General features: G+C 45.4%; 9 protein-coding genes across 14 annotated transcripts in view; 4 read left to right on the top strand and 5 right to left on the bottom strand.

Moving 5' to 3' along the window:
- Positions 1-49,356: 49,356 nt before the first annotated feature.
- Positions 49,357-64,722, top strand: LDLR (low density lipoprotein receptor). Its single transcript, XM_075272584.1, has 18 exons — positions 49,357-49,590; positions 55,793-55,915; positions 56,004-56,126; positions 56,215-56,592; positions 56,873-56,995; positions 57,110-57,232; positions 57,316-57,435; positions 57,524-57,649; positions 57,899-58,070; positions 58,179-58,406; positions 58,604-58,722; positions 58,829-58,968; positions 59,186-59,327; positions 59,979-60,128; positions 60,322-60,573; positions 60,695-60,775; positions 60,997-61,157; positions 61,691-64,722. The coding sequence occupies exons 1-18, from the start codon at positions 49,521-49,523 to the stop codon at positions 61,724-61,726; spliced, it is 2,667 nt and encodes an 888-aa protein (XP_075128685.1). The 5' UTR covers positions 49,357-49,520; the 3' UTR covers positions 61,727-64,722.
- Positions 64,723-75,971: 11,249 nt separating this feature from the next.
- Positions 75,972-118,593, bottom strand: KANK2 (KN motif and ankyrin repeat domains 2). 3 transcript variants are annotated; one of them, XM_075272582.1, is made up of 15 exons: positions 112,352-112,565; positions 110,152-110,226; positions 103,645-103,707; positions 87,394-87,487; positions 85,619-85,868; positions 84,347-85,536; positions 84,126-84,239; positions 83,147-83,216; positions 81,638-81,850; positions 81,339-81,426; positions 80,329-80,548; positions 79,431-79,573; positions 78,636-78,836; positions 78,060-78,152; positions 75,972-77,436 (listed from the first exon to the last, which is right to left on the bottom strand). In XM_075272582.1, the coding sequence occupies exons 4-15, from the start codon at positions 87,431-87,433 to the stop codon at positions 77,380-77,382; spliced, it is 2,679 nt and encodes an 892-aa protein (XP_075128683.1). In that variant the 5' UTR covers positions 87,434-87,487; positions 103,645-103,707; positions 110,152-110,226; positions 112,352-112,565; the 3' UTR covers positions 75,972-77,379. The 3 variants fall into 3 exon arrangements, with proteins under 3 accessions (XP_075128683.1, XP_075128682.1, XP_075128684.1); XM_075272581.1 differs by lacking the exons at positions 110,152-110,226; positions 112,352-112,565 and adding an exon at positions 118,522-118,593; XM_075272583.1 differs by lacking the exon at positions 112,352-112,565 and having other exon boundaries at positions 110,152-110,237.
- Positions 118,594-122,075: 3,482 nt separating this feature from the next.
- On the bottom strand, positions 122,076-179,538 carry DOCK6 (dedicator of cytokinesis 6). 4 transcript variants are annotated; one of them, XM_075272575.1, is made up of 50 exons: positions 179,422-179,538; positions 164,968-165,058; positions 164,702-164,877; positions 164,157-164,225; positions 163,875-164,004; positions 163,534-163,746; positions 162,260-162,345; positions 162,110-162,176; positions 161,709-161,858; positions 161,401-161,481; positions 159,357-159,510; positions 158,293-158,417; positions 157,917-158,010; positions 157,182-157,344; positions 151,034-151,151; positions 150,849-150,919; positions 150,560-150,698; positions 149,275-149,376; positions 149,100-149,186; positions 148,171-148,402; positions 147,818-147,982; positions 146,837-147,015; positions 143,347-143,451; positions 142,743-142,826; positions 141,018-141,113; positions 140,791-140,931; positions 137,923-138,036; positions 137,549-137,719; positions 137,284-137,423; positions 136,282-136,451; positions 135,815-135,969; positions 135,517-135,699; positions 134,687-134,813; positions 134,293-134,377; positions 134,122-134,218; positions 133,808-133,942; positions 133,546-133,698; positions 133,006-133,164; positions 132,588-132,688; positions 131,223-131,415; positions 130,990-131,133; positions 130,164-130,295; positions 129,122-129,136; positions 126,418-126,543; positions 126,190-126,279; positions 125,563-125,799; positions 124,107-124,250; positions 123,891-123,997; positions 123,438-123,605; positions 122,076-123,355 (listed from the first exon to the last, which is right to left on the bottom strand). In XM_075272575.1, the coding sequence occupies exons 1-50, from the start codon at positions 179,466-179,468 to the stop codon at positions 123,313-123,315; spliced, it is 6,354 nt and encodes a 2,117-aa protein (XP_075128676.1). In that variant the 5' UTR covers positions 179,469-179,538; the 3' UTR covers positions 122,076-123,312. The 4 variants fall into 4 exon arrangements, with proteins under 4 accessions (XP_075128676.1, XP_075128677.1, XP_075128678.1 ...); XM_075272576.1 differs by lacking the exon at positions 142,743-142,826; XM_075272577.1 differs by lacking the exon at positions 142,743-142,826 and having other exon boundaries at positions 135,815-135,966.
- Positions 146,850-155,225, top strand: ANGPTL8 (angiopoietin like 8). The gene is made up of 5 exons (XM_075272579.1): positions 146,850-146,983; positions 152,696-153,099; positions 153,584-153,733; positions 154,317-154,427; positions 154,682-155,225. The coding sequence occupies exons 2-5, from the start codon at positions 152,779-152,781 to the stop codon at positions 154,703-154,705; spliced, it is 606 nt and encodes a 201-aa protein (XP_075128680.1). The 5' UTR covers positions 146,850-146,983; positions 152,696-152,778; the 3' UTR covers positions 154,706-155,225.
- Positions 179,539-186,202: 6,664 nt separating the features above from the next.
- On the top strand, positions 186,203-206,478 carry TSPAN16 (tetraspanin 16). The gene is made up of 8 exons (XM_075276066.1): positions 186,203-186,280; positions 192,024-192,088; positions 193,108-193,314; positions 194,654-194,728; positions 200,459-200,566; positions 203,464-203,598; positions 205,510-205,593; positions 206,163-206,478. The coding sequence occupies exons 2-8, from the start codon at positions 192,032-192,034 to the stop codon at positions 206,214-206,216; spliced, it is 720 nt and encodes a 239-aa protein (XP_075132167.1). The 5' UTR covers positions 186,203-186,280; positions 192,024-192,031; the 3' UTR covers positions 206,217-206,478.
- A 3,125-nt stretch (positions 206,479-209,603) lies between these two features.
- Positions 209,604-215,963, bottom strand: KLF1 (KLF transcription factor 1). Its single transcript, XM_075276065.1, has 3 exons — positions 215,797-215,963; positions 213,878-214,625; positions 209,604-210,265 (listed from the first exon to the last, which is right to left on the bottom strand). Exons 1-3 carry the CDS (start codon positions 215,851-215,853, stop codon positions 210,075-210,077), a joined length of 996 nt encoding a protein of 331 aa, XP_075132166.1. The 5' UTR covers positions 215,854-215,963; the 3' UTR covers positions 209,604-210,074.
- An 11,133-nt stretch (positions 215,964-227,096) lies between these two features.
- GCDH (glutaryl-CoA dehydrogenase) lies at positions 227,097-233,436 on the top strand. The gene is made up of 12 exons (XM_075272580.1): positions 227,097-227,149; positions 227,956-228,065; positions 228,481-228,516; positions 228,620-228,763; positions 228,844-228,906; positions 228,987-229,157; positions 230,489-230,618; positions 230,796-231,012; positions 231,096-231,199; positions 231,286-231,411; positions 232,083-232,243; positions 232,363-233,436. The coding sequence occupies exons 2-12, from the start codon at positions 227,966-227,968 to the stop codon at positions 232,434-232,436; spliced, it is 1,326 nt and encodes a 441-aa protein (XP_075128681.1). The 5' UTR covers positions 227,097-227,149; positions 227,956-227,965; the 3' UTR covers positions 232,437-233,436.
- Positions 233,437-235,503: 2,067 nt separating this feature from the next.
- Positions 235,504-241,622, bottom strand: SYCE2 (synaptonemal complex central element protein 2). Its single transcript, XM_075275753.1, has 3 exons — positions 241,519-241,622; positions 237,760-237,967; positions 235,504-235,698 (listed from the first exon to the last, which is right to left on the bottom strand). Exons 1-3 carry the CDS (start codon positions 241,620-241,622, stop codon positions 235,504-235,506), a joined length of 507 nt encoding a protein of 168 aa, XP_075131854.1.
- A 15,627-nt stretch (positions 241,623-257,249) lies between these two features.
- Positions 257,250-270,165, bottom strand: part of FARSA (phenylalanyl-tRNA synthetase subunit alpha) — a 19,610-nt gene continuing 6,694 nt past the window's right edge. The window contains exons 9-13 of the mRNA XM_075272574.1: positions 269,545-269,644; positions 269,276-269,444; positions 267,554-267,631; positions 258,233-258,347; positions 257,250-257,843 (exon numbers count right to left, since the gene is read on the bottom strand). Coding sequence (XP_075128675.1) covers positions 257,738-257,843; positions 258,233-258,347; positions 267,554-267,631; positions 269,276-269,444; positions 269,545-269,644 — 568 coding nt within the window. The 3' untranslated portion in view covers positions 257,250-257,737. The remainder of the gene's footprint in view (positions 257,844-258,232; positions 258,348-267,553; positions 267,632-269,275; positions 269,445-269,544; positions 269,645-270,165) is intronic.

The raw sequence follows: 270,165 nt of genomic DNA, 5'->3' as shown, positions 1-270,165 counted from the left end.
ATACCTTTTATAGGGGATGCTCAGCCCCTAAATTTTGGACCAAACGTTTATAATGGAATAAACACCAATGCATAGGGCTCCCTTTTACCAATCTGCTATTGTCTAGCCATCATAGATCTTGTGGGCACAGCTGGGACCAGTGCCCATCTGGTGACCACTCATATGTTTGCAGCGTGATTATGGGTTCCATGTCCTATGTGATACTTTTTTGGACGAGGACTATGACAGATGACAGCCATGTTACTTCCATGTGGTGTGCTCTTACGACTTGTCAGACAGGACTGGATATGTGTGAGGGGCGGGGGGAGCAGCTGCAGTAGTTTATATACTGTACAGATATTCTGTATCTTGTATCCTCCAGCTATTGTCCACATGCCATAAATCTTTGAGTGACGCACGTCTTCTATAAACCGATACTGAAGGAGTGTAGCACAGGTGGCTGAGACTCGCTGAGGATGGTTTACCCCGCCATGTGATCTTTATCTGCTTTTCATTGATATTTTCTCAAGCATGTATGCAAATAAGATTGTCGCTGGAGGAGGAAAAAATTCCATAAATGAATAGTGCAGATGAATATAAAAAATCTCTTTCCTTCTCCTCTTCCTCCTCACTTCTTTATATAGAGTCAGTCTCCATAGACTTCTCTATGAGGATAAGACTGTCGTATGACTTATTGCCTGATTCTGTTATCCTGAACATAAAGTAGTGTCAAAAGAGCTCTCTCTGTTACAGTGTAGCAGATGCAGCCGCTTCCTCCTCCTCCCCTCTCCATAGACTTCACTGTAAAAAGTAGCTCAACCTAATAAGTGGAGAAGGAAACAGATATAAATAACATATATTGCAAACTTTCCCCCTACGCCCAACAGCAGCACAACTGGGGTATTCCTGCCCCTATAAGCTGTTAGGACAGGTGGAATTTTTAATTACCTAACAGCTTTTGACCTCTATAAGAGGCCGGAAGACCTGCTCCTCCCTTGTGTTTTTTTCTGTCCTGTGGGACAGGACAGGTGGTCAGGGGGGGAGCAGATGTTCTGACCTCCTATAGGGGTCCACTACTCTCCCCCACCGGTACCTGACAGCAGAAGATCTTTTTCTGGACATCCTCTTTTTTCAGCAGAGGTCCCCTTCTCCCGGCGGGGACCCTGCCGGCTCGTGCACGCTCCTGTCCGGCTGGCACGCTGGGTCGGGGCTTCCCCTAGGAACGCTAGACCTAGGAACCTTTCTCAGGTTCCTCCGGTCCGCCGTCTAACAGGGTCCGCCGCACAGGCGCAGTGCGCGGGTCTCGTGGCGGACAGGAAGAGAACAACCCCTAGACACGAGCATTGCACGGTAGTTCGGGAGGGGGGTCCCCCGGTCCTGGGGACCATAACTGGGTCAGATCCCCCTCCCCCTGTCTTCTCCCCTCCCCTTTTTTTCATGAGATTCTGGCTCCGTTTTAGCCCCTGCCCCTTGGGCGGGGCTCCGGGCAAACCCCCGCCCCCTGGCCTATTTAAGTCCCCTTAGAGCTTCAGTTAGTGCTTGTCGCTCCGGTTGCAAGCACATCAGTTGGTGAAGCTCCCTGGTCAATTTCTGTGCTGGAGAACTGTCTTCATTGACTAAGAATGTCTTCTTCTTCCTCCACTGTTCCGCCTAGAAGGAAGGCTACTTCCAAAAGGAAGCATCTGGCGTGCGCTTCTTGTAGAGTGCCGCTGCCTGATGACTCCCAATATCGCTTCTGTCAGGGGTGCAGGGCCCCCTCTGTTGAAACAACTCCCATGCGAGAGATGGTGTCCTGGGTGAAGGGGTACGTCCAGGACTCCATGAAAAGAATGGAAGCCGTCTCCCTGGCCAAGAGGCCACGGCTGGATTGCGAATTGTCCCTACCGCCTCTGGAAAAGCTGCGCCTCAGGGATGTGGAGTCGTCTTCTAGTACGGAGGAGGAGAAGGAGATTTTTCCCCTGGACAAAATGTCCAGAGTATTCAAGACCCTAAGAATCAGAGACCGGGAAGGCGGGGAAGGCTCTAGCCGTAGGTCTCGTACCTTCAGGCCCTCTTCGGAGATGCTCCGCCTGATGGAGGGCGAATGGAGGCACCCGGAGAGATCCTTTGCGCCATCCACACGCTTCAAGGCACTTTTTCCCGTCTCTGAGAGTCAACTAAAGGCGTGGGGTCCCCCGCCAAAGGTGGACGTCGCCGTGACCAAGTTATCAAGGCGCTCCATCCTTCCATCAGAGGACGGCTCGGGCCTCAGGGACCCCATGGATCGCCGAGTCGAAGGATCTTTGAGGCGTGTATATTCGTCCGCCTCTGCCCAGGCCTCTTTGGGCATGGTCGCGAATGAGGTAGCAACTGGCTTACGCGCAGAACTGTCATCCCTGGCCAAGGACATCGATTCCAGCGTGGATCGTGATGATCTCCTTGCGGCAGTGTCCGACATCACGCTGTTGGTGGATCACCTGACAGAGGCTACCCATTTTCAGACCCGTCTGGCGGCTAGATCCATGGCACTGGCTACTGTGGCTCGCCGACCCCTATGGCTGAAGCCCTGGAAGGCTGACCTTACTTCCAAAAATAGCCTCTGTGGTCTCCCCTTTGAGCCCGGACGGCTGTTCGGAAGGGAGCTCGACCACATCATGGAAGGCTGGGCCGACTCCAAGGGCAAGAACCTGCCACAGCCCCTTGAAGGTCGGAGTACCTCCTTTCGAGGAAGAGGCACTCGAAGAGGCACCAGAGGCCAGCGGCGATCTGGGAAAGGAAGAGGTCGGGGCTCATCTCGTGGCCGTAAGAATGCCCCCTTCTAATTCCCTCTCAGTACACCCCCCCCTTCCTACTCCCCCCCCTCCCCTGGGGTGGGCGGTCGTCTTTCCCACTATGTGGAGGCCTGGCGGCAGAATATTCGGGACCCCTGGGTCATCCAGATGATCCAGGAAGGTTATAAAATTAATTTTGTTTCCCAGCCGCCAGAGAAGATGGTAAGAACCCGCCCTCTTCAGGGCCCCAAACAACTTCATCTGGAGAAATTGATTCAGGAGTACGTGGACAAGGCCGCGCTAGAGATGGTTCCTCGCGCAGAACAAGGCACAGGTGTCTACTCTCCAGTCTTCTTGGTCCCCAAGCCATCAGGCGAGTGGCGTATGATCATCGATCTCAGGTATCTGAATCACTTCATCCGCAGGCTGCGGTTTCGCATGGAAACCATGAGGTCAGTACTACCTTTCATGCACCCTGGAGATCACTTCGTCACTCTGGACCTGAAGGACGCCTACCTCCACGTACCCATCTTTCTGGCACACCGAAAGTTCCTAAGGATTGCCGTAGACATACAGGGGAAAGAGGCGCACTTCCAGTTCGCAGCCCTCCCGTTCGGCATATCCTCCGCCCCCCACACCTTCACAAAGGTCATAGCTCCGGTCGCTGCCGCCCTGCGCCTTCAAGGCATATTCATAGTCCCGTACCTGGACGACTGGCTTCTGAAGGCTCATTCAAAGGAGGTTCTTACCACGCAGGTGCAGACCGTCGTAGCTCTACTAGACAAGCTGGGGTGGCTGGTAAACTGGCAGAAGTCAGTGATGGTGCCATCAACACGAGTTCAGTTCCTGGGACTTATTCTAGACTCTCTCAACATGACGGTCTCTCTTACCCTCTCCTCGCAAAAGGAAAATTGCTCGGGCGGCACATCATTTGTCTTCCACACGGAAGGTCACCATCAGGACGGCGATGAAGGTCCTCGGATTGATGTCTGCTGCCCTAGATGCAGTTCCTTGGGCCCTATGGCATATGCGCCCTCTACAGAACGAGATCTTGAGAGTCTGGAATCACAGTCCTTCAGGTTTACAGAAGCCAATCCAGTTAACCATCAGCACCCGGCAAACCTTGCCCTGGTGGACCCATCTGCGAGATGGGAAGTCCTCGGTCCAGCCCGCCTGGACCCTGTTGACTACAGATGCCTCCCTCACAGGCTGGGGAGCTCATCTGGGGGAGACCCCGGTTCAAGGTACATGGAATCAGCGGGAGAGGACGCACTCATCCAACTGGCGTGAGCTTACCGCAGTTCATCGAGCCCTTCTGTCATTTGCACCACTTCTACGAGGGAAAGCGGTCAAAGTAAGATCAGACAATCTGACGACAGTCCACTATATCAACAAGCAGGGAGGAACCAGGTCCCCCTCGCTCATGCAAGTCACCAACCTGATCTTCTCCTGGGCAGAACGAAACCTCTCCCAGCTGGCCGCGGTACATATCCAGGGCCGCCTGAACATCCTAGCGGACCAACTCAGCAGAGGCCGGCCGACCGCAGGCGAATGGTCCTTGAACCAGGACATCTTCCACTACCTGACCAGGAGGTGGGATCTCCCCGAGGTGGATCTGATGGCCACCCAACACAATGCCAAAGTAGAAAGGTTTTGCTCCCTGTACCGGGAAGACAACCCTTTGGCTGTGGATGCCCTGTCAATACCATGGAGGTTCGAACTGGCATACGTGTTCCCTCCCATCCCGATGATACCGAAGGTATTGGCGAAACTCAGGCAGGACCAGACTTCGGCAATAGTGATCATGCCGTTCTGGCCAAAAAGGTCATGGTTCACCGACCTTATCCTTATGAGTCGGGGGAACTACTGGAGGCTTCCACCAGTCAGGAACCTGGTGTCACTGAACAGTCGGCCGTGCCTGGGCCTAGACAAATTCAACCTCACTGCCTGGAGGCTAACCGCGCCATACGCGCAGACAGAGGATTGTCCCAGGGAGTGCTAAGTACCTTAGCCCATTCAAGAGCAGAGGCAACCAATCAGAGCTACCAAAGGATCGCCCGGATATTCCGAGATTGGTGTACAGGCAGCCACCGCGATCCAGACAGAGATGCAGTCCTAGAGTTCTTATAGAACGGCTTGGAGAGAGGACTAGCACCTGCCACCCTCAAGGTTCAAGTGTCAGCTCTATCTGCTCTCCTGGAGACACGGTTATCACAAGATCCTCTTGTCAAACAGTTCCTTAGGGGGGCTGCCAGGCTCCGCCCCCAGGTACGGCCCCCTGTCCCCAGGTGGGACCTGGCCGCGGTTCTACAAGGGCTATGTGCGCCCCCCTTCGAACCATTATCTGAAGTGGACTGGAAGTACCTGTCATTTAAAGTGACCTTTCTGTTGGCAATAACCTCCGCCAAGAGGGTTGGCGAATTGCAGGCTCTAGCAGCCTCCGAACCTTTCATAACTTTCTTTCCTGACAGAGTACAGCTAAGGTTCGTCCCAGGATTCTTGCCGAAGGTACCCACACTTCAGAACACCAATCAAGTGATCACCCTACCGGGGTTCTTTCCCTCCCCTGCCACTGAGCAGGAGGAGAAGCTACACACACTGGATCTGGTAAGAGCACTACGTATCTACCTGGATCGTACAGCACCGTTCCGAAGATCAGAGAATCTTCTGGTTAATGTGTTTGGCCACAATAGAGGCGCTAAAGCATCAAAGGTAACCCTGTCGAGATGGATCAGAGAAGCTATCAGCTGTTCCCTACGGGCTCAGAATCTTCCTGTTCCAGATTTCCTACGAGCCCATGCCACCCGATCAGTGGCGACATCATGGGCAGAGACACGGTTCCTCTCTCTGGAGCAGATATGTGCTGCAGCCTCATGGAGCTCACAGCTGACTTTTGCCAAACACTACAGATTGGACTGGCGTACGGCCGATGCTACAGCATTTGGGCACTCCGTCTTGGCATCAGCCTGCCAGGAGGTCCCGCCCTAGGGGAGATAATACTTGCTAAATCCCCAGTTGTGCTGCTGTTGGGCGTAGGGGGAAAGAAAGATTATGAATGATAATCTGTTTTCCCTTAGCCCAAACAGCAGCACAAGGCTCCCTCCCTAAGAGGTGCTATTGTACAGATTTTGTGTATGTGTGTGTAGCTCTTGGCATAGATTGCTCTGTATATCATACTTGTTACTAACACAAGGGAGGAGCAGGTCTTCCGGCCTCTTATAGAGGTCAAAAGCTGTTAGGTAATTAAAAATTCCACCTGTCCTAACAGCTCATAGGGGCAGGAATACCCCAGTTGTGCTGCTGTTTGGGCTAAGGGAAAACAGATTATCATTCATAATCTTTCTTTCTTCTATTCAGCTTTAGTATTCATTTATGAGAAGTTGTTTTATAATAGGAGGTACAGTATAAGAAAAGTTATATACGCACATACCTATACACTGAAGAACTGCGCAGGGGCTGGGGGAACTGGGGATGAGTTATGTAAGACTTATCGGACTCATCTCTAGGTAAGTATAGAAGTTTGTTTTATTAAATACGGGCACAGATGGCTTTTACAGGGCAGTTTGGGACATTAAACCCCTGGTCTGTAAGGATCGATGGGTTGTTTAGTGTCCCAAATCTCCCTTTTTTTTTCTCTCTATTGTGTCGCGGGGTGTTTGGTGACCATTTTTGTAATATACTTTCTTATCCTATCTAACTTCCTTTTTATTATAAAACAGGCTGTAATATTCTCCTTGGCAACCCTCTAACTGAGCTGTTACTAGGGAAAGTCTGTACATAATTATATTGTACATATGCAGAGCTAAAGCGTTTACTAAAGGAGGAATGGTCACTTCAAATGGCTGTATCTCTGGTTGTATACCACCTAGAAAAATAAACTCTATGTACTGTATTGAGTACATGTGTACTGACAGTCTCTGTCATTGCTTATGGGAACTTTACTGCCTGTTTTCTATTAAAACAAAGTTACATAGGTTAATAAAGTATATTACAAAAATATTCACCACATTAAGACTGGCATAGGAAATGCTATATGCCTATGCTTGCCCCATCTGTCAGATACTGTATCTGTATACAGACCGGCATAAACAGGGCATTGTGGGTAAATACAGGATACACTATGGAGGAATGTGTATAACATCACGGTGTACAGTAACACAATGACACAGCTTTATGGCAGCCGCTGCAGGACTGATTTGGCAACAGGCCCACATCCTGCCAGCGATATAAGGTTTCCGCCGTATTCTATGATCTAGGTTTAACCTCTAAATAAAGAGGGATTGCACATCCGCACGAGAACATCGACTCACTTACTGTACATGGGAAGGACACAGTCCCTAATATCTGCTGCCGCATTTACAAGGTGCATTGCCAAATCTGTCCCTACATGATGCAGAAAAGCAAGACGGTCAGTGGTGTCATGTGTGCGTGTTTTATGTAATCGCTCGGTATCTACGGTATGTTCACATAAGATACCAGCATAACAAGGGCTGCTTTGGGGCCCCTGAAGTTGAGGGTCTCACTCATGTACAAAAAAAAAGTTGTAGTTCTGTCCCATTAAAAGGAATAGAGCTGAGCTGCAATACCAGACATAGCCTATGAACAAGAGTGGCGCTGTTTCTAGACTAAAGCAGCCATGTTTTTATAATCTCAACTGTTTTAATTATATTAAAAGAGTTTAGGGGGGATCTTGTCTAGTTGTCATATACCCTATTAGTAATTGAGGGAGGGTCTTCTGTTCAGGAACCTCATGTCTTGGCTACAATGAAGAGCTTACAAAGAGTGTCTCTAGCTCTGGAGGACCCGCCGTGTCCTGAATTACATAGACAGCCCATTCATTTAAATGGACTGTGTAATGCTCAGTTCCGCCTGAGGTGGCAGTGTAGGGAAACTAAACACTTGTTTTCCGAAGTTGATCTCTAAGTTGGGATTGACCAAAGAGGAGCACCCCTTTAAGTCTGTTTAAAGGGTCAGTAAATTGCTGTCGAGATGGGAATAACTGTGTCTTACTCTGACCCATTAGGGCAGGACTTATGGGAAGAGCCAAGTACAGCTGTTTCCGTAGTTCGCAGTCTCCTCTATGGGAACAACATGGAGGATCACCTTTCGGTTGTTCCCGTAAGTCTTGACCTAGGGGTCAGGGCATGGGAGCGGCTATTCCCATCTCGGCAGCAACTGTGAAGATGGGGATGCCTCTTTATCCTGACATAGTCTTAACTTCACCTCCTCAGGAGTGGGAGATGGGTGTCCTGCCTGCCCAGTATATGAGCTCAGGGATTTGCTTTCCATATACAGAGATTTCCAAGATTCTTCTCATTCTGTAAATATTTCCTTCCTATCTCTTGCAGATACAGGAAAGGGGCTGAGCCGCCGAGTGGTGTGATCCTTCATCAGACGTGTTTCCTCTCACCTCCTGGTAACCGCCCGCGCTGACGTTTGTTTAAGGGAAATACACCACATAGGGAACAAAGGACAAAGCAAACTCTAAGGAAACCCGGCTTGTAAACAGATAGAATAGCAATATAATAACTAAGGAGTGATCCATTCTATAAGGCGATTACTGTATATGTACTTCATAGACAACTGGACAACATACACTCAGGGGGTTCCCTACCTACACAAGGTCCTGCTTAGTAGGTGTGATGATAAGTGATAGGATATAGCCCAGGTTATTATATACTTGTCAACTTGTAAGAAAAGTCTGCAGGCTGAATACAAACACTAAGGCCATTATATCACTATGCTGACAGACACAGTGCCCCATCATAACCATTAGCGGTGCCCTCATTACAGACACAGTGCCCCATCACAACCATTACCGGTCCCCTCATTACAGACACAATGCCCCATCACAACCATTACCGCTGCCCTCATTACAGCCACAGTGCCCCATCATAGCCATTACCGGTGCCCTCATTACAGCCACAGTGCCCCATCATAGCCATTACCGATGCCCTCATTACAGCCACAGTGCCCCATCATAGCCATTACCGATGCCCTCATTACAGCCACAGTGCCCCATCATAGCCATTACCGGTGCCCTCATTACAGCCACAGTGCCCCATCACCACCATTACCGGTGCCCTCATTACAACCATAGTGCCCCATCATAGCCATTACCGGTGCCCTCATTACAGCCACAGTGCCCCATCACCACCATTACCGGTGCCCTCATTACAACCATAGTGCCCCATCATAGCCATTACCGGTGCCCTCATTACAGCCACAGTGCCCCATCATAACCATTACCACTGCCCTCATTACAGCCACAGTGCCCCATCACCACCATTACCACTGCCCTCATTACAGCCACTGCGCCCCATCACAACCATTAACAGTGCCCTCATTACAGCCACAGTGCCCCATCATAGCCATTACCGGTGCCCTCATTACAGCCACAGTGCCCCATCACCACCATTACCGGTGCCCTCATTACAACCATAGTGCCCCATCATAACCATTACCACTGCCCTCATTACAGCCACTGCGCCCCATCACAACCATTAACAGTGCCCTCATTACAGCCACAGTGCCCCATCATAGCCATTACCGGTGCCCTCATTACAGCCATAGTGCCCCATCACAACATTATCGGTGCCCTCATTACAGCCACAGTGCCCCATCATAACCATTACCGGTGCCCTCATTACAACCATAGTTCCCCATCACCACCATTACCGGTGCCCTCATTACAGCCACAGTGCCGCATCATAACCATTACCGGTGCCCTCATTACAGCCACTGCACCCCATCACCACCATTACCGCTGCCCTCATTACAGCCACTGGGCCTAATGACAGTCAATGAGCATGAATAACAGTCACATAGTACCCAATAACAACCATAAACAGTGCAGGCAGTATATCAGTTGTGTCTCCATTACAGGCATGGAGCTCACATAACAGCCACAATGCCACTATAATACCCAGTATATCAGTGACAGATCACCTATTACAGCCACAATTCCTTCCATGACAGACACACTGCCCAATATCAACCTTGTATGGCATAGTCAGTACAGTCATTGTACCCCTAACAATGGCTGTATGCCCTGGGATCCTGGCACATGTTCCTGAGCATGTCACCTTGGTTCCCCACGTGGTCTCCACCTGGCAGGCACTCCGCCATGATTCATTATAAAGGAATTCTGTCATTACTTTTTACCCTTCCATCCTGCACTCGTACAATGAATGCTATCTGTAGTCAGAGGCGGCACATGGCTGACAGTATACAGTGTGAGAGGAGAAGGGACGCCCTTAGCAAACATATAGGGAGCAGCCGTAGATAATTCTTCATTCATACAGGAACATTCTTTATATACACGTTGTACAATGGAGATTCAGAGAGTTTCTAGGAAATGTCACATGAGAAAGACAGAAAGAGGACTCAAGTTACGGCTCTACTATCTTGGGTGGATGTATGTACACAGTGATTGTACCAGCAGAATAGTGAGCGCAGCTCTGGAGTATAATACAGAATAAGTAATGCAATGTACCCTGTTTCCCCGAAAATAAGTCATCCCCCAAAAGTAAGACATAGCAGAGGTTTTGTTGAATTGCCTAATATAAGGCACCCCCTGAAAGTAAGACATACCCCAATAATAATAATATTTGTGCACAAAGATACGTCGTATCCACTGTTCCTGCTGCTGTAGGATGAGCTGGGAGATGCCCGCTATGCATACACTAAGCATCGTATGCGGCAGCGAATCCACGCTCACAGCTCATCCCACAGAAGCAGGAACACTGGATACAACATACGGTATCACAGCAGCGGCAGCAGCCGGCTTTCCTGTGCACACAGAGCACCACACACAGCGTTCAGCCGGCTGCAATGTTTTTCTTCATACAGTCTTTGCGCACATAGCCATGTAGCACAGTGGTGGCAGCAGCACACAAAAATAAAATAAGACATCCCCTGAAAATAAGACATAGCATATCTTTAGGACCAAAATTTAATATAAGACACTGTCTTATTTTCAGGGAAACACGGTATGTACACAGTAACTGCACCAGCAGAAAAGTGAGCGCTGCTCTGGAGTATAATACAGGATGTACCGTATTTTTCAGACTATAAGACGCACTTTTTTTCCCCAAAATTTGGGGGGAAAAGAAGGGTGCGTCTTATAGTCTGAATGTGGCGCCTGGCACCCGCCGTAATAGAGAGGCGGATGTCGGCAAGGGATAGACGCCGGGGCCTGAGACATCGCTGCACTCCTCTGCCCTGCATGAAGCCAGCAGCGGCGATGCTATTCTGCTCCTCCGTCCCCCCGCCGCTGGCTTCATGCAGGGCAGAGGAGCGCAGCGATGTCTCAGGCCCCGGCACCTGTGCTGGCGTCTATCCCTCACCGGCATCCGCCTCTCTAGTACAGCGGATGCCGGGTCAGTATCAGCGGTCCCTTCTCCCCCGGGGCCGGTCCCCACCGGCCCAGTACCTGTGAAGTTGCAGGCCGGCTCCTGCGCGGCGATATCGCAGGAGCCGACCTGTTCGGGTGACAGCCGGGAGCCTAATGAGGCTCCCAGGCCTGTCACTGCTATATATTAGTATTGCGGCTGGGTCTATGACCAGCCGTAATACTAATAGACAGAATGTCCCATAGACGGCAATACAGTTGTATTGCCGTCTATGGGACTTGCAATCAAGTGACCGCAGGTTCAAGCCCCCGGGGGGAATAAAATAGTAAAAAAAAAAAAAAAAGCTTTAAAAATATATAATAAAAATATTAAATAAATAAAAGTTCTAAATCACCTCCTGTCCCTAGAATATATATATATATATAAAAGTAGAAAAGCATATGTCATAAACCACCGTTTTTTTTTTTCAATACAAGGTGATCTAAGCAATATATAGTCCCCAAAATGGTATAACTAAAAAGTACTTCTGGCCCCGCAAAAAAAAAAAAACACTCTATGCGTCCCCGTACAGCTGCAGGGTCATATTTTACCATTTTTTGCTTCCAAATTTTTTTCCCCTATTTTCCTCCTCTAAAACCTAGGTGCGTCTTATAGTCCGAAAAATAGGGTAACTCAGGATCAGCACAATATAAGTAATGTAATGTATGTACATAGTGACTGCTCCAGCAGAATAGTGAGTGCAGCTCTGGAGTATAATACAGGATGTAACTCAGGATCAGTATAGGATAAGTAATGTAATGTATGTAAACAGTGACTGCACCAGCAGAATAGTGAGTGCAGCTCTGGAGTATAATACAGGATAAGTAATGTAATGTATGTACACAGTGACTGCACCAGCAGAATAGTGAGCGCAGCTCTGGAGTATAATACAGGATGTAACATGGGATCAGTACAGGATAAGTAATGTAATGTATGTAGACAGTGACTGTACCAGCAGATTAGTGAGTGCAGCTCTGGAGTATAATACAGGATAAGTAATGTAATGTATGTACACAGTGACTGCACCAGCAGAATAGTGAGCGCAGCTCTGGAGTATAATACAGGATGTAACATGGGATCAGTACAGGATAAGTAATGTAATGTATGTACACAGTGACTGCACCAGCAGAATAGTGAGTGCAGCTCTGGAGTATAATACAGGATGTAACTCAGGATCAGTACAGGATAAGTAATGTAATGTATGTACACAGTGACTGCACCAGCAGAATAGTGAGTGCAGCTCTGGAGTATAATACAGGATAAGTAATGTAATGTATGTACACAGTGACTGCACCAGCAGAATAGTGAGTGCAGCTCTGGAGTATAATACAGGATGTAACTCAGGATCAGTACAGGATAAGTAATGTAATGTATGTAGACAGTGACTGTACCAGCAGATTAGTGAGTGCAGCTCTGGAGTATAATACAGGATGTAACTCAGGATCAGTACAGGATAAGTAATGTAATATATATATACACAGTGACTGCACCAGCAGAATAGTGAGCGCAGCTCTGGAGTATAATACAGGATGTAACTCAGGATCAGTACAGGATAAGTAATGTAATGTATGTACACAGTGACTGTACCAGCAGAATAGTGAGTGCAGCTCTGGAGTATAATATAGGATGTAACTCAGGATCAGTACAGGATAAGTAATGTAATGTATGTACACAGTGACTGCACCAGCAGAATAGTGAGTGCAGCTCTGGAGTATAATACAGGATAAGTAATGTAATGTATGTACACAGTGACTGCACCAGCAGAATAGTGAGCGCTGCTCTGGAGTATAATGCAGGATGTAACATGGGATCAGTACAGGATAAGTAATGTAATGTATGTACAGTGACTGCACCAGCAGAATAGTGAATGCAGCTCTGGAGTATAATACAGGATAAGTAATGTAATGTATGTACACAGTGACTGTACCAGCAGAATAGTGAGTGCTGCTCTGGAGTATAATGCAGGATGTAACATGGGATCAGTACAGGATAAGTAATGTAATGTATGTACACAGTGACTGTACCAGCAGAATAGTGAGCGCTGCTCTGGAGTATAATACAGGATGTAACTCAGGATCAGTACAGGATAAGTAATGTAATGTATGTACACAGTGACTGTACCAGCAGAATAGTGAGCGCTGCTCTGGAGTATAATACAGGATGTAACTCAGGATCAGTACAGGATAAGTAATGTAATGTATGTACACAGTGACTGTACCAGCAGAATAGTGAGTGCAGCTCTGGAGTATAATATAGGATGTAACTCAGGATCAGTACAGGATAAGTAATGTAATGTATGTACACAGTGACTGCACCAGCAGAATAGTGAGTGCAGCTCTGGAGTATAATACAGGATAAGTAATGTAATGTATGTACACAGTGACTGCACCAGCAGAATAGTGAGCGCTGCTCTGGAGTATAATGCAGGATGTAACATGGGATCAGTACAGGATAAGTAATGTAATGTATGTACAGTGACTGCACCAGCAGAATAGTGAATGCAGCTCTGGAGTATAATACAGGATAAGTAATGTAATGTATGTACACAGTGACTGTACCAGCAGAATAGTGAGTGCTGCTCTGGAGTATAATGCAGGATGTAACATGGGATCAGTACAGGATAAGTAATGTAATGTATGTACACAGTGACTGTACCAGCAGAATAGTGAGCGCTGCTCTGGAGTATAATACAGGATGTAACTCAGGATCAGTACAGGATAAGTAATGTAATGTATGTACACAGTGACTGTACCAGCAGAATAGTGAGCGCTGCTCTGGAGTATAATGCAGGATGTAACATGGGATCAGTACAGGATAAGTAATGTAATGTATGTACACAGTGACTGTACCAGCAGAATAGTGAGCACAGCTCTGGAGTATAATACAGGATGTAACTCAGGATCAGTACAGGATAAGTAATGTAATGTATGTACACAGTGACTGTACCAGCAGAATAGTGAGCGCTGCTCTGGAGTATAATGCAGGATGTAACATGGGATCAGTACAGGATAAGTAATGTAATGTATGTACACAGTGACTGTACCAGCAGAATAGTGAGCGCTGCTCTGGAGTATAATACAGGATGTAACTCAGGATCATATATGTTATAGAGGTTGTTAGATGTTAGAGAGGTAAATATTTTTTTCCTACATTATGCTGGGGAGGGTGAAAAAAAAAAAAAAACCGAAAAAAAACAAACAAACCCATACTCACCTGTCCCCGATGCTCTGGTGTCTTCCACCACAGTCCTGCTGTTTTCTTGTCGTGGAAGTCCCTGCTGCACGTGCTGCAAGTAAAGGATGCTCATAGTTAGTGATGTCTCGTGTTCTTTGTGGAGGCCGCCACGGTCACGTCTGGCGGGGACTTCCACCAGAAGAAAACACAGTAGCAGTTGGAGTGATTATGTTTTAGTTTTTTTTTTTTGCACCTTTCCCAGCCTAATATAAAAAAAAAAAAAAAATCCTGGACAATCCCTTTATACATTGACATATATTGCATTGTAGCAGAGGAGCTTTAAGTTACTGTTCTGCTTACAAATTACTAGTTCTTATACATTCCTTGAGCCACTTCTGTCAGTACAGCCTGAGGTAAATTTCTTGATGTCTCTCAGAAGTTTTTTTCTTCCTCCTGAGCTTTAGCTGTTGCTTGTAAAGACTTATATAAACAGTTCAATATCTGAATATATCCGAAAGAGACCGACCGGGTGGTTCACCTTTGGCTATGTTGGCAGAAACAGCTGAAAGTGAACATCCCCTTTAAATAATAAATGACTACAAGAGCATGATTTAATAGCCTCCGCAGAAGCAGGCAGTAATCCGGACCCCTGAGGATACTGAACAGCCCATTAGCTCCCCACCAAAGTTACAAAATGGTTCTGCATGTTCATTGTGTATATTGGAATTGTATTCTACAACTGCATGTGGTTACCCAGTAGTGTTACAGTGTAATTTACAGAAACCCTATAATACATGCACTACTGTCACTGCCAAATATGGCGTCTCCTTACACAGGTATGTGACCTTCTAAGATGACAGAACTGGGAGTAGGTGTAAGGTGTCACATATGGAGGTGTAAACAGCGCACTCCTGAGCCAACAATGTACAATACAATCTCACACACAACACGGGATTAAGGATTTGATCATCAGGAGATGCTCAGAGTTTCAGTGATGTCACAGTACAGGGATAATACACATAGTGATGTCACAGTACAGAGATAATACACACAGTGATGTCACAGTACAGGGATAATACACACAGTGATGTCACAGTACAGAGATAATACACACAGTGATGTCACAGTACAGGGATAATACACACAGTGATGTCACAGTACAGGATAATACACACAGTGATGTCACAGTACAGGCATAATACACACAGTGATGTCACAGTACAGAGATAATACACACAGTGATGTCACAGTACAGAGATAATACACACAGTGATGTCACAGTACAGGGATAATACACACAGTGATGTCACAGTACAGGGATAATACACACAGTGATGTCACAGTACAGGTATAATACACACAGTGATGTCACAGTACAGGAATAATACACACAGTGATGTCACAGTACAGGGATAATACACACAGTGATGTCACAGTACAGGATAATATACACAGTGATGTCACAGTACAGAGATAATACACACAGTGATGTCACAGTACAGAGATAATACACACAGTGATGTCACAGTACTGAGATAATACACACAGTGATGTCACAGTACTGAGATAATACACACAGTGATGTCACAGTACAGGATAATACACACAGTGATGTCACCGTAGAGAGATAATACACACAGTGATGTCACAGTACAGAGATAATACACACAGTGATGTCACAGTACAGAGATAATACACACAGTGATGTCACAGTACAGAGATAATACACAGTGATGTCACAGTACAGGGATAATACACACAGTGATGTCACATTAGGAATTTTTACTATACCAAACACTGGAGTTGGTTGTGAAGACATCTGTGACATCGTACAGTCATTGGTCTGGAGCATTGCATGTATATATGACACGGTTATTACAACCTGTGACGTCATGCTATACCTTACCAGGAAGTCGGTTATTGGGTGGCACTGGCACTGTTATTGATCTTGGTACAAAGATGATATTGTCACATGCTGAACCTATAATCATCCTTTATTGCTGTTTCTAATAGCCGCATCCGTTCCCAAAGCCCAAAAAAACAGGAAGTTGTGGCGCTATCAGGCAGGTTGTAAATACAGGATATCTTATCAATGTTTCTGATAAAACTCCCAACAAACAACATGACATTATTACCGTGTACCATTCACTTCCATGATCCTTTGGCACCACCACTTGTAACATCCGTATTAATAACATGTACTTACAGAAGACCTTTCGCCTCCTCCACCAACTAAAACTCTTCCGATCCTTCAATAGGTGTCACTCCACTGAGCCCAGGACACTTGGAATTTTTCCTATAACCCCACCAGCAAAATTGGGTGCTGAAACTAAGAGCTCAGGTTACTCAGGAACGATGGGGACTAGAGAAAAAATTCCCAACTGCATCAGAATCAATGACGTGCCGACTATTAAAGGACGCAAAGAACTGAAGTCGGTGGATATGAAGAAAGGTCCTCTTTAAAGGGTTAATCCAAGACCAAAAATGAATGACCGATTCGCCATTTTGAGCATAGAGTTTGGAGCTGGAAGCAGATGGTTCTCTACACTATGTAGCGGACAGGGTACTCTAGTTTGGCCACTGCGTGGTATATGAAGGCACCTGTTTCCAGCCTCTGGTGAGGGAGGGTTGGACCCCCATAATTTTTTTTTTTTTTTTTTGCAAAATATAACTAATTTTGGTGGAACTGGGAGTTGAGACCTCTTCATACATAGCAGGCACCGGCTATATAATACAGCTGGCACCGTCCACTGATGGTGCCTGCACCGATTGTGGCTGTTAACCCTTTAGAAGTGTATTGCTACCAATAACCACCTTGAGCATCATCAGGGGGTAGTAAGTGGTTTCCATGAAAGTCAAGAGCCTATTGAAGACTCCCCGTCCTATCATTACTGAACCGCTAAAAGTGAAGGAACTTTACAATATACTGCTATACAGTATTGCAGTATATTGTATGGGACATCAGACCCCTCGGGTTTAAGTCCCCAAGAGGGGCTAAAAATAAAAGTTGAAAAAAAATAAAAGTGGTTGTCCAGGATAAGCCGTTTTAGCAAGGAGGTCAGGGAAGGTGATAATAAACACCACGCATACTCACCTGCCCCCAATGCTTTGTTGTCTCCCACCACAGCCTGGTCCTGTTGCTCCAGTGTCTTGTTTTGGCACATCATGACTGATTGGCCTCAGTGGTCATGAGCGGACAAAACAAGACACCGGAGAAACCGGACCGTGGTGGGAGACAACAGGGCATTGGGGAGAGGTGAGTATGGGTGGTGTTTATCATCACCTTCCCCGGCCTCCTTAACCAATTTCAGCCTTCATCTCACTCGTGAATGGGGATGAAAAGACTTCTTTGAAGGGTTTATCCAACACTGCGGAAAGACGCCAGCGCGGAGTACTAGGCCCCGTTCCCATGGAGTAACGCGCCGCTCATTCTGGCACATAAACACGTGTCAGAGTGAGGCGCTTCAAAACAGATCCCATTGACTTCAATGGGTGCCAGCTTACGCGCGCTAACCATTGAACTCAATGGGAGGCTTTTTGACCTATTGTTTTCATTGAGTTCAATGGGTAACGCGCGTAAGCCGGCACCCATTGAAGTCAATGGGATCTGTTTTGAAGCACCTCGCTCTGACACGTGCTTACGTGTCAGAATGAGCGGCACGTTACTCCGTGTGAACGCAGCCTTACATCTCATGGACCTTCTCTGATAGAGGTCAGGCGATTGTAACCCTCAGAGCGCAGGTTTTGGGCAGGTTGTGCAGAACAAAAATGTATGTAAGGAGGAAACGCGTGACATCCCAGTCGCTTTTAGTCAACCAGAAGAATCACGGTGTTATCATGGAAATAGTAAATGTATGGGTGAAACATGTGAGGCGTTGTGTGATCACGTGTACAGGCTCAGTCCGTATCATTACTCGTCTATATATATCTGCATTTTCTGGTCTATTCATAGAGGACGACTTAGGAGGGCATAGACCAATCCCTACAACTGCAGAATTTATATGGACAACGTGTATTGGGACACGTACACATGACATCGCATTCTGAATCCATAGATATTAATATGGGGTTGTTCTTCCTTTGTAGTTGGAACAGCTTCACATCTTCTGGGAAGGCTTTGTACAAGATTTCGGAGCTTGTTGGTGGGAATTTTTGCTCCTTGGTGAGGTCAGACATTGATGTTGGATGGGGTTGAACGGGGTTGAGGTCAGTCAAGTCTAACACATCAATCCCTCTCGCCCAATTCTTTATGGACCCTTCTTTAGGCACTGGGACAGAAAAGGGATTAAGGGACCTAGGTGGACCTCTGAGAACCATCTGCTCCTCAGCACTCGGTGGCGCCCCCACTCTATAACTTTACATGGTCTTCCTGCAATTTGCAGTTGCCATTGCTTCCACTTTTCTATACCACCAGAAATTTCAGGTGGTGACTTGTCGTAATGGAGACTCCTATTACAAGACCACGCTGAGATTTGGTGACCCCCGAAAAACCGACCATATTATACACTGGGGGGCAAAGGACTGCATTCAGTTATTAGGAGCTAGCAGCCTATACATCTCTCCATATATTGAACTTTCCTCAGCAGTTTTTCCCAAAATTTTGATTTAGTTTGAATAGGACATTGTCATAAATCTCTGTTGTATTACAATTTCCCCCAATAGGACAATATTTTTGGATCTCTCTATGTATTTAGCTGAGCTGAGGACAGTCAGGATGAGTGGGGCATATACTGACCGTGTGACGGGTCTACTAATACAGTTGGGCAAAAAAGTATTTAGTCAGTCACCAATAGTGCAAATTCCACCACTTAAAAAGATGAGAGGCGTCTGTAATTTACATCATAGGTAGACCTCAACTATGAGAGACAAAATGAGAAAACAAATCCAGAAAATCACATTGCCTGATTTTGTAAGAATTTATTTGCAATTTATGGTGGAAAATAAGTATTTGGTCAGTAACAAAATTTCATCTCAATACTTTGTTATATATCCTTTGTTGGCAATGACAGAGGTCAAACGTTTTCTGTAAGTCTTCACAAGGTTGGCACACACTGTTGTTGGTATGTTGGCCCATTCCTCCATGCAGATCTCCTCTACAGCAGTGATGTTTTGGGGCTGTCGCTTGGCAAGACGGACTTTCAACTCCTTCCAAAGGTTTTCTATAGGGTTGAGATCTGGAGACTGGCTAGGCCACTCCAGGACCTTGAAATGCTTCTTACAAAGCCACTCCTTCATTGCCCTGGCGGTGTGCTTTGGATCATTGTCATGTTGAAAGACCCAGCCACGTTTCATCTTCAATGCCCTTGCTGATGGAAGGAGGTTTGCACTCAAAATCTCACGATACATGGCCCCATTCATTCTTTCATGTACCCGGATCAGTTGTCCTGGCCCCTTTGCAGAGAAACAGCCCCAAAGCATGATGTTTCCACCCCCATGCTTTACAGTAGGTATGGTGTTTGATGGATGCAACTCAGTATTCTTTTTCCTCCAAACACGAAAAGTTGTGTTTCTACCAAACAGTTCCAGTTTGGTTTCATCAGACCATAGGACATTCTCCCAATACTCTTCTGGATCATCCAAATGCTCTCTAGCAAACTTCAGACGGGCCCGGACATGTACTGGCTTAAGCAGTGGGACACGTCTGGCACTGCAGGATCTGAGTCCCTGGCGGCGTAGTGTGTTACTGATGGTAGGCTTTGTAACATTGGTCCCAGCTCTCTGCAGGTCATTCACTAGGTCCCCCCGCGTGGTTCTGGGATTTTTGCTCACCGTTCTTGTGATCATTTTGACCCCACGGGGTGAGATTTTGCGTGGAGCCCCAGATCGAGGGAGATTATCAGTGGTCTTGTATGTCTTCCATTTTCTAATTATTGCTTCCACAGTTGATTTCTTCAATCCAAGCTGGTTGCCTATTGCAGATTCAGTCTTCCCAGCCTGGTGCAGGGCTACAATTTTGTTTCTGGTGTCCTTTGACAGCTCTTTGGTCTTCACCATAGTGGAGTTTGGAGTCTGACTGTTTGAGGGTGTGTACAGGTGTTTTTTTATACTGATAACAAGTTTAAACAGGTGCCATTACTACAGGTAATGAGTGGAGGAAAGAGGAGACTCTTAAAGAAGAAGTTACAGGTCTGTGAGAGCCAGAAATCTTGATTGTTTGTAGGTGACCAAATACTTATTTTCCACCATAATTTGCAAATAAATTCTTACAAAATCAGACAATGTGATTTTCTGGATATGTTTTTTCATTTTGTCTCTCATAGTTGAGGTCTACCTATGATGTAAATTACAGACGCCTCTCATCTTTTTAAGTGGTGGAACTTGCACTATTGGTGACTGACTAAATACTTTTTTGCCCCACTGTACGTGTCAGTCTATATTTACATTGTATATGGTTTGTGTTTCCACTGCTCAGGGCTGGATTGTCGCTTTACCTGCTTTTGTTGTTACTCCATTGTCATGAAGTACCGGGAAGTACCAGGTACATATTTTAGTTCCTACTTTAGACTAGCAAGCCAAAGTGAGACTACAAGGTCACTGCAATGGAAAACCAACTACTTATAACATTATACTGCGTGGGGACACTATGGGACATTATACTGCGTGGACAGTGGCGTAACTACCGCCATAGCAGCAGAGGCAGCTACCAGAGGGCCCGGGACATTAGGGGCCCGGTGACAGCCACTACCGCTGCTATCATTATACTCGGGGGTCTTTTCGGACACCCGAGTATAATGATCGGCGGCCCGGGAGAGGTAAGAAACATAAAAAACACTGTTACTTACCTCTCCACGATCAGTGCAGACTTCGGCCTAATCGTCTGATGTCTCATGACCCCGGCATGCGTCCCGGGTCATATGACACTGACGTCATTGAAGATCAACTACTTCAGAGGCCGACAGCGTAGGAGCCGGGAGATAGGTAAGTAATAGAGGGGTTTTTTTAAAGTTTTTCTTCCCCTGGGTCTCCGATTATTATACTCTGGGGTCTGAAAAGACCCCAGAGTATAATAATTGTTTATGGGTGTCCACAGTGGGACATAATACTGTGTGCAGGGGACACTATGGGACATAATACTGTGTGCAGGAACCACTATGGGGGATAATACTGTGTGCAGGGGCCACTATGGGGCATAATACTGTGTGCAGGGGCCACTATGGGGGATAATACTGTGTGCAGGGGTCACTATGGGACATAATACTGTGTGCAGGGGCCACTATGGGGCATAATACTGTGTGCAGGGGCCACTATGGGGGATAATACTGTGTGCAGGGGTCACTATGGGGGATAATACTGTGTGCAGGGGCCACTATGGGAGATAATACTGTGTGCAGGGGCCACTATGGGGCATAATACTGTGTGCAGGGGCCACTATGGAGCATAATACTGTGTGCAGGGGTCACTATGGGACATAATACTGTGTGCAGGGGCCACTATGGGGCATAATACTGTGTGCAGGGGCCACTATGGGGGATAATACTGTGTGCAGGGGTCACTATGGGGGATAATACTGTGTGCAGGGGCCACTATGGGAGATAATACTGTGTGCAGGGGCCACTATCGGGCATAATACTGTGTGCAGGGGCCACTATGGGGGATAATACTGTGTGCAGGGGTCACTATGGGGGATAATACTGTGTGCAGGGGCCACTATGGGAGATAATACTGTGTGCAGGGGCCACTATCGGGCATAATACTGTGTGCAGGGGCCACTATGGGGGATAATACTGTGTGCAGGGGTCACTATGGGGGATAATACTGTGTGCAGGGGCCACTATGGGGCATAATACTGTGTGCAGGGGCCACTATGGGGGATAATATTGTGTGCAGGGGCCACTATGGGGCATAATACTGTGTGCACGGGCCACTATGGGGGATAATACTGTGTGCAAGGGCCACTATGGGGGATAATACTGTGTGCAGGGGCCACTATGGGGGATAATACTGTGTGCAGGGGCCACTATGGGGCATAATACTGTGTGCAGGGGCTACTATGGGGGATAATACTGTGTGCAGGGGCCACTATGGGGCATAATACTGTGTGCAGGGGCCACTATGGGGGACAATACTGTGTGCAGGGGCCACTATGGGGGATAATACTGTGTGCAGGGGCCACTATGGGGGATAATACTGTGTGCAAGGGCCACTATGGGGGATAATACTGTGTGCAGGGGCCACTATGGGGGATAATACTGTGTGCAAGGGCCACTATGGGGGATAATACTGTGTGCAAGGGCCACTATGGGGGATAATACTGTGTGCAGGGGCCACTATGGGGCATAATACTGTGTGCAGGGGCCACTATGGGGGATAATACTGTGTGCAGGGGCCACTATGGGGGATAATACTGTGTGCAGGGGCCACTATGGGGGATAATACTGTGTGCAGGGGCCACTATGGGGGATAATACTGTGTGCAGGGGCTACTATGGGGGATAATACTGTGTGCAGGGGCCACTATGGGGCATAATACTGTGTGCAGGGGCCACTATGGGGGACAATACTGTGTGCAGGGGCCACTATGGGGGATAATACTGTGTGCAGGGGCCACTATGGAGGATAATACTGTGTGCAAGGGCCACTATGGGGGATAATACTGTGTGCAGGGGCCACTATGGGGGATAATACTGTGTGCAGGGGCCACTATGGGGCATAATACTGTGTGCAGGGGCTACTATGGGGGATAATACTGTGTGCAGGGGCCACTATGGGGCATAATACTGTGTGCAGGGGCCACTATGGGGGACAATACTGTGTGCAGGGGCCACTATGGGGGATAATACTGTGTGCAGGGGCCACTATGGGGGATAATACTGTGTGCAAGGGCCACTATGGGGGATAATACTGTGTGCAGGGGCCACTATGGGGGATAATACTGTGTGCAAGGGCCACTATGGGGGATAATACTGTGTGCAGGGGCCACTATGGGGCATAATACTGTGTGCAGGGGCCACTATGGGGGATAATACTGTGTGCAGGGGCCACTATGGGGGATAATACTGTGTGCAGGGGCCACTATGGGGCATAATACTGTGTGCAGGGGCTACTATGGGGGATAATACTGTGTGCAGGGGCCACTATGGGGCATAATACTGTGTGCAGGGGCCACTATGGGGGACAATACTGTGTGCAGGGGCCACTATGGGGGATAATACTGTGTGCAGGGGCCACTATGGGGGATAATACTGTGTGCAAGGGCCACTATGGGGGATAATACTGTGTGCAGGGGCCACTATGGGGGATAATACTGTGTGCAAGGGCCACTATGGGGGATAATACTGTGTGCAAGGGCCACTATGGGGGATAATACTGTGTGCAGGGGCCACTATGGGGCATAATACTGTGTGCAGGGGCCACTATGGGGGATAATACTGTGTGCAGGGGCCACTATGGGGGATAATACTGTGTGCAGGGGCCACTATGGGGGATAATACTGTGTGCAGGGGCTACTATGGGGGATAATACTGTGTGCAGGGGCCACTATGGGGCATAATACTGTGTGCAGGGGCCACTATGGGGGACAATACTGTGTGCAGGGGCCACTATGGGGGATAATACTGTGTGCAGGGGCCACTATGGAGGATAATACTGTGTGCAAGGGCCACTATGGGGGATAATACTGTGTGCAGGGGCCACTATGGGGGATAATACTGTGTGCAGGGGCCACTATGGGGGATAATACTGTGTGCAGGGGCCACTATGGGGGATAATACTGTGTGCAAGGGCCACTATGGGGGATAATACTGTGTGCAGGGGCCACTATGGGGGATAATACTGTGTGCAGGGGCCACTATGGGGGATAATACTGTGTGCAGGGGCCACTATGGGGGATAATACTGTGTGCAGGGGCCACTATGGGGGATAATACTGTGTGCAGGGGCCACTATGGGGGATAATACTGTGTGCAAGGGCCACTATGGGGGATAATACTGTGTGCAGGGGCCACTATGAGGCATTATACTGTGTGCAGGGGCCACTATGGGGGATAATACTGTGTGCAGGGGCCACTATGGGGGATAATACTGTGTGCAGGGGCCACTATGGGGGATAATACTGTGTGCAGGGGCCACTATGGGGGATAATACTGTGTGCAGGGGCCACTATGGGACATAATACTGTGTGCAGGGGCCACTATGGGACATAATACTGTGTGCAGGGGCCACTATGGGGGATAATACTGTGTGCAGGGGCCACTATGGGGGATAATACTGTGTGCAGAGGCCACTATGGGACATAATATTGTGTGCAGGGGCCACTATGAGGCATAATACTGTGTGCAGGGGCCACTATGGGGCATAATACTGTGTGCAGGGGCCACTATGGGGGATAATACTGTGTGCAGGGGCCACTATGGGGGGATAATACTGTGTGCAGGGGCCACTATGGGGCATAATACTGTGTGCAGGGGCTACTATGGGGGATAATACTGTGTGCAGGGGCCACTATGGGGCATAATACTGTGTGCAGGGGCCACTATGGGGGACAATACTGTGTGCAGGGGCCACTATGGGGGATAATACTGTGTGCAGGGGCCACTATGGGGCATAATACTGTGTGCAAGGGCCACTATGGGGGATAATACTGTGTGCAGGGGCCACTATGGGGGATAATACTGTGTGCAAGGGCCACTATGGGGGATAATACTGTGTGCAAGGGCCACTATGGGGGATAATACTGTGTGCAGGGGCCACTATGGGGCATAATACTGTGTGCAGGGGCCACTATGGGGGATAATACTGTGTGCAGGGGCCACTATGGGGGATAATACTGTGTGCAGGGGCCACTATGGGGGATAATACTGTGTGCAGGGGCTACTATGGGGGATAATACTGTGTGCAGGGGCCACTATGGGGCATAATACTGTGTGCAGGGGCCACTATGGGGGACAATACTGTGTGCAGGGGCCACTATGGGGGACAATACTGTGTGCAGGGGCCACTATGGAGGATAATACTGTGTGCAAGGGCCACTATGGGGGATAATACTGTGTTCAGGGGCCACTATGGGGGATAATACTGTGTGCAGGGGCCACTATGGGGGATAATACTGTGTGCAGGGGCCACTATGGGGGATAATACTGTGTGCAGGGGCCACTATGGGGGATAATACTGTGTGCAGGGGCCACTATGGGGGATAATACTGTGTGCAGGGGCCACTATGGGGGATAATACTGTGTGCAGGGGCCACTATGGGGGATAATACTGTGTGCAGGGGCCACTATGGGGGATAATACTGTGTGCAAGGGCCACTATGGGGGATAATACTGTGTGCAGGGGCCACTATGAGGCATTATACTGTGTGCAGGGGCCACTATGGGGGATAATACTGTGTGCAGGGGCCACTATGGGGGATAATACTGTGTGCAGGGGCCACTATGGGGGATAATACTGTGTGCAGGGGCCACTATGGGGGATAATACTGTGTGCAGGGGCCACTATGGGACATAATACTGTGTGCAGGGGCCACTATGGGACATAATACTGTGTGCAGGGGCCACTATGGGGGATAATACTGTGTGCAGGGGCCACTATGGGGGATAATACTGTGTGCAGAGGCCACTATGGGACATAATATTGTGTGCAGGGGCCACTATGAGGCATAATACTGTGTGCAGGGGCCACTATGGGGCATAATACTGTGTGCAGGGGCCACTATGGGGTATAATAGAGTGCGCAGGAATGCGTAGGAGGGGGTTGGTCAAGGTCTTCGGGGGTTGGTGTCGGTCGGGGGGGCCCATGTCAAAAGTTCACCACGGGGCCCCGTCATTCCTAGTTACGCCACTGTGTGTGGAGGATTAATAGGGGACAGTATTCTGTAATAGGAATCTTTGGTGTGAAGGGTAGGGGCCGAGTTTTCTGAAGAGCTTGAAGCCCATGGTACCCATAATCCTCCCCTGGTTGGGAGGCGTGCTTACGTGTTATAAAATGGTGCTTTATAGTATGTAAACTAATATACACCAATTCTATATCACCAATTCTGGAGTATATGGTATGTTATAATGTTGTCGGTGTTTGTCATGCTGGCTTGGCACCAAGCTACCGGTATGCATACCTCATGTACATAAAGCAGAAGCCCTAGTCATTGCCTCCTTAAATGGTCTGTGGGTACTGGGACCCCACACAATGTTCAGAGCTACGATCCTAATGGACTGGGGGCAGACGGTTACATGTGTGTCTGGGGGCAGGGGGTTTTGGGCTTCACCTTGGGGACTGCCCACTCTCATAAAGGGAATTAACGAAACCTACAACATTTTTAGGTCACCCATGTCTTTCTGTCCCAATCTGGGTAATCCTCTGAAATAATATATAGGTATCGTATACACGTCTGATATATAAATATATATCTTCACAAGGGTGAAACGTGAACGGTAAGCTGTTGATATTACTGATGATGTGACCAGTGTCCTTGCCGCTGTGTCCTGACGTCAGAGAGGTCACTAAGCCAAGGTCTGGGCTGTCTGATCTTTCTCTACAGAAATGTTTTCACGCAATTCACTCAGCAAATATAGAGTCCATGATGTGTTTAGGATTGTAAGTGACTTTTATGGGCATATACAGTATATGTATTGTATGTATAGTGTATGTATAGTATATGTATGTCATATACAATGTGTGTATAATATGTATAGTGTATGTATGACATATGCAGTGTATGTATAGTATATGTATGAATATACAATGTGTGTATAATATGTATAGTATATGTATGACATATACAATGTGTGTATAATATGTACAGTATAGTATATGTATAACATATACAGTGTAAGTATAGTGTATGTATGACATATACAGTGTATGTATATTATGTATAGTATAGGTATGACCTATACAGTGTATGTATAGTATATGTATGACATACTGTATATAGTGTATGTATTGTGTATGTATGACATATATAGTGTATGTATATTATGTATAGTATAGGTATGACATATACAGTGTATGTATAGTGTATGTATGACATATACAGTGTATGTATAGTGTATGTATGACATATACAGTGTATGTATAGACTTGCTGCCCCTCCCTCTATGGATCTGGTAAAATGCAAGTTCCATTCTATAATGGTAAAGCAATGTATCATCATTTTTACTGTCAGATATACAGACCATCTCGTGTGTATGTATTTATACCCCAAAGGCAAATGCCAGCAGTGTTGGACTGAGGTTCCTTGGGCCCACTGAATAAAATAATTCTGGGGGCCCACCCTACAACATCCCCCAGGAAAGAGACCATAGTGTTGTGGATAAAATAGTACCCTTCAAAATGTGGTTGTCCTCTGCTGGACCATTACTGTGTTAGAGCCTGAGCCCACTGGAGGATCCTCTCATAGTCTGATGGACCCGTCTGACACTGAATGTCGGGAACAAGAAGGGTCGGGCATTTGGATTTCAACACGTCCAATCCTTTTGTTCACAAAGGAAGATACGATTTATTGAACCTATCACAGAAGAAATGGCCACTACAATAAAAGCTATGTTTTAGCAGCCATGTTTTCTGTGATTGGACCCTCCATGCTACACCGCCATCAGCTGATAAGCCAAAACTCCACCCCATGTCTGACTACAAGTCTGCATGGCTACTAGGTGTCCTGCTGCTCAGCCACAGTGAAGAGGAATGGAAGGAGTGTAAAGCTGAGCACACGCAGAGAAAGGAAAGTAAAGCAAACTAGGGGAATCCCTCAAGGAGAAGGAAGTGCTAGAGTACATGAGTGACATGGACATGCAGAAATCTTGTGGTTTTCACGTGAATCACCCACAATAGTCTGACTCTTCCTGTTTTGTAGAGATCACTTCTCAGCAGTCATCTTGAGCTCTTTATCATGGCGAGCAAGGCAAGTGTCTACCCCAGCTTACTCTTTCTTCCAGCCTGGTCTAACTCTGTAGACTTGTATCGCAAGGCAAGATTAAACTCAATGGGGCAACAAAGTTTTTTAAATATTTGATGGGGCTAAAAGTACAGGACGCTGTAGCTCCCCACTAGATGGGTAGAGGTAAAGAGCCAAGGCAAAACTGCGACAAGTCAAACTTTTTATGTTAGGTTCACACTAGCATTCGTCTTTCCATCGTTCGGGTCCACACTGGGACCTGAGAGACCAAGAGCTTATCTAGTAAAAAAAAAGCGGTCACCCAGGTTTTATACTGAAACCAGCGGAGAGAATATCCTCCGAGCAGGACTTTTCTGTCGGTCGAATTTAGACAGAATCTGCAGCGGAGTCTCCTAAGGACATCCATCGGGCACCCAATGGACCTCATTATCGTCAGTGGGGTCCCTTGGGCTCCATTTGTGTCTGCTATTTTTGCAGTCCGTTTTTGCGCAGATGTGAACCTAGCCAAATATCCTGCAAGGCTGAATTAGAGAAGAAGTCAAGTTTCCTCATTTTATGGGAATAAATTCCTTCTCACTCCCAATAGACCAAACAAGATTAAAGGTAAAATTTCCCTTTAACACTTACAGTATAAGGCTCCCTTTATTTATTGAGGAAAATAACCAGCGTTCCAAAGTTCTTGTCGTTGCTACGTCATAGACGCAGCTAGTTACATAAGTTCTCGGTAGAGCGGGGTCTGTGTGTCCTTCGGTTCTCCTCAGGGCCTCTAGTGATTAAGTAACAGAAAAGTCAAGGATTAATTCGATGCAGTTTATGATACGTAACGGTGGAACCAGAGAAGTGACCAGATGTAGCTGACTACAAGGAGAAATGAGCGCAGAACTTCTCCAAGTCACGGTACAGGTGTAGCATCTTCCATGGTCAAATGTGACATACACCTCCACATCATCCAGATTTATCCATATTCCTAGATTTTCCAAATTCTGGTAAAATTGCTGGTCAATCCGATTTAATATATTTTCCTATACTGCTCCAAGAGCGTCCACCAGGCTACACCCTTCATAGAAATGTGGACACGGACAATCAGAAACCCACAAGAGGTATAAGAAAACACGATTCATCAGACAAGGCCTACTTCTTCCATTGTTCTCTGGCACAGTTCTCAAGCCAATTGCGGGAGCTTTCACTGGTTGACCAAGGTCCTCATGGGCACTAGGTCTTGGTGTATGTTCTGACTCCTTTCTATCATAGCCAGCAGGAATTTTACAACCATTTGTAGCTCTAGGATTGGACCAGATGGGTTAGTCTTCATTCTCGACATGTATTACGGTGCCTTGGACATCAATGACCTGTCACCACTTCACCAATGGTTCTTCCTTGGACCACTTTTGGTAGGTACTAACCAGTACCTGCTGGGAAACGCACAAGAATTTATTCAAGTCGTCACTATGTGATCTGTTGGGGTCTGACAGTGAATCTTGGACCCAAACCAACCAAAACCAATCCTGAGAGATTCGCCCATCTCTACCTGGGAGGGGAGGGGTTGTGACACTAAGAAGAAGGTACCATGTTGATTTTGGAGATCCTATTATCTGACCGAGCCCATACTCACGTCTATATGCAAAATGTACAATATTCATTTGCTGTGTAAAGGTCACACAGGACTGGGATATCACCCCAGAGCTGTCAGACACAGACAGTAGATGTGGATTGGCACAGTCTGTTATACAAAGCAATATCATGTGTTGCAATGAAGCTTGGGATAGAAAGCCAGGTCAGTGATGTCTAGCCTCATGCACGCATACAGGCAAACAGGGACATAACTTAAAGTTCATAGGCTCTGATACAAAAGCTGAGATTGGGCTCCCCTACACAACATCTCATAACTTGCAGCCATGCCCTATCTGTATATTTTTGAAGAATTTACATTTCCCTTTTCTTCTCTATCTGCACACAGACCATGATGAAGATATAATAATCATTCCCCCTTTTGTGCCATAGAATCCCTCCTTCACTATAAGCTGCTGACTAGATGAGGTCAATTTCTCCTTTCTGACAGAGGAAGGCTGTGTATCATAAATCTTCTCACTTCATCTCACCAGAGGTCAGGGGTCATACATTTACCACCCATAGACTGTTACCCATTAAATGAAATCAGAAAGGAGATTTAAGAATTTGAGAGTGTCCTGTGTGACCCCTGGCTTCTGGGCCAGTCACAGCGACTGCTTTGCACAGTAACAGGTCACTTTCTATGTGTATCCCGACCTACCCATAAAATTGCCCTTGTGAACTGGTTGGGTTCCCAATACTGGTCTCTAATTTTGGGACTGCCTTTAGCTACATATGACTGTACAGAAGAATGAGGAGATAACATGCTCCTTATCGTTGGACCTCAGTTTGTATGCAGAGCTTGTAAGACTATGGACTGCTCAAGTATCCTTTATATTTACCTGTTCTTTTAAATGGACTGCAACATTATTGAGGGACTACTGTGACGTGAATTGGTTTTATCTTCTATATGCACTCATTATTATGACTACCACAGTAGCCACCATATGCAACACGGACACCAGCTAGATGGGCTGGAAGGTTGTCTCAGGCACATAGAGGCAGGCTGTCTACAGTGCATCCAATATTTGCTGGAGGGTGCATGGGGGAGCTGACACGACGATTGACATGGTTCTTTATATGCTCTTGGGCTTTGGGGAAATACTTGGAAGTCTTGGTCATTTTCTTCCAACCACTGTTGGACATTTGTAGATGACACGTTGCATTGTCTAGCTGGAAGATGCCATCTGTCCCAGGGAAGAAAAACAACAAGTATGTGTGTATGTGATCTGCAAGGATGGATTTATACCCAAATTGGTTCAGATTGCCTTGTACATGGATGAGCGGGCCCAGAGAAAGCCATGAAAAAAAAAAAACTCCGGACCATAACCCTGCCACCACTAGCTTGTGTTCTTCCGGCAATGCTTGCATGGTGTTTATTGTCTGATGTTTCTCATCTGACACCCCAACATCCATCCATTCCATGGAGCAAATAATGGGGACTGATTGGAGAAGACAATCCTTAACCGTTCTTCGGTGGTCAACTTCCAGTATGGCCTATATTAGTATAGATGCAGTGACATTTCAGAGCCCCATATACATATGGATTGGCTGGACTGTTGTTTTAGACTGTAGCATCGTGGTCAACTTTTGTGCACCTTCATAGCCGATGTTCATCTCTCACACCAATGGCATGTGGTACTCTGCAGTTTTCACATTGGTTACTCCCAATGGTGCCACAATATACTTTCATCACAGCAAAGAGTGATGGGTATTCAGACCACCTATTGCACACTTTATATACACTACTTCCGTTGTGGGCTACGTGCTGCGAACATTAAAAGTAGGAGATGGTCGTCATAATGTGACTTGACTGTGTCTTTGCTGCATTATGCTGTCCAGAACAGGAAGTATTATTTTGCAGGTTGACTAGATGACCAGTCGCAGGAACGATGTGACTAGACAAGGAATGAGAGTCTTTGAGTGATAGTAATGGAGGAGAGGCTAGGCCCAGAGAAAGCCTAATGTTAGCTGGAGGATGGAACGTAGTAGAGGCGATGTCAAGTGGGAACAGAGAAGAGCCCATTTAAGGAGAAGGTTTGGCATCGACTGGGAGAATTCTAACCGCACGAGGAGCTGAACCTGAGTGCTGTGGGTTCGTTCAAGAGATAGTCTCGGATCTGGCTGTCAAAGGAACAAGCCTGTGCTTCTGTGTGGAGGCCGGGGGGACTGGAAGCTCCAGAGCTAGTGACCAGAACTTGGCAGTCGTGATATAAGCTTGTGAGGAGTTAAAAGAGTCATCTGCCAAGGCAAATATCTCTAGGCAGGGAGTAATAAAACAGTTTCACCAGGTGAGGCCTAGAATATGTGTCATGGGGTGGATAGTGAGCTGACAAAGTGATCATCAGTGATCTGTGGGAGGACAATGGGGGTGTTGGGTCTGCTAGTGTTTCATGTGGGCAGCCACTCACTTCCCTACTCCACAACGCTCCATACACTTCGAGTCCGTTGATGAGAATAACGCATTATACAATGATGTCATTGTCCTTCATATACACAGTCCAGTCATATTAATGTGACCACCACCTACTTTTGACATCAATGTTCAATAATCAATCACAGGAGGCATGTGTCATTGTGGAAGGCACGATGGATCAACACAAGTATGCATCTATTCTTGCAGACCATGTTCACCCCTACATGCGAATTGTTTTTCCTCAGGATGATGGCATCTACCAGCAGGACAATGCGATGTGTCATAAAGCTCGCAGTGTATGTGCGTGGTTCAAGGAGCACCAGGATGAGTTTACCGCACTCCCTTGGCCAGAAAATTCCTCGGACTGGAACCCAATCGAGAATCTGTAGGACCACCTCGATCGGGTTGTTCGCGCCATGGATGCTCAACCGCGTAACCTAGCACAGCTGGCCGTGGCACTGGAGTCGGCATGGCTCAACATCCCAGTGACTATCATCACAACATCCCCTCTCTTCCTGCACGTCTCGCAGCGGTCCGCTCTGCCAAAGGTTATTATTCTAGATTTTGAAAGGTGGTCACATTAATGTAACTGGACTGTGTATATTCAATACAATGTTGCCTGAACCGTGATGTGTGACATTTTCTCCTTTACATATTATTTCTTTACTTTTGGTCTGTAAATGGTATTTTAGTGATTTATTTTTATGACTTTGCTCTTTCATTCTCAACCTGTGGTTGCGAACTGGACTCTTAAAATCCCAGTCCGCTGCCAGGGTATCGCATAGTAATATATATTACAGTGTTAAGCCCAGATTCTCGAGCTTAGAGAACACACCAGAGGATTACGGATAATTACAAAACTGAGCCGAGTGCTTGGCTGCCATCCACAGTACAGCGGCCTCTAAATAACAGAGTAAGTATCATGTGTGTATGTGCGCCTAGCACCACCGAGTATCCAAAATAACACAACATCAGAGGAGACCTAGTCTCATGAACCTAAAATCACAGGGGACATCGCTACTTAAACATAAAAGTAAACCACTGGAATCCCACAAGCATTACAGCGCTGTATACAGGGAGCCCACAGTGCTAGCAATAGACCACCAAGGCTTAATAAACACCGTCTATGATGGGTTCTGCAACCTGTGGATCTCCAGCTGCACGGACATTACTAACCTCAGCAAGTGCATGCTGGGACTACAAAAACAGCCCTGACCTGGGTAAGAAATATAGAGACAGATATTTTGTTTAAATGCTCATCTCGTCGATAATAATAATAATAAATTTTATTTATATAGCGCCAACATATTCCGCAGCGCTGTACAATTTGTAGGGTTCAAATCCAGACAGAAAGATACATTACAAAGAAAGTCATTTCACACAATGGGACTGAGGGCCCTGCTCGCAAGAGCTTACAATCTATGAGGTAGAGGGGGTGACACGAGAGGTAGCAGGGGCGGTATTGCTTATGCAGAGGTCAGACACTTTTGTAATAGAGGTGACTGTCATTGCATAAACATAAGACTTTATGAGCAATTGACAGTCGTGTCCTGTAACATGTGGATGGAGCTTGGACAGATAAAGTTATCCTTAGATGACATCATATCATGTGGGGAAGTGTGGGAGCGGAGACAGAGGAGGGTTAAGGGTTTATGTTAGACATTGTGATAGGCCTGTCTGAAAAGATGTGTCTTTAGTTTGCGTTTGAAACTGTAGAAATTGGGAGTTAATCTGATTGTCCGGGGTAGAGCATTCCAGAGAAGTGGTGCAGCTCGGGAGAAGTCTTGTATACGAGCGTGGGAGGTTCTGATAATAGAGGATGTAAGTGTTAGGTCATTGAGTGAGCGGAGAACACGGGTTGGGCGGTAGACAGAGATGAGGGAGGAAATGTAGGGAGGTGCGGCATTATGGAGAGCCTTGTGGATGAGAGTGATAACATTATATTGTATTCTATAATGAATAGGCAGCCAATGTAGTGACTGGCATAGACCGGAGGCATCTCTGTAGCGTCTAGCCTGATAGATGAGCCTGGCCGCTGCATTCAGAATAGATTGTGGGGAGAGTTTAGTGAGGGGAAGACCGATTAGTAAGGAGTTACAGTAGTTAAGGCGAGAATGAATCAGAGAGATGATAAGTGTCTTTAGTGTATCTCTGGTAAGGAAAGGGTGTATTCTGGAGATGTTTTTGAGGTGGAGGTGACATGAACGTGCGAGTGATTCATCTGAGCTGGGACTAATGATACCAGTGATATCATTATTTCTGGCCTGGTTCCGACCATGGATCATGTGACAGAACCAGCCCCTGACCCTCATATCACTCTGCCTCTTCTCTCATGTTCACAGAGTCTACCTTGTTATGTGTGTACAGTTCCTATGCAGAATGATGCATCGTCATGGTAACAGACAACAAACAAACTTTGTGTAGTCTGATCCTGCAGTTATACTTGTATTTATCCTCTCTTTCTTGCTAGCCTATTGAATATATATAGGGGAAAGACGGGAAAACAGATGGGTTTGATGTCTGTTACCGTGGGAGCCGCATGGGAGCTGTAGAAACAAAACAATATCACATGGATGAATCTTGGATTCTGGGCTGGTTTCAACCACAGGTCACTGGTTCGGAACCAGCACCTGGACCCCACCTCCTCCTCTTCCGTGGTGAATGCTAGTTACCACTGCAAGGGCAGCTGCCTAAATACATCATTATAATAGTAAAACCAGTCCCCATAAGACAGGATCTGCAAACATGGGAGAAGAAGAAGGAGATGGGGTGACTCAGGAGTCAGGTGCCAGATCACATGACCAAGAGCCAGAATAAACCCAGAAACCAGTGGATTGTCCACAATAGAACCATGGAAGTAAGTAGTGGCACTCTCCTTGGACAACCCCTTTAATAAAGATCTGCTAGAAAGTGGCTTCATTTGAGACACAGTGGAGCATTGGCTGTTAAGGTGGAAATTTCCGCATAGGACTGCTCCATGACATAGCTAAATCCTGGCCGTGATTAGTTAACTGTATCAGTTTATACCTAATATTGGCCCCATCAGTCCGTCCAGTCAATGACCGTCAGTGCAAGAGCGGAGCATCATTACAAAGGTTGATTCACGTGTGAATTGTGCCCACGTCCTTGGTGGCAGACTCTGGACACAGGAGATCGATTGTTCTAGATACCAAAAAAGAGACAAACAAAAATATTCAGAGAGTGACATATATTTAGACTTTGTTATATGTACAGTATTTCAAGAAAATTCATTTAGCAGAGGTTGACATAAATCTTTCCCATTCACTATAGCAAAAAGAGAGATCTAATGGTGCCAAGTATATTAACCCCTAAATGTCCCCTAAAAAATGTGCTGGGGCGATAACAAATACATTCTGCTTTGTACACAAAGAGGTGTTACAGTGTGCGCTCTAAGACATCTATGGGACGCCTGGAGCGGGGAGAGTCACTTTAGGTTGGCACCAACCCTCTGCCATATCTGACTAATTACCACAGTAGAGATGAGCGAGTACTATTCGAAACGGCCGTTTCGAATAGCACGCACCCATAGGAATGAATGGAAGCGGCCGGCATGCAGACTTTGCCGGCGGCCGGCTTCTTAATATCCTGCGTGCCGGCTGCATCCATTCATTCCTATGGGTGCGTGCCATTTCTATGTTTCGGTACGAATCCAGGGATACCAAATTTATATAGTTTTATTTACATTTTAACTCAACAAAATTACAAAATTTTTCAAGAAATTTTTTTTTTCTAAGTCTTCATAGTCTGACATCTGTAACTTTTTTATATTTCCGTATGCAGGGATGCATAGGGTGTCTTTTTTGTTTTTGTGGGACCAGCTGTACTTTTCAGTTCTACCATTTTGGGGAATGTCTTTTGCTTTGATCGCTTTTTGTTTCAATTTTTATCAGAGGCGAAAAAATGATGGTTTGGCACTTAATTTTTTGCCCACTACGGAGTTCGCTGTATGGAAAAAATTATTTTTAGAGATTTGTAGAGCCAGCGTTTTCAGATACAGGGCTATCTAATGTGTAGGTGTTTCACAGTTTTTAAGTACCTTTATATGTGTTCTAGGGAAAGGCGGGTGATTTTAACTTTTAATTTTGTTTAAATTTTATACTTTATTTATTAGACCCCCAAAGGGGTCTTGAACCCCAAGAGGTCTGATAACTAATGCAATACATTATGCCCCTATTAAGCAAGGTAGTCAGTGACGTAACTAAGAATGGCGGGGCCCCATGGTGAACTTTTGACATGGCCCCCCCCCTCCTGACTGACACCAGCTACCTTGACTGACCAACCCCCCCTCCCACATTCCTGCGCGCTCTATTATGCCCCATAGTGGCCCCTGCACACAGTATTATCCCCCATAGTGGCCCCTGCACACAGTATTATGTCCCATAGTGGCCCCTGCACAAAGTATTGTCCCATAGTGGCCCCTGCACACAGTATTATGTCCCATAGTGGCCCCTGCACACAGTATTATGCCCCATAGTGGCCCCTGCACACAGTATTATCCCCCATAGTGGCCCCTGCACACAGTATTATGTCCCATAGTGGCCCCTGCACACAGTATTATGTCCCATAGTGGCGCCTGCACACAGTATTATCCCCCATAGTGGCCCCTGCACACAGTATTATGTCCCATAGTGGCCCCTGCACAAAGTATTATGTCCCATAGTGGCCCCTGCACACAGTATTATACCCCATAGTGGCCCCTGCACATACTATTATGCCCCATAATGAACAGCCATGAACAATTATACTTGGGGGTCTTTTCAGACCCCAGAGTATAATAATTGGAGACCGAGAAGGATACAAACATAAAAAACACTGTCCTTACCTATCCCCGTCTCCGCTGCAGTCCTCGGTGGTGTCGGCCATCTTGAATGACATCAGGACGTCACATGACCCAGGACGCAGGTCCTGGTCAAGTGACGTCAGGGACGTCACACAACTAGGCCTGATGCCTGTATGGAGCGCGGAGAGGTAAGTAACAGTGTTTTTTATGTTCCCTTAACTTTCCTGGGCCTCCGATCATTATACTCGGGGTCTGAAAAGACCCCTGAGTATAATAATAGTGTTTGTGGGGCCCGTGGTGTTACTTACTGATCCCGACCCCTGCCAGGATCGGTAAGTAAATAGGGAACGTTACGGTCTATTAAGAAAAAAAAAAAAACGCAGCAGTAGCGGCTGTCGCCGGGCCCCTGATGTCCCGGGCCCTGTGGCAGCCGCTACCCCTGATACCCCAGTAGTTACGCCACTGAAGGTAGTATACAGTGGACTGCCATTCGGGTCTTTAGTAGTGCCGTCACAGTGTATTATTAACCCTTAAAGACCTTATAGATGGTTTTCAAAACATTTTCTTGAGCTCTAGTACGATAGCACAAGATTATATATACATTAGGATGGAAACATTCCTAAGGATCCATACATATATACAGTCCTATGAAAAAGTTTGGGCACCCCTATTAATCTTAATCATTTTTAGTTCTAAATATTTTGGTGTTTGCAACAGCCATTTCAGTTTGATATATCTAATAACTGATGGACACAGTAATATTTCAGGATTGAAATGAGGTTTATTGTACTAACAGAAAATGCGCAATATGCATTAAACCAAAATTTGACCGGTGCAAAAATATGGGCACCTCAACAGAAAAGTGACATTAATATTTAGTACATCCTCCTTTTGCAAAGATAACAGCCTCTAGTCGCTTCCTGTAGCTTTTAATCAGTTCCTGGATCCTGGATAAAGGGATTTTGGACCATTTCTTTCTACAAAACAATTCAAGTTCAGTTAAGTTTGATGGTCGCCGAACATGGACAGCCCGCTCTCAAATGATCTGAAAACAAAGATTGTTCAACATAGTTGTTCAGGGGAAGGATACAAAACGTTGTCTCAGAGATTTAACCTGTCAGTTTCCACTGTGAGGAACATAGTAAGGAAATGGAAGACCACAGGGACAGTTCTTGTTAAGCCCAGAAGTGGCAGGCCAAGAAAAATATCAGAAAGGCAGAGAAGAAGAATGGTGAGAACAGTCAAGGACAATCCACAGACCACCTCCAAAGAGCTGCAGCATCATCTTGCTGCAGATGGTGTCACTGTGCATCGGTCAACTATACAGCGCACTTTGCACAAATAGAAGCTGTATGGGAGAGTGATGAGAAAGAAGCCGTTTCTGCACGTACGCCACAAATAGAGTTGCCTGAGGTATGAAAAAGCACATTTGGACAAGGCAGCTTCATTTTGGAAACAAAAATTGAGTTGTTTGGTTATAAAAAAAAGGCGTTATGCATGGCGTCCAAAAAGAAACAGCATTCCAAGAAAAACACATGCTACCCACTGTAAAATTTGGTGGAGGTTCCATCATGCTTTGGGGCTGTGTGGCCAATGCCGGCATCGGGAATCTTGTTAAAGTTGAGGGTCGCATGGATTCCACTCAGTATCAGCAGATTCTTGAGAATAATGTTCAAGAATCAGTGACGAAGTTGAAGTTACGCCGGGGATGGATATTTCAGCAAGACAATGATCCAAAACACCGCTCCAAATCCTCAGGCATTCATGCAGAGGAACAATTACAATGTTCTGGAATGGCCATCCCAGTCCCCAGACCTGAATATCATTGAACATCTGTGGGATGATTTGAAGCGGGCTGTCCATGCTCGGCGACCATCTAACTTAACTGAACTTGAATTGTTTGTCCAAAATACCTTTATCCAGGATCCAGGAACTGATTAAAAGCTACAGGAAGCGACTAGAGGCTGTTATCTTTGCAAAAGGAGGATCTACTAAATATTAATGTCACTCTTCTGTTGAGGTGCCCATACTTTTGCACCGGTCAAATTTTGGTTTAATGCATATTGCACATTTTCTGTTAGTACAATAAACCTCATTTCAATCCTGAAATATTACTGTGTCCATCAGTTATTAGATATATCAAACTGAAATGGCTGTTGCAAATACCAAAATATTTAGAACTAAAAATGATTAAGATTAATAGGGGTGCCCAAACTTTTTCATAGGACTGTATATGATTTGTTTCTCAGTGGATTATAAATTTGAGGCCTGAGAAAGATAATGTTAGGAATGTAGGGAGACAGTGAATGAGGCAGGACATTGCGAGTATGATGAACTTGGCTGCACATTTCACATATTTTCCTAGAAAACGCATGGGATGATATAAGTGGAAGCCCAGTGCTTGTCACTGTTTTGCACATTGTAGGGGGCTGCACGGCTATCTTGGCCCGGAGATGAAATTCCTGAAAGCACACTCCTTCCTTTGTATTCTCCAATGTGAAGGAGTGTAGAGAATGTGCTGCCATCGGCCAGTAAGTCGTGAAAACATGACCCCGCTATTTGTTTTGTTACTCTGTCCTTACTGTAACGCACCTACACCCGGACCACCGATGTAAACATCAGCCACAGGACACGCCTGTATTCTTTGTATTGTTCTTCTTTTGGACTATTGTTATAGGATTTTGTTACAAAGACTTTTTATTACTATCCAAATGACTTTGCCAGCTCATGAATTGGTACAAGAGGTTGTCCCCATTTGCCTTGGAGTCAGCAAGGCCTAATGCACACGACCGAGTGACCAGGCTGATGCTCCGAAGAGGCGCCAATGATCCGTCCTGTTCCGGTGAACATAGAGCATATCCTATCCTATATGGAATTGATTGGAAGCCCCCATAGATGTGAATGAATAACGGAATGCATCCTGCTGAAAATTCGGCCCTACAATGGACAGAACACTTGGTCATGTGCTTATGGCCTAAGCCAAACCACTGACACCTATATATTCCCACTACCTGACCAATCTTAAATGAGGCAAAAAATTTTTCATTGCCATTGATAGATGTTCTCACTTCCTTTTGAGTAAAAGTGGGAAATAACTAATTTGTCCTAAAAGAAAACCCCACAACAATCTGCAGTTAGTTGCGATCTTGTATCCAGCCCTGGTGTTGTATCTAGGCCCCGGGCGCTGGTTCTACCCATATTACTGAATAAGCAATATATTAGCAAACACTAATGGGGAAAAGTCCATATAAGAAGCTCCGGATCACAATGTGCCAGGAGACAGCGGCATCATCTGACATTTTCACCTTTCACCTTGCACCGATTAAAATAGCTACATGGACAGGAGAGCGGCCAAAGCTATCAAAGAAATCAGGTGAAATTGGGACTAGTCTACATACTCGGGTGGAGGGAGAACAAAATGGAGAAGACTAGGAAGAGTAGGCAAAGTCTGGAGGACTCAAGCAAATGTTGGACCAAATCTGAAACTTTGGCTCTACAGACTTTCATCTTGTGCATATCTTGTTTCTAACCCCAGTCCAGAAGGAGATAATGCAGGAATATTTTAGCTGCCTATTTCCTCTGCAATACCAGGATCTCGAATGAGATTTAGACCACCACAGCATCTGGTTCAGTAGAACCATAGGTGGCGCTGCCGTTGCTGTTTTTTGAGGGATCCCTGAGCTATATAGACACCCATACATGTACACGGAGCCCTTTTGTACCTTCATAGGCCTCCCAATTCCTCAGTTTTACACCTCAGTCATACAACTAGGAGAGGTGATACCTGCCAAGAAGCCCAGGCAGGGCCCTCACTGATCACATACCGATCAGCACTCGCACTAAGAGGACAGTAAACTATGAGTGGGAACAAGATTAGGGGCCCCTCCGATATAACTGAACTTGGGGATCCTAAAATTCCAAATCTGTCCCTGCATACAGGAGTTTTCTTCTGAAAATGTTACATACTAAATCTCATGCCATAATACAAAAGTATTCTACAGCAGGGAAAATACATAGTACAACACCATGAAGAGGCACAACGGGCCTAACTACAAGGGATCATCTGCAATCTCCACCACAACCTTTCCTTAACACACGTTTTACAGATTTGGCTTGAAAAATCTGTGCTATTTGTTCAACCAATTTAAGTCATTGACGGATGATCACTCAACATATATTGAGAACATGAATTAATTTTTATAATATAGAGAAATATGCATAAACTTGGTTATACGTGCAACTATATACTACTAGTGTGTGCCGTGACATTGCCTTATATATAGAGAGTAGGAGAACCCTACTACTTTGAGCACCACAAAAGTTTATAAAGAGTGTGCGCTACCACTGTTCCTCTATTATCCATGTACTGTGACATTATGGTGTACATTTGGCAGTCCCTGGTGGTACGTGCTGTTACTGAGAACCACTGGTCTATATTACATGCAGCACTGCATTCAGGTCCCCTCTGCTCAGGATGGATGCCTACACATGGCCACACTCACCACACTTCTCATGCACGGCCATACTCACCACACTACCCACACATAGCCATCACTTACCATAGGCCTGGAGCAGAGTGGTGAGTACTGAATACAACTCACCACACACTCCCTGGATGTCAGTAACTGCAATGAGCACTTTTATCAGTACTGATAGCTCTCATTGCACTTCAAAAGTAAAGGTTGTGCCTGTGGCCATGCACAGGCGTCTTTCCTGGGCAGAAGGCGTCCTACATGCAGTGCAACATGTAATAAGACATCTCTGGGTGCAGGAGCACTGTGGTGGCCATTATGTCACATGTGGGGGCCATTATGTTTCACATGTGGGTACAGTGGGGGCCATTATGTTACATGTGGACGCATTGTTGGAAATATTAAGATAAGATAATCCTTTAATAGTCCCACAGTGGGGAAATTTCAGTATGTTACAGCAGCATAGTAATACAGGTACAGGATAATACACAGTAATATATTACAGACGGAGACACACATATGCTGAGAAGAGAAGATATACTAGGAGTCCATAGCAGCTAAGGAACAGAAGAAGAAAGAAGGAAGACTTCATAGTCATAATCATTAGTTCTCTGTGCGGAGTGATCTTCACTTGGTCTGATGTAGATTATACAGCCTGGTCGCGGTTGGGGAAGGACTTACAATAGCGCTCCTTCTCACACTTGGGGTGAAGCAGACGGTCGCTTACAGTGCTGCCAAGTGCCATCAAGGTCTCATACATGGGGTGGGATTTATTTTCCCGCATAGAGGTCACCATGGACAGTGTCCTTCTGTCACCCACCACCTGTACTGGGTCCAGGGGGCTCCCCAGGACAGAGCTGGCACTTCTGATCAGCCTGCCAAGTCTATTTCTGCCCATGGTTGATATACTGCTCCCCCAGCAGGCCACACCAAAGAAGATGGCTGAAGCAACCACAGAGTTGAAAAAAACCCCTAAGAAGTGTCCCCTGGACTCCGAAGGCCCTCATCCTCCTGAGCAGGTAGAGCCTGCTGTGACCCTTTCTGTGCAGCGCCTCCAGGTGATCATCCCAGTCTAGTTTATTATTGAGGAGCACACCCAGGTACATATAGGTCCTGACTATCTCAGCGCATGTTCCTTGGATCTACACCGGGGTCGGAGCACTTCTCCATTTACTAAAGTCCACCACCATCTCCTTGGTATTCCCAGCATTAATCCTGAGGTGGTTCTGCTGGCACCATTCAACAAAGTCCCGGTTTAAGTCTCTGTATTCCCTATCGTTACCATCAGTGATAAGGCCGACTATAGCAGAGATCGGAGGACTTCTGTAAGTAACAGCTGGATGAGTTGTGCCTAAAGTCAGCAGTGTACAGTGTGAAGAGAAATGGGGCAAGAACTGTACCTTGTGGTGCCCCCGTACTATAGATCACAGTGTCAGTCACACAGTCCTGGGCTCTCACATACTGAGGGCGGTTTGTCAGGTAGTTTAGGATCCAGTAGGACAGGTGATGGTCCACTCCACCAAGGTTCAGCTTCTCCCTCAGTAGCCCTGGCTGAATGGTGTTGAACGCACTGGAGAAATCAAAGAACATTATTCTCACAGTGTTTCTGGGTTTCTCCAGGTGACTGAGAGATCTGTAAAGAAGGTGGATGATGGTTTATAAGTCATTTGTAAAAGATCGCTACTTTGGGGGTACTCAGTTGGGACTTTTTCTCACTAGGGGGTACCCCGCTTCAAAAAGTTAAGAAACACTGAGAGTAAAGAGTCCGATCATTATCACTCCGGCTTCCTTTTGTGGTCACTTGCTGTTCCTGGTAATCACATGGTGCGGTCTGCTCTACATATTATACAGATTTCAGGTTCCTTCTGACAAGTTTGGTTATGTTCTGCTTTACTGATCATATACAACCCGTGCAGGCCCCGTGATGATTACTAACAATGGGCCGCCACATGGATTTCTCTGTGATATAGGTCTTGATGCCAAAGTCCTGCTCTATGTTTGCAAACAGTACATTGAAGATAACGGTGATCAGATATAAATATATACACATTCTAAAGTTCATGGACCCCGCCATTGCTTGTATTCGCCTCTTGTTTTGAAGTGAGTTTCCAAAACAGTTACAGGTGATAATGTTTAATCTGTCATACGTTTATGAGCTACTGTCCTCCATTATCTGATTAGGCCCTACAGATTAGAATGTCACAGTTACAGTATAGACTGACACACAGGCGGTGCAATATGAGAGAGGTAGTAGGTGCTAAATACTAGAGAGGCCAGGGCAGATTTATTGTTGTGGTTACGACTTGCCACTGGTGTAAAAGGTGTCAAAGCGTGCACATTTTAGTTACAGATACAATTTTTCTGTCTTGTTCGATAAGTGGGTGTGACTCTATCAAAGGGGGTGTGGCTTAAACATAACAAAAATGTTTCAAATTGGGCCAATGTTCTAGGGTAAAAATTCTAGTCCACGTAAGCAACTAAAAAGTAGTATAAATTAGACTAGGAAATTTAGGCCTCATGACCGAGTGTGCAGGCCAAGGGAGGGTCTGAATTTTTTAGAGTGTCACATGGGTTCCTACCATTCCCACATTGATTTCAATAGAGAGTTCTGATCGGATAGGACCTACTCTACCATTATTGGATCGTAGCCGAGCATTGGAAACCCCTTGTATTAGAGATGAGCGAGTAGTATTCAATTGAATATCTCGCTGCCATAGGAATGCGTGTAAGCGGCCGAACACCAAGGAATTAAGTGCTGTGAATATTTGATGCGTTTAACCCCTTGGGGTTTGGCCGCTTACACGCATTTCTATGGGAGCGAGGTATTCGATCGAATACTACTCGCTCATCTCTACCTTGAATGTCATACTCACAAGTGCAAGAGACCTTACTAATAATGTGGCCGAGTGTTCAGGCCGATCGGGGTCCGATTTTTTTAACGGAACTGTCTTGGATGATATTGAGTGTCACTGTTTTAACCCTTCTTATACTATCTTTTACTATATTTGGCAAATCTTATATTTATAGCCATGTTTCAAATCTATTCTATTTATACACGTTCCATTATATTTACATAGATTATTCTAATTTTACTACATATAAGCATGTATACCGTGCTGATATGTCATATACCGTTATTACAGATAATATCTATACACGATTCTATTATTTTCCAGTAATATATTCCATCACATAATCTATGCAGAGCCTGGAACAGGTTGCATAACCTACTTTATAGTAATTGAAATTGGATCGTAGAGATTCCAGGGCGAGCTGCAGGTCACTATTACGGTTATATAAGCTGTTTATGTAGCTACACCTGTTGTTCCATTTTATCTCACCCAATGAACCCAAGTATTGTATAATCTCCTCGTATTGTTTATATGCATAATGAAGATGCAATATGCAATATTCATGACCATAGGGGACAATATTAAGGTAGTTATAGTCTTTGGCATGGGGGGGGGCAACAACTTAGGAGTTTAACTCTTGTCAAGGTATAGTTTCTCAAGCTAAATAAGCACAAAAAGACAAGTATTTGGAAACATACCCAGGACATGTGAAAGGGGGCGACACTGAGCGGAGAATATGAAATCAGCATTCAAGCCTGAAAAACATAAGAAATGGAAGTAAAATACATCTGCTAATAATCTCTAACATTTGGGTATGTCTTCTGGGCGTTTTTAATTATGGCAATTGACAAGCAAATGCTGAACCCTCCATTTTTTGTATAGAGACCAATGACTTTCCCATAAAAAAAAATGTTGGCTACTCTATTAGACCCTTGAAGGTCTCTCCAAATCAACTACTTTCTATCCTCTCTTCTGAACACCTCAATATACAATACTAAGGGAACAGGCAGAAATTTTAGTCAGAAGGGCGCACGACAGATGGAGTTCAGTCATATATGGTAGGCAGGTAGTGGTCAGAGCAGATAACTGGCATTATGACATGAACTGGAAGTCAAATTGTTATACTCTGAGGCCTCCTTGATGGACCAGGCACTCTCTCTGGGTCCTCTTCCAGCTTCCATGGTGATGCCATGTGCCCTGGGGTCACTGCTGAGGCCTGTGATTGGGCCTCAGTGGTCACAAGGGACATGCTGAGGCTCATAAGGTCAATGAGCCCCATGCAGTCCTGTAATTGGGCCACAGCAGTGATGTCATGCAGGAGGCCGGAAGAGGCCAAAAGAGTATAACTTTCTTATTTTTTTTACACCTCACCTGGGCCTCCACCTATTATACAGACCCCAGAGTATGATTTCACTTCTGGTTTGACCCAAACAAGTTTGGAATGACTTTTGTGAACCCAAAATGATCCAAACAACTCATCAGAGGTAAGCCCATCTCTAGTCAAAACCAAACTTGGCCAAAGCCAAAATAATAGATGCAACAAACACTTTAGCACAGTACAGTAATCGACTTTTTCCTCAGACCCAGAAAATGGTGATAGGGCACCTGAGAGACCTCTATTGACTGGACATTTGTTGGAGTATAAGTGCATTGATATGTGCCGGCCTTTTAAGTGGCCAAGTGTTGGCATGTGACATCTCTGTGAAGGAACACCGAGGGGTGGGAGAAGGAACTAGATGACCATGGTCCTTACTTTACAAAATAAGCCCATGAGGTTCCCCAATATATTGGCAATGTGGAGTGAACCTTGCTCCACATTTTCTGGGACTTCCCTTACCTACTGAGATTTTTTGGAGGATGTCCTCTACTTTCTACAAGTCCTTCCACATACAAGTTCGCAAACCTCCAGCCATGTTTCTCCTGCAAGTCTTTGACCATTTCTCCCCTTGAAGATACATCAAAATCAGTAACATCTTCTGAATTCTGCAAGGTCCTGTACTCTTGCCCAATGTAATTCTACCTCTCCCACTAACCCGCTTGGGTTCATAAGGTTCAGGAGAAGCTTATCACTTATCACTTTTTTTTTTTTCTTTTCCTTTATTGCTCTTTTCCTATACACAGGCACAGAGTATATACGGTAAGTAAAACTTCCGGTAATTCTTGTACCTACTCTGAATATACCACTGACGTGATCACGCTAAAAGCTACTCTATTCTTACTCTACCTCTTTCCTTTGCGCAGGAACATAAAATTTTCTTGTCTTTCATTAATTCTGACGTAAAAAGAATATTGAGATACTGTATTTAGACCACTGGGTAAGAGACTGTCCAATATGGCAGATCTAGTGTGGTGTTCCTTGTATGCAGTGCATAGTCGTTCGTAGTCGTGCATACAGTCGTTCAAGGTAGAAAACGCGCAGAACTGGCCATAGTCACGGGCAGTTGGAGGGAACAAAGGCTAGCCTGTTTGGTCCAGTCTCACAGAAGAGTTTTCGAAGCAGAAGTTGCTGTTTCTGGTTATGAAGGTATAAGATCACACTGTTACAGGCATGTGAGCACCAGAGCTGGAAACTGGAGCATGGGCTGATGAATCATGTTTTCTTTTGCATCATGTGGATGGGCAGCTGTCTATGACTTGCCTACCTGAAGAAGAGATGGCCCTAGGATGTACTATGGGAAGAAATCTAGCTACGGTAGTTGTGGCACTGGCAATATTCTGCTGAGAAACCTTGGTTCCTGAAATTTATGTGAATGGTCCTTTGCCATGTACCAAGTACCTAAACAGACCCAGTACACCCCTTTGTGGTAACAATCTTTTCTAATAGCACTGTCCTCTTTTTGCAATATTGCAAAATCTATTCAGAAATGGTCTTAGGAACATTACGAAGAATTTAACGCGTTAGCCTCCAAATTCTCCAGATCTCAACCTGATCAAGCATCTGCTGGATGTGTTACAAAAATAAGTCGTATCCATAAAGGCCACACCTCACAAATTACAGGACTTAAAAGATCTGCTGCTAACGTCTTGGTGCCAGAAACCACAGGACACCTTCTGAGGTCTTGTCTCAACAGGTCAAGGCTGTTTTGGCAGCAAAAGGAAAACCTACATAATATTAGGTTTTTATGTGTTTTGCACCTCTCCCACGTACAGTGACTGCACACGTGTGCCCACTTCTCGGCTAAGGGATGCCCCAGAAAATACCCTTAAGAACCCAGTCTTATGTTGAGGCACAAAATATGCTCCAAATCCCTCTGAAATCAATGCTATGCTGCATAAAAATGCTTCCAAAAACACGCTTAAAAATGGAGCTGCTGGGGGGGACGCCTCAACTTGACAGGTGTCACGCTAGTTTTCCAGTGTGAATCATAATAGAAATCTATGGGTGTTCCTAACTGGTGTAGATTTCCATTCTGGCGCTGTGACGTCCGACTGATTTATAAGGAGCCGCTTAATAAATCTTTCCTTCCCTTCGCCAATCGGGCCCTTTATAAAGACTGGCATATAATAACCCACTCTTAATAAATCTGCCCCTTTATATACACCAAAACCCTCTTACACTCCTATATATCTGCAAGAATAATGAAGTTTATAAACTGCACCGTTTTTCTGATGAAAAGTTGATCATATCTCATGACCTTTTTATATCTCTGTGTGGTATCCCACTAAAAAGCCACAATACTGAACCTGTGATAAACGTTCAATTCACACGGATACTTTTCTGCATGAACACATGCAGATTTGGACAACGTAAAACTGAAAAGGCGATGTTGGATGTGAATTTTCAGCTGAGAATTTTCCACTGATATCAATGGAAGAGCCAACATAATTGTATCTGTATTAAAGATCTGAGAAACCAATCCAATATGGATCTGTACTAGGAATTGTTCAGATCTACAGTGAGTATGAAAGCCTCCGCCACAGATCCCCTCAGCGTGTCTGACAATAAAATGACAGAAACCTGCCAGATCCCATTATAGGCAAAGGGGTCCAATAAATGCTGTTGGTGGCCATCGCGTGACGGATCCGGAACTGTTGTTATTCTTGTTCTGCTCCTATAATGGAGCAGAAGATCAGGCTAAGGGTGCGTTCACATGTGTGTCATGTAATCCATTCTTCTCGACTGTCGTAGGAACAGAAGAACGGATTAAAAAAATAAAGGCGGGTCTGTCTAATGACAGGTAATAAGGGCTCGTGAGGGACATCATTGATTATAATGGGGTTCATCCTGTATAAGTTTTTTTGTCCGTGGCATTGCCAAAAAAGTTGGACTTTTCATCTGTGTCTGACGGACTCCGACGCATATGCGAGCATAGCCTCTGTGGTCAGAACATGTAGCACTCCGATCCTGGGTTTGAGTCTGACCAAGAACATTTGAAAGGAGTTTGTTCTCCACGTATTTGCGTAAGTTTCTTTCAGGTTCTCCGGTTTCTTCCCACACTCCAAAGACATACCGATAGGGAATTTAGACTGAGAGTCCTTCTTGGGACAGTAAGCGATGACAATATTTGTAAAGTGCTGCAGAACACGTTGCCCCTATACAAGACAAAACTGAAAAGCTCAGCTCCATATTTGCAGAAAAGAGGATGTTATTGTGGAATGTGTATGAAAGTATAAAACAAATCCAACATGGACAAATGTGTGCGTTGCGGAAAAGCGCACGCAACTGACTACAGACAGAAACGGTTCTGTTATTTTCTAGATACAAATTGAATGTTTTTTCACATGTTGTGTGAACTAGTTCTTATAATAACCACCGTGATTGTTTTACAGATTCACAAACCAAGCACATAAGGGCACGGTCAGATCATAGCCACATGCATTATTTGGGTTCCTTACGATAAGTTCAATGTGTGTGAAGGCATTCGAGGTATGCAAAGTGGGAGTGCCCGGGGTACCTATAGGAAATGAGTCAGCCCCTCGGGGTGTGCCAGGGCCAGGCATAGGGAAGCGCTTGTCTATGTCACATCATGTGTTGTAAACCCCGCCTCGTTGGGAAGTACTAGCCATCTTTTAAACATCACACCACTCTTAGTCCCTGCCCACTACTAGTAGCAAAAGGAAAAAAAAAAAGCAAATTAATTGAAATTCACCCAGGGTTGTCCTGGCCAGTTTGCAATTTGCACCAGAGGTGTGTGCATCCCCCTGGTCCTGGGCATAAGGAAGGGGAGTCCTGGGCTCGGCATTATACATATATATACCAGGGAGCACCTTCTAGATTCACAGGATCATATCTGCAAAATTTATCAATTATGGGACCGGCTAGGATCTCGGAGATCTGTTTGATGCTGCTGTTATTACATCTGACATCTGCGTTCACAGGTAAGTGCAACACATTGAACATATATATATATATATATATATATATATATATCCATTTTGCTATATACTTGTCTGTATGGGAGGCTCGTACAGTGCTGCAGAATAGCTTGGTGCTATATACGGTATAATATATATATATACTGTATATCCATCTTGGTATATACTTGTCTCTATAGGAGTCCTATGGCTTGTACAGCGCTGCAGAATATGTTGTTGCTATATATGTGTGTGTGTGTATATATATATATATATATGTATATATATATACTGTATATCCATCACATGTCTGTATAGGAGCCCTATGGCTCGTACAACACTGCAGAATATGTTGGTTCTATATATACTGTATATCCATCTTTATATATACATGTCTGTATAGGAGCCCTATGGCTTGTACAGCGCTGCAGAATATGTGTATATATATATATATATATATATATATATATATATATATACTGTATATCCATCTTGGTATATACATGTCTGTATAGGAGTCCTATGGCTCGTACAGTGCTGCAGAATATGTTGGTGGTATATATATATATATACACTGTATATCCATCTTGATATATACATGTCTGTATAGGAGTCCTATGGCTCGTACAGCGCTGTAGAATATGTTGGTGCTATATAAATGAGAATGTATTGGTAATATATATTACGTAGACGCTTCTTACGTATTCGCGTTTCCTCAGATTTTGTAGGATTTCGCCAGCAGGTGCATTCTCTGTCTGATGTATATTATTCTGGTGGAACTACAAGTCTCAGCAGGCCATGCTGTCTTCCTTAGCTATAAGATAAGCTATTTTTTCCCTCAGGTGTTGTGATAGGAGTCTTGTCAGCCATTACTGGGGGTATCCGGAGGGGGGGGGGGACATCTTTACCTCAGATAACCGCTGTATGATAATAAGGTGGGGTGGGTGGGGGTATCTGAGGTAAAGGTTACCTATGGCAAAGCAATAACAAACACTGCTACGGCTATAGGTGTAATCACCTGTCTATACTATCGCTGGCTATCACATTATCGCGATATATTTAGAAGGTGACTGGTACTCGGCAGCGCTGACATTTACAACCGGCATTTTTCCCTTCACACACGCACTGAGGGACGATCCTTTTCTAGCCACGCCCACGGGATGAATGGGCCGCCGCTCTTCCGTCATCTGATTGGGCAACGTGAAATCTGCCGATTGCGAGCCCCCGCCCTCGGAGCCAATAGGAAAACAAGAGGGCGGGGCTAGATGGGCGGTTAACGCTAGAGTCATCTCCTTCTAGGAAGGTTTTTCCCGCCCATTTCATGTGAGGGGAGGATGAGTGCGTCACTGGTCTTCCCTTAGATGTGTGTGGGGCTGAGGCCCAGGGTGTGGTGGCCCCGGCTCAATGCTTTACGATAAGGGCTGTTACGCACGTCCATTGCTTCACAAAGTCATGGCCCCTGAGCTATGGTTATGTGTTTTATATATGTAGATAGAGTGCCATACAGGTGCTGAGGTAAATGTTGGAAGACATGAGGTAAACATGAAGCCTCCACCTTCCTGTACCCTGAGAAAAGTTTTAAACTTCACTTTGGGATACTATCCCTTAAGGATCTGTTGACATTTGCTTCCGTCGACAAAAAATCGTGAACGCACAGCTTTTATGGCCATTGTTCTGATCCGCCAATGCTAGTGTATACCTAGCATAAGGCAAGTGCAACATGGCGACACATCACGTGACCAAAGACCACATTGTGGCGCAAATGGTGAACAGGGTCACGTTGCGACTCAATTTACCGCGACATGCAGGTTGCAAGAACCCATCAGGTGTGGATCGTGAGCAACCGTTGGGCCATGAGATTGTCACATTTATTAGGTAATGCTATAATGAGGGTTTGGGCGCTTATGTTGCCAATGATAGGCCTCGAATATCCGTAGTTTTAGACCCCATGATAATCGCTAACGACCATCTAATTCGGTTCAATTGTTACCTTTACTAAAGCGTTTGTTACTGGCTTAAGGAAGCGAGGGCAACCCGGCGCAGTTTTGCATCGCACAAACCTGAAAATGGGACAGATTTGAGGATCAATGTACATATCGCATTCATATGGATGTAAATATGTAAACAATCTTCAAACTACCCCCCCCACACACACACACACACACACCTTGGGGCATCATGGCGCAATTTTTTGCGTTTCGCGCAATTTTTGCGTCATGTGGTCCCGCATATGGGATAGATTTGAGGAAGAAGTCGATATGATTGAGTATTGAGGTTATTACACGGAGAAGGAACAGTGTACATATCATGTCCTACTTTGGCGCAGCATGGTGCAATTTTGAGATGGGTGCTTGTGTATTTTTTTACGCTTAATAAATAATTTGCACGGTGCCTGTGATTTTATCACCATTTTTGTGTCACCCCCTAACCTGAATATGATATAGATCTGAGGAGAAAGTCAATGCGATTAATATATTATAACATGGAGACTTCCATAGGGGTAATTTTTTCGTATTGTGTCCATATGGACATAAATAAACATTAGAATGACCCCTAGGATCCAAATTACGACCATTGTAGAATGTCACTTCTTCACCCAAGGTCCACTATTTTAGTCATTTTTCGTACAAACTCTAGACGCCGTTCGCATAGCGCAAGTTTGCACCAGGTCTACTAGTTGTTTACAGCCATCTCATGGGAAATTTAACTACATGACTCGTACGGTTTTCATCACTTATAGGGTAGTGATAAATGAAAGACCGAATTCTAAAAAATTTCCCCATGACTCAATATGAGGTTTCCAGATATTAGTACAAAAATAAGATCAAGTTGGAAGATAATCTTCATAAATATGGTCCGCTTAGCAGTCCCAGTACTTTATACTGACTTCTGTCTCTTTCGTCGGTGATGAGATATTTACTAATATAAGAGGGCACCCCATCTCAATATGGTCTCTAAGTGGACAGCCCCTTTAAATCCAGTATCGACTAGTAGTGTATTTCCTTCTGCATTGATCCCTTATAGTAACCAACTGAGATTCTTCAGTTCTTCTTTAATATCAGTCTTCTCCTAGCAGTCCACGTTGCAGCAGCTTTCTCTATGCCATGCTGTCAACACTAACGTCTCGAGGAGCCACACCCTGTAGCGCTGAAGCTTCTGTTACAGACTCTGACCGAGCCTGTAACTTATCTATGTCTCGCATACAATATATACACTGTTTGGATTCAAAACTTCTGAAAGCCACACGTTACTGCTCTGTTATCGCAACTCGGAATCACCGGAACTTCATTTAAAAGATGCCTTCAAGACGTTTTGTGCTATAGGAAGGTCCTTATATGCTAGGAATATTTCATGTAGGGATAGTTTTAGGGGGATGACAAACTGGGCAGTTACCTTAGGGCCCCCATCTGCTTGGGAACATCTTGAGGAAGGGCTACTTGAATTTACCATTAACCTCTTAAATGCCCAGGACTTGCAGAGATGGTACATTTTATACATTAACTACCCTAGGCCACCAGGAGTTTTGCTATTACATGGAAAAACGATATAAAAAGTAGTGAGAGGGTACCCATTTTCTTAATATGTTTAACCATTCGTAAACTTCATTGACAGTAATTCTTAAAGGGCATGTCAACTTTCGCCTATCCCTGTTAATTACAAAGTCTCCCGCTTGGCTCACTGACTCTCTGGAATCGTACCATGGACAACCCTGTACAGGGCAAGGGCTGTTCTTTGCGTTGATGAACCCACTTGTATTAGTCGGGACTGCGTAAAAGGGGCTACGTTTTTCGAAAAAAAATCAGCCATGTTTTTCTAATCTCCTATCGCTCCCTTTAACTCCATATGCTGTAATAGGGGTTATCGAAAGAGGGCAACCACTTTACGAGCTCCGAGAAAAAAGAAACACCTTGTTATCTGGTTTCCTCGAAGAGTGACTCCAGATTTGTATATGTGTTGTATGTTACTGAGTAACTTAAAGGACACCCACGTGAGTCTCATTACAAGTTTCCACACTAGATAAGGAGGTAGAAGTAAAAGTGATGTATCGCAATTACAACGCACGTGCCTATGTCATATACATCTTATCATATTCAGCTGAGGTGAATAGGACATAATGATTGTAAGAAGCCAGCCTGAGTAGTTGAATGTTGTCTTAAAGGGTAGGGTTGATCCGATCTTGAGATTTCAGGATCGATTTTAAAATCTGATCATTTTCCAGCCGATCGCGATCATGAAATTTGCTCGTTCGCTGATCAGGATCCGATCTTTCCCGATCACTCAACCCTAGTCAATGCATCTCTATGGGAAAAGTTACTTTTAGGGTTGAGCCGATCTTGAGATTTCAAAATCTGATTTCCAATAATTTTCTAGCCGTTCCGATTTGCTCGATCGCCGATCGGGATCCGATCGTTTCCAATCCCGATCGCTGAATCCTATTAAAGGGACGTTAAACTTACAGTCTGCCTTGTTTCATTGACTCTTATTGCTATGTGTTGCCAGCTATTCCACCCTGGCTAGAGGCTGACTGTAATTCTGTAGAAATGTTTGACACCGATTTTGTGCTGGAATTTATCTTTTGTTCCCTGCTGCACAGATTCTGTAATATGTATTACGAAATCACAGTCCTTTACAGTAAGTGTCGCAATATATACTATTCGCAGGAACCTATAGTATTGCATCCCCATATTCGGAGTACATCATGGCAATTTTGCAATCTGTACAGATATTTTTGGGGCAGACGATCTTTTTGCCAATGGTGGTTTCCACGTATGTGCTGGGCTTTCCATGTCTGATAGAAATGCTGGATAAAGTTCACGTGTGGGCGATCTTCTGTTAATATTTAAGCCAAATCTATTCGCGTCGCACTTGGTTAGAATCGTAGGCGGTGTAATGTAAGATGGTGTCATCTTCTGAAGCTCTTTAGTGGAAGGGGATAAAATAAAATGCGTTGCCAGGTTCTCTATGACTTCATATAAAGCAACACAGCAGTGGCATGAAGAATGAATCCTGTCTTGTCGAGTCTTTCGTGATGGGTCTTGTGCTTCTCATTTTTATGGCCACACCCCAGTGAACATGAGGCACTTGCGTTTTTCAAATATCTGTGGTTTAGGAAGCTTTGCATTGAAGGGTTATAACTTTGTCCTACCCCCGAAACTCCATTCCCACCATGAAACTGAATAAAAGGGAGCCAAACCCCTGACATAGAGGTGAAATAAGCCAAAGACAAATGGATGGTTTCTGATTTTCCTTTTTTTGGTCCTCGCTCAACTCCCTTCCTCTTCATGTAAGCCCCTAACACTCTCTTTTTACCATACATATAGATATTTAGAAGTGAGGCCGTTCTCGGGCTTGTACAATCTGAAACGTAGAAAAACAAGGCTGTTCTGACTTGTCTTAGGGTGTATTGATGGTAGGGTGTAAGGACGAGTTTCGCTTCGAAGTCGAGGAAGTTTTGGCTCTTGTTCAATATCTTATATTTCCTCCTCCCACACTAAAATGCCTTCATTCCTCCAGAGACTGGAATAGACCAGGCCGACTGTAAGATGGTGGTATGCGAAAGCTTAGCCACTCCTCTGCTAAATGAATGCGCCGTCCTCTCCCTGCCTGGAAATCTTCACCAGATGTATATTGCAGGCTTATATTGTATCATATTCTATATTGTTGCTACGGTTTAGGGTCCCTGTAAATTTGTTAACGAGAAATTGCATTTTGTGCTGCTTTTATTATCGTAATAAACTGACAGACGTGTGGGGCCGTCAGATTTACCTCTAGGGAGGGAATGATGGATAGATCAGTGACGGTACACCTGCCTCTTGTCTGTAGACATTACATCCACCGCCTGAGGCGGTTACCGTGTTCTGTCTCTCATCTTTTATCCCTTAAATTTCTGTAAGGTGCATTCCCTTACCTCATACCGACACACCAAGCTGTAGGTATTGGTAACGTATTGCACTGCAGAGGCCTGAGGCACTGGAGTAGCGCGTTCTAAATATATGTAGACCTAGGAGTCATGTGCTAAATCTTCAGGCATCTACTTTCCCTTTTTATGGCCCCATGTTACGGTTTATATTTACCGTAAGTATGCGGTGTAGTTAGCCTTATATTGATATGAAGTCATAACTCTGATATTTATCTATAACTGGACAGCATTGCTTGGTAGGACAGAAATTCTAAAAAATATATATATATTATTATTTTATTTTATTAATTATTGTTTTTCTTGTAGGGGTCACAAAGTGTGACAGAAACCAGTTCCAATGTGACGATGGGAAATGTATCTCCTACAAGTGGGTCTGTGACGGCAGCGAGGAGTGCAGGGACGGCTCTGACGAGTTTGCACAGACTTGCCGTAAGTGCCATCTCTGGACAACATCCAGACCCTGAAATAAAATGGTGTTGCAATTCAGCGTCTGATACAATTATGTTTTCCCCACCAGAGGATAAAACATGTAGTCCTGACGAGTTCAACTGTGGCGGCAGCTCAAACCGATGTATTCCCAAATCATGGCAATGTGATGGCCAAGAAGACTGTGTAAATGGCTCCGACGAGAACAACTGTGGTAGGTGTTGCATGCTTTATCATTAATGGAAAACCATCGAGATAGTCACAATCTTTAGTTTGTCTAATATAACCCCCTCTTTTTACAGCTCACAAGCCCTGTGCCTCCGATGACCAGTTCCAGTGTGACAGTGGCATGTGCATCTCTCTTGCCTTCGTATGCGATCAGGACAATGACTGCGACGACGAAAGCGATGAAAAATCTTGCCCAGCACCCACCTGTAATCCAAACTTTTTTCAATGCAAAAACTCTACCATGTGCATCCCCAAACTATGGACATGCGATGGAGATCCTGACTGTGAAGACGGCTCTGATGAAGAGAGCTGCGAAGGAAAGGAGCCCATCAAGACGGACAAACCATGCTCCTCTTTGGAGTTCCACTGTGGTAGCGGCGAGTGTATACATATGAGCTGGAAGTGCGACGGAGGGTTCGACTGCAAGGACAAGTCTGACGAAAAGGACTGTGGTACGTAACTTGGCAGAGTCCAAACATGAGCCCTGTAGGTAAACGATAAATTAAAAGAGATAATACTTATATATTAGATAGATAGATAGATAGATAGATCACTGGATGGGGGGCCCCTAGTATATCAGATACTGTATCGTTCGATGACTTACAAAGATGCAAGGCACCTATTTCATGGTTCGTACTGAATCTAGCGAAGACGATACAGTCCCACATCAGAGTTGTCTATTGAGGTCAGACAATAAACTTGGCTTAACTTTAATCCCTTCTTTAATTTCAGACAAACCAACCTGCAGCCCAGATCAGTTCCAGTGTAACAACGGGAAATGCATTCATGGCAGCCGGCAGTGCGACAGACAATACGACTGTGAAGATATGAGCGATGAAATGGGCTGTGCAAACGGTGAGCATGGACAACCTATGACGGACTCCTATTGAGACCCTCTATATGACAAATAGTACTTACAGTCTCAAAATGTTCTCCAGGAGAATTAAATATTTCATTCTCTCCAACCAGAGACAAAATGCGAGGGCCCCAACAAGTTCAGGTGCTCCAGTGGAGAATGTATCCGGATGGACCAAGTGTGTGACTCCTTCTTAGACTGCAGAGACTGGTCAGATGAGCCAATTAAAGAATGTGGTGAGTAAGACTACCATCAGGAGTACCGACCTGTTATCACATTCAAGGTTGTTGTATACTTACTGGTGCCTTCTATTTATTAGGTGAAAATGAATGTATGAAGAAAAATGGAGGCTGCTCTCATATTTGCAATGATCTTAAGATTGGATACGAGTGTCGGTGCTATGACGGATATCGTCTGGTTGGTGGAAGGAAGTGTGAAGGTAAATTGGTGTCTTCAGACTATTCATTACATCGTCAGACTATTCTGTAAAGAATTCGGGGTTTACATAGGTCTCTTTATCCCTTTAGATATTAATGAATGTGAAGACCCTGACACCTGCAGCCAAAACTGCACGAACTTGGAAGGCAGCTACAAATGCGAATGCTATGAGGGTTACCAAATGGATCCCATGACTGGGTCCTGCAAAGGCATCGGTGAGTACAATAGAAGGATTTCTTATAGGGATTGTGGCAGAGGTTCCAGCTTTGGAAGCCATTGGTGGTGACAGTGTTGGAGGAGATTACAACTAACCTAATGTTCTTCATGGTGGCAAATCTGTGATAAGTAGATGAGTTGCAATCCACATAGTGAGAGCGTCCGTTGTGTGTCCGTTGTCCTATTTACGATGTTCAGATGCATTAGGACAACCATATTAAATTTGGATTTTTGCATTCATTTTATAGGAACAGTGGCTTACCTCTTGTTCACTAACCGTCATGAGGTGAGGAAGATGACGCTGGATCGGAGGGAATACACAAGTTTCATCCCAAGCCTTAAGAATGTAGTGGCCCTGGATATGGAGATAGAGAACAATAAAATCTACTGGTCTGATTTATCTCAGAGGAAAATTTACAGGTAACAAGAACCATGAAAACTGTTCTTATCTATATATGTGCCACTGGTTTTGTTTTTCGAAATCCTCCTAGTAGGAGAAATGTAACCATTCCATTCTTACCTCTACAGTGCTTTAATGGACAAGGCTCATAACTTTTCCCACCATGAGACTGTCATCGGTAATGAAATTGAAGCTCCCGATGGTATTGCAGTGGATTGGGTCCATGCCAACCTTTACTGGACAGACTCTTACATTGGCTCCATCTCTGTTGCCAATACTGCCGGGTCCAAGCGCAAAACACTCTTCAAAGAAGGTCTGGTGAAGCCAAGAGATATCGTGGTGGACCCCACAAAAGGGTAAATAGCACTTGTCTTAATATAAATGGTACTCTATGTAGAGCAGCAGGCTCTAGGAGTGACTCTACAGTTGTGGCCCATTTACAACTCCCCGCCTGCCCTGGCAGCATGCTGAAAGTTGTAGTTCTTAAAAGCCTCATCTTATACCTTTGCGATTTCGGTAGCCTCATTAATACCTCCCCTCTTCACATTTGCAGGTTTATGTATTGGACTGACTGGGGTACTCCTGCCAAGATTGAGAAGGGTGGGCTGAACGGAGCTGACAGACAAACTCTGGTGAACACTGATGTGGAATGGCCCAATGGAATCACACTGGGTGAGTATTATTCTGATCTTTATTGGAGGTACACTGCAGGGAATAAGGGGGCGGTTAGTGACTTTAGTGCAAGGTGTCTTACGACGTGCTGTGTATTCGTCTGCAGATCTGACCCATCAGAGACTATATTGGGTGGATTCCAAGTTGCACACTCTATCCTGCATTGACGTTACTGGAGAAAACAGAAGGATGGTCATTGCCGATGAACATTCCTTATCTCACCCATTCGGCCTCACTATCTTTGAGGTAAGTTTTTTCTATTTCCGTTTGCTTTGTCGGTCCTTGCGTATAACATGTAAAAGAACATAATCCTTTTTAATGCCAATTGTACCAAAGCCAAGTACTGTATTCCCCTAAGTGTGTTCTCCCGTATCTGTAGTGCGCTTACACCACTTGAACGGCTTTAGTATTCATACTTGCCAGTACTTTTCCTCTTTTAACATGTTTGTTTTACGTTTTGAAGGAGCTTGTCTTCTGGACTGATATTGGCAATGAAGCTATATTCAGCGCTAACAGGCTGACCGGAGAACACATCAGGAAGGTTGCCGATGGTCTCATATCACCAGAAGATATTGTCCTGTACCACAATAGAGGACAGCCTAAAGGTAGGTAAACCTTAAAGGCTTTGGATACCTTTGCACTTTTTTTGTTGTTTATATTTCCTTCCTAAATGCAACGTTAGACAACTGTCTAAAAATGTCCTACCTGCTGTAGAGCAGTGGTTCTTAACTAGGGTTTGATCGATCCCTAGGCCCTATGCATGGTTCATTTTGTGTACTAGTAAAAATAAATATACCTTGGTCTTGAATCTTGAATTTGGAAATAAATCATATTTGATTTATCACTAAAGAAGGGTTCGGTGAATGTGCATATGAAACTGGTGGGTTCGGTACCTCAAACAAGGTTAAGAACCACTGCTGTAGAGTCTGTGTAACTCCTTCACCTAGCTGGCTATCCTGCTTCTAGCGGTCTCATCTTTCTTTACCCTCCCTTTCCCTTTCTCCAGTGTTAGATATAGCAGATAAGAGGTTGTACACAGCAGATCAGGGGGTAGAAAGGGGAAAGCATCCATGTCTTCAGGGAGGGCAGATTACAAAGACTGTAAATAGGGTGAACTATAGATAGAGCTCCAGAAATCTTTGTTACAGTTATTGGATTGGCCCATAGAACTCACCATGAATGTGCTTATATCTATATTTATAGAGGTGTCTAACTATATGTTAAGTATGACTAATTTGTTTCTGTGTCTATTCTAGCTGAAAACTGGTGCCATTCTCATCTGGAAAATGGAGGATGTGAATATCTGTGTCTACCAGCCCCACATATCAACGCACATTCCCCCAAGTATACCTGCGCATGTCCTGATGGCCAGTACCTGGGCCGAGACATGAGGAGCTGCGTAAAAGGTAGGTGCTGTTAGGAGGAATACACAAGATTATTCTAAGGGAGATGGGCCCGACACATGGATTCTTGTATAATGCCCCTCACCCTTAGATCATGCCCTGGGCATCGATGTATAAACTGAATGCTACACTATAGACTTAAGGATACTTGGAGAGATGCAAAATGATCTAATTCATGTCATTCTTGTCTCTATAGAACCATCTTCAGACGCATCAGTCACCTCACCCCCTGTCATGACAACAACAACTCCCAAGAGTACAACTGTAGCCAAACTTCTCACCACCCCAACAAGGAGGCCGTCAACTAAGCCCCAGCAGCCTACAAGCAGGCCATTAACCACTACAACAACAACAACCACTAGCCAACCGAGCACCACAAAAGCAGCAAGAAGAAACCTCGATTTTACTACAACAGGACGTACAAGTCTTACCACAGAATCCCATCTAGGTACAACTTCCTATAGGAATTATAATACCTGGGTAGAAACATGGAGTCCTAATGTAAAGCTAGGATATGCGGTAACTTGCTGGAGTTTGTACTGAATGGTGTGATGTTTTTTTTTTTACAGAGAGCAAGAACAGTGACGTCAATATGGGCACAGCAGAAATGCATTCACGTACGAACGCCATCTACGCCGTCATCCCTGTTGGTGAGTTTCATTTGCTCTAGTATTTCCAAACTATTTTTTGCCCCTAAAAACAGAATATCTGTTATCCGTGGGGCTGAGTCTGGTATTGCAGCTTAGCAATGTGAAACGCAACCCCATGGACTAAAGTGTTGTCATTTCTGGGTCTTTTTTTTGTACCCTCAACCCCATATAAGACGTATTGTGAAGGCCTAATCTAATAGGGTCACCTTTGTTCCTTGCAGTTATACTCTGCTTGCTATCATTCGGTGGCTTCCTCTTATGGAGAAACTGGAGATTGAAAAACACCAACACCATTCACTTTGACAATCCAGTATACCAGAAAACAACGGAAGACGATGAGATTCACATATGTCGGAGTCAGGATGGATACACCTATCCTTCGGTAAGCATTTCTATTGCCTCATTTTTACACTAAAAGGGATGTTTTTCAGACAATCCCTTTAAAGGGGTTGTCCAGGACTGCGATATTGAGCCGCCTCTTCTTAGACCAGTGATATGACATCCATTGGTTACTTGGCCATGAATGAATGGGACTCAGTTGCAATACCATTCACGGCCACTGTGAAGAGGCCACAACAATCTCATCATACCAAACAACCCCAGAGCTGCTCTGCTAGTCACCCAATCGATATTGGTTAGACCTCCAGCAAACATGCTTATTTTGCAGGGTGGCCACTACAGGGGAAACATAGTATTACATCCAGTCATTAAAACAAATAGCTGCCCATGTAATGCATTGCCAGGCCAGGTCTGTCAATGTGACATCCCCTGCTTTGGTAGAGTCTCCTCATCCTGGTTCGTACACATGGTGGGTGCTGAGTGGGAAGAGCCCCCTTTATGATCTATATAACCTAAAAAGTGTTTGCTGCCTCTTAGTCACCTCCTAAACACTAATTCACATTTCTGTATTTCCAGAGACAGATGGTGAGCTTGGAAGACGATGTCGCTTGAAATCTTAACCAAACGTGCCTATCGCCAAACTCTGCTGCTCAACTATATCAGGGGCAATGACTGCTAAATCCAAAAAACGTACCCGTCCATACAGCGATACCCTCCAGCACAGTCTGGAGTTTGAGATTTATTTTTTTACTTTTTCCCTTTTTTTTTTTGTGTTTTGTTCACTCTACCATTTATACCACTGAGCACCGGGCCCAGAGACTGCAGTGACTATATTTTTGTGGGATTATTTAATGAAGATACCTGTGAAGTTGAAGTCGTGCCATTTTTCTCTTTCCTCGCGCCTCTTACCTGATCGCAAGAATCACTTGTTATACATGAAGGACTACAAGGATGAGGGGTGCGACGCACGGGGAGAGACTGGAGAAATAAAACCGAAATCTACGCACTGGGAGGACTGTGAAGGACCGAATGTGAAGATCCTGCTGGTGCTTAACGTTACGTTTTGCTTGAGAAGCACAAAACCGTTCTAAAAAAAAACACTAAAAAAGAGTGAACTGGAGAAAAAAATGAGGAGAAGCTTGGAAGGAAATGTGGAGGCATCCTCAGGGCGTCAGACATGTTTACTACCTTGAGGTTAATCTCGTGGGTTGGGAATACAGCCATTTTTTTTTATGTACGTGCTGTTCCCTCCTGAGCGACAATGTAGCAAGCCATGAAAGGCCACGAAATCACCCACAAGTGCCTAATCGACTACCACCGTTTGCTTTCCACCCTCTATTTCTCTAAAAGCCAATCCTCCTGTTGCACTTTCTTTGTCTCAAGTGTTTTGTATATTGTTCTTTCGGAGCTTTTTTTGTCGGTCATCACTTTTTTTATTTGCACAGCTTTGATTTCTTTCGCCTGCCTGTATCCGACAGGGTATGATGGTAGTGTAAAAAAATGGTTTTGAGGTATGAAATCTGGGAAGTTTTGGCTGTTTCTTACGCTTTAATTCTTCTTACAATGATAAAAGCTATTCTCAGTGGTGCTATGTACAGTGGAAGACGCTATCGAGCCCCTTGGTTACCACGCTGCCTTAATTTGCAAATACTACTTGAAATATCAACATGGAATGCATTTGAGTTACGCTAACTTTATGCCTTCAGTAACCGTTGACGGGAAAAAAAAGATGGCCGCCATGAAGGGAGTGGATGGTGTCACTTTCCTAGGCATTAGCAATGGGTTGGGGCTACCAGCCATATAGACAGCAGTAGTCAGAGAATCCTGTCTGCTTGTATGGAAATTGGTAAGCAGATTCAGGCCAAAGGCTATCTGTATGTCTATAGGGGGCTGGGCTCATCCTTCATATCCCTATGCATTTTCATTATAAAGTTCCTGTAGTATGGAGAGCTAGTGCTGCTCGGACCCCTTGTAACCAACCGGGGTGCTTTTATAGGATAGGATCACCCATTGATTTTATTAGGTGTCATCTCATACTTTCCACCATGAAAGACATGATTTGTACGCTCTCCAATCTATCTAATTGCAGGACCCCCTTTACCTCCATGTACCCCCATTATCATTAATGTAACCCCTGTCAGATGATTTGTGTTGTCCTATGTCAGGCAGAAAAGCTGAGCTCTGATATAAGGTTAAGATTTGGAGCAGGGCTTCAGAGTAAAATACAAAGTAAGTCCTGAGAGGACTCCTAGGAGAGATACAGAGTCCTGATGACCCCGCCCAGACACAGTGATTGACAGCTCTCCCTGTATCAGTGTACACAGAAGGCTGTCAAACACTCAATTATATAACCCTGTATACTGTATCATTGAGGTTAGCTTCTCTCCCCTATCCTATAAATCACTGAGCTCAGCTTCTCCCCCCTATCCTATAAATCACTGAGCTCAGCTTCTCCCCCCTATCCTATAAATCACTGAGCTCAGCTTCTCTCCCCTATCCTATATATCACTGAGCTCCGCTTCTCTCCCCTATCCTATAAATCACTGAGCTCAGCTTCTCTCCCCTATCCTATATATCACTGAGCTCCGCTTCTCTCCCCTATCCTATAAATCACTGAGCTCAGCTTCTCTCCCCTATCCTATATATCACTGAGCTCAGCTACTCTCCTCTGTCATATCCTGAACTCTGATAGGTCCGCTGACCGGTTTACTCATATATAAATTAATACGCAGTGTTAATTCGCGAAGACGCCATCTCGTTGCCGTCGACAGTTATTGAAGGCGTCCGTCCCACCTCACTCTCCACCACTATAAAGGGCCTTACTTTAACCCTCGCCTCTCCTTTTAGCGCCTAGAAATTAGCCAATCTTTTTAATGCAGTATTGAAATCAAAACTCCCTGCCTGAACCTGTGAAGAGATTTATTTTGCTTTTTGGCTTTATTTTTTTTCTGTGAAGGGTGTAAATATTAATTTCTGTACAGTCGTTTTGCACATATTTGCTGTAAATACATGTACTTCGTTGTATTATGTACGAGGGGGAAAAAAAAAGTTTAATATATAATTTATTTATTTGTAAAATGTCTTTGTTTCGTGTTTTTATTCCTAAATTCAAATGTAAGATTGAAGCGATCCTGGAAAAAAAAATTGGATATCGGACAGATTTTAAGTGTAACTCCATCCAAAATTAATAGGATATATTGTCTGGAGTTTATTAAGTTACAATATTTAAAAAAAATTCTGTTCAACGAACGGTAAAAATCAGTCATTTTGGAGGAGCCATGTTGTCTACAGCAGCAATCTGATTGGTTCCACTTCTCTAACACATACCTGACGTATAATATTTTATTTATTCGTTTTGGATGGAGTTACAAGGGACCCTCCTGGCAAAACACTTTGTATGATTCCTGCTGAGGTCCCTAGGGGGCAGGGCATTCTACAGAATGACTTATGCCCCGCCCCTGAGGAACCTTTAGTTTCTAGAAGTGTTCCTGTTAGACCATATGTGATGGTAATGATGTTATACCTCTTCTGAACACCCGATATATGCAATCACATATTCTATATTGTTATAATTTCACAATGCAGTCGTCAATATGACCGCCTTACATGCTAGAAAAAAATTATCATAAAAATGTTCTAATAAAAATACCTTTATAAATATTCTCTTGTGTAAGCGCATGTTCCATCTCCTAAATAGGGATCACATTGGGGGGTAGTTACTAAACCATCTACTTAATCATTCAGACTGGCCTCGTTCCAATTGGGGGCTTTGTTAAGACTGGCGTAGGAAACACCAGTCTTGAAAAATTCTTCCACTATATTACAGACTAAAACAGATAAAACGGTTTCAATACCAGACACAACCTGCTGTGGCGCTGTTGTGGAAGACAGTAATCCTGTTTTGTCATAAAGTCAATGGAGAGTCTTCATAGGGATCATTCGAGGCCTGAACGCAACTAGATCATTACTAACGGTCAAGACTTCCCTTTGAGTCCAGAAAAGTCCTATCGAAATATAAAGCAGTTCCTGGGGTACGCGGCCTGGTAGTGGAAGGGTTAACCTGTTTACTGAAGTCCTTGTGATTTGCTGTGTCATAGCAAGTAATGAATGAATTAACCTTTATACTACGTTCCCGCCTGACGTCTTGTGATCCCACTAACAGCGTCTATCACATGGAATTAAGACTCTATAATATGAGTAGTTATGTCTCCCGTGACAGTGCTGGAGATGTCACAACCACAACTGTACACACTTCTGACAGTCCCATTAGATGATATGGTCACACCCCTATATTGCACAAACATGCAGACACTACAGCCAAATGCATAGAGTCCTTAAAGAAGCACTCCGAGCAAAGCTGAAAAATTGTATCATGGCTAGTGCGGGACCAGAGATGGCAGAGCATGAGAACAAATACTAAGAACATCAGAGAGGGTTCCCTTGTCATGTCCCGTCCACCCAAGCCCACAACAGGGACGTCTGGGGCAAATTGGGGACTCTCACTGTAAAGTGGTTAAAACAGGTGGGGTGAGAGACCTCCTGTTCTCCACATAGGTCCGGCCATAGAGGTGAGACCTGCATCTGTCAGACCTAAATCTTCATGTTGGGATATTCCTTTAAGTCACTATTCACTTTTGAAGACAGTCTTGGCTGTGCCGGCTGTTGTGTTGTCCTACAGGGAGTGTCCGTGTAACGCAAACAACTAGCCAAACGGATACGAGATATTTACATATACTGTTACATGCAGACAGTGTGTGCCCTTAAAGGGGTGGTCTAGATTTGAAAACCCACTTTTATATGTGTTGTTGTTATTCATTCCTAAACTCTGTCTGTTAGAGGGCTCCTTTATTCATACTCCCCATTCGATAGAGGGGGTCCCTCATACATACCTCCTTCCACTAGAGGGGGTCCCTCATACATACCTCCTTCCACTAGAGGGGAGACCTTCATTCATTCCCTCCATCAGTTATACAAAGCGGAGAACCTTTCAAGATAGCTTCTCTCTGAACGATACAACATGTCCATATGTTACACAGCGAGCCTATTGCAGCATTAGAGTAACTATAGAATCGCAGTAGTCACAGCTACCACTGGCCCTGGGAGCGGAGGGGCCCACAGGTTATCCTCACCACACTAGGGCTAATGAAGCTTCTTCCATCTCCTTTCGGATCTCCTTTGCTAGCTGGCAGTCTGTGCATTGTAAGTTTATTACCCCTGCGCTCTGGTGCACTGGAGGAAATTGATTTATGGTACACAGCCTTCTACTGTCAGAAAGGAGAAAACTAACCGTCTATGGAAAAAACAAAACAAATAGTGGTTTATCCGCAGTATATAGTCAAGAAGAGATTCTGTGGGCTTGGTTGTGGCATAAAATGGGGCACAATGACTATATGGGGGGCAATGACGGGAGATGGGACTAATGGGACACGTGTGTGTACAGACATGTTGTGAAACGTTTTCATGCTGGTCTGGGCCAGTTAGAGGAGGAAAGGGAAATGTATCTGCTGCTAAGGCCTTGTTCACACGGGGCATATTTTGGTCCTGATTTTGACACGGGACCAAAACACGCCTGCCGCAACGGTCGCGGCTTCCCGTTCTGGAGTAGGCCCAAATGAATGGCCTAGTCTGGAGCGTGCTGCCACGAAGCGGACGCCGGCGCTGATTCAGCTACGGAATACGCCTTAAGAAAGGGCAGCTCGCTTCTTTTTTCCGTGAGCGGCATGTAAAAAAGTAAGCTAGCGGTCTACATAGACCGCTATTGTGAGGGGGCGGATTATGACGTGAATTCAGCGCCAAAATTCGCCCCCTCTTGCCCTGTGTGAACGAGCCCTTAAATGTACAGATGGGACGTGGCTGCACAGGTGGGCCTGAGATAGTTGTGCTCCTGATGGGCACCATGTAATGTTGTGCTGTTAAGGACACGTATCCCCCTAGGCACAGGATAAGTGTAAGAATGCCGGGGGTCCGACCATTGGGTCACACAGTGATCAGGAGAACAAGAGACCGAATGGAATGGAGGACAAGTGTTCTTGCGTGACCAGCTCTCCATTCGCTTCTATAGCGCCATGGGCACCGCCGGAGATTGAAGCCACAGCAGCCCCATAGCAGTGAATGGAGCACCAGGTCATGCAAACCAACAAAATGGCCGCCACTACAAGAAATAGCAAAATACCAATATTTGACAACTTTCAATTTACTACCCGACACTCAGGCTACGCCTCGCTGCTGCTTCCTGGCTGCTAGGGAGGCACTGCTTGAACAACCAGAGCCTGCCATTGCTATGTTGCATGTGTGTCCCCATGACTTGGCTAAGCTGTGTACCCGCCGGGCTGTCAGTAAGCGGCGCAGCGGCGGCAGTAACACCACATTGTTCAAGTAGCAGTTTTGGGGGGTTTTAAGGGTCTTTCATGGTATACAAAGCTTATCTAGGCCTTGAACAGGTGCTCGCGCACTCACCATTGTCACACTTTCTTGATATTAGTGGTCAGGAAGGAAACGTAGCGTGTGCGGCCGCTTATACAGCGTCTATGAGTCAAAGTGAGACTTGTGGGTTGGGAGATAGTGTGGAGAACCTCCGCTGTACGAGATATACATCATAATAGGTAGATAATATAGGGACGGATACACCGTATGACCCTACGTGATTGGTTACTGCCAATGATCTCCGTCCAGGACTCATCATCATAAAGTAGTAGTGAGGCCACTATAGGGGACACCATTATACTAAATGCCATGGCCACCCCAATAGTGGTCTCTTCAGTCCAGTGGTGACTCAAGACTGATATTCCTTCTAAACATGCCCATAATAACTACATTACATAGCCCCAAGTATGTGGCCCCCGACCATCACACCATATGGACATCCCCCACCAATACAATGGGCATTAATATGGAGTTAGTCCTCCTTGTAGGGCTATAAATTCATCCACAGGATTTGGGGGGGGCGCCTGTGGGAATTATTACCCATTCAGTCAAAATGAGGTTAGATACTATTCTCAGGGGTGAAGGTTTGGGTTATGGTCAACATTCCAGGTCATCCCAGAGGGGGCACTATGTGTATGTGTATGTATATGTATATATATATATATATATATATATATATATATATATATATATATATACCATATATATATATATATATATATATATATATATATATATACCATATATATATATATATATATATATATATATATATATATATATATATACCATATATATATATATATATATATATATATATATATGTATATACCTCCCAACCATCCCGATTTCCACGGGACATTCACGACTTGAGTTCTGAGTTGAACATATATGTGGCTAAAGCAAGGAGCTGACACAGGTCAGCTCCTTGCTTCGCCGCTGCATGCCGGCTACTGGCTTTGTAGATGCGATGTGATGATGTCACATCGTGTCTACAACTGTGTCAGCAAGAGAGAGAGGCACGCAGAGAGCGGCGAGGAAGCGAAGGAGAAGGTAAGTGTAATGTGTACACTGAGGTGGAACATGAAACTGGGGGCACATGAAGGAGAGGACGGCATGTGGGAACATAATTCTGGAGACAGAGATGGAGGGACATGAATCTGGGGGCAGAGATGGAGGGGACATGAATCTGGGGGCAGAGATGTGGGGAAATGAATCTGGGGGCAGAGATGGAGGGGACATGAATCTGGGGGCAGAGATGGGGGGGGACATGAAACTGGGGGCAGAGCTGGAGAGGACATGAATCTGGGGGCAGAGATGGAGGGGACATGAATCTGGGGGCAGAGATGGAGAGGACATGAATCTGGGGGCAGAGATGGGGGGACATGAATCTGGGGGCAGAGATGGAGGGACATGAATCTGGGGGCAGAGATGGAGGGGACATGAATCTGGGGGCAGAGATGGAGAGGACATGAATCTGGGGGCAGAGATGGAAAGGACATGAATCTGGGGGCAGAGATGGAGGGGACATGAATCTGGGGGCAGAGATGGAGAGGACATGAATCTGGGGGCAGAGATGGGGGGACATGAATCTGGGGGCAGAGATGGAGGAACATGAATCTGGGGGCAGAGATGGAGGGGACATGAATCTGGGGGCAGAGATGGAGAGGACATGAATCTGGGGGCAGAGATGGGGGGACATGAATCTGGGGGCAGAGATGGAGGGACATGAATCTGGGGGCAGAGATGGAGGGGGACATGAAACTGGGGGCAGAGCTGGAGAGGACATGAATCTGGGGGCAGAGATGGAGGGGACATGAATCTGGGGGCAGAGATGGACAGGACATGAATCTGGGGGCAGAGATGGGGGGGACATGAATCTGGGGGCAGAGATGGACAGGACATGAATCTGGGGGCAGAGATGGGGGGAAATGAATCTGGGGGCAGAGATGTGGGGAAATGAATCTGGGGGCAGAGATGGAGGGGACATGAATCTGGGGGCAGAGATGGAGGGGACATGAATCTGGGGGCAGAGATGTGGGGAAATGAATCTGGGGCAGAGATGTGGGGAAATGAATCTGGGGCAGAGATGTGGGGAAATGAATCTGGGGGCAGAGATGGAGGGGACATGAATCTGGGGGCAGAGATGGGGGGACATGAATCTGGGGGCAGAGATGGAGGGGGACATGAAACTGGGGGCAGAGCTGGAAAGGACATGAATCTGGGGGCAGAGATGGAGGGGACATGAATCTGGGGGCAGAGATGGAGAAGACATGAATCGGGGCAGAGATGGGGGGACATGAATCTGGGGGCAGAGATGGAGGGACATGAATCTGGGGGCAGAGATGGGGGACATGAATCTGGGGGAAGAGATGGCGGGACATGAATCTGGGGGGCAGAGATGGGGGAACATGAATCTGGGGGCAGAGATGGGGGAACATGAATCTGGGGGCAGAGATGGGGGACATGAATCTGGGGGCAGAGATGGAGGGACATGAATTTGGGGGGCAGAGATGGGGGGAACATGAATCTGGGGGCAGAGATGGAGGGACATGAATCTGGGGGCAGAGATAGAGGGACATGAAACTGGGGGAAGAGATGGGGGACATGAATCTGGGGGCAGAGATGGAGGGACATGAAACTGGGGGCAGAGATGGAGGGACATGAAACTGGGGGCAGATGAAGGGTATACATGAAACTGGGGGAGAGCTAGAGGGGGGACATATAATTTACGGGTGACTGTAGGAGGATTATACTGTGTGCGGGCACATGAAAAATGAATGAGTTGGGCGGAGTCAACACAAAAGTGGGTGGGGCTAAATTTGCCGCACATTTTGTCCCTCTTTCGGTTCTTCAAAAGTTGGGAGGTATGGACATCCATCGCACTGGCACGTGGTGAGACATGGTGTACAACTTCATCCAATGACTATGTGCTTTACACCGCTCCATGGTGGAGCCTGAGATCACTACCATGGTCCTGCTCTTCTGCTGATGGGACTCCATAGTGACTGATATAAGAGGATAGACAATATGTCGCATTACAAGGTGCCTCGTAGTAGAGAGAGCTTCCTATAACAGTGCCGCATGTAGTCACTACGACCATAGTACTCCTAATGATTGTCTATGGAGAATACATGGCTGTGTGCATGATTATAATGAACATGGCCTAGACACAATAACATGGAGGGTATATACATACTATATATATATATATATATATATATATATATATATATATATATATACTGTACTCCACCTAGTCCTTGTCAAAGTCAGTGACAACTTCATATAGTCAATATTCTTTGTATTATCACTCCCTGTTCCATTGTCTTCATATATGTTTCTACACCAGCTGGGTATATCATGCACTGTATACAACCTTATATGATACTTACAGTAGATATGTCATTGCTTTTATACAGTCGGTGTATAAACAGAATCCAAGCAGACCCATATGGTGCCCTAGTGGAGTATATACAGTACATAGGGGGCTAGGGGCTCTGGGTGAAGACACCATCAGATTAGAACATAGTTCATACAAGTCTTCTCATATCCTGCAGCTTAGTAGTATGGAAACCAGTGCAGGGTGTAACGTACGAAGTCCCTGAGGTCACATAGAGAAGGCAGAGTACCACAAGCCGGTGCCAGCTGGCACTGGATCAGATCACCCACGCCTGCCGTACACAGGGAGTCACCTAACAGGTGGAGGGCAAGGGGAAGGCCTTAGATCACACCACTAAGGAGAGAGGAGGAGAGAACCGCACCAGGTACACCTACCGCCCCTACCTGTTATATGTACCTGTATACCGCACCAGCCACTAAGATACACAACTTGTACAACTGTGTCACCGGAGGAATGCAGGAATACAGCGCCCCCTATATGTATATCATGTACTCAAAACAGAACAGTATATAATAATCATACAGGGAATAAATATTATCACTATACAGTACAGTATATATATTATCAGTGTATAGATACTACATTATACAGTACAGTATATATATTATCAGTGTATAGATACTACATTATACAGTACAGTATATATATTATCAGTGTATAGATATATCATTATACAGTACAGTATATATATTATCAGTGTATAGATAGATTATACAGTACAGTATATATTATCAGTGTATAGATATATCATTATACAGTACAGTATATATATTATCAGTGTATAGATATATCATTATACAGTACAGTATATATATTATCAGTGTATAGATACTACATTATACAGTACAGTATATATATTATCAGTGTATAGATATACATTATACAGTACAGTATATATATTATCAGTGTATAGATATATCATTATACAGTACAGTATATATATTATCAGTGTATATATCATTATACAGTACAGTATATATATTATCAGTGTATAGATATATCAGTATACAGTACAGTATATATATTATCAGTGTATATATCATTATACAGTACAGTATATATATTATCAGTGTATAGATATATCATTATACAGTACAGTATATATATTATCAGTGTATATATCATTATACAGTACAGTATATATATTATCAGTGTATAGATACTACATTATACAGTACAGTATATATATTATCAGTGTATAGATATATCATTATACAGTACAGTATATATATTATCAGTGTATAGATATATCATTATACAGTACAGTATATATATTATCAGTGTATAGATACTACATTATACAGTACAGTATATATATTATCAGTGTATAGATATATCATTATACAGTACAGTATATATATTATCAGTGTATAGATATATCATTATACAGTACAGTATATATATTATCAGTGTATGGTTATGCGGTATTGGCTTCTTATGTGATTTAGCTATAGACTACCATCAAGTGGCTATTTTGTGTAACTGCAGCCTTGTCATAGAAAGCTTAGCTGTTGCACTTAAAGGGGTTGTCCCATCACAAGGATGACGCAAACAATGACGCAAGAAACCAGGAAGAAAGAAGATTTTACAGCAGTGAAGACTGGTGAGTATGCGGCGTGGGAATACCTCTTTAAAGGGTGTGTTTACACGATGTAACGTGTAGCGTGATCTGGCACGTATACGGCGTGTCAGACTTTGAGCGCTCAAAAAGATCCCATTGATTTCAATGGGAGTTACGAGCATATACGCCGCGATATTTTGCACCTGTGATTTTGCAGCCGCAAAATCACAGATGCAAAATAACGCGGCGTATACGCTCGTAACTCCCATGGAAATCAATGGGCTCTGTTTTGAAGCGCCGCGCTCGGACACGTGTATATGTGTCTAAATGAGCGGCACGCTTACGCCGTGTGAAGGGGCCCTTAAGGGGATGGTGTGAATAATACCTGTTTGGGCTCTATGGCTAGCATTAGTAATATTCGTATTCTAGGAGTACTAGCAGTAAAATTGTAAGTACTGATATCTGCCCTATAGAATACAGTGCACAGTCCAGAGTATACAGCATGTAACATGATCTAGAGGACAGTGCACAGCCCAAGGTATCCAGCAATACCCAGACTATAGAGCGGGTCTCATAGGGCAGAACATGACCCAGCTGGTGTAATGGAATTGCTGTTTAGGCCATTTTCCAATATGCTGAAGGAAACTGTCAGCAAGTAAAACAAGCTACCTGTAATGTAACACTGTCCTGGTCAGTAGAGGCTAAGACGCCTGAGGTTTTCACCAGGGCCCACCATAACGCATGATGGGCTTTGTGGATCAAAGACCCAGGATACTTGATGTCAGTAAATAGGCGCACTTGTGGAGTAAAGACCAAAGCTACAGCTAACAGAGAGTAACATACACCGAGTCACAATCAGGAGAACACAGGAGTATCCAAACCAGGAGCAGAAGAGGAATAACAGGGTCTACATCAGGCTCATGTCCAGGAGGTCACAGATAAACAAAATCAGTAAGGAATCAGCTAACCAGGAACGTAAGTTAATATCAGTAACCAGGAATATAACAGGTAAGTCCTGAGAACACAACCTGACTAGAGTGATCGCAGTTACCAGATGAGCCTCCATGCTGGATATAATACCCCGCCTCAGCTCAGGACTGGACAGTATGGCAGCACTCAGAGTGACATAGCAGTCTTATAGTGACAGCTGTGGGGATTGCACTGATAGGATTAACGATATTGGGATTCTATATACTGTATATATATATATATATATATATATATATATATATATATATATATATACACTCACCGGCCACTTTATTAGGTACACCATGCTAGTAACGGGTTGGACCCCCTTTTGCCTTCAGAACTGCCACAATTCTTCGTGGCATAGATTCAACAAGGTGCTGGAAGCATTCCTCAGAGATTTTGGTCCATATTGACATGATGGCATCACACAGTTGCCGCAGATTTGTCGGCTGCACATCCATGATGCGAATCTCCCGTTCCACCACATCACAAAGATGCTCTATTGGATTGAGATCTGGTGACTGTGGAGGCCATTGGAGTACAGTGAACTCATTGTCATGTTCAAGAAACCAGTCTGAGATGATTCCAGCTTTATGACATGGCATTGCATTATCCTGCTGAAAGTAGCCATCAGATGTTGGGTACATTGTGGTCATAAAGGGATGGACATGGTCAGCAACAATACTCAGGTAGGCTTTGGCGTTGCAACGATGCTCAATTGGTACCAAGGGGCCCAAAGAGTGCCAAGAGAATATTCCCCACACCATGACACCACCACCACCAGCCTGAACCGTTGATACAAGGCAGGGTGGATCCATGCTTTCATGTTGTTGACGCCAAATTCTGACCCTACCATCCGAATGTCGCAGCAGAAATCGAGACTCATCAGACCAGGCAACGTTTTTCCAATCTTCAATTGTCCAATTTCGATGAGCTTGTGCAAATTGTAGCCTCAGTTTCCTGTTCTTAGCTGAAAGGAGTGGCACCCGGTGTGGTCTTCTGCTGCTGTAGCCCATCTGCCTCAAAGTTGGATGTACTGTGCGTTCAGAGATGCTCTTCTGGCTACCTTGGTTGTAACGGGTGGCTATTTGAGTCACTGTTGCCTTTCTATCAGCTCAAACCAGTCTGGCCATTCTCCTCTGACCTCTGGCATCAACAACGCATTTCCGCCCACAGAACTGCCGCTCACTGGATGTTTTTTCTTTTTCGGACCATTCTCTGTAAACCCTAGAGATGGTTGTGCGTGAAAATCCCAGAAGATCAGCAGTTTCTGAAATATTCAGACCAGCCCTTCTGGCACCAACAACCATGTCACGTTCAAAGGCACTCAAATCACCTTTCTTCCCCATACTGATGCTCGGTTTGAACTGCAGGAGATTGTCTTGACCATGTCTACATGCCTAAATGCACTGAGTTGCCGCCATGTGATTGGCTGATTAGAAATTAAGTGTTAACGAGCAGTTGGACAGGTGTACCTAATAAAGTGGCCGGTGAGTGTGTATATATATATATATATATATATATATATATATATATATATATATATATATTACTACATATAGAGACAGTAGAAGTGAAAAGCATAAAGAGATGAAAAGTAGGTTTGGGAGGAAGAAATGTTGTAAAACTAAATATGTGATCCCAAGTAAAAAAATAAATAAACAAACTCTAGACAGAGGCCGCTGTATGCTATCTGGAGGGCGGAGTGTTCCCTGCTTGTATTCACCACCCCATGAGAGACGGGTGAGGGATTAATAGGGTAACTGGACTGATCGTTGTGCAGGTAAAACATTGCCTTCTATGTCAGGATGCAATTGTAACGACGACGCTGCTGTGCTAAACGAGGCATGTACTGTATAAATGATATAGAAGTACAATTCTCTCTGTAGGAAGGTCTGTACATTGTGAATAGTCATAGTGAAGCTCAGTCCTTATTACTCCATCGTCCAGACAGCTTACACAAAAGGATAGAGCCTGACCTAGAGCATAGAGCCTGACCTAGAGGATAGAGACTGACCTAGAGGATATAGCCTGACCTAAAGGATATAGCCTGACCTAGAGGATAGAGCCTGACCTAGAGGATAGAGCCTGACCTAGAGGATAGAGACTGACCTAGAGGATAGAGACTGACCTAGAGGATATAGCCTGACCTAAAGGATATAGCCTGACCTAGAGGATAGAGCCTGACCTAGACGATAGAGCCTGACCTAGACGATAGAGCCTGACCTAGACGATAGAGACTTACCTAGAGGATAGAGCCTGACCTAGAGGATAGAGCCTTACCTAGAGGATAGAGACTGACCTAGAGGATAGAGCCTGACCTGGAGGATAGACACTGAACCCAAAGGATAGACACTGAACCCAAAGGATAGACACTGACCAGAACAGTAGAGACTTATCCAGAAGACAGAGACTGCCTTAGCGGATACAGACTGTCCCAGAGCACAGAGACTGTACAACAATACACACAGCGAGACGTGAGGTGGATTTATAGCCATTTATTTATATACATATATTTATATAGTGATAACCTTCATACAATACAGGTAGTCAACCGTCTCACATATAGGTATGGATAACAAAAATATATATATATAGCAGTGCCTCTAGTACAACCAATATCAGAAATATTATTGCTGAAACGTATGGAAGGAGCTTAGACGTCAGGTGTATGGACGCACCTAAGAGAGGGGCCCCCAAACTGATCGGGACTCATCATGGACTAAACTGGTGCAAAGTAGGTAAAATGCCCCAGACCACCAATCCCACCGCCACTTATCTTCTATCACAGTGCTACAGAAATATGAATTGGTCCACGTTTTCCTCTGCACCAGTTACGGTACATGAGGTCCATTCTCTCTCCCAGTACCAGTCCTACTACCCTACTGAACATACCGATCACCTCTCATGTTTCTACTGCACAAACCTTTCTTATAGTCTCCCCTGTATCATACACTCAAAAGTTTTAAAAAATTGGTGGGGGAAAGAGGTACCCCTTTAAATCCCCCCCTCCCGATTAAAGAAGAATTCTGGGTTTTCCTAGATTGTAATATTGATGACCTATCCTTAGGACCTCCGCCGATCAGCTGTTGGAAGAGTCACCAGTGTTCGGATGAGTGTAACAGCGCTGTTCCTTATATAGTGGCCATGCTTGGTATTGCAGCTCATCCCTTGAATAGCATTGAACTGCAAAAAGGCCACGTGACCGATGAACACAGTCGTCAATATGGCCAATCCAGAACAAACCTATAACAAATCGTTCTCCAGTTTTCTAATAGACTTTGTATGCTGGTTCTTCTGCTTGCTGTCAATGAATGAAAACTTTCATATTCACATTAGAGACTGAAAATGTCCATAGGCCTCAGACTTATCACAGTGGAGAGTTTGTTGCATTGTATGTAGTCTAGGAAATCCTCTGTGAGCTATGAGGAGACCTACGTACCATAAAGGGGCTCCTACCAAGGGTCAGTCCATTATTTTATGGGTACAGGACCTATTAGGCCTCCTCACCTCTAAGCACCCCCTACATCTGAGCTAGCACTGATACATTGCAGCGAACCCTCAGCTGTACGAAGTCTGAGGTCTACAGGAAGGTTTTCTTTCACAGCCGGCAGAGAGTCTAGTGTCATGGCCTTCTCCATCCCTCTTCCCATGATCCTCTCTTCTTTCCCACCTCTCTATTATCTTCCTGAACCTGCACATTCTCCCTGTCCTCCCTGGTAGTAACCCGCCCTCGGGCCTGCAGCCTCCCTCTCTCCATGGTGCTGAAGCAGGATGTATAGTGGTTTTGCAGTGCTGTGTTTCAGGGGAAGCCATGTGGCTCTGGACGGCATGCAGAGGCAACGATCCACCGAGGCCTCCTCGTGAAGACCACCAGGTGGGGAATCGACACCCAAAATCCTCCTCCTACTGGGATTCATCACTTGGGTTTGCATTTTGGGTCTTCAGATCTTTCTCCGCTTTCTGAAAAGAAAATACATAAGTGTTACCAGGTTACGTGTTTGCGTCACCCTGTGGTTGGAGGAGCAAACTCCATGTTACATAGCTCCTCCCACCTGTCTGTGTCACCCTGTGGTGGGAGGAGCAAACTCCATGTTACATAGCTCCTCCCACCTGTCTGTGTCACCCTGTGGTAGGCGGAACAGACTCCATATCACAGAGTTCTTCCTTCCTGTCTGTGGTGGGAGGAGCAGACTATGTTACATAGCTCCTCCCTCCTGTCTATGTCACCTTGTGGTGGGAGGAGCAGACTGTTACATAGCTCCTCCCTCCTGTCTATGTCACCTTGTGGTGGGAGGAGCAGACTGTTACATAGCTCCTCCCTCCTGTCTATGTCACCTTGTGGTGGGAGGAGCAGACTGTTACATAGCTCCTCCCTCCTGTCTATGTCACCTTGTGGTGGGAGGAGCAGACTCCATGTCACATACCCCCTCCATCCTGCCGGTGTCACCTTATGGTGGGAGGGGCAGCCTGTCACACAGCTCCTCCTATAATAGTGGCCCTGTTACCCTGAATGTGTTTGATAATGAAGGCCGAGTATAATAAGAGGATAACATGGCCTGGTTACTCTAGGGGGCGCTACTCACCACGGCGGAGGACTTGGCATTATGAGCATAGAGAAGCATTGCTATGTCGTTCTGCCCAGCTTCCAGCGCAATAGACAGAGCTGTGCTCCCATCCTAAAATAGAAAGGCACATTATATACAGTGTATTATATATAGTCAGACTATTATACAGAATTGGCGCCCCCTGTCTGACACTGTAATTATTTACAAAACAGCCGCTTCAGAACCTCTTTATTAAAAGGAAAGTGGACCTAATTATTAACTGATGTTCTGCAGCAGCTGGGGATGCATGTGCATACGAGGATGGTGGTGGCTGCACTTGGGATGCAGGTATATTATACTGCTGCAGAACCTCTTTCTAAAGTGAAAGACCGAGATGGAGGTGCAGACTACATCAGATGCTGCAGAACTTCTTTCAAAAGAGAATGGGGCATTTTGTGTTAATCACTGGGGTAACGTACTAAAAGCCCCCTCCATGCTGTATAATGCCCCTCATCATGTGACCTTGTAATACTATATACAGCATATGGCTACTTGTTACTGGGGGATACAGGGGGGTGACTTACGTTATCTGGGGGGATACAGGGGGTGACTTACGTTATCTGTTATCGCCACATCACAGGAAGGAACGGCCAGTAAGAGGCTGACGATATCCACATGTCCGTGTTCACACGCACACATGAGCGCGGTGGAGCCGTCGTGATCCTGCACATTTACATCCGCCCCACACTGCAGCAGAGCGCGCACCACATCCAGGCGTCCGTGACTGACCGCCAACATCAGAGCGGTTTGTCCTGCCTGAAGTAAATTAAAATGAAAGGTTAAGACTATGCCGGGTCCAGATTGGGTCACTAGGGGGCGATGTATGGCCCTCACTGGGGAATAGTTTCCATTTGTGGCTATGGGAGCTCCCATTGAATGTAATAATAAACCTGTCTTCAGTGAGCTCCCCCTAGTGGTGGTAGCAGGAAGCCTGAGTTTTATCATTTAAAGGGTTGTTCCCACTAAATACAGGATAGAGAATAAGTGTCTGATTGGGTTGGTGGGAGTCATAGAAATGGGGTTCGGTACCCCCGAATCATTGTCCTATTGGAGTAGACATAGTATCCCCATTTACATTTTCATGGGGGTCCCAGTGTTCGGACCCCTATCTCCTATATTGCAAATAGATGACACATTTTGCTTATATATATATATATATATATATATATATATATATATATGTGTGTGTGTGTATGTATATATATATCCTTTGTCATTGTTATGTTCCTCTAATTTTCCCATTCAGGAGTCTGGGAAAGCTGGGTGACCTAGGTAGGAAGCAGTAATGGTGCTTCTCATGTTGGCGTTGTAGCGGGATTAACTCTTAGTGAGCCCCTTCTGTACACACACCTGGCTGGCTCTGCAGTTGACATCTCCAAGGCACAGCATCTGTGTGACCGTTTCGATGTCCTCGTTGGAGCGGAAGGCTGCCAGAGCCGTGAGCATGAGGGGAGTGAATCCGGCCTTATTCTGTCTGTTCACATCACACAGGCCTGGGGGGGAAAGGGAGAAGCAGTGGAGGGGTCAGAGGAGGCGTCTTGGAGGAGAATGGGAAAAAATTGGGGGGTATGTACTGGAACAGATTGAGTGTGACATTCAATAGGAAAAGGGGTGTCATTTAACGATACAAAAGGGAAGAACACAGATCACATGACAACATCAGAAATACTTGACTCTTGAAGTACACTCATAACCTCAGTGATCAGCTACAATCTAAGGATGAACTCAGCAGCAAGTGTTCAGTTCCCCTACAGCACCTCCGCAGGTGAAACAAAGTATTACACTGAGTCCATTGGAATTAATGGACTGTCCTGACATGCTGGGTCATCCAGAGAGAACTTAAGACCATTATGGCCATGGTCATGGTTGGTCCCAGTCTATGGGCATGTTCTGGCTGCCATATTGGACAGGTACGTCTCTAGCTGGTACATTGGTACACAATGGTAGCAATAACTAATCTGTGGGCTCTGCTGTGTGAATAAGACTATGTTATACCAAGCATCTGTAACATTCAACTACCATGTGTAGCTACACACAACACCTACTGGCTGAAAGTATGTACTGCACATTGATTAAAAAAAAATGGAATATACCCAGAATTTCACAGAATACGCAACTTAGGTTGTATTATAATAACTTGAATTGTGAACTTTATAGTTAGCGTAGAGATGTCTTTGTGTAAATGGAGACATCCGTCGCTACCCTTTAAGCCACACCCACCTGGTACGGATTGTATCCGAGCTCTTACCGGTATCGAGGAGCTGCCTGACCACTGTAAAGTTAGACTGCGACACTGCATAGTGGACTGCAGTGTTCCCTTTAGTATCAGCCATGTTTACGATGACTTCCAGGAGACGTGGGGACATAGCACGGAAGACATTTAAATGGTGGCGGATGATGGCGGGCTCCACCTCCTTCTGTCTGAAGAGTTTCATCCATTCCTTCATAATGGCTTCATGTGCTGCTGCCTGAACACACCACATATACAGGAGCGATGTCAGTATACATGTGCAGGTCTATGTATTATATTAGTAATAGAGATTATAGAGAGCAACACGGCAGGGTATGGGCTGGGCGAGCCCCTGTAAGGTTTGGGGGGTTCCTTCAATACCAGGCACAATAGCTCTGATCTGATTCTCATGGCCTAGTTCTGTAGTACAAGTCATAGCCTGCTGGGAGTTGTAGTATCAGGTCACAGGTCACCGATTACAGCAGTCCTAACACTAGCTTTCATCATATAACTACAACTGTCAGCATACTATGCTAGCCAACAAATCCTGTGATTAAACAGGACCTTTCGCCACCTCCATCAGCACGAGCTTTGATAGTAGGTGACACTCCGCTGATTCTAGTGCAGTTGGACTTTTCTCTCTAGCCCCCACCGTTCCTGAGCTATCAGCGCAGCTAGTTTCAGTGCCCGATATACTAGACTCCCTACTAGCAAGAGGGTGTGATCTGAGCTCTGACATTGTCTGCCTCTGATTGGAGCTCTGAGCCACGCCCCTTGCCTGATGCCATCCACTTGCCATTAGAGAGTCTAGTTATCATGTCAGACACCAAAACTAACAGCATGGATTGCTGGGAAATGGCGGGGGCTAGAGAAAATATTCCAACTATTCTGGAATCGGTGGAGCAACGCCTACTACAGGATGAAAAGAGATTGCGTTAGTGGTGGTGAGACTTTTATTTCTATAACATTTGGTAAGACACAGGCTAGATAGCCCTGCTCTCAGGTTTTTATACCCCCCACCCCCTTACCTTCTCTGCATCTGTCAGGGCAGCAGGGTCATCCAGAGATTTCTGTAGAGCTACACAGCCCGAGATCAGGATGTTACTGAGCTCCACCCTATATCAAGACAAAATGGGGGCAGACTGAGTTGGGATGACACTGGGCATGGCAAATGGGGCCAACCAGAATGTGATCACCAATAACATCATCTAAAGCCCCAGCTGTATACTGCTGTACATGAACCCCACCATGATATATGACACCCCTCCCCCATTCATATATGACTACAAGGGAATAGAAAAAGTATACAGATATGTCCTAGTGTTACCTGGGCACAGGACTGGTAGGGGGTGAGCTGGCCGCCGGGAGCTCTGGGCACTTCTCCGCATCTTTCTGCTGGCTGCCGGGTGGGAGTGGTAGTTGTGCTTCAGTCTGCGGCGTTGTCAGCCCCTCACTGGCCTCATGATATTCACTTTCTGTGCTTTCACTGTCAGACGGATTCTCCATAGTTCCAGAATCTTCTGACGATGCCGTGTCCATTCTACAAGAGACGTGGCAGCCATTATATTATAGCCTTAAAGGGAATCTCCGTTATCACTAGAATTCTGTGCGGATTTATTTATTAGTATATCCTAAGAGTGGCCTGAGCGATGCTTTTCTGATATAGTGTCCCAAATCTTCTGTATACATATAGATCTAATGCATAATATGCTGCCACCAGAGGGCATACTGAGTTAGTAGGAAGCTCCCATGCTCCCTCTAGTGATGACACCTGGCTCTGCACACCATACAGATATATTAAAGGGGTTTTCCCATCTCAGTGTTTCTGCCTGCAGTCCGTTCTTCTCACCTCCTGTATTTCTCCCCCTCCCCCCTTGCTGAACGGGGAACAGATATATCACAATATTTATGTAGATGCTTGTAGAGAAGAGACTCAGTGTTATCTGTGTATTTACACAGACCGATAACAGACTCGGCTTTATCAGCAAACTGCAATTAGCTGAACTGATTTTCCTGCAGAGCAGAGTGACATCACTTGTCCTATAGGTCTGTGGTTATAGCAACAAAGTTTAAACAATGGGAGGAATAAGTTCACATAGCAGGCAAACAAAGCAGCATTTCTAAAGCAATATATTTAGGAAAAGTCTTCAATTTACATAAGCTACAAGTATAGATAGCATCCTTGAGATGAGACAGTCCCTTTAAGGAGTTTCTAGGAATAGGATATTGATGATTATCCTTTTGATCAGTCATTAATATCAGTCGGAGGGGATCCAACACCCAGAACCCACACAGATCAGCTGTTTGAAGCAGATGCAGTGTTTGGGTGGGCGCTGTGTTCTCTTCACTACTTACCAAGCACAGTGCCATACATTGTATAGTGGCTGTACTTGGTATCGCAGCTAAGCCCCATTCACTTGAACGGGATGGAACTGCAGACGGGTTTCCAATGTCCTATCCTAAAGAGATGTTGTTCATATTTAATTTATGGAAAAACCCTTTAAGAAGTGAATTCCTACAAAACTTATTTAGCGGGGAAAAAAAGGGCATTCTGGCATCTATGAGGTATTGTCTATCCATAGAATAAGGGATAACGGTCTAATCGGTGGGTGGTCCAACCTCAAGGACCCGTACTGATCACAAAAATGGGGGTTCAGTGCACCCTGTACAAATGGAGCAGCAGGTTCTCATGATAGGTGGGAGTCCTACAGTCGGATATAGAGGAGCTTTGTAACTAGTAGAATATCCATTTCAGGGTTACGGGGGTAGGAGCAGAGGAAGGAGGGGGACGATATTCTGGGGCCCCATAAATCCCAGCCATGTCTCGGTCACTTACTCTCCATTAATCCCAGAAAACTGAGATTTCATTTCCTGTCCGTCCTGAGCGATTCCTTTCACCGAAAAATCTGAAAAAAAAACCTCATTGCATTATAAAACAACCTAAAACTTCATTTTTTTTATTTGCATATTTCTTATAACCAGATAGGGGGCGCTATGATTTTTTTTGTAATCTGTTTTCACTTCATGGTTGTAGATAGGGGATGTAATAATGGGTCTGTGGTGTTATCTATAGAGGTGTTATCTTCTGCTGCAATGCTGTCTGTAAGATGAGCGAACACTGTTCGGATCAGCCGATCCGAACAGCACGCTCCCATAGAAATGAATGGAAGCATCTGTGACGCCGGCTGGCCACCGGCAAAGTCCGCGTGCCAGGTGCTTCCATTCATTTCTATGGGAGCGTGCTGTTCGGATCGGCTGATCCGAACAGTGTTCGCTCATCTCTATAAATGAGGTGACTGCAGCAAAGAGAACCTCTTCAGAATTGCCAAGTGTCCATCTTCTATTAGGCTGTATTGAATTTGAATATTTCATTTATTTTGGCCAGCAGGTGGCGCCATCTCACAATGTTGCCACCCGAACTCCGATAGATAGTGAAGAAGAAGGGTGCAACCCTAGAGAGGTGTCTATTGTAGGCGGGAGAAGTGGCATGTAGATACAGGTTGCGTTGTATATGAGGGACATGTGTCTTCACCCTATACGGGGGAAATAATTGGACCCTATATAAGTGGTTTGTGGCCCTGTTGGGGGGCAAATGCATCTGGTACTGTATCACCGTGGGGCAGGTAGTCATCCCTGTATGAGGTGGTACAACTCCATTCATATTCGATGTCTGGCACTCTCAGCTCAAAGGTAGGACACAAAAATGTTGCGGACCAGAAAAATTCTGGAACATGCTGCGTACACATGAATTTTGGGATGCCCATGGAAAACAGGAGAGGAGCCCTACTTGACATTAGAATGGTGGACCGTGTTACCTGTGTCATCTTCTTTCGTTGGCACTGAACCACCCGCAGTCATTTCACCGCCCTGAATTTTTTGATCGACAACAGGACAAGGAGACTCTTCTTTTTGGGTGTCTTGATCAAGTCCTGAAGATACACGGAAGCAGAAGCAGAGTATAGATCGATGTCTTCATACATAATGACTATGACAGAAGACACCAGAGATGTCACCACAACCATCCACCACCGCTCACCTTTCTTCTCTCCGATGTTTTGCCCAGTGATGCTGATCTTCTTGACCAAATGGACATGGACGGGAGGCCCAGTCGAAGTAAAAAGTGGTTTCTCCATGACCTCCCGGCTCTTGAAGACTCTCTCCTCTTCTTCTCTAGTTTTGAGTAATCCTACTCCTCTACCTTCCAGATCTCGTGACCTCTGAGGGTGGACTCCAGGTCCAACCTCGGTGCTGGAGACAACTTCACTTCCTCGCTCCACCCTTGCTACCTTAACGGCATCCGCCCTCACGTCCTCTTTCTTTTCTCTCTTTAATGTATCTTCTCCTCTCGATGCCCACTCGGCTTCCTCTAGTTTCCGGTTGGCATTTTGGACTTCGGTCAATGCCCGACTTAGCTGCCGCTCCAATACCGCCACCTTGGCTGATAGCGCCTGGACTAGAAGCTTTTGTTTGTCTGCCTCTAGCTGTCTAGGTGGACCATGAGGCATGAGGTCCACTTCTCTCACCCAAACACCAACGCTGCAGAATTTCTTAACTGGTCTTCCATTAGATGCCGGACACTCCTTCTTGGCCTCCGTTCCCGAATGTTCCTTCTGTTCTTCTGACTCCTTTTTGCCTTCTCCTTCAGTTCCTTCATCACCCACTTTCTTCACTTCACCAATTCCAATATCGTTTTTTCCATCCTTCAGCTCTTCCTCTGGTATTTCGATGTACAGCTCTCCTCGGGTCTTGCTTTTAGTGCTTCCTCCTGGGTGTCCGAGATATTTTTGGCTCTTGAGTTGGACGCTGAGTTGACGTTTTTCCTCCTGGAGCACCGAAATTTTCACTTGAAGTACCGGGATCATCTTAACCTGTTCTTCCAGTTGACGTAACCTCTTCAGTGCCACAGCCATTTGCTCTCGGACGTGTTGAAGGTGGACCGGAGTTGGGGACACTGGAGTGGACATCCCAGAACTTAGTGGAGTAAAGGAAGATAGCTGCTGACAGGAGGAGGAGGAGGGAAGACGAGAGAGAGACGGAGTTGACAAGTTGCTGCTGGACCTACATCCGAGACTAAGTGGGCGAGACTGTCCTGCTTCCAACTTCTTACTGGCATCCAGCAATGTCCTCTCAACCCTGGGATTGAAGCTGCTTGAAGTTTGGGATCCGCTCCTGACCTCATATGCCGGATAAAAGCCTCGACCACAATAGGAATAAGAAGAATGACGACTGCAAAATAAGAACCAAACGTTACGTCCTGATAATCCTAAATCAAGACTCAAGCTTCATCAACGTGTAGACTGTAGAGTACCTGTCATTGCTGGCATTGGAGCAGAGGGATTCAGTAGATGTCCACCATGAGCCAGTATATCCAGGGCCACGGGGTAGCGATCCAAAACGAGGTCGGCGACTGACCGGCACACGTTTAATGGTGTGCCCTTTCTCTATATCATCTACATATTTTAGGAAGTCCAGATCCAGACGGTATCCATATGGAGTCTCCACAGAATAGGGTGCCTCAGGCTCTTTCATGGTAGACAAAGAATTTGGGACAGATTTACCTTGAAAATAAATTGTATTACATTATTGTATTAGTTATATACATAGGGGCAGTATTATAGTAGTTATATTCTTGTACATGGGAGCAGTATTATAGTAGTTATATTCTTGTACATAGGAGCAGTATTATAGTAGTTATATTCTTGTACATAGGAGCAGTATTATAGTAGTTATATTCTTGTACATAGGAGCAGTATTATAGTAGTTATATTCTTGTACATAGGACAGTATTATAGTAGTTATATTCTTGTACATAGGAGCAGTATTATAGTAGTTATATTCTTGTACATAGGAGGCAGTATTATAGTAGTTATATTCTTGTACATAGGGGCAGTATTATAGTAGTTATATTCTTGTACATAGGACAGTATTATAGTAGTTATATTCTTGTACATAGGAGTAGTATTATAGTAGTTATATTCTTGTACATAGGAGTAGTATTATAGTAGTTATATTCTTGTACACAGGAGCAGTATTATAGTAGTTATATTCTTGTACACAGGAGCAGTATTATAGTAGTTATATTCTTGTACATAGGAGCAGTATTATAGTAGTTATATTCTTGTACACAGGAGCAGTATTATAGTAGTTATATTCTTGTACACAGGAGCAGTATTATAGTAGTTATATTCTTGTACACAGGAGCAGTATTATAGTAGTTATATTCTTGTACATAGGAGCAGTATTATAGTAGTTATATTCTTGTATATAATAGTAGTATTATAGTAATTATATTCTTGTACATAGGAGCAGTATTATAGTAGTTATATTCTTGTACATAGGAGGTAGTATTATAGTAGTTATATTCTTGTATATAGGGAGCAGTATTATAGTAGTTATATTCTTGTACATTGGAGCAGTATTATAGTAGTTATATTCTTGTACATAGGAGTAGTATTATAGTAGTTATATTCTTGTACATAGGAGCAGTATTATAGTAGCTATATTCTTGTACATAGGAGCCCAAACAGCACTGGGGGCGTCCCCAATGCTGCGAGAGAACTCTCCAGCAACGCCTCTATCTTCTTCAGGAAAAGCTCTTCACGCGACTTCTTCCAGCGCTGGGGGTCAAACTTCTAGGCCTCGGGCAGAGCCGACTGCGCATGCTCACAGGCCACAAGAAAATAGCCGCATACTGACCGTGTAAGCAGCCATTTTTCTTGTGGCCGCACAGTTGGCTCTGCCCGAGGCCTAGAAGTTTGACCCCCAGCACTGGAAGAAGACGCGTGAAGAGGACGTTCCTGAAGAAGATAGAGGCGTTGCTGGAGAGTTCTCTTACAGCATTGGGACGCCCCCTGTGCTGTTTGGGTGCTGGGGACTGCCCCCAGTGCTGCGAGATAACTCATTTGCATACCGACAAAAACCAGGATTACAACCAAATGGCGGCACAGAGAAGGCATCTAAAGGTAGGAGAAGAATAGCCTTTCTTAAGGCTATTCCTACGTGTTAGTCACAAAAAATAGCTTTTTAATGATAGGATCCCTTTAATTCTAAATCTGAGACATTTGGGGTTCATATACTTGCTACCTGGAAAGTGGGTCTCCATGTGTAGAACTTGTGCCATCATGTCTTCAGTTACTTGTGCCAAACAGATATAAGCGATGTGCTGTGTCGCTGTGCTCTATAAGAGATTGAACAGAAGGGTAAGGTTGTATAGAAAAAGTCACAGACACGACACAGGATTGGCCCCTCCTACTTCAGGGTGACAAGAAGGAGGGAGGATCAAGATGACATGGACTTTTTGTTCCTCCTATTTAAGGGTGACAGGTGGGAAGAGCATTATAACTTGAAATTTGTCCCGCCTACACTAAGGTGTCAGGAAGGAGGAGCTATGCAACATGGAGACTGCTCTTCCACTACAGGGAGAAACGCACACAGGAGGGGTGGACGGGTCACTCTTTGGGATCAGACTCCGACAACATCCAATTAGATCCCTGGTTTCATTTTCTGTTCTGCATTAGCCCTGATACCTGGTTGCTGTAGGCGACGCCTCGCCCTTTCTCCGCAGTAGTTGTTATAATGGCCGCTGTGTCTCGCATTATATGGTCACATGGCCGTATCTCTCCTTCTCAGCGTCACACGGAGTATACACCCTCCATCACGAGTTCTCTGTCATCAGACATCTTGGCTGTGTCCTTCTGCTAACACCAAATCATAACAAAAAAGGCCGCACAATACAAAAACTCATAAATGAAGATTAGTTTTTGTATTATGCGGCCTTTTTTGTTATGATTTGGTGTTTGCCTTCTGTTTGGTTCGCTTTATAGTATGAGGAACTTTCTGTCCTTCTGCTATACTCATGGCTGCCTCCTCTTCCTCTCCTGTACGGCCTGGAGGACACCCCAAAGTCTCATCACTATCTCTGCCCCATGATCTTATCATTCCTATATTGTACATCTCCTTCTCATTCCTGTCTTTTTCTTTCCTCATTCCTTGTCCATACTGTTTCATTCCTAATATCTTCACATCTTCTCTCCATTCTTGGACACTTGCTCTTCATTCTAGGACACTCTCTCCATTCTAGGACACTCTCTTCATTCTTGGACACTTGCTCTCCATTCTAGGACACTCTCTCCATTCTAGGACACTCTCTCCTCATTCTTGGACACTCTCTCCTCATTCTTGGACACTCTCTCCATTCTAGGACACTCTCTCCATTCTAGGACACTCTCTCCTCATTCTTGGACACTCTCTCCTCATTCTTGGACACTCTCTCCATTCTAGGACACTCTCTCCATTCTAGGACACTCTCTACTCATTCTTGGACACTCTCTCCTCATTCTTGGACACTCTCTCCATTCCTGGACACTTGCTCTTCATTCTTGGACACTCTCTCCATTCTAGGACACTCTCTCCTCATTCTTGGACACTCTCTCCATTCCTGGACACTTGCTCTTCATTCCTGGACACTCTCTCTTCATTATAGGACACTCTCTCCATTCTAGGACACTCTCTCCATTCTAGGACACTCTCTCCTCATTCTTGGACACTCTCTCCTCATTCTTGGACACTCTCTCCATTCTAGGACACTCTCTCCATTCTAGGACACTCTCTACTCATTCTTGGACACTCTCTCCTCATTCTTGGACACTCTCTCCTCATTCTTGGACACTCTCTCCATTCTAGGACACTCTCTCCATTCTAGGACACTCTCTACTCATTATTGGACACTCTCTCCTCATTCTTGGACACTCTCTCCATTCCTGGACACTTGCTCTTCATTCTTGGACACTCTCTCCATTCTAGGACACTCTCTCCTCATTCTTGGACACTCTCTCCATTCCTGGACACTTGCTCTTCATTCCTGGACACTCTCTCTTCATTATAGGACACTCACTCTCCATTCTTGGACACTCTTCATTCCTGGACACTTGCTCTACATTTTGTCCCACTCTCTTCCTTGGACTGACCCTTTATAACTGCCCTCTTACCACATCCCACCACCCATTCATCTCCCCTTTTCTTAAAGGGGTTGGCCACTTTCAGACCATTATTGGCAAACAAATGTACAATAGAAAGATATACAATTTTCCAATATACTTTCTGTATCAATTCCTCTTGGTTTTCTAGATCTCTGCTTGCTATCATTCATTCTGTTACTTCTAGAGGATAAAACTCTGACCATGGTCATGTGATTTAGGGTCCATGGTCATGTGATGAGGACACAAGTGCCGCTCGTTACAGTCCCAGCACAATAATCAGACATCTGCCTGGTAATCAGCTCAGTCTTTTCATCTCTTCTGATCCCCTTATCTGCCTCTCTCCTCCATCTCCCATTTCCTCTTCCTGGCTCTCCCCCTGGTCTCTCGCCCTCTTCTCCCCCACAAGCCTTCTTCATGCTGTTTTGCTCTTGCAGACACACACTTATTGTGTCTTGCCTGTCCCTGTCACAGCAGTTCTCCAGATCACAGTGACAGCAGGCTCTCTGTTTACTAGCTCCAAGCCACAACATCCCGCACTGTGTGCAGCTGTAACATGGCCCCCACTCCTCGCTCATCCTTAAAGGGCCAACACTGGCTCCAGCAAGATTGAGATTTACAAGGAGCTTCTATATAGTCTACATATACCATGGAGGAGTAATCACAGGACCGGTCACACTTCTTTCTATCCAGTTTATCTCTGTACAAAACAATGTCAATACTAACCACTTCTTGTATTGTCTCCACATATAATGTTCTGTCACTCCCTCCTCACCTTACTTCTTTGCCATTCCTGTATTATCTCCACATATAACGCTGTCACTCCCTCCTCACCTTACCTCTCTGCTATTCCTGTATTATCTCCACATATAATGTTCTGTCACTCCCTCCTCATCTTATCTCTTTGCTATTCCTGTATTATCTCCACATATAATGTTCTGTCACTACCTCCCTGTCTTACCTCTCTGCTATTCCTGTATTATCTCCACATATAATGTTCTGTCACTCCCTCCTCACCTTACCTCTCTGCCATTCCTGTATTGTCTCCACATATAATGCTCTGTCACTCCCTCCTCACCTTACCTCTCTGCCATTCCTGTATTGTCTCCACATATAATGTTCTGTCACTACCTCCCTGTCTTACCTCTCTGCGATTCCTGTATTATCTCCACATATAATGTTCTGTCACTGCCTCCTCACCTTACCTCTCTGCTATTCCTGTATTATCTCCACATATAATGTTCTGTCACTACCTCCCTGTCTTACCTCTCTGCGATTCCTGTATTATCTCCACATATAATGTTCTGTCACTGCCTCCTCACCTTACCTCTCTGCTATTCCTGTATTATCTCCACATATAATGTTCTGTCACTGCCTCCTCACCTTACCTCTCTTCTATTCCTGTATTGTCTCCACATATAACGCTCTGTCACTCCCTCTTCACCGTACCTCTCTGCTATTCCTGTATTGTCTCCATATATAATGTTCTGTCACTGCCTCCTCACCTTACCTCTCTTTACTCCTGTGTTTTCTCCAGATGCGCGGTGTAGTGTTATGCCCGCTATGCAGCTGCAGCAGGAGGGCCCGGGTATTTTTAGCTGCTGCCCTCTCCTCACATCACTGCCTGACTGTTCATTCTCATCTCAAGTCATTTTACAAACAAGGAAAATTGAATTTTTCTGCCTGAACTGCAGCAAATCGGAAAATCTTGAACACAATGTCCTTGTCTCACAAGGAAATCCTCCTTATCTCTCGCTGAGATTTCTAGAGCGTTGGTATCTCTGCTGCTCTCCAGTGTACCCGGCTCTAGCTTGTAAGATGGTGTAAGCTAGGGGCAAAGTATAGCATGAGAAAAGGCTAGAAATGCTCCGGGGACCCACTATATAGGACTAGGGGATGGGTATTACATGGTGCACCATAACCCCCCTTCCAATATAGCTTGGCACACTATTGGCAGTGGTATAATTTGGGCACTGTATTGTGGCACTTATTAGGTACCATAAAGCTAGTTAGTTACACCACCTCTAGGCATTGTATGACACTCCTCACTATGTGTGCACTACACTGCAGTTATATAGTATGGACATTGTATGGCACTATCATTTGGGTAGCACTGTGGCAGTATTACTATGCATTGGTTGCATAGGACCTGTACAGACGACTATCTAGCCGTTAGATAGAACCAATCATGATACGCTTAGATACAATGATTCAATAGAGAGTATCACACATAATAGGCTTAGATACAGTGTCGTAACAGACAGTATAACACAAGCTTAGCAGACGCTATCTCTGATGACAGGCTCAGATACGTAAGGCTCAGCATTCACATGCCAGACGTGATAGTCTTAGATACACCAGGCTCAGCCACCATTATTACACACAACAGGTTTAGGTACACACTACATTGGCTTAGATATATCACCAGCTCAGTAGACTGTAGGACACATGATAGGTTTAGATACAACAGCCCAGCAGATAGTATCACACTTGATAGACTCACTCATCAGACAGTATCACCCTGGAAGGCTTAGATACAACAGTATAGTACATAAAAGGCTTAGCTACACAGCTCAGATTTACAATAGACATGCTTAGATACATGTCAAAAACAGTATCATCTATGAAAGGCTTAGATACACCATTCAGTAGACTGTATCACATATGAAAGGCTTAGATACACCTTTCAGTAGACTGTATCAAACTGGATAGGCTTTGACACAGCAGCTCAGCGGACAATTTAAGATCTAGCAGGCTAGGATACACTGGCTCAACATCATACGGCTTAGATACACTAGCTCAGACCTTCAGCAGACCTGAGACAGTTTTAGATACACTAGTGCAGTATATATTATATTCCCGTATACACATACGTGTTTGGTTCGGACATGCATGTATATGTTGTGAAAGGACAGAGCCGGGGAGGAAAGTCACTGCCTGGCAGCCACTTATCTCCGGGGAGGACATAGGGATCCCCTGATCCCGATACTGTCGGAGGAGTGTCAGTAGGCCCCCATACACATTGTATGGTATGAATCTAATTGCATACATCTTATGACTTTAGCGGCGCAGTATTAACCCTTTACAGCCCGCACTGTTCGGTGTACATGAATTGACCTTTGTTCTATTACACAATGTACACGGGGTGTTTTCTATCATTCAATTACACCCAGAAATTGTCGAGCCCCCGGCAGGACCTGGCGGTGGAGTTTGGGTGGTCTCATGGTGGGGAAAGGGAAGTTTTCAAATTACCACTAATTGCAAAAGAAACAGAGCAAAGCTTGTAGGATGATCAATCAGTGCAGTGTAAACAGCGGCATACCGCAGCGCAGATAACATGAGCCCTGGATGTGGTTAACGTAAACTCTTCTGACCCTCCCATGATGCTATACTGCTTCCAGGGAGAAGATGGAGGGTCTGGGGGTCTCTAGTAGAATGACCGCCAAGGGTAATACAATATTCCTGCAGAATAGTACAGAGACAAAAGAGTGAAATGGTCAATACAACTGCTGTGCCCCAATAGACAGGGCTTTATAGAAACTGGGGTGCCATATAGAGCCCACTACAATGTAGTACCAAGATAATACTGCAATATAGAGCCCACTACAATGTAGTACCAAGATAATACTGCAATATAGAGCCCACTACAATATAGTACCAAGATAATACTGCCATATAGAGCCCACTACAATATAGTACCAAGATAATACTGCCATATAGAGCCCACTACAATATAGTACCAAGATAATACTGCCATATAGAGCCCACTACAATATAGTACTGAGATAACACTGCCATATAGAGCCCACTACAATATAGTACCAAGATAATACTGCCATATAGAGCCCACTACAATATAGTACTGAGATAACACTGCCATATAGAGCCCACTACAATATAGTACTGAGATAACACTGCCATATAGAGCCCACTACAATATAGTACTGAGATAACACTGCCATATAGAGCCCACTACAATATAGTACTGAGATAACACTGCCATATAGAGCCCACTACAATATAGTACCGAGATAATACTGCCATATAGAGCCCACTACAATATAGTACCAAGATAATACTGCCATATAGAGCCCACTACAATATAGTACCGAGATAATACTGCCATATAGAGCCCACTACAATATAGTACTGAGATAACACTGCCATATAGAGCCCACTACAATATAGTACTGAGATAACACTGCCATATAGAGCCCACTACAATATAGTACTGAGATAACACTGCCATATAGAGCCCACTACAATATAGTACTGAGATAACACTGCCATATAGAGCCCACTACAATATAGTACTGAGATAACACTGCCATATAGAGCCCACTACAATATAGTACTGAGATAATACTGCCATATAGAGCCCACTACAATATAGTACTGAGATAATACTGCCATATAGGGCCCACTACAATATAGTACCAAGATAATACTGCCATATAGAACCCACTACAATATAGTGCTGAGATAACACTGCCATATAGAGCCCACTACAATATAGTGCTGAGATAATACTGCCATATAGGGCCCACTACAATATAGTACCAAGATAATACTGCCATATAGAACCCACTACAATATAGTGCTGAGATAATACTGCCATATAGAGCCCACTACAATATAGCCAACCTACTGTTAGTGCAATATTTAATGTCAATATGGTAAATAATGCCAACCACAGTAAGGAAATAAGAATACGAGACCACCCACAGCTGTACCCATAAACAGTAGTGCCATTCAGCACCCATCTGTGTCCATACATATAAAAATACAATATAACACAGCGCCCATACAATATGTTTATGCTAAGTTGCACCGTGGGCACACATCCAGCCTGTGCAGCTTCTTCATAGACCATCATGTGGGCAGAGGGCTCACAATGTCCTAGGTGGGTGTATAGAACATTTTTGGGCTGATGTGCATTGACTGGTGTGACTGAGCATGAAGGAGCAGGAACATCAGAATATCAGTAATATATAGTGTGCAGTCAGCCAGTCTACACATGGAGGCTATCAGGGTGGGGGCAATGGCGGTGCACAGGGGGCTCACACCCCTGCCAATGGTCCCTACAAGAACCAACAGACACTCAACAAACCTAAGATGGAAACATTCTGAAGCTGGAGATCCTCCGTATGGAAAAAGTAACACACTGAAATGATGTCTACACATACTATGGGCGTAATAACTGCTAATGACAGGAGCCGTCCTCATAATTATAGGATAACATCACCATCTATCAGCTGTGCTAAACCGCTATCATATGTCATCTGCCCCCAAGTAATGATACACCAGGTCCAGACCCTGAGCGCTATACAGATATCACTACATAGTAGTAGTTCTATTCTTGTACAGTATTATAGTAGTTCTATTCTCGTACATAGGAGCAGTATTATAGTAGTTATATTCTTGTACATAGGAGGTAGTATTATAGTAGTTATATTCTTGTACATAGGAGTAGTATTATAGTAGTTATATTCTTGTACATAGGAGGTAGTATTATAGTAGTTATATTCTTGTACATAGGAGTAGTATTATAGTAGTTATATTCTTGTACATAGGAGGTAGTATTATAGTAGTTATATTCTTGTACATAGGAGTAGTATTATAGTAGTTATATTCTTGTACATAGGAGTAGTATTATAGTAGTTATATTCTTGTACATAGGAGTAGTATTATAGTAGTTATATTCTTGTACATAGGGGGTAGTATTATAGTAGTTATATTCTTGTACATAGGAGCAGTATTATAGTAGTTATATTCTCGTACATAGGAGTAGTATTATAGTAGTTATATTCTTGTACATAGGGGGCAGTATTATAGTAGTTATATTCTTGTACATAGGAGTAGTATTATAGTAGTTATATTCTTGTACACAGGGGTAGTATTATAGTAGTTATATTCTTGTACATAGGAGTAGTATTATAGTAGTTATATTCTTGTACATAGGAGTAGTATTATAGTAGTTATATTCTTGTACATAGGAGTAGTATTATAGTAGTTATATTCTTGTACATAGGGGCAGTATTATAGTAGTTATATTCTTGTACATAGGAGCAGTATTATAGTAGTTATATTCTCGTACATAGGAGGTAGTATTATAGTAGTTATATTCTTGTACATAGGAGGTAGTATTATAGTAGTTATATTCTTGTACATAGGAGGTAGTATTATAGTAGTTATATTCTTGTACACAGGAGGTAGTATTATAGTAGTTATATTCTTGTACATAGGAGTAGTATTATAGTAGTTATATTCTTGTACATAGGAGTAGTATTATAGTAGTTATATTCTTGTACATAGGAGCAGTATTATAGTAGTTATATTCTTGTACATAGGAGCAGTATTATAGTAGTTATATTCTTGTACATAGGAGCAGTATTATAGTAGTTATATTCTTGTACATAGGAGTAGTATTATAGTAGTTATATTCTTGTACATAGGAGTAGTATTATAGTAGTTATATTCTTGTACATAGGAGCAGTATTATAGTAGTTATATTCTTGTACATAGGAGTAGTATTATAGTAGTTATATTCTTGTACATAGGAGTAGTATTATAGTAGTTATATTCTTGTACATAGGAGGTAGTATTATAGTAGTTATATTCTTGTACATAGGAGGTAGTATTATAGTAGTTATATTCTTGTACATAGGAGTAGTATTATAGTAGTTAAATTCTTGTACATAGGAGTAGTATTATAGTAGTTATATTCTTGTACATAGGAGCAGTATTATAGTAGTTATATTCTTGTACATAGGAGTATTATTATAGTAGTTATATTCTTGTACATAGGAGCAGTATTATAGTAGTTATATTCTTGTACATAGGAGTAGTATTATAGTAGTTATATTCTTGTACATAGGAGTAGTATTATAGTAGTTATATTCTTGTACATAGGAGGTAGTATTATAGTAGTTATATTCTTGTACATAGGAGGTAGTATTATAGTAGTTATATTCTTGTACATAGGAGGTAGTATTATAGTAGTTATATTCTTGTACACAGGAGGTAGTATTATAGTAGTTAAATTCTTGTACATAGGAGTAGTATTATAGTAGTTATATTCTTGTACATAGGAGCAGTATTATAGTAGTTATATTCTTGTACATAGGAGTATTATTATAGTAGTTATATTCTTGTACATAGGAGCAGTATTATAGTAGTTATATTCTTGTACATAGGAGTAGTATTATAGTAGTTATATTCTTGTACATAGGAGTAGTATTATAGTAGTTATATTCTTGTACATAGGAGTAGTATTATAGTAGTTATATTCTTGTACATAGGAGGTAGTATTATAGTAGTTATATTCTTGTACATAGGAGGTAGTATTATAGTAGTTATATTCTTGTACATAGGAGGTAGTATTATAGTAGTTATATTCTTGTACATAGGAGTAGTATTATAGTAGTTATATTCTTGTACATAGGAGTAGTATTATAGTAGTTATATTCTTGTACATAGGAGTAGTATTATAGTAGTTATATTCTTGTACATAGGAGTAGTATTATAGTAGTTATATTCTTGTACATAGGAGGTAGTATTATAGTAGTTATATTCTTGTACATAGGAGGTAGTATTATAGTAGTTATATTCTTGTACATAGGAGGTAGTATTATAGTAGTTATATTCTTGTACACAGGAGGTAGTATTATAGTAGTTATATTCTTGTACATAGGAGTAGTATTATAGTAGTTATATTCTTGTACATAGGAGTAGTATTATAGTAGTTATATTCTTGTACATAGGAGCAGTATTATAGTAGTTATATTCTTGTACATAGGAGCAGTATTATAGTAGTTATATTCTTGTACATAGGAGCAGTATTATAGTAGTTATATTCTTGTACATAGGAGTAGTATTATAGTAGTTATATTCTTGTACATAGGAGTAGTATTATAGTAGTTATATTCTTGTACATAGGAGCAGTATTATAGTAGTTATATTCTTGTACATAGGAGTAGTATTATAGTAGTTAAATTCTTGTACATAGGAGTAGTATTATAGTAGTTATATTCTTGTACATAGGAGCAGTATTATAGTAGTTATATTCTTGTACATAGGAGTATTATTATAGTAGTTATATTCTTGTACATAGGAGCAGTATTATAGTAGTTATATTCTTGTACATAGGAGTAGTATTATAGTAGTTATATTCTTGTACATAGGAGTAGTATTATAGTAGTTATATTCTTGTACATAGGAGGTAGTATTATAGTAGTTATATTCTTGTACATAGGAGGTAGTATTATAGTAGTTATATTCTTGTACATAGGAGTAGTATTATAGTAGTTAAATTCTTGTACATAGGAGTAGTATTATAGTAGTTATACTGTATTCTTGTACATAGGGGGCAGTATTATAGTAGTTATATTCTTGTACATAGGAGCAGTATTATAGTAGTTATATTCTTGTACATAGGAGCAGTATTATAGTAGTTATATTCTTGTACATAGGAGCAGTATTATAGTAGTTATATTCTTGTACATAGGAGTAGTATTATAGTAGTTAAATTCTTGTACATAGGAGTAGTATTATAGTAGTTATATTCTTGTACATAGGAGCAGTATTATAGTAGTTATATTCTTGTACATAGGAGCAGTATTATAGTAGTTATATTCTTGTACATAGGAGCAGTATTATAGTAGTTATACTGTATTCTTGTACATAGGGGGCAGTATTATAGTAGTTATATTCTTGTACATAGGAGTAGTATTATAGTAGTTATATTCTTGTACATAGGTGTAGTATTATAGTAGTTATATTCTTGTACATAGGGGGCAGTATTATAGTAGTTATATTCTTGTACATAGGAGCAGTATTATAGTAGTTATATTCTTGTACATAGGAGTAGTATTATAGTAGTTATATTCTTGTACATAGGAGCAGTATTATAGTAGTTATATTCTTGTACATAGGAGTAGTATTATAGTAGTTATATTCTTGTACATAGGAGCAGTATTATAGTAGTTATATTCCTGTACATAGGAGCAGTATTATAGTAGTTATATTCTTGTACATAGGAGCAGTATTATAGTAGTTATATTCTTGTACATAGGGGGCAGTATTATAGTAGTTATATTCTTGTACATAGGAGGCAGTATTATAGTAGTTATTATAGTGTTGCACTAACGGTAGGACTGTAGTGTATTGTAACCATTTTACACTTGCACATAGGGGGCAGTATTACAGTAGATATAATTTTTTACATAGATTTTCAGATTGTATGGTTTGTGGTATAGTGTGGAACAAAAACTGTTCTATAAAACTCTGGACATCTGAGACTTGTAGGAATGTGAATAAGAAACATGTATTCCTCGCAACAACATAACACTACTATCATGTTCACAGAAGTATAATAAACCTGCGGTCCTGACCCCTCTGCTTCTACCAGTTCTGAGTCTCTTCTCCCACATCCCGTCCCCTTATATGGAATTAATTTTCTCTATAAATAAACATTTCTAGCCCACTCTGGTTACTGCCTGGATTCCCGCCAATTACGCCTCTTTCTCTTGCAGCCCCAAGGGAGAAAGTCAGGTCAGGGGAGACCTAGGACATCCCTTATATAACTGAAATCCCAGTAATTACAAGACAGATCCAAGAAGAGAATTAGTCAGTAAAGCTGAAATGAAAAGTAATGTCATTCTGTAAATGAAGAGCCCAACCAGATTATTACATGGGAAAAGGGGCAATTACACTGCGGGCCTTCCTCCACAAGTCAGGGACATTCACCGCCCTGTCCTCTCCAGAATCCACACACTATACAAGTCCTATGAAAAAGTTTGGGCACCCCTATTAATCTTAATCATTTTTATTTCTAAATATTTTGGTATTTGCAACAGCCATTTCAGTTAGATATATCTAATAACTGATGGACACAGTAATATTTCAGGATTGAAATGAGGTTTATTGTACTAACAGAAAATGTGCAATATGCATTAAACCAAAATTTGACCGGTGCAAAAGTATGGGCACCTTAACAGAAAAGTGACATTAATATTTAGTAGATCCTCCTTTTACAAAGATAACAGCCTCTAGTCGCTTCATGTAGCTTTTAATCAGTTCCTGGATCCTGGATGAAGGGATTTTGGACCATTCCTCTTTACAAAACAATTCAAGTTCAGTTCAGTGTGATAGTGGCCGAGCATGGACAGCCCGCTTCCAATCATCCCACAGATGTTCAATGATATTCAGGTCTGGGGACTGGGATGGCCATTCCAGAACATTGTAATTGTTCCTCTGCATGAATGCCTGAGGATTTGGAGCGGTGTTTTGGATCATTGTCTTGCTGAAATATCCATCCCCGGCGTAACTTCAACTTCGTCACTGATTCTTGAACATTATTCTCAAGAATCTGCGGATGCTGAGTGGAATCCATGCGACCCTCAACTTTAACAAGATTCCCGGTGCCAGCATTGGCCACACAGCCCCAAAGCATGATGGAACCTCCACCAAATTTTACAGTGGGTTGCAAGTGTTTTTCTTGGAATGCTGTTTTTTTGGACGCCATGCATAACGCCTTTTTGTATGACCAAACAACTCAATCTTTGTTTCATCAGTCCACAGGACCTTCATCCAAAATGAAGCTGGCTTGTCCAAATGTGCTTTTTCATACCTCAGGCAACTCTATTTGTGGCGTGCTTGCAGAAACGGCTTCTTTCTCATCACTCTCCCATACAGCTTCTCCTTGTGCAAAGTGTGCTGTATTGTTGACCGATGCACAGTGACACCATCTGCAGCAAGATGATGCTGCAGCTCTTTGGAGGTGGTCTGTGGATTGTCCTTGACTGTTCTCACCATTCTTCTTCTCTGCCTTTCTGATATTTTTCTTGGCCTGCCACTTCTGGGCTTAACAAGAACTGTCCCTGTGGTCTTCCATTTCCTTACTATGTTCCTCACAGTGGAAACTGACAGGTTAAATCTCTGAGACAACTTTTTGTATCCTTCCCCTGAACAACTATGTTGAACAATCTTTGTTTTCAGATCATTTGAGAGTTGTTTTGAGTAGCCCATGATGCCACTCCTCAGAGGAGATTCAAATAGGAGATCAACTTGCAATTGGCCACCTTAAATACCTTTTCTTATGATTGGATACATCTGGCTATGAAGTTCAAAGCTCACTGAGGTTACAAAACCAATTTTGTGCTTCAGTAAGTCAGTAAAAAGTAGTTAGGGGAATTCAAATCAATAAAATGATAAGGGTGCCCATACTTTTGCACCGGTAAAATTTTGGTTTAATGCATATTGCACATTTTCTGTTAGTACAATAAACCTCATTTCAATCCTGAAATATTACTGTGTCCATCAGTTATTAGATATATCAAACTGAAATGGCTGTTGCAAACACCAAAATATTTAGAACAAAAAATGATTAAGATTAATAGGGGTGCCCAAATTTTTTCATAGGACTGTAAATGTCTATATGGTAGTAATATAGTAATTATATTGTTGTATATATGAGGGAGAAGTATAGTAGTTATATTCTTGTACATAGGAGTAGTATTATAGTAGTTATATTCTTGTACATAGGAGTAGTATTATAGTAGTTATATTCTTGTACATAGGGGGCAGTATTATAGTAGTTATATTCTTGTACATAGGGGGCAGTATTATAGTAGTTATATTCTTGTACATAGGGGGAAGTATTATAGTAATTATATTCTTGTACATAGGAGCAGTATTATAGTAGTTATATTCTTGTACATAGGAGCAGTATTATAGTAGTTATATTCTTGTACATAGGAGTATTATTATAGTAGTTATATTCTTGTACATAGGGGCAGTATTATCGTAGTTATATTCTTGTACATAGGGGGCAGTATTATAGTAGTTATATTCTTGTACATAGGAGCTGTATTGTAGTAGTTATATTCTTGTACATAGGAGGTAGTATTATAGTAGTTATATTCTTGTACATAGGAGCTGTATTGTAGTAGTTATATTCTTGTACATAGGAGGTAGTATTATAGTAGTTATATTCTTGTACATAGGAGCAGTATTATAGTAGTTATATTCTTGTACATATTCTTAGGCATTGTATTGCACTAGTAATTGTTTACTGTACAGGTCTGTTGGGAAGTCAGTGCTATGTGAGCATAGAATGGCACTATTTATTAGCACTGTATGGCAGTATTATTTAGGCACACAACTAGGGGACTTTCACCACCTTGTCCTTACCTTGCTTCACCCACTTTAAATTTCTTCCTATTTGCAAATGTGTTTATGATAGTATTGTTTAAGCATTATATGGTGGTATTATAGTAATTATATTCTTGTATATGGACAATATTTTAATACTTTTGCGTTCCTATTTCTAAAGAATGGATATGGACCTCACACATGTTTTACCCTAGGGCCTACTAGGATAATCTCTGTAATGAGTAATGCCATATTGTGCAGAACAGTACACCGTCTTGTAAACTAGAGCTTTACTGACATTGCTTAGTGAAATATAGAAGCAGAGTTTGGTGTCAATGCTGTCATTTATAACTTATACATGGAGGGATGTGATGTCATTTCTGCCATATAACATGCTGGAACGTTCCAAATTAGAGCGTAAAACCATCAGCAGAGAGTGAGACAATGGTTGTGTTCATCCACCATGTGTCATAACATGAGCCGTAATATACCGCATCCTTGTCATGGAAAGTAAATGTAAGAGGCACCAAGTGGGCAGGTTACTCTCTGACATCTACTTACTATAGGACGGTTTGGTGCCCTGTTTTGCCCTAAAAACAATGCTTAGAGCAGCTGCCAGATGGTATTGGAGTAATAAAAAGCAACACCATCTGGCGGCACTGCAAAAAGATGTAGATATTAGCTGGAGGCTATACCGTATATGTTTGTTAAGATAATAGTCACATGGTATATAAATCACTCGTAGACATGTATGAATGAATGGATGGATATGGGGCGGCGAGCGCAGGTATACAGGGTTATATGGCATCACTTGTGGATACAAGAACTTTTTGAGACGTTGCTAAAAGGGAAAACCACATAGTGCGAGGAAGTATAGACATAATATGTCCGCTCACCAGGAGGTTAAGGGGTTAAGAATGTAGCCCCAAACCCTCATTCTTCCTCAGTGACAGAGAGCAGACTCGGCACTTCCCTCCCCCTGGCATGAGATTAAAGAAGAAGCCAGGAATTGGGGAGGAATGACACAAAATGGGTTATTTCAACACCATGGAGCAGACAGACATCTCCCAGGGCCCCCAACTCCCTGACACATTCCAGTCCGGGGTTCAGATTCCTCGTAATCCCCAGACGGAGCAAGAGGAAAGTTACCCCAAGGCCCAGATTATATGGCTATAGGACGCAGGTCACATGACACGCTGAAAATATGGGGTCACTCCTAGTCACTGGGGGGGGGGTATCCAAGAATGGCCATGATAGATAAGTATCTGCGCCGTCTTGTAGGAAAATCCTGTGGAATATGTTAATAATACTGTAAATAAAAATTAGTAGTAGTAGTATTTTATTAAAAAAAAGTGTCCTGAGTTCGGTCCCCGGCCACATCAGTATGGAGTCTACAAGTTCTCCCTGTGTCTCATCCTGATATCAAAATTGTACTTTTTTTGGCTTTAGTTCAGATGTTTGTATGCTAAGTGTTTGCCCCAATAAGGGGTGACAAAATATGGAAGAGACATGAAATCTGCCCCTCCCACTATGGGGTGATACAATGAGGAGGGAGGAGCTATGTGACATGACGTCCGTTCCTCCCACTATGGGGTGACACAATGAGGAGGGAGGAGCTATGTGACGTGAAGTCTGTTCCTCCCACTATGGGGTGACAAAATATGGAAGAGGGACTTATCTGACATGGAATCTGCTCCTCCCACTATGGGGTGACACAATGAGGAGGGAGGAGCTATGTGACGTGACGTCTGTTCCTCCCACTATGGGGTGACACAATGAGGTTGTAGGAGTTATATGACATGGTGCCCGCTCCTCACACCATGGCGTGTCACAACAAGGAGGGAGGAGCTATGTGACATGGCGTCTGCCCCTCCCATCATGGGGTGTCACAATCAGGAGGGAGGGCCCAAGTGAAATTATGTCTGCTCCTTACAGTGACATAGACAGGTGGGAGGAGCTAGGCAACATGGACTCTGCTCCTCCCTCCACAGGGTGACATAATCAGGAGGGAGGAGTTATGTAACATAAAGTCTGCTTTTCCCACGACAGGGTGAGATAGACAGAAGGGAGGAGCTATGTGACAAAGAGTCTGTTCCTCCCATTATGGTGTGACACAGACAGGAGGGAGGAGCTATGTGACATGGAGTCTGCCTGCCCGCCATAGGGTGATACACAGGAGGGAGTTAAGCGCTACTGAAATACTGACCTTATAAAAAGTATGTAAACATTAAACATCCCCTGTGTGCAGATCACGTCATCTTCCAGTCATCTGAAAAAAACCATAAAAACAAGAAGATTAGACAGTTAAAAAGTTCAGTCAAAGATTCTAATTCCATCTGGAGACTAGAAGACTAAGACATTCATAAACCAAGGCTGGGCGGATGTGGGAACACAACAGTACGAAGAATCCACCACACGTAGACGGACAAGATTTCCACCTCTAGACCACAACCATCTAGTACTTGCACCTGACACCCTCTAGAACCGGTCACCTTCACACAGGGGCCACAGTCCTGGGACTTGGCATGTAATGGTGGCCACAGGAATACAAGCGAAACGTCAGGAGGAGACAGATGTTACCACTATGGTGTTTCTCATCTCATGCTTATTATTAGACGTGTGGAGAAAGCAGAGTTTGCAGTTTGGAGATGACCCAGGAACACAAAGAGCCATTTATATATCATAAGGACCCCATGTAGACTGACGAAGAATGGGACTTAGCAGGGGGTAAGACTAAATAGAGAGAGGAAAGTGACATCATCGATCATGTAGACCCCAAACATCTCATTCCATGAACATCTCAAAGCCATGGTCTTCCTGTAGGGTTTTCTACTATCTTTGAGAACATTTGGCTTTACGTCCAATCAACCTTGGATGATAAGGTGACCCTGCACATTAGAGAAGTTTCAGCTGGTAGCACCAATTTCACAGGACCATCAACCATCTAATGTGCATGGAGATATCCCGAATCTCTTCAACAGATGGTCACAGAGGAAAGAAGTATTGGACATGTTGGATTTGAACATGCCCAAGCGTCCCTTCTCACAGAAGATGAGGACAACATAGTGGCTCTGTGGTTAGCAGTGTTGCCTTGTAGCACTGGGGTCTTGGGTTCATCTGCATGGAGTTTGTACGTTCTACCCGTCTGTATACGGTGTCTTATTCCATCGTATGTTGGAGCTTTAACACTCGTAAGGAACCCAAACCAGCCTTCAATCTCGAGTTGTCCTCCACCAATCTTTAGACTTGGCACTGAACCTTCAGACAGGAAGCATTTTCTTCACCTCCCCCAAAACTAAGTTTATCCATCCAGCTGCTAGACAGTGATGTGTGATCACGTCTAATATGGATGTCCTTTACACCACCCCAGCTGCCACCTGGCATTGTGCACTCGTTGGTCCTGCTCAATGAACTGATCTGCCCCCGGCTTTGTAACAGAGCTGTTGACTAGGGTGGCAGAAGAGGCAAAAAGTTGTTTGCTAGTCCCCGAGCCACTCATGTAGGTCTATGGAGATTTCAAGGCTGTACTTGAAGGACATGTTACAGTAGCTAAACTGGACAAAATCTGATAAAATATTTAGAAGGGGGCACATACTTTTGGCCATCTGTCTCTTGGGATCACTGCTAAACCTTAGACCAATTCCCACCCCAAAAAGCCTCGGCTCGATAGGTTTTACTGTACGGCGACGTCAACTTCTGGGCTTGCTGTTGACCTTTTACTCTTACACAACGTCTTGCAGTGTTTCAGCTTCTCCTCCCTTCTAAAAAATGTCTTTATTACAGAAGACAATGGCCTGAAGAATTCTTCCACATTTGGCAGGACTGGCGATGTTATTGTCCTGTTACCAGGGCATTTAATCAGATACACATTGCTCTCGGGGTTGGCATCGGCCCCACCAACACAATGACATCCAGCCTTGAGAGTAAGGGGTAGCCATGTGTGCCAGGGGGTATAATCGGGCCAGTCCTCTAGTGAGATATCAGGAACTGGCGACAAAAATTCCCAAATCTCTTTATATGCAGAGTAGAAAGGCCCCTACAAAAATAAATGCCCCCTACTCTCCTGGTACTGATCCACAACATCCTGGAAACAGATGATGATGCCCACCGGCCCTGACTATAGTATCGAGCACCCTTATCTCTGGGCTTTTCTGTACCAACCCCATACCTGGTGCCAGTTTTCGCCCATGTTTTTGCATATATGCCCCCTCCCCTTTTTCCGAACCCACTTTCCAAATCTGGAGGTCCTATATTTATAGGCACATTCATTCACATGACGCTTATATAAATATTCCTCTAAGAGTCTTATGAGAGTTGTGGAATCTGTGACATTCCCAGAGCGTTTACAGCCAAATTATTAGTGGTGGGGCGGGGTGCTGCAGATTTGTCATCTGATACAACATTTTAAGTCGGACCGACACCTCATCTGACTTTAACTTTCCTTGGTTTTAAAGGGTATTTGTCTCCAAAAATGACTAAGTTTGCATGTTTAATAGAGATGAGCGAGTACTGTTTGGATCAGCCGATCCGGTCAGCACGCTCCATAGAAATGAATAGATGCACCTGGTACTTCCGCTTTGACGGCAGCCGGCCGCTTAACCCCCCGCGTGCCGGCTACGTCCATTCATTTCTATGGTGCGTGCTGTTCGGATCGGCTGATCCGAAGAGTACTCGCTTATCTCTAATGTTTAACATCATTTTTAAGAATTTTTGATAATTTTTTTTTTTTTCTTTACATTTTCCATGTGACTGTATTTGAATACAGTACTATATCCTGTAATTTTCACTCTGGCCACTAAGCCTAATGATAGACAGCCACTGAACAATTCTGTAGGGATATTCTTTACAGCAATCACCTCATTTACATCACAGACAGGACAGACGGGATTACAATAGAAGATAACACATCTTTGTAACCCCCTGGGCTATATAACAGAATGTTAGGGACGTATAGCATCATTGTCAGGATCAAATGCTGTGTGCACAGAAACCTAGACAGAAAAAAGAGAGCAAAGGAACAGAGAACAGTATGAGAGAGAGAATGAGAAAGATACAAGAGAGAAGCCGCAGAACAGGGAGGAAACACGAGAGACGGAGAGAGAAAAGAGACTGACAGAGGAGAGAAAGGAAAGAGAAAGAAAGGAAGGAGAGACAGCGAGACAAAGAGGCAAAAGGAGAGAGACAGATAAGAAACCAGTGGGAAGAAAGAGTAAGAAACAGAGACGGAAAGAAAGGTGAGAGAGAAAAGAGACAGCTACAAAAGAGGTAACAGAGAGAGAGAAGATACAAAAGGAAGAGAGAAAAGAGATAGACAAGAGGTAAAGAGACAGGAAGAAGAGAGAGACGAGAGAGAGGCAAAGAAAAGATGAGAGACGAGAGAACAAGGAGAGAAATAGAAAGAAGAGAGAAGATGAGAGAGTAGGAATAAAGAGACAAATACAAGAAAGTGGGAAATCCAAGACATAAAAGAGAAAGACAAGAGAGGAGAGACAAAGAGAAGAGAGCGAAGTAATGATAGAGTATAGCTAGAGGGAAGAGACAGGCGGGAGAGGATGAGCAGAGAGGGGTGTGAGCTAGAGGATGTATACACAGTATATACACAGTATACGTCCTGTATCCATAGTCTGTAGTCTCTAGTGTTTCATCTCTTCCTCATATAGTAACCATCATGGCGGCGCCCTCAAAGCCAGTTACATGGAAGTTGCCTACCGTCAGCCATCACTGCTGCCCTGCATATCAATCTAATATATATTATATATATCATACCGCATTTGTGGTCCTATATCTAAAGACTATGGCCACGGCTCGTACCCATGAGGACACCCCTGCAGTGATATCACCAATAATCAGATACATGTTAATAATGACCCAAATTTCTTGACATCCCCTAGGGGGCGTTACTGGTCACTATACTGATATCCCAATGACTAGTACTAAATATACATAATATATATATATATATATATATATATATATATATATATATATATATGTATATATATATATGGGATCAATACACTACACAGACGTAAATACACATGGGGCTCCCCCCCCCCAATCATGACAGTGACTGGTGACCCCATTGTGGGCGATGTGTACATTCATAGAGCAGGTTCCCGTGCACACAGGGAGTTAATCCACTGACTGAGGAGATAAGAAGCAGCAGGGTCTTGGAAGAAGAATGTCAGGGGCCGACTCTCCTTATTAGGGCTGATCTGCTGGTATCTACAAGAGCCTGGAATTCAGAGCATCACAACCGAATGTGTAACACAAACACCCTGTTGTCACGCAGCACTAACCCACTATGACCCATACTAATTATATTACCCGTGCCTAATATCCCATATACCCGCACAATAGGGGTAATGTGGGCCTGGACAGAGCGCTCTTCATAGAGGACATTCTTGTCACCAGGAGTGGTGACATTGGCCTATAATACAGTATCCAAGGGCTTCTCCAGTATTACACGGCTTGGGGAGATTGTACCGAAAAACAGACAGGGTATAGCAGTCCTCGAGTATCATCATTGGTAACATTTTGGGATCGAACCTGCACACGTCTCTGGCCAAAAGGCCAGTTCAATGGACAACCTAGATGGAGGTCATCATGGTCATGTCGGTGGTCGTGGTCTCCATAAAGACTGATGAAGGTGCAAAGGAGATGGACGTGTGGAGAGAACGGTTTGGGGCCTGGTAAATCCTTCAGTTAGCGCCTCTGATGGATAGGAATGGGTGAGGGTTTGTTACTGTGTGAGCTCAGAGGAGTGTAAAGAACTTTGCCCCCTCAACCAAAGTGTTCACCTCTATATGATGGAAGTCTTATTCAGCCTCGAGGTTGCCACCAGGTCATAAATCCATAAAGTAGAGCGATCTAAGTGCCATGGCAAAAAAATCAGGCCCCTATTGGTGCTGTTCTTGCCACCAACTTGGAAAAATATACATACATACGTGATGTGGAGGTCACCAGTCAAATATTTGGCGTGGATTTTCATCCATGGGCAGCCATACTCTCAGATACCTCACAAGCTCAAGTCTGTGAGTGATCAATGAAAACTGACCAGAAATAGGACGCCGTTCACGGTCCATCACAAACACAGACATGTGAATAGCCCCATAGACGTTCATTGTTCTGCAAAAGGTCCTGTGATGTCAATTCCAAAAATGTCTACCACACGGCGGTTCTGTCCTGAGAATAGAGCCCTGGGCTAAGGTCACCTGGGGTGGTTCTTAGAAGTTGCAGGAACAGTTCCTTGGTTGACTTCTATTAATACCACATGTGAGGGGCCTCCTGCAAGACGTACACAAGGGGCTTTTATATATTTGTACGCCTGATCCAAAAACTGCTGCAACACCTTCTTACTAAAACTTCCTATCGCTTTCTAGGGCAGCGTGGGCCTCTGTGCCCCATATCCCTTCCTCCATAGGTCAATCGGCCGCCTCATTCTTCTATTTAGGCCCATATCGCCCTTTGGTGACCTTCCATGTCCATATAATTTACAGCCGGGATTGGACATCTTAATGGGAATTTCTAGGGCATGTTTATAACTCAGGGCAGCCGGGGCCTACACCAGGATCTGGATGGAGCAGAAAGCCCAGTAACCTGAGACCTACAGACAAACAGCTGGAAGCAGTCTGGTACCCAAGGAGGGGGGATGGGGGCGGAAGAAACAGGAAAGACTTGAGGGGGCTGCGAGGTACAGTCAGAGATGTCGGGAAGCAAAATTCACGGTGGGGGGCGCAGGAAGCATAGAGAACAGGCACGTATCACCCCTAGGACGGTCATCCATTTTGACGATCAACTTTTTAGGAAAAAAAAAAGTTTGGGGGCCACCATCGATTCCAATAAGCAACTTGTAAACCTCTTTCCATTGGGTTCCAGAAGAGGGTTCCCCTTCAATGATCTCACCACAGGGTCTCACACATCATGTTCTCATATCCAGTGTCAGCAGATGTGGATGTGTCCTGCAGCCCTCCATGTTGTTCCTGAGCACCGTGTAAACAAGGGGAAATACCCCGCCGTGTGTCAGCGTCACCGCTCTGCCTGTCCCTGCTGTGTCACGCAGCACAAAAACAACTGATGTCACCATAGTATGGTCAGGGATGTACGGTGCGGCCCACGGAACGTATGACTAGTCATGTTTTCTGGATGGGTAAACAACGTGACCCTGCCAAATGTGTCCAGAGTGGAATACTGATCATAGACTATAGCGACATGTGCAGTCAGAGGCCATAGCGTCAGGTCTGGACAGAGAGGCCTTCAGAAGCTACTGGCATGAGCACATGAAGATTGTCCTTCAATCGTCCTTCAACCTGCAACTCTCAAGTCTGAACATCAACATTTTTTGAATATCTCTCAAGATCTTTTCCGCCGCTGTAGAACCACCTCCTCAACCCTGACGTGAACTTCTACATTGTCACTTCCTTATTATTCCTATGCGTCATCTCCTACACCAAGTCATCGGTCCAAGTATCTCCTTCTAGGACATTCCCTTTCATCCTTCATATTTCCATAAATCACCACCTACACTGCTCCATGATATGTCCCACACATTGCAGTGGCGGATCCAGGCTTTGCAGGGCCCTGGGCAATTGACTTTGGTAGGGCCCTACTTACCAGGGGGTCTGGAGGAGGATTTTTTGAAAAAATTAGCCCTAAAAATGCGTTTTTCAAATATTTTCTGCCATTACAATAAATACAATGCAGTAATACTCACAGGAGACGTCTCCCCACATTTCCCGTCTCTTCCCTTTGGACCGCCATGACCACTTCTTTCAGCTGTGTCTTGACTCTGTAGAGTTTGAAACATAGACATCTTTGACTCCTCACTTCTCCACGCACCCAACACCTATATATATATCCCACAGCGGCCCTGCAGCCTATATAATGCCCTACAGTGGCACAATAGACTGTGGGCCATAATAGAGGTTGCAGGGGCCACAGTGGACCCTTCAAGCTCTATTATTATACTCAGGGGTGGGGCTCCGATTATTATACTGGGATGTCTGAAAAGACCCACGAGTATAATAATAGCGGCAGTGGGATCACTGCCGGCCTCCGCGGCCTATAGTACAAGGGGAAGCGGGGGCGGCAGTAATCAGGTCCGGGGAGGTTGGCAAATAGGCCGCTACCTGCTGGAGATACTCCAGCAGGTAGCGGCGAATTATAAAACAACAAAAATGTTATTATACTTACCGATCGCGCTGCTACTGCTCCCACGATCCTCTTCTCTCAGCAGACGTCAGACATCTACGTATCAGCGTAGGCGGCGTGATGACGCCGCCTACGCTGATACGTAGATGTCTGAACCAGCGCACGGAGAGCAGCAGCTCTCCTGCGCTGGTTCAAAGAAAAAAAAAATTGCCCAGGCTGCCACCCCCATTAGAGGTGCGGTGCTGGGTCCGGGCCCCGCTGGGCTTGGGGCCCCGGGCGGTTGCCCGGCTTGCCCGGCCCTGGATCCGCCCGAAACACTGTAAGTATTGCACCATCATGTCCTTCTCATTTCTAGACCTTCTCCTTGTTTCTCCTCCATCACTTACTTCTTACACATTTCCTGCTACATTATCTCCTTCTCATGGCCACACAAGACATTCTCCATGGTTCCTTCTACTTCTCATTTTTGGTTTTCACATCTCCCCCTCTACATTGTTCCATCACTTCTCCATCACTCGGTCACTTCCTTTCCATACGTCCTTCTCTATAGCTTCATTTTGTACTAGTCTATCACTTTCTTTTCATTTTAGTCGCCTTCTTTATTACTCCATCACTCCCCTCTCACACGTATACAGCGCTCCATCACGTCCCTCACACGTATACAGCGCGCCATCACTCCCCTCTCACACGTATACAGCGCGCCATCACTTCCCTCACACGTATACAGCGCGCCATCACTTCCCTCACACGTATACAGCGCGCCATCACTCCCCTCTCACACGTATACACGGCTCCCCACGTCCCTCACACGTATACATCGCTCCATCACTCCCCTCTCACACATATACACGGCTCCCCACTTCCCTCACACGTATACATCGCTCCATCACTTCCCTCTCACACGAATACAGCGCTCCATCACTTCCCTCTCACACGTATACAGCTCTCCATCACTTCCCTCTCGTATATATACACCTCTCCATCACTCCCCTCTCATACGTATACAGCGCTCCATCACTTCCCTCTCGTATATATACACCTCTCCATCACTTCCCTCACACGTATACAGTGCTCCATCACTTCCCTCTCATACGTATTCATAGCTCCACCACTCCCCTCTCGTACATATACACCTCTCCACCGCTCCCCTCTCGTACGTATACACCGCTCCACCACTCCCCTCTCGTACGTATACACCTCTCCATCACTCCCCTCTCATACGTATACGCCTCTCCACCGCTCCCCTCTTGTACATATACACGGCTCCATCACTCCCCTCTCGTATGTATACAGCGCTCCATCACTCCCCTCTCATACGTATACACCTCTCCACCACTCCCCTCCCATACATATACAGTGCTCCACCACTCCCCTCTCGTACGTATACACCTCTCCACCACTCCCCTCTCATACGTATACAGCGCTCCATCACTCCCCTCCCATACATATACAGCGCTCCACCACTCCCCTCTCGTACGTATACACCTCTCCACCACTCCCCTCCCATACATATACAGTGCTCCATCACTTCCCTCTTATACGTATTCATAGCTCCACCACTCCCCTCTCGTACGTATACACCTCTCCACCACTCCCCTCCCATACATATACAGCGCTCCACCACTCCCCTCTCGTACGTATACACCTCTCCACCGCTCCCCTCTTGTACATATACACGGCTCCATCACTCCCCTCTCGTATGTATACAGCGCTCCACCACTCCCCTCTCATACGTATACAGCGCTCCATCACTCCCCTCTCACCTCTCCAGCATTATCTCTATCCCCTTATCAGTCCGCCATTTCCTCCTCATCCCTGCCTATGACACGACTCCATCACTCCGGTCTTTCATTTTTCCACTCCTTGTCCTCTCCTTCCTCCTTCCCAGGCTCTCTTCTCCCGTCTCAGACACTTTCTCCCACCGACATCTCATTCCTCTCATGACTCATATTTTCCCCCATAACAATCCCTCTCATGAGAAATCCAGATAAAACCTTCGGCCACATGACATCTTATCTATAGAGCCTCAGCTTCTTTCTCGGGACATGTGATCTCGTCTTAGAAACCTCCTCCCAAACTAAAGACCATGAATAGAAATCTACACGTCTTGTAAATGGAGGAAGACGTATCTAATATTACTAGAATATGGGAACGAGTGACAAAGGGAGGATGATGGAGCTCCAAGACTGGAGGCCAAGAATGGCCATGACTTTGGAGAGACGTTCCTCAAGAACATGCGGAGGAACTGGTCTTGTTGTGGTCGTATAGATTGTAGTGGATGTTATTGGTAGATGTGGAGGATTTGCTGGGACTTTTAGTTCATCTTCTCGTAGATGCCTAGAGAACCTCTACTCGAAGGAGGAAGCATCTGACAGGAAAGACTCAACACCTCAAGATGTTGAAAGGAAGTGTCAGCTTTCTGCCTGGTACTAATTGGTGTGCACAGTGTGATAGAAGAGGTGTCGCTACTATCGTGTTACACACCTGTCACTGTCACCCCCGGCCCCTCCGCCTCTACACCACGTGCCGCATCTCATCATGGTGGTGGTCACCTACACATGCTATCAGAGCTGCAGAGCATCGCAGCCATGACCGACAATGATCTGCAGAAGTCTTACACATCCCATATACATTGAATGAATGCAGTGAGGTGGATGAGACCAACAATGGGTCCCCCGCCCTATCCGAGGGCCTCATAGCAGTCATAAGAGTATAGTAAGGTTTTTAATCGCTGCATTGAGGTCTATGGAGGCCTTATAGTCTCCATAGTACAAGCGTAATATTACCATACGGTGCCCAATAGAATACCGCAAATCCCAAATAATAGGACCATATAGTGACACAATAACAATGCTGACAAAACCCCTTTTATGCTGGATTTATATATTGGGGGTTTCAACCTTCTCTGTCAGTATTTCACTTTCTCCTAAATCTCCAGATTTCTTCCTTAAATCCGTCTCTTGCCTTTCCCTATCTTATTTCCCCTTCCTTATTCTGTTTTCTTTACGGATTCCAACCACCCTCTCCCCTGTCCCCGCTCTGATCCCAGATTCCCCCTCTCAGCTTCACATTTCACCCAGGACAGGGCGGAGGGCTCAGACTACAGGAGTGAGCTCAACATCTGTTCTCCAGATGTCCTCACACCCAAATGTGCCCCCCTACCTGAGACCTGGAGGGGGATCTGCTTATAGCACTACAACCACTTATTCCCCCCCGAATTACCCCGTAGAATATTGGTAAAGCTCAGAGGCCTAACCTGGAGCGTCTGGGCCCAAGTGCACAATCTATTGGGGCCCCTACCTGGTGTGTAGCATGTAGAAGAGAAGAGCAGTATATTTTATGCAGCAGAGGGGCCATTGTGGCTGTATAAGAATAATGGGCCCGATAGCAACGACTACCACTGCAGCCCCTATAGCTACACCCCTGATACAGTAACCCGGCTCCTGATTCTCTTATTACCCCAGTGTAACATCTTATTACAGTAACCCGGCTCCTGATCCTCTTATTACCCCTGTAATATCTTATTGCAGTAACCCGGCTCCTGATCCTCCTATTACCCTGTAACATCTTATTACAGTAACCCGGCTCCTGATCCTCTTATTACCCTGTAACATCTTATTACAGTAACCCGGCTCCTGATCCTCTTATTACCCTGTAACATCTTATTACAGTAACCCGGCTCCTGATCCTCTTATTACCCTGTAACATCTTATTACAGTAACCCGGCTCCTGATCCTCTTATTACTCCTGTAACATCTTATTGCAGTAACCCGGCTCCTGATCCTCTTATTACCCCTGTAATATCTTATTACAGTAACCCGGCTCCTGATCCTCTTATTACCCCTGTAATATCTTATTACAGTAACCCGGCTCCTGATCCTCTTATTACCCCTGTAACATCTTATTACAGTATCCCGGCTCCTGATCCTCTTATTACCCCGTAACATCTTATTACAGTAACCCGGCTCCTGATCCTCTTATTACCCTGTAACATCTTATTACAGTAACCCGGCTCCTGATCCTCTTATTACCCCTGTAACATCTTATTACAGTAACCCGGCTCTTGATCCTCTTATTACCCTGTAACATCTTATTACAGTAACCCGGCTCCTGATCCTCTTATTACCCCTGTAACATCTTATTACAGTAACCCGGCTCCTGATCCTCTTATTACCCTGTAACATCTTATTACAGTAACCCGGCTCCTGATCCTCTTATTACCCCCTGTAACATCTTATTACAGTAACCCGGCTCCTGATCCTCTTATTACCCTGTAACATCTTATTACAGTATCCCGGCTCCTGATCCTCTTATTACCCTGTAACATCTTATTACAGTAACCCGGCTCCTGATCCTCTTATTACCCTGTAACATCTTATTACAGTAACCCGGCTCCTGATCCTCTTATTACCCCAGTGTAACATCTTATTACAGTATCCCGGCTCCTGATCCTCTTATTACCCTGTAACATCTTATTACAGTAACCCGGCTCCTGATCCTCTTATTACCCCAGTGTAACATCTTATTACAGTATCCCGGGGTATTTTATCATTTACAGCCATATCTCTGTCTTCGAAAAAAAAAAACACACAGTAAACCAATAATACCTGTTACATACCATATAATCCCTATATAATTCCTCACACATTGTTTTTCGGGATTATGTCTTCTATAGCGCACAGGGATCTTCCTGCTATTAACCAGATAACATGCACATCAGCAAATCCAGATTTACATTATCCAGACTCGTTGACTGATCCATAATACACCTACATGTTCCAGATCCCGTATATACAGATAATTACATGTAAAGTCGATAATAAATCTAAGAATATGTCAGATTGTTAGTTGTACTAAATGTCTCTATAAAAGTGAAAGCCTCATATATGCAGTGTATATTGGAATGATAAGGGCACTGTATGGCGGTATTATTTAGCCACTGTATGGAATATTATGTGCACTGTATGGCGGTATTATACAGCACAGTAGAGAATGTTTTACTAAACGGCCTCCACAGACCTTAAGGTGACCCGGTCCATAGCATCCATATCATAGGGTCTACTATGGGGCCCTTGGAGCGAGTGGGCCAAGTCCCGGTACTCCGCTGTTAGGTATTGAGAACCTGTGCAGGGCACCTCTTACTGGAGGAACTAATTATTAGCAAAAACAGAGAAAGAAATTGGCCCAAGTGTCATGGAAAAGGGATGGAGAGGGAAACCAATACCGGACCCTTCAGATCCTTTTGGGATTTAGAAGGTTTCTATAGTTCAGAAACTTTTTGTAAAACATCAGCTAAGATATCGAAGGGTCTAAATTTGCCCCCCAAAAAATTGTGACGTGATCCGATGACAATCCAATATCCATGGGGACTGAACCTTCCTAATACACCTCAGCCACAGGGTTGTCTAGTGCCAAAAACCCAATAGAGGAGCAACTACAAAGGCCTGGAGGTCTTCATGTCTGTGTGAACTACTGTACATAGACAACACCTTCATTTCACAATAAATAAATAAAAAATTGTAATTCTTCAACTCTCCTGCGGGGGCACTGCAGGAAACCTGAATACTCAGTGCCAGGTTCCCTCTTACAGCTGATCACAAGAAAACAACCAGTCATCAGCTCATTGTGAGGGCCCAGATTTATGAATGATGCCAAGCCTTGCCCCTATCAGACTCTATAGGAGGCGGTATAAGATGGCGGTATTATTTGGTCACTCTCAAAAGTGTACACACCATAGAGGTAGCCTATATGGCAGCCATGGCCTGTTTGGCCACGTGCGCTGCCCTGAAGCCCGTATGCTCAGCCCACCCGTCTCCGGTCATATATACAGTATATATACCCTTCTGTCTTATTATTCTTATATGGAAGTACAAAAACTAAAAAATCTCCTAAACACACACAAAAAAATCTGCAATGGTTAAAGACATAAAATGTCAGGACGAGGCAGAAAATTTAATAAGATTCCAGTTTTCTGCCTCTTGTGGCGGAAATGACCAGGACCCTGGAGCGAGCGGTACATGTTTATTGTTAATGTTCCCCCCTCCCACCCCTCCAGCCTAAATGGTGTTACCCTGCTGGGCCAGATCAAGTCTGAAATTTTAGGGCCAATGAAACTTATATAGAGTTTAGAGATGTAGCAGAGCTGAATCTGTGACGTGTTAATAGGTAGTGTTGATCTAGCCATGTGTAGTGACAAACTCCGCTCTGCTACATGTATATACCATAATCCAGTTTTGACTAACATGACATGCTATATGGCGTACACTGCGTTTCCTGATACCCCTCTCTGGCCCTCCGTAAACCCCACACACACCCAGAGCTCTGCGCTCGCTGACTTCAGCCTCCCCGAGCCACAGAAGTGGATTTCATGTTATAATTGGCACAGCCTGTAATGAAATACAGATGTAGCAGAGCTGGGTTTGTCGTCTGCCGCAGCTCATGTTATTTATGCCTTTACATAGGACTGCGGGTAAACTTACCAGGTTATCATCATTCTGGGGAGTAAAACACGCAGTCAGCTCTGCTACATCTGTACGACCTTACTGTGGGTGGGACGGGGAAAAATCTGGAATTCATAAGCCTTAATATGGTTTCTTTTTGGTCCCTGAGGTATAGGAAGAATTCATGTACCCACCCTACTAAGCCCGTGAGCCACCGCGAGCAAATCGATTGTTAGCCCCTATGGTTTGGTCAGTATGGTACGGTATTATATAATATGGTGAGTGAATAGATTGTCAGCCTCTATGGTTAGTATAGAACGGTATTATATAATATGGCGAGTGAATAGATTGTCAGCCTCTATGGTTCGGTCAGTATATAACGGTATTATATAATATGGCGAGTGAATAGATTGTCAGCCTCTATGGTTCGGTCACTATATAACGGTATTATATAATACGGCGAGTGAATAGAGTGTCAGCCTCTATGGTTCGGTCAGTATAGAACGGTATTATATAATACGGCGAGTGAATAGATTGTCAGCCTCTATGGTTCGGTCAGTATAGAACGGTATTATATAATACGGCGAGTGAATAGAGTGTCAGCCTCTATGGTTCGGACAGTATAGAACGGTATTATATAATACGGCGAGTGAATAGAGTGTCAGCCTCTATGGTTCGGACAGTATAGAACGGTATTATATAATACGGCGAGTGAATAGAGTGTCAGCCTCTATGGTTCGGTCAGTATAGAACGGTATTATATAATACGGCGAGTGAATAGATTGTCAGCCTCTATGGTTCGGTCAGTATATAACATATTATATAATATCGTAAATCGTCCCGATATTACTCCATGTAAAATCCCAATAACTTAATATTGGACCCCGCTAATACTTTTGCAATGGCGTCCTTTACTAATAGCAGGATCGGCGGCATCTAAATACTAGGACATAGGAGGCGTAATACAAGTCGGGGCCCCCTCTGCAGAGCATTGCTTAAGTATTTATCCCCCTACTGAGTGTGTCACAGAGCGGTCGCCACCACAGTGTTGCATAAATAATCACCCCGAATACATATAGTGGTCCCCTCTGCATAAGTAATCACCCCCCAATACACAGTGGTCCCCTCTGCAGAACATTGCACAAGTGATCACCCCCCAATACAAATAGCAGTCCCCTCTGCAGAACATTGTACAAGTAATCACCCCCCAATACACATAGTTGTCCCCTCTGCAGAGCATTGCATAAGTAATCACCCCCATTACACAGTGTCACACAGCGGTCCCCTCTGCAGAGCATTGCACATCCTCCAGCACATCTGGTCCTAGTTAGCGATCCTCCAAAATATCCATCCCAATCCTAGGGGTGTGGGTTGCAAAAAATAGCCACGCTGGCATCAGCCCCCCCACCGCCCGGGTACAGAGAGTTCTATCCCGAATACTTACTTCACCCCCATATTATAAAAAGTGACCCCAAATTTTCCTTAAGACTCACCCCCAAATTCTCAGCCCTGCATTCCAGCGCTCTCTCCCTGCGACTTGTCTCTTCTCTCTACTGCTAAATCCCTCAGCTTCCAAACTCAACCTCTCGCTGAGACCCCCCCTCACTGCCCCGACCCCACCCCCTCATCTGCACAGCTCTTAAAGGGACAGGACCGCCGAAAAACCCAATTTGCAGGATGGAAGTAGAAAAAGTGGATATGGAAGGACGTTATATTGTGGGTGTTATATGTGCGATTATTCCGCGGTATCACACATGGCGCTCGTGTGATGTGCGACTAGAATAATACATAGAAATAACATTATAGGATATTAGATTATTGTATCGTTTTATGAATTTATTTAATTTTCACTCGATTTTAATTGATGACAAAACGAGTCCCTTTTTTTTTTTTTTATTGCCGTCGAGACGCCATCTTTAAAGGGACCATAAGAGGTTAGAAAAGAAATAGCTGCTTTCTTCTAGAAACAGCGCCACCCTTGTCCATAGGTTGTGTCTGGTATTGCATCTCAGCACTATCTGGAAGGAAGCGGCCATGTTTTCCTAAGGCTATTTTAGGACAAGACTTGGCTTAATCTCTGCCGGTTAACCATGTAAATGCCACAAATAAATGGTGATCATGACTGACTGCGGCCCTATGATGTGACCGGAGTATATATATATAATAGTACTGCCTCTGGACTATTGGTACATAGATACATGCCAGTACATTTTTTTCCCCAATAAACAGCGCCACCCTTATCTGAAGGCTGTTTCTGGTACTGCAGCTCAGTTCAAATAAAATTAATAGATTATCCTATACCGCAAACTAGCACAATTACATCAAATATGGTGTGTGTGTATAGGGGGAGCAGAGGGGCCCCTATTGGTCAAGAGTTCAGTAAAGCTGGGCCTTCATACCATACAACATTGGGACCTACATCATAGACCATAAAGGGGTTCTGTGCCATTATGGCTTATAAGACCCCATGAGATTATGTTGTGGCTGTATAACCCCTTTAAACAGCTTCAAAAAGCGTCTCTCCATCTCCGGAGGACCAGACATGTCCATACATCACACATACATCTGATAGACATCACTGGGAGCGGTGTAATACTTCCCTTCCCCTGCAGGGGCACTGCAGGGAAATTGACATGGTGGAAACTGAATGTGGTATTAAACATCCCTTCACCTGTGGGGGCATTGCAGGCAAATTGAACATGGTGTAATACTTCCTTTCCCCTTCGGGGGCACTGCAGAGGAATTGAACACTTGTAGTAAGTCCATAAAGTGAGCGCTTGCTGGCCTATAACTCTCAGTATAAACCTGCTGAGAGTCGGAGTCTTCTATTATAGCTACGAGGTGACGCAGCCCTAAAAAATGTCAGTAAATTAGGTTTGGAAAATTTTGTACGAGGAGACGGAAAATACAAAGCTTGAAGCTGTTTTCGCCAACCTCATTTTATGTGTCCTATAAGGGCGTTTGCCAAAAATATGGGCTGGCAATTTTTGGAAGGAAATATCCGACTCTTGGTGGCAGTGACCCAACATGGCGGGGAAGGCCGAGGATGCCGGTCAGGAGGATGGAGATAGGACATGTTATTTGTATGACATGGTAGAGGGGAAGGGGAATAAGGAGGACGATTCCAGCAGCACAGAGTATTTCAGAAGACAATGGTCCAGAATTATTAACAACCAATCACAAAGCAGCTTTCCTTTTTCAGAAGCAGAATACAACAAGAAAGCTGCGCCGTGATTGGTCGCTATGCCGATCCTGTGGAGGCGGAGCCAGAGATCTGCACACTCATGTGACCAACCAGCCCCTGTGTACAGAGTCACATGAACTTAAAGGTCATTATGCTAAAGCAGCACGTTCCTCTACTGAAATACTCTGTGCTGCTGGGCTATCATTTCAGGAGATGAGACTTGCAAGTGACATCCCAGATTCAGGGTGAAATGAACAGGGTACTAGAGCAGCACAGAGTATTTCAGGAGATGAGTGGATTGATCTTGTGCTAGGCAGTGATCGATCTTTCCTGTAATACAAGCAGTGTCAAGATTTAGTGAGACTCTAGATTGAAAGCAAAAGCAGCACGGTACCAAGGCAGCGCAGAGTATTTCAGGAAATGAGCCTGCTGATGGTTTGGAAGGCACTGACCTATCCACTCATGTGATTGTGTTTATAGGGATGGGACTGCACGTGACAGGCGCAGTGTCACAACCCAGGAAGATCCCAAATTCATAGCGTGAAGAGCAAAGTACTTGAGCAGCACAGAGCATTTCAGGAAAAGGAGTTGGTAGGCAGTGACCTACATATTCATGTGACTGTATTTAATAAGAACAGGAATGCATTGGACAGAGGCAGCGTCAGAATATGATGAGATTGCAGATTGATTGTGAAAGCGGAGGGCACCAAAGCAGCACAAAGTATTTCAGGAGAGGAGTCTGCTGAGTGTGTGGAAGGAAGTGACCTGTCCACTCATTAGGATATATATATATATATATATATATATATATATATATATATATATATATGTGTGTGTGTGTGTATGTATGTGTGTAGTGGTGTGGGGGGAGGCTCCGGCTGCAGAGGAGAGAGAGAGTGTGTGTGTGTATATATGTATGTATATGTGTGTGTAGTGGGGGGAGGCTCCAGCTGCAGTGTCTGTTTGGTGGGGGAAGCTCCTGCTGAAGCCAGGTGCCTTACAGCATGATGTGAGGTTTGTGTACAATAGCACAGGTGAGGAGTATACAGCCTAGTATATAGCACTCACTCACATATGATAATCCTTCAGATTTCTCTCCTTGTTCTAATCTTTTATGAGGCCGGTTTTGATAAAACAAAGAGCCAATCTAGATGGCGGCCTGATCTGTGTCTGGGCAGTCGCCCCCCGCAGGCACGGTCACACACAATGCCCCATTCTGCAGAACTTCACTGACCCACCCGTGAGCCCTCAGACTGTGGGTGGAAATTAGATCACCCGGCGGGCCCACCAACAGAGCCCCCCGCCACTGACAGGAGCGTCCAGGATTACACGCTAGGGCTTAGTACACACTTCCCAGAAGTCTTCCTGTGATTCTCATACCCCGGGCCCTCAGATCAGTGATTCATCCCCGGCTCATGTTACCAGGATCGGAGAGGATCCCCCTCCTCTTATACAGATTGGCGCGCTGCGGGATATAATTATTGTGGTAAAAACGGCAAATGACTCCATGATGATGGGCACAATAATTACTACCGTAGTAAACGTGTTATCTACGCCGCACGCTGAGGAGCCGAGGAGCGGGGAAGTGGGAATATTACCTCAAGATCATGTGAAGAAGAGTCAGAGACGGACACAAGGTCAAGGATGTGGACCCGGTGAGCGGAGCGTCTGTAAGGGGTTTCCTAGGAGAATTCTCAGGGGCGGTCGTGTTGGGTGTAGAAAGCAAAAAAAACCCCATAAACATTCTCACCAAGCTCCAGCCCTATTATCCAGTGCCAATCCCCCGCAGAAGCGGAGAGGATCACATGACTGTTTCGGCCATATACCACTAGGACCTCAGACGGGAGTGCAGAGAACCCCATTTAATGAAGACAGATGTGGCGCCCCCGACTACAGGAGGTATGAAGTGCAGGCAATAGGTTACAGGATGCGGCCTCCATCTTCAGGATACAATACAAGTTATTACAAGACTTTTATTACAAAAATAGCCCATACATTTATACAGCAGACAGCGGCTACGACAGGGGGCGCTATACACACACATAAAATCAGGCGACCAATCAGATGCTGGCTTATCTGCTAATACAAGAAGGACTACTCTGATTGGTTGCCAAGGGTAATGCCACCGTAACGCGCTTTTACATTACGGAGACCCAGTGTACGAGACGTGGATTACTAGGCGGGCACAGCCTGGGCAGGAAGGGCAGGAGGACTTGTAGGGCATCATCCTCCCGACCACACAATGGGGCTTATTACAAAACTAGTGCAAGAAAACAGAGCTCAGCAGCCAATCAGATGCTCAGAAATGCTGCAATCCGATTGGCCGTACAGGCAGAGGAGATATTTTGTAGTGTTTTTGTAGATAAGGCGCGATGAAGGGACGAGCGCCCGCCGATGCCAGGCACGTGCCAGTCTCCATAGTGTTATTTTTGGTTGTCAGTTTTTGGTTCCTGTCATTGTCCCATACAGGCCAGGCAGGGGTCACACCACACCTCATAGGGGCGCCGTCTCCTTATTATAATGCCCATCCAAAAAGTTCATTCACCAACAGGCCTTGCCCATAACTGGTGCCCGCGGGCTGAGGCTTCCCTGCGTCCAGATCGAAGGCTACACATTCAGATTTTACGTCCAGGGGGGGGTTGTAAAACCTTGGAGATTCTTGAAGTGGGGACGAAGGACGTCGGGGGCAGTGATTGGTAGGAATGTGGAATGGCCAAAATTCTGACTGCAGGGGCGGCCATCTTGGCATATGTGACAAATCTATAATCCCCTACTCCTCTTCTCTTACTCAGAGTGTTTTCTTTATACTTCGCCCCTGCCAATGTTCTTTCGTGTCCCCCACCCCAATTCATAATTTCATTATGCTGCATCCATCCTGACCCGCTCTCTCCCTATCGCTTGGTCTCCACCCTATATGGCGCCACAGTCTCCATCTACCCCCTTCCTCCCACATATAGATCTATAGGGGATAACCATGTAAACATTTCGGATTTCGGCAAGTCCTGTGTTCCTATAGACAGTGTCGTGCTGACATAGAATCACTGGCACCCTCTAGTGGAGTGTGTGAAATCTGCACGTCCATACACACGTCCTGGTGCGCTCATGCTTCAATCCTGCGGAGACTTGTCCGGGTGAGGGAGTCCCTGAAATAAGAGCAGTACATATGTATAGTGAGTCCCGTCTATGGCACCTTACGCCTGCGGTGTATATGGCGTTGGGGTATACCTGGCACTTGTGTGAGGCAGTAGATCATTATACAGCTGCGGGATCTTGCGAGACGTTAGCGGGGCCAGAGCTTCTCGGAGACGTTGGTAGTTCCTCTCGAGTTCTCGATGGTATTCCTTCTGATCAGCTCCAATGAGAGTCTTATTTTTCCGGAGGGCATCCTCACACCTAAAAGGGGTCAAATGTACAGAAATGTGAACCAGGCCTTAACCCTTGGCAGGACCACAGAAGACATGTGCCGTGTCAGCTAAGACGGCTGGAGCAGGACATCTTGTATTCTTCCATAGACTTCCCATTATTACTTGCAGCCTCTCTCTTTAGCCTATAGGTGGCGCTCTATTTCTTTGTATCCGTTCTCTTTGTCCACCTTATTAAAGCCCCCCCATATCCGTTACCACCCTGATATCATGTTCTCTCCTCCCCATATAGCTCCTACTCTTATATTGTTCTTACCTCTTGGTGAAGTCCCTGAAGCAGAGCCGGAGCTTGTTATGGAGCCTGTACAGACGAGGATCTTCAGGTATTTCGGACAGAAACACTTGAGCCACCTCCAAGGGGCCCTAAGACGAGAAATCTTATATTAGAACAGGGTAATGGGTTACACATATAGGAGTCTGGGGTATTCTGGAGTAGACAAGACTTTCACAATGAAGCCGCATCTCCACTTACCTGGTTCACAGTTGTCCCTACACAGCCCTGAAGCACCATCTGCAGCATCTTGGCGTCAGCTGGGTCTTGGTGGGTGGCAAACGCCAATTCCTGTGTCTTCTTCTGCATGTCTTCAATTGCAACTTCAACTGGTATTAGAACAACCTAGAAAACCAAGCAGAATTATATGTCCAAGATGGCAGAAGATCCCACCGTTCTACCTGCCACTCCTGGACTGTAGATGAGCCCTGGTATGTTCTACCTGCCCCTCCTGGACCATAGATGACCCCTAGTATGTTCTACCTGCCCCTGCTGTACCACAGATGACCCCTAGTATGTTCTACCTACCCCTCCTGTACCATAGATGACCCCTAGTATGTTCTACCTGCCCCTCCTGTACCATAGATGACCCCTAGTATGTTCTACCTGCCCCTCCTGTACCATAGATGACCCCTAGAATGTTCTACCTGCCCCTCCTGTACCATAGATGATCCCTAGTATGTTCTACCTGCCCCTCCTGTACCATAGATGACCCCTAGTATGTTCTACCTGCCCCTCCTGTACCATAGATGACCCCTAGTATGTTCTACCTGCCCCTGCTGTACCATAGATGACCCCTAGTATGTTCTACCTGCCCCTCCTGTACAGTAGATGACCCCTAGAATGTTCTATCTGCCCCTCCTGTACCATAGATGATCCCTAGTATGTTCTACCTGCCCCTCCTGTACCATAGATGATCCCTAGTATGTTCTACCTGCCCCTCCTGTACCATAGATGACCCCTAGTATGTTCTACCTGCCCCTCCTGTACCGTATATCACCCCTAGTATGTTCTACCTGCCCCTCCTGTACCATAGATGACCCATAGTATGTTCTACCTGCCCCTCCTGTACCATAGATGAGCCTTAGTATGTTCTACCTGCCCCTCCTGTACCATAGATGACCCCTAGTATGTTCTACCTGCCCCTCCTGTACCATAGATGACCCCTAGTATGTTCTACCTGCCCCTCCTGTACCATAGATGAGCCTTAGTATGTTCTACCTGCCCCTCCTGTACCACAGATGACCCCTAGTATGTTCTACCTGCCCCTCCTGTACCATAGATGATCCCTAGTATGTTCTACCTGCCCCTCCTGTACCGTATATCACCCCTAGTATGTTCTACCTGCCCCTTCTGGACCACAGATGACCCCTAGTATGTTCTACCTGCCCCTTCTGGACCACAGATGACCCCTAGTATGTTCTACCTGCCCCTTCTGGACCACAGATGACCCCTAGTATGTTCTACCTGCCCCTCCTGTACCATAGATGACCCCTAGTATGTTCTACCTGCCCCTCCTGTGCCATAGATGACCCCTAGTATGTTCTACCTGCCCCTTCTGGACCACAGATGACCCCTAGTATGTTCTACCTGCCCCTCCTGTGCCATAGATGACCCCTAGTATGTTCTACCTGCCCCTCTTGTCCACCATTTTTACCTCTTCCCGCTGCAGGACATTGACCCGAGTCTTGATGTAAGGGAATGCATGTGATGTGGTCAGCACGGTCTTGCGCTTGTATTGTTCATGGAGATCTCCATGAGCCCGGCCGTCTAATGTGAACGGTGTACAGAAGAGGAAGGTCCGCAGGTTATAATTCTTATCAAAGTATGTGACCCTGTCCTTCAGTTCATACGTGTCAAAATACGGCTCCACGTACGTGATCTGGATGTATGCCTGATGGGAAAAGAAAGGGTGTTATATGTCAGAAGGGGGATCTTATTGGGAAGATAATGAATACATCTCACATGGGGGGAGGTCATCGGACTCTCTCAGTAGTGCAGCTTCAGGATCTGGGCCTGTCACCTGCAGTGATCACATCTCACTATTTTACCAGAGCTTGTGGTCATTTACCATTCAGGGGTCTGGGAAAGTTACGCTTTGACACTCCAAGCATGAAGAAAGAAAACAGTCTAGTGCCCCCTATAGGTAGTTGCACTGTATGACAATGTCTGACACATGAAATAGCTTAGAAATCCGTCTAGGGATATCAACCATCTGTATATCTGTAGACAATGGAGTTCGTGAAGTCCAAAGTCTGTGGACATAAGAATAAAGGTCGCTCACCTTGTTGGGGTGAAGTTTCGTCTTGTCCACAGGATTTGAGTCCTTCACCACCTGGACCATCCCATCTCCAAACTGTTCAGTGTAAAACTCCTGAAATCATGAGATGTTACTGTGTGGATTAAAGGCGAGCGAGCGGCCGGCGCACACACATCACACCACACTCAGGCTGACTTATACACACAAGCTCTATATACACAGAGCCATCAGCGACACCTCCGTAACCCTTACCTCAAGACGGTGCGAGATCTCAGCCAGTTTAGTGATGGAAGGTTCTTTATACACAAACTCTTGTTCATCCAGGTCACCAAATTTGGAACCATAAAACCCTACACGGAAATATGTCCCAAACATCCGCTGTGGACCTACATGGAAAGAGGTTATAGCAATGGGAGATCCTTAATGTATATATTTACTATACACAATATATCACATTTAATCCATTAATAATCCCAATAGTCACTCTGTACTTACATTACTGATCCTGAGTTATATCCTGTATTATACTCCAGAGCTGCACTCACTGTTCTGCTGGTACAGTCACTGTGTACATACATTACATTACTTATCCTGTATTATACTCCAGAGCTGTACTCACTATTCTGCTGGTGCAGTCACTGTGTACATACATTACATTACTTATCCTGTATTATACTCCAGAGCTGTACTCACTATTCTGCTGGTACAGTCACTGTGTACATACATTACATTACTTATCCTGTATTATACTCCAGAGCTGCACTCACTATTCTGCTGGTGCAGTCACTGTGTACATACATTACATTACTTATCCTGTATTATACTCCAGAGCTGCGCTCACTATTCTGCTGGTGCAGTCACTGTGTACATACATTACATTACTTATCCTGTATTATACTCCAGAGCTGCGCTCACTATTCTGCTGGTGCAGTCACTGTGCACATACATTACATTACTTATCCTGTATTATACTCCAGAGCTGCGCTCACTATTCTGCTGGTACAGTCACTGTGTACATACATTACATTACTTATTCTGTATTATACTCCAGAGCTGCACTCACTGTTCTGCTGGTACAGTCACTGTGTACATACATTACATTACTTATCCTGTATTATACTCCAGAGCTGCACTCACTATTGTGCTGGTGCAGTCACTGTGTACATACATTACATTACTTATCCTGTATTATACTCCAGAGCTGTGCTCACTATTCTGCTGGTACAGTCACTGTGTACATACATTACATTACTTATCCTATATTATACTCCAGAGCTGCGCTCACTATTCTGCTGGTCATTTGGTTGTTATGAGACACTCCCATGACAGCTTTTTGCCTACATGACACCAGAACATCTTGCAGCCACCTATACACATTAGGCCTGCAGGAGATCCCAGCAGAGAACAGTTCTGGCTCCTCATGGGCAGCTTCATAGGATTGCTTACTTATGTGATTGGCTAAGTGTCGTCTGATTGGCTAGATCCCCCTTGCCCAACCTACAAGTGGGGTGGAGCTCTGAGTGACTGGTATAAAACAAGATGGCGGTCCAGCAGGCTAAAACAGTGGAAGAATAGAAGTCTCTTACTCACCAGAAATCCCAATCCGAGCCAAGCAGATCAATATTAGGTGGAAATTTAAGAAGGGAAAAAAAAAATTAAAAAAAAATTAAAGATACAAAATTAGAAATGAGAATCTGATGAGGTATGATGTAAGCAGGCCACACACGGTGATGTCATAAGGGAACATGGGAGAGTCTTAAAGGGACATCTCTTAGATCGTAACACTGCCTATTCATATACAACTACTGAAGGGGAACCTAGAGGGCTGGTGATCACTATTTTCACTCAGATGGGCTCACCAGATTGGGTCCCATCCATTGGCTGACCATTCGGAGCTTTACACTATGATATAACGAGGGTCAGAGGTTACCGTGTGTGGCCTGCTAGAGCGAGAACCCATCATTGACATGCCGGGCGCATATTTGCCAGTCTTCTACATATCCAAAGACGATGGGTGTCCGTCTTTACAGCACTCCCAAATAGTCTCACACCCCAATTACTGATCTAAGTAATGGCAATACTTGTGTGACAATGTAATGGTGACTGTCTTTTGGAAGAAAATAGTGCCACATGTCTCCACAGGTTGTGGATGGTACTGCAGTGCCAGAGACAATCCATAGAGAAATGTTGCACTAGAACTAGGGGGGATGGACCTGTGTTTAACAGCACTCCCAGTGGGGAAGTGAGGTATAACACAGATCTTATCATTATCAATGGGCTGTTGGGTCCTGCAGAGTAAGACACACTCTTTGCTCTGACACTGATGGAGTGTCAAGCTACGGTCTGAAAATTTTGCAATAGGACAGGTCATCCCACAACATGGCTGCTAAGGCTCGGCATACATGATGGGTCCCCGCAGACATACAGATACACTGGTGACGTTATTGTGAGAGTGCAGTACATTCATGACTATACAAGTGCATACATGCACAGTGTACACACTACCGTCTCACACACACACTCAACCCCCCCCCCCCTCACAAATCTTTTACATGCTACAAGACCACGGCATGTATGTTGCTCATCCATAGACCCGTGACCCATTGCTGTGTAAATCCGGAAGACTCATGTCATGTGCACACATATACAAAGCCATACACTGTTCTTCATCTACACGTGCTCTCATTATGCAATAGGACTCAGCTGGTCAGATTTGGCTTCGATGCCCGTCAGGGGGATGGGGATGTCACTTCCCCCCCTCACAGTTATGGCTGCACACGCAGTACGTGTCTATCATCCAAAGGGGCGAGGGTGCCCAGTGGGTCAATAATTTGGCCTTTCCTATTGCATAAGTAGATCCTGGCAGCGGTGAGCGGTGGCTGCTGTGCAGTAAGTGATCGCGGGTAAGAAAAGCGTGGTGAACACATGAAAACCGGTTAATTTTCACACTTCCTACCTCCCAGCTTGTGATCTGCCCGGGAGCAAAGGGGAAAAACAAAGAAGAGAAGAAAAAAGATCAATCGCAAGGAGAGGCAAAAATCTGGAGGGGGACGGAAGAGATGGTGGAGGAAGGAAAGAAATGGGAAAGAAAGTATAGAAGTGTTACTGATTGGGGGTGATGGAGGGGGAGCACATGCTCAAGGGGAAAAGGACGGGTACAACAGACGGGGACAGAGGGGCCAGTGCCACACACAGGAGGGACAGAGGGGCCGGCGTCACAGACAGGGGGGACCAGAGGGGCCGGCGCCACAGACAGGGGGGACCAGAGGGGCCGGCGCCACAGACAGGGGGGACCAGCGCCACAGACAGGAGGGACAGAGGGGCCTGGCGCCACAGACAATGGGGACCAGAGGGGCCGGGCGTCACAGACAGGAGGGACAGAGGGGCCGGGCGTCACAGACAGGAGGGACAGAGGGGCGGGGCGTCACAGGCAGGGGCGGACAAAGGGGCGGGGCGTCACAGGCAGGGGCGGACAAAGGGGCCGGCGCCACAGACAGGGGGGGACCACAGGGGCCGGCGCCACAGACAGGGGGGGACCAGAGGGGCTGGCGCCACAGACAGGGGGGACCAGCGTCAGACAGGGAGGACCACAGGGGCCGACGCCACAGACAGGGGGGGACCAGAGGGGCCGGCGCCACAGACGGGGAGGGACCAGAGGGGCCGGCGCCACAGACGGGGAGGGACCAGAGGGGCTGGCGCCAAAGACAGGGGGGCCGGCGCCACAGACAGGGAGGACCAGCGTCACAGACAGAGAGGACACAGGAGCCGGTGCCGGCAGCAAGCACAGGGTTAACACTCTGCACTAGGGAGGGTCCTGTATGGAGGCTGCAGGGGCTGTATGTGTCTATAGAGTCCTTATTCACACCAGATCTAGCCGCGCTGCCCCGGTATCCATAGACACACCATCGTCCTCCATGCTCTGCTGCTGTGGCTCTAGTCTTGGGGCTCCCTGTGTGCTTCTCAGTAATTTTATCCACACAAATAACAGCGGCCCCTACCTGGTTGTTGATTTTGTTGAACGCCTCCTGCAGTTTTCCGTGGACAGAGGCCAATTTTTTGTAGTCCCGATGAGCTTCATAAATGGGGATGAGGATTTTATAGACCTCGTTGACCGCCTCGAACAATGAGCCCTGAAAATAGAGACCGACATGATGGAGACACCTGCAGTCTGTATTAAAGGGGGGTGGGGGGTAAATTTATGGCTTGGAATTCTTCGAGTAGTGCATGGAGGCTACATCATACTACATGTGAACTGGCGCCCTCTGAAGTCTTTATAGGGCATTGCATACAAGTTGAAGGCTATATATTGGCGACTAATCCTTAGGATACGTCCTCCGTATGCGATTGGTGGGCAGGGGGGAGGTGGTCTCACAATCAGGACCCCTACCAGTCAGTTGTCTGAAGAGGCGCCCACGAGCACCACAGCCTCTTCCCTGTGCTGATGAGATCATGTTCATTGGTCACATGGTACAGAAGTAACTCAGTCCCATTCAAGTAAATGGGGTTGAGCTGCAATACCAAGTTCAGCCCCTACTATACGTATGGCATTATTCTTGAGGCCACAGCACTCACCCAAACACTATTGCCCCTTTAACCAGCTGACAGCTGGTGGTTCCGAGTGTCAGACCCCCACCAATTACATCTATCCTGAGGACAGATCATCAATATACAAGTCCTGAAAATCCTTTTAATTGTTACACCTTATAAACAGTGCTGTCTAACCTGTATCTCTACAGTTGTTGTGACACTACAACCCCCAGCATGCCCTGAGAGCCACAGGCTGTAGTTTCACGGGTCGTACACTGCCCCCTTCAGGATCCTTACCATAGTGAAGCTTGCACAGGCTTGCTCCAGCAGTCCCACCAGCCCGGCCTCTGTGAAGTATTTCCCAGCACAGATCCCTTCTTCATCTGGAGATACGACATCATCGGACACTGCAGACTCCTCCAGCACGTTGGATGAGATGCTCTGCGGGGACAGTAGTCAGGCAGGTATATAATATATACACACATACATACTATACACCCATGTTATTGTTATAGGCATAGTCACAGTACCTGGAAACTGACGCACCCCACGGGCAGGTGCCGGGCATCCTCAATCATACTGAGATACTCCGATACCAGTGCGGCTCCGTGTACCAGGCAGTGCGCAGCCTCCGCATGGTTTCCCCGCTCCGTGTGTTTAGCCGCCATATTCTGGAGCCACGTCAGGCGCAGGTCGGGGGAGTTCTGGTATCCTTTAGCGATCCTGAATGTGAAATGATAAAACATTAGTATTATTTAGTCAGCCTGTACTGACTGGGGGGCGCTAGAGAAGAAGCTGAGCCGTACCAGAGCTGTATACAGAGTCCACAGGTGACCAGATATAGCAAGAACAACACTGGGAACCCCGTTGAATTCTATACCCTGTCTTGGAAGGGTACCCTACACGGACCCCACTATTAGCCACAGCCTGGCATGTCGCCATATGGCTCCAGCTCTGGTTGGCTAAATGGAAACCCACTTAATACTATAGCTGCCCCCAGAGATAGTGACAGCCATATCCACTGGGGCAGCTTTGGAAAAGGGGCAATTCTTTGCACAAATCTGATTGGTTAAAGTTAGACATGTGCCCTGTCTGCGGTAAAATGGCAGACGGCTGAGGTCTATGCGCAACCTGCGCATCCACAGGCCGATTCACCTGATCTGGTGAGCACAGGCCGTAACATGGATCGGTATAGGAATTTCACCACAGACTCACTGCTGCGTATCCGGGCCTAGGATAATACATGGTCGTGTGTATGGGGCCATTGAAACGTAAGGATCAGTGTCCTAGCCATGGAGAACAGCACATGTTATATGCATAGAGCCTTACAGGCCCAAAGCCTGACTGTGCACTACTGACAGGCCTCTGTAACATGGAAACCACATCATTAGGGCCCAGCAGGAACCAAATCCACACAAGTCTCATTAATCATAATGGTTGCCCATGGCTTTTTTTGCCTAAACGAATCTCAAAAGTTAAAAGCAGAGACATTTCTAATAGACAGGTAAGGCCTATGGTCTCCATGAACAAATCATCCACGGCGTCAGGCTTAGGGCCTGTAATCGGATGTAGCATACGTTTTTCTATGTACACTATTGTTCTTGGAATTTCTGGCAAGTATGGAGGGTCTTATCTAAAGAAGGGACTTTTTGGAGGAAATAAGTGAAAGACGGCGGAGGTTTTCTTTTTTTTTGTCACACGTCGCCTCATAGATCAGCCGCACCGAAACCCATGCCACCTCATAGTGGGTGCCAATGCTCCTACACCCCCGCACTGCAACGCCGTTCCATAAATTGGAGAGTAAATAGAAAAACATTGCAAATTTCTGGAGAAGAAATTCATTCCTTGACGCCATAAGTCGTCTCCCCCATATAATCTGGAGCGAGACCACTCACCGGTACATGAGATCCAGCAGCATCTCGGGGTCCTCCTGGTGTTCCTTCATCTTTACTGTATCAGTCAGGATCATGTGAAGATTAAACACCAGATCCTGAACCTGGAAAGCAGCAAATATAGTGTTAAAGGGGTTGTGCAGGATAAAACATGGCTGCTTTCTTCCTGAAATAGCGCCACCCCTGTACACAGGTTGTGCCTGGTATTGCAGTTCAACTCTACTGAATTGAAAGAGGATGAGCTGCACAACCTTCAGACAGGAGTGGTGCAGTTTTTAGAAGATAGCAGGCGTGTTTTTCTGATCTTGGACAGATGGCCATAGACCCTTGGGTGGTATTACACTGCATGGAAGAATCATTATGCAAGTTCATCCTTGGAAGCCCCATGGTGCGATTACATCTGAGTAGCTGGTCGCATTACCTGCTCAGGGAAGGTGGTGTCCCTTAGTTCTAGATCCTCCTCAGAGTAGGTCAGGATGGTCTTCAAGGATCGCCGCAGATACTCTTCATTAAATTTCTGAGAGGTCCCCACTAGTGAGGACAGAGACATGGTGACCTGCATCTTCACACGGGCAAAATTCTGGTCCAAAATAAAAATGGAAAAAATAAATAAAAATTAAAATCTTGTATGAAATGGGTGAGAAAATTTTATTTGGAATATCTGCTGCCCCCTAGTGACCGTACATTGCAATTGAGAGATGAATAAAATGAAGGAAACTTGATGATATAGGGCATATACTGTATCTATAAGGTATGCTCATAAGGCGGTATATGAAGTCGAATTTGAGGCCAAAGCAGATCCCCATTATTCCGCTGCGGCTTTCCGTCACCGATTAGGCCATAACATCGGGCTGTATTATATCAATATTGAGTGGAATCTGCCCCAAAATCAGTCTGCCGCGTGAACATGCCCCAACATACACCGATATACACATATTAGCGACTAGTAGAATTCACTTACATTCCCAATCTCAAAGTTCTGTCTCATGAGCAGGTAGAGCGATGCACTGGCGTGGGTCCGCACGCTGCCGATACAGCTGCTACAATGGCGCAGGAGGCGGAGACACAAATCGGAGCACAGTTCAGTGTCATCTTCAAACAGCATCTCCGGGAACTAAGAAACATCACCGCAGACCATGGGTAGAAAAGGGAACAGATGGAATTATAGGGGTTAAAAGGAGGGGGGGGGGCAATTTCCAGACACAACTGTGGCGAGTACTGACCTTGCACACTAGCGCCCTCTGGCTAGTGAAGCAGTGCTGCAGGTACAGGGCACTCTGGTTACAGGTCATACTGAGCAGGAGGACTTTCAGGACACCTCCCAGGACGCTCTCCTTCATTTCGGACAGCATGACCGTCTGCAAGACAGATGGGGAGTGGGCTCTTTATGGGAACACTCTGTGCCACCATGATGCCAGGAGACTCATCTAAAGACCCAGCCCAAAATCTGCAACAGACCCCCCCACTTATGATACCAGTGTCATATGGACTCCGGTTAGTTACCCACTACCTCTGCGCCCATTATAGCTACACCTACCTGCACAATGATCTCCAGTGTGTCCAGCACCACCAGGTTGGCCTCGGTCGCCATGTTCCCATCCACCGTAATTTCGAGTTCTCGTTCCGCCTGTGATCTGAGATGAGAGGGAATGGGTTAATAGAGGGCATTCTTACACCATACTCCCCGCTCTATGGTGGCAGTCCTCACTTCTCGGTCTTCTCGCTGCTCGGTTTCCAATGCGTGACGTTTTTCCTCCATCGCACGTTCTCCTGGGTGCCATAAGGGCTGCGCTCTGTAAGGAAATCAGAGACAATGTGTAATCACTCAGCAGGGGGCGCAATGGGAGACTGAAGAGAACACTGACCAATGACTACTCAGCGCTAGTCAATAACTTTTCCCTGGTTCTGACCATGGTGTGAAAAATAACCAGTGACTGGGGGGCAGGCAGTATGGGCCATTGCAGGGCAGGGGGCACTTATACGTTTTACAGCAACCTGTCCTGTCATAGTATGGACCGGAAGAGAAACTGCCTATAGTCAGGCGCCCCGCTGGCATCGATACGGGTGCTAAACATGAAGTAGGACCACAACAACCATCTCACCTCTGCTACGTTTCACCATGTCCTGGCGGGCGCCAATGGTTCCCAGTATGGCTTCCTCCAGTCTCGCTTTCATATCCAAAGACTTCTTAAAGGTCAGGCTGTTTATACGCTCAAACGCTTTCTTACCCTGAAGGGAAACAAAAAATGTGTCAAAAATATAGGATGAGCTACAGCGGGCATCATGCCACACTGCACAGTATAGTCGCCATATATATGGAGGTATGATGTGCCTCCTGCCTCATTCCATACATGCTAGGATGACGTATATGGCTGGAAGCTGGACAGACGTAGTGGGGAGGTATCGGGAGACTCAGGTCTCAGATGGGATTGACATCAATGCCCTTAAGAACTGGCCTTGATATTTTGAGGTATGGAGTACCTTGCGTCTCATCTTGCATTGAAAACTGAACACAAAGGTGCAGCAAATACAATATACTGACCTGAGGTGACGGAGGTTTCTGTCCATGCCCCTGGGCACAGTGATATTGTTATTAGAGGTATGGAGAGCCTCGTGCCTCATCTAACATCTAACAGTGAGCACAGTGCATACAGACTCAGCACCAGAGATCAGGTATACAGAGCTTTACATTGTTATTAGGAGGTATGGAGAGCCTCGTGCCTCATCTAACAGTGAGCACAGTGCATACACAGACTCAGCACCTAGTGTGTACGGTGAGCAGGTATACAGAGCTTTACATTGTTATTACAGGTATGGAGGGCCTCGTGCCTCATCTAACAGTGAGCGCAGTGCATACACAGTCTCAGCACTGGAGATGAGGTATACAGAGCTTTACATTGTTATTAGAGGTATGGAGAGCCTCGTGCCTCACCTTATACTGGAAGCAGGACACACACAGGCTCAGCAGCTCCAGCACTCGGGTCAGCTGGATCACAGACAGGCTGGAGAACCAGCGCTGCAGACATTCCTGCTCGGCGTTCTTCAGCACCCACAGGGCGCACACCAGGAGGTTGCGGCTGGACTCTGCGGAGAGCACACTGCCGGCACGCACAGGCTGGGGAGAGAATAGTGAACGGTACTGAATACACACTGAGGAGAACATAGTACAGGAACGTGTCAGGGGGTTTAACCCACAATAACCCAAGGGGTTGGGGTCTGCTCGCACTTACAGCAGGAGGAAGAGGGAAGCTTGTGCTTTTCTGCACTGTAGGTAAGGGAGACCCCGCTATGGCCATAGCCACTGTCTGACTGATGGTGCCCCCGTCCGAGTCCACTTCATCCATCATTGAAGAGGCATGACGGACCCTCTGGCCATGTGGATCTGCTGAGAAGGAAACAGAGTGTCAGGATTACAATGTCACATTGAGCCCCCTGTACTGCAAATCGTCATCAAATTGCGAGATGTCTGCTTCAGTCAGGGAATGGGACTGGTTGGCCCTCATCACATATCACCACCTCCGCCAAAGCCCTCTATGCCCTTTGGTCAGGACAGGGTCTCCAGGGCACACTAAATATTTCTATCCACTGACAGCAAGCAGAGATCCGACAGCTCCTCCATCTCTTATAGACAAACATAGTATATCTCCGAAGCTCGGGATGACGCCCATAACTAAAGGTGCACAGAATGGATATTTACCCGTAAAGTCATACAGCTGGGGCAGCGTCTCCATGACTATACCGATCAATGGCAGATAGAGACGGGAAATACTCTGCTTGACGGCGGGCTCAGAATAGCGAGGGTCGGTGTCATGGCTGCAGAGAAGGTTGTGCAGAGTGCTGATCGCCTTCTTCTGGAGGAAAAACACTCTGCGGAGAGAGGAGGGGGCATGGCAGAATCTTATTATCTGGATACTTCAGCAACTTTATTCCTTGTCGTGTTAAGATCTCCGCTTTTGGTCAGTGAATGGAAACCCACAACTCATTTGTACACGCCTAAAAGGGGTTTGAGAAATGCCTGACTGATGGGGTGTGACATCTATGAGAATATGGGGCCAGTGTCCCCCAGGTGAATGGAGAGGCAGTACTGCTACCCCAAAGTGTATATGGGGTTAACAAAGAATTCTTTGTCAGTCCAAAAGAGTGACCATTGTGTCATGCAAATGGGAAACACAGGACCCCCCACTCTTGTGATAGGTGGGGTTCTAACAGAGATGTTGAAATTGGTGTAGAATAGAATTGTGGTAAGGGGTCAGACTTCTGGGACCACCAAGGCTTCCTTCTCTCCTACAGATAGTTAGTTTTGGCGCCGTATCAGGAAGAAGTAGTAGACTGATGAAGTTCCTAGCCATCAGACCCTACTAATCAATCACTGATCACTCGTGTTCAACTGATTTAAAGGTGTTGTCTGGCGAGGTGTCATTTACTTACCTGGTCCGGGTGATCACCAATAATCAACACCTCCTTCCCATAATTCCCTGAAGGATCGGGTTAGGAGATGGAGCGACCTGGGGCGGTAGAACGCTGCTTTGGATGACATGACCTGGTCCGGGGACCCCCAGATCTATAACCGGTAACCCCTGGACCAGGTAAGTAAGTTACACCTCCCCGGAGAACCCCTTTAATAGGTATGACTAATAGGAAAACCCATATTCTTCTATGAAGGTCTCAGACCACAAGGTCACCGTAAGACCAGACTCACCCTTCGACATCGGGCTCCAGAATTAGGGCGAGCTCTGTCAGGATGATGCCAGACAAGAAGTGATGCTGTCTAAATGGCACCGACAGCTCAAACATGTTCGTGACCGTCTTGTCCTGGGCCGGGCTGGAGAAGACAGAGCTCTAAGGAACAGAGAGGAGAGAAGCCATCACTGGGCTGTCCATATGGTTACGTCCGCCATGTCACAGTGGGAGCCCCAATATAGTCACAGACCCATCAACAACATTACAACTTGGGGTCACGTTACCTGTGATGTGGTAGAAGAAATAGAGGGGGAGGGGGAGTTGGGCGGGGAGAGGCGGCCGCAGGGCAGGTTCAAGGTGACGTAGTGTTCATGTGAGCACACGATACGGATCAGGTCCATGCGCAGGGAGATCAGCACGTTGGGGTTCGGAGCCTTGGGCAATTTGCTGTTAATCTGTAAAATATGACATCACATATCCCATATCACATACAGATCCCATACTGCCCACCAGCATGGTCTACCTAAAGAGCCACTTTATTAGAGACACCCACGTGTGACATCCTAGGCCCTTCATGGTGGCGTGAACCCCACTGATCCAGGAACAGGGGTAGTATATGGTAGTAGGACCCCCGGGATGACACTTCGGTATATCTTACCTGCTTGTAATACAGTCGGATAAGACTGAATACAAATCCTCGATTCATCAATGACAAGAGATCGTTCAGGAAGAAGGCCAGGCTGCTGTTCAGACGCTCAGCAAGTTCTGCATCCTAAAGACAAGAGGGAAGGATTGTAGTAAAGGAGGAAAAAGGGCAAGGTAATAATATGTCAGGGGGAGGAGAGCGGCTGATCAGTAGGGGGGTCTGGGGATATCCGTACACTGTCTGTTTGGCTCAGCTTATCACCACTGTAGGGTTAAATGGTCTCATTTTTCCAGGAACAGCGCCCCCCGTGTTTTGGGCCTAGTCTGATATCACAGTTCATCTCCATTTACGTAAATGGTGACATCGCAAATCTGCAAGTTGAAGAGTGGCGCTGGTTCTGAATGGTTGTGATTGACCGGGGCCCATAAGGGGTCTCTTGCTAATCTGCGGAGACAATTATTCACATTATAGATGAGGGGCCTGGTTAAAATTTTGCACTGGGGCCTAAGAGTTTCATGTTACGCCTCTGCGCCAAGTAGCTGGTGCCTACAGGACTCGGACTGGACCAATGGGGATGGGGTGGATGAGGTTAGAAAAATAGGGACTTTTCAAGCGATACTACAGCCCATTCGGTCATACAACCCATATACTTATATTCTTCAAAGGGTCTCCTAGATATAAAATATGGACGCCACTTTCTCCTCTCAGGCCAGTGACATCACGTCCATTGGTCACCTGACAATGTTGCAACTCCTTTCCATTCAAACGAATGGGGATGAGCTGCAATACCAAGCACAGCCACTATACCAGTGGCGTAACTACCGTGGTAGCAGCAGTAGCAGCTGCCACAGGGCCCGGGACATTAGGGGGCCCGGTGACAGCCGCTACCGCTGCGTTTTTTTGTTGTTTTTTTTTAATAGGCCGTTATCGGCTGGAATTATTCCAGCTGGTAATGGGCCCCATATACTTACCGATCCTGGCAGGGGCCGGGATCGGTAAGTGACACCGCGGGCCCCACAAGCACTGTTATACTCGGGGGTCTTTTCGGACCCCCGATTATAACGATCGGAGGCCCGGAGAGGTAAGAAACATAAAAAACACTGTTACTTACCTCTCCAGGCTCCGCACAGGCTCCGGCCTACTTGCGTGACGTCATATGACCCGCGACGCAGGGCCCTGTCACATGACGTCCCGGAAAATGGCCGACAGAGGAGGGGAGTCGGGAGAAAGGTAAGTAAGAGTTTTTTATGTTTGTATCCCCCCCCTTGGGTCTCCAATTATTATACTCTGGGGTCTGAAAAGACCCCAGAGTATAATAATTGTTCATGGGTGTCCACTATAGGGACATAATACTGTGTGCAGGGGCCACTATAGGGACATAATGCTGTGTGCAGGGGCCACTATAGGGACATAATACTGTGTGCAGGGGCCACTATAGGGACATAATGCTGTGTGCAGGGGCCACTATGGGGCATAATACTGTGTGCAGGGGCCACTATGGGACATAATACTGTGTGCAGGGGCCACTATAGGGACATAATACTGTGTGCAGGGGCCACTATAGGGACATAATGCTGTGTGCAGGGGCCACTATAGGGACATAATGCTGTGTGCAGGGGCCACTATAGGGACATAATACTGTGTGCAGGGGCCACTATGGGGCATAATACTGTGTGCAGGGGCCACTATGGGACATAATACTGTGTGCAGGGGCCACTATGGGACATAATACTGTGTGCAGGGGCCACTATGGGACATAATACTGTGTGCAGGGGACACTATGGGGGATAATACTGTGTGCAGGCGCCACTATGGGGGATAATACTGTGTGCAGGGCCACTATGGGGCATAATACTGTGTGCAGGGGCCACTATGGGACATAATACTGTGTGCAGGGGCCACTATGGGACATAATACTGTGTGCAGGGGCCACTATGGGGGATAATACTGTGTGCAGGGGCCACTATGGGGGATAATACTGTGTGCAGGGGCCACTATGGGGCATAATACTGTGTGCAGGGGCCACTATGGGGACATAATACTGTGTGCAGGGCCACTATGGGGCATAATACTGTGTGCAGGGGCCACTATAGGGACATAATACTGTGTGCAGGGGCCACTATGGGGCATAATACTGTGTGCAGGGGCCACTATGGGGCATAATACTGTGTGCAGGGGCCACTATGGGGGATAATACTGTGTGCAGGGGCCACTATGGGGGATAATACTGTGTGCAGGGGCCACTATGGGGAATAATACTGTGTGCAGGAGCCACTATGGGGGATAATACTGTGTGCAGGAGCCACTATGGGGCATAATACTGTGTACTGAGGACACTATGGGGCATAATACTGTGTACTGAGGACACTATGGGGCATAATACTGTGTGCAGGGGCCACTATGGGGGATAATACTGTGTGCAGGGGCCACTATGGGGCATAATACTGTGTACTGAGGACACTATGGGGCATAATACTGTGTGCAGGGGCCACTATGGGGGATAATACTGTGTGCAGGAGCCACTATGGGGGATAATACTGTGTGCAGGGGCCACTATGGGGACATAATACTGTGTGCAGGGGCCACTATGGGGACATAATACTGTGTGCAGGGGCCAATATGGGGGCCAATATAGTGTGTGCAGAAATGCACGGGGGGGGGTGGCGGCGGTGGTAGGGGTCAGTTGGTCGAGGTCTTCAGCGTCGGTCGGGGGGGGGGGCCCCCATGTCAAAAGTTTGCCACGGGGCCCCGCCATTCCTAGTTACGCCACTGCACTATACAATGTACGGCGCTGTGCTTGGTCAGTAGTGAAGAGGCCGCAGCAATAAATATCACAGCTATGGACAACTGAGAAAAAAAAAATTATGCAAGAACTGATACCTTGAGGTAGCGGCCGGTGATCTCTGTGCAGACGTTGCACACAAGAGCCGATATGTCGTCCACAAACCTCTCCGGAAACCTCTGCACACGGGGCGCGTCCAGCCGCTCTGAGTTATGGAGGTGCAGCGTCATGCTCTTGGTCTGAATAGGGAGTAAAATGTGAGGCAATGGGGAGATGTGACACTAAACCAGTACAACCCAGTATAAACCAGTCCAGAGACACTTACCATGAGCTGGAAGAAGAACCAGGCCTGGCTGAGAGCCGCCTCCCGCACTGGCGTGCCGCTCACCACCCACTGTAACGCCAACTCCTCATGTAACAGCTGCACAGAGAGAACAGCGTCACCGACTGCACCTGACAGCCGCTTATCTGTACAGACTAGTGGAGTATGTGGTATTGTGTGCTGTTCTATGGGGATATAACACTGTGCCAGTGGCTGTACTCCATATATATACCCAGGTCACCCATGAGACAGCCGCAGTGGTGACCATCTTGTAACTCTCTAGTGGGAGGGGCAGACTCTATGTCACATACACTATGTGATCAAAAGTATCCAGACACCCCCAATAACATAAGTTTTTCATATTAGGTGCATTGTGCTGCCCCCTACTGCCAGGTACTCCACATCAGCGACCTCAGTAGACATTAGACATTGTGAGAGAGCAGAATGGGGCGCTCCGCGGAACTCACGGACTTCGAAATGTGTTCAGGTGATTGGGTGCCACACATCACGCAGGTCAATGCCAAACGACGCCTCGCTTGGTGTAAGGAGCGTAAACATTGGACAATTGAACGGTGGAAAAACGTTGTGTGGAGTGACGAATCACGGTACACAATGTGGCGATCCGATGGCAGGGTGTGGGTATGGCGAATGCCCGGGGAACGTCATCTGCCAGCGTGTGTAGTGCCATCAGTAAAATTCGGAGGCGGTGGTGTTATGGTGTGGTCATGTTTTTCATGGAGGGGGCTTGCACCCCTTGTTGTTTTGCGTGGCACTATCACAGCACAGGCCTACATTGATGTTTTACACTCCTTCTTGCTTCCCACTGTTGAAGAACAATTCGGGGATGGCGATTGTATCTTACAACACGATGGAGCACCTGTTCATACTGCACGGCCTGTGGCAGAGTGGTTACACGACAATAACATCTCTGTAATGGACTGGCCTGCACACAGTCCTGACTTGAATCCTATAGAACACCTTTGGGATGTTTTGGAACGCCGACTTGGTGCCAGGCCTCACCGACCTACACCGATACCTCTCCTTAGTGCAGCACTCCGTGAAGAATGGGCGGCCATTCCCCAAGAAACCTTCCAGCACCTGATTGAACGTCTGCCTGCGAGAGTGGAAGCTGTCATCAAGACTAAGGGTGGGCCAACACCATATTGTATCCAGCATTACCGATGGAGGGCGCCACAAACTTGTAAGTCATTTACAGCCAGGTGTCCGGATACTTTTGATCACATAGTGTAGCTCCTCCCTCCTGTCTATGTCACCCTGTGGTGGGAGGGGCAGGCTACATGTCACATAATCCCATCCTGTCTATAGTGGAGAGGCGGCGGCCATTATACACAGCTCCTCCCTCCTGTCTGTCACCCTGTGGTGGGAGGGGCATACTACATGTCACATAATCCCATCCTGCCTCTAGTGGAGAGGCGGCGGCCATTATACACAGCTCCGCTATTGGGAACACTTTATCTTTTAGTCTTTTTCACCCCTTTAGTGCCCCTGACAATAAGACCATGTTAGTCACGTTATTTCTGGTTAATACTGCACAGAATCCAGTTAGTAAGCCAGTGAAGGAGTTAACAGCATACCCGTCGCCCCGCACTACTGCCCCCTGTGCCTAGCCAGGTACCAATTAAACATTACTACAAGACAAAGTCCGTTTTCGTGCTGCGGTCTCCTGGCACCGCGCCGACATCCCACAATCTGATCATTATCATATACCTTTTTGGCGACAGGACGAGGCTGAGCGGAGGAAGCGTCACCCTCCATGTAGCTGGAAATGCGGTTTGGACTGCGCTCATTGCTCTACGGAAGGGTTAGAAGACGGAAGAGAGAAGGGGATGGAAAGGTAACATGGAAAAAGAGAATGGCGGGTTAGAGAACTGGTGGAGAGAACAGGAGACATGATGGGTGATGGACATCATACAATGTATAGAGCGGTATATAGCAGGTATACAATACACTACGCTATATCTACAGCAGTGTTTTCCAACCTTTGTCTCTCCAGCTGTAGTAAAGCTACAACTCCAAGTATGGCTGTCAGGGTAAGCTTGGCGTTGTAGTGTCGCCCCAGCTGGAGTGTAATCGGTGGGAGAACACTGACCTACAGCATATATATAGCATGATATATCAACCCTTTCTGCGGGTCACGTCCATACTCCGAGGTACTGACACTTGGTATCCGATATTTAGCCAGGAACATGCTACAGGGATAGAATGGAGGGAGGACAGGACTACACAGCTACGGCAGGAGGAATGGGTGCACAGGGCATGCATGACGGGAGAGGCGGGCACATGCATGATACATATAATAGAGGAGAGCCACCTGTCGGAGCTCAGTGTTGGAATTGGGCTGGGTCCGCCGTTGTACAGATTTCGGACCCCCAGGACAATAAGCCGAGTTCACCCAAGAGTGAGAACGATCAATCCCCTGCAGGAGAGAGAATTACCAAAAGAGTAGCTGGATCAGCGGAGAGAAGACCATTACACCCAGGAGGAAGACATACCTAGTATAGATCAAGAGGAAAGACTGTGTCCAGAGAAGAGGAAGAAGACATAGGCAAGACCCAGAGACGGTGGAAGAGAATGAAGATGGAAAACCTACTCAGTATAGATCAAGAGGAAAGACTGTGTCCGGAGAAGAGGAAGACGACATAGGTAAGACCCAGGGAAGGTGGAAGAGAATGAAGATGGAAGACCTACCCAGTATAGATCAAGAGGAAAGACTGTGTCCAGGAAGAGAAGGAGAAGATGGAGACAAGACAAGGAGAAAGGTGAAAATGAAGATCAAAGAGAAGGATGAGAATCAAAGGCAAAACCAGTATATAATGGGCAAATCTTCCATCTTCATCCTCCTCCTCCTCCTGGCACAATGTCCAGGGGTTGAAGGATCTGGAAGAAGAATGAAAAGATACCCAGTACAGATTGTCTTAGAAGGATGAAGATCAAAGTCATGTCATGTCCATTGGGAGAAGGAGGGAAGAATCCATATGGATACATTCAGGAGGGTGAGGAGGATAAAAGATGAAGACAAGGCCGTAGTAACACCCAAGAGAAGATGGAAGAGGAATGACATATCCAGTACAGACCAAGATGAAGGACTATGCCCAGGAAATGAAGAAGAGGACAGAGAATCTCAGGAGATTGGGAAAAAAGGAAGAAAATGGAAGACATGGGACAGATTAAGGGCAGAAGAGGGAGGATGGCGATGATCAAATATGTCCAGGAGAGAAAGATGAAGAAGACAGAGCCAGAATGACTTATATTATGGCAAAATGTCCACCTTCATCCTCCTCCAGGTGCAATGTCCAGGGGAGAAGAACATGGATGAAGAGATTATGCCAGGGAGAAGAGGTTGAAGGTGGAAGACATATCCCTGAGGAAGAAAAGGAAGAGGGAAGACTCCATACTGATAACACCAGGAGGATGAGGAGGATAGAGGATGAAGACATGGGATAATCTAAGGTCAGAACGAGAAGAGGGAAGATCAGGGATATGCCCAGGAAGAGGAGGAGGAGGACATGGGTAAAGACATGGGATAGACTAAGGTCAGAACGAGAAGGGATATGCCCAGGAGGAGGAGGAGGACATGGATGAAGATATTGCTACTTCTACATACCAGAATGGTGGAGTGTATGAAAGACTTCAGGGGGCAAGAGAGCAAAAACTATCAATGAGCAGTGGAGAAGCATGGCCTACCACATAGACCTGGACTTCTATGACACCATGTAGAAGATGGGACGAAGTATGGAGCAAGAATGACCCCGTCCCTGCAGGTGTGATCAGGTCAGGCAGGTGGAATGTGGGGGAAGGTTTTATTGGTGCACCCGGGTTCCTAGAATACTTGTGGATGATACCTGTAGATACCACCGCACCTGAAGGTAACAAGGTCCAATGTACTACTAGATGGGGCATCTCTAATAAAGTGGCCAATGGATGTATACCATTAATATATTCTCAGTGATATTTCATTCACTAGTAGAGACTCCTCAAGATACGCCGTCTCCTGCTGGACATTAAGGGTCCATTTTTTGGCAGAACCTGGGACCACCAAAGGGTTCCTCTATTACTCCGGTGGGCCAAGTCATCTATGCTCAGGAGGAAAACAGGGAAGACATAGCACGTATGTGCAATGTCCAGGAGGAAGAGGTGACATACATCCAGTATATAGAACGGCCAGTAGGAGAATAAGAAAGACTTAAGTACAGACTAAGCTGAGGAGGATGAAGGAGGTCCAGTCAGGTTGGTCCATATTTCACCAATGTTGGACCAGAATAGAGGGATTATTCCTGCTGAAGTCAATGGAGCAGAACATAAAGAAGGAGGAGAAAAATAAAAAGATAAAATATCAAGGAAGTAAAAGGGGGAGACAAGATGGCGTAGAGGAAAACTAGAGAATGATATTCAGTAATAAGAAGAATGCTGAAGAAGAGAGGAAAGAAATCCCAAGGAGAAGAAGGGAACAAAATAAGAAATTAGATAGACAGATTATCATTAGCTTGCTCCTATCTCAAGACTGTGCCATAGCCGAGGCCGACCTGTATAGATCTAGCACTTCACATTATATACTCTGTGTGTGTATATATTTATATATCATAATGGGAGCCACAAATATGACAGTGTCTCTGATACAGATGTGATACAGGATTGTGTCATTATGGACACTTATCTCCTATCCATAGGACAAGGGATAAGCGTCTGATCGCCCAATTGCAGGGTCCTCCAGTGATCGGGGGGACCCAAAGCCTCCCTGTGGCCGGAGCACCAGTACCCTTGTGTGCTGTAATCTCTGAAGTGAATGGAGCGATGGTCCCGGAGGTACACTGCCCATCCACTGACAAGGAATTTTTAAGGGAATTTTTGGCTCTCCGACTTGAGCAACTGGGCACTTATCCTCTGGCCAGTGGATAAGGAATAGGAGTCCGTAACCAAACCCTATAAAGTTTTTTTTTTTTTTTTTTTTTTAGAAGTAATATAAAAATGAGAAACTGCGCCACCTTTTGTGTCTGGGCTCCATCTGTTACTGCAGCTCACTCCATTCATGTAACTATAACTAGCTGAGCCGCAGTACCAGACACAACCCGTGGACAACAGTGGCGCCGTTTCTGGAAATCAAAGAGTAGACCCTTGTGTTTCACTGAGAAGGAGTTCCACATAAGACAAGGAAAGATTCTGCCGCTTTTTATTTACTTATCGTTGTCAGTGACGGCTTATAGTCAGAGACTGAATACTCTTCAGGGCCAAACACTTCTCACAGCTGATGATTTGGTACAACCACATCCGGCCGTGTCATTCCTCTTAACTAGATGGACTGAAACAACGCGTCAGCCCTGAACAGATAGTCTAGAACTTGTGTAGACTAAACCTGGTCTAGAACTGGATTCAACTGCACCAAACCCTCAGCTGTGACAAGCATGAGGTCCGTCCAGATTTTCAGTTTCCATTCACTGACAGCAAGAAGAGATCTTGAAAATGAAATTGAAGTATATTAAAATAAATAAATTCCAATATGGCTGGAGACATCAGCCGGTAAACCAGAGGAGACGCCAGGGCCCGCTGGGCTTAGGGGCCCGCTGGTGATCTGGGATAGCTTGCTCCTGCTATGAATGTTACCCCCTAGGTGAAGTCAACCCTAGACCCTAATAGTCTGCAGAGCTTGCACACCAGGGGCGTAAAATGCTCATAAACAGAAAAACGGGGTAAAATAATTGGTACAGAAAGAAGGAGGAGGAATAATGAAGAATCTGGAGACCTCATCATAAACAGGAAACACCCACTGACTCGGCCCCGTGTCAGCACTCCCCATGACGCAATACCTTGCCTCCCATGATCTTCTGCACTTCCTCATCATCTGTGGAGCCCGGAGTACTGGTCAGGTCGGGGTTACTGTTACTGATACTCCTGCAGCGCGCCAGGTTCAGGCTGCTGGGCCGCCCCGTGGCACGAGAGAGCGTGGCAGAGTGGTAAGTAGAGGTGGACTGCGCTGTAGACAATGCTGTGGAAAGAGAGGGGGGCGAGGAGATTAGAGGGGTAGTGGGGCAACAAATCTAAGACCCTTTACCATTATTAGATGGTATTGTTTTGTTTGCATGATCACTCTCAATAAAGCAAGTTAAGAAAAAAACAAGACATAAGACGGTATATGGGAGGCGCTGGCAGCAGTTCTGCAAGGGTTAAGGGTCATCTGACTAGAACTTCAAAACAAGGGAGTTGTGGTTAATACGCGTCTTTGTCCAGCAGATGGCGCTGTAGTAATGTATGTAGCAATGTCTTTCCTATATCTTTTCATCCCTTTATTTGCACCCCCTTAAGACTGAGTAATGATTAGCGACTACAGCGCACTTGCATGGTGTATTGGAGTCAGAGGTAGGTAGTCTCGAATCTACCTTCTGTCCCATCATAGGCTAGGCCTGTTGCTTGCCCTTCTCCATGCTTTACACTGCAGCGCTGCTTGTTCAGAGCCTTCGTCACTGTACATACAGAAGGGCTGGGACATACTGTATGGCTGCCAATACCACTAGAGAGCTTAATAAGGATATCAATGCACAGTATATTGGATGCAGCAAGAACCCGACTCCCTCTAGTGGTGACGGAGGGAATCATCATGTGCTCATATATAAATATAACACTCTGGAGAGGGATTGGAGGGCTGTATTAATCAAAAACAGAGCTCCGACCACTAGAGAGAGGCATTACTAAGCTCAGCACTGAAGTTTCTACCTATTTGGATGAAAAAAAAGGGACAGATGGACATTCCCTTTAAGAGGATCCTTACATAGCCCTCATATATGACTTACAGCTGTTCAGCTGGGCCGGCATGTCGCTAGGGAGGTGGAAAGCATAGTGCAGATATGACGCCAGGAGTCCATTTCTACCATGTTGGTCCTGAGACCCCTCCAGTGTCCGGTGGATTTGGCTCACCAGCAGCGCCACAACCTCGAAGGCTGCCCGGCCCAAGTTCACTGTGAAGAGGATAGGACATCACTTGTTATCAGGGCAGGTAATTGTGTATATAGACCTACATCCTGGGGTGAAGTTTTACAACACTGCAGTAAAGCAAGTCCCTGGGATTTGTGAGATCCTGAAGAAGTCCAAGAATCCCTGTTTAAGCCTCAATTTGGACAAGAGATAAACTAGTACCAGTACTGACCAATCTGCCCCCCGATGACCGGCGGTCTGACGATGAGTAGTATGAGCTTATCCAGGAGCTGGTGACAGAAGCAGACGGCGGGGCCGAGGGCCGCCAGACGGATATTCCCCATACTGCTCTTTAGCTCGGACTCCACATTACTTTCTGTAATAATGACATCCTTCAGTCGGAACGGAAAGCTCTGCTCCTCCAGCACCTGCACCAGGGTGAAGAACTTGTCCAAATAGGGGTCCTGGAGGGACAGGAAAAAGCAGAAGTAGTAAGTCATAGTCAGAGGTACAAGCGCAACATGGCGGTATACAGCACCGCTATAGATCTAAAGGAGAACTCTAATCCCATAAATCTGGCCCTGGCTTTTAGTGACCTGGTGCAGTGCATTAGCAGTTAATGGCTGCCATAAACAGGACTGCAGGTTCTGTATTTGGGTGGGGAGAGAAAGCCGCAGAGGTCATGACCCAGACAAGACGACTCGGCCTGCGGCAGTCACCAGCAGCATTACCGGTAATTATAGCAGTATATTGCTATGCACTATTTATTAAGACTAAGTGTAGCCGGAGATGTCAGCAGGGGACAGGAATGGCGCCATAGAAGCCCCACGTCTCTTCAGTCAATGATTCTTAAAGAAACCCTTCGTCATATATCGTCATATTCACCATTAGGGAATGCGGGGTTAATAAAGGGAGCCCAAAGTGGAGAGCAGAACAAAGAGTGTCCCTCAGTCTGGAGGACCTGACCTGTCCTGCATTACACTGATATCAATGGACACTGTGTAATCCTCCATTTGCCCTGTGGTGGCGCTGTAAGGAAACAGAACACGTCCTACCAGGTAACCTCAGTGTTTCCTTATGAAGTAGGACCCGGCCATAGATACTAAAGACGATGACTACGCGCTAGCATGTCTATTACTGAGAAACCAGTCACGACCCAACCTGTGTGTGTACAGAAGACGCCGCCACCAGATCTACGGTGAAGACCGGCTTATGATTGTCCACCCACTTCATCCCCGGGAGCTGGACCTGTAGGGAAGAGCAAGGTGCACAATTATTAGTCACCCCAATCTCTACGACCACTGTAGTGCCAACACTATGCTCTCAGTATACTCACATCAGGGGTCAGGACAGAATAACTGGGGGGTGGTTTTTCCACAGAAACGGGAAGTGAGAAAGAGCCAGTTCTTAGGCGGCCATGTTGCATCAAAGGGATCCACTGTGGAGAGAGATACCATGTGTAATGGGGTTACAACAGCTTTATAGCGCTCCTCAAGTCATACAAAATGTAAAAAGATCCATCGTGATGGGATGTACCTGCTTAGAACAAGATATACATATATAATGTCCACTCACCCTTATATAGTTTAGATACAGAATATATAAGTATTTAGCAAGTTTAATCCTAAATTACATCCTGTATTATACTCCAGAGCTGCACTCACTATTCTGCTGGTGCAGTCACTGTGTACATACATTACATTACTTATCCTGTATTATACTCCAGAGCTGTACTCACTATTCTGCTGGTGCAGTCACTGTGTACATACATTACATTACTTATCCTGTATTATACTCCAGAGCTGCACTCACTATTCTGCTGGTACAGTCACTGTGTACATACATTACATTACTTATCCTGTATTATACTCCAGAGCTGCGCTCACTATTCTGCTGGTGCAGTCACTGTGTACATACATTACATTACTTATCCTGTACTGATCCTGAGTTACATCCTGTATTATACCCCAGAGCTGCACTCACTATTCTGCTGGTACAGTCACTGTGTACATACATTACATTACTTATCCTGTATTATACTCCAGAGCTGCGCTCACTATTCTGCTGGTGCAGTCACTGTGTACATACATTACATTACTTATCCTGTATTATACTCCAGAGCTGCGCTCACTATTCTACTGGTGCAGTCACTGTGTACATACATTACATTACTTATCCTGTATTATACTCCAGAGCTGCACTCACTATTCTGCTGGTGCAGTCACTGTGTACATACATTACATTACTTATCCTGTATTATACTCCAGAGCTGCGCTCACTATTCTGCTGGTGCAGTCACTGTGTACATACATTACATTACTTATCCTGTATTATACTCCAGAGCTGCGCTCACTATTCTGCTGGTACAGTCACTGTGTACATACATTACATTACTTATCCTGTATTATACTCCAGAGCTGCGCTCACTATTCTGCTGGTGCAGTCACTGTGTACATACATTACATTACTTATCCTGTATTATACCCCAGAGCTGCGCTCACTATTCCGCTGGCTTTGCAGCTGATATCTTACAGCGGCCCAGTGTCTGCACAGAGATAGCTGCAGGCGGCTGATGATTGGTATATAACATGACAGTGATGGTAAATTAGGGCTCCTCTCACAGTATATCCTGCCGGGGTCTCCAGGGAGGTGGGCTGGTTCTGCCGGCAGCTGACATGGTAGAAGGTGAAGAGCAGGTGATGGTTCTCAGTCAGGTTTCCAGGAATTTTCATCTTAAATTCCTCATAAAACTCCGGAGATCTGAGAGGAGATGACACAGATTATATAGTAAGAGGCAGTAAGGACTGACACACTTATGTACTGTGCAGGGCTGTGCTCAGTGCAGGCTATTGTTCCCTGTTATCAGCCACATGTGGTATGATGACTGACAGCGCCATAGGTAACACTCACTTATTATGATAGACAACAGCGGTGTAGCTTTCACTGTAGAACTCGCTGCAGCTCGATCTGCCAAACACCACCTGCAAAGAGAGGAGGCGAGACATCAATATATACACCCATAGCTAAATGGTGCATTGTATAGGATAGATGCTCCCCCCTCCCCCGATATCCCACCCTCCCTTTATTCTCCTCACCGGTAAGGCCTGGTTGGGGTCCTCTCCTGCCATATACTGAACCTTTACAGCAATATTCCTGACCGATCCCTGGCGACTGCTGAAATTGAGACACCTGGGGTAGACGTATAGAAGGTTCCTGTGGAGATATGGAGGGTGCAAAAGTTAGTGTCAGACCCCAATACATACACAATGGGGGGGGGGGATGTGTCCAAATTGATGCCATAGAAAATTGGAGCAGTTGTCCACCCCTTTTCAATAAAGCCCCGCCTCCTCCACCCCTATTTGTTTTAGGTCACGCCTCTTTTAGGGCACTAAGGAGTCCTTTAGGGTGCGATGTATTATCATGCCTTATGTGTCTGTGTTATACCATACACGTTTCATATAGGATGCATGGCCCACCAAATTTAGGCCTAAAAAGCAGCGCCAGCTACGACCTGCTGTACACTTCAGCGCAGGCGCACGGCCTGGCAGGGGGTGCACCTGAGTTATAAGGAGGTGCACCCTCAGCCAAAAGAGGAAATCTGAAGATCGGAGTTATAAATGCCCGTCTACATAAATCTCCCGGAAAACGCCAACATCACAGATTTTATGAGCCAGAGTTGGCGGATGCGAGAGCCTCCTACCAGGCCCAGGAGATGTCGGCTCTTCCAGGTCATTTATGTGGGAGCCTCCCTGATGTTTCGGGTCAAGTATGTCGACCATGACAGGTTAGTCATTGGGGTCTAAGGATTGAAGGGCAGCTGGGTGACAACCATTTTAGAAGCTATAAAAGATTATATGGCTATAACCCAGCTTTCCCAAATACTGATACCTAACGACTTGATAAATTATGGTGACTAAAGCCCTTCAGGAAAGACCCAGTGACGGACAGGCGCATCTCCTAGAAGCTCTTGAGCCCCAATCTGTAATGTGGCCCCCACTTATCAGGTGCCACTGATGCCTTTGTTATGTTGTAGAGAAACCTTTGGGCCCCCTGAGATTTCCAGGGGCCAGTACCTTTGCTCACCCTATAGCTACGCCCCTGGGCACCTCATAGATTCATACGCTACGGTTCAGATACAGTAGTTATATAAGAGTGTGTGTGAGATAAGCGGCGTCAGATAGGTGTAGCAGCTGCTTATCTCACCAGCTTTATTTGTATTTTCAGCTGATAGCCACACAATAGCCATGCCCTATGGCAAACCTATACCTGTACTGAGGTAGCCATCTGCAATTTTTTGGTGGATAACAAATCCACTTTAAGGGTATCATTTTTGGCACATCCGGGATTTGCCTCCAGACACCCAGAACAGGGCTGTGACGTCTATGAATGCCAGCGCTGGCAATAAACTAAGACAAGTGATGCAAAAAGTGGGCACAGCTGCGGCAGCCAATGAGGAGGCAGCAGACGGCGTCACCCGTGGGTAACCTTGGGGCGAGGTCACCTGTATTTACCTGGCAATGATAGCAGACTACAGAGACGGGTGAGTGAACTAATGTAATAGTCTGACCTGTGGCGGGTGAAGAGTGTGCAGTAAACCCGATGTCACAGAGTATATAGGTATATAGAGCTGTATAGAAGGATATATAGAGCAGGTAATAGAATGGATTAGTATATAAGGAGATGAATAGAATATAGAATGCCAAGCTGGCATACGAGCCCAGCAGATAAGCGGTGCCCTCTCATCCCTTCTCTTGCAGGACCTGCTGTAATCTGCCGCCCGGCTTACACAATAATCCGGCACCTCCTGGTCACTCCCCCTTCCCAGGTCCCTATAACCGGCATGCATGCTGTAATCGCCTCCACACTCTGCCAAAAACCAACACCCTCTGCCATGCTGCTTCTGCTCCTCCTGGTACTGCCAGGCTCTCTGGGAGAGGAACTGAAAAAACCGGCTCTGCAAGAAGACTTCAACGTGCTGGTGTACGGGACGCTACAGCTGGGGCAGGCGCTGCGGGACACGTACAGCTCCACCAATGACAAGCTGGAGAGGATCGGGGGCAGGCACGAGAAGCTGGGGAAGAAGATCGAGAGGCTGGAGACACAGGTTTCGAGGGCGAGACAGGAGATGGGAAGGATTGGCGAGGAGGTCGAGAGGCTCCAGGTAAAGTCCTGTGGGTGCGGGTGGGTAAAATGAACTGTATGACCCCTATGGATGAGGCCGAGTGTGCACCCGAGGAGGGGAATGGACTCTGTGAGCCCAAGTACATTCAGTGATGTACTCCCCTTTATGGGGGCTCCAAATTCGTTCCTACTTCCATCGGAACAGAAAGGACCATGGGGCGCCCCCTCGGATGGCACACTCTGACGTGTACATGTAACCTATATGGCATTTTATGATATGGACCTCAAGTAGATTTTGCACTACGGTGAGACCAAGGAATAATAGAAGTTTACACAATGCAGTTAGTGCACTAAATATATCTTATCTATACCTTGGAAAGCTGGGTGACAACCCGTATCCTCCTAATGACTGCTCCCATCGTTAGATTTTGCATTCTGGGAAGACGTCTCACACATGGGAATCTTCCATCTTGACATGTTGTTATACTTAGTACAATGTCCTGATCTTCTGACCCTCTTGGCAGAGAGAAGAGCACGAGAAGAGATCTCTCTCCCAGAGAACGGCCGACGATCTGCGGGACACCCGGGAAGAGTACGCAACGCTCCAGAGAAGGGCGCAGAATCTGGAGAAAGGGGTGCAAGCTAAGGAGCAACTCCTCCCCTCCTTCTTAAAGGTAAGGGAGGGTTTGGGGTTCATCCACTTTCTCTACAACTCCCAGCAGCTACAATACTTCCTCCATTATGGATGCCATATTATCCATAGGTTGCCGATTTGACAATGACAGGTAGGTGGTCTCGATAGGGTTTGCTGCAGGGAGAGGCAAGAAAGATAGGACCAAGTGACAGAAAAGCAAGGCCCATTAGAGATAAGGTGGCCGACAATGGACAGCTACTTCTTATTCCAAAACCTGAAAAGTCTGAAGTCTGTGGCTGTCACCCTAATGGCAATAATGGGCCAGGTAAGTAGACATGTCACCTTACTTGGTCGCACGGCTTGTGAATAAGACTGAACTGCAATACCATAAACAGCCACTATACAAGGTATGGCGCTGTTCTTGGTTTGCTCTGAAGCGGGTGCAGTGATCACCTGAATGCTGCGATCTCTTCTAACAGCTGATCAGCGGTGAGGCTTGGTTGCGAGATCCCGCCAATCTTTAATTGACTAGAGATAGGTCATCAACTAATAAGCCTTGACAACCCCTTTAAGGTGAAGTGCATGTCAGTCCAGATTACAATAGCTTTATTTTTTTTACACAGAAGCGCCTTGAAAAACAGAACCTAATTCTCCAAGTCATCACTGAGGAAACGGCGCGGCAAAAGAAGGCGATGGCGGAACAGAGGGAAAGACTCCTGACCGTCCTCAAACAAGTAGGTGTGGCCTAAACGGCATATTACACATAGCAGAATTATAAAGCCCTTTTTTTTCAGCCAATCACAGGACACCTTTCATTACTTATAAAAGCTTCCTATTGGTGCTTGTATAACGTGAGCCCCGCACCTGGGAAGGTGCCCGATATGGGCCCGAGCTTGCCTTCTAGTCCTGCCCCTTTAATGGCCCAGTCCCAGGATTGTCCTGGCAAATGTCGGGATTGTTCATAACCTCCATGTGTTTCTCTTACCAGGCCTCCGCGATGGGTTCCAGTTGAAGGGCTAATGAAAACCCCCAAGGGGCAAGTCCCCATTGAACAGGACTGAGCACAACCAGGAATCCAATAAGACAACTGGAAGGCAAGCCCTCGCTGCTCGTGGAAGCGGACGCTACCATACCCCGGTGATATTGGCACATCCAGATGGGTAGTCCATGCGACTAGGAACGGACAGGCAGGCCCTACACAGTATATAGAGTAACTTTCCCATGGCTCGGCCTGTTCAGGAGTTATTCACAGTTTTTCTGGCTTCATGCACCAGGAAGGGCAGGATGAGCAAGGCTATATATGTAAGCAGCTATGCATGGAGTGCTGTATAGAACGGTGCGGGCTTTTTGTGGTATCTATTGTGATTTTATATAAATTATTGCACATGGCAGTTCTCTATGTACGTTTTGATGGACCTGGAGTCCTTTCTCAGGATCTCTGATAAGTTGTGTATTATTTATTCTTTATGATGATGAAAAGGTTGGAAAAAGCATCAATAAAATATCAGCTATGAAGGCTTTAGACGCCGGCAGCCGCCTGACGCTTATTTTCCACTTCAGTGAATACAAATATAGAGACGGCGTAGATTGTAGTGAGGGCGACGATCAATCACTAAATGTCTCATCCGTCATCTCTAAGCTATTGCTTTCTGTTATCAGAGGTTGTCTGGGATGTCCACCATCACTGTATAATATATATATATATATATATATATATATATATATATATATATATATATATATATATATATATTATACAAATACACACACACACACACACACACACACACACACACAATACAATACAATACATGACAGCCTTGGGTAATAGATACAGGGTCTCTTTGTAGCGTCTACAGGACATCTCTGGTTCCCACTTACCTCACCCGGGAACAAAAGGACTGGGCATGTTGAAATCGAACTGCCCGATCCTTCTTTCCTGTCACTGTATTCACATACACATTGGATCCTCAACCAGTACAGATGAAACAGTCAGGTTGGCCTAATATGGAGGGGTCCAAGTAACAACACCAAACCCTAAAATGAAGGATGTAGCACTAGGATAAATGGGGATCCTAAGAATATAGGAACCAGTGATCTGGACTGCCACATAAGCCCCTTGGCAGTATAAAGTACTACTTTACCCAGCGGCACCAGGGGCGTCATAGTGTTACTAAAACTTAGCACTGGGGTCAAAACCTCACATCTGTAAATTAAAGTATTCCTACCTGATGAGGGTTGGCATATGAATAGAATATGCCTTCAATTTATAAGACTGTCCTATCTCTGGGCCCCCCCCTTCCCTACCGACCGATCCTGAGGAGAAGGGAACTGCAGCCGGCCAGTTACTTAAAGGTGCAGTTCCCTGTGCAGCCTGTGGATGGAGCTCTGTTGTGCAGGGAAGACTGCTGTGAGGGCTGAGCACAGGCATGGTGCCATTATTTAGTACTGCTGTTCTGATCCATAGAAGAGGAGTCCCTATGGGTCGCTTTACCAGCCAAAGCTACCCCCTTGGTGGGCACCAGTGATATTTCCAGTGATCAGATTGGATTATTATGGCTCTGTATATTCTTAAGGAAGATAAATGAACTGAGGAATGAAATGTAAAACCAGTTAAAGTCTTCTGTATAGTGGCTGAGTATACACAGAGGGGCCGTATACTGCGTGTGGTGATGGATGGCAGGACCCTGGAGACACGGCCGCTGTTTAGAGCCAGCACTGCAGGACTGGAAAGATTTAACCCATATCATATAAATCTGATCCTACAGATGTCTCCTGCCAGGGCGAGAGAGGAGAACTATACAGATCAGAGAGGACCCATGGGGTGCAGATACAGTCTAATCCAGGGGGCATGCATTCCTCAGTGGGTGCTCTAAACTAGTGTTTCTCAACCTTTTCAATCAGCGTACCCCCTTGTGAGAAAATGTCGAAACTGAGGACCCCCAAACTTAGCCTATGGCACCCACACTCAGTATAATGGCTGCATTAGTGCCCCCATGTTATGCAATTGCCTCCATATGTAACATGACCCCCACAGTGCCATAGCAGCCCCCATGCAGTATAATGTCACATAGTGGCCTCTCCCTTCAGTATAGTGTCCCCTACATACAAAGCTGGATGCATCCCCAGGGGTACGCGTACTGCACCTTGAGAACCCCTGCACTAAACCACTCTGAAGCATCACCTAGTGACTAGAGATGAGCGAGTACTGTTGGGATCAGCCGATCCGAACAGCACGCTCGCATAGAAATGAATGGACGTAGCCGGCACGCGGGGGGTTAAGCGGCCGGCGTCAAAGCGGAAGTACCAGGTGCATCCATTCATTTCTATGAAGCGTGCTGTTCGGATCGCCTGATCCGAACAGTACTCGCTCATCTCTACTAGTGACCCATGTCAGGAGGGCTTCTAAGAACTGGAAAGGCGTCGTGGTCTTCCAAGTGATACTGCATTTATATTGGTTACCTGAAAGTTAAAAAGGAAAGTCTGACCTGTAAGAGGTGTAAGGGGAGAAGACGTCCCGCGGAGGGAACTCCAGGATTTCTTTGGTGGGCCGAACACGGGGATCAGGATATGGCTTGACATGACGCAGTTCAGGAGACAGGCAAAACTGAGGGGTCTCAGGAGCCGGCGAGACATCAATCTTCAGCTGAGCTAAAGATAAAACATTTTAGGATTATTATTAGGTTTTATCTGTGGCAGTATCACATATGATAAGCTTAGATACATACATCAGCTGCGAGCATCACATGTAGCAGGCTTAGATACACCGCTCAGCAACCATTATCACATATGACAGGTTTAGATACACAACCTTACACACAACAGCCCTTATTTAGCTGAACGGGAAGTGTCGCACATAATCAGCTTAGATACATCAGATCAACAACATAACACAGGCTTAGAGACAGAGCTCAGGAGACAATATGATGTATCATAGACTTGGATACACAAACTCAGCACAGTGTATCACACAGAATAGGATATACCAGCTCAGTAGATTATATCACACAAGATAGGCTCAGCTATATCAGTCTGTATCACACAGCAGGGTTAGATACAGCAGATGATATCACACATGATCGGCTTAGATTCTGTGACTCGGCAGCAGACTTTATCTTGTAGTATCATCTGCTGAACTAGTGTATCCAAGCATGCTGTGAGAGATAATCTTAGATACAGCAGTTCAGCAGAAAACTGGAGTATATACAAATGCCCATCCGTACCCGTGACTGGCCGCAGTCTCCGCAGGACAGAAGATGGCCTTTTCATATCAGCCAAGAACTTGTAGAGATCTTCATCACTCAGACGGTCTCCTTCCTGTAAGAGACAACAAAATGTCACCCCTTATCTCTTCTGTGACCCCCGACCCCTCCTTCTTGGTCATCGGTATCCTCTTCCAGACTTATGACATGACTAGTAAATCATGGCCCCCTAGTATCTGAGGGGCCGCACATCTGCAGCCTCTCTCCATCAGTCGTCTATGGGGAGAACCATCTGGACAGGAAGCCATTTTCCTATGTGGTGTATGAGGGAGGCCCTTGGGACCAAATCCAGGGGTCACCCTGTCATCTAATGGTTGACATTTGCTTTGTTTCTCACCTGCTTAAAGAAGTTAGTGACGGTGAGTGTTGCAGGTCTGAAAGAGTTAAAGCCGCACACTTCGTCCCCGACGCTGAGCCTCTCGAAGGCTTTCTTCTTCCTTTCGTTCCATGTGCCCTTCCTTTCTGTGAAGGGGAGAAGAATAGAGACGACATAAAAGTCACAGGAAACATCTGCTAATAGGGGGGCGTCGAGCTGACCCTCGCCTGCTGGAAAACGGGACAAGATGCACCAAAGTAGTGCAAGGGGACAGTGGGCACTACAGTGGGTGCCAATTTTCACGGCGGAGTGTACACCCAAGAGTCTGTGGAGGGGATTTGTAAAATGGTGTGAAAAGATCAATTCAATTCTACGGAGCCATGCCTTAGCCATGAATACGACAGCTAGCACAAGCCCAATGAATCCAGTCGTGTGAATGAGCACTTATCACTGATCTACAGGATGGTGGGTGGGCACACAACCACTGACGGAAACCTTTCCAATCAAGAGAATGGGATTTCAGAGCCCCCGCCCCCCCATATAAATGGATCAGTGGCCGCTTCAAGCTGTTATAAATCAGTTATAACATAGAACCGCGATTCTGGTGTCACATGAAAGAGCAGGTTTCATATGACACCAAGACCAGAGTTCTAGTTTATAGATTCTAGAGATATCACCAGTTGTGATCGGCAGATTAATATACAGCGGATTCCAATTGCAACAGTTTTTTACTGGGAATATCTCTGGAAGTAAAACAGATAAACCGTAAGTTTGGTGCTGTATGAAAGCGGAGAGTCTCATCTTTCACGTGACACCAATGCCCAAGATATATCAGTTTGCAGTGACCAAGCTAGCCTCAGCTTCCCTGCATTACACAAGAGCCCGTCCACCGGGACTAGTGAGAACTAGGGTACAGATCTCATAATATCACACATATACTATTAGACCAAGCTATTATGTAAGATTATGCCCCCATGACCTGTAATACCTAAAGATTCATATAGGACTGAAATCCAGCCTGGATCTCAATGACCAGACTTCCACCATGACCCTTCTATCCATCCATGATACGGGCATTCACTTACCGCTCTCGGAGTCTGAGTCCCGCTCGGACGACCCCATGCTGTTTATGATGTTCATCAAATGAATAGCAGTCCAGGCAAAAGGCATACGGTACCGGCCCAAACGCGAACAGAACTGATCTGCCTGGGCCCGCAGCTTGTCCACCTTCTCCTTGTTCTGGTGATCAAAAGGAAACGGATTATTTCTGGTAAATTGACTCCAGGATCCATAGGCAATAAGACCCTGAGCAGAAGCTTACACTGGTAAAGAAATCCATCCCAAAAAAAAAGGGGGGGGGGGGTAAGTGCACCACACTAACAGGGATTTCTAAGACTCTAAAAATTGATAGCCTACTCAGGGGGATAGGTCATCAACATGAGATTGGTTAGGGTCCAACACCCGGTAAGGCCTGGTTCAGACGGGGTTTTCTGGGCCAGATTTTGATGCGGAATCCGCATCAAAAAACTGCCTAGCATTGAAATCAATTGGAGCCGGTCATTTCCTTTTACCGCGAGTGGTTTGTTCTCACTTAAAGGGCTTCTACCATTAAACTACTTTTTTTTCTAATGAACACGTCGGAATAGCCTTAAGAAAGGCTATTCGTCTCCTACCTTTAGACGTGGTCTCCGCAGCGCCGTTCCGTAGAAATACCGGTTTTAACTGGTATGCAAATGAGCTCTCCGCAGCAATGAGGGCGGGCCCCAGCGCTGAAAGGCCGATAAGCGCGTCCCCATTGCTGCCCAGAGCTCTTTCCTGCGCCGCCTCCTTCTTCTGCAGCAACTCTGCCTCTTCTGGCTTCTCTTGCTCTTGTAGTTCCATACAGGAGCATAGAGAGGCCACCCCAAAATGGCCGCCGGCCGGCTCCTGTATTGAACTGCAAGAGCGGCTACTCAAAAATGGCCGCCGGCTGGCAGTCATTTTTGGGTAGCCGCTCTTGCAGTTCAATACCGGAGCCGGCCATTTTTGGGTAGCCGCTCTATGCTCCTGTATCGAACTACAAGAGCAAGAGAAGCCAGAAGAGGCGGAGTTGCTGCAGAAGAAGGAGGCGGCGCAGGAAAGAGCTCTGGGCAGCAATGGGGACGCGCTCATCGGTGTTTCAGCGCTGGGGCCCGCCCTCATTGCTGCGGAGAGCTCATTTGCATGCCGGTTAAAACCGGTATTTCTACGGAACGGCGCGGCAGAGACCACGTCTAAAGGTAGGAGACGACTAGCCTTTCTTAAGGCTATTCCGACCTGTTCATTAGAAAAAAAAAAAAGAAAAAAAAAGGTAGTTTAATGGTAGAATTCCTGTAAGGAAAATAGAAGCGACCTGCCCTTTCTTCAAGCAGATTGTGGCGATTTAGCCGTGGACGTCCGCCTCGCAACACTCCCTCCTGACTACGCCCATTCATTTGGGCCTAATCCGGAGTGGAATGCCGCGACCGATCAACTATTTGAAGGAGGAATAATATTTGGATGAAGACTGCAGCCTGTTGTTTACCAAGTACAGCGCCATACATTGTACAGTGGCTGTGCATGGTATTGCAGCTCAGACTCATTCACTTGAATGGGACTGAGCTGTGAACATACTGCATGACAGCTGAACGGGGTATCATAGACTTGCGAAACTGAAGTGGTGCTCACCTGAGCAATACAGATACCGTATGATCTGATATTGATGACCTATCCTATGAACAGGTCAGCAACACCGAAGCCCTAGAAACAAGATACAGATTAATGGAACATAGCATAGAGCAAAAACCTAAAGTAGACCCAGCAGCTGATGAAGGCTCGCCGTTGCTGCCACGTGACAGTCTCCTTAGCAATATAATCCCCCACAAAAATAACACACCAATTGTTCCCATAGTTGTCTGTATTCAAGAACCAGTCTGTCAAATGGCAGCGGCCATGTATGTGTGTACATAGTATAAGTAGAAAAGCAGCGCTCGGGGTCAAGCAGCTGCTGCAAAAGCAAATACAATCCGGTCACAGCTTTGCACACAAGGGGAGGGGGGGTAGGTTGTGTAAATGTAACACATATGAATATCACCGTGTCACGTTTGACATCAAGGGCCACAATCCTCTTACCTTGACACCGTCGCTCTCTTTTAGGACCATGTAGGGTTCGCAGCATTCCCCTATATCTCCTTGTTGTAGGACTTTCTCCAGCTGGAAGACAGGACATCTAGGCATGACGTATGTACAAACCAGTACAACCACAACGCAACATATACACATCACAGGATGACCAGAAATGGAAGGGGACACCCTTATAATATGGAGAGTGACGTGACTGGAGACGACAGACACATACAATGCTGACCCAAAAATATCCCCCCTGCAGCTTCCATAGACCACACACACACTGTAACAACAACCACCCTATCCTAAAGCACCTTGATGACGAGATAAATGTCAGGAGATGGGTATGTGATGGAGAAGATGGCGGATCTCGCCAGGGTGGAGGACGCTTGGTGGCCACCTTGTATCCGTAGCATATTTTTCATGGTGTCTGAATTCAGGTCGAAATGGAAGCTCTCTGATATCTGAGGAGACAGTGGACAAAGATATAAACTCTACTGACAGTATATAAAGCGATAGGCACAAAGAGGCACCTTAGGGAGAGCACTTTAAATTTTAGGCCATGATGCAGTTCTAGTTGCAACCACAGGGAGGAGCCCTACCAATAGGTATGGAATAATGTATAACGCTAGCTCTACTTTGTTATACAGCAAAATCGCTCCAATATTAGGAAATATTAAGTGCTCATAAACCTACGTCATGATCAGCAACTTACTTTTTTCTTCTCTTTAGCGTCATATAACGCCATGACACAAAATATCGGCTCAATCTCAATCTCAAACCTAAAAGAGGAAACAAGAAGAACGTAATAAATCACCAAAGGCATAAAATCTAAAATAAAGACACTAGGAAAAGAGAAACTCACTTCAGAGATATACACTTCACCAGGATCCGCTGTCCAAAGTGTTCCTTAGGGACGTCAGGGATAGAGGAACGTTCTACAGCTTCATCCTATAGAGAGAAGGATATTGTAGGACAAAAACTGTAATACACATCAACGATACCAGGAGAGAGGGCAATAAGAGGATCAGGAGCCTACTGTAATAAGATGTTACAGGGTAATAAGAGGATCAGGAGCCGGGTTACTGTAATAAGATGTTACACTGGGGTAATAAGAGGATCAGGAGCCGGGTTACTGTAATAAGATGTTACAGGGTAATAAGAGGATCAGGAGCCGGGTTACTGTAATAAGATGTTACACTGGGGTAATAAGAGGATCAGGAGCCGGGTTACTGTAATAAGATGTTACAGGGGTAATAAGAGGATCAGGAGTCGGGTTACTGTAATAAGGTGTTACAGAGGTAATAAGAGGATCAGGAGCCGGGTTACTGTAATAAGATGTTACAGGGGTAATAAGAGGATCAGGAGCCGGGTTACTGTAATAAGATGTTACAGGAGTAATAAGAGGATCAGGAGCCGGGTTACTGTAATAAGAGGTTACAGGGTAATAAGAGGATCAGGAGCCGGGTTACTGTAATAAGATGTTACAGGGTAATAAGAGGATCAGGAGCCGGGTTACTGTAATAAGATGTTACAGGAGTAATAAGAGGATCAGGAGCCGGGTTACTGTAATAAGAGGTTACAGGGTAATAAGAGGATCAAGAGCCGGGTTACTGTAATAAGATGTTACAGGGGTAATAAGAGGATCAGGAGCCGGGTTACTGTAATAAGATGTTACAGGAGTAATAAGAGGATCAGGAGCCGGGTTACTGTAATAAGAGGTTACAGGGTAATAAGAGGATCAGGAGCCGGTTACTGTAATAAGATGTTACAGGGGTAATAAGAGGATCAGGAGCTGGGTTACTGTAATAAGATGTTACAGGGTAATAAGAGGATCAGGAGCCGGGTTACTGTAATAAGATGTTACAGGGTAATAAGAGGATCAGGAGCCGGGTTACTGTAATAAGAGGTTACAGGGGTAATAAGAGTATCAGGAGCCAGGTTACTGTAATAAGATGTTACAGGGTAATAAGAGGATCAGGAGTCGGGTTACTGTAATAAGATGTTACAGGGTAATAAGAGGATCAGGAGCCGGGTTACTGTAATAAGATGTTACAGGGTAATAAGAGGATCAGGAGTCGGGTTACTGTAATAAGATGTTAAGGTAATATTGGGTTTCTCATGGCAGTGGTCAGTTACCTCATCCGGGGCAGGGTATAAGGCCAGGATATGGGGGTGTCTGTTCTCTCTCCTCTGCTCCTCATTGATTCGGTCGATCTCCTCAGGAAGGGTTCTGTCCAGCAGGTTTGTGAGTAATGGATCGGGTGCAGAGTTCTTCAGGTCAAATATACTAGAGGCCCAGCTTCCTCGTGGGGTCTCATCCATGGAAGCAGATGATCTCTTTTTGTCCTCCTATGATGAAATGTACATCAGAAATTGACAGTGTTAACCCAACATCTCCCATCATCCTTAGCAGCAGTGACACACGTTACAGCCTCCTCTCTTATGGTACCCACATAGTAAGAACATACAGTACATACCTGCTCCTCTGTACATCCCTTCTCTTCGGCAGCCTCATCCAGTTCATAGATCTGTCGGGTCAGGTTCTTCTGCCGCTGTCTCTGGCGCTCGGCGGTGATGGGGGTGTACGCTGTGCTCAGCTTCTGTGACCTGAATGGCAGATAACATAACTTTAAGATCACTCCAATCTCTGTGCCCCTTATAAATTAGGACCATGGTCTCCAGCGATTGCAAGACTACAACTCCCAGCATGCAGAGCTTGTTGTAATGCTGCAACAATTGTAGCACCGCAGGTCACTCACCTTCTCTGCACAATCACCCAGTCGTGCGTATACACCTTTAAGGCATCTCGGACTCTCGCGTCCAGCTTTCTGCCAAAGACAAGAGAAGAAAGAGGAAATAGATTACAGAACTGAAAACTTCTATAGGGCAATAACATCCAGAGATGACCAGAAGAGGATCCGCCTGAGCGGGGGACAATCGGGTGATTCTCTGTCCATGGGGAACTCCAGTCAGCGCAGGGTTTGCAAATTCTGGATCATTGATGTATATGAGGAAGCTGAGATAGCAGGAGCTGTTTGATGCCGTCTATATATTGTAGTCACTAGTACTCTTCTATACCGTTCTCTCCAAAAAGTGGATTTTCACAGGGTTCACCTGACGCCCCTGACGCACAGTCTCGACAATCCCATCAAACAGCTCCTCATATCTCAGCTTCCAGCAATAGGAAGGGGCTTGTTCTATGTTCACACAGGGGATGGGGCATTAGACTCTACTACCTGCCCAAGGTCTGACTAGTATAGCACCCCTGTTTTAGCCCCCTCCCCACCGTTTTTGGCCAACTTACCCCTCTTCCGGGGCGGCGGGTTCCAGTGTGCGACATTCTCTTGGCTCATACAAGATTTCAATATCATCAGGAGGAAAGTCATACAGATCCCGCAGGGCCTCACATTCTGAGTCTGGGGGGTGGCTCGCCAAATAGGTCTCAAAATCCAGAGGATCTACCACATCGGAGAGCGGGACCTGAAATAGAGGCGGAAAATGGAAATGAGGAGGGGGGGGGGGGGGGAGGATCACAAAAAGATAAGAGCTAGCCGAAGGTATGAGACTCACAGCCGATGCGCCCCCTGCTCGCTTCTTGGATAGCTGCGGAGACCCGCCATATTCTCGGGAGACCTGTTTCCGAACTTCAGATGCCACAGTCCTGTAATAGGAAATAGATGCTCAATATTACATATATACAGGAGATATCCACGTTATATCGGCATGGTCACTATATACAAGGAGATGGTTACGCCAGCTGTGTATATACCCGGTGGCGGGTTATTACAGCCGGTCGTGTATAATAATTATTATTATGGTTTTGCCGCTCCTCTTAGTTTTGCTTTCCCCCTTCGCTACCTGGATGATATGACGGGTGCAGATGGCGCCCGCACAGCCGGCTCTGACTACTGTATTGCAGAAGATCTCTGCTTGCAGTCAGTGAATGGAAGCATTGATGTTTATATACTCCAGCAGAGACTTTGTTACAGTGTATACGGTCTGTACGCCGGTTACTTCAAGTAAGACAAATCTCTCTCCATCAAGTTTCTCTTTAAGCGTAGGTAGTGTTGTAGACAACAGATCGATGGCTGCCCGCTGAGCGTGACGCACACAGGCAGGAGGACGCCAGCACGCTCACTAACCCACCGTGAACCACTGACACACTTCCAGTCATTATGCCCTCAGAGGAAGCGTGCACAAAGAGGGTCCGGAAAGTAGGGGACTATAAAAGAGGACTTAATGGTATTACACGTCCCCCGCCCTGCAGGGCTTATCCGCTATTGTGAGGAAGCAAGCCAGCCTGACAAGCGAGACACCCAGAGAATGCGAGCCAATGGCTGGAAACAGTCCGCACGGACAGGAGAACAATACACGGAGGGCTGCGGGGGTACTCCAACACCGTATCACACAGGAGAGGCTTAGATACAACACAATAGATATTCACTTATGATGGGATTAGATACATCAGCACAGCAGACAGAAAACGGATTAGACATTGTAGGATATGCTTAGATACACCCTCTCAGGGAATAGTATCGCACAGTAGGCTTAGATACAGCACCACAAAAGAAACTAACAATATAAAATTAGATACCGTGGCTCAGACATGATGGGATTAGCTATCCCACCTCAGGATATGGTATCACACATAATAGGATTAGATACATGAGTTCAGGCTTGGATACATGACATGATAGGCTTCAATATGGTTTATATAGTGGTTACATGACAGGATACAATAGTTGGGGAGGGGGGCTCTTTCCACGAACCGCCAAGTCTACAATACTGAAGATGGGCCAACAAGATGGCGCAGATACCTTTCATGTCTATTCTTCCTGATCATACAGTCCACACAGATCAGACCTAGTACAGACAAGTGGAATGAATATTTCCATGGCACCAGGATAACAGAAGACAAAATGTCACCACCACCAGTGTCCACCATTTTCAGTTTGGTGACAGGAGTTCCCGCTGTTCGGACACCGACGTCCCTGAGGTACAGTCAGGAGAACATCCTTAAATTTACACACAGAAATCAAGTGACGTCCATGCTGCTTGGGTCTTCAAGAACATCACGGAGAAACTCGATCTAAGACGATCACCTTCCATCCTGCTGATGGTCTACCTAGTGCCGTCCTCACCATCTTCTTCATAGAGCCTTATAATATGTCTGCTATTCGACATAACTTCTTGATAATTTGGTCAGATTCGTGAACACTTGGTCCAACCTTAGGGTTTGGTCTCTTCATGGAGAAGGAGCCCAAGTGCACCAATATGGCTAGAGAGAGAAAGAGGTGAAAGATGAAGCCCATAGCCAAGATCCACCATATAGTTCTGCACGGAAACATGGAGTCCAAAAAAATCCTCGGCATGTCCTGTCAACTTATACTAAGTATTCCGCCATTGTCCTGTTACATTGTGTATTACAATGGGCGAGGACACCAGCCACCCCGTATCGGGCACACACCTCCTCCTCCATACGGGATCAGTTACCTCATCTCTACACGGCCTGCTGTAATCCTGTCGGCTTTAGCAAATCACAGGGGCTTTATATAGAATGAAAAAGTCACGAATCGGCCATTGTTATAGGTTACAAACCTCACATCGTCATCGATAACGATTAAGAGGCGGATAACAAGAAAAACCGCACTCCCCAGGCTTACACAAAGGCGTATCACTGGGGCCAACCTGTTTGTCACGAGCCCAGTTCGGCCCGAATAGCCCAAATTTTTCAGTTTTTAACAAAACCGAATAATTGGGGATTTGTCTTCGACGACCTAAAATCGTCAGATCACAGAGTATAATGGGTGGAGGCCTAGGGAGTAGGGTTGAGCCGATGTTGAGATTTCAAGATCGATTTTAAAATCCAATTTCCGATCATTTTCCAGCTGATCTCGATCCTGATCGCGATCGTGAAATTTGCTCGATCGACGATCTTTATCCGATCCTTTCCGAACGCGATCCTCAACCCTAGTCAATGCTTCTCTATGGGAAAAGTCACTTTTAGGGTTGAGCCGATCTTGAGATAACCTCCGATCTCGATCCCGCTGGAAAAGATCGGGTCGGAATTCCGATCGCGATCGTGAAATTTACTCGATCGCAATCCGATCTTTTCCGATCCCGATCGCTCAACCCTACTAGGGAGGGTATACGAAAATATTTATACTCGCCTTCCCTCACCTCTTTTGGGCTTCCTTGTGGCAAGTTACACTCACCGGGTGATGTCATGTACAAGGGGTCACCACTGAGGTCTGTGACCTGGGCACGTCGAGTTTCATGACGTCTTAATACTCGGCATGCCTTGGTCACTGCTGAGCTCCAATCACAGGCCTCAATGGCGACCTGGGGCACAGGAGATCATGAAGGAGACAGAGAGTGTGCTGTAAACCGCGAAAAGGCCAAAAAAAAGGGGTAACGGAAGGGTGAGTATAAATAATACACCTACCCTGGGCCGCCACCTATTATACTGTGGGGTATGAACCGTCCCCAGAGTATAATGATGTCACTTCTGGTTTTATCCGAAATTGTTCGACCCGAAACAAAACGAATCTTGGGCGCTTTGCCCAAGTCTACTTTTCACCTAGCCAACCGGTACCCAGGGGTGAACCTGGGCTTATTCTGCCGCCTGAAGCGGTGTCAGAAAGGGGGACGGGGGGAGGGGACGGTCGCAAGAAAGGGGCGGGGCCAAGCGGAAGGGGGTTGGGTTGAGCGGAAAGGGGGCGTGGCCGAGCGGCATTCGCAGGCAGAGAGAGGACCTGCTCTCTGCCTGAGTGTGAGGGGCGGCCGCTGGAGCAACGCTGCATCCAGCAGGGCCGCCCCAATACACCCCTCGCTTCCCGTGTCAGGCTGCAGACACGGTGACGCTAAGCCAGTCCAGGACAGCTTGCCCTGGACTGGCTTAGGTCAGCAAAAATGCCGCCCTTCCGAGGCCCTGGCATAGCGCCGCCTGAAGCCGTCGCTTCAGGTCGCCTCATAGGAGGTGCGGCTCTGCCGGTATCCTGCTCTGCACTGATGAGGGGCACGGACCCCACTAAAGCTCTCTGCAGATGGGTGTTTGGTCCCAAAGCCTATTAAAGGGTCGGGCATTGACCTTAAAGGGTGGCTTCCAATAGCAGAGATTCAGCTTTCCGTTGCGAGTTTGCTCGCGGATTAACCTTAGACACAACGGGCTAATCATCATGCCTCACGCCGCGGTTTCTGCGGCCAGTATGGGACCCTAGTCCTGAGGGACTCTGAGCATTACAGGTCACTAGGATACTTGGATTCCAGTCCCTATTCAGTATACGGTCTACATTTCACAGATTTAATACACCCCGGTGAGGTCGGCATTAGGGCCCAGGAGTGCCACGTTGTGCCTGTCACCATCTATTCTCTGACCAAGGCTTTTATGTTTTACCTCTGATGTGACACAGCGCAGCGCAGGACGTATAGATGATTTATGGTATTTATACTATATATCCTGCAGAAGGCATGTACAGTCACAGAGCCCGGGAAACGGGGGCCCCAATGATATACTCAAAGAGAAGGGGGTCTGAGCGGAGACGAGAAACATGTGCCCGTACGTGCCAACACTCCCAGAATGTCCAGGAGGCTCCTGCAAGACGTTTACGCCAGCCTGGGACTCTGTATACAGTCATATCATGTCACTGAAGGAACATGATATAGAACATGTTTTACCTGCAAAATAAAAAACTTCATTTTTTTTATCTAACTGCACCATTAGGGAACTGAGATTTTAGAAATTTGCAAATATTTTTAGCAAAATGTCAGCTTTCACTTAATTTCCTTCACACGCCCCTCAGGAGAATCCAGATGTGGGCGTCAGACTGACCCCTAAGTCACCCTGCGAGAGTGCGAGCGTCGCTGCAGACAGCACAGATCGCCTCCCTGATAAGTCCAGCAATGAAGGAGTTAACAGCAGCCGGGCCGCTCCCTGTATTCACCTGCTCTGCTTTCCTTACATAGATGAGAACAGGTGTATCCCAAAACTGCTGAGGTATTCACACCCCGTGTGTAGTAATAATATAGCCGCTGTGCTTCCTGTCTGTCTGGGTCACCCCATAGTGGGCGGGGCTGACTAGGGTATCGATTTCTATCGGTGTCAGCCCCGGGGGGAGATGAGCAAACGTTACGTCACATCACTGCGTCACCCTGTAGTGGGCGGAGCTGTAGCCTGTCCATATCACCCTCTGGTGGGAGGAGCTTATCCCTTCCTAATTTTTCATAGTGAACGCCAGCTCGCCCCCATTCACACGCCGCTCAGTAACTTATCTGTAAGCCACGCAACCCGTCCCCATCAGTCATTACAAGACGGCTCATGTATTGTAAGATATGGCCCTGGTCACATATGGCAACCGCCTAGAGACCACTTCAGAGTAGGAATAAAAGTGAAAGCTGATTTCTGATTGGTTGCAACTAGGCTTCACTACACATAAGGCCTACTCTACATGTTTATTTAAAGGGGTTGTCCATGAATTTTGGAAACGCAGAGGAGGCCGGGAAAAAGGAAACAACGTTTTATTCACCGGCCCCTTGCGTCCAGCGTGCGCCGGGGTAAGTCGTTGACCGACGAGGCCATTAAGGTACATTTGGTGCAAAATTTATTACACAAATGCGCCTTTTGACTATGACAAATGATAAAACCGGCGCCATATTACCTCATGGTGTATACCGACCGCACATAACGCATAGGTTTCTGCTGAGTCACGGCTATGGCGGACATAAGACAGTTTAGGAATTTTCGAGAAATGACGTCTGACTGGTTTTGCGGCGAGGCTTCCTTCACTTGCCATGGGTCAATGCACACCTCCATATTGTACCTCCGAAATGGTGTCCTACATGACCACATACCATAAGATGGCACATACAGACCCAAAACAGCCCTTGCTCGCAACTTTTTCCAAGGAGCGCTGGGGGTACAGCGGCCAGGATCAGGGTGCAAATGCTACCCCTGCCCCCCTTACACAAATCCCGCTATACTCATACATTATATACAGTGCTGACAGTCTGCATTATCTCATAGTCGCACATAGCACACCATTAACCCCCGCACGGGACGCGGACACAGAATGACAGGTGGCTCCGGCAGTTTTATATTACGTGTTGTGAGTGAAGATAACCAAGATCTAGGTGCAAAGTACACGGCGCCATTCACATGTGTTATAGTCAATCACCAGCCAAAAATGTCACACGCCAGTTTAGTACAACCCACCCAGATTTCCAAGGACCCAGATTTGGAGGGGAAGGGGGGGGGGTGTGTGTGGAAGGTTCCTGCAGATAATCCCGAGCGAGCCTATGGGTATATTCACACATTACAGGTAGATGCCGCTGAAACTACGCGTTTTTGATATTGCTCTTTTCATACACACCACTCAATACCCCGGTGACAACCTGTATGGCACATACACTGGCGCTCTCCATGCAGTCACCCATCTTTCCCAGATGTGATAGACATGATGACTCACAGCTTCACACTTTCTGGCAATGACAATAAAGTGACTTTACGGCCGCTGCCTGCAGTAGTATAGGAGTAGTATACAGATGAGGTTGTGGAGCAGAGCGGTACGGAGCACGACCAGTCGCCAGCAGCCGCACTCAGCACAATACAGCTCTGTACGCTCACAAACTGCCAGGCAAACAAAATGCCCAATAGCATTACTCATCGCCCCGGCCAAGATCTTATAGATAATGTCAAGATTAATGGCGGATTACCCCGCACAACGGCGGATGAAGGGAAATATTAGCTCTTCTGCTGCCAAGTATTCCAGCAGATAACATAATGGGTGTTATACTCCCGAACATGGGTCACATTAGATGGCAGAACACGAACCTACTGACCCCAAACACTAGACACCAGGTATATATTTTGAAATAAAATTTTATTATATATATATATATATATATATATATATATATATATATATATATATATATATATCCTATTAACTAATTATTAATAATAATGTTCACATACTATATTACACTGCTCTTGCAGCAGCCTTATCTCAGGTCCCAGGGCTGTTATCTCTCTGTGTAAACACTCAGCTAACACTCAGTGGATTGTGTACATGCATCTGCATATTATCTGATCTGCTCCAGGCAGTGCAGACAAAATGACATGAGCAAACACCTTTACTCCAAATTGGCAGTTTGCCAATTTTAAACATGCCTGGAAAAAGAGAATCTAATTTGTCGCAAACAATGAGAGCTATGAAGGAAGACAGAAGTCACAGAGTTCTCCTCAAGTGGAGCTGAGGGGGATCATCGATGCCAACAACACGCTCATTATATGACGTTCCAGCAAGCTGCTGAGATGCCGGAACAATTGCAGGCACGGTGCGAGGAACAAGTTCAGTGGAAAACCAGCTTGAGAGCTGCCGAAATGCCGGAGCAGCTGGATCAACAACGCCAACAACACGCTCATTATATGGCATCCCAGCGAGCTGCTGAGATGCCTGAACAATCACCGGCACGAGGAACAAGTTCAGCAGCAGGACAGCTTAAGAGCTGCCAAAACGCCGGAGCAGGCAAACCATCGACGGCAGCAATTTGCTGAATATAGGCGGATCATCTACTCTAACAACACTCAGACGAAGTCGCAGGCAGTGGCTAGTATGTCTGTCTATCTATCTCAAACCCCACTGTATTTTCAATAGGTGATGAAACAGAAATACACATAGGCTGAGAATCTCATCCTTCATATGACACCAGAATCACCGTTCTGTGTTATAAAATGCCTGAGATATACCTGTCTGATGTGACCCCTCCATCCTCAGTTTCTGTGCATTATACAAGGACCACAAACCTGTACACTAGTGACACCCGCATTATACAAGGACCACACACCTGTACACTAGTGACACCCGCATTATACAAGGACCACACACCTGTACACTAGTGACACCCGCATTATACAAGGACCACACACCTGTACACTAGTGACACCCGCATTATACAAGGACCACACACCTGTACACTAGTGACACCCGCATTATACAAGGACCACACACCTGTACACTAGTGACACCCGCATTATACAAGGACCACACACCTGTACACTAGTGACACCCGCATTATACAAGGACCACACACCTGTACACTAGTGACATCTGCAATATACAAGGACCACACACCTGCACACTAGTGACATCTGCATTATACAAGGACCACACACCTGTACACCGGTGACACCTGCATTATACAAGGGCCACACACCTGTACACTAGGGACACCTGCATTATACAAGGACCACACACCTGCACACTAGTGACATCTGCATTATACAAGGACCACACACCTGTACACCAGTGATACCTGCATTATACAAGGACCACACACCTGCACACTAGTGACATCTGCATTATACAAGGACCACACACCTGTACACCAGTGACACCCGTATTATACCAGGGCCACACACCTGTACACCAGTGATACCTGCATTATACAAGGGCCACACACCTGTACACTAGTGACACCCGCATTATACAAGGACCACACACCTGTACACCAGTGATACCTGCATTATACAAGGACCACACACCTGCACACTAGTGACATCTGCATTATACAAGGACCACACACCTGTACACTAGTGACACCTGCATTATACAAGGACCACACACCTGCACACTAGTGACATCTGCATTATACAAGGACCACACACCTGTACACTAGTGACATCTGCATTATACAAGGGCCACACACCTGTACACTAGTGACATCTGCATTATACAAGGGCCACACACCTGTACACTAGTGACATCTGCATTATACAAGGGCCACACACCTGTACACTAGTGACATCTGCATTATACAAGGACCACACACCTGTACACCGGTGACACCTGCATTATACAAGGGCCACACACCTGTACACTAGGGACACCTGCATTATACAAGGACCACACACCTGCACACTAGTGACATCTGCATTATACAAGGACCACACACCTGTACACTAGTGACATCTGCATTATACAAGGGCCACACACCTGTACACCGGTGACATCTGCATTATACAAGGGCCACACACCTGTACACCGGTGACACCTGCATTATACAAGGACCACACACCTGTACACTAGTGACACCTGCATTATACAAGGGTCACACACCTGTACACTAGTGACATCTGCATTATACAAGGACCACACACCTGTACACCGGTGACACCTGCATTATACAAGGACCACACACCTGTACACTAGTGACATCTGCATTATACAAGGACCACACACCTGTACACTAGTGACATCTGCATTATACAAGGGCCACACACCTGTACACTAGTGACATCTGCATTATACAAGGGCCACACACCTGTACACTAGTGACATCTGCATTATACAAGGGCCACACACCTGTACACTAGTGACACCCGCATTATACAAGGACCACACACCTGTACACCAGTGATACCTGCATTATACAAGGACCACACACCTGCACACTAGTGACATCTGCATTATACAAGGACCACACACCTGTACACTAGTGATACCTGCATTATACAAGGACCACACACCTGTACACTAGTGACATCTGCATTATACAAGGGCCACACACCTGTACACTAGTGACATCTGCATTATACAAGGACCACACACCTGTACACTAGTGATACCTGCATTATACAAGGACCACACACCTGTACACTAGTGACATCTGCATTATACAAGGGCCACACACCTGTACACTAGTGACATCTGCATTATACAAGGGCCACACACCTGTACACTAGTGACATCTGCATTATACAAGGGCCACACACCTGTACACTAGTGACATCTGCATTATACAAGGGCCACACACCTGTACACCGGTGACACCTGCATTATACAAGGGCCACACACCTGTACACCAGTGATACCTGCATTATACAAGGACCACACACCTGTACACTAGTGACATCTGCATTATACAAGGGCCACACACCTGTACACTAGTGACACCCGCATTATACAAGGACCACACACCTGTACACTAGTGACACCCGCATTATCAAATTCCTCTCCACTTTTCGGTCCTGTCCATGCCGTGGCCTAAAGTGGAATCCGCATGAAGATGGAGTAGGAGGTTTCCCGTCAGCCCTTCGAGGGGCTAGGTCTCCCCTTAGGTTTACCCCTTGGCCTAATGTAAAGGAATTGGCAAAACACGTCACTTGAGAATTTTCGAAGAAACCATGGCATATTTTACTCTACCCACTTAGTACCACAATGAGGCGGCCATTTTCTTCCTTTAACGCCACTAGAAAACTGACGGCCGCCATCTTCCACCGACATAACTGTTTCCTGCAGACAACAGGCACCATGACGAATATATTGGAGAATACCAAGCCTATGTTTCCAGTATCGTGGGCGAGAAAAATAATCATTATAATGGGCGCCAACGATGTGTAATTACATCTGTAAGACAGCGTAGAGAGACATGTCACTATGTAGGGCGGCCATGTCAGAACGTCTAATTAACCCCGTGAGGATCCCTGTAACACCCGTTATGTAATCTCACATACAGGTAACCACACAAGGCCTCGTCCTCCCACCCCGGTCTATTGTGACAAGACAAAGCGGGTTATGGCGAGAGCCAACGGAGCGATGGCAGCTAAAGTCACCCTTCAGGGGAGAAAGCAGCACCCACGCTTGACCTACTTACTCCTTCGTCTCCATTTCTTGGCCCCGGCGGCCATATTGGATTGCCAGAAAGAAATAATGGCTTGTGGTGAGGAAACCCTTTAACCCAAAAGGTCACTTAGACAGTAAAAGGTTTTTGGCGACCATGATAAAGTTGGTATATATATGATGAGGTCATGATGATATTGCCTAAGCTCCACCCACTTCTTATTCATTAGCATAAAATGAAACACAGAAGACGAAGTATATACAGTCCAGGATATTGAATATGATAAGACATACCAAGGCAACCCTATATACTACCCCTTATAATGCTTACAGGGGCGCTATCCTGATACTGAACCAAGCAGTCAGCTCTTATCGCCCTGCAGTCACTGACACATTAAACCGGTTGCTCTACATTTTCCCAAAGACACAGGGAGGGAACCGAATATTTCCAGGTCACATTCTGAATAATTCACCAAGTTACATCAACGCTAAAGCCCGAGCAAAGAGACCGAAGGCAGATCAACACTCAGTACACAGCGAATGATCTTCCCACAGGCCGGCCTGAAGAGCTGACGCTCTATCAAGAAGTCTACACAATCCTGACCCCGAGAGCCTACAAACAATATCGAATGATAAACAGAGCTCACACTCTATACGAAGCCATGGCATGTCTCACAGGAGCAGCTCCCACGAGAGGACAGTCCGTCTCACACAGTCCGATAGGAGAGGAAGTGCTGCGCTCCCAACACAATAACAGGACGCGGGAGAGGGGAGGACGAGGGAAACCAGGGCGAAAAAATAGATATTGTGGGGGCGGGGTGCCAAAGGATTTCTAGAGAATCAGGAATGAAAAGTGACAAGAGATCACGTACATAGTCTGTAAAGAATAACCCCAGTCCTACCAAATACCCGGCTCCTGATCCTCTTATTACCCCAGTGTAACATCTTATTACAGTAACCCGCCTCCTGATCCTCTTATTACCCTGTAATATCTTATTACAGTAACCCGGCTCCTGATCCTCTTATTACCCCATAACATCTTATTACAGTAACCCGGCTCCTGATCCTCTTATTACCCTGTAACATCTTATTACAGTAACCCGGCTCCTGATCCTCTTATTACCCCTGTAACATCTTATTACAGTAACCCGGCTCCTGATCCTCTTATTACCCCAGTGTAACATCTTATTACAGTAACCCGGCTCCTGATCCTCTTATTACCCCATAACATCTTATTACAGTAACCCGGCTCCTGATCCTCTTATTACCCCATAACATCTTATTACAGTAACCCGGCTCCTGATCCTCTTATTACCCCAGTGTAACATCTTATTACAGTAACCCGACTCCTGATCCTCTTATTACCCCTGTAACATCTTATTACAGTAACCCGGCTCCTGATCCTCTTATTACCCCATAACATCTTATTACAGTAACCCGGCTCCTGATCCTCTTATTACCCTGTAACATCTTATTACAGTAACCCGGCTCCTGATCCTCTTATTACCCTGTAACATCTTATTACAATATTCCGGCTCCTGATCCTCTTATTACCCCAGTGTAACATCTTATTACAGTAACCCGGCTCCTGATCCTCTTATTACCCCAGTGTAACATCTTATTACAGTAACCCGGCTCCTGATCCTCTTATTACCCTGTAACATCTTATTACAGTAACCCGGCTCTTGATCCTCTTATTACCCTGTAACATCTTATTACAGTAACCCGGCTCCTGATCCTCTTATTACCCTGTAACATCTTATTACAATATTCCGGCTCCTGATCCTCTTATTACCCCAGTGTAACATCTTATTACAGTAACCCGGCTCCTGATCCTCTTATTACCCCAGTGTAACATCTTATTACAGTAACCCGGCTCCTGATCCTCTTATTACCCTGTAACATCTTATTACAGTAACCCGGCTCCTGATCCTCTTATTACCCCAGTGTAACATCTTATTACAGTAACCCGGCTTCTGATCCTCTTATTACCCCAGTGTAACATCTTATTACAGTAACCCGGCTCCTGATCCTCTTATTACCCTGTAACATCTTATTACAGTAACCCGGCTCCTGATCCTCTTATTACCCCAGTGTAACATCTTATTACAGTAACCCGGCTCCTGATCCTCTTATTACCCTGTAACATCTTATTACAATATTCCGGCTCCTGATCCTCTTATTACCCCAGTGTAACATCTTATTACAGTAACCCGGCTCCTGATCCTCTTATTACCCCAGTGTAACATCTTATTACAGTAACCCGGCTCCTGATCCTCTTATTACCCTGTAACATCTTATTACAGTAACCCGGCTCTTGATCCTCTTATTACCCTGTAACATCTTATTACAGTAACCCGGCTCCTGATCCTCTTATTACCCCAGTGTAACATCTTATTACAGTAACCCGGCTCCTGATCCTCTTATTACCCCCTGTAACATCTTATTACAGTACCCCGGCTCTTGATCCTCTTATTACCCTGTAACATCTTATTACAGTAACCCGGCTCTTGATCCTCTTATTACCCTGTAACATCTTATTACAGTAACCCGACTCCTGATCCTCTTATTACCCTGTAACATCTTATTACAGTAACCCGGCTCTTGATCCTCTTATTACCCTGTAACATCTTATTACAGTAACCCGGCTCCTGATCCTCTTATTACCCTGTAACATCTTATTACAGTAACCCGGCTCCTGATCCTCTTATTACCCTGTAACATCTTATTACAGTAACCCAGCTCCTTATCCTCTTATTACCCTGTAACATCTTATTACAGTAACCCGGCTCCTGATCCTCTTATTACCCTGTAACATCTTATTACAGTAACCCGGCTCCTTATCCTCTTATTACCCCATGTAACATCTTATTACAGTAACCCGGCTCCTTATCCTCTTATTACCCCCTGTAACATCTTATTACAGTACCCCGGCTCCTGCGCCCCTTAGTTGTACGTCTCCCTCCTCAGTGACATCATCTTGGACTCGGTGGCTTATTAGCCCACTATTCGCACACAGTTTGCACACAGACAGGCGAGCCGCCTGCAGCCATTGTTTGGTTCAGCTGTCAGGACAGATGGTGCGGCAGCATGGCAGGATTTTAGATCACTGTACTGTAGTCTAGTTGAATGAATTAGTGAAATGCTATACTCCGGACTGGTGGAGGGGGTGGAGGACTCCCACATAACAAAGAGCCCCGGGTGTACACGAGCCTTGTGATAAATTATTACGTTTCCAATATTTCTCAATGAGCTTATGAATATTAATGAGCTGCCAGTGTCAGACGGTCAGATCACACCAGAAGGTCGGCAGCTGTCACTATACACCGGCTATATGGTACGGAGAGGTGCGATAATCTGCGACACAGCGGTGACCATACTGTACGGTACTACGGGCAGGGAACTCGTCTCCATCCACAAACTACACTGCTGAGGGTTTGGTACAGTGGCAACTAATTTTAAAGGGGGTTGTCCAAAATTTAGGACTAACTTAGGGACGGCCACATAATCCCAGTGCTCCGACGTCCAGTCCCAATGACCTTACCATGATGGACCTCCAATGTCAAAGGTGAAGAGAGTCACATGACTCCAGCGACTGATCCCAGTGGTCATGTGACCCTCCCCAAGAAACAGAGAGGTGGGGATAGGAGAGCATGTTCTGTCCTAAATCCTGGAAAACCCCTTTAAGCAATGCCAGGACTACTCTGTAGCTATGGCCCCTACTAGGGCTACGTTCACATTTGTGTCGGAGTCTTCGCTGTAGTGTCCGCCAGAAATCGGCGAAGAAAAAACGCACAACTTTATCATCCGCCATTTTCAGTGGATCCCATTATAGTCAATGGGATCTGTAGATAACCACTATTTTTGCAGTCCGCCTGTCCGTTGTTCTGGTCCCAGATATTCGTATGAACTTAGCGGTAAGAAAAAGTCACAAAAAGTAAACACCCCCCCCCCCATCTTTTTGGGACTCGCAGCGCCCTCGGGGGTGCGATCTCACCCCATAGTCACCATGTGGCCCTAATCTTTAGAAAACACTTGTAAAGTCGGACACTTGTTGAATTTCAGATGTTTTCGGCCACAAGGGGGCAAGATATTTGTATTATTTTACCCAATAAGTAGCGGGGCCATGGCGGACAGTGCTATAGGGGCCCGCAGTGATGCTGGGGGATAAGAGCGCCCCCTATACCTGCCCTATGTGCCTGGGTAATGAGCGGTAACTTGTGGCACTCCGGCTGCAGGGTCAGGGCATGCTGGGGGTTGTAGTCCTCCAAGCACAGGCTGCAGCCCATGTCCTGCTCACACTTCCTACATACATGGCAGCCCCTATACTAGTCGCCACAGCCACCTGCCATAGGACACACCTGCCATATATAACCCCGCACCTGTCCCCTCCCCCGGCCCTCACCTGTTTATCTTCTGTGCGAAGGCCCTGCGATCCGCCGCTGCCGCCATCAGCTCCCCGGCCACAACTCCGCCAGCAACTGTACCGGCTGGAGCAGGGCTGACCCGATCCCGGCACAACACCCCGCAGGGCCGCCCATTACCCGCCCCATGACCGCCCACACTCTGCCCGCTCCGGTGAGGAGGCTGCCAAGGTCTGCAAGTGTTATATACAAGCGACACCGTGCGGTCATGCGGAGGAATTGCAAGCTGTCAACTCTGGATTACCAATACGCTTGCGGCCCCGTGTGGCGATGAGCAGTACTGCACTGATATTTATGATTTTACTACTTTGTTCTGCTGCCACCCTATGGAGCTATGGTGAACTGCAACCGTTCAGGTTGTGTGCTGGGACACCTTGTGGTCATGTTTTGTACTACATTGATTGATTGATTGATTGATTTATTTATTTATTTATTTATTTATTTATTTATTTATTTATTTATTTTTTTACACCTAGTGGTCATATGGTGCATTGCATATAATAATAATAATACATTTTATTTATATAGCGCCAACATATTCTGCAGCGCTGTACAATTTGTAGGGTTCAAATACAGACAGATACATAACAAAGAACGTCATTTCACACAATGGGACTGAGGGCCCTGCTCGCAAGAGCTTACAATCTATGAGGTAGAGGGGGTGACACAAGAGGTAGCAGGGGCGGCATTGCTTATACAGGGGTCAGACACTTTTGTAATAGAGGTGACTGTCATTACACAAACATAAAACTTTATGAGCCATCAACAGTCGTGTTCAGTAACATGTGGATGGAGCTTGGACATATAAAGTTATCCTGAGATGACATCGTATCATGTGGGGTAATGTGGGAGCGGGGACAGAGGAGGGTTAAATTTTGGGGATTCTAATTACGGTACGGAAGGGTTTATGTTAGACATTGTGATAGGCTTGTCTGATAAGATGTGTCTTTAGTTTGCGTTTGAAACTGTAGAAATTGGGAGTTAATCTGATTGTCCGGGGTAGAGCATTCCAGAGAAGTGGTGTAGCTCGGGAGGAGTACACATTATTCATACCAGGGGGCGGCCAGCATTACATTCATGTAGCTTTAAATATAATCTAAGTTTATTGTTGAATGGTCCTAAAAGCCTTAAAAAATAAATAACCTATGGCGTATGCAAACTGCAATGTATGGACAGACATCACCCTAATCTGGTGGCGAGTGTGTCATCTCTCCTGGGCCCTGATCACACACTGCTTTTCATTCTTGCACTACAAGATGCTGTAATGCAAGCCGTGTATTACAGCATCTGTGCACCCCAACACAACAATAGTGTCCTTGGACGTATAACATACAGTCCCCACCTCACATTATGATGTCTCCCACATAGTATTATGACCCCCAGACAGAATAATGGCACCTTAATTGTCCCATAATATAGAATGTCCCCTCAGTGGCCCCATCAGTATAACTGCCCCCACATATTACAATGTCCCCTCAAATGGTCTCCAAATCATTTAATGTCTCTTAAAGTGGCTCACACATGATATAATGTTACCTCAAATGGAACCAAAAACATATAGTTTCCAGTCTAGTGGTCCCCAGATCATACAGAGTTCCCTCAAATGGTCCCCACTTCATATTGTATCCCCTCAAGCGACCCCCCCCCCCACATCATATAGTGTCCCCTTTAGTGATTCCACATCATACAGTGTCCCCCCCAAGTGGTCCCCACATCATACAGTGTGGTCCGCACATCATATAGTGTCCCTTCACGTGGTCCCCACTTTATATAGTGTCTAGAGATGAGCGAACACTAAAATGTTCGAGGTTCGAAATTCGATTCGAACAGCCGCTCAATGTTCGAGTGTTCGAATGGGTTTCGAACCCCATTATAGTCTATGGGGAACATAAACTCGTTAAGGGGGAAACCCAAATTCGTGTCTGGAGGGTCACCAAGTCCACTATGACACCCCAGGAAATGATACCAACACCCTGGAATGACACTGGGACAGCAGGGGAAGCATGTCTGGGGGCATAAAAGTCACTTTATTTCATGGAAATCCCTGTCAGTTTGCGATTTTCGCAAGCTAACTTTTCCCCATAGAAATGCATTGGCCAGTGCTGATTGGCCAGAGTACGGAACTCGACCAATCAGCGCTGGCTCTGCTGGAGGAGGCGGAGTCTAAGATAGCTCCACACCAGTCTCCATTCAGGTCCGACCTTAGACTCCGCCTCCTCCGGCAGAGCCAGCGCTGATTGGCCGAAGGCTGGCCAATGCATTCCTATGCGAATGCAGACTTAGCAGTGCTGAGTCAGTTTTGCTCAACTACACATCTGATGCACACTCGGCACTGCTACATCAGATGTAGCAATCTGATGTAGCAGAGCCGAGGGTGCACTAGAACCCCTGTGCAAACTCAGTTCACGCTAATAGAATGCATTGGCCAGCGCTGATTGGCCAATGCATTCTATTAGCCCGATGAAGTAGAGCTGAATGTGTGTGCTAAGCACACACATTCAGCACTGCTTCATCACGCCAATACAATGCATTAGCCAGTGCTGATTGGCCAGAGTACGGAATTCGGCCAATCAGCGCTGGCTCTGCTGGAGGAGGCGGAGTCTAAGGTCGGACCTGAATGGAGACTGGTGTGGAGCGATCTTAGACTCCGCCTCCTCCAGCAGAGCCAGCGCTGATTGGCCGAATTCCGTACTCTGGCCAATCAGCGCTGGCCAATGCATTCTATTAGCTTGATGAAGCAGAGTGTGCACAAGGGTTCAAGCGCACCCTCGGCTCTGATGTAGCAGAGCTGAGGCTGCACAAGGGTTCAAGCGCACCCTCGGCTCTGATGTAGGAGAGCCGAGGGTGCACTTGAACCCTTGTGCACCCTCAGCTCTGCTACATCAGAGCCGAGGGTGCGCTTGAACCCTTGTGCACACTCTGCTTCATCAAGCTAATAGAATGCATTGGCCAGCGCTGATTGGCCAATGTATTCTATTAGCCTGATGAAGTAGAGCTGAATGTGTGTGCTAAGCACACACATTCAGCTCTACTTCATCGGGCTAATAGAATGCATTGGCCAGCGCTGATTGGCCAGAGTACGGAACTCGACCAATCAGCGCTGGCTCTGCTGGAGGAGGCGGAGTCTAAGATCGCTCCACACCAGTCTCCATTCAGGTCCGACCTTAGACTCCGCCTCCTCCAGCAGAGCCAGCGCTGATTGGCCGAATTCCGTACTCTGGCCAATCAGCACTGGCTAATGCATTGTATTGGCGTGATGAAGCAGTGCTGAATGAGTGTGCTTAGCACACACATTCAGCTCTACTTCATCGGGCTAATAGAATGCATTGGCCAATCAGCGCTGGCCAATGCATTCTATTAGCGTGAACTGAGTTTGCACAGGGGTTCTAGTGCACCCTCGGCTCTGCTACATCAGATTGCTACATCTGATGTAGCAGTGCCGAGTGTGCATCAGATGTGTAGTTGAGCAAAACTGACTCAGCACTGCTAAGTCTGCATTCGCATAGGAATGCATTGGCCAGCCTTCGGCCAATCAGCGCTGGCTCTGCCGGAGGAGGCGGAGTCTAAGGTCGGACCTGAATGGAGACTGGTGTGGAGCGATCTTAGACTCCGCCTCCTCCAGCAGAGCCAGCGCTGATTGGTCGAGTTCCGTACTCTGGCCAATCAGCGCTGGCCAATGCATTCTATTAGCCCGATGAAGTAGAGCTGAATGTGTGTGCTTAGCACACACATTCAGCTCTACTTCATCAGGCTAATAGAATACATTGGCCAATCAGCGCTGGCCAATGCATTCTATTAGCTTGATGAAGCAGAGTGTGCACAAGGGTTCAAGCGCACCCTCGGCTCTGATGTAGCAGAGCTGAGGGTGCACAAGGGTTCAAGTGCACCCTCGGCTCTCCTACATCAGAGCCGAGGGTGCGCTTGAACCCTTGTGCACACTCTGCTTCATCAAGCTAATAGAATGCATTGGCCAGCACTGATTGGCCAGAGTACGGAATTCGGCCAATCAGCGCTGGCCAATGCATCCCTATGGGAAAAAGTTTATCTCACAAAAATCACAATTACACACCCGATAGAGCCCCAAAAAGTTATTTTTAATAACATTCCCCCCTAAATAAAGGTTATCCCTAGCTATCCCTGCCTGTACAGCTATCCCTGTCTCATAGTCACAAAGTTCACATTCTCATATGACCCGGATTTGAAATCCACTATTCGTCTAAAAAGGAGGTCACCTGATTTCGGCAGCCAATGACTTTTTCCAATTTTTTTCAATGCCCCCGGTGTCGTAGTTCCTGTCCCACCTCCCCTGCGCTGTTATTGGTGCAAAAAAGGCGCCAGGGAAGGTGGGAGGGGAATCGAATTTTGGCGCACTTTACCACGTGGTGTTCGATTCGATTCGAACATGGCGAACACCCTGATATCCGATCGAACATGTGTTCGATAGAACACTGTTCGCTCATCTCTAATAGTGTCCCCTTATGTGGCCTCCATATCATATAGTGTCCCCTACATCATATAGTGCTCCCTCAGGTGGCCCCCACATAATGTAATGCCCATTCAATCACTATAACACATACTGTCCCTGTTCCCACAGAGCTGCCTATAGGCTCTGGCTGTAGTGACGTCTCGGGCTAAGTAATTATGGCGCCTCCCAGACAAAGCCTTAGTGATGGAGCCTGGAGCTGACAGCTCTGTGCCAATGTAGTCAACTGTATCTACATCCTAAGGACACGAATATAGCTGATATAGGGACCTGCTACCAGGACCAGTGGGATAGTACCTGAAATACTGGACTGTCCTGCTCAGTCTGGGTCACCATAAGGGTCCCCACTACCATAGGCCTAGTGCAGGTGCCCAGTTTACCCTATGGATATAGTGGACCTGGCACCAAGGATATGTCTAGCATGTCAAAATGTGTTCCTATTAAAGGGGTTTTCCATCCCCAAATTGAACTTTCATACTGATTTCCAATCCACAGGACTGCTGACGGACAGACACTCAGCACAGGTGTGAATATCGCCTTAGTCTAATAGTCAAACATTCAGTTATCGAGTTCTGTATAGTGTAAGATCATTTATGTCTGTATCTTCTCTCTCCCAATAACCTATGTAGCGGGAGCATCAGGAGACCCCCACATACATTAGAAGGCCGCCTGGTCCTAATCAGTGGGTTCAGCTGACAATATTCCAACATATATGGAGGCCTTAAACTATATGTAACTTATAATAATATGTACATGCGGTATAACACTATACCTGGCCATTATAGGAGCAGTTTTAGCAGTTTTCCCCTCTGCAGGCTCTGTGTATAGTTTGCAGTTCTCCTTGAGCTGTTCTATAGAGATGAGCTGTCATACACTGCACACAGTATGTAGAGGAGAATCTGCTCCATAACCTTCACTCTATCTTGAGACTATAGACTCTATAGAGACGAGCTGTCATATACTGCACACAATATGTAGAGGAGAATATGCTCCATAATGGCCACTCTATCTTGAGACTATAGACTCTATAGAAACTAGCTATCATACACTGCACACAGTATGTAGAGGAGAATCTGCTCCATAACCTTCGCTCTATCTTAAGACTATAGACTCTATAGAAACTAGCTATCATACACTGCACACAGTATGTGGAGGAGAATCTGCTCCATAACCTTCGCTCTATCTTAAGACTATAGACTCTATAGAAACTAGCTATCATACACTGCACACAGTATGTAGAGGAGAATCTGCTCCATAACCTTCGCTCTATCTTAAGACTATAGACTCTATAGAAACTAGCTATCATACACTGCACACAGTATGTAGAGGAGAATCTGCTCCATAACCTTCGCTCTATCTTAAGACTATAGACTCTATAGAAACTAGCTATCATACACTGCACACAGTATGTAGAGGAGAATCTGCTCCATAACCTTCGCTCTATCTTGAGATGGAAAGATTAGAGAATTTTCAGAGTGAGAGTCACTTTAGTCAAGGGACGGGGAGCAGGACAACAGCCTGATAATAAGATGTATTACAATAATCATCTGTACTATTCACACAAGGTTTGCCACCCATTTAAGTCTGGAGTCTGACTGTTAAAGAGGTTGTCCAATTATAGACACTTATCCCCAATTCAAAGGACAGGGGATAAGTGTCCAATCGCCACGACCCCTATTGATCAGGAGGACGGGGGACAAAAAGTACCTCTAAACCCTCCTTGTGAATGGAGTGCTTATGCCCTTTGGGGACCTGCGCTACATTCACTTCTATGGGGCTGCCAGGACTGTAATCTCCAGCAACCCCTGCAGTCCCATAGAAGTGTATGGAGTGCCGGTCACACTAGTGCACAAGCCCTTTATTCACAAGGAGGATTTAGAGAGACTCGGAGGATGCAAACCCCCAGCGATCGGACACTTATCTCCTGTCCTGTTTGGAGTAACATTGCAAAAGTGAAATAACATTTCAGGAACGGATGAGTTGAAAATTCATCAAAAATTGTGTTAAAAACATGGACTCTAGAAAAAACGATTTTAAAAATTCTCCTTATGATAAATCCCCCCATTATGTATTAAGGAGTTGGAGAACATTAAAGCACAGCTGAACGTTATTCACGTAAAAATGTGAAAGCCCTGTAAGCCCCCTCCCACCTGAGGCGTCTTCAGCGCCCCTTGCCTGTAGCTTCTGTAGGCAGGCACTGCCAGGAATCTAGGCAGCAGCAGGTCCTCGTCCCTCCCCGCAGGCAGATCCCAGGTGAGCAGCTCAGGTGTTCAGCTAGCGGCAGAGAGGAATCAGAACAAGTCACAGTCACCTGAGAGGAGGCAGCAACAAACAGGGCACAGGGAACGTCACGCCAGGTAAGTGCCCCCCGTCCTTGTATCCATATCATAGGACCACGCCACCCCGCCATCCTGAGACTTATTACCCTCTTCCATCCTCCAAGGTCGGGATCACCTTTTCTTTAAGCCTTGTTTGTGAATTTTGATGTTAAAAATGGGGCTAAATCTTAAGTCTTGGCTGTCTTAAGGGCCCCCTGTAGGGGACGCCGCTGTTTATGGGTACATGAGATTCCTATAGGGGAGGTCTCTTTGCTCTGTATTGGGCTGTTTATGAATATATTGCACAAATCCTCCGTATATAGCATTGTTTACAGCCATCTGGTGAATTGCGGGGTCAGTCAGCAGAGAGAACCAAGTGTGGGGACCAAAGAGGAACATTAATAAAAGTATTAGCGCGAAATGCGTGGTTATAGTTAGAGAGGGAATGTGTACTATAAATGGGGTGAAATGCGTGGGGTTGGTTGTAGAGGGGAGTGTATAGGTATAAATGGACTGAAATGTGTGGGGTTGGTTATACAGGGGAGTGTATAGTATAAGTGGAGTGAAACGTGTAGGGTTAGTTATATAGAGAGTAGTGTATAGTATACGTGGAATGAAATGCATAGGATTGGTTGGACAGGTATAATATAAGTGAGTGGGCATGCTTACAGGAGAGGGGAGTATAAATTATACGTTGAGTGATATGCATTAGTGCGTTATAGTGAAGTGTATAGTGTAAATGGAGTGAAATGCGTGAGTACTTAAAGGAGATTGTATAGAATAAAAGGACCAAAATGCGTGAGCTGGTTGGTGAGGGAAGTGAGATTTAATGATCATTAATCACATAGGAAAATGGAATAAAACGCGTTGGGATTACAGCCTATAAAGATGAATAAACAGAAAACCTTTTTACTTCTACAATGTTTTTTCTTCAATATTTTACATTTTCAAAAATTTCACCCCAATTAACGTTGTAGCTTTGTCACATCTGCCACAGGTGAGAGACCACTGAGATGAAGGACATAAAAATAGAAGTCAAATAGAGATTTGGGAACTGAGTGAAACGCGTTAATCATGTGACACCAGTTGGGTCGTCTTATAAAATATTTGGGAGGGGATTGAGCCTTAAGCTGGATATATAAGAAGGATAGAAAGTTCCACAGAAGTATTTACACAAAAACTGGAAGATCAAGATACGCGTTAGTATATGACACATCCGCCTGATTTATAAATACACCGAGCGCCAGCCAAGATTCCAGAACACTGAGCCCTCTGTTACTCCTGTACAAGTCCCGTTTTGGGCTCCATCACTTGTGGCTCCTCCATTTTGCATATTGATGAGTAATTTGCCTTTTAGGAAAGTATCAGGGTCAGGTATTTTCATATTCTTTCACACAAAGTAGAGATATTTCCATGGCGTCCTTCTGCCCCCGTGTAATATTACACTCTGCAGCAGGCGGCATCATGTGGTGACCCGAGCAGCGCCGGGACGGTGGTCACATATTTACCAGGCTCCTCCATGGGTGACATAGTTAGAGTTTATACCGTCAATGATTTAGAGGCGCCTATCAATCATAAACTCTGTATGACCAAATTCACACGCTACGGTCAGGCCTAAAGCGGACATAGATATAGAGGATTGGGATGGCAGCAATGAAATCCTCATATTAACCCCATACCAGGGATATATAGCCTGGCACTATTGTCATACTATATAGTGTACCAGGGATACATAGCCTGGCACTAGTTCAGTGATACTATATAGTGTACCAGGGATATATAGCCTGGCACTATTGTGATACTATATAGTGTACCAGGGATATATAGCCTGGCACTATTGTGATACTATATAGTGTACCAGGGATATATAGCCTGGCACTAGTTCAGTGATACTATATAGTATACCAGGGATATATAGCCTGGCACTAGTTCAGTGATACTATATAGTGTACCAGGGATATATAGCCTGGCACTATTGTCATACTATATAGTGTACCAGGGATACATAGCCTGGCACTAGTTCAGTGATACTATATAGTGTACCAGGGATACATAGCCTGGCACTAGTTCAGTGATACTATATAGTGTACCAGGGATATATAGCCTGGCACTATTGTGATACTATATAGTGTACCAGGGATATATAGCCTGGCACTAGTTCAGTGATACTATATAGTGTACCAGGGATATATAGCCTGGCACTAGTTCAGTGATACTATATAGTGTACCAGGGATATATAGCCTGGCACTAGTTCAGTGATACCATATAGTGTACCAGGGATATATAGCCTGGCACTAGTTCAGTGATACTATATAGTGTACCAGGGATATATAGCCTGGCACTAGTTCAGTGATACTATATAGTGTACCAGGGATATATAGCCTGGCACTAGTTCAGTGATACCATATAGTGTACCAGGGATATATAGCCTGGCACTATTGTGATACTATATAGTGTACCAGGGATATATAGCCTGGCACTAGTTCAGTGATGCTATATAGTGTACCAGGGATATATAGCCTGGCACTACTTCAGTGATACTATATAATGTACCAGGGATATATAGCCTGGCACTACTTCAGTGATACTATATAGTGTACCAGGGATATATAGCCTGGCACTAGTTCAGTGATACTATATAGTGTACCAGGGATATATAGCCTGGCACTACTTCAGTGATACTATATAATGTACCAGGGATATATAGCCTGGCACTAGTTCAGTGATACTATATAGTGTACCAGGGATATATAGCCTGGCACTAGTTCAGTGATACTATATAGTGTACCAGGGATATATAGCCTGGCACTAGTTCAGTGATACTATATAGTGTACCAGGGATATATAGCCTGGCACTAGTTCAGTGATACTATATAGTGTACCAGGGATATATAGCCTGGCACTACTTCAGTGATACTATATAATGTATCAGGGATATATAGCCTGGCACTAGTTCAGTGATACTATATAGTATACCAGGGATATATAGCCTGGCACTAGTTCAGTGATACTATATAGTGTACCAGGGATACATAGCCTGGCACTAGTTCAGTGATACTATATAATGTACCAGGGATATATAGCCTGGCACTACTTCAGTGATACTATATAGTGTACCAGGGATACATAGCCTGGCACTAGTTCAGTGATACTATATAGTGTACCAGGGATATATAGCCTTGCACTAGTTCAGTTATACTATATAGTGTACCAGGGATATATAGCCTGGCACTATTGTGATACTATATAGTGTACCAAGGATATATAGCCTGGCACTAGTTCAGTGATACTATATAGTGTACCAGGGATATATTCAGTTATACTATATAGTGTGCCAGGTGTATATATAGCCTGGCACTATTGTGATACTATATAGTGTACCAGGGATATATAGCCTGGCACTATTGTGATACTATATAGTGTACCAAGGATATATAGCCTGGCACTAGTTCAGTGATACTATATAGTGTACCAGGGATATATAGCCTGGCACTATTGTGATACTATATAGTGTACCAAGGATATATAGCCTGGCACTAGTTCAGTGATACTATATAGTGTACCAGGGATATATTCAGTTATACTATATAGTGTGCCAGGTGTATATATAGCCTGGCACTATTGTGATACTATATAGTGTACCAGGGATATATAGCCTGGCACTACTTCAGTGATACTATATAGTGTACCAGGTGTATATATAGCCTGGCACTATTGTGATACTATATAGTGTACCAGGGATACATAGCCTGGCACTAGTTCAGTGATACTATATAGTGTGCCAGGGATATATAGCCTGGCACTAGTTCAGTGATACTATATAGTGTGCCAGGGATATATAGCCTGGCACTAGTTCAGTTATACTATATAGTGTACCAGGGATATATAGCCTGGCACTAGTTCAGTTATACTATATAGTGTGCCAGGGATATATAGCCTGACACTAGTTCAGTGATACTATATAGTGTACCAGGGATATATAGCCTGGCACTAGTTCAGTGATACTATATAGTGTACCAGGGATATATAACCTGGCACTAGTTCAGTGATACTATATAGTGTACCAGGTATATATAGCCTGGCACTAGTTCAGTGATACTATATAGTGTACCAGGGATACATAGCCTGGCACTAGTTCAGTGATACTATATAGTGTACCAGGGATATATAACCTGGCACTAGTTCAGTGATACTATATAGTGTACCAGGTATATATAGCCTAGCACTAGTTCAGTGATACTATATAGTGTACCAGGGATATATAGCCTGGCACTAGTTCAGTGATACTATATAGTGTACCAGGGATATATAGCCTGGCACTAGTTCAGTGATACTATATAGTGTACCAGGGATATATAGCCTGGCACTAGTTCAGTGATACTATATAGTGTACCAGGGATATATAGCCTGGCACTACTTCAGTGATACTATATAGTGTGCCAGGGATACATAGCCTGCCACTAGTTCAGTGATACTATATAGTGTACCAGGGATATATAGCCTGGCACTATTGTGATACTATATAGTGTACCAGGGATATATAGCCTGGCACTAGTTCAGTGATACTATATAGTGTACCAGGTATATATAGCCTGGCACTAGTTCAGTGATACTATATAGTGTGCCAGGGATATATAGCCTGACACTAGTTCAGTGATACTATATAGTGTACCAGGGATATATAACCTGGCACTAGTTCAGTGATACTATATAGTGTACCAGGGATACATAGCCTGGCACTAGTTCAGTGATACTATATAGTGTGCCAGGGATATATAACCTGGCATTAGTTCAGTGATACTATATAGTGTACCAGGGATATATAACCTGGCATTAGTTCAGTGATACTATACTGTATAGTGTGCCAGGGATACATAGCCTGGCACTAGTTCAGTGATACTATATAGTGTGCCAGGGATATATAACCTGGCATTAGTTCAGTGATACTATACTGTATAGTGTGCCAGGGATATATAGCCTGGCACTAGTTCAGTGATACTATATAGTGTACCAGGGATATATAGCCTGGCACTATTGTGATACTATATAGTGTATCAGGGATACATAGCCTGGCACTAGTTCAGTGCTGGTGACGTTTCCCATTGTCAGCCTTGGTAACAACTTTTGGCAAGATTTTGTGTTACCCTGGAGGTAACAAAACACTCCTTGCATATAATAGTGGTGACTGCAGCCAAACTAACAAAGGAATTAACCCTATCCGTTACATGTGGACAGATCCTATAGCAGAGCCGCTCAGTCACTGCAGTACCATATACAATCCATAGACAAGAGTGGCGCTGTTTTAGAAAAAGTTTTTTTTACTAATCTCATGCAACGGTAAAATTCAGGACTATATCCCCTCATTCACATCTGCTTTTGGTAATCCGTTCGGGAACCCCCAAACGCAATACCAAACGCAAGTGCTGTGCAGTGAAAATACATGGATCCCCATAGACTATAATGGGGTCCGTGTGCTTGCTGTGTGCTGCCCGCACGAATCATGTGAACAGGTAAGTGGATTGAGAACTACTTTCCTATCCGCATTTTCTGTGCGGAGATCTCACCACAAGCACACGGACCCCATTATAGTCTATGAGGATCCATGTGCTTTTACTACACAGCACTTGCAATTGCATTTGGTATTCCGTTCAGGGGTCCCCATGTGGACTCCCCGAACGGATTACCAAACACAGAAGTGAACGAGGGGATCGGAGGAGTGGTTTGATTTCATTGTCCATCCATATATTTCTCTAAAATCAACATTTTTTTTCATACTTTTAGATTCCAAAATGAGTTGCTTTTCATTCCTAAAAACCATGATGTTCTTCTTCAACGCCATCATCTTTGTAAGTATCCTACAACCGAGCAAACAAATGCCTGATCTGTGACGCAGAGAGAACAATTCTGCTGTCTGGAAACCATCAGTAAGAAGGTTGGCTGCTGCAAACTGATCTTATAGATTTCAGCTTTAGTTTCATTCTGTTTTTGGCTCCCTTCCAAAAGCCATATCCATAATCTATAAGCCTACACATCCAATCACATAGAATAAGGAGGGCTTGTTTTTTGCAGCACAAGTTGTATTTTTGTAATGGCACCCTTTAATTTTCCATTATATGTACAGTGAAAAATTATTCGTCTTACCACATGTGTTAAGGAGCCGTCGAATAACCAAATTTCTTCCAGGATCAATAACTTATATTTTTTTTAATTAAAAAAATTAAAAATTTTATCCCGTATGGTTCAGATATATTTGGATGCAGTTCTTTGTATTTTTTTATTGATATTTATTTTAGGGGTAAAGTTATTGAATTTTTTTATCTATTTTAAATTTTTTATTTAAATTTTTTTTTTTTTGCTTCACATTGCATTCCCTGCCTCCTGCTTGTGATAGGTTTCTCACTCTTCACAATGACAGCTCTTACAAGCAGGAGGCAGGGGGAGCAGTGTGAAGCTGTAGGGTCTAGATCAATCATCTAATTATATACGCAAGTGGGATGTTGTTGGGATGTTAGCAGTATATGTCCCAAAAAATTCTCAGATTGCTATAGTAGACAGTAAGCTCTGAAGCGCCACCTAATGGTGGCAGTGAGCAGTAAAGATTTTGTTATGTATAGGGGTTTTATCACCTATTCTTAAGTTTCCAATACAGAATGAAGACCACTACAAATAGGAAACCCAAAAATAGTCTATCACGTTCCACAATCAGTCCATTCCAAAAGTAAAACATCCATCCAAAAATACCTCAGCACAGACAGGTTATCCCATGGCAGGCACAAAAACATTTCAGATTCAGGAAGTCACCATAACCCCAGTACTAGGGCAAACAGTTTTCTATGGTTTTATATATCTTCTCCTCTCCCTGCAGCTAGGGGGCGCAGCAGTGCTGGGTATTGGAATCTGGGTGAAGGTGGATGGAGGGTCATTCCTGAAGATCCTGGGCTCGGCTGCACCACAGCTAATGCAAGTGGTAAATGTGGGTTATCTGTGCATGGCTGTGGGAGGCTTCCTAATACTTATGGGGTTCCTCGGCTGTTGTGGAGCTGTGAAAGAAAGCAGATGTATGCTAATGCTGGTAAGTGACAGAATATCCTCCATATATCCTCTCCGTATATCTCCTCCTATTACTTCATATATCCTCCCCTATATCTCCTCCTATTACTCCATATATCCTCCCCTATATCTCCTCCTATTACTCTGTATATCCTCCCCTATATCTCCTCCTATTACTCCATATATCATCTCCCTATATCTCCTTCTATTACTCCATATATCCTCCCCTATATCTCCTCCTATTACTCCGTATATCCTCCCCTATATCTCCTCCTATTACTCTGTATATCCTCCCCTATATCTCCTCCTATTACTCCATATATCCTCTCCTATATCTCCTCCTATTACTCCATATATCCTCCCCTATATCTCCTCCTATTACTCCATATATCCTCCCCTTTATCTCCTTCTATTACTCCAGATATCCTCCCCTATATCTCCTCCTATTACTGCATATATCCTCTCCATTATCTCCTCCCATTACTCCATATATCCTCCCCTATATCTCCTCCTATTACTCCATATATCTTCCCCTATATCTCCTTCTATTACTCCATATATCCTCCCCTATATCTCCACCTATTACTCCATATATCCTCTCCTATATCTCCTCCTATTACTCCATATATCCTCCCCTATATCTCCTCCTATTACTCTATATATCCTCTCTATATCTCCTCCTATTACTCCGTATATACTCCCCTATATCTCCTCCTATTACTCCATATATCCTCTCCATTATCTCCTCCCATTACTCCATATATCCTCCCCTATATCTCCTCCTATTACTCCATATATCTTCCCCTATATCTCCTTCTATTACTCCATATATCCTCCCCTATATCTTCTCCTATTACTCCATATATCCTCCACTATAGCTCCTCCTATTACTCCATGTATCCTCCCCTATATCTCCTCCTATTACTCCATATATCCTCTCCTATATCTCCTCCTATTACTCCGTATATCCTCCCCTATATCTCCTCCTATTACTCTATATATCCTCTCTATATCTCCCCTATTACTCCATATATCCTCTCCTATATCTCCTCCTATTACTCCGTATATACTCCTCTATATCTCCTCCTATTACTCCATATATCCTCTCCTATATCTCCTCCTATTACTCCATATATCCTCCCCTATATCTCCTCCTATTACTCCATATATCCTCTCCCTATATCTCCTCCTATTACTCCATATATCCTCTCCTATATCTCCTCCAATTACTCCGTATATACTCCCCTATATCTCCTCCTATTACTCCATATATCCTCTCCTATATCTCCTCCTATTACTCCATATACCATCTCCCTATATCTCCTCCTATTACCTTATATATCCATATTTTTATCTTTCAGTTTTTCATCATTATCCTCATTATCTTCATAGCAGAGATTGCGGGCGCTGTAGTAGTTCTCGCCTTCTCCTCTTTGGTAAGATTTTACTTTACATTTCTCTACTATATAGAAGACTCCAATAATAATCATAGAATTAAAGGAACCTGCACGTCTATTATAGTATGGGGGGGTTAATAATCCGCTATTATACGTCTCTTATCTTATGTGGGAGCAAAGGATTGGAATAAGCATGGTAGAGCGGGCAGACACATAAGACCACCCAATCTTATGGAAATGTGTTTGACCAACTTTTATCTGATGTATATGACCAGTTTAACCGGTTAAGGACCAGGCCCAAAAGTATGTTAAAGACCAGGCCTTTTTTTTCAAAACTGACATGTGTCACTTTAAATGGCAATAACTTTGAGACGGTTTAACTTACACAAATGATTTTGAGATTGTTTTTTTCGTAACACATTATACTTCATGTTAGTGGTAAATATTAATCAATATTTTTGTATTTATTTATAAAAAAAAACTAGGAAATTTGATGGAAATTTGGAAAAAATTGCAATTTTCAAAATGTGAAATTCTCTGCTTTTCAGGCAGATAGTCATACCACCCAAATACATGAATAAATATTATCTCCCATATCTCTGCTTTATATTGGCATCATCTTTTGATTGTCTTTTAATTTATTTTGGACGTTACAAGGCTTACAAGTGTAACAGCGATTTTCTAGATTTGCAAGAAAATTCTCCAAACCAATTTTTTAGGGACCGCTTCAGTTCTGTAAGGAATTATAAAGGCCTATATAATAGAAACCCCTATAAATCACCCCATTTTCAAAACTATACCCCTCAAATTATTCAAAACAGCATTTGGGATGTTTGTTAACCCTTTAAGTTTTTCATAAGAATAAACATAATATGGAAGTGAAATTTAGACATTTCATTTTTTTTCATTAATACATTCATTTAGACCTAAAATTAACACATTCACAAAGGGTTAAAGGAGAAAATGCATCTCACATTTTGTTATGCAATTTCTCCCGTGCACAGAAATACCCCACATGTGGGCGTAAACTGATTTTTGGGTACACAGCAGTGCATGGAAGGGAAGGAGCGACACTGGGTGTGTGAACAGCAGATTTTGCTGGAATAATTTTCAGGCACCATGCCTCATTTGCAGAGCCCCTAGAGTACCAAAACAATGGAAACCCTCCAAAAGTGACCCCATTTTAGAATCTACACCCCTCACAGAATTCATCAAGGGGTATAGTCAGCATTTTGACCCTACAGTTGTTCCACAGATTTTACTAACATTGGGATGTGTAAATGAAAAATTACTAAAATGTCACTTTATCCCCAAAGTTTTAATTTTCACAAGGGGATAAAGGAGTAAAAGCCCCCCACAGTTTGTTAAACAATTTCTCCTGAACACGGCAATACCCCATATGTGGCTATAATCTGCTGTATGGGTACATTGCGGGGTTCAGAATGGAAGGAGCGCTATTTTGCTTTTGGATGGCAGATTTTGCTGGAATTATTTTTAGGTGCCATGTCGCATTAGCAGAGCCCCTAGAGTACCAATACAGTGGAAACCCCCTAAAAGTGACCCCATTTTGGAAACTACACCCCCCACAGAACATATGAAAGGGTATAGTGAGCATTTTGACCCTACAGCTGTTTCACAGATTTTATTAACATTGGGGCATGAAAATGAAAAATTACTTTTTTTCCAATAAACTGTCAATTTAGCCCCAAATTTTTCATTTTCACAAGAGGATAAAGGGGAAAAAGCTCCATAAAGTTCGTTAAACAATTTCTCCTGAACACGGAAATGCCCCATATGTGGTAATAATCTGCTGTATGGGAACATGGCGGGGCTCAGAATGGAAAGAGCGCTATTTGGCTTTTGAAGGACAGATTTTGCTGGAATATTTTTCAAGTCCCATGTCGCATTTGCAGAGCCCCTAAAATATCAATATAGTGGAAACCCCCTAAAAGTGACCCCATTTTGGAAACTACACCCCTCATAGAATTTATCTAGGGGTTTGGTGAGCATTTTGGCCTCACAGCTGTTTCACAGATTTTATTAACATTGGGACGTAAAAATGAAAAATTTCTTTTTTTTCACAATGAATCGTCCATTTAGCGCCATATTTTTAATTTTGCAAGTAGTTAAAGAATTAAAAGCCCCCCACAGTTTGTTACAAATTTTCTCCTGAACACGGCAATACCCCATATGTGGCCATAATCTGCTGTATGGGTACATGGTGAGGCTCAGAATGGAAAGAGAGGTATTTGGATTTTGGAGGGCAGATGTGGCTGGAATAGTTTTGAGGTGCCATGTCACATTTGATGAGCCCCTAAAGTACCAATACAATGGAAACCCCTCAAAAGTGACCCCATTTTATAAACTACACCTGTCATGGAATGAATCAAGGGGTATTATCATTTTGTGCCTAAAATGCTTCCAAAAAATGAATGTCCAAAATGAAAATTGAAATTTTGAAAGAAATATGCCATTTCGGTGCCCAATACATTGCACCCACTTTGTGTTGTCAGAGACCTGCACTCCTAAAACTATTAAGGGGCCATCCCGAGGGGCAAAAAAATATATATGTGGGTGTAAACTGCTGCTTGGGTACACAGCAGGGCTCAGAAGGGAAGGAGCACTGCGCTTTTTAGATTTTGGGGTACAGATTTAGAGGGACTTTCTGGGGGCCATGTTCCTTTTGGAGAGACCTGGAGGTAACTGTAAACCCCATTTTGTAGGGGCAAGTTTAGGGTCTCTGCAAAAGTGTCATGGCATCCAAAAACCAAACCATCTGTGCTCCAAAAACCCAATAACCCTTCTGTGTCCGTCTGTGCCCTAATATCAGTTTATACCCACATATGACATTACGTCCGTTATCCCGGGTACACCAGTGTCATACATGTGTCATAAACTGTAGTTTGGGCACACAGCAGGGCGCAGAAGGGAAGCAGCGCTATTTTGGTTTCTGGAGCACAGTTTGGTTTTTGGACGTCACTTTTGCAAAGCCCCTGAATTGTCAATAAAGTGGAATCCGCAGACATGTCACCCTATTTTGGACACTACCCCACTGATGGGATTTATCAAGTGGTGTAGCGAGAATTTTTAACCCTTGAGTGTTGCATTTATTTAGTTTCCAGAAATGAAATCGCAACTGATAATGAGAAGTTAAAAATGAAAAATTTCCAGAGATTCGCCATTTCAGCACCCGATATGTTGTGCCCAACTTATGTCAGCAGAGACACTCCAAAAACTGGTAAGCGGGTGGTATCCCGGGCACAACAGCTTTCAGAGCGTTCATCTCTGATACAAGTCGGACACAACATATTACGCACTGAAATGACGGGTTCCTGGAAAAATGGTCATTTTCACCTCTCACAATCCGCTTCGTATTCATTTATGGATAATAAGTTATAGCAAAACTTGGGGGTTAAAAATGCTGTCTGTACCCCTGGATAAATCCTTCAGGGGTGTAGTTTCCAAAATAAGGTCACATATCAGGGGATTCCATTTTACTGGCGTTTCAGCTGTGCAAAAGTGTCATGGCATCCAAAAACCAAACCGTCTGCGCTCCAAAAACCCAATAACCCTTCTTCCCTTCTGTGTCTGGCTGTGCCCTAATATCAGTTTATTCCCACATATGACATTACGTCCGTTATCCCGGGTACACCAGTGTCATACATGTGTTATACATGTGGCATAAACTGCAGTTTGGGCGCACAGCAGGGCGCAGAAGGGAAGGAGCGCGATGAGGCTTTTGGAGTACAGATTCAGATGTTTGGTATCTGGACGCCATGCCATGTTTGTAGAGCCTGTAAGGTACCAGAAAAGTGGATTCCCCAAAGGAGTGACCCCATTTTGAAAACTGCACCCCTCAAAGAATTTCTCAGGGGGTGTAGTGAGTATTAGTATCCGGACGTGACTGCACGGCGGATGGCGAAGAGGGAATATATAAGCGGTGCGGAAAACATTGCAGACACCAAATTCCCTACTATGTCCCAGTAGCTCCTATGATTGGGGGAGTCACTCTGGGGGTCACTTTGGGGGTCACTTCTGGTGTTTTTTCGCTCATAAGCTGTAAATCTGAGGTGTCCCCTGATATTCGCTCGCACAGCTTATATATTCCCTATCTGCCGCACCCAGTTGTATTCTAATAATTTGGCGATTTTGGGGTTTTTTGTCTTCACATTGGTAGATGCTATATTTTCTTTATTCTTTTGGTGACGTGGCCATATAAGGGCTTGTTGTTTGCGGGATGTGATGTATTTTGTAATGACACCATTTTTTGGTGCCTACAACATACTGAATACATTTTATTAACTCTTTCTTGCTGGATTTAAAAAAAAAAATCAATCCTGGCATTGAGTTGTACCCTTTAAATTTTGCGCCATGCAGCGTACAGTATAAGTAACATGTAGCCTTTATTCTGTGGGTCAGTACGGTTACGGCGATACCTCATTTATAGTATTTTTTTATGCGATACTAATTCTGTAGAATAAAAACACATTTGGGGACATAAATCAGTGATTTTTGCATCGCCATCTTCTGAGAGGCGTAACATTTTTATTTTTCGGTTGACAGTGTTGGTTGAGGGCTTATTTTTTGCGGGACAACCTGCGCTTTTTATTGGTACTGTTGTGGGGTGCATATGATTTTTTGATCACTTTTTATAGCATATTTTGTAAGGTGATATGGTGAAAAATCATTACTTCCGGCGGGTTTTTTCCGTTTTTTTTTTTCAGATGTACACCGTATACATTAAATATTATTTCAGTTTTATTATACAGGTTGTTACGGACACGGCGATACCAAATATGCATTGTTTTTATTAATTTTTAGTACTTTTTTTATATAATTCATTTTGTATAGAGAAAAAGGGATTTTTGGGCTTTATAACTTTATTACTTTTTTCATACACTTTATTTTTTTTAACTTTTTTTTTTTTTAACTTTTTCATGTGTCCATTTAGGACACTTGAATGAGTTGATGCTTTGATGAAAGCACCAACTGATTCTGTATAGTAGCTTGCAAGACACGAGCAGGACATGAGCCTGCTCGTGTCCTGCAAGCTGCAGAGGAAGTGAGACACATCGCTCACTTCCTCCATCGGTCGGCAGGATCAACCAGGTATGTGGGGGCTCCGGTAGTCTGGGGTCACTGGCCAGACCCCAGACTACCTTCTACTGATATCGGCACCCCCTGATCTCGCCGCGGGGGGTGCCGATCACCTTCAATCTGCGGCGGATCCCTTTCGATCGCGCCGTGATGTTTCACGGCAGGATCGAAAGGGTTAAAACGTTCAGTCGGAACTGAGTCCGACTGAACGTTGTTGAGGGGGTGGTTAGGTGTCAGTAACACCTAACCCCTGCCCTCCCCCCGCCCCACCCCCTGCCTAGTGAGTCTCTGAAGACCGGCCGTAAATTTACTATCGGCTGGTCTTAGAGACCAGGACTGCTGGCCGTAAATTTACGGCCAGCGGTCCTTAACCGGTTAAGATATCTGCCCAATCATGTGAGGATCAGTGAGTCAATCATGTGATCAGTCTTGGCCAATCCATAACAGAGCATGTTCAATTTGGTCTTCCTTGTTGCACTTATGGGTCACTGCATGCTTTCTAATCCACCCACTAACTGAGACTTCTTAAAGACAACTTAAAGGGTCAAAATATTGTAAAATCCCTTGAAGTAGCCATTTTGAAATATTTAAAGAACACCACTTTAAGGGATGTTCAAGGGTGAAAACTAATTCTGAAAGATCCAGTATAACTTGTACAGTTGTCTTTCTCAGTCTAAGATCTTCATTGAGTACCTGGGTAATGTAGCGGTGAAATATCTCCAGGAAGATTATGGCAGTGGCGATGAGCTGACCACGGTGTGGAATACAACCATGAAAGAGGTAAGAAGGGCGATGGATGTAGCCATTGTGTTACCATGTATCCTATCTACATTATAAATGTGAACATTTGGATGTTTGTTACTCGATCACACAAAATGGATTTGGATGAAATTTGGCACATAGATAAATTGTAACCTCGATTAACACATAGGCTACTTATTATCCCGGTAAATGACATGGCTTCACGACTGTTATGAATTTATGTTCACATACTATATTACACTGCTCTTATCTCAGGTTCTGATAAAACCAGGTCTGTTATCTCTCTATGTAAACACTCAGCTAACCCTCAGTCCATTATGTACATGCATTTGCATATTATCTGATCTGCTCCAGGTAGTGCTGACACACTGGATGGGAAAACACCTTTAATCCAAATTGGCAGTTTGCTAATTTTAAACATGCCGGGGAAAAGAAAATGTAATTTGTCGCAAAATTCTAAAACAATGAGAGCTATGAAGGAAGCCAGAAGTCACAGAGTTCTCCTCAAGTGGAGCTCAGGGGGATCATTGACACCAACAATACGCTCATTATATGGCATCTCAGCGAACTGCTGAGATGCCAGAACAATCACAGGCAGGGTGCAAGGAACAAGTTCAGTGGCAGGCCAGCTTTACAGCTACCGAAATGCTGGCGCACGCGGATCATAAACACCAACAACATGCTCATTATATGGTTTCCCAGCGAACTGCTGAGATCCCAGAACAATCACAGGCACAGCGTGAGGTACGAGTTCAGCGGCAGGCCAGCTTGAGAGCTGCCGAAACCCCGCAGCAGGCAGATCATCAACCCCAACAACATGCTCATTATATGACATCCCGGCGAGCTGCTCAGATGCCGGAACAATCACAGGCACGGCATGAGGAACAAGTTCAGCAGCAGGACAGCATAAGAGCTGCCGAAATGCAGGAGCAAGCGGAACATTGATGGCAGCAATTTGCTGAATATAGGCAGACCATTGACGCCAATAACTCGCAGATGAAGTCACAGGCAGAGGCTAGTAGATGGATATGAATTAAATGGTAAATTTTATGTGCCAAAAAGTATACACGAAAACAAAGCGTGAAACACAAACACAAAACCTCACATCACAACATCGAAAACAAGAAAGCTGGGGGTGGAGTTCCATATTTCAATCACCTCTGCTTTCTTGTCCAGAATTTTTCTCAGGACCCTCGGGATGAGAGAGATTGGAAGAAATACATAAACCAGAATGTTGGACCAGCTTATCGATAGACCATCTATCAGGACAGGGTTTCCCTTTGAAGACAGAGAACAAAACCTGTTGATTTTTACGTTGTCCCACGACACCAGTACATCTCTTTATGGTTGACCCATCTTCTGAGTAATTTCCTCGAAGACTTCTGGATTTAGGCCCCATTCTCCTGAGTGTAAGGCTTCTCTACTCAACCAAGCTCCCTTTTGTGTTCCCCTCGGACAAAAGACTGGTGTTAAATCTTGAAGGTTGACTTCTGCCCACTTCATTATGTGTCTGCATTCTTCAGTTGTTGACTCCTGGTGCCCCCACGTTTGTTTATGTAATAAACCAGTTCAAGGTTGTCTGTTTGTACCAAGACCCTGTGGTTCAACAGGTATGGTTGGAAGTGACACAGTGCCATCTTGATTGTTCTCAGTTCCTTCATGTTGGAGGAGAGAGACCTCTCGCTGGATGATCATGGATGTTCTGTACAATCCCAAGAAGGAGCATCCATAGTGACAGTCATCTGAAGATGTCCAAGGGACTGCATCTATGATTTCACCATCGTGGAGTGTGAGTTGACCAGGAACCCCCAAAACTTGAGTTCCTGTACTAGAAAGAGTTGGTATTTTTTCTTGTTCACAAGAAATCCATGCTCTTCTAGAGTCTTCAGAGTCATCCGAAGATGAGTAAGACACAATTCCCTTGATGGCGCTATAATGAGCCAGTCGTCCAGGTATGGTATGACTGTGATTCCCTGAAGACGTAGAGCTGCTGTTATGACTATGACGACCTTCGTAAATACTCAAGAGGTTGAGGTGAATTGCAAACATCTGAACTGGTAATGTAATGTTCCTGTCTGGATGGAAATTCGAAGAAATCTACGATGAGCTTGCAGAATGGGAACAAGCGGGTATGCATCTGAGAGGTTGGTGGAGTCTATAAAGCTTTCTTGAGGGAGCACTGACCAAATGGTTTCCATTCTGAATTATTTCTTTAGCATGATCCTGTTGAGGTATGTCAGATCTATGACAAGACGCCATTTGTTGCCTGGTACAGTCCTTTCCCTTGTTGACTCCAGACACCAGTTGAAGGAGGACTGAGTTGGCCTGACTGGTAAGAAATCTGGAAACAGAAGGCGCTCTATAGAAAAGCTTCTTCGTATTGTGGAAGATTCCCATTTGTCTAAAGAAGTTTGTGGTGATCTCCTACTGGTAGCGACGGAGAACTTGTGCCATGATTCAGGTTTTGTGGTGATCTGCTTCTTCTTGACGTTGGAAGGAACGCCTTGGAGTGGTCGATATCCTCCGTGTATAGTTTGGTAGCTCATATTCTTTTTAAACCTGGGAGATATTTTTTAAACTAAAAAATTTATTCTATGCGATCCATATTCTTGTTGAAGGGAAGGAACGGCCTTTCCCCTCCAAAAGGAACTTGAGTTCTTGCAGATAGGGGGCAGTATTACAGTAGTTCTGTTTAGTACTGACTGTTGTCTGGTTTCATGTAATAGGTTACAGAACTAATACTGATCTTGTGACAAACAATCCTTGTGACGTGATCTTCTTTAGGATGTGTACATGTAACGTTTGTCAAACAAAGCGTGTGCTTTCTCCCTATGGCAACAACTCAGTGTACGTGTCCTAATCCTCGTGCATGTAAGACCGTGAAAACTGATTTCTGTCTTTGTCTCTTTCCTTAGCTGAAGTGCTGCGGATTTCATGGTTATGAGGATTTTAATAACTCCAGCTACTACAGACACCACCAGGAATACCCTCCGGTGTGCTGCTCCTACATCAGCCCCTGCCAGCGTTACAATATCAGCTCGGAGGTGAAGGTACGAGGGTCCAATACGTTCCGCCAATAATCCGACAATGTTATCCAGAGGGAAGTAAAATATACAATTGCCCCATGAGAAAATATGTTTCCCTATATCTATACCTTGTTACTCTATGTATATGTAGTGCACCGGTAGTTCACTATGTATATCTGGCAATTCTGGTGATCCAGGGCTTTACAGTCTATACCTGGTTTAGTAGATTTTAAATCAAGAAAACAGCGACTGAATTATGAGTACAAGTGCATGACCCTATTCAAGACTCTGGATAGTGGAATGAATCTATCACATAGGTTCATGTCATTCTATACAAATCACTGAACTAAGACAACCATAAAGATAAAGAACCTGGGAACTGGGAATTGGTTATTTGTTTTTATATGTATATAGTAATAAGCCTCTTCCCCCTCCCTCCTGTAATCCTATCCCCGTGTGCAGTTATACATAAATATGCAGCCTGCAGAAAGTGTCCTTAGATATATCTGAAGAAGAAGCCAGAGGAAGCTTCGAAACGTCATATTCTGTCATCATTATGAGTTAGCCATTAAAAAAGGTATCACCTACTGAAGACTCGCAAGTTTTTGTTTTGTTTTTTTATATAGGAACTCTTTGGCAATTGTGGCGATCCAGTGCCAAATAAACCTGGTCGCCAAGTGGTTTACTTTTGATCCATTGGTTTAGTAGATCTACTTGATGAACTAGGGGTTAAAAATCTATAATTGGTTGTCCAGTCTACTGTATTCTTAGTGGTCTAGTGGTTTAGTAGCTATACTTGGTAATCCAATGGTTTAGAGTGTATAGTTGGTGATCCAGTGGTGTGGAGTCTATACTTAGTGATCATTGCTACAAATAGAGTTACAAAATCTCTGGATCACCAGACCCACTAGATCAACAAATATGGATATCTATTGAGTCAGTAGTTGGTGATCTAGTGGTTTAGACCTATATTTGGTTATCCAGTGGTTTAGAGGTTGAGCCTATACTTGGTGATCCAGTGGTTTAGTAGCTATATTTGGTAATCCAGCGGTTTAGAGCCTATATTTGGTGATCCAGTGGTGTAGAGTCTATACATAGTGTTCATTGCTACAAATATAGTTACTAAATCTCTGGATCACCAGACCCACTAGATCAACAAATATGGATATATATTGGAGTCAATACTTGGTAATCTAGTGGTTTAGAAGCTACACTTGGCGATCCCGTGACTCCGAGGCTGTACTTTAGTAGCTGTCTTTGGTGATCCAAAAAATCAGTAGCCATAACTAGTGATCTCTGGGTATCGTACCTATACTTGATGATCCAGTAATTTAGAGTCTATACTTGGTGATCCAGTAGGTTAAAGTCTACACTTGGTGAACCAGTACTATAGTTGCTGTACTTGGTGATCGATGGATTGTTAACTAGAACTAGTGATCCAGTGGCTTACTAACCATACTTGGTGATCATGTGGTTAGGTTCTATACCTGACCGATCACTGGTTTAGAGTTTATTCCTGGAGATCCAGTGGTTTAGAATCTATACCTGGTGATCTGTTATTTTACAGTGATTTAGTATAGTAGTATATCTGATGATCCTGATCATAACACTGTGATCCAGTGGTCATGTCTAGTAAGCCAGTCATTGTGCAGTTGTTCATTACTGCCAAGATCTTCACCGCTCTCTGCACTCCAAACAGATCGGTGAAGATCTCGCAGTGATCTTAGAGGGATTCAGGGGAATAATTGTGGCTTCCTATGATCCCTGATACCCTGTGCAGGGTCCAGATAGTTGGATCTCATGAATACCTGACTTAAAGCTATAGTGTATGTGCAGTTATACCATTGATAAGAGTTACGTCAGGGCACTCTCGGCTTAGGTTGGGGTTATACTTTACCCTTTATGTTACATATAATCCCTTCTTCCGTTTTCCAGGGTTGCTTTAAAGCTTTTGAACACTTTCTCTCACAAAATGGAAAAATTGTAGGAGGTGTTGCCTTAGGAATCTGTGGCCTGGAGGTAAGTCCCTGACCCCCTTTTCTATATGTACCAATAAGCTATTGTGTAGGTTTACCCTAAGAGGGATTTTACCATTACAGACATGTATATCCTATCCACAGGAAAGGGCATAAGTCTCAGATTGTGGGGAGTCTGACCAATGGGACCCCAACGATCAGGTGAATGGGTACCCGAAAGTCGCCTTGCATCTTCCTTGTAAATGAGGCACAAGTAACCCTTGAGTGACCGACGCTCCATACACTTCTTTGGGGCTTCGGGGACCACAATCGCCAGCAGCTGACCAAGTGCAGACCCCCATTCTCCTGATCACTGGGGGTCCCATTGGTCAGACCCCTGTAAACTGACACTTACATCTTATCCTTTGGATAGGAAACGGGTCCCTTTAAAAGCCCCATCCACACCTGACTACACAGCATTCGCTTGTCGTCTGTAACCATGGAGATAAATAGGCCTGTATAGGAGCTGCATACACAAAATAGGAGATGACTTCATTTTATATACACAATGAATAAGGAATGGGTGTGTATACTTTCAGCTTCTAACCATCCCTGTCTGTCTCTCCCTTCCAGCTGGCGGCCATGATTGTCTCCCTCGTGCTATTTTGCCAGATTGGTAATAAATAGCTGCGTGCGGTGAAATATCCAGGATGTCATGGCGGTGATAAGATGACTACATGAATGATCTGTAATACTTGGAATCCTACGGTTACTACTCTTCCATCACACTCCTGTGGACTTGGCATGAACGGAACGTACCACAAATCGGCAGCGTCGCCCCGGGCTCGCTTCTCTGGCTTGGTAGACATGATGTTTAGCTATTCTATACATACAACTATTTTCTTATTATAGTGAGATGTAGCACATTCTTCATCATCCTCATCATCCTCATCATGATTATTGTAGAATAGCAGTAATATATATATATATACATATTGTACATAGAGGAATGATAATACTAATGTGTAAATTCCTAATAATAAAAATACCTTAAATTGTTTACATCGAGTTATTATTAAAAGGATAAGCTGAATTTCAGCGACTAAGGCTTTGCTAGGCCACCAAGATGCTACTTGTCTAAACACTGGACCACCAGGACTAAGACAGGTCTTTAGACCACCACACATAATACTCCATAGTATGAATCTGTGACAGTATAAGCCGTCAGCTACTAAGGATTTTCTCCTCACTCCTTTTGTCCTCACTAGGCCACCAACTAAACACTGGACCACCAGGGATAATAGTATGAATCCATAGTATGAATCTGTAGTGAGAAAAACCCTCAGCTACTAAGGATTTTCTGCTCTTTCCTTTTTCCTTCCTAGATTGTATTCATCTAAACACTGGACCACCAGGGATAATATATATATATATATATATATATATATATATATATATATATATATACATATATACAGTATATATATATATTACGAATCTGTAGTGATAAATACCTTTCCCTATTAAGGAGAGTCATCTAAATATGCCACCAGAATACTATTGATCTAAACACTGGAACACCAGGGATAATATTAGTCCTTAGACCACAAGGCATGATACTAAGAATCGAGTATATACTCGAGTATAAGCCGAATTTTTCAGCATAGTTTTTGTGCTGAAAAGCCCCCCTCGGCTTATACTCTTATACTCGAGTCAAGCAAAAAAAAAAAAAAAAACTTTTTTAAGTAAGTAAATAAAAGTTGTAAATCCCTCCTTTCCCTAGAATACATATAGAAGTAGAAAATGACTGTGAAACACATACATATTAGGTATCCCTGTGTCTGACAGTGCCCGGTCTACTGAATATAGGGGATCTGCAGTGCTCCTGTTCCATCGGGAAGGGGTTAATAGGAGCGCTGCAGATACCCTATATACAGCCAGGCTGAATTCCAAGTGGGGGAAAAAAAACTCAGTCCTCAAGCTCAGGGAAGGGGCAGACAGACAACCAAAACACCCCCTCCCCTTCCCCAGCACCACCAACTACTGCACCCAAAAAGCTGCTGCATTTCCCCCCCTCGGCTTATACTCGAGTCAATAAGTTTTCCCAGTTTTTTGTGGTAAAATTAGGGGCCTTGGCTTATATTCGGGTCGGCTTATACTCGAGTATATACGGTAAACCTTCGGCTACTAAGGATTTTCATCCTCGCTAGGCCACAAGGATGTTATTCATCTAAACACTAAACCACCAGGTATAATATTAGCCCCTAGACCACCAGGTATACACTGTGAATTTCTTTTTCACCCCCACCCAAAGTTGGCCCCGATTCTGACTCCAACTCCACAACTCAATTCTAATTGCACATCCATATCCTCAGTCCTTTCTCCTTACTAGGCCACCAGGATTCTAATCATCTAAACAGTGGACCACCAGGGATAATATCAGACACAGACAACCAGGGACTACTAGGCATAAAACGATGAACCTATGGCATGTATCCACAGCAATGTAAGTATTTTACCTTTAAACAAAAAGCAGAGATACGACTTACTAGGAATTCACAAGGCCACCGGGATGCTATTCAATTGTCTAAGCCCTAGACCACCAGGGATATTATTCATTGGTCCAGTTTTATCAAAACTAAATATAACTGAAAATTTGATTATGAGACCATAATAATAATTAACGGGGCTGCATTGTAATACCAGACCTGACCCATGGACAAAAGTGGCACTGCTTCTCCTCAAACACTATGGTCTTCTCTTGTATAGTCACTTTAAAAGGCCTGAGTCATCAGTTTTTCTATTTATTTATTAAAACCACTTATTTTCTAACGTGTTTTAATTTACTCATTGTGGATTTTTTATTCTGCACATGATCATGGGGGCGGCCATAGTGCCTGAACTTCGACTCTGCTGTCTTAACAGCAGTTAGTGATCTGCTTTACAGCACACTCATGGCTATAGGCAGCAACAGTTTGAAGCGGACTCATTGAAAACTATTGGAGAGTTTTCTAGACATGCAGGAGAGGGATGAGATTAGCTGTGACATCTGTGACATCATCCATTGTCACTAGTGGATGTAATGATGGTTCAGTGGTGTTATTTATAGAGGTGTTATCTTGTAATATAATATAGTCTGTCTGGTCTTTGATGTAAATGAAGTGACTGCTGCAAAGGACATTTTTACAGAATTGGCAATTGTCGGTCTATCATTTGGCTTAGTAGCTAGAGTCAAAATTGCAGGAAAATGAAAAAATATAGTCGTTAAAAAAATCTTTTTACTTAGAAACATGTTTCTAAAAAATAGCTTTTCTCTTTAAGGATTCCAAATAGATCACCATACAAGATCAGATGAGGTTAGAGCTTATAAGTTGTCTTGGAGAAGAACTCGGCATGGAAAACATGTAGTGTAAATCTGGCCCTAGATACAGGGCAAAACATTCAGAACATTGAAGGTTGGTTTCTAGAGACAGATCAAGAAAGATCCCAAAGGGAATTGCCTGGCTGTTACCTATATGACTCACACGGCGCACACAGCTTGGTACATGGCGCCCGTACTGCTGATTGACAGCGGATTGGTCCGTTTTCTCACAGGGTGTTGTACAATGTAATTGCCAAGAACTGTTTATAAGGCAGGAGGTTCTCTGGAGAGCAGAACATGTCTACGTAATGACATACACCTATGTATCTGCAGTATAATGAGAGCTATTCCATGCCCGTCACCTAATATATAGCAGTATCAGAACTCGCTAAGCCCCCATGGACCCACAAAACTGTCCCTCCAGCCCACTCCCACTAGTTATTGGCTGTCATTAAATTCAATATGCTCTTTTGTCTGAATTTACCCTAGAATATACCCATTACTATACTGTGTGGTGACCACAAGGGGCACTAAATGGGCATGAATGGGGCTGGAGGTGTGGCTTACTATACCTAAATTTTCTACAGCCTGCTATGTGCACAGCAAATTTTGTCCCTTGATCAGTCCTTGGAGGTACAGTATGCAATGATATATTTTCCTATATGCACCCTCATCAATAGATACAAGAGGTACAACACAGAAAATAACCAAAATTGACAAGACAATACAAAGATTTATTATTATAAAGGAAATAAAATAACAGAATATCAAATTTAAAAAATCTACTGTCCCTACTGGTCATACAGAGAAATTACATGTATGTGATAAATACTTTTATGGTCACTTCCATGTACAAGCTTCTATACAGTTACGTTACGAGTAACATTGGACTGCAGTATGATACATAAGGCTATAATACAATAGGTGCTTAGAAAGTGAAGTCAATGTGGTGGACTGGGGGGGTGCGAGGTTCGGAAGCATGCTGATCCCTAAAGTGTACAAATGAATTTGTACAGCCCTTGTAATAGGATAACTTACAAAAATAAACACAACTCTCAAGGTGTAATTTCCCATTTACCCTGAAAGTAATATATACATATATCAGGATGTCATTGTAAGTGCCAGAATATCAGAAGACTCAACATAATTCTAATCAATATTTTAGTATTTCCTTCTGTAATTCTTCATAATGTACCCTTATTTACATGTCTTTTCATATGCAGAGCCAGATGGTCAGAACGGGCAAAAGTTCGGTCACACATTAAACACTGAAAGGGGCGAACACCGGTGTGCTTCCGTATATGGCGAGTGAGTTCATCAGAGCGGGCAAACTTCCAACCACATCCATCCCATTCACATACATAAGGCTTCTCTCCTGAAAATAAAAACAAAGATTACTGAGGCTTTCTACAGAACTATTAAATAGTAAGACATCATAAGGTAATAAGAGGATCAGGAGCCGGGTTACTGTAATAAGATGTTACAGGGTAATAAGAGGATCAGGAGCCGGGTTACTGTAATAAGATGTTACAGGGTAATAAGGGGATCAGGAGCCGGGTTACTGTAATAAGATGTTACAGGGGTAATAAGAGGATCAGGAGCCGGGTTACTGTAATAAGATGTTACAGGGTAATAAGGGGATCAGGAGCCGGGTTACTGTAATAAGATGTTACTGGGTAATAAGAGGATCAGGAGCCGGGTTACTGTAATAAGATGTTACAGGGTAATAAGGGGATCAGGAGCCGGGTTACTGTAATAAGAGATTACTGTGTAATAAGAGGATCAGGAGCCGGGTTACTGTAATAAGATGTTACAGGGTAATAAGAGGATCAGGAGCCGGGTTACTGTAATAAGATGTTACAGGGTAATAAGAGGATCAGGAGCCGGGTTACTGTAATAAGATGTTACAGGGGTAATAAGAGGATCAGGAGCCGGGTTACTGTAATAAGATGTTACAGGGTAATAAGGGGATCAGGAGCCGGGTTACTGTAATAAGATGTTACAGGGTAATAAGAGGATCAGGAGTCGGGTTACTGTAATAAGATGTTACTGGGTAATAAGAGGATCAGGAGCCGGGTTACTGTAATAAGATGTTACAGGGTAATAAGAGGATCAGGAGTCGGGTTACTGTAATAAGATGTTACTGGGTAATAAGAGGATCAGGAGCCGGGTTACTGTAATAAGATGTTACAGGGTAATAAGAGGATCAGGAGCCGGGTTACTGTAATAAGATGTTACAGGGTAATAAGAGGATCAGGAGTCGGGTTACTGTAATAAGATGTTACTGGGTAATAAGAGGATCAGGAGCCGGGTTACTGTAATAAGATGTTACAGGGGTAATAAGAGGATCAGGAGCCGTGTTACTGTAATAAGATGTTACAGGGTAATAAGAGGATCAGGAGCCGGGTTACTGTAATAAGATGTTACAGGGTAATAAGGGGATCAGGAGCCGGGTTAATGTAATAAGATGTTACAGGGTAATAAGAGGATCAGGAGCCGGGTTACTGTAATAAGATGTTACAGGGTAATAAGAGGATCAGGAGCCGGGTTACTGTAATAAGATGTTACAGGGGTAATAAGAGGATCAGGAGCTAAGTTACTGTAATAAGATGTTACAGGGCAATAAGAGGATCAGGAGCCTCGTTACTGTAATAAGATGTTACAGGGTAATAAGAGGATCAGGAGCCTGGTGACTGTAATAAGATGTTAGAGGGTAATAAGAGGATCAGGAGCTGGGTTACTGTAATAAGATGTTACAGGGGTAATAAGAGGATCAGGAGCCGGGTTACTGTAATAAGATGTTACAGGGTAATAAGAGGATCAGGAGCCTGGTGACTGTAATAAGATGTTACAGGGTAATAAGAGGATCAGGAGCCTGGTGACTGTAATAAGATGTTACAGGGTAATAAGAGGATCAGGAGCCTGGTGACTGTAATAAGATGTTACAGGGGTAATAAGAGGATCAGGAGCCGGGTTACTGTAATAAGATGTTACAGGGTAATAAGAGGATCAGGAGCCGGGATACTGTAATAAGATGTTACAGGGGAAATAAGAGGATCAGGAGCCAGGATACTGTAATAAGATGTTACAGGAGTAATAAGAGGATTAGGAGCCGGGTTACTGTAATAAGATGTTACAGGGCAATAAGAGGATCAGGAGCCGGGTTACTGTAATAAGATGTTACAGGGCAATAAGAGGATCAGGAGCCGGGTTACTGTAATAAGATGTTACAGGGGTAATAAGAGGGTCAGGAGCCGGGTTACTGTAATAAGATGTTACAGGGCAATAAGAGGATCAGGAGCCGGGTTACTGTAATAAGATGTTACAGGGGTAATAAGAGGGTCAGGAGCCGGGTTACTGTAATAAGATGTTACAGGGTAATAAGAGGATCAGGAGCCGGGTTACTATAATAAGATGTTACAGGGGTAATAAGAGGGTCAGGAGCCGGGTTACTGTAATAAGATGTTACAGGGGTAATAAGAGGATCAGGAGCCGGGTTACTGTAATAAGATGTTACAGGGGTAATAAGAGGATCAGGAGCCGGGTTACTGTAATAAGATGTTACAGGGTAATAAGAGGATCAGGAGCCGGGTTACTGTAATAAGATGTTACTGCGTAATAAGAGGATCAGGAGCCGGGTTACTGTAATAAGATGTTACAGGGGTAATAAGAGGATCAGGAGCCGGGTTACTGTAATAAGATGTTACAGGGGTAATAAGAGGATCAGGAGCCGGGTTACTGTAATAAGATGTTACAAGGTAATAAGAGGATCAGGAGCCGGGTACTAATGGGATACTATACTGTGTGGTGACCTCAAGGGGCACTAAAGGGGCATTATAATGTGTGGTGACCACAAGGGGCACTAAAGGGGCATTATATTGTGCGGTGACCAAAAGGGGCACTAAATGGGCATCAATGGGGCTGGAGGTGTGGCTTAATAAGATGTTACAGGGTAATAAGAGGATCAGGAGCCGGGTTACTGTAATAAGATGTTACAGGGTAATAAGAGGATCAGGAGCCGGGTTACTTACTGTAATAAGATGTTACAGGGTAATAAGAGTATCAGGAGCCAGGTTACTGTAATAAGATGTTACAGGGTAATAAGAAGATCAGGAGCCGGGTTACTGTAATAAGATGTTACAGGGTAATAAGAGGTTCAGGAGCCGGGTCACTGTAATAAGATGTTACAGGGGTAATAAGAGGATCAGGAACTGGTTAGTGTAATAAGATGTTAGGGTGCATTTACACTGAGTAACGTGCCACGTGACCTGGCACATATACGCCGTGTGAGATTTTGAGCGCCGTAAACGCTCCCATTGATTTCAATGGGAGCCTGGATCGCATACGCCGCGTTATTTTGCGGCTGTGATTCTGCGGCCGGAAAATAACACGGCATATACGATCCAGGCTCCCATTGAAATCAATGGGAGCGTATACGGTGCTCAAAATCTCACACGGCGTATACGTGCCAGGTCACGCGGCACGTTACTCAGTGTAAATGCACCCTTAGGGTGCATTCACACTGAGTAAACGCTAGCTTATTCTGAACGTAAAACACGTTCAGAATAAGCGGCGTCTAAAGCAGCTCCATTCATTTCTATGGGAGCGGGGATACGAGCGCTCCCCATAGAAATGAATGGGCTGCTTCTTTCACTCCGTGCAGTCCCATTGAAGTGAATGGGGAGTGCCGGCGTATACGGCAAGCTCTGCTCATGCCGGAGCGTACACGCCGGCACTCCCCATTCACTTCAATGGGACTGCACGGAGTGAAAGAAGCAGCCCATTCATTTCTATGGGGAGCGCTCGTATCCCCGCTCCCATAGAAATGAATGGAGCTGCTTTAGACGCCGCTTATTCTGAACGTGTTTTACGTTCAGAATAAGCTAGCGTTTACTCAGTGTGAATGCACCCTTAGAGAGGTATTAAGGGAGTTTTTATGCAGGGGTAAGAAGAGGATCAGGCTTTACATCACTATGATCCATCTTACCAGTGTGTGTACGTAGATGAGCCTTCAGATGTGAACTCTTGGTGTAGGTCTTGTGACATCCATCATGGGTACAGCTGTGACAGGTGACAATTCTGTTTGATGATCGTCGTCCTTGCTTTCGCTTTTTTTCCTTACTTGTATAAGCCATTGCCTGTGTGCTGTTTGGGTTGGATGGTTGTGGAAATAAATAGTAGGACATTGTGGAAGAGAAGGGCTGGTAAGATTGGCAGCCCGGAACAGAAAATGTTGTCCTTGGTAAAATTGGCACAGGGTTTGTGGAGAAGTGGGTGCTGGGAATTCCACTTGGTATTGGATCTTGTTTGGCTAGCAGAGGATACACATACTCCATAGATTGTTGTATGGAGTAATTGGCATTGTGTATGTGATGGTTGGATTGGTTGATATTGGTTGATGTTACAGTCTGGGGTATCACCACTGAAGGTCCATCTACTGATGCAGGATGGGTGAGATTGTCTTCAGAGGGCAGGAACAGGGTATCAATCTCATCAGACTGGCACATGTCTAGGATTCCCAGAAGGTCACCTTGGGTGATGGGCATTTGTGAGGAATTGCCAACACCTACTGACTGATCTATAAAGTTCTTGTTCAGGAAATCCATGTCCCAGTAGGATTCTTCCTGCTTTATTTGGGATGCAGTGAAACCAGAAGGAGCAGGGTGTGAGTAGTGACCAGCAGGGGCCTCTGTATACACTTCTGGTGCAGTCTGGGATCCTGCACAATTCCATATCTGACGATGAAATAACCAAGTTAGTCCTGGAAGTTCTCAAGTATCGTGACCATGTAATTTACCATCGGGGTTGTCACGTTCACAGCACTCGCATAGTTAATATTTATCACCTCTGTGAATATCGACAACCAGAGGCTTAAATTGAAGCCTATGGACCCAATGCAAAATCTATAATAGAGCCTCTACCTACCTTGTGACATTTAGAATAGTGGTACATTTTACGTACCTTAAGGACCCCCCTCAGGATCCAGGGCCCAGTAGTGACTGTTACCACTGCACCCCCTATAGCGACTGTCCCACTGAATTGTCACTAAGCCATACCCAGTTCTGTGGATTGACACGGATTATGCTTCTGATGTCATCCATATACCAACGGCACATGTGTAATGGTATAAATTGTTATTCCGCGCATGCACCGGTTCAAAAGCTGAGGACCCTAGAAGTGAGGTAGGAAACGGTGTTTGCGTAGAATGACAATGATACCTGTCAAATGTTAAACCTACTGCGCATGCGGCAATTTGCTGCCTTTGCACGACGTTGAAGCCATCATCTACATGAATCAGAGGAATAGGGACTGGCTTATGGGATTTAGCAGAATACTTAGAGGGTCCAAATACGCTCAGCTGACCCTTTATAGTATATGGACCTATTGGGGACAAGTTATAACAGCGGGAGAGGTTTATAGAGGCGTAACCTGGCCACAGCTCCGAGAAATCCACGAAAAAAACCTTAGCGTGCGTCCGTGGTAAACTGGCCATAGAATGACACAGATCCACAATATGGCCGTGTGCCCTAGAGTCATAGATTTCAGAAATTGGCATGAAAATATTGTTATAGGGGAAGTCTGACCCACCTTGTAGTGAGCATGTATATACCGTATATAAGTAGGGGTGCCACACAATAAATACCGCCATACTGTGCTCAAGTCCTACAGTCAGTGACCAAATAACTGCTACATAATTCAGGCTATATATAATACCTTCTATATACGGTAATATTGTATATATATTAATACACAGAAATAATAAAAATATCTATTATATATACATATAGATAATAATATATATATATATATATATATATATATATGTTACATGGAAAATATAAATATATATATATATATATATATATATATATATATATATATATATAGTGCAGAGCAGTCACTTACCTGATTATTATTATCGTACATAAACTGATTCTGATAATCGCAGGATGCTAACGCCATACTCTCTATATACCTATGGAATAGTATATGTATAAATGTATATATGTATATATCTCCTCTATACGCTATCTCAGAATTGCATATCCCGGCTCCCTCGCCTCTTCATTCAGGCTCTCATAAGATAACCAGAGCAAGGAAAATATTGTAGGTTGTTTTTTTTGCTTTTTTTTTCGCAAGAAATTTGGTGGTTTTGAGGATGCTTTCTGATTGGTAGGAAGGTAGAGCAAGCCCCGCCCCTCTGATAATCTCCCCGCCTTTTCTCAGAGGCTGTGTCATCAAATTAAAGTGAAGAAATAGCACTTTATGTGAATATACCGTATACTACTACTGTATACTATAACATGTACAGGCAACACATTCACCCGTAGCACCAGTCACTTCCTGCAAATTATTGCACTTAATTTTATTGTATTTTTTGTAAATTAATAATAATAATAATCTCATATATAGTGTAAATTCCATAGATATAATTGTATGATGTACTAAAGTAATAATAGTAGGAAAGCTCCACTCCATACACCCGGTTAGGGCGACCACCAGTCAGAACATACACACAGTGATGTCACAGTATAGAGATAATACACACCGTGATGTCACAGTACAGGATAATACACACAGTGATGTCACAGTACAGGGATAATACACACAGTGATGTCACAGTACAGGGATAATACACACAGTGATGTCACAGTACAGGGATAATACACACAGTGATGTCACAGTACAGGATAATACACACAGTGATGTCACAGTACAGGGATAATACACACATTGATGTCACAGTACAGGGATAATACACACAGTGATATTACTGTGTTCAGAGACTTGTCCCTATTTCTTCTGTCTTGGTGGTTCTCTTATCTCATGTGTTCCCAATGCCAGAATGTGGTAATTTTCTTTAATGGTCTTATAAGGTGATTGACACAAACTCCAGAAACATCCCTGCCCCCTCCCAATCACTACTTTATCTCACACTTCTCCCATGCTGAGGACTTCCAGATATACTGTATGGTCCTGCCTGTATATGAAATATAAAAAATTGAGAGTCTTCAGTAGTTGATACCTTTTTTAATGGCTAACTAAAATGATGACCTATTACAAGCTTTCAAGGCTCTCGGCCTCTTCCTCAGGCATGGATTAAACAGAATTTCTGAAGGATGCAAAAAGAGACACATAGGAATGGAACGTTTGGTGGGAGAGTAGATGGTAATTGGTACATACAAGTAAGCAAATCATCAGTTCCCAAGGCCCTTATCAGTTCAATGAGTGATCTTTATGGCTGCTTCGATTAGTGATGTTATCTTATACTCATACAATTTCCTGTTGTTTTTGGATTTGAAGTTTCCGCTTAAAACCTAAATTTTCATGTCATTGATGATATCATGATCTTGATTGCAAAAGTGTTCTGGAACGGGCAGGTCCATTCTCTCCTCTGTAATCGTGTGGCGGTGTGAATTCATCCACATTCTAAGTTCCTGACCAGTTTCGCCTACATACAGGCCCCCAGTGGGACATTTGGTGCACATTATTAAATACACTACATCAGGTGTGTTACAGGTGAACGTACCTCGGATTTGATATTCCCTGTTAGAGTTTGGGATCTCTATCCTGTCAGTGGTCAGTATGTGTTTTGCACCTCTTCTGTCCGCATGGAAATGTTCCTTTGTTAGTTGGAGGTGACAGTGAGCTGCTAACAACCATATTCCTGAGGTTTGGTGGCTGTCTATAGCACAGGAGAGGGGGGTCTGGAAATATGGATGTTAGACGGTTGTCTTTTTGCAGTAGTGGATGTAATTTGCGTGTGATTCCTCTCAGCATCTCCAGGTGTGGGTTGTACGTGATGACCAGGGGCACCCGAATGTTTTCCTGTTTGGTATTGTATTATCCTGCCTGTATATGAATGCTACTTTAGGTTTTAAAGGTTTAAAGGTTTTTTGCACTGTAAGCTGTCTAAGCGGCCATTTTCTTGTGGCCCGGTCATGCGCAGTCGGGTCTGCCCGCGGCCCGGGGTCTAGATAATTGAAAACCCAGGACTGAAGAAGACGCGCAGAGAGGCGGTTTCCTGAAGAAGATGGAGGCGGTCCTGGAGAGTTCTTTCGCAGTATTGGGGACGCCCCCAGTGCTGCGAGAGAACTCATTTTCATACCGAAGAAAACCGGGTTTTCTACCGAACGGCGGCGTGGAGAAGACATCTAAAGATAGGAGACGAATAGCCTTTCTTAACGCTATTTCGACGTGTTATCGAGAAAAAAAGAGTATCCAATGATAGGATCCCTTTAAGATTAAGAAATCTCCTTTTGCGCCTTCTTGTCTCCTGCCTTGGCTCGGGCACCCCAGCCTATATTATCACATACTACGTGTGGCTCATGGATTTGGCTTCTTTCCTAACACCTTCGTGCCTTCGATAGCAGGAAGTCTATATAAAGAACTTGCATGATACACGTTACACAACTCCTCGAATATGCTGCATTGTACAGGACACGCCATTGGCTGGCAGGGACTTGTTTGTACCTATGTTTTGACAAAATTGAAAAAAATTGAGGAACGTGCAGAGCACAGGCAAGGCCATGAACTTCCTCCAAACTTTTCGCCTTTGACTTTTTGAACTTTTTCACTTGTAATAGTTCACAAAACACACTTCCATGGGTAGAAGAGATTAATATCTCAAGGGCATCTGATCTGAAGAATCTTATGTATAAAATAAAGAGCAATTCAGACTAGTCAGTCACATCCCAGAGCTGCAGTCGGCAGATCTTAGGGCCCACTGAGTTTGGGAGGGCCCCTAGTGATCTGGGAAAACGTCAAGCCGAGGTTTAGACAAGGTTGAATGTTACTCTGCATGATCCCATATTCTGTGACATCATAGCGTTTCTATACTGTGACATCACTGTGCACATTGTTTCACGACAAGGGCACATCTATCATAGAAGAGATACATTGGTTTCTTTGCCCAATCCTGGATGGCCCTTTGACCATAACTCACAACTTTCAAAGAATGTAAAGAAGGACACCACACATTGGTAAACTTAATTCTTGTAAGCCACACCTACAACTCCGCCCATTCCAATCATGTCCCTTTGTACCCCCACATCCTACTAATATTATAAATGTGAAAGTTCTGATGTCTGTTTGTTTGGATGTTTTATCCCGGTAAATGACATGGCTTCACGACTGTTATGAATTTATGTTCACATACTATATTACACTGCTCTTGCAGCAACTTATCTCAGGTTCTGATAAAGCCAGGTCTGTTATCTCTCTATGTAAACACTCAGCTAACCCTCAGTGGATTGTGTACCAACATTTGCATATTATCTGATCTGCTCCAGGAAACATGCTGACACACTGGCTGGGAAAACACCTTTAATCCAAACATGCCGGGGAAAAAGAAAATCTAATTTGTCGCAAAATTTTAAAACAACAGCTATGAAGGGGCCAGAAGTCACAGAGTTCTCCTTAAGCAGAGCTGACGAGGATCACCGGCGCCAACAACACACTCATTATATGGCGTCCCAGCGAGCTGCTGAGATGCCGGAACAATCACAGGTACGGCGTGAGGAACAACTTCAGCAGCAGGACAGCTTAAGATCTGCCGAAACGCCGAAGTAGGCAAACCATCGACGGCAGCAATTTGGTGAATATAGGCGGATCATCGACACCAACAACACACAGATGAAGTTGCGGGCAGAGGCTAGTCTATAATAATGTAATGTAATGACCCCCAACAATATAATGGCTACCACCTTGTAGCACCCACAGTATAAAGACACCCTCCCACCCTCCCTTTGGCCCCCATAGTATAATAGCCCCCTCCTTGTGACCCCCAGTAGAAAAATGCTCATAACACTGGTCACTCCTGGGACATTTACCTCTCTACAACCTGAGGAAATGAACCAAGAGTCATAACAAAAAGTAAACACCAGGTTTTTGAGACCTTCACAAATGAAACCCGCAGGGGCCCACTAAGGGGTATAGAGGTAGCCCTTGTACTCAGTCCTGGTGCCCCAGAGGGCTCTCTGTCATATAAGGCACCGGTATCGTAAATCTCACATGACGAGTTGTCCCTACTCTGTATTTTTCCCCCCTTTATTCCACTGCATTTCGAAGAGTCAAAAACTTTTTGCCTGTTGGAGTGCTCGGTATAATCCTCTGTATACAGTGAATATATCACTAACCAGTATATAGAATACTGCTATCTACTACCACAAACCACCAGGACCAGATGTTTTTGTGAAAATTTGGATTTAGACTCGTTTTTTTCTCGATTTGTGTAACATCTTCCATGTTGGAGGCTTAATCCCCACATCAGCCCCTATACAGACATTATAGACATCCCTTGTTGTAGCTCCCGTGGAGTTGACTTCTAAAGTTTTTAAAAAAATAACTTGCAGTGGTGAAACCTAACGTCACTTTGTGTTATCGGCCTTCGGGTGCCTGGTGTGTGACAGCAGAGGGTCGTAGATAAGAGGCTGGATGTCTTATCTGTCCCTGCCTTCAATCTGTCCAGCAAGCATTCTAGGAGCAGGTTGTGCTGAAGTGGCCATGTGTGAGCAGAAGATGAGGACACTACTAGTGCTATGGAGGACTCTATTTAGGAAATGCTGTGAGCGGGATTTTATGGGTCATGGGTTTTTATTAAAGGGATAGTCCCTAATTTCAACTCCAAGTACCCTCGTCGTCTGTCCTGTGTAGGGGAATAGACTTAGAACATCTCTCTAGAAGTTACACATCTCTGTTATTCTCAAATATCGAATGTCTCTCATTGTTGGAGGACCCTGCATGTCTGAGCACTTATGGCAGCCAATTGATTATAATGGGAGTAGGTCACATTAGATCCCCAGGGGTCCCAGCGTGTCATCATCTGCTCAAGGGAGAACCCGGAGAAAACATCCAAAAATGAAACGCCATTCCCAAATTTGCTAGGGAGCCCCATAGTTCTTTGTCTTGTCCTTGTTGTACTGGACATCACTACTTGTTTTTGACTCTACTGTATTATCCTTGAACTCTGACACCGCTACATGAAGCAAGTTTATACTGTGACATCACTATGTGCGATGTATAATCCCTATAGCTTTTATTATTTATTATCCTGTACTGTGACATCACTGTGTGTATTATCCCTGTACTGTGACATCACTGTGTGTATTATCTCTGTACTGTGACATCACTGTGTGTATTATCCTGTACTGTGACATCACTGTGTGTATTATCCTGTACTGTGACATCACTGTGTGTATTATCCCTGTACTGTGACATCACTGTGTGTATTCTCCTGTACTGTGACATCACTGTGTGTATTATCTCTGTACTGTGACATCACTGTGTGTATTATCTCTGTACTGTGACATCACTGTGTGTATTATCTCTGTACTGTGACATCACTGTGTGTATTATCTCTGTACTGTGACATCACTGTGTGTATTATCCCTGTACTGTGACATCACTGTGTGTATTATCCTGTACTGTGACATCACTGTGTGTATTATCCCTGTACTGTGACATCACTGTGTGTATTATCCCTGTACTGTGACATCACTGTGTGTATTATCTCTGTACTGTGACATCACTGTGTGTATTATCTCTGTACTGTGACATCACTGTGTGTATTATCTCTGTACTGTGACATCACTGTGTGTATTATCCCTGTACTGTGACATCACTGTGTGTATTATCTCTGTACTGTGACCTCACTGTGTGTATTATCCTGTACTGTGACATCACTGTGTGTATTATCCCTGTACTGTGACATCACTGTGTGTATTATCTCTGTACAGTGACATCACTGTGTGTATTATCCCTGTACTGTGACATCACTGTGTGTATTATCTCTGTACTGTGACCTCACTGTGTGTATTATCCCTGTACTGTGACATCACTGTGTGTATTATCTCTGTACTGTGACCTCACTGTGTGTATTATCCCTGTACTGTGACATCACTGTGTGTATTATCTCTGTACTGTGACATCACTGTGTGTATTATCCCTGTACTGTGACATCACTGTGTGTATTATCTCTGTACTGTGACATCACTGTGTGTATTATGCCTGTACTGTGACATCACTGTGTGTATTGTCCCTGTACTGTGACATCACTGTGTGTATTATCCCTGTACTGTGACATCACTGTGTGTATTATCCCTGTACTGTGACATCACTGTGTGTATTATCCCTGTACTGTGACATCACTGTGTGTATTATCCCTGTACTGTGACATCACTGTGTGTATTATCCCTGTACTGTGACATCACTGTGTGTATTATCCCTGTACCGTGACATCAGTGTGTATTATCTCTGTACTGTGACATCACTGTGTGTATTATCCCTGTACTGTGACATCACTGTGTGTATTATGTCTGTACTGTGACATCACTGTATGTATTATCTCTGTACTGTGACATCACTGTGTGTATTATCCCTGTACTGTGACATCACTGTGTGTATTATGTCTGTACTGTGACATCACTGTATGTATTATCTCTGTACTGTGACATCACTGTGTGTATTATCCCTGTACTGTGACATCACTGTGTCTATTATCTCTGTACTGTGACATCACTGTGTCTATTATCTCTGTCCCCCTGCAGTTGCCCTCACAATATAATGTACCTCTCGTGGTATAAAACAAAACATAAAATCCTAATCCTCACCTTGCCCCTTTTCCCTGTAGTTCTTTTCTGTCTCGGGTTGCAGAGTACTCAGCGAGCTGGAGATGTGATTTAAGTGACATCATCACACCGCACCTACTACTCCCGGAGCAGAGAAAGGGGCCGAATGGTGAAGCAGGAAGCAGACTTCTCCCTGCTTCACCATTCTTGTATTCTTGCTTCATCATTCCTGGTTCCAACTCATCTGTGTCCTCTCTGGACTGATCCGCTGAATCCAGGACAGTTGAAGGGTATGGTAGTCGTCCCATAGAAGAGAAAAATACAGACCCCATGGACCCGTCTGTAATGCATTTCAATTAAACTACTTCAGTACTCCTTATAGGAAATGCCAACTATCACAGCTTATACCCAGGGCAGAGCTTAGTTGGCTCCTGACTGTGTCCTGTACCCTAGTCAACAGATGTATGTAGGAAAATAATACAAGGGGGTGGAGTCAGAGCTGCACCTCTAATGAGACGTCTGCGCATTTCCTTACAGGCCCGAAGCCTACTAGGATTAACATTGGATCCCGGAGAGGTGAGTAACACTGTTTATTATGTTCCCTCACCTCCCCTGGGGCTCTGATTATTATAGGATGTACAATCTTTGTAGTCCATGTACATCTCTGACCTTCTTAATGTCCTATTCAGCCACGATCGGCTGCTGTGGTTGTAGTATAGGAATATCCCTATAAAGAGATTTGGGCTTAAAAATTGGGGTTCTTTATTCACAAACACCATCGATTAGGCAGAGTGGAGACTGGCCATAAGGATTATCTCTGGAAGACTCAACCATTGTGTTCCATGGTAATACTTCATTTGCCCTGCGGGGGTGCTGCAGGCAATTTGACCACTTACTGGAACAGCTCACAGCTGACTGCAGGGGTTTTAGGAGCGGGCACAATGCTTTCACTTTGAGATAAGCAATAAGAAAATCTTAGGAAATCAGCAGTGGTAAGGAATCACAGAATGGAGAACTTGTGGTCATTCTTCTGTCATATTATTTCCTCCACAGATGGAAACAGCGAGGCTGCGACACGGCCAACAAGTGGAGGTTATTTTTGCTTTTCCTTTTGAGTTTATCAGGGCAATTATTGGGAACCAATACTACACCCATAAGATCTGCTGGAGAAACGACCACCCCGATCACTAGATATCCCCTTGTAAAGAGATTATATCACTACCAGGAGATCCTCCCCAGCAGCGGGCTCGCCATTTCAGGGACCACAAGTAAAATTATGTCTAGGGCCCCCCCTCCCCAATTACATTTTTAGGCCATACCTCCTCTTTTAAAGAACTGCCCATCCATTTGCAAGTCAAAAACCCCAAGCACTTTATTGTATATACACACAGTATTTCACCGCTTTGCTATATTATATATATATATATATATTTTGTATACCCCATACAATACATTGCCCCCTTTATTCGCCCCTATGGTATACATTCTTTTTATTGACCCTCACACAGTATAATGCCCCCTTTTTCTGGACCCCACATAGTACTGGACTACCAATAAGTATTTGGACACCCAGTAAAGTTCTGCGGAGGTGGAGTTATGGTCTGGGGGTGTTTCTCCTGGTATGGACCCTTGGTCCCAGTGCATGGTAAACTCAACGCCTCTTGCACTATGTTAGATAACAGTGTACTTCCTATATTATGGCGGGTCTATGGGTCGGACCAATGTTACTTCCAGGATGACAACGCCAGCTGTCATGTAGCGAGGTCTACCATGGCTTGGTACAGTGACAATCAGGTTAATCGACAGGACTGCCCAGAGCCCAGACTTCAACCCTATCGAGTTGGATCAACGAACTAAGGGTGCAGCAGCCGTCCAAAATCGGTGAAAGAACTTACCTGTCTTCTCCAAGCCCAATGGAATAAAATACCACTAGCCGTCATACAAGGACTTGTGGAAAGCCCCGGAGGGTTGAGGCTGTAATTGCCACTCGGACCACAGGTGTCCAAATACTTATTGGTAGACGGTGTATATTGCTCCCTTTTCTGTCCCCCACACAGTATATTGTCCTCTTTTCTGGCCCCCACACAGTATATTGTCCTCTTTTCTGGCCCCCACACAGTATGTTGTTCCTTTTTCTGGCCCCCACACAGTATATTGCTCCCTTTTCTGGCCCCCACACAGTATATTGCTCCCTTTTCTGTCCCCCACACAGTATATTGTCCTCTTTTCTGTCTCCCACACAGTATATTGTCCCCTTTTCTGTCCCCAATACAGTATATTGTTTCCTTTTCTGGCCCCCACACAGTATATTGCTCCCTTTTCTGTCCCCCACACAGTATATTGTCCTCTTTTCTGGCCCCCACACAGTATATTGTTCCTTTTTCTGGCCCCCACACAGTATATTGCTCCCTTTTCTGGCCCCCACACAGTATATTGTCCTCTTTTCTGTCTCCCACACAGTATATTGTCCCCTTTTCTGTCCCCAATACAGTATATTGTTTCCTTTTCTGGCCCCCACACAGTATATTGCTCCCTTTTCTGTCCCCCACACAGCATATTGTCCTCTTTTCTGGCCCCCACACAGTATATTGTTCCTTTTTCTGGCCCCCACACAGTATATTGCTCCCTTTTCTATCCCCCACACAGTATATTGTCCTCTTTTCTGTCCCCCACACAGTATATTGTGCCCTTTTCTGGTCCCCACACAGTATATTGCTCCCTTTTCTGGCCCCGACACAGTATATTGTCCCCTTTTCTGGCCCCCCACACAGTATATTGTCCCCTTTTCTGGCCCCCACACAGTATATTGTCCCCTTTTCTGGCCCCCACACAGTATATTGTCCTCTTTTCTGGCCCCCACACAGTATATTGTTCCTTTTTCTGGCCCCCACACAGTATATTGCTCCCTTTTCTGTCCCCCACACAGTATATTGTCCTCTTTTCTGTCCCCCACACAGTATATTGTGCCCTTTTCTGGTCCCCACACAGTATATTGCTCCCTTTTCTGGCCCCGACACAGTATATTGTCCCCTTTTCTGGCCCCCCCCACACAGTATATTGTCCCCTTTTCTGGCCCCCACACAGTATATTGTCCCCTTTTCTGGCCCCCACACAGTATATTGTCCCCTTTTCTGTCCCCCCACACAGTACACTTTCACCTTTTATGCGCTTCAAGACGCCGTGATTTTGCGAACTAATGCGGCGTATACGATCCAGGCTCCCATTGAAATCAATAGGAGTGTATACGGCCTGCAAAGTCTCACACACCGTATACGTGCCACATCACGCGGCACGTTACTCCGTGTGAACTTACCCTATATGTGGTTTTTAAGGCCAAAGCCTGGTGTGGATCGCAAAGGGTGAGAACCTACAAAGGGCAAATGGTGTTTTCCCATCTGCTAAAATCCTCTCCTGGTTTTGCCTTCAAAACTGCATCAAAAAGCCTGAACATGTGTCCCGGCCCTAACAAAAAAAAAGACCCAGTAGACCCCCCCCCCCCCCCCCTTGCCCAAAAAAGGTGCAGCCACTATTGTAGTGAAGTATCCTGTAGGGATGTAACGCCATCTAGTGGTTCACCATTTGAATAGGAGAAAAATAATTACAGGACTGTCCACTTTGGACAACCCCAAACAGGTCCTTATATGACTACTTGGGGTAGAACTAGTAAGGGGTTGGTGCTTATTTCCCCATGAAGGAAGTCTAAGCTATGACTCCATGGTTGTTTGTAAATTCATGGACGCCAGCAGAGGGGGCACATATATGAAAGTTGGCGGCCAGGGGTAATTTTAGACATAAAATGATGTTGGAGCACCTGCAAAATGTGTGTATTGCATGTGTAATACTGGAAAGTGTGCGCTTTAAGGGTCTGTTCCTGTTCCTCTATTCTGATCCTTTACAGCGGCACAGCGCCTCCGCCATATAGGTGGTTCTGCCTTCTACTGCAGCCCGTGTGTGTAATACCAGACACAATACAGAAGAGGCGCTGTACCTGATGAACAAGACATAGTGTACATAGTAGTGCATTGGCCCCATCATTTGGCTGTTTCGCCCCACACATTAATGGCTTATCTTAGATTTACATGCGCGTATTGCTGCGGGTTCTGCGCACTAAAATCTACACCAACTCGGCAGATCTGACATATAACTCTGGGACATATTTCTTACAGGCGATGTCCACAAATGTAAAACTTTCCTTTAAATCTTGTCCATGATAACCAATATAGGTTTAAAATGTGTCACCCATAACAGCCAATCAGATAACAGCTTTCATGTTTCCAAGGTAAGTTTAAAAATGTAATCAGTCTTCTGATTGGTCCTTATCAACAGCTCCTCCGCTGATTGGTTACTATGGTCACTTGGCGCACTGATTGGTTGCTATGGGCAATTCCCCTGTCGTGATTGGTCCTTAGGTACATCTCCTCCACTATTATATATATATATATATATATATATATATATATATATATATATATATATATATATATATATATATATTCGTTTCTCGCCATATTACTTCCACATACAATGTTATAGACTCTATAATCCCGGCTAGCGTTGTGTTCTCGCCACACACAACATGGCGTCTTTATCCTGTCAGTGACGTCATTAACCAGGGACGCGGCGAGTCGTCCGCCAGATGGCGCTGCTGCGCTGTCAGTTTCATAATCTGCAAGTGAGAGAAGCCGAGGAAGGTGAGGGTCGTAGTGTTTGTGCTACTGTCTTATATGTAATGTATGTACATGGCTGGGGGGATGAGGAGACCTGCCAGGACAGCACATGGCCCAGTGTGTGCCTACAACATCTGCTGGAGAACCACAAGTCCCAGCATGTCTTTTTAGCCAGAATGTACTTGCAGACTATTGACTACTGTGACCACTACCCTCACTGGGCACTAGCAGGGCTTACTGGGAGGTATAATTGGGCAGTAACAAGTTAGAGACCACGGCTCAGGTGCACTTCCCCTTTAAGGACCAGGTAGTGCTCCCCATATTATAGAGACTTGTGTTTTTGGTCAGGGATGGCGGCGGCGCCTCCGATCAGACACCGGAGGACAAAGGTCGGGGACGAGTTCTGCAGATTTTGGTTATAATAAGGTCAGGTGGCCGAGTAAGCGGCGAATGGTAATGATTTATATTGGTGCCGGGGTCACATGAGGTCACCAGACAGGATCTCCCCACCCCCCCTCCTCCGAGCTGTCCGCTGGGGGTTGTAGTTCCTATAGGTCAGACATGTACTACAAGCCCCAGCATGTCCTGACCTATGTGATACAATGTGCTCGGACATTGGACACTAACATTCCAAGGCTTCAGCTGTTCCCAGTCACTAGTACTACTCCTCTGCTCTGATTGGCCGGAGCAGGGGGTGAGGCCCGGGATAAGGCCTCTGATTGGTGGAGGCTCCTGTCACTTTTTTCTTTTTAAAGAGACAGGTCATATTTTGACGCTCGTCACAAGATGTCGGACTAAGATGGACTAATGGTTTTGTGAATTATTTGCAGGGTCGTTACGATGTCGCTGACCGGCTGCCCCCTGCGACTGTTCAGAGCTGTTGCACGTGGCTATGGCATCACCGCGGCCCGGGCGCAGGGCACTGCTGCCAAGTACACAGGTAAGGGCGCATATGTCAGGATCCCAGGTCCCCTGGTATTGTATACATGCGAGGCCGGGGTTGTGACACTACAACTCCCAGCAGGCATACTACCGCCGCTGTTCTTGGAACTACCATAGAAGTGAATGGAGCATGCTGGGAGTTGTAGTGTCACAGCCGCTGGGTAATACAGTTCCTCACCGCTCCCTGTCAGCGACTAGTACTTGTTTCCATCCTGTATCCAGCTAGTACTTACAATTGTAACAGACTCAGCTGATATTTACTCACAGTCGTTTTCAGTTTCCCATCAGTATTACAGTTCACTTCCCTTCCACAAGGTGGCGGCAGAGTTTTGCCCTAGTAATCCTGGTAGTGCTTAGTGTTTCTCGGCTGCTGTGACTTGCAGATTACTTAAGACATGTATTCCATTCTACAGACCCCAAGACACACAATGAACAGAAACCTGCAAAGTGTAAGTATCTTGTCCCCTCTCTGTGGGCACAGCCTGTTCTGGAGATAGGTGCGGTCTCGGACATTTCTGTATATATGCCCTGTCTTTGTATATCTGTGTACAGCCGCCCGGGTGCAGTTTGACTGGCGGGATGCCCTCTCCCTGGACTCGCAGCTGACAGAGGATGAGATCATGATTCGGGACAGCTTCCGCTCTTACTGCCAGGAGAAGCTCATGCCGCGGATTCTGATGGCGAACCGCCGAGAAGGTAGAAGTGATAGCGGCTGAGCCGCCTTCCCTGTACGGACCCCTCCCCTCATATAACTTCACCTTGGTCCTTGTTTCTAGTGTTTGACCGGGAGATCATATCCGAGATGGGAGAGTTGGGTGTTCTGGGATCGACCATTAAAGGTAAAGCCTCACCATTTATCTGTCAGGAGAATATTCCTCTTTTCTCCACTACACTGACCGTTACTTTATACTCTCTCCAGGTTATGGCTGTGCTGGGACGTCCTATGTAGCCTACGGGCTGCTGGCCAGAGAAGTGGAGAGGGTAGACAGCAGCTATCGCTCCGTGATGAGTGTGCAGTCCTCCCTGGTCATGCATCCCATCTATGCCTATGGGACAGAGGAGCAGAAGCAAAAGTATCTTCCTAGATTAGGTAACGGCCGCTGCGCCCATGTATGATGGGGTACTAATGTCTAAGTCAGGGCTCGGCAATCTCTGAAACGTGTGCCAAGAGTGATCCTGTGCTGTGGATGGTTATGCTGTTGTCGTATTTCCTACACTGTGGATGCTTGTAGGGGTGTAGTAGTACGGCCTGTGCTAAAGATGGCTGTATAGTGTAGTAGTGTCTGTGCTGCAGCAGACTATAATGGTGTAGTAGTAGTAGTGCCTGTGCTATGGGTGGCTGTCACAGTGTAATTGTAGTGCCTGCACTATGGGCGGCTGTTATGGTCTAGTAGTAGTGCCTGTGCTATGGATGGCTGTATAGTGTAGTAGTGTCTGTGCTGCAGCAGACTATCATGGTGTAGTAGTAGTGCCTGTGCTATGGGTGGCTGTCACAGTGTAGTAGTAGTGCCTGTGCTATGGGTGGCTGTCACAGTGTAGTAGTAGTGCCTGTGCTATGGGCGGCTGTCATGGTGTAGTAGTAGTGCCTGTGCTGTACATGGATATCAGGTTGTAGTAGTAGTGCCTGTGCTATGGGTGGCTGTCATGGTGTTGTAGTAGATCCTGCGCTGTACATGGATATCAGGTTGTAGTAGTAGTGCCTGTGCTATGGGTGGCTGTAATGGTGTAGTGCCCGTGCTATGGGCGACTGTCATGGTCTAGTAGTAGTGCCTGTGCTATGAGTGGCTGTCACAGTGTAGTAGCAGTGCCTGAGATATGGGTGGCTGTCATGGTGTTGTAGTAGTGCCTGTGCTGTGCATGGATGTTTGGTGTAATAATGTCTTTGTTACAGGAGTCAGTCATGGTGTAGTAGTAGTAGGTGTCTGTCACAGTGCTGTAGTGTCCTTGCTGTGTGTAGCACATGGTGTAATAGTGTCTTTGCTACAGGAGTCAGTCATGGTGTAGTAGTAGTAGTGTCTGTCACAGTGCTGTAGTGTCCTTGCTGTGTGTAGCACATGGTGTAATAGTGTCTTAGCTACAGGAGTCAGTCATGGTGTAGCAGTAGTAGTGTCCATCACAGTGCTGTAGTGTCCTTGCTGTGTGTAGTAGTGTCTGTGCTGTAGGTGTCTGTCACAGTGCTGTAGTGTCCTTGCTGTGTGAAGTAGTGTCTGTGCTGTAGGTGTCTGTCACAGTGCTGTAGTGTCCTTGCTGTGTGTAGCACATGGTGTAATAGTGTCTTTGCAGCAGGTGTCTGTCCTGGTGTAATAGTATCGCCTGCCGTGCAGATGTCAGTGTCCCTGTGTCTGTTGTGTTGCGGGTGCCGTAGTGTTGAGTAGCGCCTGTTCCTCTTAGCACTATTTGATAAATGACGTTTCATTGCAGCTAGAGGAGAGCTGCTGGGATGTTTCGGTCTCACAGAACCAAACCACGGCAGTGACCCAGCTGGGATGGAGACCAGAGCTCGATACAACCCAACTAGCAAAACCTACACACTAAATGGATCCAAGACTTGGTATGATCCTCCTCCATGAACGTCTCCTTTGTATGGCCACTACTGGTGACAAGTAGAGCAGCACTGTCCTAGTCTGCAGTCATGTCACATGACGTGTGTAACCCAATAGTGATCCCTGGTGAATACGGTATTATTAATACACCAGTATATTGATCACATATTCTGTTCTATCCGCAGGATCACCAACTCTCCCATCGCTGACCTGTGTGTGGTGTGGGCTGTGTGTGAAGATGGCAAAGTCCGAGGTTTCCTGATAGAGAAAGGAACCAAAGGGCTGTCCACTCCAAAAATAGAGGGCAAATTCTCCCTGCGGGCTTCCGCCACCGGGATGATATTAATGGAAGACGTGGAAATTCCAGAAGAAAACCTCCTGCCCAAAGTGTCCGGCATGGGGGTGAGAGATTCCTCTATACAACCTCTCCATATAGGTGCGACCTATAGTACCTGTACAGTATACTAATCCTCTGTCTGTTACAGGGACCCTTTGGATGCCTCAATAATGCCCGCTATGGTATTTCTTGGGGTGCCCTGGGCGCGGCAGAGTTCTGCTTCCATGCAGCTCGACAGTATACATTGGACAGGTATGTTATAGATATAGATTCGTGCCCCGGTGAGCTGCCTGGCACAAGGCTTGTCTATACATGATGATATACATCTCTTCTTATAGGATCCAGTTCGGCGTGCCACTTGCCAGGAACCAGCTCATACAGAAGAAGCTGGCAGATATGCTGACGGAAATCACCATTGGCCTGCAGGCGTGTCTGCAGCTCGGCCGTCTGAAGGACGAGGACAAGTGGGTGACAGATGTTTGTCTTGTCGGTCCCTAGATATTTGTTTGTTCCACCAAAAATGAGCCACGAGGTCTCGCTATAAATCAGATCCACTAGAGGGTGCACTTACATCCCCCAAGTGGACAGACATCGCTCCACTCCCCCCTACACAGTGAGGTACCCCAAATCTTTGGGATTCACTTCCATTTATCACATATGTATGTCCAACTTTAAAGGGACTGGTAAAACATGGCCGCTTTCTTCCAGAAACAGCGCCGCCCCCTTGTCCATGTCCCACCTATTTCTGATGTTGCAGTGAATCAGGCTGAGGTGTAACACCACACACTTGTCAGGACGATGCACAGAAGCAGCCATGTTTTCTAGTCTTGAAGCCATTGTGAAAGGTGTTGTCAGGGGAGGGGGCACTGGTTATGGACATGGCCTTGCTCTGGAGGACCCGTCCTGTCCTGTATTACAGGGAACTGTGTAATACTCAATTTCCCCTCTGGTGGCGCTGCAGGAAAATTAAACACCTGCTGCCATGTTTCCCCACAGATTGTAGCGAGGAGGGGGACGACGACACTTTGTGCTCAGCTAATTGTCAGGGGTCCCGTTAAGAAGTAGGGACTGTCCGAAGTGGAGACCTCCTTTAACATGTGCAGTAAATCTTCTTCTCCTTGTCACCTGTCCATAGAGCTGCTCCAGAGATGATCTCCCTGTTGAAGAGGAACTCGTGTGGGAAAGCTCTGGACATTGCCCGTCAGGCCCGGGATATGCTGGGAGGGAATGGGATTTCTGATGAGTATCACATCATCCGACACGTCATGAACCTGGAGGCTGTAAACACGTATGAAGGTAGGAACACGGAGGGCCGTATGATATCTGACCTCATAGAGCTGATACAGGATTCTGCTGGTAATGAATATTTTGTCTACGCTCACACTGATGTTCTTCTATATCCGTCTTCTCTGCAGGTACTCACGATGTCCACGCCTTAATCTTGGGCCGAGTGATCACAGGGCTGCAGTCCTTCACTGTGAACAAGTAGTCTGACTACGACTACAGAATGGTGCTGCAGGGCTCACTGAATGTGTTTTGGTCTGTCTTCAGTAGTTGGAGATTTCTGGGTGACGGGAGCACTGCTTACGATTTGGTAACCGGCTTGTCAGTCAGAACATGTTCCATATCAAATATTTCGGCTACATTGAGTGATTCCCGAACGATCCAGTACATACATCTACAGTACTGATCAAAGGTTTTAGGCAGGTGTGGAACAAATGCTTCAAAATATAAAAAAATACTATAAAAAAACCCAGAATTTTAAATACCGCAGATGTTTTGTCAATGAAAGTGAATGAAGCAATAGAAATGTAAATCCCATCAATATTTGGTGTGACCTTTGCCTTCCATTAGTTCTTCTCAGTACTTGCAGACAGTTTTCGGCAGTACTTGGCAGGGAGGTTGTTCTCGCCATCTTAGAGAACTAAGCACAGATCTGTGGATGTAGGCTTGCTCTAATCCTTCTGTCTCTTCATGTTATCCCAGACAGACTGGATGATGAGATCAGGGGCCGGATCATCACTTCCAGGACTCCCCCTCCAAAGGGCAAAAGTCACACCAAATATTGATGGGATTTACATTTCTTTATTTCCTTTCACTTTATTATGTTCATTGATAAACTATTAACCCTTTCTGAAAGCATTCTTACTTGACAGCATTTTCCCCCCCCCCCACCTGCCTAAAACTTTTGCACAGCGCTGTTTATGATGCTGCTAGATTTGTATGTACCTGAACCTGTGGAGACAGACCTTCTCTTGTTGTCAGTTTTGTGATCTGACTCCTTCCTGATGTACAGAACAATCTGAGTTTCTGGTAAAATCTCATATGTCCATTTCTGTTTATTAAGTTTAAAGTATGTCAAGACCGATGTAAAAGAAATACCAGAGTGCGAGATCTCCGATACATCTCACGGTTCTAAGAATAAAGAGCTTTAGTTTTGAAATAAAACCTTTTGTAGTAGTATTAAATAAAAACTGAACCAAAAAAAACAATCCCGCTCATGGACAGTTCATACAGTGCAGATTGCTAAATTATGTGTTGTATAAAAGCAGCATGGCGATTCTTCCTGCGATATTGGCACAAGCCACAGAGGATACCCACACGTAGAATAAGCCACGGAGGATACCCACACATAGAATAAGCCATGGAGGATATCCACACGTAGATTAAGCAACGGAGGATACACACATGTAGAGTAAGCCACGGAGGATATCCACATGAAGATTGTTTCCTATCAATATACCGTCACTATCTGTATTGGTAAAGCCTGTGCAATCTTGGTTTGACATTGGTGCCCTATAGATGAGATATACTAGCAATGTCTGATTGGCTCCAACCACTGTAACCTCCACCAATCAGCAGCTCTTTATGTTTACCTCAGTTCATCGCCATCTACTTAGGAGTGGTGGTGTAGAGTATTACAGCTTAATCCTAGTCACACTGCACTGCCGCTACTGTATGTATAATGTGGAGGGGTAAAGATTTAAGAGCTTGCAGCACTTGCACAAACATTGTGGTGCTGAGATTCGGACCTCCACCAATAACCTGAAGATAGACCTTCAATAATCTTAAAAGGGTGTCCTGACTCCTTTTTTGGGGGCATTCACACGGGGCAAAATGGCTCGGATTCTGGCGTGACTCCACGCGGAATTTACACGTTGTCCGCGCGGGATTATCACCAGAATCTGCGTGGTTAAAAAGCCTCACCATAGAACTCTATTGAGAGTCCTTTTAACTGCGTGGATTCTGGCGGCAATCCCACACAGAATCTGAGCCATTTTGACCCGTGTGAATGCCCCCTTAGAGTCCTGCAGAGGGTTAAACATATCAACCTGTGTGTATTCGCCTCTTTATTTGGCCAGGGGTCCAGCAGAGAGTCCCTGATCAAACTGATGACATGCTTATATGTGGGTTTTAAAGGAGTCATCTGTGGAGTTAAAATTACCTTAATGTTGTGCTATTCGTGATGATTGACCCAGGGGTTATGGCCTGGTTCTGACCCACAGGTCATGTGAACCAGCTTATGACCCCTTTGGTAGCTCTGCCCGCTCTCTCCTCCCCTGATCTTACATTAGCTTACTATAGTGCCCATAGCACAGGCATCTGTAATATCAAAAGAGGAGGAAGAGGGCTGAGCAACATGAGGATTGGGGGCTGGTTCTGATCATGTGACTCAGGGGTCAGAACCAGGCCGCAACCCCCCAAGTCCATCACCAAAAATCTGCTGGATAAATTAAAGGAGTTGTCCTTTACAAACCCTTACATTAAAGGGGTTGGTAATTTACCTACCTGTTCTGGGGTTCTAGCAGATTGATGCACCCAGGGATTTAGGACAGGACACAGGCCCTGGGCCATGTGATCCAAAGCGGCATTCAGCCTCTGCAGTTGCTCTGCTCCCTCCTCCACTGATCTCACTGGCAATTACCTATGTTACAGTATATTATAGTACAATCAGTCCCCATAGCACAGGTTACCTGTGAGATCAGGGAGGGGGGAGAGCAACCAGGGAGGCTGAACATCCCTTTGCATCAACATGACCCAGGGGTCCATCCTCTGCAATACCCGGGCCATGTCACTGAATTACCAATCCACAGACAAACCATTTACTGTAATTTTGTGTATATATATATATATATATGAAGTCGCAGGCAGAAGCTAAGATATATATATACTGTATATATCAGAATACCCCTTTAAGATTTCTTAAGATTTCAACCTTCAAGGGTATGCAAAATCAGACTGATTCCACTGAATGGGGATGTTTCGTTGGTAAACACATTTATTGCACATGGCTGGACTCTAACAAATATACTAAAAATCTCTATTTAGCAGAAATTAGACTGAACATTTGTGAGTGAGATTTTCTCTCCTTGTGTGATCTTTCTATCTGGAAAGGATCTGCCAATTTCTTGTACATTACTATAGCTCAGAACAATGTAGATTTGTTTTAGAACACTCCTATCTTCTACTAAGTAAAAGCCCCAAACCTGATGTTAGATATTCATGGCAAGAGTAGTATAACCTGCAGGCTCCGGGCCCCCCTGCCGCCTGTACATTCAGCCGGTATGTTGTAAGCCCAGGTCTTTATAGACGGTAACCACGGTCTGGCAGACTTGTTTGAGCTCAGCCTGGAGCTGCTCAATCCTGTCTATGGTCTCGGTAAACTCCTGCAGCCTGATCTGTAGTTGTGTGTTGTTCTGCTCGTACATCTGGTACATTTTGTCTTCAAGACGCTGAGACATTTCCGCCACCTGCCAGAGAGAAATTGACAAGTTGACAGACACTGAAAGGCCCTCACCTGGAAAGTGTATACAAGTATGTGCTGGAACCATTAGAATAATAAAGACATCATATTCGGATACATATAAGCGGCTTTCATTGACTTTTGCCAAATTAGAAAATTATCATGCATCCATTCTGCCCCGGTAAATGCCAGGAAATATAATATTGAGATGCAAATTGTGTTTTGGTCTATAGAGCTTTTTTTGTTGTATTTTGTTAACAGCTGGTGGTGAAATCTCTTTGCTACCCGCTGTAAATGACGGCAGAGGATGTTCTGTACTGCTTTCTAAGTAATTGCTGCGGCTACCTGCATACTCAGGGGGCTTAATGCAGTTACAATAATGTGCTCAAAGCTGATTACATAAATATGTTGGGGAGGGGGAGAAAGCCTGAGCTCTACAATTTCATTTAGGTAGCCAAAAAGCACCTACACCCATGAGTGGACAATTTAGTGCTGCGTTATTGTCGCAGGAGGCAGGGAAGATTTTATTTTTTTTACTTTGTTTTGACGCCAAAATAAAATTGACTAGTCTGTGTAAATGCAGCGGTACATGTGTGAAAAATAAGGCTGGGACCACACAAGACAACGTTATTGACGATTTTCCATCAGGAAAAGTCATTGCTGGTTTGTCTGAATGCTGGCCCCAAAAGATTACTTGAGGCTAAGGGCCTGTGCACATGATGTAACGCGACGCTGATTCTGACACGTAAACTCGTGTCAGAGTCAGCGCTTCAAAACAGAATCCCATTGACTTCAATGAGTTCCGTTTAGCGCGTGTAAGACATTGAAATCAATGGGGTAAAAAGCCTCTCATTGATTTCAATGTGTAGCGTGCGTAAGACAGAACCCATTGAAGTCAATGGGATTCTGTTTTGAAGCGCTGACTCTGACACGACTTTACGTGTCAGAGTCAGCGCCGCGTTACATTGTGTGCACAGGCCCTAAGTTTGCATATGTTGGTTCTGCTGCAGGACCCCCACCACAGACAGACCGCAGTGATCCCACATAAGGCAAAATCTGAGCTAACTTTCAGCCACAACTCTGGGGTTCCTGGCTTTGGTTATCAACCTTTGCATTGCATGGGAGGACACGCAGCAATAATTGACATGCTACAATTCACTAGAATCCCAGTCGCTATGCATGGCTTTTTTTTTTTCTGCCGCATTTTCACCACGTGGGGCCCATGGTCTAAAAATGTATAAAATGGTCAATTTACAATGTCCGTTTTCCATCCATTTGCAACACTTTAACATCCATTTTCCATCAGTCTCTGTTTTTAACTGTTCATTGAAAAATAGATGCTGACGGACATTAAAATGGGCCCATTGACTTTTATTGGGTCCATCGGTCCATGAAAATGGCCAAAAGTAGGCGGTGAACTTCATGTTGGGAGTGGGACTCCTAGCAGTGTATAGTTATCTATGATGGTAGGAGTCCCTGCCTCCCAGCGACATATTGTCCCCTACCAATTACAGTACAGGATAGTATGTTGCTGGGAGGTGTGGGCTGCTCCCCTTAGTCTGTATACAGGAATCTTGAGTGTATGGTCAGTTTTTGGATACAGCAACAAACATCCCACACCAAGTGCAGCTCCCAAGAATACAATGAATTTTCATGCAACTCTAATGCATGGTAATATCAGCAACAGTCGTGTTAGTTATCCTAAGCCTTGGGCTCTATGTAAGTGTGCTAGGGGTGTTTTCCATGGCTAACAAATGGACCCATTCATCTCTATGGCCCTATGATCACGGGCCCGTGTATGTAGCAGTGAGCCTGGGGCAAAACTCAGGACAGATACTATACCGAACTGTTTTGCGACTCACTAGATGAAGTGAATGGGTGCATGGAGGCCAGGGCAGCACACAGATTTCATCCACTATGGCTATGGAACATGGCTGCTGGTCTCCAGAACTGAACCAGGCAGTAGTAGATATTTTCTTTTAATCTTTCTTGGTACTTGTATATAAAGAGGCAGAATAAGACTAACCACAGGCACACTGTCTCAGACACAAGGACTAAGCCCGGTTACCTTAATGTTGAGGCTTGTGTTAAAGTTTTTCATCATGGTTTGGTCCTTTATACGATCTTCATTGATTGAATTAATCAAGCTTTGGGCGCGGCTCTGCAGCGCCTCCACACTGGTATCCAAGCTGGCAAAATAGTTAGACGCCTTCCCCTCAGAGGTGCTGCTGTTCGCTGCATGAGGTCCAGGACCGGATAAGGAAGGACCTGGGAGACTGCAAGACCAATGGAAAGTTCCTTAGTGATCCGAATGCCAAAACTACTCTACTAAAAAAGGACAATGTAAGGGGAGCAGCACACGACTGGGTTTCACCCGTAAAACTTGGTCCATGTGGTAGCCAGATGTACCAGGTTGAACGTCATGCAGGGACTCCTAGCATCTAGTGAGCTTTGACGGTAGGAGTCCCTGCCTCCCGGTGACATACTGTCCCGTACCAAATACACGGGTGAAACATGACCGTATGCTGCTACACTAAGAGTATGTTCACAAGTTTTTTTTTGCAGGCGGATTCTGAATCTGCCTCAAAATCTGCTTTAAAAAAACACCTCCCAACTCTCCCATTAGTTTCAATGGATCATGAGCAGATTTATTTCTTTTTTTTGCAAACGGGGTCATGTGTGAACATGGTTTATTGATGTGCAGATAAGCGCCAGTACACACAGGGAATCTCTGCTTGCTGTGCATGAGGTTGCATAGTCATATAGTACATGTTATGGCCTCCTAGCTTACGGCTTCCATATCTCCTCAGGGTTATCTTAATGGTGAGCACTAGATGATAGAGACTTCTAGAGAGGGTTTTAAGATTTCCAAAGGATTAAGAAATAGACATAAACCCTGTAATGTGGACACTAGGTGGTGCTCTCGGACTACAGTTTTGGATTATTCATATTTTACAGCAGATTGCTATTGTGTTAGCCCAAAATAAATCTATACTGACATGTCTTATGTATGGAGTGAAAAAGCTGTGCTCATATGTTGCAGCCATGCTATGTTAGTTAGGGATGGTGTAGTGGTAGCAGTCACTACTTGGCCCTGGACCCTAAGGGGGCCCCAAAGGTTCCTCTGCCACATAAATATGCCATTAATCTAAAGACAGGGCCCCATCACAGATTCTGCACTGGGGCCCAGGAAGTGATTGGCTGACGTGGTCACATGTATATAAGTCAGGCCACCACAGAAAGACAGCTCCACAAAACCAGTGCAGACCAATGGTCAGAAAACTAGAGACGGTCCTGGAGCAGAGAATGCGAGATCTACTAGATGAATAAAACCTATTTTTTTTGCATATTTTACCACATTCACATTTACAACTTTTACAAAAAATTCCTGAGTAACCTCTTCAACCTGACACACTGGGGTTTCTGGCTTACGATATGTTTACACTGGCATTTGGCTCTCCATCATTCATGTCCACTTGGCGACCTAAAAGACAGAGAGCCTGTCCCCTTTAACAGCAGTTACCTGTGGACCCCATAGACAATAATGGGGCCTGCTGGGTTTCCGCTGGTTTTATACTGAACCAGTGAAGACTATAGCCCTCTTTACAGGACTTTTCTCTCCGCCAATTTTAGGTGGGATCTCCTACGGAGACTCCAACGCAGATGGCGCCTTAGAGGAATGATACTGCACAGCACATTTACCACAAAGCTCTTTCTTATGCCAAACGTGCTCCAGAACCCCCCGTTCTGCTCCTTGTGTGCCACATTGTGCTAATGAGGGTGGAGCGGTACAACATGACTGCAGTGCCACAAAAAGAAAGCACACAACCCCCATATTATGAATCTTTATTATACACAAAAACACATATATACACTGACCAAACACGAAATATCAGTTGTGACCTGCACCAGTCAGGTCCTGTATTAAGACGGGCCACGTAACGCCCTTTCCGTCTGCTGCATACAATCTTAGCATCTTTAACTGAATTAACTTGGGCTCATTTCATTAACTGAAATAAAAGTCTTGCCCAATTAATAGAATCCTGATTAACCCCAGCCCTGGAATCAGCATTAAGTACTACAATCCTCCTGACAAAATAGGTCATGGTAACATGTGAAAGGGCAATATTTAGGTCGGGTTCACACACAGTGCTTCGGTGCTTTCTTCCTCCGTTCATTGCCACCATTCCCTATCAAGCTGCACCATCATCTAACAGCCATAGCTGGAGCCGATCAGGAGGTGAGGCCCCGTCTACTTGGAAGATTTCTAAGACCCGCAGAATATGCTGCAGATGGACAGAGAGGACATCTAAGGCTAAGGCCCCACAGGCCGTATACGCAGCACTAAAGCGCTGCGGGAAGAACCGCTGCATGAACGCATTACGGTTCTCTCCGCAGCGCTTTTAAGAGAAAGTTCACTGAGTTTTCCTCTGCAGATTTTCTCTTAACATTATATCTACGGGGAAGCTGCCGGCGTTTCCGTAGATATAATTAACATGCTGCAATTTACAAAGACTCAACGGCTTTGCAAATTGCAGTGTGTCCACGCTGCGATCTTTTCCGCAAAGTGGGAATGGGATTCGCATGAATCCCATCCACTTTGCCTGCACTGTACAATGCCGCGATTTTTCCCGCAGCGTCTCCGCTGCGGGCAAATCACGGCGTTTCCGGCCCGTGGGGCCCTGGCCTAAATTAGTTTTTGGTTTTTGTTAGTTTGTGTTCCCATTTTCCAAGTGACTCAAATTGTACAATAACTGTAAAAAGAAATTTGGCCTGTCCCAACCCCGAAGGGGCATTTCCAAATTGTTCAAGTAAAAATGGACAAATTTATTTTTTAAATGAGCCGGGGGCAGTAAAATAATTCATACTCACCTTTCCACGTGACTTCAGTGGAAGGGATCGGGCCGTCACAGCCAATGAGCAGTTTCATTTTAAGAAAACGCCGGAGCAGAAAGACCTGACCGCGCTGGGGGAACTCTGGAGCGCCAGGGACAGGGGAGTATTATATATATATATACATATATATATATATATATATATATATATATATGATATATACTTTTTTCACCTCACTCGGCATATTTAAAGTATAAAAATGTGCCTGGACAACCTCTTCAAATGCCCCAAATTATACTAACCAGAATTTGGTATGCATGCTTTATGGGGATGCCACCACTACTTTGCAGGGGTTGTGCCATTATGGACACTTATTCTCTATCCACAGGATAAGGGATAAATAAGTGCCTGATCTCTGGGGGCCCACATCACCCTAAGGCCTCCTTCTGGATGGAGCGTCAGTGCGCTTGCATGACCGTCACCTCGTTCACTTCTACGGGGTTGGAGACTGTAATGTCTGGTAGCGCCTTTAACCACATAGGCTTAAATGGAGCACCGATCACACAAGTGCACTGGCACTGCATTCACAAGGAGGCCTTAGACCGGGGCACCCAGGGTACGATTCTGGCAAATCCCATCAACACTTTACAGAAAAAAACAGCAGCGGAAATGCTGCACTTTCAAAAACGCTCATATATTTGTAAATTGCAGCATGTCAATTATACCTATGGAAACATTGGTGTATTCCATATAGGTATATTAGGGGCCGAAAAACGTTCTTCAGCAGCGGCTTGAGAATAAGTGTTCATAACAGCACAACCCTGTTAAAGGTGATGTCCAGTTTTTATTTATTGATGACCTACCTTCTGATCCTCCACTGATCTGCTACTTGAAGGGGCCACAGAGCTTGTGTGCCAGGAAAAAAAACAAAGTGTGACCTGAAATCATCAGTATTTTCTAAAGATACGTCCTTAAAATGAACAAGCCTCACCTAGAAGAAGCCTTACTGTTAGATGGGCCCGACCGATCAGGATTACTAGTAGATGGATTGACCGATTCCTCGCTTTCTTTGTGATTCACCTCCGTGTCGGCCATTGAGAACGTCGCTGACAAAAAACAAGGGACAAAGAAAAGCCATTTTATTGTGTGTTTTTGTATTGAACCCGGATTCCTTTTATGTTATCATTGATGCTGAGCTTAGTAGACAGAGAACAGATATGTTGGCTGCACACATGGGGTTTCCTGCTCTTTTTAGACTACAGTGGGGTGACAGAAAAACATACTTGCTTTAACGTTAAAGGGTTAAGAATTATACCTGATCCTGGCCATGACAGTGGGATGATGGCTGTTAGATATTAGATATTTGCCTATGAAAGATCTTAATGTAAAATTACGGAAGTCTATGTCAATGACCTAATACTGCGACATACTATAATGTGTGCAAGGGGTTAAAATAGAAAACATTTCACAACTAAAAAAATTTGGCAGAAAAAAATGAAAGATACGCTATTTACATAATACCAGAAACCCTCAGGCTCAGTTCACATGGGGATTTTTGGGACGTGGAGGCCGCCTCACAATCTGGTCCAAAATACGGCTAGCCAGTGCACCGGCATCCAGTCGCGGCATTCCGCTTTGAATTAGGCCCAAATGAATGGGCCTAGTCAGGAGGGAGTGTTTGCGGACGGTGCAGTGGATTCTGCCACGGAATCCACAGCAAAAAGGGGCATGTCAAGGATCATGAACGGCTCCCATTGAAGTCAATAGGAGACGGGGTTTTTTTAGGCGGATTTTGTGTCAAAATCTGCCCCAAAAACCCCGTGTGGACCCAGCCTCAAAATGCAAACCTAAGAAAAGACCTCCTAAATACAAGCCTAAACCACAACCCCTAAAAAGCACAGACCTCAGACCAGACCCTATCATAAGAAGCGGGGGTTCATTTTAAATGTGGCCAGTCAAACATGAGCCCCCTGCTCCATACATTCTCTATGGCACTGCTGATAATGGCTGGACGCGCCAGCTACTAGTCACTCCATTCATTTGGGGGTACAAGAGACCCCCATTATTATGACCTCTGCTGATCAGCACTGACAACCCCTTTAATCATAAAGCAGCTCAAGCTGTTAGGCCGGTTTCAGTTTTTTGGTCAGGATTTTGACGCGGAATCTGCATGAAAATCTTGACCGAAAAAATGCTTCCCATTGAAATCAATGAGAGCCGGTCATTTCCTTTGTCCGTGAGTGGTTTGTTCCCTCTCGTGGAAAAAGGAAGCGACCTGCCCTTTCTTCGGGCTTTCTGAAACAGCCGCAGACATCCACCTCGCGACACCTCCCTCCTGACTAGGCCCATTCATTTGGGCCTAATCCGGAGCAGAATGCCGCGAATGGATGCCGATGCACTGCACCAGCATCCAGGCACAGCTAGCCGTTTTTTGGTCCAGAATTTGAGTTGGCCTCCGAGAGTGAACTTAGCTTTAGGGTCAGTGCACGAAAAGTTTTTTGGCACTGATTTTGACCCTGAATCCGCCTCAAAATCAGCCTCCAAATAAAGCCTCCCAATAGAACTCTATTGGGAGGCTTTTTTTTTGGAGGCTGATTTTGAGGCAGATTCAGCTTCAAAATCAGCGTCCAAAAACTCTGTGTGCACTGACCCGTTGGTTCATGTAAGTTTATCTCTTTACAACAGGGTTTTTATTGCCAGACATGTATGCCATAAGTACTGAGCATACACTCCCTTGGCCCTATGGACTAGAGATGAGCGAACACTGTTCGGATCAGCCGATCCGAACAGCACGCACCCATAGAAATGAATGGAAGCACATGTGACGCCGGCCAGCTGCCGGCAAAGTCAGCGTCACAGGTGCTTCCATTCATTTCTATGGGTGCGTGCTGTTCGGATCGGCTCATCTCTACTATGGACACATTTGGCGCATACTAGAGATGAGTGAGTACTATTCAAAACGGCCGCATCCATTCATTCCTATGGGTGCGTGCAGGAGTTTCGAATAGTACTCTAGTGCATACCTCAAGAACTTTTCCAAGGTATACACCAATTGTAAGGTGCAAACACAATGGCGCAGATTTATTTTGCCTTGTGCAAATTGTTTACACAAAAAAAGCCCCTCTATGGGGATCACAATCTACAAAAGAAAAAAAAAGTGATTATTTATTTTTTAAAATTCTGTATAAAACGGATGTGGTAGGTGGCGGTGCTAACTGCCCTGCCATATTTACTGTCATTTACGGCAGAAATCTGACGTAAGTCATTGGGAAATGTACGCCAATTATATTTCCATCCAGGCATATGGGCTGCATCTCACTTATATGGCGCCATACGCCTTTGTCATGTATGACACGTACTGACGGGAGTCACGCAAGTCTTCCTAAATCTGCCCCAATGTGCATAGGGTCGTATTATGTTATATGGTTGCATACAATACAGGTGTCTGGTGATTGATGGCGCCATTCCCTGACCAAATTCACCGCACCCCATTTTCGGGAAAGTAGTGATTTTTTTTGCAACCTTTTATGCCCAAAATAAACTATCACACAGGGTGTAATAACCCCAATTCCCTGTCGTCCCTACCAGCGGCACAATGTGGGGTATTTCGTGCCCCTGTGTGCTGGTAGGACAGGCGGAATTTTAATTAGCCATGTATTAATTTCACATGGCTTGTTCCCTTTAAGAGGGCACAGATACCTCCCCCCTGTGCGTTTTTTTCTGTCCTGTGTAAAGGATCGGACAGGTGGGGAGGACTCTGTGTCCTCCTAAAGAGAAAGAGTAAGAAGAAGTTTCAGGTACTTACCTGCTCAGACCTGTTCAGGTGTCTTCAATGATGCACTCTGCCCCTTTGGACTTCTGTCGGTCCTGCAAAGAGAATAGGTAAGATTAAAGTTACCTATTTTGCCCACCTCCCTCACGCAATCCTACCTCCTGTTCCCCGGCATCCAGTCCTGCTGGGCTTCGGAGCCGCGCGCAGCCAGCCGGCGTGTTCGCGCGGCTCCATGAGGGGAACTTCCGGTTTTCGCGGAACCTTTCCTCTGTGTAGGAGGGTTCCGGCCGGTCGTTTAGAAGTGTAACACCGGCAACTTCCGGTTTTCGGCATTCGCCGCTCCGGGACCACGCGAACAGCAGCGTTGGACACTGGAGGTCCTCAGGAGATTAAGGTACGTGCCAATGTAGTTGGCTCAAAGGGGGAGCGTGACTTGAAGGGCTAGGAGTGTTATGAAGGGCAAAGGAACGGAGCTTTTGACTAAGGCCACGCCCCTTCCGGATATGGGGCTGTAAAAAAGGGGGCAGGTTGCATCCCTCATTGCCTGCTAGTCTAATCCCTAGCTGGTTTCTCCGCTGTGGCTTGTGGTTACCGCTTCAATCTGCATTTATTCTACTGCAAACTCTGCTGAAGGTTGGTAAGTGGCCTGCAGAAGCTGGGTGAGTCTCCTCATATGGTTCCTTGAATGTACTCCTCTGATGTTTCATATTCCATGCTTAGGTATCGCTGAAAGCTAGCTTCTATTTGTCATGTCTTCCTCTTCTACCCCTCCCGGGGATCAAGTAAGACGGAAGAAGTCTTCTAAAAGGAGACACCTGGCTTGCATTGATTGTGACGTTCCACTACCTGATGGTAGGTGCGGTTTTTTCGTCTGCTAATTCTCCCAATGGTGGGAGTATCCTGAATGTCATTGTTTTGCCTTTAGGCTATGACTGGTCACGCTGCCAGCAATGCAGGGGACCTCTGCGGGAGGAACCCGTTACCAGTGATATGGTAGCATGGGTCAAGGAGTACATGGTGAGTACGGTTGCCGCAAAGAGGGGAAGGGTCCCCTCCGGCTTCTAAGTATCCTTGTGTTTTTTGCAGGATGATTCTTTAAAGGATATCCGTACTTCACTGGCTCAGCTCACCAAGAAGCAGCGCGTGGAAAGGCGTTCTGCTTCACTGCCCTCCCTGGAGCGCCTCCAGGTGGAGGAGGTGTCCATATCATCGGACGATCAGTCCTCCTGTACCAGCAGACCAATTTTCCATCGGGAAAAGACTAATAAACTGCTGAAGGCCATCCGGTCGTGGGACCAGGTTGGCGAGGGGGAAGCCTCTGCGTCCACCTCTGGGAAGCGGAGGGTTTTCCAAGTGGACGCCTCCATGGCCAGCCTAATGGAACAAGAATGGAAGCAGCCGGAGAAGGCTTACGTCACCACCAGAGCTTTCAAAGCAGTGTATCCGATTGATCCCTCCCAGCTGGATCGCTGGGGTCCGCCACCCAAGGTGGATTTAGCCATCTCTAAGCTTTCCCGTCGCACTGTCGTGCCCATCGATGACGGGTCAAATCTTCAGGATTTGCTTGATAGAAGAGTGGATTCAACGCTCAAGAAGGCGTATTCGTCTGCTTCAGCCCAGGTGACGGTGGGCATCGCCTCAACGGAAGTAGCTGATAAGCTTCAAGCCCGGCTGGACCGCCTGGAACGGGATATCGACTCCGGGGTTAACAGGGACGACATCCTGGCATCCATGGGGGAGATCCGTCTCGCTACGGATTTCCTGAGAGAATCGGCAAGACAGCAGGTGAAGCTGGCTTCCAAGGCCATGGCCCTCAATACCGCCGCCAGGAGGCCCTTGTGGCTCAAACCTTGGCGGGCTGATGTCGCCTCCAAGTTTTCTTTGTGTTCCCTCCCCTTTCAACCTGGGAAGGTTTTCGGCCAAGGGCTGGACGATCTGATGGAGGGATTGGCTGATGGTAGAGGGAGATCACTACCACAAGCAACCAGAGAAAGAAGGCCTCCCCCTTCTAGGGGTCGAGGCTCCACGTCTCAATACAGGCCTCAACAAGGAAGCCAGAGACGCCCCAGATACCGTCCGAAAGGGGCGGGTCGCGGGATCCCCAAGGAGGACCCTAAGAAGAAGGGGTTTTGAGGAGACGCCGCTCTCTGTGACCAGCTCTCCCGTAGGAGGGCGCCTTTCGAATTTCCTTGTGGCATGGCATCTTCACATTCTGGACCCATGGGTCTTTCAAGTTGTTCAGCGAGGATACGCAATAGAGTTCTCCCATCCTCCGGTGGATCGTTTCATCACTACGCGGGTCTTACCAGCCCTACAACAAGACTGCCTGGAGGCTTCCGTCGCAGAATATCTCTTAAAGGGGGCCCTGGAAAGGGTCCCTCCTCCCGAAGTGGGTCAAGGAGTTTATTCACCCGTGTTCTTGGTTCCAAAGTCCACAGGAGGGTGGCGGATGATTATAGATCTTCGGTTCCTCAACCTCTTCATAAAGAAAAAACCTTTCAGGATGGAGTCCATAGACTCAGTAACCAATTTCCTATTGCGCAACGAGGTCATGGTCACCCTGGACCTGAAGGATGCCTACTTACATATCCCCATCTTCCCGCCACACAGGAAATATCTACGTATAGCCGTTCTTATGGCTGGTCACAGAGAGCACCTACAGTTCACTGCTCTGCCATTCGGCATATCGTCAGCTCCGTATGTATTCACCAAGATGGTCGCACCAGTTGCCGCCGCTCTCAGACTTCAAGGCCTCTTCGTGGTTCCCTACCTCGACGACTGGCTTATAAAAGCTCAGTCTACTTCAATTCTCCATCACCACCTCCAGATAGCCATCGCCTTCCTCCAGGAGTTAGGTTGGCTGATCAATTGGGAGACGTCAGAAATAGTGCCATCCACCCGGAAGAAATTCCTAGGGTTTGTTCTGGATTCCCAGAGCATGCAGATTTTCCTATCTCGTCCAAGGCGAGCAAAAATAGAAGCTTCGGTTCGGGGCCTCCTCAGGTCCCGATGGATCACCATTCGCACCGCCATGCGGGTCCTAGGCCTGATGTCTTCTTCAGCCAAGGCGGTCCCTTGGGCTTTATGGCACTTGCGTCCCCTTCAGATGGAAGTGTTGAGAGCCTGGAACGGATCTCCACGGGGACTGCACAGGAAGATCTGCCTTTCTCCCGGTACCCGTCTTTCCCTCAGATGGTGGAGACACCTGAAAGACGGAAGGTCCTCGGTTCAACCTCGTTGGACCCTGTTGACAACAGATGCGTCCCATTCGGGATGGGGAGCCCACCTGGACGGCAGGACTGTCCAGGGTCTGTGGAGGAATCCAGAGGTAGGAACCTCCAACCTGAAGGAGCTAAAAGCAGTGTATCTGGCGCTGAAGTACTTCGCCCCCTTTCTCGAAGGGAAGGCAGTCAAGGTCCGGTCAGACAATATGACGACGGTAATATACTTGAGCAAACAGGGCGGCACCAGGGTTCCAGCCCTACTGAGAGAGGCGAACTTGATCTTCACGTGGGCAGAGAAGAATCTGACCCACCTATCCGCTGTTCACATCAAGGGCTCCCTGAACATAGTAGCGGATCAGTTGAGTCGGGGTATCCCTGTATCAGGAGAATGGTCTCTCAATCAAGACATATTCCATCAGATTGTCCAAACATGGGGCCTTCCGGATGTCGACCTCATGGCAACCCGACTCAACGCCAAGGTGGAAACCTTCTGCTCTCTGTACCAGGAGGACAATGCCTTGGCAGTGGATGCCCTGTCCATCCCATGGAGGTTCAGGCTGATATACATTTTCCCTCCAGTTTCCATCATACCCAAGGTATTGATGAAAATCAGACAGGACCAAGTCTCGGGAATTGCCATAATCCCGTTCTGGCCGAAAAGGACTTGGTTTGCCCAGCTCATGTGGATGAGTCAAGGCAGGTATTGGAGGCTTCCCCCCCTCCCAGATCTGGTGACACAAGGAGAGCTGAGACACCACGATCTGAGGAGATTCAATCTGACAGCCTGGAGGTTGACCAGTCCCTATTAAGGAATAGAGGACTGTCTCAAGGCGTCCTAAGGACTTTAGCCAGCGCCAGAGCCACCTCGACCAATAAGAATTACCGTAGGATCGGTAATATTTTCCAGGCCTGGTGCACGGAACACGAAGTGGACTCCTCCGATCCCCCTGTGAGGGCGATCCTGGATTTCCTGCAGGACGGCCTAGACAGAGGGCTTGCAGCTTCTACCCTGAAGGTACATGTAGCCGCTTTGTCCGCCTATCTGGGGAGGCGGTTGTCTCAGGATCCTTTAGTGAGCACCTTTATCAAAGGGGCAACTAGGCTGAGACCAGCAGTTTCTGCTCCTGTCCACCAATGGGACCTCAGCAAGGTCCTAACGGCACTTTGTGTTGCTCCATTCGAACCTCTGGAGGAGGTGGATCTAAAGTGGCTGACCTATAAGGTATCTTTTCTCCTCGCTATCACCTCGGCAAAAAGAGTAGGGGAGCTTCAAGCACTCTCATCGGAAGCTCCTTACATTGCCTTCTTTGAAGACCGTGTTCAGTTGAGATTTCTGCCAGGATTCAGGCCGAAAGTTTCTTCTAGGGCGAATGTGAGTCAGCTCATTTGCTTGCCAACCTTTTTTCCCGTGCCCACTTCCCCTGAGGAGGAGAAGTGGCATACCCTAGATTTAGTCCGGAACCTGCAGATTTACCTTCAGCGCACACGCGCTTTCAGGAGATCTGAGAACTTGTTAATAAATTATGTAGGGGGCCATAAAGGCCGCAAGGCTTCTAAGGTCACCATCTCTCGCTGGGTGAAGGAAGCAATCAAGTTGGCGTTTGTGAGTCAGAACTTACCTCCGCCGACCGTCCTAAGGGCCCATTCGACGCGGGCAGTATCGACCTCTTGGGCAGAGGTCAAGGCTCTCACCTTGGACCAGATTTGTGCAGCAGCATCCTGGTCTTCAGAATTGACCTTTGTGAAGCACTACCGACTTGATCGGTATGGCTCAGAAGCTACTGCCTTCGGGCGTACTGTATTACATTCTGCTTGTGTTTAATCTCCCACCCTTATGGGGATTACTTGCTATTTCCCCACATTGTGCCGCTGGTAGGGACGACAGGGAACAAAGGATTATGTAGATAATCTTGTTTCCCTTAGTCCTAACAGCGGCACAAGGATTCCCCCCCTATTGTTGTTTATTTTGGAATGTATGTATTATTACTTGTTATTTACGCACAGGGGGGAGGTATCTGTGCCCTCTTAAAGGGAACAAGCCATGTGAAATTAATACATGGCTAATTAAAATTCCGCCTGTCCTACCAGCACACAGGGGCACGAAATACCCCACATTGTGCCGCTGTTAGGACTAAGGGAAACAAGATTATCTACATAATCCTTTGTTGTATGTAAAATCATGTGATGATAATTATAATACTATAATATGATATAAAAATAATATATGGAATAATAAAAGTGGGAAAAAATCATTGTTTTTTAGTAATTTCATTGAGTTTGTAACACTGTGTTCATGTATTGTTGTCACTATAGCTCTATGCCCAATTACACCTCAGAGGGGCGCCATTGTCCTAAGTATACATTGTGTTAGAGAACATAATTCACACAAGTGACTTTATAGGAGTCTACACGTAGAAAGAAAAGGAAAACCCGTCACTACATTGAAGAACTGCCTTGTTTTTCCTCAGGGTTTATCAGACCCGTCTCCGCCTGTGATAACTACCCGGCAGCGTCTCCTCACAGCCACAAGAGGCGGGAAACCAGAGGGGCGGAGCTTCTGAGGTATTCAAAATGGCCGGCGATCTGGCGGGGGGCGTGGTCTGAGGAGCGGCCGAGACAGCGGGGAACAATGAAGAGGCGTGGCTTCTACTGGGCTCGGATTCGCCAGGGGGCGTGGTTTCGGTCACTGATTTTCTTGAGGAGATGTCTGTTATTGAGGCAATTACCTCACAGTTGGAGATGAGTAGGAAAACATGGCGCATGGGAAGGAGGGAGCCTGTAACATGAATAAAACATAAAATAGTCTTGACCTAAACGTAGTGAAGTGTTGATATGTGAAAGAGTTGTCAGCCAGAAAGGGGTTGCCATTTTGTTGGATGCTGCTTTACCTTGGTGTCCAGTCACGCAGGCCATTATGAAGGGTGTCTTCACTTTTCGTGTAATTTTTGGGTCCATAGTGACATGCCCTTCCTATGACTTTTATTAGGCTCCACACAGTGTATTACTGCCAAAAAAAAAGCTGCAGAATTAGGTGAAAATGTGAATTTTTTGGGGGGGATTTGCCAAAGCTTTGCGTTCTCACAACGTAGGACCTTAAGTTAGAGCTCCGCAGTAAGGGCTAGTTCACACGGGGGCAAAGAGGCTGATTTTGGCTTAGTTCACACGTAAATTACGTGTGACTTAATTTGGCTAATTAGGAAGCGTTTTTGGACTATTCCCTGCTTTTTGTGGAGCGTTTTTTTGTAAAAATCGCTTCCAAAAGGTTCCAGGTGGTTTTCCCATCCTTTAAAGAGTACGGGCTGCAAAAAAACGTGTTGCGTTTTTTACCGCACGGTTTTTTGTAAAAAAAAAAAAAAAGGGTGGTAAAAACTGCGCGGTTTGCGCTTCCCATTCACTTCTATTGCATTCTTCAGGTGGAAAACGCCAGAAGAAAAGTCATGTCGCTTCTTTTTCTCTGCTAGCAGAAAAAAAAAAGCTAGCAGTCTACATAGGGCTCGTTCACACGGGGGCGGATTTTGACTCGGGGAGCCAAGTCAAAATATGGTCAAAACCCGCCTGCCACGATGTCTCAGTCGCGGCTTCCCCCACCCCGAAGTCGGCTCAAATGAACGGGCTGACGCCGGAGGTTGCCGCAGAATCCACCTGAAGAAAGGACAGCTCTGACAGCAACTGCCGATAGCGGAAAAAAGAACGCTAGTGGTCTCCATAGACCAGCATTGTAAAGGGGCGGATTATGACGTGGATTCCGCTGTCAAAATCCGCCCCGTGTGAACGAGCCCTAACATTGTATGGAGGAGGATTATGACGTGGATTCTGCTGTCAAAATCCTTCTCCATGTCCCCGTGTGAACTAGCCCAATAGTGGTCTATGTAGACTGCTAGTCATGACCGTTTTCCGCCTGAAGAAAGCAATAGAAATGAATAGGAGGCGAATAACGTGTGTTTTTGTTCTGCACGTTTTTTTTTGCAAAACCGCAACCCTTTTTTTTCGGCCCATTCACTTTACGGGAGGGGAAAACAGCCTGGTGTTTTTTGAAGCACTTTTTTAAAAAAAAATGCTCCAAAAAAGCTACAAAAAGCGCGGCAAGGTCCAAAAAAAGCTTCCTACCATTAGGAAGCGTTTTATTTCCGGTGCTAAAATAAGCCACACGTAATTTACGTGTGAACTAAGCCAAAAAGAAAATGCAGAAAAGACTGCGGTGGAAACGCATTTGTTTTTTTTTCACAATATTTTTCACAGAAAGTTCAAGGTAAAAAAAATAACCTATGAAAATTAGGGCTTTTTGTTTTTTTAGGTGACCCCCTCCTCACTACATAAAGTAAAAAACGTAGTATACCATACTTCTGTGTCTGTCCAAAAAAAATGGACAGAAATGGATCCGTCTTTTTTTTTTTTTTTTAACATTGATGTCTATGTATACGGATGGCCAAATGTTTGCGTCAATTTTTTTGCGTCTCTTAGGCTTAGTTCACACGTGAATAGGGGGTGACGTAATTTGGTCTGCAAAAAAATTGCTTCAGGAATTAGGAAGCAGTTTTTTGGACACTGAGGCGTTTTTCGGAGCGGTTTTTTAAACCGCCTCAAAAAACGCCAGGCGGTTTTTCCTTCCCGGACAGTGAATGGACCTTTAAAAACCGCGTCACGGTTTTTGGCAAAAAGAAGCGTTGCGGTTTCCGCCTCTCATTCACTGCTATTGACTTCCTGAGGTGGAATCCTACATAGACCACCATTGTGAGGGGGCGGATAAAACATAATCTGAATGGCGGCTAACGCTTAACCACTTCTGGACCGCCCATAGACTATAAACGTCCGGATAGTGGTTGTCTAGTTCTGACAGGACGTACCGGTATGTCCAATCAGAACACAGCAGCTGCACGGAGATCGTGCGGCTGCTGATACTGGGAGCCGGCTGTAACTTCAGCCGGAGCTCCCAGAGAGATGGCAGGGGAGGTTTATTCCCTTCCCTGCCTTCTCAATGAGTGCTGTATACACGGCTATGGCTGCCGCCATGATGCGGCCGCCCTCTGACCTGGCGGTCACGTGATCCGCCGGGCTCAGTGTCTTACAAGACCTGCTGGGTCCTACAGGACCTAGATCAGCTCTGTATACTGTGTATACAGCGTGCAGGAGGCTGTATACCTCCTGAAACTGAAGCTAAATGTACCAGCCCCAGTTATAGGGGAAATCAGCCTCTGTAACAAAAAAAAATTGCGCGATATCAGAAACGCAACAGGTCGATTCTACCAGCGGAAACGCTGCTCGTCTCCGTATAGGTATAACAGGGACAGAAAAATCAATAAGTGACCTTCAGTGTGACAGAGATGAGGATTGGCACCGCAGCATATGGCACTCCGGCGGTATTATGTAGGAAATGAGGGAACGTTATAAGAGCCATACATGATAGGGAGAATAATGAGAACATATTGCGATGTGACGTAGGGATTAAGCCGTGGTAACAGTTGGCATCATCTCTCCGGGAGGGTCCAGCCCGGTAATCTTGTGTTATGTCACATGCCAAGCTGTGCCAGCAGCACACAGTAATGAGAACGCGGCCATTACCTGCTCTCGTAGCTGACCACAGCGCACACAGATACACTGCTCTACCTCTACACCAGCCGCACCTCCTTACTGCTGTATACAGTGAGTATTACCCTGCATATACAGGGGGTAGATATGGGGGTTAAGGGGAAACAGTTGCACACGGGTCCTGGTGGCTAAAGGGCTTGCTGACACCAGTATATATGGTAGGTGGGTGGGGGTCCTTGTTACAGATTACATAGTGGGTCCTCGAAGGTTCTAGTTACATCTTTGTACCCCTGTGTTTTCTGAATCTACCACCATACTTATAATCACTGCCATATCAGGCTCTGTCAGGGGTCCTCCACAGGGGGCAGATGGTTCGGGGTCCTTAGAGATGAAAGGTTTGGGAATTTAATTTTAGACTTCGCAACGTTTCGCTCACACTGAGCCTTTTATTTAATCATAGATGAGAGATCAGTATAATAATAGCGCAGGGACAAGAGCGCTGAGGTCGGCTGATCTGGGGGTTAGGATCTCCTATAGATACAGACAGACAAGTGAGTCTCGTAGACTGCCCTGTGCTCTATATACGCATGTATACACTTACTGGTATTTGTACGAGGAGCCTGTAAAGACTAATCCCCTGACATTATTCTATCTGTATATTCAGGAGATGGAAGTTGTTCCCGAATCCAGCCTGAACCTCACCGCCGGCCTCTCTCAGTCTTCATACCAGTACTCGGTCTCTAATGACAACCCCTCGTACGCCGATTACAAGCCTATGGAAATGGAGCTCATCCCTCTCCCGAGGGCGGTCATCTATCTGCTCATGGCAGGTGTGGTCGTGGTCGCTGCGGCTTACGCCATAGTCGGACATCTCATCAAAGACTTAGCACATGACATTGCAGGTAAGGGTGAACACAAATACTCAATATTCTGATGGGAACGCAGTCTGTAGATGGTTATGGGGATCACGTGACCAGACCTATACATGGGGGGTGCCTATAGTGTACATGTCGTAGAAAGTGCCATCTACTGTGTATGAGTACCACAAGCTATAGAACCCAGGGGGCAATCCCTGGGCAAAATCTGTACCTACTTGTGTCTATTAGAATAGTGGTATATTTTATGCAGCAGAGGAACTTTTGGAGCCCCCCTCAGGATACAGGGCCCTACCGCCCTACCCCGTTATAGCTACGCCCCTGCTCCAATCCCACCTGAAGTGGCACATGTATCGTTTGGCTATGACGTTACATCACCTACAGAACATAACCATAGGGGCGGAGTTATCATACCTTGTGCCACAGTTTTCTGTATCCAAGGCATGAAAAAGTCAACATTTTTATTGCACATTTTGTGCAAAAAAAATTGGCAAAGCAGTTTATTATAATTTAGTCCAAAAACTGGCACATGGTAACTCCCCCATTAAAATTCCACAGCTTCCAATGCAGAAAGTGCCCAAAATGTTGATTATTTGTGCTGTGGCATTCCTGAAAGTATTGCCACTGGTTTCAGCATTTGCATTTGCAGCCCAGGTGAAGTTGCGTAGCGCCATGTAGCGCCAAAGGAGCATTGCTACCAAAGTTGCGGGGCCAGCTCCGTTATGTTTCCCCATGTAGACCCCATATTTCTTTTTTTAAACTGTAGGTTATTTTTAAAAAGTTTTGGAATACAAAGAGTAAAATAAGCTAAGGGCTCATTCACATCTGCGTTGTGAACTCTGTTCTGCAGGTTTCCGTTTCCTGCCTAAAACAGAGGCAGGAGACGGAAACCTGCAGGAGTCTCTCTCACCCATTCATTTGAATCGGTGAGAGAGATGTCCAGCCGTGAGCGGCGGTGAGCGTTTTAGGCTCTCCGCTGCGAAACCGGGTTTTATAATCCGGACACAGAGTCAGACATGCAGTACTCTGTGTCCGGATAAAAAAAATCCGGTTTCACGGCGGAGAGCCTAAAACGCTCACCGCCGCTCAGGGCCAGACCCGGTCTGTGGTTTCTGACTTCTGGCATGCAGAAGACAGAAAGCTCAGAACGGACAGATGAATGCAGGTGTGAACCCAGCGTCAGGCCGGCATCACACCATCAAATGAATGGGTTTGAAAAGTGTCCGGCCATGAGCGCCGGTGAGCGTTTTGTGCTCTCCGTGGCGAAACCGGATTTTTATAACCGGACACAAAGTCGGACATGCAGTACTCTGTGTCCGGTTAAACGCTCACGGCCGGACACGGTCTGTCGGGTTTCCGTCTTCTGTCTGCAGACGGACGAAGATCAGGCGCAGATGTGAATGAGCCCTAAGCTGTACAAGAAAATTTAGAGAAGGGAAGAAAGAGGAAGGGGGGGGGGGGTTAAATCCTAGGGAACAAAAAAAAAAAAAAAAAGCATGAAAAAATTAACCAAGCAAAAAACTGGTCTGAACCAGGACAAATAGGATACAGAACATAAAACAGGACACACACAAGGTTTGGAAAGAACAAGAGGGAAGGAAAGGGAGATCAGATACCATGGAGAGTGCAGTATGTATCCCATAGCAGCATCCGTGGTGTTACAGAGCGTGGCAGTGAGATACTCCAGGCCGCACAGATCTTTGACATGGGCCACAAGGGTAGGACCGGTGGGAGGGTGCACACTTTTCCAATGGAGAGCCATAAGCGTTTTAGCAGCAGGGCAAAGATATAAGAACAGTTTAGGGGTATTTTGCCAAAGTGTTGGAGAGGAAGATTAACTAAATAAATGAGAGGTTCCATTGGTCCCATCTTTCAGGTTTCCATCACATTACAAGCCAATTCCCAATTTTTTTTATCCCTTTATATGGCTTGACATCATGGCTATGCAGGCACTTCACAACCTGCTGTATCCATAGCCAACACGGCCAACAGCTATAACATTATAATATCATGACTGCCATTCTGTACGTCAGTCTCCATATGTGTATTTACAGCGTGACTTTGTCTCTTCAGACTGTATCCTGGGCCCTCAGAAAGACAGCAAAGCTTACCCAACCTATGACGCTCCGGCCATGAGGAAGCGTCTCCTGCCTCTATCTGCAGACAAAATAAACATTTACTGTTTGCCAGACCAGCCCGAGGTGTGTGTGCCCATGAGTGCCAGCCAGGAGATCCCCACTAACCTCTCCTACCTACCAACATCCTACGGCAGAGACTGCGGCCAGAGGAAAGCTTCCCTGCAAAGTGTGTGACCACGGGCCAGAGGCAACTCCTACTGTCACTACTCTACGCTGGCGAGGACCCCGCATATTACCCAGCAGTCCTAGTGCCCTACAGTCAATCTGTGAAGCCCTGGGGTGAGAGGATCGGGACTTACGTCATAGTTCACACCTGGGCGGTATGAAGTGCGTGTGTGGATAAGGCCATATCAGCAGATGACATCGTAGCAGTAAGCCTGCACTACGGTGGCCATGTACACTTTAGCTACTCCAGTAACCAATCCATCAACCTCTTCTTCTCTTGGGACTGCTCCTAGACAATATGGTGGACCAGTAACATCTTCTCAGTCTAGCTGTACTAGAACTTTCTCCTTGTCAATCGCAGCCCTCTTTGTTACGAGCTGTCTTTGGTGCCATCAGGGGATCGGTGTATAAGGCAACAATTGGACCGGCATGTGACTCCCTCAATTTTGTCACTGGTCCCAGGAAAGCGCTTTTTATAAATTTTTAGAATTCCAGTATTTTTTTTTTAAATTCATAGTTTAAATTGTTTTCCCTCTATAGTCTATGCCATCCAGTCCACGTCATGTAGAAGCTCCTCCTCCTGTATCACCCAGTGGCAGGTGGAGCAGCTTTCATGGCTCCTCCCTCATGTCAACCTGTGGGGCGTGGCAGACTGTCACAAGCTCCTCCTTCTCTGTGGTGGGGTGTAGCAGAGTCCTAGTCATGAGCCCATTCTCCCTAGTCTGTGACAACCTGATGGTAAACACCATGTCAAATAGCTCCTCCCTCTTCTCCGTGGTGGACGTGGCAAACTTCAAGTCCCTTGTCGATTACCGTCGGGTAGGAGGTTCACTCCATGTCATAACCTCCTCCACCCCTTACCCTGTGTTTCGAGGGCGAGCCATTTCCTATACTAGACCTATAGTAGAGAAGCCTTCATAAACCGGTTGCATAATTTTTGTGGTTTTTTTTTTTTTACCAAAAATGAAAATAAAAAAAAAAACAAACTCAGGAAATTCTGGCAAATTGTATTTATTTCCATAAGAAGAACCCTCATCTCTACAATATTCCCTTATGTGTATAGAACCCCAAAGAGGGTCCTAAGACAGGACTATAAATAAATATCCCGCACCCCCAGGTCCGATCCATAGCCGGCTCTTAAAGGAACTCTCTGGAAGAGGCCGATACACTGTGCTTTGCCTATTGTGAGGAAGGGGCGGAGCTAGACTTCTATCGCTGGTGTCATGCCCCGCCCCCTAGCGTATCAATTTTCCCAGATTTCCCCTATATATCTAGAAAGAGTGATAAGCCATTATCTTTTATCAAATCTCCGGATACAAAGAATGTAAAACCATAAATTCTGGACAACTGTACAAGGCCTAAGAAGGTTTATAAGCAGCGGGCGAGATAAGAGTCAAAAATGTGCAGCGCGGAGTCACGGATCGGCCCATACTGCAGGTCGGAGCCAGACGATACCTAAAAATACTCTTTATATATCATGTATCAGCGGTCACACTGGGGGGCCGTCTCTTTAGGAGTCCAGGAGGCAGATAGGGCTGTCGTACACCATCTGGAGGTTAACCTTATGTCCCACCAGCTCCCGGATGTTATTAATGCCGTATTTAATCATGGTCGGCCTGTACGGAAAAAAAACCCAAAAAAAACTTATTTAAGATTTCAGATTTTTAAACTACAGTTTCTACACAGAACAATGCGTCTCCATGATTACAGACTACGAGCTAGCAGTATGTAGTCAGATCCTGAAATCGGTTGCCATACACCCCTATCGTCACCAGAACACACTGTAGATGTGGTCATGTGATGTCACAACACGAGAACATGTTTACATGTCAGGAGGTGAAACATATGGCTGCAGACACTAAAGGGATCACGTAGTGGAGATTAACATAGGAAGAGCTAATCAACTACGAGGCGGCGAAGGAGCAGATTGTAGGTAATCCGTCCGGCCGTCTGGGCTAGGTAAAGGAGTTATACATAGTGCATGTCATTATTAACCCCTGCTCACCTCTCTAGTGACAGACCCCATGCAATGACCGACACCCCCTCCGGAAGACCCATGGGGAGCAGCATTTCTGGGCGGAAGACTCCAGAGTTCCCAACTTCAACCCATTTCTTTAAACCTACAAGAGAACCAATGTATGTTATAGGTAATCCAGATCAGACACCATGACCTACAACCCTCCGACTGATCTTCCTGGCGACAATAAATACACAATGAAAAGAGCACAATATAGAAAAGACAAGAAAATACCAGAAATTCTTCCCACCAAGGCACGCTATTCCCTATATCTGCAGATGGACCTCCAATGATCTGCAAGTCATCTCCTATGGATAAAGGACAACTTGCTTTGGTGAGGAAACCCCTTTAAAGAGGACCTTTCACCTCCTGGGGCACAAGCGGTGTAATACACCACTAGAAAACCGACAGCGCGCTGAATTCGGCTTTCACAATCTGTGCCCCCGGTGAAGAGTTATCGGTGCCGGTACTGTAGCTCTTCACTGTCAGAAGACAGTCAGGAACGCCCTTCCTCACAGCAGAGCCTATGGCGCTGTACTGTGAGAGGGGGCGCTCCTTACCACCATCTAAGGACAAGGAGGGGAGGGGGGCATTCCTCACCACTCTCACAGTACAGTGCTATAGGCGCTGCTATGAGGGAGGGCGGTCCTGACTGACTGACAGTGAAGAGCTACGGTACCGGCGCCGATAGCTCTTCACTGGGAACACAGAAGGTAAAAGATGGTGAATTCAGCGCACTGTTGGCTTTCTATATAAAACCGCATGTGCACCAGGTGAAAGGTCCTCTTTAACCCCTTCCCGACATGCGCCGTAATAGTACGGCGCATGTCGGGTCTGTAACTATGGCGACCGCCTGGGAGCCGGGCGGCCGCCATAGCCGCTGGGTGTCTACTGCTTTAAGCAGTAGACAACCGGCTGTCATGCCTCCGATCGGTCTCTGGACCGATCGGAGGCACGAACCCCTCCGGCGCTGCGGTCAAAGGCGACGGAGGCACCATTTTGGCCGGGATCGCCGGCTCCAGGAGCATGCTCCAGGACTGACGTCCCGTTGCCATGACAGCCGGGAGCCTGTACAAGGCTCCCAGGCTTGTCTGCAAAGCCTCTCTTTTGCAGGCTGGTCTATGCAGCCTGCAAAAGAAAGGATGATTTTTTGCAATGCATTAGCATTGTAATGCATTGCATTAGTGATCAGACCCCCTGGGGTTCAACACCCCTAGGGGGTCTAATAAATGCAAAAAATAAAAAAAAAAAAGTAAAAAAAAAAATAAAAAAATATAAAAAGTATTAAAAGTTCAAATCACCCCCCTTTCCCTAGAACACATATAAAAGTAGTTAAAAACTGTGAAACATATACATGTTAGGTATCCCCGCATCCGAAATCGCCCGTTCTACAAATCTATAAAAATATTTTTCCTGTTCGGTAAACGCCGTAGCGGGAAAAATAGTCGAAAGTGCCAAACCGCCGTTTTTTCACTGTTTTGATTCTGATAAAAATTTGAATAAAAAGTGATCAAAGCAATAACATTTCCCGAAAATGGTAGAACTAAAAAGTACACCCGGTCCCGCAAAAAAAGACGCCCTATGCATCCCCGTACACGGACGTATAAAAAAGTTACGGCTGTCGGAATATGGCGACTTTTAGAAAAAAAATTTTTTAACACAGTTTTGGAATTTTTTTTTAGGGGTCAAAATGTAAATAAAACCATATAAATTTGGTATCCCTGGAACCGTACCGAAACACAGAATACAGGGGACATGTCATTTTGGCTGCACAGTGAACGCCGTAAAACCAAAGCCCGTAAGAAAGTCGCAGAAATGCATTTTTTCTTCAAATCCACCCCATTCTGAATTTTTTTCTTGCTTCCCAGTACATTATATAGAATAATTAATGGTAGCATCATCAAGAAAAATTAGTGCCGCAAAAATTAAGACCTCATATGGCTCTGGGAGCGGAGAAATAAGAAAGTTATGGGGTTTAGAAGGAGGGGAGTCAAAAACGAAAAACGAAAATCAAAAAATGCCATCGGCGGAAAGGGGTTAAGGAAGACGTGTCATGTCAGTTTTTAGTAAATATGTGTATGCTTTATGAAACTCCAATCTATTCCTCTGTTATTCCTCCTGGTAACTTCTGTATATATTACCAGGTAGGTGTTAGCAGTGTCCACATACACTCTGGCGGTGTCCAATCAGTGTCGCCTGTGCCAGACTTTCCTTTGACAAGGGGATGTAACACCCAATTGTCCATTTATTCAGGAAAAACAGCACTGTCAGGAGAAATAATACTCTTCCTTTCCTCTAACATTATACAGTCATCTCCTTCTCATTAAAGGAGTTGGCCAGGACTGGCAGCCGCCATTGGTCACACGGCCATGCAACATATCCATCCCTTTAAAATGAATGAGGACTGAGCTGCAGCATGGCCATGATGTCACTTCCTGAGAAGAAGCAAGCAGCCATGATGTCAGACATGATGTCACTTCCTGAGAAGAAGCAAGCAGCCATAATGTCAGACATGATGTCACTTCCTGAGAAGGAGCAAGCAGCCATGATGTCACTTCCTGAGAAGACATGATGTCACTTCCTGAGAAGGAGCAAGCAGCCATGATGTCACTTCCTGAGAAGACATGATGTCACTTCCTGAGAAGGAGCAAGCAGCCATGATGTCAGACATGATGTCACTTCCTGAGAAGAAGCAAGCAGCCATGATGTCAGACATGATGTCACTTCCTGAGAAGGAGCAAGCAGCCATGAAGTCAGACATGATGTCACTTCCTGAGAAGAAGCAAGCAGCCATGATGTCAGACATGATGTCCCTTCCTGAGAAGAAGCAAGCGGCCATGTTTTCAAAGTCCTGTACAACCCATTTAACCTCAGGTGAGACTCTCACTGCAAGGCAACTGGCAGCAGCAGCAGCAGCTCTACCCCACAGCAAGACAGCAGGAAATCCAAAGCCAGGAACCTCCCAGGGGTCCAGCAAGGACCACTTATTTTTAACCCATTCTACACCTTTGCTCAAAAAGAATGGAAGATTATGTAGATAATCTGTTTTCCCTTAGCCCAAACAGCAGCACAAGATGGGGTATTCCTGCCCCTGTGTACTGTTAGGACAGGTGGAACTTTTAATAAACTAACAAGTTACCCTCCCATAAAAGGTCCCGGAGACCTCCCCCTCCCTGTGTTAGTCTCCAAGTACCATACAGACTCTAATTAACTTATCCATACTAAGAAAAAAGGGAGGGAGCTTTGTGCTGCTGTTTGGGCTAAGGGAAAACAGATTATCTACATAATCTTCCATTCCCCCTACGCCCAAACAGCAGCACAAGATGGGGATTTAACAAGTAATACCCCTTCTAGGGAGGGCGATCCTGACAAGCAGAGGTCAGGATAGAATAACCAAAGGACTTTGCCTTGGAAATATGCCAGTCCAATCTATAGTGCCTGGCGAAAGTCAAGTGGGAAGACCAAGATGCAGCCGCACAGATCTGGTCTACAGAGAGGGACTGTCTCTCTGCCCAGGATGCAGCCACCGACCTGGTAGCGTGGGCCCGCAAAAATTCTGGAACCTGCAGCCCCTGTGTCTGCAAGGCCACTGAGATGGCTTCTCTGATCCACCTTGACAGGGTAGGTTTGGACGCATTAACACCTCTGTTGTGACCAAAAAAATTGATGAGCAGGTTTTCTGACTTGCGGAATGGGCCTGTTCGATCCAGGTATATCTGCAGTGTTCGTACAAGATCCAAACTGTGCATCTTCTCCTCCCACTCCGAGGAAGGAGAGGGGAAGAAGGTGGGCAAGGTTATAGTCTGGTTTATATTTTCCACTGACGGAACCTTGGGCAGAAAGCCTTGAACAAACCTGAGCTGGACTCTGTCTGGAAAAAAGATTGTGTATGGCTCTGATGCCGCCAAGGCCTGGAGCTCACCTACTCGCTTGGCAGATGTGATTGCCAGCAAAAAGGTCACTTTCCAAGAGAGGTACTTGAAGTCCACCTCAGTTAAGGGTTCAAATGGAGGGCCACATAGCCCTTGCAGGACCGCAGCTAAGTCCCATTGGGGGGCCGGGGGCCGTACCGGGGGTCGGAGCCTAGAGGCCCCTTTCTGGAATTGCCTTATAAGAGGATTCTGAGACAGTCTGGTCCCCAATAGAGCGGATAAAGCCGAGACATGTACTCTCAAGGTGGCTGGGGACAATCCTTTGTCCAACCCTTCTTGTAAAAACTCCAGGACTGATTCAATGGCTGATGTATCACACTGCCTCCTGGCTCCCCAATCGTTAAATACTTGAGCGATCCTCTGGTAACTACGATTGGTTGAGTCCACTCTAGAGTGGGCCAATGTTCTTAAGACGGCCTGGGACAATCCTCTGTCTCCACGTACGGTGCGGTCAACCTCCAGGCAGTGAGGTTGAACCTGTCCAGATCCTGGCAGAGCTGACTGTTTAGAGTTACCAGGTTTTGGACACACAGAAGCCTCCAGTAGGTCCCTCGACTCATTAACATGAGGTGGGTAAACCATGCCCTTTTCGGCCAGAACGGCATGATGACAATGGCCGATGTCTGGTCCTGCCTGAGTTTTGCCAACACCCTGGGAATCATTGGAATCGGAGGGAAAACATATACTAGTTTGAAGCTCCAGGGTATCGACAGGGCATCGATCGCCAAGGGATTGCCGTCCCGGTACAGGGAGCAAAATCGTCCCACCTTGGCGTTGTGTTGGGTGGCCATCAGATCCACCTCGGGGAGACCCCATATCCTGGTGTGCTGTTGGAAAATTTCCGGGGACAGGGACCACTCGGCTGTTGTTACTAGTCCCCTGCTTAGTTGATCTGCCAGGACGTTGAGGTGGCCTTTGATATGTACCGCTGACAGCCGGGACAAATTCTTCTCCGCCCAGGAAAATATCAGGTCGGTCACCCGCATCAAGGAGGGGGACCTGGTGCCTCCTTGTTTGTTGATATATTGAACGGCTGTAGAATTGTCTGTCCTTACTCTGACAGCCTTCCCTTGGAGATGGGGAGTCAGAGTCCGTAGTGCCAGAAAAACTGCCGTAAGCTCTCGCCAATTGGAGGAGCGAGTTCTCTCCTGCTGGTTCCATGTTCCCCGTATTAGGGTCTCCCCCAGATGCGCTCCCCAGCCTGTAAGGGAGGCATCTGTGGTCAACAGGGTCCAGGAGGTCTGGACCGTGGACCTCCCGTCTTTGAGTTGGGACCACCATTGTAGTGATCGACGGGCACTGATAGAAAGCTGGATAGGCTTCTGAAGTCCCAAGGGACTGTGGTTCCATACTCTCAGGATCTCGAGCTGTAAAGGGCGCATATGCCATAGAGCCCAGGGAACTGCCTCGATGGTCGCGGACATGAGACCTAGGACCTTCATCGCTGTCCTGATTGTAACCTTCCTGGTTCGGGATAGGTGGTGAACCGCTCGACCAATCTTCTCCTTCCGAGGAGAGGGCAGGGAGATCATCATACTGAGAGAATCCAAGTTGAACCCTAGGAATTGAATCCGGGTAGATGGAACCACTACTGACTTTTGCCAGTTTACTAGCCAGCCCAGCTCGCTTATAAATGCCACTGTGATGCTCAACTGTGTGGCGAGGAGCTCCCTTGACTGAGCTTTTATCAGCCAATCGTCTAAATATGGGACAATAAATATCCCCTGGAGGCGCAGGGCGGCTATGACCGGGGCCACTACCTTTGTAAAGGTGTGGGGGGCTGAGGTTATACCGAACGGGAGAGCTGTAAACTGGAAGTGATGTAATCTTCCGTTTAGATATGTGGCAATCCTTAAATACTTTCTGTGTGGAGGATAGATGGGGATATGGAGGTATGCGTCCCTCAGATCCAAGGTGACGAATAGATCTCCTGGCTGCAGAAAGGGGAGAACCGACCTTATGGTCTCCATCCGGAACCGGACCTTGCGGATAAATTGATTTACATACCTTAGGTCGATAATCATGCGCCACCCTCCGGTCGACTTTGGCACTAGAAACACGGGTGAGTAGACGCCTTGCCCTTGTTCGTCTAGAGGGACGGGTTCCAATGCAGCCTTATCGATATACTCCAGCACAGATCTTTGCAGATGAAGCTGTTTGGTGCCCTGAAGAGGGCGGGTCCTCCTGCATCTGTCTGGAGGAAGGGAAAGGAAGCTTATCTTGTAGCCTTCCCGTATAAGCTGGAGAACCCAAGGATCCTGGATATGATGGTGCCAGGCGGTTAAATGTAAGGAAAGATGACCCCCCACCTTGGCCCTGCAGGCAAGGGGATCGTGACAGTCAGAAGGTGGCTCTCTTTTCACCACCACGGGAGGAACCTCGACCGCCTCTTGGGCCCGAGGGGCGCCTACGAAACTGGCCTCTAGACATGCCTGTGGAGGGGGCGTAGCCCCGAAAGGATCGTTGCCTGGATCCTGTAGACTGGGGCAGGTTCTTACCTTTTGAATCGGCCAGACCCTCCATTATCCGGTCGAGTTCACTCCCAAATAGTCTGCCTGGCTCAAAGGGCAAGGCGCATAGATTGAATTTGGAGGCGTTATCTGCCCTCCAGGGCTTAAGCCAAAGCGGGCGCCTTGCGGCGGTGGACAATGCCATGGTTCTTGCTGCCAGCTTGACCTGGTAGAAAGCCGCCTCCGAGAGATAGTCAGACATGAGGGTAATATTTGTCATGGCCGACAGCAAGTCGTCCCGATGGACCCTGGAGTCAATATCTCTCTCCAGTTTTGAGATGTCTGACCGCAGTCTAGCGACTACCTCGCTAGCCGCGATGCCCACTGAGGCTTGTGCTGAGGAAGAGGCGTATATACGCCTCAGGGACCCCTCCGCCCTGCGATCCATCACATCCTGGAGGTTAGAGCCATCCTCCGCTGGTACTACCGTACGCTTTGACAATTTGGAGACGGCAATGTCAACTTTGGGCGGAGGGCCCCAGGAGCTAGATTGCGCCTTGGATAGGGGAAAGAGAGACCTAAAGCGTCTAGAAGCAATGAATGGGCGTTCAGGGAACCGCCATTCAGCCTCGAGCCTTTTGACCACGTCTGGGTCCGCCCTGAAGGCTCTGAGAGAGGTAGACGGAGTCTCCTCAGTAGCCTCCCCTAACTCTTTAGCCCGAACCACTTTTAGCAGCTTGGGCATCCTATCCACCGAGAAGACCGGCTTAGTTGGGTCCAGGTTGTCCTCTTCTGAGGAAACCTCATCCAAGATTTGGAGACCCTCCATCGGTGGAAGAGAAGGAGGCGAATCCAAACGCGGTCTCTTAGATAACTGAGAGATCGAGACCTTCATCTCTCTCATCGACTCCTCGACAAATTCTCTCACCCAACCGACTAAGTCACGGACCGAAGTGTCTTCTGAGGGGGGACCTCGACACCCGCGACAGCATTGATATGCGTAGCCATCAGGTAAGGGGACCTCGCACTTAACACAGGCTAGGTGGCGACGTTTACTGGAAGCCTTCCTTTTAGGGTTATCAGCCACAGAGGAGGAGGATGACATCTAAGGAAAAACATATTACTCATTATTTTCCTTACCTTTACAGCTTCTACCCTCAGAGCCCACTAGGGGGCATACATCACCTTTAAATGGGATTCAGAGCACTTGAAGTGTCTAGGAATTTTTCTACTTTCTGGTTGCCCAGGGAACAGTAGGAACCTGCAAGCTAAGCAGATAGGCAACCTACTCTGGGCAGACCAGGGCTAAATAGGGCGAAAGGGGGGTGGAGACATGCTAGCTCCGCCCCTTCCACCCCCTCGGCCTGAGTCAAGGCTGAGGGGCACAAATTTCTTTTAGCCTAACCTGGCTAGAAGGCTGGAGAGGAGGGGGGACACTGCCCCCTTAAAATTACCCAAAACGGGGAATGAGAAACGCTGAAAAGCGCTCCCAATCCCTGGCCGCGCGGGGAAGCCGGACCGCGCATGCGCGAAAAGGATTCCCGCGCATGCGCGGGGAGAGCGGAAGTCCGCGGAGCACCCTAGCAGTGCCTGCGGCGGAAACAAAGAACTGCGGCACAAAGTTCCTCCCCCGGCCGCCGGAGAATCCCCTCAGGCGGCGGGGGAGAGCCGGGAGCGTGCGGCGCCGCAGCGCCGAAGATATAGAAGATGCCGCCTCTCACTCCCTCTCCCCCCCCCGGACGCCGGAGCATGTCTACCCAGGCCGGGGGAGGGGGGAGGCGCCGCACAGAAGACCAGAAAGAAGCCCCACACCCCCAGGTAAGACCAGAAACAGGGGGGGGGGGGGGGGCTAAAAAAGGAGGAGGAGACCTCTCCCTCCACCTGTCCTGGTAACAGGACAGAAAAAAACACAGGGAGGGGGAGGTCTCCGGGACCTTTTATGGGAGGGTAACTTGTTAGTTTATTAAAAGTTCCACCTGTCCTAACAGTACACAGGGGCAGGAATACCCCATCTTGTGCTGCTGTTTGGGCGTAGGGGGAATATCCCATGGGACAGCCTTTAATAAGAGGGGAAGATCTATAACTTAACCACTTGCTGGCCGCCGGCTGAGTACATACATCCAGATCTTAGAAGGGTTTACACAACAACATGGCAGAATGTACCAGTACACATCAAAAGGGAAAATGGGGGGCAGAATATGTATTTTTTCATTATTACAGAGGCTGCGATCTGGGGGAGGGGCGCACATCGGCCGTACCCCCCAGCTGTATACAGATGCTGCCTCTGATGTGGATAAACCTCAGTAATGACTTCATGTTGGCGCTGCTGTATTTATTGATTCCGGGATGCCACATGTTATTTGCCGTAAGCCGCTTTGTATTATGTAACAGGAATTAATCCCCCTATTACAGATGGGGGCAGCAGCGAGCATATTGCCTGGAAAGAATTCAACATGTGTACTATCAGCATGAGGATTAGATAGCAGATGTGCTTTACATAACCTGCAGCGAGATACCAACACAGCACACACTGAATGTGAGTCACACACCTCAGCTGCTGCAGAACCTCTTTTAATCAGAAGATTCAATTCTACTGATTTAGAGTACCCTTATCTTTTGGGGAAAGAAAAACATTGTGAGGCTGGGCAGCAGCAGAGGTGCGCACTACCAGGCGTGTTTATCCTTCATACAGTCACTATAGCAGTTATACCACATGCAATATTCATCCAATATCCATAAGATACAGGATAAATAGCTGATCAGTAAGACCGCTGAGACCCCCACTAATCCTGAGAAGGGGAGATTTCACTCCATTTGTGAATACAGCTGTGGGAAAAGCAGCTTAAACCCCTGGAGGATGAAGACGTCCCCCCCCCCCCCTCACATATACCCCTTTAATAGGACTGAGCAGTTTGTTGAATCCTGACCTTCGTGATAGCTGAAGACTTCCATGCTTGGCTCTGTGTACGGATTATACGCTGGCTTGAAACGCAGTTTAGTGATTCCTGTAAGAAAATAGAAATTAGTCTAGTTATAGTCATGTACATAGGAGGTAGTATTATAGTAGTTATATCCTTATACATAGGAGCAGTATTACAGTAGTTATATTCTTGTACATAGGAGCAGTATTATAGTAGTTATATTCTTGTACATAGGAGTAGTATTATAGTAGTTATATCCTTATACATAGGAGCAGTATTACAGTAGTTATATTCTTGTACATAGGAGCAGTATTATAGTAGTTATATTCTTGTACATAGGAGTAGTATTATAGTAGTTATATCCTTATACATAGGAGCAGTATTACAGTAGTTATATTCTTGTACATAGTAGCAGTATTATAGTAGTTATATTCTTGTACATAGGAGGTAGTATTATAGTAGTTATATTCTTGTACATAGGAGCAGTATTATAGTAGTTATATTCTTGTACATAGGAGGTAGTATTATAGTAGTTATATTCTTGTACATAGGAGCAGTATTATAGTAGTTATATTCTTGTACATAGGAGCAGTATTATAGTAGTTATATTCTTGTACATAGGAGCAGTATTATAGTAGTTATATTCTTGTACATAGGAGCAGTATTATAGTAGTTATATTCTTGTACATAGGAGTAGTATTATAGTAGTTATATTCTTGTATATAGGGGGCAGTATTATAGTAGTTATAAGAGTTCACACGAAGTTACGTGCCGCGAGATTTGGCACGTAGACGCCACGGGACCCTTTGCGTGCCGTACACGCTCCCATTGAGTTCAATGGGAGCGGGGATCGTATGCGCCGCGCTATTTTGCGGCCATGCATTTATTCACGGCCGCAAACTAGCGCGGCGCATACGATCCCCGCTCCCATTGAAATTAATGGGAGCGTGTACGGCACGCAAAGGGTCACGCGGCGTACACATGCCAAATCTCGCGGGACGTAACTCCGTGTGAACCCGACCTTATAGTAGATATATTCTTGTACATAGGAGCAGTATTATAGTAGTTATATTCTTGTACATAGGAGCAGTATTATAGTAGTTATATTCTTGTACATAGGAGGTAGTATTATAGTAGTTATATTCTTGTACATAGGAGGTAGTATTATAGTAGTTATATTCTTGTACATAGGAGCAGTATTATAGTAGTTATATTCTTGTACATAGGAGCAGTATTATAGTAGTTATATTCTTGTACATAGGAGCAGTATTATAGTAGTTATATTCTTGTACATAGGAGGTAGTATTATAGTAGTTATATTCTTGTACATAGGAGCAGTATTATAGTAGTTATATTCTTGTACATAGGAGCAGTATTATAGTAGTTATATTCTTGTACATAGGAGGTAGTATTATAGTAGTTATATTCTTGTACATAGGAGCAGTATTATAGTAGTTATATTCTTGTACATAGGAGTAGTATTATAGTAGTTATATTCTTGTACATAGGGGCAGCATTATAGTAGTTATATTCTTGTACATAGGAGTAGTATTATAGTAGTTATATTCTTGTACATAGGAGTAGTATTATAGTAGTTATATTCTTGTATATAGGGGGCAGTATTATAGTAGTTATATTCATGTGTGTTGGGATATGTACTACATAAAAGTACTACAGAATTCAACAAACATACATTGTGGTCATAGTGTAAGTGAGTCTTCTACATACCAAGTTTAGTAAAGAATTCCTTCAGAACGCCCATGAGGTTTCCTAGGGTAAGCCCATAGTCGGCCACTACACCTTCTATCTGGTGAAATTCGGCTAGATGAGTGGCATCCAGGGTCTCATTCCTGAACACTCGGTCAATAGAGAAATATTTCACTGGTGTGAACTCCTTCTACATAAGAGAGGGAAATAAGAACACAGTATAAACAAGGTGCCAGGGCCGTTTTAACCTCCACCAGCCACTGACAAGACTCCAGGACCTGACTACTTACCTGCTGAGCAAGTGCGTACAGCATCCGAGCGCTGACCGCTGTGGTGTGTGTCCGCAAGAGATTCTTCTTGGCCTCATTTATGCTCCAATCATATTTATACCTGCAGAGGGTTACACACAAGTGGTTATCTGACACCGCAGTGTGAATAACCGCAGTGTGATATTGTAGTAGAATTTGCACCAAAAAACTGGCGTCATTTTTCAGCCCAATTAGATGGGGAGGCGTGGCTTATAACATGGTGAAGTCTGATAAAATTGTGATAAAATTTTGGTACAAAGGAAGTCAACGAATAGGTGGTGTAAAGTTATACACATCCATCCTAGCAAGATGCCCCAAATACCCACCACGAACAGTCCAAATATGAGACAGGATTAGTAAATCTGTATCAATGGAGGGAGGAGCTATGTGAAATGGAGTATGCCCCTCCTACCGTAGTGTGACAGAGGGAGGAGCTATGTGAAATGGAGTATGCCCCTCCTACCGTAGTGTGACAGAGGGAGGAGCCATGTGAAATGGCGTATGCCCCTCCTACCGTAGTGTGACAGAGGGAGGAGCTATGTGAAATGGAGTATGCCCCTCCTACCGTAGTGTGACAGAGGGAGGAGCAATGTGAAATGGAGT

This window comes from Leptodactylus fuscus, chromosome 5 (assembly GCF_031893055.1).
Source record: "Leptodactylus fuscus isolate aLepFus1 chromosome 5, aLepFus1.hap2, whole genome shotgun sequence".
NCBI classification, from domain to species: domain Eukaryota; kingdom Metazoa; phylum Chordata; class Amphibia; order Anura; family Leptodactylidae; genus Leptodactylus; species Leptodactylus fuscus.
Note: the sequence above shows the minus strand (reverse complement) of the source record. Positions and strands in the feature narration are given on the sequence as shown.

What these genes read in the sequence shown, in the direction of transcription:
- KANK2 (XM_075272581.1), bottom strand. Translation starts at nt 87,433, where the DNA reads ATGATGGCACAAGTTCTACACATGGAGACCCACTTTCCAG. An exon ending in AAACATCGGAGAGAAGAAAG is followed by an intron (nt 84,240 to 84,346) that starts GTGAGCGGTGGT and finishes GTGTATCTTCAG; the next exon opens with GACTTGATCAAGACACCCAA. An exon ending in CCTACCAGTCCTGTGCCCAG is followed by an intron (nt 81,427 to 81,637) that starts GTAACACTAGGA and finishes GTCTTGATATAG; the next exon opens with GGTGGAGCTCAGTAACATCC.
- KLF1 (XM_075276065.1), bottom strand. Translation starts at nt 215,853, where the DNA reads ATGGCGTTAGCATCCTGCGATTATCAGAATCAGTTTATGTACGATAAT. An exon ending in TGTACGATAATAATAATCAG is followed by an intron (nt 214,626 to 215,796) that starts GTAAGTGACTGC and finishes TTTCATCGTCAG; the next exon opens with ATATGGAATTGTGCAGGATC. An exon ending in TCATCTACGTACACACACTG is followed by an intron (nt 210,266 to 213,877) that starts GTAAGATGGATC and finishes TTTTATTTTCAG; the next exon opens with GAGAGAAGCCTTATGTATGT.
- ANGPTL8 (XM_075272579.1), top strand. Translation starts at nt 152,779, where the DNA reads ATGCATGCTGTAATCGCCTCCACACTCTGCCAAAAACCAACACCCTCT. An exon ending in TCCTCCCCTCCTTCTTAAAG is followed by an intron (nt 153,734 to 154,316) that starts GTAAGGGAGGGT and finishes TTTTTTACACAG; the next exon opens with AAGCGCCTTGAAAAACAGAA. An exon ending in TCCTGACCGTCCTCAAACAA is followed by an intron (nt 154,428 to 154,681) that starts GTAGGTGTGGCC and finishes TTCTCTTACCAG; the next exon opens with GCCTCCGCGATGGGTTCCAG.
- SYCE2 (XM_075275753.1), bottom strand. Translation starts at nt 241,622, where the DNA reads ATGGCCGACACGGAGGTGAATCACAAAGAAAGCGAGGAATCGGTCAAT. An exon ending in AACAGTAAGGCTTCTTCTAG is followed by an intron (nt 237,968 to 241,518) that starts GTGAGGCTTGTT and finishes TTGGTCTTGCAG; the next exon opens with TCTCCCAGGTCCTTCCTTAT. An exon ending in ACACAAGCCTCAACATTAAG is followed by an intron (nt 235,699 to 237,759) that starts GTAACCGGGCTT and finishes TCTCTCTGGCAG; the next exon opens with GTGGCGGAAATGTCTCAGCG.
- TSPAN16 (XM_075276066.1), top strand. Translation starts at nt 192,032, where the DNA reads ATGAGTTGCTTTTCATTCCTAAAAACCATGATGTTCTTCTTCAACGCC. An exon ending in TCTTCAACGCCATCATCTTT is followed by an intron (nt 192,089 to 193,107) that starts GTAAGTATCCTA and finishes CTCTCCCTGCAG; the next exon opens with CTAGGGGGCGCAGCAGTGCT. An exon ending in GCAGATGTATGCTAATGCTG is followed by an intron (nt 193,315 to 194,653) that starts GTAAGTGACAGA and finishes TTTATCTTTCAG; the next exon opens with TTTTTCATCATTATCCTCAT.
- DOCK6 (XM_075272575.1), bottom strand. Translation starts at nt 179,468, where the DNA reads ATGGCGGCAGCGGCGGATCGCAGGGCCTTCGCACAGAAGATAAACAG. An exon ending in CCAACACTGAGCTCCGACAG is followed by an intron (nt 142,827 to 143,346) that starts GTGGCTCTCCTC and finishes ACCCTTCCGTAG; the next exon opens with AGCAATGAGCGCAGTCCAAA. An exon ending in TCCGACTGTATTACAAGCAG is followed by an intron (nt 137,720 to 137,922) that starts GTAAGATATACC and finishes CATATTTTACAG; the next exon opens with ATTAACAGCAAATTGCCCAA.
- GCDH (XM_075272580.1), top strand. Translation starts at nt 227,966, where the DNA reads ATGTCGCTGACCGGCTGCCCCCTGCGACTGTTCAGAGCTGTTGCACGT. An exon ending in CGACAGTATACATTGGACAG is followed by an intron (nt 231,200 to 231,285) that starts GTATGTTATAGA and finishes CTCTTCTTATAG; the next exon opens with GATCCAGTTCGGCGTGCCAC. An exon ending in GGCTGTAAACACGTATGAAG is followed by an intron (nt 232,244 to 232,362) that starts GTAGGAACACGG and finishes TCTTCTCTGCAG; the next exon opens with GTACTCACGATGTCCACGCC.
- LDLR (XM_075272584.1), top strand. Translation starts at nt 49,521, where the DNA reads ATGGGACCGGCTAGGATCTCGGAGATCTGTTTGATGCTGCTGTTATTA. An exon ending in TGGTGGAAGGAAGTGTGAAG is followed by an intron (nt 57,436 to 57,523) that starts GTAAATTGGTGT and finishes TTATCCCTTTAG; the next exon opens with ATATTAATGAATGTGAAGAC. An exon ending in TCGGCCTCACTATCTTTGAG is followed by an intron (nt 58,969 to 59,185) that starts GTAAGTTTTTTC and finishes TACGTTTTGAAG; the next exon opens with GAGCTTGTCTTCTGGACTGA.